At 35.5% G+C, this 288358-nt stretch overlaps 1 long non-coding RNA gene across 5 annotated transcripts; it reads left to right on the top strand.

Moving 5' to 3' along the window:
• Positions 1-86920: 86920 nt before the first annotated feature.
• On the top strand, positions 86921-215427 carry LOC110261625 (uncharacterized). Of its 5 annotated transcripts, none has more exons than XR_002345990.2 (4): positions 86921-87095; positions 94464-94545; positions 190841-190900; positions 213323-215427. It is a non-coding gene; the product is annotated as an uncharacterized LOC110261625 (long non-coding RNA). The 5 variants fall into 5 exon arrangements; XR_002345992.2 differs by lacking the exon at positions 213323-215427 and adding an exon at positions 196188-198671; XR_014841144.1 differs by lacking the exons at positions 190841-190900; positions 213323-215427 and adding exons at positions 151300-151500; positions 152893-156736.
• Positions 215428-288358: the final 72931 nt, after the last annotated feature.

Genomic DNA, 288358 nt, shown 5'->3' on the forward strand with positions numbered 1-288358 from the left:
CCCCTCCATCTTGGCAATCACAAGTCTGTTCTCTACGTGTATGAGTCTGTTTTATAGATAAGTTCATTTGTATCATATTTTAGATTCCACATATAAGTGCTATCATATATTTTTTGTCTTTCTCTTTCTAACTTCACTTAGTATGATAATCTCTATGTCCACCCATGTTGATACAAATGGCGTTATTTCATTCTTTCTTATGGCTGAGTAGTATTCCACTGTACATATGCATCACATCTTCTTCATTCATCTTTTGAACATTTAGGTTGTTATATTGTTATAACTTTTATTATAAATTTTATCAAAATAAGTAATTTATATTTCAGAGAAAACTGGGAGTAGGTAATTGGAAATTTTCTGCCATATAAAAGCATTTTAACTAGAAAGCAAGCTCATGGATGCATATAACTTTCTACAGCTTCTCTCATTTATTATACTTTCTTGTTAAGGAGATAAAAATGAACTCGATCATGAAGATTGCCCAAATATATAGCAAGTCTAGAACAAAAATATGTTCACTTAAAATTATGTTTGGAAATCAAGGTTTCAGTAGCATGTTTTATATAGCTATTTCTTAGGTAATCAAGAATTATTCATTAGAATAGCTTTATCTTGTGTTTATGCTTATGACTATGTTACCTAAATATATTGGAGATTATGTTTAAGTGACACACTACAAGCAAAAGTAGCATTAGTGTTAAAACTTTCAGAAAAACGTTACAATTTATTTTAACCAAAATTTGCACATTCATAACCTTTTATTACATACAAGTAGTGTTACATTATTTGGTCCTAAAACCTGTATAGTGTAGAAAGTTCTGAGTAAGTAAGCTTTTAATGAGAAAACAAACCCAAATATATGCTTGGGTTATGCTTAACAATTGTATTTCAGAGAAAATATTGGAAAATCAGATATCTGATAAGAGAATTGTTTCAATAATAAAACAACATAAATAGGCAAAAGATCTGAATAGACAGTTGTCCAAAGAAGGTAAACAAATGTTCAAAAGCCTATGAAATGTTTAAAATCATGACCAATCAAAGAAATGCAAATAATCAAAATCACACTGAGATATCATTTCATAGTCTTCAGGATGACTCTAATGTAAACAGAAAGTAACAAGTGTTTACAGGGGTGAACAAAAATTAGACCACTCTCATACTGCTGGTGGGAATGTAAAACAGAGCAGTCACTTTGTCAGTAACACCTGGAACATTCTCAAAAAGTTAAACACAGATTTACCACATGGCTTGGCAATTCCATTACTTGTTATATATCCAAGAAAACAGAAAACATGTTCACACGAATATATGAATATTCATAGCAGCATTATTCATAGCAGATAAAAGGTTAAAAAAACCTTTCTGTTCTTCATAGGTTGACAAATGGGTTAAAAAAATGTGGTCCAAACAATGAAAAATTATTCAGCAGTAAGACAGTGCTGATAATTCAACAGCATGGATAAATCTTAAAATCATCATGCTAAGTGGAAGAACCCAGACATAAAAATTTTAAAAAACAACATTCCATATGACTTCTTTTATATGAAATGGCCAAAATAGGCAATTTTATAGACATAGAAATTAAGTTGGTAGTAATATATGCCTGGGAGAAAAGTGATATTGGGGACTACTGAATTGTACACTGCAAATGAGTACATTGTCTATGATAATTATATCTTAATAAATATTAATGATACATATCATAAACCCCTGTGTTAGGAGTTCCCGTCGTGGCACAGTGGTTAACGAATCCGACTAGGAACCATGAGGTTGCGGGTTCAGTCCCTGCCCTTGCTCAGTGGGTTAACGATCCGGTGTTGCCGTGAGCTGTGGTGTAGGTTGTAGATGCGGCTCGGATCCCACGTTGCTGTGGCTCTGGCATAGGCCGGTGGCTACAGCTCCGATTCGACCCCTAGCCTGGGAACCTCCATATGCCGCGGGAGCGGCCCAAGAAACAGCAAAAAGACAAAAAAAAAAATTAAAAAAAAAATAAACCCCTGTATTAGTACAATAAGAATAAAAAGTACACAGGAGAGACTGTCTTTGTAGAGATCAATCTGATACCAAAAGAATCTGTGATGTTACACTTATATGGACTTTCAGACATGGAATTTTTAGAAAAGAAGTGAAAATTATTGCCAGATAAAAATAGAAAGATTCTGTACCTTCAGTGGCTAAATTGTGAATCACACTAAATTGTGGAATAATAAAAACTAAGTAAAGGTTTGCTTTTGAGTTAAGAAAAAAGACCAATATGATAAGTTGGAGCTGTGTTTCTTTTTTAAACAAACCTTGTTCTGTAGAAAGACTACTTCTCTATCTCCCTGCCTATATGTGAAGCCAACAAATAATCATAAAGTTGCCAATTTGCAAATTATACACTTGAACATGGGCAAAATATATCAACAGAGGGAAAATGAAGAAATGTATCAAAACATGAATGAACCAAAGAAACAGAGGAAAAAAATCAGTTTAAAAAAATGGATCTTTGGAGTTCCCTTTGTGGCTCAGTTGTTAATGAACCTGACTAGGATCTATGGGGATGCAGGTTCGATCTCTGGCCGTGCTCACTGGGTTGGGAATCCAGTGTTGCCATGAGCTGTGGTGTGTGGTGTGGGTCGAAGACATGGCTCAGATCCTGCATTGCTGTGGCTGTGGTGTAGGCTGGCAGCTGTAGCTCTGGATTTGACCCCAAGCCTGGGAACCTCCATGTGGCACAGGTGTGGCCCTAAAAATCAAAAAAAAAAAAAAAAAAAGGATCTTTATAGCTCCAGTGACATTAGAAGGGACAGTGTTTCTAATCAAAAATAAAATTTAAAAAAAGTTAGAAAACATTGTGTTATGTTCTAGGATATTCTAAGAAACCAGATGCCAAAAAAGGGGAAAAAAATCTAATTGGAAAATCTCAGAATGAAATAGAAAAAAAATAAAATAAAATGAGAGATGAAAGAGTCTAAACTAAGGGAAAATAACAAATGAAAATGAAATCAGAACTGTGATGGACATGTTTGCTAAATAAAAAAAGAATCATTAAAAATTATTTGTATTATGAAAAAAAAGACAAGCCTAGATAGGCTGCTTAGAACTATTAGCTTTCTTTTCGACCATCACTAGTTCATTCTCTCTCTCTCTCTCTTTTTTTTTATTTTACTAGCTTTAACTTTTTTAGGTACAGCAACACACATACAACTTCTTTTTTTTCCCCCCTGTACGATTTTTTTTATCACATCTGTAGTTGTATAATTATCATAACAATGCAATTTCACAGGATTTCCATCCCATAACCCAAGCACATCCCCCAGCACCCAAACTGTCTCCTCTGGAGACCATAAGTTTTTCAATGTCTATGAGTCAGCATCTGTTCTGCAAAGAAGTTCAGTCTGTCTTTTTTTCAGATTCCACATGTCAGCAAAAGCATTTGATGTTGGTGTCTCATTGTATGGCTGACTTCACTCAGCATGATAATTTCTAGGTCCATCCATGTTGCTAAAAATGCTGGTATTTTGTTCCTTTTAATGGCTGAGTAATATTCCATTGTGTATATGTACCACATCTTCCTGATCCACTCCTCTGTCAATGGACATTTAGGTTGTTTCCATGTCTTGGCTATTGTAAATAGTGCTGCAGTGAACATCAGAGTACGTGTATCTTTGTGAGTCGTGGTTTTCTCTGGACAGATGCCCAGGAGTGGGAATGCTGGATCAAATGGTAGTTCTATGTTTAGTTTTCTGAGGAATCTCCATATTGGTTTCCACAGTGGTTGCACCAATTTAAATTCCCACCAACAGTGTAATAGGGTTCCTTTTTCTCCACACCCTCTCCAGCACTTATTGCTAGGAGACTTTTTGATGATGGCCATTCTGGCTGGTGTAAGGTGGTACCTCATCGTGGTTTTGATTTGTGTTTCTCTAAAGTGCATTCTCATTGTGACCTCTTTAACCAAGGTGGATGCTGGTTTTCCAGTTCCAAGTTTCAGGTGAACTGTTAACGACAGAAGGATATGTGGCATAAATATTCTACTATTACCAAAGTATGAAGTTTTGAAAAATGTAAATAGATATAAAATTCAATGAGAATAAAGGTAAAAAGAAAAAAATATATACAGTACTTTAATATGACAGTGCAAAATGATTTACTGTATCAGGCAAATTTAATTAAACATAATACAATTGCATATAGTCACAAAGTGATTTCTCTTCAAATTTAACAGAATTTCAATTTTGTCCATAAAGCAAAAACAAGGAGGCATAGGTCTTTTTTTTCTCCTTTGGTGCATCTTTCTATTTGCTCATTAAAAAAAAACCCAAAGTGTAATCTAGTTGGTGAATCACTTAGTAAAATGATTGCTTTTTGAAGATTCCCTAGTCACTGTGGTGACCTATGAACTTCAGTGGGAATTACTGGGTGTTTTTGGTAAAACGTTTTTCTTCTCTCGGCACCTGCTGCATGTGGAAGTTCCCTGGCCAGGGATCGAACCTGTGCCACAGCTGCGACAATGGTGGATCCTTAATCCACTGAGCCATCAGGGAATTCTTGGACTCTGGCCTCTCTTGATCAGCTGGCATACATGCCTTTTCTTTCTTTTTTTTTCTTTTTCTTTTTTCTCTTTTCAGACACATAAACTTGGAATTGGAAACCCAGCATCCACCTTGGTTAAAGAGGCCACAATGAGGAGGTACTAATGAGGGTCGAAAAGAAAGTTAATAGCTGTTCTAGGCAGCCTATCTAGGCTTGCCTTTGTTTGCATGAGAAATGATAAGGTCTCTCCTCTGTTTAAACTGCTTTTGGGGGTTTTTCTATTCTCTGTAGTTGAATCTTCTAAAGCAAGGACCAACGGCGGTGGACTGCCAGTAACAGAAGACTATCTGGAAAACGTGAGAGTGTATATAATAAGCAATGTAATTTACAGCCTGGAAATCTAGCAACCATCATTTTGTAGTGGCAGAAGAGTCGTAGTTCAAATTGTTACCTTTAGCTTTCGGAAGAGAGAGCTATGATTCCTGAGGTTGGCATATTACAGGAAGTTTATGAAAAATTTGGAATGGCAGTGTGTGTTGGCTCCATTTTCATGCTTTCAAAAAAACCACAAAAAACTCTATCAGTAAGACATAAATTGAGGCTGGAGATTTCCAATCTAGTAACAGTGATAAGAGAAATGCCATTTGCTGAGGGAGAAGCCCTTGTTGACTGTGGCTTACAAAGAAAGTTACCAAGGAGTCTATAATTTGGAACATTTTCAGAGTTAAAATTCCAGTTGCTTCTATATTGTATATTGCATCAATTATGATCAGTGGTTGTGAAATTTCAGATATAGTGGGAAATAATTCTGGTGCCTTGCCATACAAAAGAAATGAATTTACTGGCAAAGATTACAAGTATTTCATGTTGCAGTGACTGCTGAGCTGAAAGAAAGAAGAACTGGCAGAGCTTAAAAGCCAGTTTGTATGAGTTTAAAAAGTATAACAGCCTAGGTGTTTAGCTCTGTTATTTTCATAAAAAATTAATAAAAACAAATAGCCTCAGTGTCTACTAAATTTTTGAGTGAATATATTCTTAAGAAGGTATCGAACACCAAAGATTAAAAAGATGTCATAGTCATTCTTGCAGAATATGCAGATATGGTAGAAACCTACAGTTTTCTACTGCTTCCTCTTCCTTAATAATAGATCTTTGTTTTATTCTGTGTGGCAAAGAGCACAAGTAAAAATTTCATTTCTAATCTTTGCCAGCAGCTGGAGGTGATCAATTAATTTAAGTCAAAGTTGTTGGGTGGGCTTCTGGGAAGACTGTACAGACTGATTGATTTAGCTGATCGTTATTCTCATTTGCTCTTTTCACATTTTCTCCCCTTCTGATAAAATTGTGGTCTTAATGTTAGAAATCCAGCAGACATCTTATACTGTATTTAGTGGAGCAGAAGCTTGGGGTGCTCTGCATAGCCTGTCCCTGTGTGCTTGTTCTTGTTTAGTTTTTCTTTGTTTTGTTCAATATAAAAGAAAGATAAATATCAAAATTCAGTTGGGAAGTGGCCACTTTTGCCTCTGTCCTTTCTTGCACTTTTCTCTCTATAGAATTCTAACATGATAGCTGAAATTTATTAGCCATTCTGAACTATGAGACAAACTTGAATTTTAAAGTCTTGTACCAATGTTGGTCAATAAAAATACGGGAGAAATTTGGATACCTGATGACCACAGAACAGCAATTCTATATTCCTTTTATTCTTATTTCTGTGTTAGAGATGTACATATCTATCTTGTTGGAGTGATTTATTTTGGTTTTACATTATATGCATCTAATATTAATATAAAAAAATGGAGAAAGTAATATTCAAGGAGGTCAAAATAATTTTAGCCCCAAACTTTTCCATAGCAACACTTGATGCTACAACATAGCATGAGGATTATTATCTTCAAAGACTTTAGAAAAATAAATAGTGGCCTGAGAAGTACATAGCATAGAAACTTCTTTGTAAAAAAAAAATCAAAGCTGCAGAATAATTCTTGGTCATGAAATAATTTAGATTTGAAAACCCACGAGGTTTCTTGTACAAAAATTAAAAAAAAAATCAGTTTGGAGAAAAAAAAAAGTGGCTTGGGAATGACGAAAAATAAAATGATTGGTGGTTACTAAAATTCTACTTAACCATAAATATAAAAAGCATATGACAAAATGATGAGAAGATGAATAAATATTAAAGAGAAATGAAGAATAGTGAGAGATACATATATGCATGTATGTGTATATATATATATAAACACATTTATGCCTGCATACATATATGAAATAAACAAATTGAAGGATATATATACACATATATTTACATATTTATATGACAGTGTAGTCTTTTGGAATGTATAAAAAATAATAAGTGCAAAAATGACTTATTTCAAAGAGGGCTCTAATGATATTTGTTACTGAAATAAGTATTCTAACTCCCAAACAGAAACTTTAGGAAAAAGAAAACAGTAACATATAAATGAAGAGAAATTTGGAATGAGAGCAAAGTCATGAACATTCTAAAACATCCATTTAATTGGGGATGGAGATTATATGACAAAAGGATGTGCAAAAATTACCTCTGTGAGAGAAATGATAGGTAGCTTGTTCTCACATGATGAATACAGATGAGCATCTTGAAAGGGAAAGTGACCATTGACAAAATGAGAAACCAGAGTAAAATTATAAAATTAACAGTGGAACAAAAATAACAAGTAGCAATTTGACTAAATCAACAATAAAGCAGAGAGAGAGAGAGAGAGAGAGAGAGAGGGAGAGAGAGGGAGGGAGATTTAACATAGCAAAATAAATAATGAAGACAGTAGGAAAAATTAAAGCAAGTATGTTAGCTATTATACTGCATATGAATAGATTGATTTTACCTCTGGAAAACAGATTGTTAGGAAGGGTTAAAACTCTATACCCAATTTTATTTCATCTTTCAAGAGACGTATTTAAAGCAGAGCTATACAGAATGTTGGACATAAAGAAATAAAATATTCAAAATAATTCCAAATACTGAAGAAAACATGCAGTAGTACTAATGTGAAAAACATGAGGGTAAAAGAAACACATTAAGACACACAAAAGCTCAGGTTCATTATCTCTAGCAGAACACGTACTGTAAGGAATGGTAGAAGAAATGTTTAAAGTAAAATTAATGATATCAAATGGAATCACAAATTTCAGAAAATGATTTTAAAAGAGTAAATACCTGGGTAAAATGTGTCTCTGATATATGCATATAATATGTATATGCATATATGTGTGTGTGTGTGTGTGTGTGTGTGTGTGTGTATAAAAGGACAAAACCATCCAACTAAACACCACACATTTCTGAATTCATTAAAATAAAGCTAATAAAATTAACTATATGCTCTTTACAAGGAATAATATTTAGTTATAAAGAGTTACATAGTTTGAAATAATATATTTGAAAAACAAATACTCCCTGAAAACCTAAACAGAACTGATATGGCTGTGTTTGAGTCAGAAAAGTAGACTTCAAAGCAGTATTACAGAGTATTACAAACAATTAGAAAAAGAAGTTGTAACATTTTAATTGATTTTTTCATCAAGAAGATATAAAATTGTTTATGGACCTAAATACTTATGGACCTAAAAGAGAGTTTTCAAAATAGGTAAAACAATAATTGATGCGACTAAGGGGAGAAGTAGATAAACCCACAAACACAGTTGGAGATTTTAAGAAGTGTTATTGTCAAATTATAGACAAAGAGCAAAAATACAGAAAATCAATAAAGTTATAGAAGATTTGAAAACTGCCAACCAACTTGATCTAATTAACATTTATTACAGGTCACAGAGTTGACCTTTGAACAATATAGGCTTGCATTGCATGAATCCACATATTCACAGAGTTTTTTCAATAGTAACCATTACAGTACTACATGACTGGAGGTTGGTTGAATTTGCAGATGCAGAACCACATATACAGAGGGATCCCGGATACGATAGGGCCAACTATAGATTACACCCAGATTTTCAAGTGCTCAGAGCATAGATGCTCTAAACCACCACGTTTTTCAAGGCTCAACTGTAGATATTGATTTGAGGGGGACTTGTAACATTTATAAATCATTATTTCAAGTCACAAAATCAATGCTAATGCTGAAATTTTCAAACAATCTGGAGAACACATTCCAACCATAATTATACTAAACTAGAAATTGCTAAAGTTAAAATTTGAAGAAAAACCACAAATGTCTATAAATAAAGCACTATACTACTAAATAACCTCAGGGTTGAAAAGGGAACTATAAGAGAAATTTTAAAATATTTCAAAAGGAGTACAGATTACAATTTGTGACTAGACTTCCACTTCAAATAAAGTATCCTTTAAAAAAATCTTGCTTCTAATGTAACAGAATGAAAGAGATGAGCTTTCAATTTATAGCATTTCTGATGCCCATGGGAAAGCTGAAGTTAGAAAGCAATGAAGGGATCTGAACTCTAAAGAGGCTTGAATTCTTCCAAACAGTGAAAAAGACATATATGTTTTCTCACCTATGACAGAGCATTAGAGAATCTGGAGCTGTTTTGACAACAAGATAAGCAGGTAAAATATAACTTGACTAAAAGTCAAGTGGGAGCTAATAAATCTAAAGTTGCTGGGGGCACTTAGCAACTGCCCTCACTCAACCATACAGCCCTGCATCACTTCAAATCCCATTCCCACTTGATGCTCACAGGAGAAATTGAGTGTGGGGCAAAAGACCAGGGAGAGCAAATCTGAATAGCTCAGATGTGCACAGGGTGATTGACAGCTCTTTTGGGACAGGCACAAAACATGTCCCACTTCTGAGACCTTTCTTTTTATAAAGCCGATATTTTAATCCTCTGGGGTAGAAGCAGCAAATGCTTCTGCCTACAGAAATAAAGGAGCCAATACCAGATTGTGAACAAGACACAAACAACACACTGCCTACTTCTCCAGGCTTGTTCTTGGATGAAGCCTCAGTACTCACTGTTGGGAATGGGAGGAAATCACTCTTACACAGCCTCTAAGACAGCTATCACTTGCTGCAGGGGAGACAGACACAAAACCCTTCCCATCACCCTACATTTCATTCCTATGGGACCAAACATACAGAAGGAGGGGAAAGGATCCAGAGGTTGGTGTAGGTAAAGATGATAGTGTGGTCAGCAGTCACTCCTCCTCAATGATGATAATGAGACAAAGCAAATCTTAAGTTGCCAGGCAGGGGCATGAAGTCTGCTTATGGGAAAGACACAGGTAAAGACTGTAATTAAGGAAAGTCTGAGAGAAATATCTATAACTGACGGAGAGGCAAGAATCTATCTCAAGCCTAATGGTCTATATGAATATAATCTACATGATTTAATCTATATTGATGTGTTCTCTCCCAACTGCTGGTGGTACAGGAAATCCCTACCCAACACCACCTGCAGGTGTAAGGCTGGGATAGACCACAAGGGGTTGGGGTATAGAAATGCTGAAGAAGACATTCCTCCAAGCAGAGGGGCGCAGAACTTTCCTAAGACTGAGAAAGCAGAAGACAGGACCCAAATGACATGACTCTCAACACCAAATGTTATACAATCTACTGTCACAGAGGGCAAGTACCTAAGGGAATTGCTCTGTGGCAACAACATTCAGGAATGGCTGGAAGCTGAGGATGGAGCACAAACTGAGACCACATTCCAGCACTTCATCACCACTAAAGGTAGGTGAAACCTGTAATATTTGAAAAGTAACCATTGCAATAGCAATAACAACAAAGACGTACAACAACTACAACAAACCAGTACAATTCCAGACTTTATAGGCCTAGCCACTGATGCTAATAGCCTGACAAGAATACCTAAGCCCTTCACCAAACCTTAACACTACTTACCATAGTGACTAGTATTCTTCTGCAATAATGGGTATTTGATAAAAATGTATGAATATACAACAGAGTGTAAAACTAAATCCCATTTTCAAAAGATAAAGCAACCCACAAAATCAGACTCAGAGATAATCAAGTTGCTGCAACTATCAGACAGGACTTTAAAACAGCCATCATTAATATCTACTGAAAAAGAGATCGATATGCATCCACAGATGATGAATTTCATCAGAGAGAAGGAATGATTAGAAATATTTAAATTAAAATTCTGAAATATATTAAAACAATTATTTTAGAAGTGGGAAATTCCATTGACAAGCTCATAAGTAGAATTAAAACAGCTGGGGGAAGAAGCAATAAACTAGAAAATGAGTTAATAAAGTTAGTAGAGATTACCAAAACAAAACTCAAAAGGGGCAAAAAAACGGTGTTAAAAAAAAGACAGCACAAGATATATGGACCATTATCTATTGTCTAACATAGGGTAGATAAAATTCAAGAAAAAGGAAAAAAGCAAAAATATGGGGAAGAAAATATTTGAAGTGTAATGGCTAAATATTTCTCCCAAATTACCAAGGAAAAAATTTTAGATGTAGTGGCAAACCATCATTTTAAAAAAATGAAAAAAAGATAAATTGGGCTTCATCAAACTCTTAAACTTTAAAATACTGTTATGAGAATGATAACCAAGGTGAAGACTGGGAAAAATATGTGAAAAATTATTTATCTAATACAGAACTTATATCTAGAAAGAATAAAGAAATATAAAAACAAAATAATAAAAAAATTGCAAAAGATTTGAAGACATTCCACTAAATATAATACTCAGATGAAAAATAAGCACAAAAATACTCAAAAATTTCAAAAAAAAATTAAAAACCCGAAATCAGAACAAAAGATAGTCAACATGAAAGTTTACTCATTAATGAAATACAATTTATTTTTGTTTTCATATTTTTGGTGAATTTTTTAATTAAATTTTTTAATAGTTATTTCCGCAATACAATTTTTTTCTGCTGTACAGCATTGTGACCCAGTTATACATACATGTACACATTCTATTTTCACACATTATCATGCTCCATCATAAGTGACTAGACATAGTGCCCAGTGCTACACAGCAGGATCTCATTGCTAATCCATCCCAAAGGCAACAGTTTGCATCTATTAACCCCAAGATCCCCAACCACCCCACTCCTTCCCCCTCCCCCTTGGCAACCACAAGTCTATTCTCCAACTCCATGAGTTTCTCTTCTGTGGAAAGCTTCATTTGTGCCCTATATTAGATTCCAGATCTAAGTGATGTCATATGGTATTTGTCTTTCTCTTTCTGACTTACTTCACTCAGGATGAGAGTCTCTAGTTCCGTCCGTGTTGCTGCAAATGGCATTACGTCATTCTTTTTGATGGCTGAGGAGTAGTCCATTGTGTATGTAGACCACATCTTCCTAATCCAATCCTCTGTTGATGGACATTTGGGTTGTTTCCATGTCTTGGCTATTGTGAATAGAGCTGCAATGAACATGCGGGTGCATGTGTCTTTTTTAAGGAAAGTTTTGTCAGGATATGTGCCCAAGAGTGGGATTGCTGGGTCATATGGTAGTCCTATGTATAGATTTCTAAGGTACCTGCATACCGATCTCCATAGTGGTTGTACCAGCTTGCATTCCCACCAACAGTGCGGGAGGGTTCCCTGTTCTCCACACTCTCTCCAGCATTTGTTCGTTGTGAACTTATTAATGATAGCCATTCTGACTGGTGTGAGGGGGTTATCTCGTGGAAGTTTCAATTTGCATTTCTCCAATAATCAGGGATGTTGAGCATTTTTTCGTGTGCTTGTTGGCCATCTGTACCTCTTCCTTGGAGAAATGTCTGTTCAGGTCTTTTGCCCATTTTTCTATTGGGTCGTTGGCTGTTTTGCTGTTGAGTTGTATAAGTTGCTTGTATATTCTAGAGATTAAGCCCTTGTCAGCTCCATCATTTGAAACTATTTTCTGCCAGTCAGTAAGCTGTGTTTTTGTTTTCTTTTTGGTTTCCTTTGCTGTGCAAAAGATTGTCCGTTTGATAGGGTCCCATAGGTTTATTTTTGCTCTTATTTCTGTTGCTTTGGGAGACTGACCTGAGAAAATATTCATAAGGTTGATGTCAGAGAGCATTTTGCCTATGTTCTCTTCCAGGAGTTTGATGGTGTCTTGTCTTATATTTAAGTCTTTATGCCATTTTGAGTTTATTTTGGTGCATGGTGTGAGAGTGTGTTCTAGCTTCATTGCTTTGCCTGCAGCTGTCCAGGTTTCCCAGCAATGCGTGCTGAAAAGATTGTCTTTTCCCCATTTTATGCTCTTGCCTCCTTTGTCAAAGACTAATTGACCATAGGTGTCAGGGTTTATTTCTTCATTCTCTATTCTGTTCCATTGGTCTGTCTGTCTGTTTTGGTACCAGTACCACACTGTCTTGATGACTGTGGCTTTGTAATAGTGCCTGAAGTCTGGGAGAGAGATGCCCCCTGCTTGGTTTTTGTTCTGCGGGATTACTTTGGCAAGTCTGGGTCTTCTGTGGTTCCATATAGATTTTTGGATTGTTTGTTCTCGTTCTGTGAAAAATGTCCTGGGTAATTGGATAGGGATTGCATTGAATGTGTAGATTGCTTTGGGTAGTATGACCATTTTTACAATATTAATTTTTCCAACCCAGGGGCTTGGAGTATCTTTCCATTTCATTGCATCCTCTTTAATTTCCTTGATGAATGTTTTGTACTTCTCAGCACATAAGTACTTTCCCTCCTTGGTCAGGTGTATTCCCAGGTATTTGATTATTTTGGCATGAAATTTTAAAAGGTAGTGTATTTTTGTATTCCTTTTCTAATATGAAATAGAAATTTAGCAACAACGAGATACCACCAACACTGGCTACATAATTTGGTGGAGCAGGGCCTGGTTTTTGCAAAATTAAAATTCAGGGCATTTTGTTCAAAAATTATTAAGAATGTCAAGATTGCAATAGTTGAGCATTAAACCAAACCCCAAGAGGCCCTTCTAGGTATCATATTTGTGTGATTGCACAGGCAATGTGCACATGAATCTGTCCCTGAATGCTATCACATGCCTATTAGAGTAGCCAAAATGGAAAAGAGCAAAGACTGGCCAGGAAGTGGAGCAAAGCGAATTCTCATACATTAAATTTGGCAAGTTAAAAATAGCAAAACCATGAGTTCCCATAGTGGGTCACTGGGTTAAGGACCCGATGTTGTCTCTGTGAAGATGTAGGTTTGATCCCTGGCCTTGCTCAGTGGATTAAGGATCTGGCATTGCCTCAACCTGCAGCACAGTTCACAGATACAGTTTAGATCTGGTGTTGCTGTGGCTGTGATGTAGGCCACAGCTGCAGCTTGGACTTGACCCTTAGACTGGAAACTTCCACATATGGCAGGTACAGCCATAACAAGAAAAAAAACAAAAATAAAATAAAATAGAAAAACACTTTGCAAAACTTTTTGGCAGTTTTTTAACATGTTTAAGATGTGTGTAAATTGTATATTAAACATTCTGTGTTTTTTCCTCCTAAGTATTATTATGCTTTTTTTTTTGTTTTTTGTTTTTTACAAGTTTTTAGCTTACGCAGCTATAGTTTTGATCTTACCTTTGCATGGACAAATGAGTGTGTTTGTATATTATATTGTATGATAACCTAATATATGTAGAAGTAATTTTTAGTGGAAAACAAGACAGCAGTTTCCTCTGGATGCAGTGGAAAGGGTTGATTCACTGGGAAGGGCCACCAAAGGAAATTTCTGCATTGATTGCAATATTCTCTACCTTAATACTGTTGCAGTTTAAACATGAGTTTGATTTGTCAGAATTTCCCAGGCGAGATTTGTGCATTTTAATGTGTCACAGTTTTACCCTTCTCCTGTAGTCTCGAAAACAAACAAAAGCAACAGGCCAAAATTTTAAAAATGGTCACTGAGAGCCAAGTCCTTTAGTTCAAACTCCTTTCAGAGATAAAAATGGCTTTGAGTTGTAAATTCCTCTCAAATGCTGCTACCTACCCGCAGAGGTCAAACACAAAAAAATCTTAGTTCTCAAACTACCATCCCTTTAGGTACATTGTGGAAACCATTGACCTCAGCCAACATAATTATTGAAAAATGTTGTGGCAAACAGTCACATGGATGATATGATACTGGCCTGGGAATTAATATGTGAGTATGTGAAACCACAAATCACTGAGCAAAAAGAACCAAATCATTTGCCTGAGATACTGTTGATGCATACGTGAACTGTCCTTTGCCCTTAGGTGTTTAATAAATGTAGCATAGTGGCCAACATCCTGTCAGAGCTTGAGGTCAAATAATATATGGCTTATCTCCACAATCCCACATCCTGACAATGGCAAGAACCGCTCACTGTAGGAACACTGAAGAGTAGCCAACATAGACATCTGTCACTTGCTCCACAGCAGTGTTGATAGCACCATTGCAATTGTTTATGTAGGATAAAATTACTTTTTCTCTGGCAGTGCATTACTAACATCTTCCATACATATTTTAAATCTCAGATCATTAGCATAAGCCTAATTATTTGAAACATTCAAAGAACTAGAATTGAGAGTACTGACACATAACTTAGAAACTGTTGCTAATGATTTTGGAAGTCTATGCACACTCACTGAAAAAAAAAATTATTTGCATTTTCCCCAGAATTAATGCAGTAAGTCAAAAAAGGTCAGTGTGTTTATATATAAAAACATGTATTGTGGTAGATACTAGTATAATACATTTAGAGCAGTTATGGCAGTATCTATCAGATAATCATAGAAGTTATTGGAACCTAGGCCATGTAGAGAAGGAAAAATAATTTGCCCTCTACCCTTCTGAGTTCTTAACTGAGACCCCTGTAATAAAAGACAGATTGACAAGAAAAAAGAACAGGAGTTAATAACATTCATACTTCATGTATACATAATAGATACACTGGAAAAATTAGTAACTTCCCCAAATGGCTTAGAATTATGGATTCAATACTACTTCAGTAGGGTTTTAGTAGGAAAGGTGAGTGGGTGTGTAGATATCTTAGGAGAGGGTAAATGATTTGCGGGAAAGATGAATGGGCTCTTAGAAAAACAGATCAAAGATGGGCTAGTGTTAAAGAATAAACTGAAACATATTAAAAATTTAAGAGTTTATTTGAGCAAAAATCAGTTTAAAGCTGGTGGTGCAAAATGGGAAGGGTTAGGAGCACTCCACAGATGAGGCCATGGGAAAGAAATAGAGATGAAGCATAGAAGCTAACAAACAAAAAGCATTGATGGCTGTAGTTTAAAGCCTCATTGGGTGTGATTGGTTGCTCTTAGCATTTTGGTTTCCTAACCTGAAGGCATTTATAGGCTTAGATTTTGGTACTTAGGCCACCATGGCATTAGAGCCACCTCAGTCCAAACATTTCCTTGTTGAATTATTTTAACAATTGTTTGTGACTAAGTGTGTCTGATTGTGATGTTAACTTCTAGTTTCTTCTCCCTTGATAAGAGTCTTTCCATGTTGATGAAATCCCCCATGGGGGGATTTAGGACGAGAAGTTCCTTTTGGATGGATCTTTAGGGTAGAAAAGGAGGGTTCAGAGAAAGACTCTCTGTTTTTGTTTTCAAGAGCCTTCAGCTCAAAATAATCAATATGCCCAAAGGAGCTAATTCTGAGGTGGTGTTTTCTACTACCCTTCATCCTTTAGCAAAAATGTTACTTTTATTTACTTGTGCATTAGGGGATGATTTTATTAATTATTAATACACTTTATCAATTAATTAGGAGCTGATACTACTCCTCCTGTTACCCAAAAAACTGGGTTTGTCTCTTGGTGGGAGCCAAAAGCCTAGGAGAAGGAAGGGTTTTTTACTGCAGCAAGTAAGGAGAGCACTAGGGACCTTCCTCAAAGCAGTATCATCCTGAACAGGAAAACAGGGTAATTTTTAAGCTAAGGGTTCATGCATATTCATGAGGGAGCTTGAGCAGAGGGGATTTCCACATAGCTTTGGGGCAGAGTGGAAACTTCAGTTGACTGAAGTCATCAGGGTCAGAAAAGGTTGATGTCATTCTTTAGATTCCAATTAGTCTGGAGTCTCAGGGTGTAGTTATCACCCTCCACCTGGGTGGGGATGTTAGTTGCAGAACTCAAACATATGTATCAAATTGTTATGTTATGTCGCTTGGAGAGGAATTAGAACTTTGTTTTATTGCTGAACTATTGTTTCTTAATTATTTTTTCTTTATTCCTGCATTCTTTTGTCCCTTTAAGATTGTTAATTACTGAGGGCAAGCACTGTGGCCAAGCTTAGATCACAAAATGGTGTAGGCTTAAAATGATTTCTCTAATGTCGAGAAAGCCATGCCTGCTTCTCTTTCTCTGGGGACCCCCTACCCTATCTGCTTACACTCCAATTTGAGAATTTTCTATATGAAACTTATAGCTGGACTTAATTGTAAATGGATAAGTATCCACTAAGTGTGATTCTAATTACTAATTATGGCAAAATTATTTCTGTTTAAAATAAAACAAATTAGATTCTTCACTCATATCCAATTCAGAGAGAATGTATAGAGAACAGTTGTTTCATTAGTTTATTCTTGTATTTAAGAGCTTTCGTGTTCCTGCTCTGTCTGTTGTGCTAAAGACAGAGAACAGAAGAAGAAGTTGAAGGCTCTGCCAGCCTAAAATTTACAGACTAGAAAGGGAAATGAATGTTAAACACTGCTTTAAAAAGTAATGCCCAATTATATTCCTGAAAAGTTAATGAATAAAAAGTAAATGTATATGTAATGACAGGATGAAGCCTAGTTTGGGCCACAGGTAGGCAATGATTTTCTGGCTAAAATCCGAAGGATGAGTTCCTTTGAGCTGTGCATCCAGATAAAGATGGGGAAGAAAGGGCAAGAGCACACAAGCCCTGATGTAGAAAGAAGTCAGTCTGAGATGAACGAGAATGAAAGGATTTGCAGGAAGTAGGAAACATATGTCTTTTAATATGTTGAATAAATAAGTAGGATATTAGGCAACCTGTATATGGCACATTAGAGATAAGACTATTGCAAAGCCAAGGCACACTGCATTGCCACAATCTCCATCAATCAAGAAAAAAAAATGCATGAACCTAATAAAAGTATAGGACAATTTCTACAGGACTGTTTACTGATCCCGGACATCACAAAAGAAGTGACTCTTTTGCCCTTTCAAATGCCTCTAAGGAAATTACTGTGCTGAAAATGGTAATGAAAGCATATTAGCTTTCAATGCTAAAATCGTTTTGAATTAATTCATTAGTATGTTGACATTCAAAACAAACAGACCTGGTTTCATCTTTCAGGGTAGTGAAGCTTCTGGTGGATTTAACTAAAAGTTGTCAGGCTCATTAGGCACACATTTGTATTGTTTTTGGAAATGTCATCTAAATATTTAGAATTATAGAGGAACTGACAGAAAAAAAGCAAATGATTTTCCCCTGAAAGAGGAATCTACTGCTGCCAGGAATTTACCATTTTGACATTAGAATTGATGGATTGGTTATAATTCCTGTCCAAGACAATAGGGTAAGAGGTCAAGTATATTTGCCTAAGCAGTGTCATAGTAAAATTCACTGTGTTCTGGACAAACAAGGTAGTTATTTTCTAGCTAAAACCTCTTGGGTTTGCATTTCAGTTCTTCTTCTTTTTTTTTTTTTTCTTTTGTCTTTTTGCCTTTTCTAGGGTTGCTCCTGTGGCATATGGAGGTTCCCAGGCTAGGGGGTCTAATCAGAGCTGTAGCCGCCGGCCTACACCAGAGCCACAGCAATGAGGGATCAGAGTCATGTCTGCAACCTACACCACAGCTCACGGCAACGCCGGATCCTTAACCCACTAAGCAAGGCCAGGGATTGAAGCCCCAACCTCATGGTTCCTAGTCGGATTCGTTAACCGCTGGGTCACGACGGGAACTCCTGCATTTCAGTTCTTGTTTATTTCATTTAATTAGTTAAATTTCACTTAGACTTAGTGATGTAAAATATATTTTTAAAAAGATGAATTAAATATGGTTATAAGATTCATGATGAAAATGAAGAATTTATCAACATCTAGGAAAACTATCAGAAATGATAAACTCAACTTATACATGTGAAAGCACAATATTTATTATGCCAAGTTGAGGAAGAATAAAAGGAAAACATATTTTCTTACATTTTTTTCATCATTGTTATTTCTGTGATGTCTCCATCAATAAGTATTATTTACCACTTGCTGTTCACTCAACATTATTTCAAGTGCTTTTGGAATTGTTTCCTGTACTCAAGACATTTATGTGCTAGGAGAATTAGACTCAGGTAATAATAGTATAGAACTAGGAAACAATTTGAGAATAACATATAGAATATGTAATTAGCTCTAGACAATTTAATATATCATCAAGTACTAAGTGGTATAAAGGGATTTTTTTTTTTCACATCACAAAGAAGAGTGCAGCCCACTGAAAATCATCTTAAGCTACAATGGAGCAATTAGTCAGGTGTAACATGTATGCACAAATATATGTGTATGTCTGTGTGTGTCTATATGTGTGTGCTGCACGCTTATGTGAGGACCTCTGGATTTTAGAAAAGCATCTATGTGACAGTTTGGAATGATAAATAGCTCAGTACAGGGTGTCAGGAGAGATATATTAAAGTCTTAGTGTTATCGAACTCAGGTTCAACCTTTTACAACTCAAAAGGCAATAAATGAGGCAAGTGGCAGTAGAAAGGAAAGGTGCTTTCTTCAGGAAAGCCAGAAATCTGGGGAGAGAGTGGGCTCATGTCTGGAGACCAATTCTGAAGATTCTGCTCAGCCATGACAATTTTTAAAGGGAAAAAGGGAAAACAATCTCAGTTAATCATTAATGTATGAGGTCAGATCCTTTGTCATTTTTTTCCACCATGTGCGTTCCTGCTGAGTTCTGATCTTCTTTTGGATGCTGTCTCGCCTGCATTGTCCCCTTCAACTGGATGTTCTCTTGCATGTGTGCTCTGCCTGCAAATTTTCTAAGAGGGGATCTGGGGGTAGAGAATTAGTTATTCATTAACTACTTAATTCTTCGCTTTTAATTCTTTTACTCTAGAAAAGGAAGCAACTGGTCAGGCAAGGAATTGTGTACATACAGTAGAGGAGAAGTCAGGAGTTAGGTTGAATATTACCTGGTGATCACATTTTTATATTTAAGGTTTACGGTGGACAGAAATCAACAAATGGGAAATGGGCAGATGAGCTTCTTACAAATCCCCACTTGTCAGGCATGATTCCATTCCTATAAGATGAGAGGCCAAAGTCCATCTTCTGTAACTTCATGCTGACATAAGACACCATATTCTGAGTGGAAGATGTCAACATGGTCTATAGCATTTCTTTGCTGACAGTTTTAGTTTTATACTGCTTACATATATGGGCAGAGCAAGCTACAATTATTCTAATGCCCACAAATATATAGATTATTATGAGGAAGAGATTCTTTCATCAGACACTGAGTCTGTTTCTCTACTGTCCTACTCATGAACTGCTTGTGCTTACTCTTTTGTTACTCTGGGAGGTCTAGGGGATTTTGGCTTTTTACAAAGACACAGTGGACACAGAGAGGGTTTTACTTGGGGGATGACCCTGCAGGGTTCTGGTTGGTTTCACTATACAGGAAGGTGTTGAATGAGTGTGAAAATTTAAGAAGAACATGACATATGATGTAATTCAATGAATATGAGAGATACTTGTAGACACCATAAATTAAACAGACTCCAAAATTAAATCTATAATAATTGTGATATGGAATAGCATCTCTAATGATTTTCATCTGTGATTTCACAACCCTGACATTGATTTCTCACTTAAGTTCATTTGCCTTTCCTTATTATCTGGAAAGTCCTGTTTCTTTTTTCTTTCGTTTTTCTGTGTGTAACAAAAAATTTATACATCCGAAAATCAGAACACTAATGTGTTCCATCTTCGTCTTTTTTTATTATTTCCTTTCTTCCTTTTTTTCTACTGTTTTTCATTATTTTTTCCCTTTCATTCATTCCTCATATACTATTTCAACAAAAAAGTATTGATGATCTACTCTTTGGCACACATTGATCTAGGTGTTTGAAATATATCAATACATAAACTGATTAAAAAAATCCCTACTTTAATTGAGCTTTCTTTAGAGATCTATGAAGTAAAATTATATAGTACACCAGTATGTATAAATGCTAATGAAATGATACCCCCCCACAAAAAACCCCCCAAACTCAAACAAACAAAAAAAAAACAACAAACAAAAAACAACTGAAAGACCCACAAAGGGAAATAAAAAGTATTTGAGGATTGCATGAAGTCCAGAGTGTTGTGCTATGGGAAGAAAACAAGAATTAACAGGTGTCCAAATTTGAGGAATTTTGTAAGTAATGGTAAGAAGTTTTGCATAATCTTGAGAGCCTAGCATTTGCAAGCTCCTGAATAAATTACTGGCATTATGTAATTTAGTTTGTAAGAAGCATCTGCAATATAACATTCAGAATAAACTGTTGAGGGCTAAATGTGGAATAAGAATGATCAGCTAGGAGACATCTGGAGAATTTCAGTAAAACTACTTGGACCAGGAGGATATTGGAGTAACTGAATATGAAACTGATGTGATTGGTATGGTTGAAACAAAATATAGAGAACATAGCATAACTTTTCTTCATAAAGTACTTTTATTCATACTTGATTTTAATATGTTGATATTATCATCTTACAATTTTTGCATTTGCAATGCTATTTATTTACAGGTATGGTTAGCATAAATTGTCCTCTAAATAGACCTCATATATGGAAGCAAACAATGTTCTCAACCTGTCCATTTGCTGAATGAATTACAAGCCATGCACTCACTTCCAATTCTAGAGGGAAAATTGTGAATATTGTTTAAAATGAGGCACAGAGATACAATTTCCCTCTCTGAGATTATTTTACCAAAAATAATACTCACCTGAAAAACACAGACTCTGAGCCTCTTATTTTAAATAGTATTCAAATTCCTCCTGTGTTTTATAATAAATATAATTTTTATATTTAAGACCTAAATCAGACAATTTGATGATATATTTGAAGAGTGTGGACTTATAAAAATGGACAAAATTATCAGCATGAAGCTAATCAATGTAGCTGACAGCTTTAATATGGTGTTCCATTAATGATCATTTGATTATTACTTCTGCCTATTTGAAATATCTCTTATAGAAAAGTGCCAGTCATCAGAGTTTTGTTTTAACAAAAAGAGTTTTTTAAAAAAGAGTTTTATGTTAATAACTTTTGCATTAGCCTATTAATTATCACAGAAGACAGATATAAAATGTCATGAACTGTCTGAAAAGAATAAAGGACCAGTACCATACCACATCATTTGTAGTGTGACTGATAAAATTTTATCATAAACACCAGGAAAGTAGTTTGCTGAATTATTAAATCATATCCATACATGATAATGAGCAATTAAACAGGAAATTTTATTGTGAATTTTGATTAATTCATTTACTAAAGAAATAAAGGCCCATCAATAATTCAAGATTACTTTGATTTTATCACATTATTATTTACAATGCTTTCAAACATAGCAAGGAGGAGTTAATTGTGGGCATGTACTTTTGCAAGTATATGACAAATTTGAATAATAAATTGGAATATATACACATATATTTAACATGAAATATTAAAAGGTCAAAGTAGGTATATATTTATTGCAATGCATTTTTTTTGGGGGGGGCCATACCTGCGCATGTGGAAGTTCCCAAGCTCGGGGTGGAATCAGAGCTGCAGCTGCTGTCCTACACCACAGCCAGATCTTAGACTCATCTGTGGCTTACACCACAGCTCACAGCAATGCTGGATCATTTAACTCACTGACCAAGGCCATGTCATCATGGATACTAGTTGGATCTGTTACCCCTCAGCCACAAGATTTTCCCTGTAACAATGCATTTTTTATTGTTATTTCCCAAATACAATTTTTTTCTGCTGTACAGCATTGTGACCCAGTTATACATACATGTACACATTCTATTTTCACACATTATCATGCTCCATCATAAGTGACTAGACATAGTGCCCAGTGCTACACAGCAGGATCTCATTGCTAATCCATCCCAAAGGCAACAGTTTGCATCTATTAACCCCAAGATCCCCAACCACCCCACTCCTTCCCCCTCCCCCTTGGCAACCACAAGTCTATTCTCCAACTCCATGAGTTTCTCTTCTGTGGAAAGCTTCATTTGTGCCCTATATTAGATTCCAGATCTAAGTGATGTCATATGGTATTTGTCTTTCTCTTTCTGACTTACTTCACTCAGGATGAGAGTCTCTAGTTCCGTCCGTGTTGCTGCAAATGGCATTACGTCATTCTTTTTGATGGCTGAGGAGTAGTCCATTGTGTATGTAGACCACATCTTCCTAATCCAATCCTCTGTTGATGGACATTTGGGTTGTTTCCATGTCTTGGCTATTGTGAATAGAGCTGCAATGAACATGCGGGTGCATGTGTCTTTTTTAAGGAAAGTTTTGTCAGGATATGTGCCCAAGAGTGGGATTGCTGGGTCATATGGTAGTCCTATGTATAGATTTCTAAGGTACCTGCATACCGATCTCCATAGTGGTTGTACCAGCTTGCATTCCCACCAACAGTGCGGGAGGGTTCCCTGTTCTCCACACTCTCTCCAGCATTTGTTCGTTGTGAACTTATTAATGATAGCCATTCTGACTGGTGTGAGGGGGTTATCTCGTGGAAGTTTCAATTTGCATTTCTCCAATAATCAGGGATGTTGAGCATTTTTTCGTGTGCTTGTTGGCCATCTGTACCTCTTCCTTGGAGAAATGTCTGTTCAGGTCTTTTGCCCATTTTTCTATTGGGTCGTTGGCTGTTTTGCTGTTGAGTTGTATAAGTTGCTTGTATATTCTAGAGATTAAGCCCTTGTCAGCTCCATCATTTGAAACTATTTTCTGCCAGTCAGTAAGCTGTGTTTTTGTTTTCTTTTTGGTTTCCTTTGCTGTGCAAAAGATTGTCCGTTTGATAGGGTCCCATAGGTTTATTTTTGCTCTTATTTCTGTTGCTTTGGGAGACTGACCTGAGAAAATATTCATAAGGTTGATGTCAGAGAGCATTTTGCCTATGTTCTCTTCCAGGAGTTTGATGGTGTCTTGTCTTATATTTAAGTCTTTATGCCATTTTGAGTTTATTTTGGTGCATGGTGTGAGAGTGTGTTCTAGCTTCATTGCTTTGCCTGCAGCTGTCCAGGTTTCCCAGCAATGCGTGCTGAAAAGATTGTCTTTTCCCCATTTTATGCTCTTGCCTCCTTTGTCAAAGACTAATTGACCATAGGTGTCAGGGTTTATTTCTTCATTCTCTATTCTGTTCCATTGGTCTGTCTGTCTGTTTTGGTACCAGTACCACACTGTCTTGATGACTGTGGCTTTGTAATAGTGCCTGAAGTCTGGGAGAGAGATGCCCCCTGCTTGGTTTTTGTTCTGCGGGATTACTTTGGCAAGTCTGGGTCTTCTGTGGTTCCATATAGATTTTTGGATTGTTTGTTCTCGTTCTGTGAAAAATGTCCTGGGTAATTGGATAGGGATTGCATTGAATGTGTAGATTGCTTTGGGTAGTATGACCATTTTTACAATATTAATTTTTCCAACCCAGGGGCTTGGAGTATCTTTCCATTTCATTGCATCCTCTTTAATTTCCTTGATGAATGTTTTGTACTTCTCAGCACATAAGTACTTTCCCTCCTTGGTCAGGTGTATTCCCAGGTATTTGATTTTTTTTGGCATGAAATTTTAAAAGGTAGTGTATTTTTGTATTCCTTTTCTAATATTTCCTTGTTGGTATACAGAAATGCAACTGATTTCTGAATGTTAATCTTATATCCTGCTACTTTGCTGAATTGGTTGATCAGTTCAAGTAAGTTTTGGGGTTGAGTCCTTAGGGTTTTCTCTATATAGTATGGTGTCATCTGCATACAGAGACAGTTTTACCTCTTCTCTTCCCATTTGGATGCCTTTTATTTCTTTTGTGTGTCTGAGTGCTGTGGCTAGGATTTCCAGTTCTATGTTGAATCACAGTGGTGAGAGTGGACATCCTTGTCTTGTTCTAGATTTTAGTGGGAAGGCTTTCAGCTCTTCTCCATTGAGTATTCTATTTGCTGTGGGTTTGCCATCATTGGCTTTGATTATGTTAAGGAATGTTCCCTCTATACCCACTTTGGTAAGAGTTTTGATCATGAATGGATGTTGGACTTTGTCAAATGTTTTTTCTGCATCTATTGAGATGATCATGTGGTTTTTGACTTTTCTTTTGTTAATGTGGTGTAAAACATTGATTGATTTGTATAAGTTGAACCATCCTTGTGCAGCTGGGATGATCCCACCTGGTCATGGTGTATGATATTTTTGTTGGATTCAGTTGGCTAAAATTTTGTTGAGAATTTTTGTGTCTATATTCCTCAAAGAAATTGGCCTATAGTTTTCTTTTTGGGTGGTATCTTTGTCTGGGTTTTGGAATTAGGGTGATGGTGACATCATAGAATGTCTTTGGGAGTGTTCCTTCTTCTTCAACCTTTTGAAAAAGTTTAAGAAGGATGGTATAATTTCCTCTTTTGATGTTTGTTAGATTTCGTCTGTGAAGCCATCTGTTCCTGGACTTTTATTTGTAGGGAATGTTGTTATGACATATTCAATTTCATTTCTAGTGATCAGTCTATTCAGTTGATCTATTTCTTCTTGATTCAGTTTTGATAGGCTGTATGTCTCTATAAAGTTGTCCATTTCTTTTAGATTGTCAAATTTGTTGGCATATAATTGTTCATAGTGTTCTCTTATGGTTTTTGTATTTCTATAGTATCTGTTGTCACTTCTCCTTTTTCATTTCTTATTTTGTTTATTTGGGTTTTTTCTCTCCTCTTCTTGGTGAGTCTGGGTAGAGGTTTGTCAATTTTGTGTATCTTTTCAAAGAACCAGCTCTTGGTTTAATTGATTTTGTCTATTGTTTTTTGAATCTCTATTTTATCGATTTCCTCTTTGATCTTTATGATTTCTTTCCTTTGGCTGACTTTAGATTTTGTTTGTTTTTATTTTTCTAATTTATTTAGGTGGTGGGTTAAGTTATGGATTTGAGATTTTTCTTCTATTTTGAGGAACGTCTGTATTACTATGAATTTCCCTGTGAGCACTGCTTTTGTAGCATCCCATAGATTTTGAATGGTTATTTCTTCATTATCATTTGCCTCAAATTTTTAATTTCCTTCTTGATTTCCTCATTGACCCATTGGTTTTTTTAGTAGCATGTTGTTTAGTCTCCATTCAGTATATTTTTTCTCATTTCTTTTCCTGTGGTTGATTTCTAGTTTTAGGCCATTGTGGTCAGAGAAGATACTTGAAATAATTCCTATATTCTTAAATTTGTTGAGGTTAGCTTTGTGCCCCAGGATGTGATAAATTCTTGAGTTGTTAATTTTCACTAAAGTTACTTCAGTGTTTGCAACTTAAATACATTTAATATTTTCTCTATTAATTTTTTGAACATGCATTTTCCATTGTTTCAATGGATATTGTTTTTGTAAATGACTCAGCTTTACAGTATATTCCAGTTTTGAAGCAAATGTGATTAGAATATTTCATATTTCCCACTGAGAAAATATACTATCAAAATTATATTCTTGGAGTTCCCATCATGGCATAGCTGAAACTAATCCAACTAGGAACCATGAGGTTGTGGGTTCTATCCCTGGCCTCACTCAGTGGGTTAAAGATCCAGTGTTGCTGTGAGCTCTGGTGTAGGTTGCAGATATGGCTTGGACCCTGCGTTGCTGTGACTATGGCGTAGGCCAGCAGCTGTATATCCAATTCAACCCCTAGCTTGGGAACCTCCATATGCAGCAGGTGTGCCCCTAAAAAGTAAAAAAAAGAAAAAAAATTATGTTCTTTATTTACATCCTGTCTTTATAAATTATCAGTTATTTAAATGTATTTTTTATTTTTATTACAAATCTACTGTTGCATTAATGTGAAAATTGTTTTTTGCACATTACAATTATGAAAATGTTAGTATATAAAATATAAAGGACATGCCACCTTATGTATAATAATTTCCTAGACTTGTTTCATTCTAGATATATTAGCAAATAATGCAACATCAATTATTATGGCTTTGAAAATGTGTATAATTTGCATAATTTCCTTCTTAGCCAAACATATGAAAACTCAGTTCCTTTCTAACTCTAGCACATATTTTAGATTAGCCTCTGTATTGTATTTAAAAGTGTTTATCATGAAATTATATATAAATACATATATACTATGTTAGAAAATTAAGATACAAGGAGATTTTAAAACACATGTAAAGGAAAGGTAAAAAAATTAAAAACTATTGTAAAAAGGTCTGAGCATCATAATCACCTAGGAGTTGTTTGGTAGTGAAGGTAAAGTATGTAGATAATCTTAAAAATTTTTTTCTATAATAAATAAATATGACACATAGATATGTGTTATTATAAATATATTTCAATACCAGGTTTTGATGCTTTTAAGAATAACATGTTGCAGTTCTAGCCATGATGCAATGGGATCAGTGGCATCTTGGGAGTGATGGGATGCAAGTAAGATCCCCAGCCTGGCACAGTGGGTTAAGGATCCAGTACTGCTGCAGCTGCAGATTTGGTTGTAATTGCAGCTCAGATATAATCCCTGGCCTTGGAACTCCATATGCCGAGGGGTGGGCAGGAAAGTAAAAAAGAAATGTTATCTTATGATTTATGCTACATATACTAAGCCTAAACTTGCACTAAAATATTGATAAATGTAATATAAATATACAATGAGCTTTTGAATGTTTGACCATAACGAGAACACTAAGGGATCAGAAATGCTCAGGTGGAGGTATAAGCAGGAATATTGTTTTCATTGTCCATAGTTATTGTCTCATGAAATGTCAAAAGCAGTCTTCTTTTTTTTTGTCTTTTTAGGGCCTCACTCACAGCATATGGAGGTTTCCAGGCTAGAGGTTGAATCAGAGCTATAGTTGCTCTCCTATGCCACAACCACAGCAATACCAGATCCAAGCCACATCTGTGACCTGTACCACAGCTCACAGCAATGCCAGATCCTTAACACACTGAGAAAGACCAGGGATCGAACCTGCATTCTTGTGGATACTAGTCAGATTCTTTCTGCTGAGCCCTGACAGGAACTCCAGCATTCTTTTTTAAATTCATATATTCAGCATAACAGAAGTGCCTTTTTTATATGACATCACAAATGTGGTCGAGGTTGGAAGAGTGAGCAAGCTGATAGGAAACTAGCCCTTGTAAATCCTATAATCTAACACAGAAAATTTTATAGAACAAGTCTAAAAAAAGGGGGAACACCATAATGAGGCTAGAAATAGCGATTATTAGGAAAGAATACAAGTCGGAAATGGGAAAATACTCTGATTGTTTTCAGTTCCTCAAATATGAGCACTCCTCAGAGACAGTGCGGATCCAATTTTAGACCACTGCAAGGAAGAAAATTTCACAATAAAGTGAGTCACCTGAATTGTTTTTTTCTCCCAGTGCACATACAATTATGTTTACTCTATGCCATAGTTTAATAAGTGTGCCATAGAATTATGTCTTTAAAAATATTATGCATGTCCATGGTTTTCTTTTCTATGAAAAGGTTCATTTGTGCCATATATGACGGAGCACTGTAAACCAGCTTAATGGAAAAAATAAAAATTATTATAAAAAATAAAAATCATTATAAAAAATAAAAATATTGTGAACACATTAGTTTAAAAATGTTTTATTGCTAAAAAATGCTAACCATTATCTGAGCTTTCAGCAAATCATAAACTTTTTGCTAGCAGAAGGCTTACCTCAGTTTTCATGGCTTCTGATTGATAAAGGGTTGCTGGAGGTTGGGGTGGCTGTGGCAATTCCTTAAAATAAGACAAAAATGAAGTTTGCACTCATCGATTGACTTCCTTTCACAAATGATTTCTCTTTGATAGCATTTTACCCAAGTAGAACTTCATTTAAAATTGGAGTCAATCCTCTCAATCCCTACCACTGCTTTATTTACTAAGCTGATATAATGTCCTAAATCCTTTGTTGTCATTTAACAGTCTTCACAGCATCTTTACCACTTTCTTTGCTCATCCATAGGAAGCAACTTCTCATCCATTAAATTTTATCATGAGATTGAGGAATTCAGTCACTTCTTCGGACTCTGCTTCTAATTTAGTTCTCTTGGGTATTTCCACCACATCTGCAATTCCTTCCTCCAGTCTTGAACCCTTCAAAATCATTCATGAAGCTTAGAATCAACTTTTTCCAAATTCCTGTTTATGTTGATATTTTAATCTCTCCTCTGAGTTGCCAGTGTTCTTAATGGCATATACCATGGTGAATCCCTTCTAGAAGGTTTTTAATTGACTCTTCCCAGATCCATTAGAGGGATAAAAATCCATGGAAGCTACAGCCTTATGAAATGTATTTCTTCAATAAGATTTGAACATCAAAATGGCTCCTTGAGCCATGAGCTACAGAACAGATGTTGTGTTAGCAAGCGTGAAAACATTAATCTTGCACATCTTCATGAGAACTCTTCAGTGACCAGGTACATTGCCAATGATCACTAATTTTTAAAAATGTTTCTTTCTTTCTGAGCAGTCGGTCTTAACAGTGTGCTTAAAACCTTCAGTAAACTATGCTGTAAACATATGTGCTGTCATCCAAGCTTTGTTAAAATTATAGAGCACAGGCAGGATAGATTTAGCATAATTCTTAGGGACCTTGGGATTTTTGGATTAAGATTGTCTTCAACATAAAGTCACTAGCAGCATTAGCCCTTAACAAGAGAGTCAACCTGTCCTTTGAGGGTTGGAAGCCAGGCATTGACTCTCTAGCTATGAAAGTCCTAGATGGCATCTCCTTTCAGTAGAAAGTTATTGCATCTACACTGAAAATCTGTTTAATGTAACCACTTTCATTAATGTTCTGAGCTGGATATTATGGAGAACTTGCTGCAGCTTCTACCCCAGCAATTGCTATCACTTTGAACCTTGATATTATAGAGACAACTTCTAAACTTAAGCCTCATAAACTACACTCTGCTAGCTTCCAACTTCTTCACAGCTTCCTCACCTCTTTCAGCCTCCATAGGAGTGAAAGAGTTAGGGCCTTGCTCTGGCTTAGATGTTGTCTTAAGAGAATGTTGTGACTGGTTTGGTCTTCCATCCAAATCACTAGATCTTTCTCCATATCAACAATAAAGCTGTCTTATCCTTTCTGTGTTAACTGGAGTGGCACTTTTAATTTCATGAAGGACTTTTCCTTCGCATTCACAGCTGTACTGTTTGATGCAAGAGGCCTAGCACTCAGCCTGTCTCAGCTTTCACATGTCTTCCTCACTAAGCTGAATCATTTCTAGTTTTTAATTTAAAAGGAGAGATGTGCAACTCTTCCTTTCACTTGAATATTTACAAGCCATTTTTAGGGATATTAATTGGCCTAATTTCAATATTCTTATATCTCAGGAAATACAGAGCCCCAAGGAGAGGGAGAGAGATAAGGGGAAAGCTGGCCAATGGAGTAGTCAGAACACATACATTTATAGATTAAGTTATCTATCTTATAGGGGTGTGGTTCCTGAAGGCTCCCCCAAATCACAATAGTAACATCTGAAATATTGCGAGAGTCACAAAATATGATACAGAGACATGGAAAGAGGAAATGCTGTTGGAAAAATGGCACTAAGACTGGCTGGATGCTGGGTTGTCACAAACCTTCAATTTGCAAAAAACACAATGTTTGTGAAGTGCAATAAGATGAGTTATGCTTGTAATGAAATTCCAATTATATAATAATTATCTGAATGTGCTAATTTAGTAAAAGGTTCAGAAGTTGCAGTTGAATCTAAAGACTTGATTGTCTCACTACCTTAAACTTAAATCTATCCTTTCTAGTTTAGTGCACCTTCATTCTAGGTGTGTTTTTTTCCACACACTTACCTAAATAGATATTTCCCAAGAGAAAAATATAATTTTGTGTGATGTAGCATAAATGATGTTTCACAAAAATATATGGAGATCTCTCACATAAGTAATTTTTAAAATTCAAAATGAATACATATTCATAATACATACATATATAATGCATGTATACAATGTATATAATGGTATATACATATGTATAGTACTTCTAAATCTTAAATATTGTTATATAATATTAAGAATATGGATGTATTCTAATAGTACTATATATTTTTTCTAACTGTAATGTTTATATATGAAGACAAAACAGCTTATTTTAATAAGAACATGTGGATATCTAATGCAATGGTGATAAGCAAAATGTTGCCAACTTATGAATTATCTATTAAAAAAAGATATGCTTTCATTCAAGAATCTTTGGTAGAAGTTCCCATTGTGGCTCAGTGGATTAAGAACTTGACAATATCTCTGTGAGGATGCAGGTTCAATTCCTGGCCTCACTCAGATCCAGCATTCCCACAGCTATGTATGGTGTAGGTTGCTGATGCAGCTTGGATGTGGTGTGGCGTTGCCGGGTTCTGGGGTATGCCAGGAGCTGCAGCTCTGATTCCACCCCTAGCCTGGGAATTTCCATATGCCATAGATGTGGCCCTAAAAAAAAAAAAAAAAAAAAAAAAAAAAAAAGAACCTTCAGTAGAATAAAAAAAAGGTCTTGAAGCAAAGGGCCAAAAGAAATTTTGCTTAAGTTGGGAATGGATTTCAGCTGAGAAATAATATCAGCTCTAACACTATAATTAATGTTTGTCCTAAAACTAGTAGCTATCAGAGACATAGTTTATAAGTCAGTAGGCATACTTTATTCCTTCTAAATTGTTGAATGTAAAACCTTCTTTATTTATATTTATGAACAATATTTAATTATCTTATGATTGGCTTTTACAAGTATTGCATACCAGAGAGAAAATTTCAAAAGAGGAATATATTAATTACATACTATACTCCAGTAAGTTCCATAAAGCATCTGATAGAGAGGATTCATCAACATACCAGACCCATTCTTGATAGTTTGTGTTCAAGACAAACTGTTCCATGGCTTTCCTATATTTGTAACTTTTTGTTTATTTGTTTACTTTCTCACTTTTTTAAAAAAAAGCATAAACTATTCCTGAGTAGGTAAAACAAAACAGCGTTGATAGTAAATAAGCAGACTCTGTTTTTTTATCTACCAAGTTAACAGCACTTCACATTGATCTGTATTCATATGCATATTCTGCCTTATACACAGAGATTTAGATATTATGATAAAGTTGTAAGATCTACATATTTCTTTACATTTACATTTTATTTTATTTATTTATTTTTGTCTTTTTGCCTTTTCTAGGGCTGTTCCCGCGGCATATGGAGGTTACCAGGCTAGGGGTCCAATTGGAGCAGTAGCCGCCAGCCCATGCCAAAGCCACAGTAACATGGGGTCTGAGCCGCATCTGCAACCTACATCACAGCTCATGGCAATGCCGGATCCTTAACCCACTGAGCAAGGCCAGGGATTGAACCCGCAACCTCATGGTTCCTAGTTAGATTTGTTAACCACTGAGCCAGACAGGAACTCCTACATTTACATATTAGATGTAAATTACAGTGGCTTCATTTTATGTGCCACTACACTCACTACAAACCCATCTTAAAATATGTCAAAAGACTCCTGAGGAATGTCCTTGAACTTCTCTAAACAGGGCCCAGTGGCATCCAAAATGGTACTGCCCACATTAAAATGTAAATGAGCCTGCAGTAACTGCAACCTAGATCATTTTATACAGGCATTTAAACATAACAAGACCTTAAAATCGATCCTGCAGGGATATCATATGTACCATAGCTGCTGAATTGCATCTGAACTGAACTCTCCAGAAAACAGTCTGCTAAATTAAACAAAAGGACATCTTACCAAGGCCCAAATGAGAATCTATTTTGGCCTCCCTCAAAAGGACCAAACATAATTTTTATTAATACTATTTTACTTGATATTAAATTAGTATTTATTGAATAATCATGGTAATAGCCATAAAAGAAGCGTGTTGTCTGCCTTAGAACAATTTATATTTGTGAAAAAGATTTAAATGTGGCACAATATTTCTTGAAAAGGAAAAATATTTATCTTTTATACTATTTTATCTCTGATTCACCTAATATGTGGTCAAATTGTATGAGCCTCATTGTCATATGTCACCACCAAGGTGAATTAAACTATCTCCTGGCAGTGTTGTTTCTAGTGCATATTCATAATGCATGATTCATAAAGCACTTCCTGATCTTTTAAATCAGATTCTCTACAGGCACAATAAATGTAAATGCAGTCAACCTCAAATAAGGTCTCATTTCCAATGAATATAAGAAAAACAACTTTTCCAAACTGGGTTACTTTATTATCAGTGAGAATGAATGAACCTTATTTTCCCTCTAAATAAAACTTAAGGCAAAGGAGGACAAAGGATGCCAAGATAAAATATGAGAGATTAATTCTCTATTATTTGATACATCACATTTAAAATGACCATGCATTTCTGTGTCCTGTTACCTTAAAAATGTCAAAGAAAGAAAAATAGAAAACTGCCTTTGAATTCCAAGCTTATCAATTTCCTCCTTTTCAAAAGCATACTTCTCAGTTAACAACACCTGTATTAAGCATAGCAGAAAAAAAAAAAGGAAAATAAACAAAAGATGCTTGTTTTATTAGGATAGTCACAATGTACATTTACAAACTTAATTAGCTTTTTGCTAAAGTATTTTAAAAGTTTAGTTTAAAAAATAGATATTCTTTTTTTTTTTTTTTTTTTTGGTTTTTAGGGCCACACCCACAGCATATGGAGGTTCCCAGACTAAGGGTCCAGTCAGAGCTACAGCTGCTGGCCTACACCACAGCCATAGCAATACCAGATCCGAGCCACGTCTGCAACCTACACCATGGCTCACAGCAACACCAGGTCCTTAACCCACTGATCGAAGCCAGGGATCAAACCCACAACCTCGTGGTTCCTAGTCAGATTTGTTTCCTCTGTGCCACGATGAGAACCCCCCCAAAAAAACCCTAGATATTCTTAATTAAATATATACCTCTAAAAAAATCATGTTTATAAGACAGAGAACATTTTTCAATCATCTTATCTTTATCACCTATTTATATCATCTGTACCTATCATCTATCCAATTAACTATCCACCTACTTATTTCCTTTGTTTTTGTAGTTTTCTAGAATTATTTTCTAAGAAAAGTGTAGCTAAACATATTGTTTCCTAACCCATGGGATGAAAAGGTGGATTTAGGAAACAAGTGGTGAATCCTGTATAGATGGGAATATTTAAATATATTTTTAAATTTATTCATTCATATATTACTAGTCAATCTCTCTTTTTATTAAACTCCAGACTACTTTATTTTCTTCTTCTTCTTTTTAAACAGAGTTACTGCTCTAAATTATAACATTTTCGGAGGTATGTATAGAAGCAGTAGAAGGTGCACGGTTTGGCAATGCTTGTCTCAGAATTGTACCAGCAGTCCTAGCAGTATGAAACCCCACCAAACCCAGACATAATTGGCATGAGTTTTACAGAGTTCCTAAAAAATATTCCTTCCTTCAGGTATGCATAAAATTTTCTAAGAATTTCTAAGAAACCATTAAGAAAATAATTCAAGCAGCAAAGCGAACCTGGCTCATGGTGACACATGGTGATATGTACCCTTGGACTCTTTGGTGTGCTGTTCCACTTAAGGATGGCATGGTTACTTGGTGTTACCCATCAACAAAGATGGTGCTGAAGTGAAAACCTGAATCTGTCGGCTTCTACATACTGATGTGATGATCGTGATACTAGCCATGCCACTAAGATGCCTGGCATCACTATAGCTGGACTTATACAGACATATATTATATTTGGTCTTGTATGTATATAAGTCTTTGGAGTAAGCATTTCGGGTAAAAAATGTGGTAGTTCAATGTCTGGAATTGTAACCATTCATGAAAACTCCTGATACAGATGCTGACAGTTCTCCAAAGATACGGTACCAGTTCCTACACCAGAAGTGGTGAGAATTATTATACAGATGTGTCCATGTTTCTCTGACAATATCTCCTCAACCAGTGGCCAGAGAAAAACACTGAGATAATTTACCACAGGAAAATCATAGAATTCAAACATGACATAGGTATTCTTCATAATCACAAGACTGTTACTATGTTGCCTTGAGAGTTTAAGGTCTGAAGTCCAAACCTCAGTCAATGGTCTTGGGGTGTACCCAGAATCCACAGTTGTTGCACAAAGTCTCCTCCTTTTTGCACTACTTTAGACTTGATGGAAACCAGATTTTCAGAAATATTACAGAAGGATGTGCTTGTCAGGAATAGGAATAAGAGGAAAAAAAACTTTAGTAAAACTTGCTTGACCATATAATTCCTTTTCCAACCATTTTGAGAGTGACAGCAACTCATATTAATAATTAAGCCATGACTTTTTGGGTTAACCAGAGCCATGACTTCCTAAACATAACAAAAGAAGACATATTGGAGAGTCCTCTGCCTTGAATCAGTGCTGAATTCTGTCTCCAGTGTGTTTCCTGGCTTTTCGCCTTGTTTCTCCTCTTATCATTTCAACTCTCTTAAGGGACTATTATCTTAACTAAATCCAAGCTCCCTGGGCTGGGACCTTGATGCAATGCCTACTCATTCCTAATTTTCTTTGCTTTTCTAGAACAGTGGACCTTGTTTAAATTAACTCACACCCACTCATTGGTTATTACCTACAAGGCACTACCAGTTTAGAAGCTCAGCGAAGGAAGGAAATGATTCTGTATTTTGTGTTTATTCTTGTCTCTTGAGTGCATTTTACCATGCCTAACAAGGAATAGATATTAGAGGAATGAATTAATGCATGTATAAATGCTAGGGCCTCATATTCTCACTGGCAGCCCTAAATCTGTGTCTCTACTGTTACGTTGAATCTCCTGGAACACCATTATCTGGGCAAACCAATTAATTTATTTTCACTCTACATATCCAATATTCGTCCTCAGCTACCACTCAGTGATTATTCAATATATGACCTTATAATTCTCTACTCCATTTAATGTTTAGGATATTGTTTAACCTGACATAGAGGGAAATACTTTATGTCTGAGATCAAGGAAAATCTATGAATTCCCAAGGAAATGGTGATTTTTCTCCTTTGTATAATGACAATATTGTAACTCACCATGGTGACATTTTGTTTTTATCTGAAGCCTCACTTAGTAGGAATAATTTCCAGCATCTTGATATAACACTCTCTTATTGACTTTCTGTTTTAATTTCATATGTTGTTACTCTATCATTTTATTATTTCGTTCACACATTTATTTTATCGCTTGTTCTCTTTTAAACATCTTTAAGTTATCTGTGGAATATAGCAGGGGGTGTAAAATGGAAAGTGCTTCATAATTTCCAGCATATAGTAAGCACACAATAAATGATGCCAACATTTCTTCCTTTCTCTTAATAGTCCCTTCACTATCAATCTGTCTTCAAACACTATTTCCAGCTTATTTTCTACACATTTCCATATGAATGTGGCATGAAATGTCTCATTTCTGCAAATATATTGACCTATATCATTCCCTGGAATTTTCACTTTGGCGAGTTTAAAAGGTTCTAAGAAAGGAGGACAAATGATGGGTAACCGCATATGCAAAAAAGATCTTTCTTTGTCTATCAGCATAGTTACAAAAAAAAGTTAAATAGTAATAGTGACAAATCAGTAAGTTTTACACTGTAGGCAGCAATGTAAGAGAATTTCAGTTGCTCCAAATTCTTTTCAGACCTGATATTTTCAGTTATTTAATTTTAACCATTGTGATAGACATATTCTGGTATCTGCTATTTCCTGATATTTAATGATTGTGAGCAACATTGGGGGGTGAGAGGGCTTACTCGTCATTCATAATCCTCTTTTGTAAAGTGCTCAGCTATTTATCCATTTTTAATTGAATAGGAGTTCTGTGTGAATTCTAGATGTGAGACCTTTATCCTGTGTCTGTACTACAAATATTCCCTACAGTTTATTGCTTGCAAATTCATTAAAGAATTTTTTCTATAATTCTTTTGAAGAGCAAAAGATTTTAATTTTGATGAAATCAAGTTTATCAATATTTTTATTTACAATTAGTTTTATTTACGTCCTTCTTAAGAATATTTATTTTCCATTATTACAAGATGATGATGATACTGATGATGCTGATGATAATGATGATGATTTGGCCACTCCTGTGGCATGTGAAAGTTCCTGGGTCAGGAATTGAAGAAGCTACCCAGGCTCCTGCAGTGACAATGCCAGGTACTTTACCCACTGCACCACAAGGGAACTCCTACAAGATTTTTGTTATATGTTTTCTCCAGAAATTTTAGGTTTCATCATTTAGTTTATAACATCCTGATTTAATCATGCATGACAGGACTTAGTGTCAATGTTTATTTACTTCATTCAGACAACCAGTTGTTTCAACATAGTTTTTTGAAAAATCTTTTTTTGCCCTAATGAATTGTGATAGTGTGTTAGTCATGAATTAACAAATGAGAATATGTGTGTGTGTGTGTGTGTGTGTGTGTGTATATACCGCTTTTCAAAAGCTTGCTTTGCACCACTTTGTTTGTATGAAAGACCTACATTTCTACCCGTTTTTGCTAATCAAAAGAAATACAAAGAGGATTTTCACTTTCACCCAAAAAGAAATAAGCTAAAATAGCATTCAACTTTGGTTTGGATTTGCATGTGTGTGTGTGTGTATTTTATATATATATTATATATATATATATAATACATATGCATATAATTTATTTCTTGATACTGTATTTTGTTCATTTGACCTATTTGCCAATCCTTTTAAAAATATCACGCTGTAAAAATAGAACTACCATTTGATCCAGCAATCCCTCTCCTGGGCATCTATCCAGAGAAAACCACGACTCGCAAAGACACATGTACTCCAATGTTCATTGCAGAACTATTTTCAATAGGCAAGACATGGAAACAACCTAAATGTCTCTCAACAGAGGAGTGGATCAAGAAGGTGTGGTATATGTACACAATGGAATATTACTCAACCATTAAAAGGAACAAAATACCAGCATTTTTAGCAACATGGATGGACCTAGAAATTATCATGCTGAGTGAAGTCAGCCATACAATGAGACACCAACATCAAATGCTTTTGCTGACATGTGGAATCTGAAAAAAAGACAGACTGAACTTCTTTGCAGAACAGATGCTGACTCATAGACATTGAAAAACTTATGGTCTCCAGAAGAGACAGTTTGGGGGGTGGGGAGATGTACCTGGGCTGTGGGATGGAAATCCTGTGAAATTAGATTGTTATGATCATTATACAACTACAGATGTGATAAATTCATTTGAGTAAAAAAAAAAAAATACTACAAAAAATATCGCACTGTCCTAATTATTATAGCTTAATAGTTAGTCTTGAAGTTCATATTTTCAGTTTTTCAAGCTTATTCTTTGGAATTTTTCTTGACTATTTTAAGTCCTGTGAGTTTTCCATATAAATCTAGAATCAGTTATAACAACAGAAAGTTGCTGGGATTTTCCTTGAAGTGCATTTGAATCTCTAGATTCTTTAGGGAAAACCTGATATCTTAATCATATTGAATCTTCATGTCTACAAACATTGTGTATCTATGTCACTGGGTATTAAAAAAAAAAAATTCTCCCAGCCATGATTTGGGGGGAGGAGTTAGTGTAGTGACTTAAACATTTGTTATTAAATTTATTCCTAGACATCTGACATATGGTAACACTTGTATTCAATTTATGCTGCTGTGTAACAAATTACCACAAACTAAGCAGCTTTGAAAATACCACGGTTATTATCTTACTTTTCTATGACCATAATTGCAATATAGTCTGGCTGTATCTAGTTCCCCTGTGGTAGCTTTTCAGTTTTCTCTTCATGTTTGTTTTTGTGAAATTTGAATATCCTACCAGGGTGTGGTCTTCCTTGTGTTCTACTAAGGATGTCTCTGAGCCCTTGGGGATACTCCTATCACCGGGGTTGGCCAAAAAGAAAAAGCCCAGAAAATGCCATCTTACTTAGTATGCTTACTTCTTTCTAGAATCACATTCCACCCTGTTTTTGTCTAATGTTTCATTCATCTTCTGTTCTTTCAAACATTTGTTTTATCTTTTTCATCCAGAGTTTATAGTTGCTATCCTTAAGAGATTTTTGATCAATAAGTGCTACCCAGCCACCAACATAACAGGAGTTTCCAGCTTGCTTCTTGATATATAGCACAATAGATGAGGAACAAACAAACACATTACCTGGCAAAAAATCTGAATGTCAAGGCTATTGTCTTTTTTGAAAAATAAAAATTTATATTGAAAAATAAGAGCTGAAAAATTAATTTCTTTTATAGACTGTGACTACAATGATCTAATTATTTCCTCTGACACTACTTGTTCTTGTTTGAACAGAGAAGAGAAAATCGACCATGAAATTGTCCAGAATAAAAGAAGGGGGGGGGCATTCAACACTGCAAAAATTTTATCTCCATTACATAACAAACTCCTTGTGTATAGGATGGAAATATGAATGGGTACTGAGTTAGGAAAATAGTTGGGTTATTGGATTGAATAATTTATATTACAGCATTTCATAAATACATTTAATTTTAAATTATCTTTATACTGTTGATATTAGTTAAATGATGCTATTGTATATTTTATAATATATGTTGCTATTACTAGTATTTTCAACAAAAGGTAATATTATTTTTCACATTCACTCTCAAAAACAATGTTTCCTTTTCCTAAAGATACACCCAGGCTAGGAGTTCCTGTCATGGCTCAGTGGTTAACGAATCCGACCATGAACCATGAGGTTGCGGGTTTAATCCCTGGCCTTGCTCAGTGGGTTAAGGATCCGGCATTGCCATGATGTAGACACGGCTAACAGACACTGCTTGGACCCCATGTTACTGTGGCTCTGGGATAGGGCGGCGGCTATGGCTCTGATTGGACCCCTAGCCTGGGAACCTCCATATGCCGTGGGAGTGGCCCAAATAATTGCAAAAAGACAAAAAAAAAAAAAAAAAAAAAGATACACCCAGGCTAGTGTTTGATTTAGTTTGACTCTAACAGGTAGCAATCATTATAAAAAAGGGAGGGGTCAATTACAAAGTATACTTATTTCTGCTCCGCATCAGTGATTTCCACTAGTCTGTCCTCCACCTCGTTTATTCATTCTTTGGCCTCCTGTATTATGCTGTTGGTTGCTTCTAATGAATTTTTTATTTCAGTTATTGTATATTTCATCTCTGCTTGCTTAAGTTTTAAATCTGGTATTTTGTTGCTCAGTGTTTCCTGTAAATTATCAATCTTTGCCTCCAGTTTATTTCCAATGTCCTGCATCATCTTCAGCATCATCAGTCTAGTCTTTTTCCTGGAGGCTGATAATCTATGCATCACTTAGTGGTTTTTCTGGGGTTTTTTTTTTCTCCCTTATCTGAGTTATAGTCCTCTGTCTTTTCATTTTTATAGGTTTTTGGTGTGGTGACCTTTTTACAGATAATAGAGCTGTAGACTCTCTTACTTCTGGTGTCTGCCCCCTGTGGCTGAAGTTGGTAGGGAGCTTGCTGATTGGAGCGACTGGTGCCTGCCCACTGGTAGGTGGGGCTGATTCCTATCCCTCTGGTGGGTGGGACTTTGTCTCTGGATGAGATTAGAGATGGCTGTGTGCCTGAGGGGTCTTTGGCAGTCTGTTTACTGATGGGTGGGGCTGTGATCCCACCTGGATTGTTGTTTGCCCTGGGGCTTCTCAGCGCTAATTGGTGTGGCCAGATTTTCCCAAAATGGCCACCTCCAGGGAAAGGTACACTGATGAATATTCCTGAGAGCTTTGCCTCCAATGTCCTTCTCCAACAAAGAGCCACAGTTACACCCTGTTTTCCCAGGAGATCCTCCAAGAACTGCAGTCAGGTCCATCCTAGATTCCTATGGAGACTTTGCTTTGCCCTGGGACCCAGTGCACATGAAAGTCTGTGTGCGCCTTTCAGGAATGGGATCTCCATTTCTCCCAGTCCCATGGAGCTCCTGCACACAAGCCCCACTGGCCTTCAATGCCAGATGCTCCAGGGGCTCTTTCTCCCAATGCCTGATCCCCAGGCATAGGGATTTGACATGGGGCTCAGAACTCTCACTCCTGTAGGTAAGTCTCTGTGATACAGTAACTTTCCGGTCTTATATCACATAATCACCCCTCCTACCTCTTGATGTGGCCTCCTCTTTGTCTTCTGGAGTAGAATATCTTTCTGAAAGTTTCTACTCCATTTGGTTGAAGGTTGCTCAGCATTTGGTTGTAATTTTGTTATTTTTATGAGAGAAGTTGAGCTCCAGTTCTTCTATTCCACCATCTTTATCCCATCTTAACGTATACTCACATATTATAAACACTAGTGTAATCTAATATGTAATTTAATACCTTTTAAATGCATTTATAATATTCAGAATATCTTTCCATATTGTGTCACTCTTCCTAAATGTTTTGTATCTACTTTGTGCCAGGCATATTAATATGTGCTTAAAATATATGAGTGGCTATTTCCACTTGGAATACTTACAACTCAGTCACATAGACAGAAATTATTTTAAATTCTGTATAAACTCAAGATATAGAGGTGGAAACTCCCCAAAAATAATCCAAGGGGAAATTTTCAGTAAAAATACCCCAATATACCTACTTTTAAAAAATGAATGTTGTGAGTTAAAAATACTCCAAAACGATATTAGATATGCATGTAAAATACATTGAGAAGTAGAAACAAACAGAACAATTTTTGTTTCTTTCATTTTTATATGTATTTTAAATTTATGGTATTATTTAAATTACTGATATAATTTTGAAATTTTATGAGATGGTATTGTTTCTTGATGTTTTTAGTACCAAATGATTGATTTATAAAATTGCCTAAAATTTTCACAATTTGGTCCCTCTGTAGAGGCAGATGGTTTGGAGATGAAAAGTATCAAAGGAATTAAAATCATTTTAGTGAAATCAACTTAAGGGTTATAGATTAGGTTTGCATATATCACACATAACACCCACTCACACCTACACACAAATACATATATTTCCATAAGTGAGTTAGTTCTCATGAAAAATGATGTTCCCCCAAATCAAAATCTAATCTTTCAGGAAAATATTGTTGATTTTATTTTAATAATCAGTTTTAAAGTGAGCTTCTTTGTTTTCAAGAGAAAAATATAAATAATTTATCTTCAACTATATAACATTTGAGACAGAATAAGAATTTTTTAAATATTTTCCTGGCAGTGATAAATTATCAAAAAGCTATTGAGATAAAATAGTATTAGTAAAATGGTATTTATAAGATGGTTATTATTCAATACTCTATTTTATTCAACTTGGGGAAAAAAACTTACTGCCTCTGCTATAAACACTCTAAAAATCTTGGAATCTATAAAAGTATAATAATTACATTTCCTTACTTTATTACTCTTTGTATATTTATGGTTTATAATAGTTTTAATGACCTCTGAATAGGGTTTTCCCAGCAGGTAATAATGTGGTTACTTTTTTTTCTGCCAGGAAATAAGCAACCCCAGGTCATCATTACTTAAATAAGTAGATGATTATATAGCCAAAGGGGGAAAAAGGATAGATGTTAAGAGGGGAATTTTACTTTTTTTTAATGATCAGATAATATTTTCTTTAATACAAAATGCTTTATATTTGTCACTTCTTTGTTGAATGTACATTAACCTAAGTTCACTGCTGAGTATATACCTAATGGAAGGAATAAATCTTTGAACACCACTGAGAGTACAAATTTGGATGTGACCTGTGCAACATCTCAAGGTTAATGGATAGAAAAGTTATAATTCAATACTAAACCTTCTATGTCCTGAAGTCGTATGGAAACATGGATTTTAGAACAAAAAGATTACACATGTATTCTTCTATTAATTGTTTCAAGTTTCTGATGTATTTCACGATTTTGATAATAAAATTATTTTTCTATATAATTGGGATGATAATGTGGTTTATATAGGGTTGCTGAAGAATTAATTGTATTAATTTTACAGAATCTAGTGCATTTCCTTGAAATAAAACTCAGTGGATGTTATCGTTTTCCTTTTTCTCCTGTTAAACTAGAGTCCCCAGTATCTCCAGTATTAATATTGGCACCTAATGTACATAATTAAAGATTACTGCTTACAGGATTTCCCATTGTGGGTCAGCAGTAACAAACCCAACTAATGTCCAGGATGATGCAGGTTCAATCCCTGGCCTAGCTCAGTGGGTTAAAGATCAGAATTGTCACAAGCTATGGTGTAGGTTGCAGACATGGCTTTGATTCCATGCCAGCTTCTGCAGCTCCAATTGGAACCCTAGCCTGGGAACTTCCACATGCCTCAGGTGTGGTGCTAAAAAAAAAAAAAATGCAGCTTAAAATACTGTTATTTTGTGATATTAAGCACTTTCTGTTTTTCTATATATGCTGGTTGCTTTTTAATACTTGAGGAGGGGCAGTGAAAAACAGACAGCCCTTACATCATGATTTTCAAATGATTATAAAACTGTGCACTGAATGTGTTTCTACTCAGATTTCCTATGTTGAAATTTCCTGTTGAAATCCTGTGATGGTATTTGGAGTTGGGACTTTGGGAAGGAAATTAGGTCCTGAAAGTGGTGCTCACATGAATGGCATTAGTGCCCTTCTAGGAAAAGACAAAAGAGAGCACACTTCCTCTCTCTGCTTTCCACCATTTGAAAACAAGCAAGAAGGTGGCCATCTGCAAACCAGAAAGTGAGCTCTAACCAGACACTGGATCTACAGGTGTCTTGATCTTGGAGAAATAAATGTTTGTTGTTGAGTCACCCAGTCTGTGGTATTTTTGCTCTAGCTGCCAGAACCAGCTAAAACAGGAGTGCTACCAAAAATCAGTGTTAGGTGTGTATGTTTTAAGGGGTGATCCATCTTTGCACTCCAAATTAACCATGCTTTTGATAGGTCATGTACTCCTTTAGATTCAGCGAGGGAAATATGCAATTAAATTTTAGGATGTGATACTTCTACCCTATGAAATTTTATTATAAAAATCTGGCAGATTCAGCATGCACTGACTTGGTGTCCCAATACATCACTCAAGTGAATATCTTGAAAGATAATTTTCATTTCTGGTTTTCAACTCTCATCTAACCAGTGGCCCACAGATGATAAAATTTGTCCTTAATACTTCTGTGAAATGAGTTTTGTGTCTTGTGCTATAGGGTAAAAATTGAGTTACTTGGGTGGCCCTGAGCTGGGCTGCAATGGGAAACTGAGAGAATAAGGTTCCTACTTAACCTTCTTCCGCAAGAAAAAAACCCACTCTCATTTTTATATACACAGGATATTTCATAAAATTTTGTATAAAGAAAGGATTCATTGGAGTTCCTTTGTGGCACAGCAGGTTAAGGGTCTGGCTTTGTCACTGCAGCATCTCAGGTTACTGCTGTGATGCAGGTTTGATCCCTGACCTGGAATTTTCATATGTAGCAGGTGCAGCCAAAAAAAAAGGGAGGGAATTCTGATGTTGTCAAAAATGCTAGAAATAAGAGCATTGATGTTTAAAGTATGTAGTACAAAGACTAAGTACTTAAATAATTAAAAAAGAAAAATACTGTCATCTCTTTACCTTCATATTTTAAGGTACCTCAGTGATTACACAGTTTCATTTGAACAAGTCCTAGCAACGATGCTACACAATTTCAGAAGATAATATTTCCTAATTTCCATTCTCAAATTTTAAAATTACTCAAGTGTAGTAAAAGTTTCCATCATGACCTGAAACTCTTAACATTAAATTGAGCTACATAAAATTTCCATTTTATAGCCATTTTATATGGCTCTTTAATATTATAAAATGATAGAGTGTTGACGACAATTCCATATGGTTAATTCTATTATACACACCATGTGTGGGAACAGAATATGCATGTACACGAAGAAAACTGATTCCAAAATAAGATGGTGGGGAACATTTGGGCAAAGATTCACAGATAAGGTGGCAAATAGCATTGCAGCTACCCTTTCTTTAATACGGGTACTTAAATATGAGAAAGAGAGGGAGAAAGAGAGAGAGTGAGGATGAGGAGAGAATGATAGTAGAAGAGAGGGAGAAACAGGGATACTAGCTTCACTGTCATAGAAGTTTAGAAGAAAATATTTTGGGTAGAGCATGGTAACAGGCTAAGAGGTCCTGAAAGGCCAGCAGAGAAATTAAGCTGTTTTCATGGGAGAGAGAGTTGGTAGAAAATTTGTGATCAAGCAACGCGGGACACAGGTCCTGAGCATATGCATATTTTACTTTGTATGTGGACACATGCATATTGTGGAAAATTAGAAGGAAGAGACAATTATGTAAATGCATATACTGTGTATTCATCTTTTACCTTAATTTATCAACCTGTCAGCCACATAAAAGAGGCAATTTCCTGGTGACATATCACCAATTCACCTCTGATGGAGAGGTAAGAAGAAATATTTTTTCCAAATCCTTTTTTTGAAGGGGCTAGATTTAGCTTAAAGTATCATGTGATGTAATCTCCTCCCCATAGGACATTGAGGCTTATTGAAGGCTCTATAAATTCAATATTATTTGTAAACCAGGCATAAAGTGATGTAAAATTTTTGCATTAGAAAAACAGTTTGCCTAAGCTAAGCATTATAAAAATGAACTTAATAGTCCAAACCTAAATCTTTCAGAAGAACAAACTTTACTAAAACAAACTGCAAAACAAGAGATGTAGTCCTACGGCAGGAATTTTTTTTTCTTTTTTTTTTTTTTTTTTGAATACTTGGGATTTTATTATTATTATTGCTTAAGAGTTATTTCCCCAATACAATTTTTTCCTTCTGTACAGCATTGTGACCCAGTTATACATACATGTACACATTCTATTTTCACACATTATCATGCTCCATCATAAGTGACTAGACATAGTGCCCAGTGCTACACAGCAGGATCTCATTGCTAATCCATCCCAAAGGCAACAGTTTGCATCTATTAACCCCAAGATCCCCAACCACCCCACTCCTTCCCCCTCCCCCTTGGCAACCACAAGTCTATTCTCCAACTCCATGAGTTTCTCTTCTGTGGAAAGCTTCATTTGTGCCCTATATTAGATTCCAGATCTAAGTGATGTCATATGGTATTTGTCTTTCTCTTTCTGACTTACTTCACTCAGGATGAGAGTCTCTAGTTCCATCCGTGTTGCTGCAAATGGCATTACGTCATTCTTTTTGATGGCTGAGGAGTAGTCCATTGTGTATGTAGACCACATCTTCCTAATCCAATCCTCTGTTGATGGACATTTGGGTTGTTTCCATGTCTTGGCTATTGTGAATAGAGCTGCAATGAACATGCGGGTGCATGTGTCTTTTTTAAGGAAAGTTTTGTCAGGATATGTGCCCAAGAGTGGGATTGCTGGGTCATATGGTAGTCCTATGTATAGATTTCTAAGGTACCTGCATACCGATCTCCATAGTGGTTGTACCAGCTTGCATTCCCACCAACAGTGCGGGAGGGTTCCCTGTTCTCCACACTCTCTCCAGCATTTGTTCGTTGTGAACTTATTAATGATAGCCATTCTGACTGGTGTGAGGGGGTTATCTTGTGGAAGTTTCAATTTGCATTTCTCCAATAATCAGGGATGTTGAGCATTTTTTCGTGTGCTTGTTGGCCATCTGTACCTCTTCCTTGGAGAAATGTCTGTTCAGGTCTTTTGCCCATTTTTCTATTGGGTCGTTGGCTGTTTTGCTGTTGAGTTGTATAAGTTGCTTGTATATTCTAGAGATTAAGCCCTTGTCAGCTCCATCATTTGAAACTATTTTCTGCCAGTCAGTAAGCTGTGTTTTTGTTTTCTTTTTGGTTTCCTTTGCTGTGCAAAAGATTGTCCGTTTGATAGGGTCCCATAGGTTTATTTTTGCTCTTATTTCTGTTGCTTTGGGAGACTGACCTGAGAAAATATTCATAAGGTTGATGTCAGAGAGCATTTTGCCTATGTTCTCTTCCAGGAGTTTGATGGTGTCTTGTCTTATATTTAAGTCTTTATGCCATTTTGAGTTTATTTTGGTGCATGGTGTGAGGGTGTGTTCTAGCTTCATTGCTTTGCCTGCAGCTGTCCAGGTTCCCAGCAATGCGTGCTGAAAAGATTGTCTTTTCCCCATTTTATGCTCTTGCCTCCTTTGTCAAAGACTAATTGACCATAGGTGTCAGGGTTTATTTCTTCATTCTCTATTCTGTTCCATTGGTCTGTCTGTCTGTTTTGGTACCAGTACCACACTGTCTTGATGACTGTGGCTTTGTAATAGTGCCTGAAGTCTGGGAGAGAGATGCCCCCTGCTTGGTTTTTGTTCTGCGGGATTACTTTGGCAAGTCTGGGTCTTCTGTGGTTCCATATAGATTTTTGGATTGTTTGTTCTTGTTCTGTGAAAAATGTCCTGGGTAATTGGATAGGGATTGCATTGAATGTGTAGATTGCTTTGGGTAGTATGACCATTTTTACAATATTAATTTTTCCAACCCAGGGGCTTGGAGTATCTTTCCATTTCATTGCATCCTCTTTAATTTTGTACTTCTCAGCATATAAGTATTTTACTTCCTTGGTCAGGTTTATTCCCAGGTATTTGATTTTTTGGGGGGTGCAATTTTAAAAGGTAGTGTATTTTTGTATTCCTTTTCTAATATTTCCTTGTTGGTATACAGAAATGCAACTGATTTCTGAATGTTAATCTTATATCCTGCTACTTTGCTGAATTGGTTGATCAGTTCAAGTAAGTTTTGGGGTTGAGTCCTTAGGGTTTTCTCTATATAGTATGGTGTCATCTGCATACAGAGACAGTTTTACCTCTTCTCTTCCCATTTGGATGCCTTTTATTTCTTTTGTGTGTCTGAGTGCTGTGGCTAGGATTTCCAGTTCTATGTTGAATCACAGTGGTGAGAGTGGACATCCTTGTCTTGTTCTAGATTTTAGTGGGAAGGCTTTCAGCTCTTCTCCATTGAGTATTCTATTTGCTGTGGGTTTGCCATCATTGGCTTTGATTATGTTAAGGAATGTTCCCTCTATACCCACTTTGGTAAGAGTTTTGATCATGAATGGATGTTGGACTTTGTCAAATGTTTTTTCTGCATCTATTGAGATGATCATGTGGTTTTTGACTTTTCTTTTGTTAATGTGGTGTAAAACATTGATTGATTTGTATAAGTTGAACCATCCTTGTGCAGCTGGGATGATCCCACCTGGTCATGGTGTATGATATTTTTGTTGGATTCAGTTGGCTAAAATTTTGTTGAGAATTTTTGTGTCTATATTCCTCAAAGAAATTGGCCTATAGTTTTCTTTTTGGGTGGTATCTTTGTCTGGGTTTTGGAATTAGGGTGATGGTGACATCATAGAATGTCTTTGGGAGTGTTCCTTCTTCAACTTAAGGAGGATGGGTATAATTTCTTTGTATGTTTTGTAGAATTCATCTGTGAAGCCATCTGTTCCTGGACTTTTATTTGTAGGGAATGTTGTTATGACATATTCAATTTCGTTTCTAGCGATTGATCTGTTCAGTTGGTCTATTTCTTCTTGATTCAGTTTGGCATGTTGTAAGACTCTATAAAGTTGTCCATTTCTTCTAGATTGTCAAATTTGTTGGCATATAATTGTTCATAGTGTTCTCTTATGGTTTTTGTATTTCTATAGTATCTGTTGTCACTTCTCCTTTTTCATTTCTTATTTTGTTTATTTGGTTTTTTTCTCTCCTCTTCTTGGTGAGTCTGGACAGAGGTTTGTCAATTTTGTGTATCTTTTCAAAGAACCAGCTCTTGGTTTAATTGATTTTGTCTATTGTTTTTTGAATCTCTATTTTATCGATTTCCTCTTTGATCTTTATGATTTCCTTCCTTCTGCTGACTGTATGTTTTGGGTTAAGTTGTCAATTTGAGATTTTTGTTCTTTTTTGAGGAAGGCCTTTTTTGAGGAATTTCCCTCTGATCACTGCTTTTGTGGCATCCCATAGATTTGGAGTGGTTGTGTCTTCATTATCAATTGTCTCAAGGTAGTTTTTTAATTTCCTTCTTGATTTCCTCATTGACCCATTGGTTTTTTAGTAGCATGTTGTTTAGTCTCCATGCAGTAGGTTTTTTCTCATTTATTTTCCTGTGGTTGATTTCTAGTTTCATGCCATTGTGGTCAGAGAAGATGCTTGAAATAATTTCTATATTCTTAAATTTGTTGAGGTTAGCTTTGTACCCCAGTATGTGATCAATTCTTGAGAATGTTCTATGTGCACTTGAGAAGAAAGTCTATTCTTATTTTTTTGGATGTAATGTCCTGAAAATATAAATTAAGTCTAACTTTTCTACTGTGTCCTTTAGGATCTCTGTTGCCTTATTGATTTTCTGTCTAGAGGATCTGTCCATTTTTGTGAGTGGGGTGTTAAAATCTTCTACTATGATTGTATTCCCATCAATTTCTCCTTTTATGTATGTTAGTATTTGTTGTAGGTATCTGGGTGCTCCTGTATTAGGGGCATATATATTGACAATTGTAATATCCTCTTCATGAATGGATCCTTTAACCATTAGATAGTGTCCATCTTTGTCTTTCTTTATGGCCTTCGTTTCAAAGTCTATTTTGTCTGATATGAGTCTTGCAATTTCTGCTTTCCTGTCTTGTCCATTGGCATGAAATATTTTTTCCCATCCCCTCACTTTCAATCTATATGTGTCCTTTGCTCGAATGTGAGTTTTTTTTTATCCAGTCTGCCATTCTGTGTCTTTTGATTGGAGCATTTGGTCCATTGACATTTAAAGTGATTATTGATAGATATGTATTTATTGCCATTTTAAATCTTATTTTCCAGTTGATTCCAAGTTTCTCTTTTCTTCTTTTCTTTGTTGGGTTGGAAGGTTTCCATTTATTTCATGCTTGAGTACTTTTATTTTCAGTTTTTGTCAATGTAATGTTTGGTTTTGATTTGTGGTTGCCATTTTTTAGGCACGTTAAGCCCTTCCTATATCTGACTGCTTTTGCCTGATAGTCATATAGACTCAGACACATCATTAAAAATGAAAAAAAGAATCTATATTTTCTTACTTTCCTTCCCCACATTGTATGATTTTGTTGTCTTTTTTTTTTTTTTTTTTAACATCTTCATGTTTAGATCTGCTGGCTTATTTAAGTGATTGCTTTCCAATTGTCATTTCCTCCATCCTAATTCTTCTTTATCTCTTTTTTCTCTCTCTATTTTTTTAATTTAGGCCTTTTCAGTATTTCTTTTAGAATGGGCTTAGTATTGCTGTATTCTTTTGGCTTTTGTTTGTTGGAGAAATTCTTTATTTCCCCTTGTAATTTAAATGATATTCTTGCTGGATAGAGTATTCTAGGTTGCAAATTTTTTTCTTTTCAGCACTTTAAATATATCTTGCCACTCCCTTCTGGCCCGTAGCATTTCTGTAAAGAATTCAGCTGATAGCCTTTTGTGGGTTCTCTTATAATTAACACTTTTAGTTTCTCTTGCTGCCTTTAGGATCCTCTGTTTATCTTTAACTTTTGCCATTCTTTTACAGTATGTCTTGGTGTGGGCCTGTTTGGATTCAGCCTGTTTGTGGCCCTCTGTTCTTCTTATATGTTGATATTAGTATGCTGTAGATTTGGAAAGTTTTCAGCCATAATTTCTTCAAATATATTTTCAATCCCCTTTTCTTCTTCTTTTCCTTCTGGAATTCCTATTATGCATAGATTGGCCCACTTTATATTATCCGCTTTATATTATATAGGTCTCTTATATTACTTTCATGTTTTTTCATTTGGTTTTCTGTCTGCTGTCTTGATTGGGTGATTTACATTATTTTATCTTCCACACCACTAATTTGTTCCTCTACATTATTCATTCTGCTCTTTATTGCCTTAAGCTCAGTTTTGATCTCTGCAAATGAATTTTCTAGTTTTTCTTGGCTCCTCCTTATATTTTCTAGTTCCTTTCTAAAGGAATCTGCATTACTGTTCATATCCTCTCTTAATTCCTTCAGTATTTTTTTTTTTTTTTTTTTTTTTTTTTTGCTATTTCTTCAGCTGCTCCTGCAGCATATGGAGGTTCCCAGGCTAGGGGTCTAATCGGAGCTGTAGACACCAGCCCACGCCAGAGCCACAGCAACTCGGGATCTGAGCCGCGTCTGCAACCTACACTAGAGCTCACGGCAACACCGGATCCTTAACCCACTGAACGAGGGCAGGTATCGAACCCTCAACCTCATGGTTCCTAGTTGGACTCCTTAACAACTGCGCCACGAGGGGAACTCCTCCTTCAGTATTTTAATACCTCCTTTTTGAACTTAATGCCTGTCAGTCTGCAGAGGTCTGTTTCATTGTTGTCTGTTTTAGGTGAGTTCTCCTGATCCTTTAACTGGGAATGGTTTCTGTGTTTCTTCACGTTGCTTGTGCTTTTCTTTTTCTGTGAGTTCAAGGAAGCCAAACTGTAGTCTTGTAAGGCTACTTCTATGCAAGAATACCCCTTTGTATTTTTTGGGGGGTTACTATTTATTTTTGGTGTGGGAGTTTAAATATTTGCTCTTTCTTCCCTCGGTGTGAGCAGGCTGTTGTTCCCAGGATGCTCAGTGTGTTTTCAGGGAAAAGGAGGCAGTGGGTAGGGCCAGAAGTCAGTGCCTGGTTGTTGGACTCTCAAGAGCAGCAAGGACCTGCAGGAAGGTGGCACAGGCTAGTCCTAGTTTCAGAGCCCTGGGAAGTGGTAAGAAGCTCTAAGGAGATCTTCAAGGTGAACAGATTATTTGGCAGTAGTAATAGCAGGGTGCATGAGTTCCCAGGGGAGTGAGAACAATAACATCTTGTGTTTGGTTGCAGTGCCCTCCTCTGAGGTGTTTGGAACCGCAGGTGGTGACTGTTCGAGGACCCCTATTGGGAGCAGGCCATGACCATCTCTAGAGTCAATAACTGTGGTGGTTTGCCCCTGCCACCTGTAGACCATGCATGAAGAAACCCATCTTACTTAGCCCTAATATGAGGTGCTGTAAAGGGTTCTTCTAGTTGCAGTATCCTGGGAAGTGACAGAGATCTGATGTGTGCGTACTGCCTGGAATGTTTGGCAATGGCAACTGCAGTGTGGGTGTGTTCCCAGAGGTGTGAGAACACCAACAGGTGGTGTTTGGTCACAATGTCCTCCTTTGTGGTGCCCTTTAGGTGAATAGGGCTGCAAGTGATTTTTATGAAGATATCTCCAATGGCAGTGGGCCACACCCATCTCTGGAATTAGGGATAACTGGTGGTTTGCCCCTGCCACCTGCAGACCACAAAAGAAGCACCCTGTCCCTCTTCGGCCACCCAGGAGGTGCTGTACCAGTTGCTCCTAGTTGTAGCATCTTGGGAAGGGACAGTGATCAGGTGTCTGTGGGTCACCCATAGCATTTGGCAGTGGAAGCTGCAGGGTGGGTGTGTTCCCAGGGGAGTGAGAGCAACAGCGTATGGTTCTTGGTTGCAATGCCCTCTTTTTTTTCTTTTTTGGCAATCCCTGAGATGACTGGGGTCACTGGTGGAGCCCATTCACAGGCCCCCAGTGGTGGCAAGCCACACCTCCCTCTGGCCTCTGAGACAACCACTGCAGTTTGTCCCTGCCACCTGTGGATCATGCAAGAGGCACCACATCACACCTAGCCGCCTTATGCCCTTAGCCCACACAGTAGGTGCCTGGCCATCAGTAGCCTGAACAAGAAGCATCTAATCTCCCTTTAATGAGCAAGAAGCTTCTTGCTGCCTGTAGCCTCCGGAGAGTCACCCCACCCTCTAAGACTGAGGGCATGCACACACTTCAGCATAGGGAGTTTCCTGTGGAGGCCGCCCCTCCGCCTCTCCCCTCCTCAACAATGGTGTCTTGCCTCTCCTGCCAGTCCAGACCTTCTCCCGGGTTCCCTCTGCTGTGGCGTTCCCTCCTTAGCCCATGGCACACTGCTCCTTAGCCCCTCATGCAGTACCCATTACTCTCCCTGGAACTGACCTCCAGAGCCTGAGTCTCAGCGCACAGCCCCAGCCCGAGCATCTCAGGCTGCGGTGTCCAGGCTGGTGGTTCAGATGATCTGTGTGGCTCTCACTCTGCTTTGCTGTTTTCAGTCCAGCTGTTGCATTTTTCTCAGGACTTTGAGGTCCCGTGGCTCTCACTCTGCTTCGCTCTTCTCAGTCCAGCCGCTACACTTTTCTTGGTGACTTTGAGGTCCTGCTGACTCAGCCAATTTTTCATCAGTTAGGTGGCTTCCCAGGAGGTGGGTTCCTTTTCACCTTCACAGCTCCCTCTCAGGAATGCTAGTCCCATCCTGATTCCTTTTCCTTCTCTTTTTTTCTGTTGTTCTACCCAGTTTTATGTCAAGAGTTTCTTGCCCTTTTTGGAGGTTTAAGTTTTTCTGCCAGCATTCAATTGATGTTCTGTGTGAGTAGTTTTACATGTAGGTGTGTTTTTTTGATGTGTTTGTGGAAGAAGGTGTGTGTGACCTCTTACTCCCCCACCATCTTGCTCCAGGAATTCTTTTTTAATCTTCCAAATTTTCTGTAATGTTAGACAAGAATATTTTAAGGGAAGCATCAAAGCTTCCTCAAGGAACTATGCCTTTTTTTTTTTTTTTTTACAAGAAAGTGAGAGGAGTTCCCATCCTGGCACATCGGAAATGAATCCAACTAGGAACCATGAGGTTTTGGGTTCCATCCGTGGCCTTGATCATTGGGTTAAGGATCCAGCATTGCTGTGAGCTGTGGTGTAGGTTTCAGATACAGCTCAGATCTGGCGTTGCTATGGCTCTGGTGTAGGTTGGCAGCTACAGTTCCAATTCGACTCCTAGCCTGGGAACCTCCATGTGCCACAGGTACAGCCCTAAAAGCTCAAAAGACAAAAAAAAAAAAAAAAAAAAAAAAAAAAAACAAGAAAGTGAGAGCCTTTTTAATAAAACACAATAAAACTTAATTTAATAAAACACAATAAAACCATTAATTTAAGTTGGTTTAAACAATTTTGAGTGAGATTTGCAGAGAAATTATTTGATATATATTTAGCTCTGACTTTGAATTAATGTATGCACTTATGAAAAAAAATCAAAGGTACCCTTCCCATTATGTATTATATAGTGTATCATTTATTCTTTCCTATTATTTTGAATGTTTTATTTCTCCCAGTTGGCTTTGAATATTTAGACTTTATGACCTTCTTATGCATTTCCTAGTCCTCTCCCTTTCTCCTATATATATTCAAATTTTGGATGTAAAATTTCTCTTTAGGTTTTACCAATGATTTAAGAAAAAAAAAGTGAAATTTCTTTAAATTAGTGTTTGGGCTTGAAAACAGAATGGAAATAAGTAAGCAAATAAGCTAAATGTTAATTATATTTGGACTTCTTCCCACCGTATACATAGCATAGGTAGCATATTTATCTTTTCTCCTTTGGTGTGGTATATTCTTAGGCATAAGTGAGCCTCCAAGTGAATGAACATCACAGATGTGCTGTATCTATAATAATTGTTAAAAAAAACTCTACAGATACATTCCACAGAATTTTACTGCTATCCCCCTCATGTTTGAAAAATCTAACAATGTGAGTAAAACTCATTATTATATCTTGCTTTTGACACTAATGGGATTTTCAGTAAAGACTTCAAGTCCAACTGATGCATGAGCTAGTAGCTGTCCTTAATTGTGTTTGTAAATCCAATAGCTATTATAGAAAGAGACATTCTTGGCTGCACTTTACAAAATTATTAAACTTCCTAGACCATATTTATTCATTCTTAACATGTTTGAAAACTGTCTTGTGTTCAGAATAACTCAGAAAGGTATACTTTTCTTTCACCAATTTGGGAGGTTTTTGTTCTGTCACATGCTTCTCTGATAACTCTGTACATTTTGTTTAATGTTAACATAATGATGTTGAGAGTGTACTAAGTATGAAGAAAATTCTTTATATACAAAATACTCTAAGAGAAATAGAAGTAAGCCTTGAGTTCTAAACTTTTATTGAATATTTTTTTCTTTTTTTTAGGGCCACACCTGTGGGATATGGAGGTTCCCAGGCTAGGGAGCCAATACGAGCTACAGCTGCTGGCCTACACCACAACCACAGCAAGGCAGGATTCAAGTCATGTCTGCAACCTATACCACAGTTCATGACAAAGCCATATCCATAACCCACTGAGCAAGGCCAGGGATCAAACCTGCATCCTTGTGGATACCAGTAGGATTAGTTTCTACTGCACAACAGGAACTCTGAAATGATTTCTTAGTTGAAAGAACGATTTCTTTTTTTTTTTTTCTTTTTTCTTTTAGGGCCACACTTGTGGCATATGGAAATTCCCAGGCTAGGGACTGAATCAGAGCTGCAGCCGCCAGTCTACGCTGAAGCCACAGCAAAGCCAGATCCAAGCCATGTCTGTGACCTATGCTGTAGCTCACAGCAATCTTTAACACACTAAGCAAGGCCAGGGATTGAACCCTTATCCATCTTTGATACTAGTCAGGTTCTTAACCTGTTGAGCCACAACAGGAACTCCAAGAATGATTTCTTAATTGAAATAAATAGGAACACATTTAAGTTAGTGTGGGAAATTTTTACCAATAATTTTTATAAGTATTTATGACCAAATATGAAAAGCAGGTATCTTTTCAATATTGGGGAACGTTTGAAGTCCTGTAGCCTTTTCAAGTTCTCATTGTCTCTGTGTGTGTATATATATCTTGATTTTTTGAGGGACAATCCAATTCTTCAAGGTTATGGCTGATTATATTTTTTCAAATCAAGTATTAGCAATGTAGGCCCCTAGCCCAATCTAGCCCACATATCTCCAAGTAACAGTTTTTACAGATTTAAAGATGTGAGGGTGGGAAAGAAAGAAAAATCTGTGACAGACTCATAAAGCTTAAGATATTTAAATTACATAGCTCTTTATAGAAAAAGTTTACCAATTCCAGTTCCAAAAACACTGTGAAAAGAATTATAGTGCAAGCTAAACTATACTTCCTGTTAGTGTACAACTCATGCTCAAACTAATTAATTTTCCTCATTTTTTTTCCCAATCTCTACCTCAGCTTGTCTGGGTTGCTTGCCTTGTGGAATTACCTAGACCTTCATTCCCGAGAGTTTGACACTGGTTTTCTAAGCAAGGGAACCACTTTTTTTCTTGAGGAGGGGGGCTGTTGTTTGTCCATTGTCCTCCATGGTCCTATATAAATTGGAGTTGGATAGGAAGCCACATGTTGAGTCATATTCAGTTTCCATTGCCAAATGGTACAAATTTGTTTGGAGCCTAAGTTTGTTTTGAGAGGTAGAAACTCATATATGCTATTAAGCAATATGAATTTTGAATTTTTTGGATCAGTATTTTTTCTTAATCATTTACTGAGATTCCCAAATATTTGCCTATGGTCAATTTAAAGGCTAAAAGCCAAATGTCTAGATATGGTCCACAAGATATATTCGTTTTTGTCTTTTCCTGGCTGGATTCTGAGCTCTGTCCCTTCTCCGGCCCTTCAAATAATTTTCTCAGGTTAGGAGAAACCGCACTTAATAAAACTTTGCCAAAATTCTTACCCTCTTTGTAAGTAGCATGGGAAAAAAAAAAGGGGAATCTAATCCCATTAATATTTTCTCTCATTAGAGAGTGTTTTCCTACTGCATCCTCTTGAATAAACCAGAATTTGGGATATAGAAGGTGACTCTTGCTTTTCTTCACAGTGTCAAAATTTATGTTTTTGGACTTTTCCCTTGAGGCCTCCGTTAGGAAGGTCTAAAGCTACTACTCTTGGAAACCCACATAACAGGAACTTAAATAAAGGCTTCATTTTCTCACCTAATAACTCTGTGTGTTGGTCCTTGCTGGCATTTTCCCCCGTATTTCTGCCTCAGGATAGGCACTGACTCTCTGCCTTAAGCATGTTGTTCCATTATGAAAATTTTCATACACAACCAAACTCCAAAGAAGGAGGTTGAGATAATATGAGATAGAATGACTTTCCTTTTACCTGAACACAATCAGTTTTTCCCCCAGAAATCCCTGAGGAACTGCTCCTTACACACACCTGGGCAGAACCATCTCACTTTCCCCCCACCTCTTTAAGAACTGGGCAAATGTGCAGTTGTCATGACCAAGACTGGTGGTCTTTTCCTGTCTGGGACTGAGTTGGAGACTACCCTAAACAACCCTGGAATCTTGTTAGTGAGATACAAAGAGTCAGGGTCTGATATGTTATGTTGACCTCAGTAAAAAAAAATCTCTTTTCTGAGTTCCCTGGAAGTACTCCTTGATATGTAACAGTAAACTGTTAAAATTAGAGCCTTTTTTCCTCTGGCAAACCTTCACTGATAAAACCTTAATCATAGTATGAAATAAAAATAAGTCAAAATTGACAGTTAAAAACCAAGCAATAAATTTATTACGATACCCACTATTGTTCTTTCTCTGAAATACTAAAACCCAGTGGTCAAAGAGCCAAACAGCATTATGAATTAAAGAATGTGAGAATACCTCATTTCATTTTTTTTCCAACTATTACATCAATTACTGAGCCTTAATGACTGCCAAGTGATAGGCAGTATAACTTTAAAATGAGAATTATATTTGAAGATAATTAATTTAAGAGGTCAGTTAATTTTTAATCATTAGCAATCCTTTGAATTGTTGTTTTAATAGAAGTGAAAGAAATGCATTTATTTTTCTTGAATTGTCACCTGGATACCTTTATGATCATTAACACAAACTTCCTGGGTACAAAATAGCATTCCACGGACATGGAACCATTACTGTATGCAGCAATTAAAATCTGACCTTGGCTTCATATTATCAGATTTTGTTCAGAGTTCTTCTAAGGTAGGATAATGCCACATTTTAAGAGACTTATTTAAGAGATAAGCTCAGTTTGTGGTTCATATTTTAATGTAATTGAATTTTAAAAACAACATATTTTTGGAAGTTTTATAACAGAATGATTATAGTGTATTATTTTAATAGTGTACAAAATTAATGTGGCTGCTTTCAAAATATTTTCCAAATATCTTCTATTTTACTGAATCTAAAATTCTTGCTTGTGTCTTCTAACTTTTTTATCCATATATTTATATATCAGAAACATAACTAATGCATATTAATTAGGTGAATTTAATTTGATGTTGAAGGGGTAGCAAATTTTTACCTCTACCTTTTTAGGGATTTTTGTCTGGGTCTAAAAATTAAGCTGGCTTAAGACAGATCAGCAGGAGAAAAGCATACAAATTTGTATAAAGTCTTTTGTGACATGAAGCCCTCATCAAGAATGAAGACTCAAAGAAATGGCAGAACCTACATGCTTTTATAGTAGGTTGAACAAAGACTGATAATTGTGGAAAAGCAACCAAGCTATGTGGAAAGGCTAAAGAAAGATGATTACTTTAACCAGGTCTGATTGTATAGAATACTCTTTGTTTCAACTGCTTGTCCTTGATGGTACAAATGTTTCTTTCCTTCTGATAAAGGGAGGGCATTTTTCATATAGGAATTTTATCTCTTGCTTTCAGGAATAAAAAGGAGGGTCAAAGTACCCTTCTTGCATGAGCAAGTGACTTTAACTTAAAATAATCGATACACCAAAGAGGAATATTTTGGGGTGACATGCTCTAAACTCCTCCAATAGTTAAGTTAGTTAAGTTAATATAACTTAAGTTAATTCACATAAGACAATGACATTAAATCACTTAAATATAAAGCTTACTGGATAAATGTTAGCATTTTAACCAATAATTTTTATCATTACTTACTGAGATAGTTGATGTTTTCTACGACACCTTCCAGAATTAATTTTATTTACATGAAACTCTTAAAGAATTTTTTTATAAAAACTATTCATACTAGATAATTTTAGTTTTACAAAAGTCACATTTTTAATAGTAAATGTGTTATATAATATTTACTTATTTATGGTCCAATGATGACTTAATTCATTGGTGAGCACAAATTTTAGCCATTTTGACAGGGTACAACTTGGACCAAATGAAGGAAGAAAAAATTGAAGGCCAATTGCCTAACACTTAATTTTTTTTGTTGTTATTTTTTGTCTTTTGTCCTTTTTTAGGGCTGCACGCAGGGCATATGGAGGTTCCCAGGCTAGGGGTCTAATCCAAGCTACAGCTGCTGGCGTACACCAGAGCCACAGAAACGCGGGATCCGAGCCACATCTGCAAACTACACCACAGCTCATGGCAATGTCAGATCCTTAACCCACTGAGCGAGGCCAGGGTTCGAACCCGCAACCTCATGGTTCCTAGTCAGATTCGTTTCTGCTGCGCCATGACGGAAAATCCTAGCATTTAATTCCCCCACCACCCCCTGAGATACAGGACAATTCACCAATTCACTCGTGGACTTTGGATGTTTCTTGGGAAATAATACCAGTGTAGTATATAATTTATATCAATTTTAATAGCTCAAATTCTACAAAATTGAGTTGAAGGACTTTCATCTGGGTCACTATGCTGTTTGAAACATCGTACAAATAATTTTTAGTAGAGGTACTTTATGTTCAACTCTGAAATGACATTTCTGGAATCAGAAAAAACACAAGTAGATTAACCAACAAAAACAAAGAACAAATATGGTGTGACCATCCAATAAGAATAAGCACCACAGGAAAAGTAAATTGTAGTCATCATATTTGGGGGCACTATTTGTTTGTTTGGTGCTACTTGGGATATTTGTTTGTGCTCCATTTTACTTTAATGTACTACATTTTCTGAGATATATTCAGTTACACTTCTGGCACTGATGTTATAAACCATCCCTTACATACAAGCATATTGATTTTGTGTGTGTGTGTATGTGTGTGTGTGTGTGTGGTGGGGAGGGTGATGAGTGTGTATTTTAAAGACAATAATTAATAAATTCCAGCTCCTTCTCTCTTTGAAATGTGGTGGGGTCTATGTTTCCTCGCTTTGAATCCCAACAGGATTTCAACTATTTTGAGCAGTAGGATGGAGCAAAAGGGATACTGGGTGGCTTCTGAGTCTAGATCAGAGAAGGTCATGACACTTCCACCCAGTTTTCTCGAGAGGCTCACTCTAGGAAAAGGTAGCCACAATATAAAATCCAAATACCATTAAATGCCAACCTTCAGAGCCATAGGTAGTCATCCTAATTTAGTAGGAAACATAGCTGAGGCTCTGCTGATGACCTTGCCAGCCTAGGGGATGAACCTGTTAGGAGGCTAGGCCAATCATGCCTGCAGTTGAAAACAGTGCAGTGGATTTGTGACTGCAACTCCTCCCCAAATTACTGACCCCAGAAATCATAAAGACATAATGCAGTGTTGTATTATTCCATTAAGTTTGGACCTAACTCATTAGTGACTCTCTTCATTAGTGAGGGCTGCCATTAAAAAAACAAATGCTATAGAGAGGGTGACTTCAACAACAGAACTTTATTTTCTCACTGTTCTGGAGGCTGGAAAGTCCAAGATTAAGGTTTTGACAGGGTTCAATCTTTACTTATTAGTTGATTCAACCTTATTTAACCTTATTAATTAATTCAGTTCTTATTTAACCGATTAGGCGGTCACTTTCTTATTTCTCCAGTGATGAGGCATTCTCAATAAAGTGATAGTATGAATGAACTTAGGACAACATATTCATTAGCAATGAACTAATTTACAAGCAGAATAAATGTTCTTCTCAACAGTGATGAAATGCACATGTAAATAAGCCAAAATAGAAGCCATGGGCAAGGGAAACTTAGAAATAAAATTAGAGAGAAATTGTTTGGGAGCAGATAAGAGATATCCTAATGACTCAAACATTTCAAACCAGCATACTCCCAATCCTCAGCCTATTATTTCTTAGTGAACATTGCCTACAGAAAAATGAAAACAAAATCTTATAATTTCAGAGGATAATTCATTCCCACAAGATTTTCTGGTATGGATTCTCTTATCTTATAATCTAAAATTATTGAGATTAATTTTTGCCCCAGTCTCTATTAGAGAATTGCAAGTCATATTAAAGCAGTTGCATAATGTTGACCTACTCAGAGAAATTATTATATTTTTTATTTCTCTCAATAAAAAATATATATATAAATCCAGACTTATTTACTAGAAGCCTGGAACCATCTATTCAATATGCTTCCCATCTAGTCTCATGATGTATTAGTGATCAAATTCAGGCTGTCAAGTTGAGAATGATGGAAACATGGAAAGAAGGGTGTATATTAACACATACTGACACCATTTTATATCTCAAATAATTTTGTGAAATGTGCAATGTATTCATTTTGAAATAAGAAAAAATGTGTATCAGGTATTATATAAATTACCCAGACTTAGAGATCTAGTGAATGATGGAACAGATTCCAATTCCAAAATTCAAACCATTTTTTACTAGTTAATTTTGTTGTAGCCAAATGTATATTTACAATAGTCTTTTCAAATAAAGCCTCTCTTGTCTAAGTGCAGATTTGTTTGTCATTTGATGACAGGGAAGTTCTGTTGTGATGAGATGTGCTGGACTTCACCGATGATTTAGATAATTACTGTGAAAAAGTAAAATAATTAGAGGTGGTAATCCTATTATTACACACAGATAATACTTTAGAATGCTCTTAAATGGGACCATTTAAATTTGGAAGTAAATATACATAAAATAAAATAAAAATACATATCTTTCTAAAAGGTAATAATGAGAAGGCAGGGGCTGGTGGCAGTGGTTACAGAAGAAATCACTACTGACCTAGTGCCCTTCATAATCCTGGGGAAAATATCTGTGTGCACACATTTCAAGAAGGAGCTTTAACATGGAAATGTGGAGACTGCTGGCTTTACTACTTAATCAAAGTTAATATATTTCAGAATATTGTGAAGATATTCCTTTCTCCTCCACTAAGTAAATCCTTTCCAAGACCCACAGGCTATTGCAAAATGATAGACTGTTTTGAAGTGGATTTAATTTTTTTTTTCTTTTGTCTTTTTAGGGCTGTATCCATGGCATATGGAGGTTCCCAGGCTAGGGGTCTAATCAGAGCTACAGCTGCTGGCCTACGCCAGAGCCTCAGCAACGCCAGATCCGAGCTGTGTCTTCGACCTACACCACAGTTCACGGCAACGCCGGGATCCCTAACCCACTGAACGAGGCCAGGGATGGAACCCTCAACCTCATGGCTCCTAGTCGGATTTGTTTCCGCTGCACCATGATGGGGACTTTAAATCATTTAAAGTATTATCTACGTTTTAAATTCCAGGTGTAACTATGTTGCTTTCTTCCATTTCCTTATTTAAGATCAGAGATTATACAATCATGATAAATGCTTTTATGAGTGGGATTATGTTTTCTGATGGATCATAGTGTTGTGGTCCCCAGAAAATGAAATACTAGGGGCAAAGTGCCACAGAAGCAATCTGGCAGGAGTTTCTGAAAACCTGGTTATCTTGCAAAGTCATTATTTTTTGAAGATCTCTGCCCTGTGATAACTAATAAGTGTGCTCCCTCTAAAGGAAGTTTGTTTAATGGAAAGATTTTGGTAAAATTCATCTCTATGTTTGTTCTCTTTCAGTCATAGTAAATATTGAAAATTAGGTTGAATCACCAAAAATGAACCATGAGCAATATGGGCCATAAAATTCATGGCAAAAGTGCCATGATGTAGACAATGATTTTGTAAAATATGTGGGTACATCTGTTTGGGTATGAATAGTTTGTAAACGCTGAATAGGCAGCATTTAAAATCAGGAATTTAATTCATGAGAATCCTTACTGAGAGTTTCTAGTTTTATTCTAACTAGATGAATTTTTATTCAGTGGGATTTTAAATATTTGTCTTATTTTATGTGTTTGCATCTTTATAATTTGACAGTAAGATCTTTTATTTGTGAACTCAGCTATTTTGCATAGAAATTTTATAATTTAGTGGTGACTACATCATCTAATTCTCAGCAGAAAACAGGATGCCCTGTGTCTTTATGTTCTTTTATGAAGACAGAATGACTAAAATAAGATGAATAAAAACACTTGGCTATGTATTGTGGTACCTACTAAGAAAATTACCTTTAAAGTAATCCTTTAGTCACTATCCTGTGATACATACCCATTAATGTTCCTTGCTTGGATCAGCCTAAGCTCTTTTCATCATACTATCTTATTTCTGGAGGGGACAACAAACTTTGAAAACAGGAAGGTAGGCATTAAAATTTTTATTTTGAAAAGGAAAAAAGGATGTCTTGGAACTAAATTATGAAGGCAAGAAGTCAAAATTAATGTGTGAAGGCACTGAAATAGTTTTATCTAGCTACAGAAATTTCCGTTATGGCATTCTCAAAACACAGGTCATGGGACCGACTATAACCAATAATGCAACATGCATTTAATAAATGTTTAATCTGTTTCTTCCTATTTTACCAAATCAAAGATATTGCTAGAAAAAAATCTCCATTTGGACTTTCCATTGTGGCTCTGCAGAAATGAACTCAACTAGTGTCCTTGAGGATGCAGGTTTGGTCCCTGGCCAAGCTCAGTGGGTTAAGGATCTGGTGTTGCCGTGAGCTGTGGTGTAGGTTGCAGATATGGCTTGGATCCCTCATTGCTGTGGCTAAAGCTCCAATTCAGTCCCTAGCTTGGGAACTTCCATATGCTGCAGGTACAGCCCTAAAAACAAAAACCAAACAAACAAACAAAAAACAAACAAAAAAACCCCAAAACTCCATTTAACCACACACAGCACAATACATTAGCCACAAATATGCTGATAATTCCACCAAACTCAATGGACAATTTTAACTCCACTTTTTACTAAATTGCTGCCTTCAGCTGTCTGCTTACAAGTGACATAAAATATGTATGTGAAGTATCCAAATATTTGAATATATTTTCATGTGTATATATATAGTCACCCTAATCTAGTAGGATAGTCATGCTTTTAATAAATAAAAATCAATATTCTCATGAAATTTTTAAAAAGAGGTCTGTCTCCAACTTGAGTTTTGCTACAGGTAGATGCAATTTTTGAGTGTGGCTGAAGAGGCTGAGCTGCTATATCCCAAAATAGTTTTAAAAATGGATTAAGAAATTGCTGCTTCCAAGATTGTACATTCACTTAGTGCTGTTAGTGAAATCTTTGTAGAATAAAAGTGTACTGAATATTATTGCTAGGGTAATGGAAAGGACACTGGATTGGATGTGAGGATTTTGAGGTTCTAGTATTTTCTAAATACTAGGTTTCTCATTTGCATAATGCAATCAAAGCTGCCCTTATATCAATGCTCTTATGAAAATTAAATAAATTAGTATGTTGTAAATTCATTGCATGTAGGAAGCTGTCAGTTTCAAAGAGGCACCATCATTTATATATTACTAAGAAAGAAATATATATGTCCAATTTTTTTTTTTGTCTTTTTGCCTTTTCTAGGGCTGCTCCCGTGGCTTATGGAGGTTCCCAGGCTAGGGGTCTAATTGGAGCTGTAACCACCAGCCTACACCAGAGCCACAGCAACGCCAGATGCAAGCCGCGTCTGCGACCTACACCACAGCTCACAGCAATGCCAGGTCCTTAACCCACTGAGTAAGGCCAGGGATCGAACCCGCAACCTCATGGTTCCTAGTTGGATTCGTTAACCACTTCGCCATGACAGGAACTCCTATATGTCCAATTTAATGTGAAAAAACTTCAAATTTTTATATTATATATAATAGATTTTTTAACACTAAATGTAATAAATCTTCCAACAATATATTGGAAATATATTTTTTCCAATATTTTTCTGAATGTCTTATAACTGCTCATTTCAGTGTAAACCATAATAGACTATTTTTAAAACAATTTATAATTTCAGTGTAATTTAAATAATACACATAATTCCAGTGATTTGCTGATAATATGAACAGCAATGACCAGATATGCGCGAGTGCAGTCAATGGTAACTATGCCCATGACAACCACCAGGGCAAAGAGCAATGTAGAAAATCAAATATTTTACAATGCTTTGGTTTCAGAGAGGACAGAATGGGTTCTATGACATACAGAATGTGAAATCCTAAGTACAGCTCTAAGATATTACTAAAGAGTTAGGGATGTGGGCATACAACTTTGAGTGCAGACTTTGAGAATTATGATAATATCTCTCTCAAATATCTATTGTGAGAATTACATGATATGCTTTTGTAATATTTATGGAGAGTCTCTTCCATCCATATGTCGCCTCATTTTATCCCCTGCCCCTTCCCTGCAAAACCCTCCATTATATGAAGTTATTTTATAAATGAGGAAACTGAGCTTTGAAATCATTTTATCCCCTGCCCCTTCCCTGCAAAACCCTCCATTATATGAAGTTATTTTATAAATGAGGAAACTGAGCTTTGAAATCATTAGGTGACTAAGATCATACATATATTAAAAAAACACACAAATTCAAAAAGATACATACACCTCAGTGTTCAAAGCAGCATTATTTACAATTTCCAAATATGGACGCAACCTCAGTGGCCATCTACAGAATAATGGTTAAAAAAGATATGGTACACACACACACACACACACACACACACACACACACACCACACACATATACACACAATGGAATACTACTCAGATGCAATAAAAAAAGAAAGGAGACATTTTACCATTTGTAGAAACATGGATGGTCTTGGGGGATATATAATGCTAAATGAAATAAATCATACAGAGAAAGACAAATACCGTATGATATCACTTATACGTGGAATCTAAAAATACAACAAAGAAGCGAATATAACAAAAAAGAAGCAGACTCAGATATAGAGTACAAACTAGTGTACCAGTAGGGAGAGGGAAGGGGGAGGGGCAACATAGGGGTATGAGATAAGAGATACAAATTATTATGTATAAAATTAGCTATAAAGATATACTGAACAACATATAGAATATAGCCAATATTTTATAATAACTATAAAAGGAATATAACCTTTAAAAATTGGGAATCACTATATTGTACACATGTAACATATAACATTGTACATCAACTACACTTCAGTAAAAAGATTGTTTTAATCATACAGACATTAAGTAGCAGAAAGAGCAGAGCTGTCTCCATTTCTGAAACATCTCAATTTTTCTTAAAACATATATTGACTTTTTAAACCTACACCCATGGCATATGGAGGATCCCAGGCTAGGGGTTGAATTTGAGCTGTAGCCCCTGACCTACACCACAGCCACAGCAACACAGGATCCAAGCTGCGTCTGTGACCTACACCAGAGGTCACAGCAATGCCATATCATTAACCCACTGAGTGAGGCCAGGGATTGAACCTGCGTCCTCATGAATACTAGTCAGATTCGTTTCTGCTGAGCCATATCAGGAACTCCCATAAAAACATATTTTAAATTATCCAAAATCTAGTAGTGTAGGACAAAATCTGTTTCAATGGAAAACTGTGTATCAGTTAGACACTTCTGCAGTTTGTCTTATTCTGATTACCTGGGAGTTATTCTGCAACTCTGGAAATCTTGGAAACTTTTAGAAATGCAATGCAAATAGTCTCTAGGCAGGCAAATTTTGTTCTGCCCAGTAGAGGGAGGTTCCCTTCCCCAATGCTGAAGAAGGTAATTTTGCCTCCTCTTGCACGTGCTTTTCAATATTCCTATCTATAAATATGCTTTTTCTTTGGATTCTCCTTTGAATTGGTTATAGCATCATTCTGGTACTCTTCAGTTAAAATCATCAACACATGTTCACTCTTATAACTTTGTGATAGTCATTTTTTAACTGTCTTCTGACAATTGTCAGCAAAATATTATACTACTTTTATTTATTTATTGAACAAATATATTCCCCGATGTTTATATCCTGACAAACTTATATCTGTCTTTCACCCATCTTGAAAATGATAATGATGACAACTTGCCTCAGGGTGCATGTGGGTTAGGAGCACAGAGTACAAAAGTGCTTTCCCACTGACTTTGTGACCCTGAAAACAAATGAAATATTTGGGAAACTAGTAAAAAGTTTTGCTGTTTTTAGCCTTTACACTCTGAATGTTAAATATGTGCATTCTCAAAAGCTTAACTATTTCATTCTACCATACCTTGGCCAAGCTTGTCTTTGTAGACCCACATAACTATCTGTATCTTTAAAATTAATTATTTGCATCTTAAAATTAATAGCAATAATAATCTATATGTATGGATATGTAGATATACATACATACATACTTATAACTATCACTTTGCTCTATACTGAAACTAACACATTATAAATCAACTATACTTCAATTTTTAAAAAAGGACATATCACTCAGGTACCTACTAAATTTGATCTAGAAGTACGCTTGTGACTTAGCAAGTTAAGGATCCAGCATTGTCACTTTGTCACTGCTGTGGTGTGGTTTCATTCCCTAGCCCCAGAACCGCACATGCTGCAGGTGCAGCCAAAAATAAAATAAAATAAAATAAAATAAAATAAAATAAAATAAAATAAAATAAAATAAAATAAAATAAAATAAAATAAAATAAAATAAAATAAAGGAATTTGATCTAAAACCAGAGTCAGGGAGTTCCTGTTGTGTCTCAGCGGTTAACAAACCCAACTAGTATCCATGAGGACACGGGTTTGATCCCTGGCCTTGCTCAGTGGCCTAAGGATCTGGCATTGCCATGAGCTGTGGTGTAGGTCACAGACACAGCTCAGATTCTGTGTTGCCACGGCTATAGAGTAGGCCAGCTCTGATTCAGCTACAGCTCTGATTCAGTCCCTAGCCTGGGAACCTCCATATGCTGCAGGTGTGGCCCTGTAGACAAAAAAAATAGAAAATAAAACCAAGGCCAGGGTGTTCCCATTGTGTCTCAGCAGAGTAATGACTCCATGTGGTCTCTGTGAAGATGTGGGTTTTATCCCTGGTCTCAGTCATTGTGTTAAAGATCCAGAATTGTCCCAAGCTGCAGTTTATGTCACAGATATGGCTCAGATCCAGTGTTTCCATGGCTGTAGCATAGGCCTTCAGCTGCAATTCCAGTTTGAACCCTAGCGCAAGAACTTCCATATGCAGCAGGTACCACCCTAAAAAAGATTAAAAATAAAAAAAATAAAACCAAGGCCAGAAAAAGATTAGAATAAGAAACTCAATTTCTTTAACACTGAAACATGACTAAATTAGTAAAATTTAAAACAGTATTATTCCATTGAAATAAAACCAGATAATCTTGAATCTATAATGAAAATTCGTGACTAAGCAAATTGCTATAGTTAAATAGAGAGCTATTTGTAGAATCCGTATAATGTTGCTAACATGAACGTATTTAGTAAAGAAAAATATGGATGCCATCAGGTTCTCTAACAATTTGACTACCTTCTTCTATACTTCAATATTAACTTCCTCCAATGGAAAAAACAATGTGGATTGGTTACAAGCAATTCTAAGCAAAATATTGAAGAAGAAAAAACTTATCTTCAATACTCTGTACTCTCCACCTCTATTTCTTCCTTCCCCACCTGTCCAGTCACCTAATCTTCTTCTCAGGTGCCTCAATTTACTGAGATGGATGAGTAATTGAAAGAAGAACATGGATTAAAGTACAGGATTTTATTGCTGAATTCCTTGCCAGCATATACTTAAAAGACAATTTCCCTCTGATTTATCATCCTGAGACCAGTGTGTGTTTAGTGATCTCATATTAATTTATAATTTATATTATCAGACCATGTAGAAAACAAGAGTATCTATTTTAAACATATTTCTTAAACATATAAGTTTCAGATTTCATCCACTTGTCTAGATGTTATATTTTATAGATTTTATGATGAATTATCTCTTTTATGCCTGAACTCCTAAGAGGAGTTTTCATGATTCAAGAAAAGAAAACAGAATAATGTTAGATTGGACTTCTTCAATGTATGAAAAACGTTCATCTGTTCTTGTTTATCTTTGGCTCTAAAAACATTTTGAGCCACTCCCCAAATAACACTTCTATTCCTTTTCTATACACAATTAAACCTATTTTAAAATTTTCATGTAAATTGCTGAATGCAATGTACTATTTATCTTGAGGAGAAAGAAATTTTAAATAGAGTAATTCTCTAAATTCCTGAATTTCTGAGAACACAATTTCAGGTAAAAGATCAACAAAGGGAATTTTTAGAGCAGGCCATTCTGGTTAAACATAAGTAATGCTAAAATACATTGTTGGTCATCAGTATAACATAATCGAAAGAACTGTGAGTGATTTATCTCTATAATAGCTGGGCCAATTAAACATGCTGTTTGAATGTTTAAATAGCCTCCCCTTTTTTCTTATAAAATAATTTCAGAATCTCTCATATGCCCATAATTTTTTTCTTTTTAGAACTTTTTGCATGCACAAAAACTACTGTCTTTCCTGATCTCTTTGATTAGAACATTCATGCCCAAACACATCAGAAACCACTTGGTTATTCCCCATACAAAAGATAGGAGTAAAGCAGCATTTATGGGGTCACTTGTAATCTCCTAAAATGCTACATCCATCTTGTTGAAAAGGCTACATTAGCCCTGTAGTTCTCCTTTTCTAAAATTAGATGTTTTATTTCATTTACTAAATTATCACATCAGTCAAAAGATGACGTTAAATTCCTGAGTAGCATGCTGTCTGAGGATGGATTTTTCAGAGCTACTTATCACTTTCTTGACATTGCAATAAGAAATCTTATATAAGAATAGGACCAAAGAGGCCTGAATGCATAGAACTAATTCACCATGGAAAGTAAACACTCAAAAAAATAAAAGGGCAAGAGCTATTCTAATAAATTTTACCAATAACTTCAGGGATAAAAGAATTCCTAAACAGCCTCTAATATTTTAATTAAGGGGCACCAAGCATCCAAAAACACCCCCCCAAATATTTCATGGTATGGGAGAGACAGCCCTTAGAACAAATAGGGTATAACACAAAGCTTCTGTATTTTCAGTTACTCCGTTATAGCCTAGCAGTGCAACAGTTCATTTATCAGGAATGTATTATAGGAGGCTGTTTTAAAATATCCAAAATGATAGATATTTCCTTCTGTTTGTAGAATATAAATGGCTTACTGTAATGGTGGAAATTATAGGCTTTGCTTCAAAAACTTCTGGGAAAATGGGCCATCACAAGTGTTTAAACCCATTTGTCTATTTCTTATGGCTTCTTTTCCCTCAAAATTCATTTTAGCAGAAGTCTAAGAGTTTTTAAATGTTAAAATCATGTTTTGCAAACATAGTACCTGTGCAAGCATAAAGATATGTGTTTTTAGTAATTAAGGTATGCTTGTGAGCAATAGCTAAATTGACTAAATCTAGAATAGGTGACTTGAGATTTGGTGGATTTGAAAATTTATTTTCATGATACTACTACTACTTACATTATGAAATTTACGACAACACGTGCTTCACATTTTAAGGACCATTGTAAATACTAATTATGTAATGTTGCTATATAAATATATATGTATCCATTCATCATTATTAAAATATTAAATTGTCTACTACTTTACAAAATGGCCTCTACTTTGGCCATAATATGCAAGGTTTTTGTAGAACAGAAAATCATTAACTCATTGTCAATAATATTTAGAAACATTTACCAAACATTAAATACTGAATAGTAATAAATAACACCTAGCATTCCAGAAAATATTCTTTCTGTAAGAACTGCAAAATTTTACACTTACTCCAACTCAAGTTTATAGTATATTTATTTGCACAGGGGAAAATTGCTGTGTAAATAAATATTTTGATGCTGCATTTGTGCAATTCAATGTATCCTCTAAGACTTATTTATAGATACAAATATTTTAGAAAGCATATTGATTTTGCCTATAAAATGGTGAAAGCACATGAACTATTTAACAATAAAATAAAAGAAAGAACTATAGGTAATGTGATGGCTTTCTTTAGCAATTAGGAGGTTAATTGTTAAGTACCAGAGAGAGTAATGGTTATAAGTCTAGCAGAAAAAAAAATTACTTTGACCTGTAATTTGCTAAAAATGTTTCTTGGAGAGTGTACTTCAGTTTAATCATAAAAGGTATAATAAACTTGAATAGATGTGAATATTCTTAAATATAATGTTTAAATATCAATCACCATTCAAACCTGACAAGTACATATGCAACAAGGGACCATGACATTGCATAAGGGGCTAAGTTATAACTAAATATTCTTGAACACATAGCCGTATAAATCTGAGGAGAGAGGAAGGAAAAATCTTGCATTTGAGTCATGCTATTTTTCAAAATAACAAATAGACAATGACAAAGGAGATTGCACTCATTTTCCTAAATATCCTTTATTGATTTATAAAGCATATAAAATAGAAATGCATTGTAAAAAAGCTCTATGAAATAACTTTGCCCATATATATCTGGTTACAAAATGCTTTAATTTCTCAAAAGTTTCTACCTTAATTTTCTTGGAATACCCACCAATTTTCAGTTTATTCCATTTATTGGTAAAAGAGGTCTCATAGCCTGGGAATAATTGGTATCCTGATGAGATTTCTCCTTTTCTATCTGGATCTCTGAATGCATGTAGTATGTGTTATTTTATATCTGGCTTCTTTCTCTTACCATTGTGTTTGGGAGACACATCCATGACATGGGGTGTAGCAGTAGTTTGTTTATTTTCCTTACTGTGTAGTATTCTAATGTGTGAATATATCAAAATTTATGAATGACCATATAGGTTGATTTCAATTATTATTTTGTTGTTGTTTTAAACAGTGCTCTTACCAACATCATATTGGCATACAGGTTTGCACAAGTCTTCTGGGGAACATACCTAGGAATGGCTGTACATATGGTATATGATCTGCTTTAGTAGGTAATTTCAGTTTTTTCCAAATTGTTGGAAACAATTTACATTCCAACAAGTAAGTATAAGTGTTCCAGGTGCTTTACTTTCTTTACAGCATTTGGTAACATCAGACTTTTCCTTGCACCCATTCTAGTGCAGTGCTATCTAATGACAATTTACATTTGCATTTATACCTCCTATGGATATTAATGAAATTAAGTACTTTTTTATATGTCTAATGAATATTTTATATTTCCTTTTGTGAGATGGTCAAATGAATGCCTTTTCTGAGGGTGAGATTATTTGTATGTTTTTTTCTTTTCTTTTTGTTTATTTTATAGCTGCACCTGCAATATATGGAAGTTCCTGGGCCAGGGGTCAAATCAGAGCTGCAGCTGCAGGCCTATGCTGCAGCCATGGCAACACCAGAGATGAGCCACATCGGCAATCTACACTGTGGCTTACGGCAACGCCCACTGAGTGAGGCCAGCGATCAAACCCACAACCTCCCAGAGACAATGTTGAGTCCTTAATCCACTGAGCCACAGTGGGAACTCCTAGAGGTTATTTGTGTTTTTCCCATTGCCTTGTAGGTATTCTCTGTGTATTCTGAATGTAAGTCCCTTGCTTGTTGCATCTAATATAAAAATAAATTCTCTTTCCTTTGCACTTTTAATTTCCTAATGGTGTCTTTTGATGAGCAGAAGTTTTTGAGTTTAATGTAGTAGAATTCATCAATATTTCCTTTGTGATTGTGGCTTTTTGCCAAAATCATGCATATATTCTTCTGAAATACCCTAATTATTTTTCTAGCTCCTCTTTTTCATTCTGTATCTAGGGAGTTTCTCATGGATTATTATTGTTACTTTTATTTCTTGAATGTCTGCTTTAAGTTTCAGCTTTATCGTCCCTTACACTTTCTCCAGTGTCAATTTTTGAGGGAAGAAGTAGGAAGCCTTGCTAGTTGGCCATCTTTGCCGAAAGTTTAAAAAATGATATTTGTTTTGATAATCAACACATACTGGTCATCTATTATATATTAGATACCAAGGATAAATTATGAATACACGCCATCATTTCAAGACACCTTTATTGGGAGTTCTCGTTATGGCTCAGCGGAAATGAATCCAACTAGGAACCATGAGGTTGTGGGTTCAATCCCTGGCCTTGCTCAGTGGGTTAAGGATCCGGCGTTGCCGTGAGCTGCAGTGAAGTTCGCAGACGTGGCTCAGATCTGGCATTGCTGTGGCTGTGGCATAGGCTGTTGGCTACAGCTCTGATTAGACCCTTAGCCTGGGAACCTCCATATGCTGCAGGAACGACCCTAGAAAAGGCAAAAGACAGAACAAACAAACAAGCAAAGGCGTACCTTCATAGCAATCTACTTATGGAGAAAAACAAACAGGAAAAGATAAGATATAAATGCAGTAAAATTATATGTTTGTGAGTGGAAATTGAGAAGAGTATCACTTAGGCCAAGCCTCGTTGAGGTTGGAATGTTTGAAAAAGACTTCTAGAAAATAAGACTCCTCCTGACTTTATTTTTTATTTATTTAGAGTTAATATTCCAATGTTTATTTATGAATTAGGGAGTTCTTTTTAGTGTACTTGATTCATTTTTTAAAATTTTATTGGAATATACTTGACTTACAATGTTGTGATAGACTCAATGATTTTTCTTGATATTTGCCTTCAGTGAAGAGCAGTGCTGGAGAACCCGGTGGGGATTAGCTTGGGTTGTCAAATACAAAGCCATATGGGGAAAATCGAGTCCTGAAATATTAAACATTAGTCTTGGATTCTTTTCATTTCTATCAAGAATAAATGAGTTTTCGACAGATATAATTAGTATAATTGTACCAAGATCCAACAGGAATTGTATTAGGGCAAATAAGAATCAATTTTTAAATTATCATTTATTCAGTTAATATTCAGAAGATAACTATTACTGAGGTAATTGTACATAATTTTGCAATGTTTAATCAGTTTGTTTCTCTGCACTGTATACCCTTTGTACATACTATTGTTTATATTGCTTCTCTATCACTAATTAAATTGTCTTAGGAATTTTCACTGACATTTAACTGATGGTAGAATGATATATAAAAGAAATGGAAAGGAGAAAGTTCTCTGTTCTCTGACCTGACTATTGGCATTCCTGGGTATTAGAGTTGAGGCTATGATTTGGGGAATTTCATTAGTAATGATGGCCAATTATGTCCCCAAAGTAAAAGCTACCATCAGTAACCTAATTTCTCAGAAAGGTTTCTTTTGGAGTAATTAGTCAGAAATACTCACTCGCTCTTGGTAAAACTGATGCAAGAAAGATGAACCATAATTTGTAACGTCTATGTATTACTCTATAGTAATACATAGCTCGCCTCTTCACTTTGATTTTTTCCAGAATATCCCCTAACAAAATGAATGTAAATACTAATCAAGTCATGAAATTTCAAAGAGCCATAAAGTGCTCTAGTATAAAACTAGTTTGCTCACAAGCATATTTTAAGTATTATCTGTTTTCAGTGTTTAAAAAAATACCTTAAGAGTGTACAATTTAATGCTCACAGTGATTGAGGTGAAAGGCTGAAAAATCTTAGTTCAGAAGGACAAAAACTGTCAGAAATATGGTTGAGAACTTCTCTACTTTAGAAACAAAAATTGGATTTGAAAAGACATCAAAACATATATGAACACACCAGGGGTTGATTGTGTTCTCTACAATCTTCAGAAACACATCAAAGAAAATCTAACAAGCAACTTCAAAAGCCTGTTAGTCTCACTGCAAACTGCAGTTTGGGGAGAAAGAGCCTGTTAAAGACCTTATTGAGGAAAATGACAGAATCCACAGAGAATACGAGGAGATTGACCTACAAACAATTTCTTGAAAAATATCACCAAAAGATAATACAAATTTCACCTAGAAATGAGAAAAACACCAGTGCGTTCTCTGGTTACAGGGGGTATCAAATAGAAGCAAGGAATAAAAACAGTGAAACAGCAACTCAATCCATTGAATTGTGTTCATAAAATCTATAAAATAAGAGAGGTTTAACATATACGTAACAAAGAAACATGAGAATGATTACAAATATTTAATTTGAACTGAAACAGAAATAATAGAAAATGTCAGTCCAAGTCGAAATACTTAATTAAAAAGACTTGCTTGCAGAATATATATAAACTCATTAGTTTTTCCCCCCTGGCTTAGAAACTAAAAACCAGCAGGCATAACTTATGTTACATATCTGAAATTTGTACCCTTTAACAATTACCTTTCTGTTGCCTATAGCTTACAATACTGTATTATATACCTAAAATTTGTTGAGAGGGTAGATCTTATATAAAATGTTCTTACTAAAAAACAAACACCTAGTAATAAAGAGGGTGGCTAGAGGAAACTTTAAGAGGTGATGGATGCATTTATAGCCTTGATGATGGTGATGGTTTCACCAATTTATATTTATTTCTAAACTCATTGAGTTGTATGTACTAAATATGTACAGCATGTAATATGTTAATCATACATCTATAAAGTGGTTTAAAAAACCCTAAACACCTAAAAGCATACCAGGACTTTGGAGAACTCAAAGTCCTTTTAAAAAAATTAAAAATATATTTTAATAATAACAATAAATATATATGGCATTCTGATTGCATATTTTGTGATGCTTATTTTAAAAGAAAATGGCACAGGATATAATGAAAAACATAAACAGAATCAGATATTCTCATGCACGGAAATAACTCCTACTGATATGCAGAACTTAAGCAAAAAATTTGAATCAAATGGCATGATGAGGTGGTTCTGTTAATGCTATTGTTGTGGAAAACATGATAGATTGCAGGTGATAGCACTCTTGGTCAGATCTCTCTTTCAAGGGAGTTCCCATTGTGGCTCAGTGGATTAAGGACCTGCCTGGTATCCACAAGGATGTGGGTTCGATCCTGGCCTTGCTCAGTGGGTTAAGGATCTGGAGTTGTCAGAGAGCTGTGGTGCAGGTCACAGACATGGCTTAGATCTGACGTTGTTGTGACTGTGGCATAGGCTGGCAGCTGCAGCTCAGATTCCACCCCTAGCCTGAGAACTTCCATATGTTGCCAGTGCAGCCCTAAAAAAAACAAAAACAAACAAAAAACAAACAAAAAAAGGAATTCTTTCTTTCAAGATCCCAGAACTTTTCTTCAAGCTTTCAGAAGCATTGTCTTATAATGGCTTGGAGCTGAGTACATCCCCAATAATTGCTTTCCTTTTAGGGGAGCTATTTTACTCAAGGTTTTAACCTCTCTCCAAGCAAAGGCTTCCTACATTCACCCACTCTCTGATGTGTATGCAAGGCTGTCTGGTTCCTTTGCCTCTGAAGGGGCTTTCAGGCTAAAAATTTCATATTAGATTAGCTGAGGTCATTGTTTCTGTATCATGATTCAATTGTTTTCTTCCATCCCATTCTTCTTGCCTCACCCTTATTTCTTTTGTTCCCGAGAACAATTCCCGAAAACCACCACTGCACAAATTTCTGCTTCAGAGAGTGTTTTCTGCAGAATCTTCCCAATAACACACCACTAAAAGTGGTCATTGGAGCAGACTCTAAAACGGGATTTTTGAGGCATCACCCACTAGCTGATGACAAGGAGGACCTATCTCTGGTGGCGATAAGTGAAGTACTAGTAGGTTTTAGAAGAGATCAGCAAAGCCTTTGTAAAAAGTGAAGCAGCTTAGAACACCTTTCATAGCTTATCCATGGGTGGTGTAATGCATCAAGCTTTTGGAATTTTGAGGGATATAAATTTGAATCAAATGGCTGATGCTGGAGACTACTGATTCATTAGAAGAGACACTGAAAGACCAAGATGCATTAATAACCAGATTAAGGCAAAGCTAGGCAGTATCCTTAGAAGCATATAAGAAGATGTTAATCTTCTGTAGTTGGAGGGAAGAGAAAAAAATGAAGATTCCACTAGGAGCTAATAATAGGTGTCAGAGCTCCAGAGAATATTGAATTCTCAGCTGGGGCAAACCTGCCATTTCAAAGTTGGGGCTGTAATTGAGAAAGATTAGGACTTTGGGACACAGAAAGGGGCATTGATTTCAATACACTTGAAATTCTTGAAACCCAAAATATCTTGAAACTTTGTGGCCTGTAAAAGCAGCCCACTCCTTTCTGATAAAATTGTTTCCTCTTTTCTTGAAGATGTTGCAAATATGTCTGCCTTGTGAGAAGGCATTTCCCTGTATTAGGAAGTAGCCTCCTATCACATCCTAATCACAAATCCAGCTACTATGGTTGAACTACAGTGTATATTTCCAGAAATGAGCTGAATCTGCAAAGGGAAGAAAGCAAATATGTCTGGAAGAAGCCACAGGGGTTAGACAACATGTATTAATAGGAGCCAGGAGAATTCATATAAGACTACACCTCAGGGTTTTGAATTGGGAGAGGGGATGTCCCAGAAAAAAGTTGGGTAAAGGAGAGTTTATTGATATAGAAATACTGCCCTGTGAAATAAACCGTCACACCCTGGCAAGTACTCTCATTTTTCAGAAGCAATTTGCCTTTACCTTGTATAGATAATAGTATTCATTTATGATCTTATCCCAAGATTATGTTGCTTTTCCTATTATACATCACAGTTACAATCCAAAGTGTCATGGGGCATCTTGACATTCTACTGAATATCACATTAGTCTATATGATATCTTGGTAACATCATTTTACTCAGACTAGATGGCAAGATAGGGCAAGGTAAGTCATGCCTGAGGACTGGTAAGACACAATATCCCAGAGAGTGGGTAATAAGGTGTAGGAAATATCAAGGACTTCTTTCACCAGTGTAGTTTTTAGGATTGGAATGGTCACAAAGTAACCATGAAATTATCCATGAAATTAAAAACAAGCAAACAAACAAAAACTCATCCCACACATCCCAGCATGGAGAAGGAAGCACAATCTGAAGAAAACTTCCACATTTTCTGGAGCAGAATATTCCACACACTTGAGACTATGACTCAGGCCTACTTACTGAATAAGGTGAAAGACTTCCAGAGTCATAACAGGAATGGATGCTGTGGTAGGTCTCACCACTCGGACCACATAACACAGAATATTCTCTGGTATAGTTGTCTATAGAGGGAGAAGATGTTATATAGAGTTTACAGTAAACCGCATGGGAAGAATTAGGATTCAATAATCTAGGATTTCAGTGACTAGGCCTTATCCTCTATAGAAGAGAATTAGTCAACATTCAAAAGGCAAATTCTGGCAGTGTTAGGATGGAAAACCTAGCTCTGGGGCATCAAGTGACCAAGTAGTCTAGGTGGGCCATGATGAACAAAATCATAAGAATGAACAAGACCAACAAAACTCCGTTGTAAGATGGGAGCAGTGCCACTGGAATTGGACACAAATGGGAATAAACAGAATTTTCAAGTGGCTCAGAATTCACTGTTGAACTGATGATTCTCACTCAGCTAACAGCTATGGTTATTACTATTAGGTTAATTAATATTGTTAGTATTTAATACTATAAAACATAAAATATTATGTAATTATTATTATTAGCCTTTGTTTTGTTTTGTTTTGCTTTTACTTTTTTAAGGGCCTCACCTGGGGCATACGGAAATTCCCAAACTAGGGGCCAAATTGGAGCTACAGCTGCCAGCCTATACCACAGCCACAGCAATGCTGGATCTAAGCCATGTCTTCGACCTACCCCAGAGCTCATGGCAACACTGGAGCCTTAACCCACTGAGTGAGGGCAGGGGTGGAACCCACATCCTCCTGGATATTAGTCAGATTCGTTTCCCCTGTGCCACAATGGGAACTCCAACTTAGCTATTATTATTAGGTAAATTATTATCCACTGTCAGGAGAAAAAAAGATATAGAGCTTTTTTCACAGATATGTCATCTCAGAAAGTGAAACCATTATTCTACTATATTTATACATGCCCCTGAATGAAAAAAGTGAAGAGGTATCCTTCTAACTGGTGAGAATCTGAGCAGTGCACTGAATTACTTTGTGTAGAAAAATAAGTGGCCCAAGTAACTCAGGTATTGATGAATAATTTGGCCAGATGGTTGAGAACTATGGGAAGATTAAGAATGGAAGACTGAGGACAAGAAAGTCTTGAAAGAATGCATGTGGGCAAACTTGTGGAGTAAATATAAAAAGTGAAACTCTTTTTATCATAAATTAGCACTCACCAGATAGTATCCAAACAACCAAGTAGATAGAAGGAGCACCAAGCCTGAAAACACCAAACAACCAAGCAGACAGAATAGATCAACTAGATAATGTCAGTCAGTTTGTGCCGACACCAAAGCTTATGAATGGAGCTGGTCGAGGTAAAGGCTATGAATGGATCAACAACATGGGGTCCCATTCACCAAGGCCTACTTATCGACTGTCTCTGCTGATAAGTCAGCCCGGCACTAACTGACATGCAGAAGTAGGCAAAGCCACTCTAAAATGTATATGGAAATGCCAAAGAACTAGAATAAATAAAACAACTGGGAAAAAGAGAAATAAAATTAGAAAAATTATATTCTATTATTTCAGAACTTATTATAAAATTACAGTACTTGGAGTTCCTGTCATGATGCAGTGGAAACGAATCTGACTAGGAACCATGAGGATGCGGGTTCGATCCCTGGACTTGCTCAGCGGGTTAAGGATCTGGTGTTGCCGTGGCCTGTGGTGTAGGTCACATATGTGGCTCAGATCTGGTGTTGCTGTGGCTCTGGCATAGGCTGCAGCAACAGCTCTGATTAGACCCCTAACCTGAGAACCTCCACATGCCATGGGTGCAGCCCTAAAAAAGGACAAAAGACAAAAAAATAAAATAAAATAAAATTACAGTACAAGTCAGTGTGGTATTGGAGTAAAGATAGATATATAGATAGATAAATGGAACAGAAGAGAGAATCTAGAAACCAAACCACATATACACAGACAATTGGGTTTGACAGATATGCAAAAGCAATCAAGGGAAGAACAATATTTTTATTAAATACAGAAAAATAGCTGTATGTAAATAAACAAATGAACATCAAATCATACCTTATATCATGTGCAGAAATTAACTTAAAATTTGTCATATACATAAGTATATAGCTAAAATTATATTTCTAGAATTAAATAAGACAATTTTAGTGACTCTGGGTCTGACCAAGATTTCTTATGTAGGATACAAAATTTATGAACTATTAATTAAATATCAATAAATAAAACTCCATCAAAATTAAAAGTAATTGTTCTTCAAAAGACACAGTTAGGAAAACAAAAAGATAAGATAGAAAATTGGAGAAGGTATTTGAAAACTTACACCCAACAAAAGGAGTTCATTTAGAGTATATTTAAAAACTCCTTCCCACTGTGGTTCAGTGGGTTAAGGATTGGCCTTGCCATAACTGTGGTGTAGGTTGTAGTTGTGGCTTGGATTACATCCCTGGCCCAGGAACTTCCATATGCTGGGGGTTCAGGGGAAAAAAGAAATAAACTCTTTTTTTTTTTTTTTCTTTTTTCTTTTCTAGGGCCACTTCTGCAGCATATGGACGTTCCCAGGCTAGGGGTCTAATTGGACCTATAGCCAGAACCTACACCAGAGCCACAGCAATGATGCAGAGCTATAACCAGAACCTATGCCAGAGCCACAGCAATGCGGTATCCGAGCTGTGTCTACAACCTACACCACAGCTCACAGCAACGCAGACTCCTTAACCCACTGAGTAAGGCCGGGGATCGAACTCTCAACCTCATGGTTCCTAGTCGGATTCGTTAACCACTGAGCCACGATGGGAACTCCAAAAAAAAACTCTTAAAACAACTGCATACCCACTTGTATGGCTCAAATTTAAAAAGATTGACCATTCCAAATGTTTATAAGGACATAGAGCTAATTGAACTCTCACACAATGCTACTGCATATAACTACTTTGAATCCAATCTGGTAGTTTTTCAAAAAAGTAAATATACACCTACCATGTAACCCAGCCATTTCACTCCTAGGTACTTACTCAAGAGAAATGAAGGAGTATCTCTACATGAAGATATTCTCACAAACGGTCTTAGAAGCTTTATTTGCATTAGTTCAAACTCATGGCAAATACAGTGTCCATCCTAAGGAAAATGGACAAACAAGTGTGGTATAGCAATAAAACCAAATATTTCTAAGGAGTAAAAAGGGAAAAAAAAAACCTGTTAGTGGTTGACTGGAGACTGTGGTGGGGGTTGGGAGAGGAGTGATGGGCAGCTCCAGAAATGGATTACAAAAGAGCAACAGGAAATTTTGTTTTGTGGAAGTGATGGATATGTTCATTATCTTGATTATGGTAATGATTTCAAGGATTCATATAAATGTCAAAATGTCCAAACTCAGAGTTCCCTGGTGGCCTAGTGGTTAAGGATCCAGCTTGTTGTAGTAACACAAACTGACTGACATTCTGTCTGCTTGGTTGTTTGGTGTTTTCAAGCTTGGTGCCTCTTCTGTCTACTTGGTTGTTTGGATACTATCTGACACAAGGAGCTTATGAATAGAGCTGCCATGGTGTCAGGGCTAAAGACTATGAATGGATCAAACAGCATGGGGTCTAATTCATCACTGCTCTGGTTCAGGTTTGATTCCTAGCCCAGGTTCCACATGCCACAGGCATGGCCAAAAAAAATATTCAAATTCATCAGATTTTGCAATTTAAATATGTTCAGTTATTGTGTGTCAATTATACTTCAATAAAGCTGTTAAAAACAACAGTATATTTTACAATGTTACTTTTTTTTTTTTTTTTAGGACCTCACATGTAGCATATAGAAACTCCCAGGCTAGGCATTGATTCAGAGCTACAGCTTCTGGCTTATGTGGGATCCAAGCCACATCTGAGAACTACGGCTCGCAGCAACGTGGATCCTTTAACTCTGAACAAGGCCAGGAATCAAACCTACATCCTCATGGGTACAATCAAAGTTCTTAACCCGCTGAGCCACAACAGGAACTCACCATACTATCTATTATAGAAGATGTATCTCTCACTGGTTTTCTGAGTAGGCTGTGTAAGTTTATCATTCTAATTTAATTTATCATGTAGAATGTGAAGAATGTTTTTCTATATTAAGGAATAAAAAAACTTTAGGAACAGAAAATAGTGTATGAAAACACATATATATTCTAGTAGTTGTACATATTTTTGTACGGCCAGTGGACAATGAAAATTTCAGATCAGTTGAATTCAACCTATATTAAATGCCAACTTGGTGCTGATAATTTGGTCAAGAGCTGGAATAAGATGAGGAATAAAATCATCTTCAGTTTTATAGTACTCTACTCTATAAATAATAATGCATATGAGCCTCTAAATCCACTAGCTTCAAGAGAGGTTTAGAAATGTAGCTTTCATACCATGGGCCCTGTAGCCAGATATTTTATTAGTAAGGAATAAATGGAGAGAAAATATGAAGGGATAGATGATTATCTCTGCCTGGGGCACACCATTTTAGCTAATTAGATATCCATGCACTCTCCTTTTTGTACTCTTAAAACACATTCACTTCTAAGAGAAGCAACCCCGAAGTTCCGTTGAGTTTTTTATGAAGTGGAAACTCCAAGTAGAGATGGGTCTTCAGAGCTTGGTAAACTGAACATCATGTGATGGAGTTTTTCATACACTGAAAGGTAAATTATCTGACTGTAAAATGCCCATAGTGCAACAAAGAAAAACAGTGTGTCTGCAAGGAAACCTTTTATTGGAACCAAAGGAGATTGTGAAACAAATAGGAGCCCTTGGAACATGTGTGTGATCAAGTCTCAAGCACAAGTGCTGGATGTGTCTCCTTCTCGGACTGTAGTTTAAGCTTTCTACACTGGGAACTCTGCTTTTGCTTTCTTGGAGTTTCATCCCTGTCCATTATTTCCCACTCTCATGACTAAGGTGGACACAGGGGCTATGTTCCCCTTGGGGACTATTGGTCTTACACTTGGCATCCTTCTGTGCTTGCAGGATGGGAATTGTAGGAATTAAAATAGTAAAAGTGTGAAGAGCTAGAAAGTAATATGTATTATTACTGACTGACTAGCTACACAAAAATGTGTGATGCAATTCAGGTGTTTCTATGGCGTGCAAAGGTGTATGTAATGAAGACAAAAAAGTGACAAATGTCCACACTTGAGTAAATATGTAAATATAAAGCCAAACAAATCTGAATTAAAAAATGAGGAAAAAAAACATTCTAATGTTAGGTGGTAAGAGACATACAAATAAGAATATTGAATATACTGAAGAAACTCCATACTGTTGGTAGAAGATACTCTCTTACATTTTGCATGTCAGGAAGAGAATGATTGAAGATTTAAATTTCCCAACAAAAGACAACAGGACCAACATGTTGTCGTTTTATTTCCTTTTCACAGCTACATCTGCAGCATATGGAAGTTCCCAGGCTAAGGGATGAATCGGAACTGCAGCTGCTAGCCTACACCACAACCACAGCCACACCAGATCTGAGCCACAGCTTGTGGCAATGCTGGATCCTTAACCCACTGAGCGAGACCAGGGATCAAACCTGTCTCCTCACGGACACCATTTCAGGTTCTTAACCCTCTGAGCCACAATGGAACACTTGTATTGTCATTTTTTTTTAAGCATGCCAGAAGCTTTTGACTAAGGTCTTAAGTGTTGACCTCAGAACAAAGAGATGTGCAGTCCTGGAAGAGGTCAGGAAACTGAGGTCATCCCCAAGAGAGGCCACTATTTCTCACACCAGAGAAAGTGTAAGCTTGCAGAGCCAGCCAATTATATGAACAAATTTGTCTGCTTCTTGACCTACTGTGCCAAAATATTTGGGCCTTAGTTTTTAGATGCTAAAGGTCAAAATAAGTGATTGATATGACTGTCACCTTGTAGTTAAAAGAAAACAAACCCTGATATCTACAAGAATGTTAAAAACTGTAAGTACTGTAACTTAGACCTAATGAGAGGTATGTATAACTGCCGACAGTTCTGCTATGCTGCCTGCAAAGGAATTAACACAGCAATCCTAGTGAGCAATGATAGTGGAATCCAGGCAAAGATAGTGTATCCGGTTAGGTCCACCAGTGCCCAGTTAATCAGGAAGCAAGATGTGATAAATAATTCTCAATTTATTATTATTTTTTTTTTTGCAGTTGAAATGAGAAGGAATTACAGCATAGCAGATGACATAAATTATGAATACTACCAGAATGGTTATGAGCGATGATGTTAGTAACCAGATTGCTATGGTACAAATCCTACTGTTACCACATTCTAATTCTGTGATCTTGGGCAAGAACAAACTATATACATCCCAATTTCCTCATGAGAAAATTAACAAATTTTCACAGCACCACTTTTTTTTTTTAATTCTAATGGCCACACCCGCAGCATATGGAATTTCCCCAGGCCAGGGATTGAATCCGAGCAACAGCTGCTACCTATGCTATAGCTGCAGCAATGCTGGATCCAGCAATGCTGGATCCTGGTGCCAGGGATCAAACCTGCAAATTCACAGCAACGTGAGCTGCTGCAGTTGGATCCTTTTTATATATAATGATTTTTATTTTTTCCATTATAGCTGATTTACAGTGTTCTGTCAATTTTATGCTGCATAGCAAGGTGACCCAGTCACACATACATGTATACATTCTTTTTTATCACATTATCATGCTCCATCACAAGTGACCAGGCATAGCTCCCAATGCTATACAGCAGGATCCCATTGCTTATCCATTCCAAAGGCTGTAGTTTTCATCTATTAACCCCAAATTCCCAGTCCCACAGTTTGATTCTTAACCCACTGCACCACAGAAGGAACTCCTTTCACTGCATCATTACTTGATAGAATTGCATAAGGATGAAATGAGTTAATAGAGTATAGCAATCAGTATAATGCCTGGCGCTTAGTATTCGGAGTTCCCTGGAGGCTCAGTAGGTTAAGGATCCAACATTGTCACTGCTATGACTCTGGTCACTGCTGTGGTGCAGATTCTACCTCTAGCCTGGGAACTTCTGCATGCCATGGGAATGGCCCCAAAAAGAAAAAAGTTTATATAATCCAATTTTTTTTCATAATAAAGGTTTAGTTTTTAAGTTAAAAAAATAACATCCTTTCTACTCAATTTTGCTTTTTCAGACATTAAATATAATTTGCATGTTTATCATTATTTTAAAATAATATGTATCAAAGAAAATAAGATGAAATAAAGACCTAAGCTATTAAGATGCTCAAACACAAGCTCAATTATCCTCTATTACCTCATACATCTCTCCTATTTAATAAAATCTCAGTTTGCAAACTTTTTTATATTTTGAGTGCAAAGAAAAATCAGAGCGTACACACGACTTAAATTCTTACTTCAGAATATCTGTTTCATCCTGTTTTTACTCTTGCCTGCTTTTATTTCACTCAGAAAATAAAATGAGATAATACAGTAGAATATTCTAGACTTCTATTCATCACTAAACCATCAGATTATTTACATTTAGGAACATATTTATATTTGAACATGATACTTAGCTGATTTTTGGATTTAAAAATTTGATTTTGCATCTTATACTTAATTTACATGATAATTACCAAATAAAACTATCTCACATAACTATTATAAATTTCTCTTTTCTTTCACAATCTACTCTGACTTTTAAATAGCACATAGTTGTTTTTCAAACATAGACTTTAGGACAGATCATTGCAAAACTTTTGCATGGAATTATTCAACAATTCTGATAATACAGCTGACTCTAAATTGATTTTTTTACTGTTCTGCCATCCTATTTCCTGCACTAGAATTTTGGCTTTATCACTTACTCCTTAGTGATATTAGAAAGATAAATTTTTTAAATGTTTCAGCTTCTTCATGTGTAAAATGAAGATAATAATAGTCTTTACCTAAAAGCATTTCTTTAATGTCTAAATGGATTGATAAAGATATAGTGCTTAAATATGTGATTGCAAAATAGTAAACAATCCATAGATATTAGTCATTATAATTACTACTAGAAGACAAGTTTATTGCTAAATGATACATGCTTTGAGTACCATTGTATGAATAAGAATATTGAATATTAAGAATGTTAAATGATAGTCTTAATATCTTATGGTTCACAAATTCTAAGTCTGGTTTCAAATCTAGGTTCACCTGCCCTCATAGCTAGTGCTTATCCCAAAATAATTGAATTACCTCTTTCTATTTCCATACTATAATCTCTAGAAGCTTCAGGTGGTTGAATAAATTGGGGAAAAAAAACCTTATTTTAATATCTTTTAAAATTGATGGTTGTTTAAAAGGGGAATTGTCACATTCAGTTCAAATAAGAAAATTCTAATTAGAACTTTATCAGTGAAATAACTGAGTACCCGATACTGCAGTGTGTCCTTTATCAAGTATTTGTCAGCTTAGAGTAAGGAAAATTTGTTGTTAACTGCCCTTTAAATATCGCTATATTGTAACTTACTTATATAAGTTGTGCATCAACTATACTTCAATACATAAATAGATAAATTCAGTAACCTAGCATCATTGGAATTACTCAAAGAAATCAGTCAATACACAAGACCACTTATATTAACGATTCTCAAATGTGTTCTTTGGTAAACAATTTCCTTGGAGCTATTTTTAATTGAATACCAGGCAATCTCAGACACATATTTTGTGCATTATTTTTTAGCTTGGTTTTTAGTTATATAATACCATATTTATCACAGTATTTTATCATTATACTATTAATTTAAAGAATAAGCGTCTCACTTGTATATTTTGTGTGTTAATCTCCAATGTTTATATTAGTTGGAGGCAACAGATGTTAATGATTCATCAGATGGTCATGGGGTAAGAAAGCTACTTACTAGTTGAGTTACTTTAAGTTTATTAACCTCTGGAAGCCTTGGTTTCTTTGTTTCTTTTTTTTTTTTTTTTTTTTTTGTCTTTTTGCTTTTTCTAGGACTGCTCCCATAGAATATGGAGGTTCCCAGGCTAGGGGTCTAATCGGAGCTGCAGATGCCAGCCTACGCCAGAGCCACAGCAATGCAGGATCTGAGCCATGTCTGAAACCTACACCACAGCTCATGGCAATGCCAGATCCTTAACCCACTGAGCGAGGCCAGGGATCAAACCCACAACCTCATGGTTCCCAGTAATATTCGTTCACCACTGAGTTACGATGGGAACTCCAGAAAGCCTCAGTTTCTTTATCTGTGAAGTAGAGTTAAATATGACGTTTAAATCAATTAAATATCTATGAATTAGAAAAGTTCCTAGCAATATATGTTTTTCAATCAGTACTTTCTTAAGAGGATGAGTTTGGTATGAGTTATTTGGTTTAAATTCTTACTTATGAAAGTGTGGTAGGCAGAACAACAGCTCCTCAAAGATGTTCAGGTCCTAAATCCCCAGAACCTGTGAATGTTCTCTTCGGCGGCAAACATTTTGCCAATGTGATTAAGAATTTTAAAGTGGGAGGATTGTCTTGGATTACCCAAGTAGGCTCAGTGTGATCCCACTGGGTTCCTGTAAAGAAAAGAGAGCAGCCTGGATGACCCAGGTGAGTCCAATGTAATCACAGGCGTTCTCTTAAGAGGAAAGTCTTGTGGATTTTCAGGTGCACCCAATAGAATCACCAGGTCTTTATAAAGGAAAGAGTGTCAGTTATGCCATAATGGAAGTGAGTTTGGTGGGCGTTGTTGCTGGTGTTTGAATCTGGAGGATGAGGCCATTTCCAGAACTGGGAGAAGGCAAATAAACGGATTTTTACCTAAAGTTTTGAAGAGGGAAACCGTTCCTGCCAACACTGTGGTTTTACACAAGGCTCATTTGGACTTCTGACTTCTGTAAGATATTAAGTTTTGTTGTTTTAAGCCTCTAATTTTGTGGTAATATGTTACAGGGGCAAGGGGAAGCTAATACAGAGAACAACAGAACATTTCATTAATTCTCTCCATTCCCACAATACCTTTAAAATGGAGAACTTTAATACTACTAAAGTTTCTTCATAAATTTCTTACATTCCCTCTAAAGAATCTCTCTGAACACTCTGAAATTCCTGGATAGCATGTAACTTGCTCCTCATTCCAGAATTCGGCCCCGACTGCTTGGTGGTCTCCTCCCTGAGTTTTGTAACACTTTTTCCAGGCAGCTCCAAACCACTAGGCCCTTAGCTCACAGAGCTATAACCTTTGTTGCAGCAACAAGAAACTGCAGTATATAGCTTAGGTTATTAAAAGCTTGGAGATGGTGTCATGGCTGTGCCCTCTTTTATAATCTATGCCTGTTCAGGTTGTCAAACCGAAGTTTGTGTGCTTTGAGGCACCGTGAGGTCAAACTGACTCTCCAGAGTTTGGAGCAGAGAAAGGTTTATTGCAAGGGCCAAACAGGAAGAATGTTCAACTTGCACTCCAAAGGCCTGAACTCCCCAGTGGATATCAGGGAAGAGTTTTTAAATGAAAAATTGGGGTGAGGGCTGTGGGGGGTAGGGGGTGCAACTTTCAGATTGGGTGGTGGTGAGGTAACAGCACTCTAAGAATAATGTGCTTACCATGAAAGTAACATCCCCCACCTGGATCCAGGCCTTAGTCCCTAGAAGAGCTCAAAGGAATATTACATATTCCTTGAAGTGGAACCAGGTCTCTGCATTATTGCTGTACTCTGGTTTGACAGCTTTTTCTTTATTTCCACATTCGCTCACTTCTCTGATTAGTAATTGTTTAGATCTACCCTTTGAAACTCAGGGATGGTCTAGGAGGCTGAAGCCTTTTTCCCACAAATGGGGAGCACAGGAAGGCTTTTGTATCTGGAGGGCCTTGCGGGGCTCTGCTCAGTTTCAATCCACCCTTGACTTTGATACTCTTCAGTCTTGAGAAAAAGAATTGGACAAGATAGGGAATCATTTTAGGTAAAGGTTAATCATTCACTCAGAAGAGGAACTCCATTTTCTGGGGATTTAGTTTCATTACTACAATCCTGAAACCCTTGCAGATCAGTAGTTTTATTCCTACATCTGTCTCAAGTTGAAGACTTCACATATTTCTATGTAATGGTTATAAACTAGAGTTCTTGAACTCTTTTAATTAATATAAATGGATTAAGAGGCCAAAAGAGAAATTCAGGCAAGGTTTGTTTGGTTTTTAGGCTGCACCCACATATGGAGGTTCCCGGACTAGGGGCCCAATTGGAGCTACAGCTGCCGGCCTATGTCACAGCTCACAGCAACACCGATCCTTAATCCACTGAGCAAGGCCGGGGATTGAACCCGTATCCTCATGGATTCTAGTCTGATTCGATTCCACTGAGCCACAATGGGAACTCCCAGGCAAATTTTTACTGGGACTCATGCTTTAGGGTGAGGGATGGAGAACAGGTAACAGGTGCTCTTGTTCATTCTCCTAGGCATGGGTGGGGCAAGCTGGTTCCTTAAATAGGGTGGGGGTTGGTTTGGCAGGTTGGCCCAAAGGGGTGGCTTGTGTGGTCTGCCCACCCACCCTTTGTGGTCCTGGAGCAGAGATTATGCATAGTACTCTGCTTTTTTTGCAGGAACATCAGAAGTGTCCATTGGACTTTTGGCCTTTTTTTTTTTTTTTTTTTTTAATTTATTGCTATTTCCCCCAACACACATTTTTTTCCCCACTGTACAGCATGGGGGACCCAGTTACACATACATGTATACATAGTTTTTTCTCCCATTGTTGTGCTGCATTGTAAGTATCTAGACATAGTTCTCAGTGCTACTCAGCAGGATCTCATTAACAATGACTTTGGCCTTTTTCTATCTTATTGTTCATAATTGGCCCCAACTGGGCATGCTTGCAATTAGTTTTAGTCCCTTGATTTCTTTGTATTCTATTGCTCTAGGGAACATCTGTCCAGGAGCAAGCACTGCAGTTAAGGGTCCTAGTTCCCGGTCTATCTAATGACCATCCAGAGGAAAGAAAAAATAAGCACCTAAAACAGATTGCAGTTGTGGTGCCATAAAATGAACTCTTCATTATATGTATATTTTTTATTGGGATTAATTTGTTTTTTTAGGCTTGTTTGATAAAGTACAGGATGTCAAGTTAAATTGAGTATCAGATGAGTTCAAGTCATGGCTCAACGGAAACAAATCTGACAAGGATCCATGAGGATGCGGGTTAAATCCCTGGCCTCCCTCAGTGGGTTAAATCCGGTGTTGCTGTGAGCCATGGTGTAGGTTACAGATGCAACTTGCATCTGGCATTGCTGTGGCATAGGCTGGCGGCTACAATTCTGATTAGACCCCTAGCCTGGGAACCTCCATATGCTGAGGCTATGGCCCTAAAAAAACAAACAAACAAAAAAAAAATGAGTTTCAGACAAATAACAAGTAACACTTTTAGTGTAAGTATATCCCATACCATATTTGGTACATAATTTACATTAAAACTGTGTTTTGAAATTAGATGAAACTTGGCATATTAGTTTACATTTAATCCAGCAACAATATTTTTGTCATTACACCCCGATTCCAGTGTTTGTTCTGAGATTTAGTTTTGTATTTTGAAAATCCACAGTAAACCACTATATCAGTTGAGAGCAGTCTTTTTTTCCAAATGTGATTTATGCACAAAATAAAACACTTAAAATCACTGTCCTCATGACTCCCCACATTCCTACTGTTGTTGTGATAGTATTAATAGTAATAGTAGCAGCAATAGCCTTAGTTGCAAAATTTGGCATTTCTAATTTTAAAACACTAGTAAATAGAAAATGTTAGTAATTCAAATGTCTATTACTTGTCTTTGAAGACTTGAGATAGTGTTATCTCACACCATTACAGGTAGAGACCATGATTTGCTTTGTATATATTTTGAAATGATCGCAACATTGTCTTATTTAACATCCATTTGTCTTATTTAATATCCATTACCATACACAGTTAGAAATTGTGTGTGATGAGGACTTTTTAAGATCTATTCTCAACCACTTTCAAATATAAAATACAGTATTAACTATAATCACTATGCTGTACACTACATCCCTTTGACTTATAATAACTGAAGGTTTGTAGCTTTTGATCACCTTTATCCATTTGGCCCATCTCCCATCCCCCCTGCCTCTGGTAATCTATTCTCTGTATAAGTTCTTTAAGATTCCACATAAAGACAAGATAATATAGTATTTCACTGACTTACCACTTAGCAAAATAATCTCTAGGTCCATCCATACTCTTGCAAAGGGCAAAATTTCCCTTTTTTTTTTTTCTTGGCTGAATAATATTGATTCACATAGGCCACATTTTCTTTATCCATTCTTCCACCAATAAACACTAGGTTGCTTCCATGTCTTAGCTATTATAAATAATACTGCAATGAAAATGAAGGTACATATATCTTTTCCAGTTAGCATATTTGTGTTCTTTGGGGAATAAATACTCAGGAATTTCTGGCTCATATGGTAGTCCTATTCTTAATTTGAGGAACCTCCATAGCATTTTCCATAGTGGCTGCACCAAGTTATGTTTCCACCAAAAGTGCACACATGTTCCCTTTTTTCCACCTCCTTACCAGCACTTGTTCTAATTTTGATAACACCTATGCTAACAGGTGTGAGGTGATAGTTCATTGTGGTTTGATTTGCATTTCTCTGATGGTATTATATATACATCAATTTATAAAATTCCTCTTTATTTGATCATGCCTTGTTCTCTAGACATAACTATCACACGTTACCTAGTACCTAGGATTCTAGGTAACTATAAACTTTAATTTTTAAATATAGTCAGCTAGCTCACAAAGCAGACTAGATCTAGTTTCGTATTTGTTGTTAGCTTTAACTAGGAAAGGTGTGTGCCAAAGTCTGATACACATGTACTCATCTCTAATAAGTAGCCAATGCAATCATTTGAAGCCACTGGCATTGTCCTTTTTTTAATGTAGTTATTCTGTAACTCAAATAAAACCTAAGAATGATAATGGAACAGTTTTATGCTGTAAAATTTGCACCAACTTACTCTTTGCCCTCCTACTTACTTGTATAGGGTCTTGAATAAACATTTACTCATTTGTTTGACATACCTAAGAAGTTGGTATCTAACTTTTCCTAATGTTGCTTACTTCATTCTCAAACTATAAAACAATAAAAAGCTTTCTGGCAGCCTGGGAAAGATTTCCATGTTTACTACTGCTGAAAGATGCTTTATGTCATCACTACCCTTAAATGCCTCTGAAACATGTTAATTCAGGTGTCAACACATTTCAGAATTGCATCAGGTTGTGATCTGTCTATATGTATTTCAAACTATAGTTATATAAGGCTTATCAGCCACCTAATAATTATCATAATACAACATATGCTTCTTTGATAGCAAATCTGAATTTAGTTTGTCCAATTTGAGTTCTCTGTAAGATGTCTGATTCCACATCAATACAGGTTTCTAGAGAGAACCTGTATCTAGCATCTTGTTGCTCTTAATGGCTAATTACAATACCAGGCCATATTTTTAGTGAAAAGTTGAATTATGTATTGTTTTATTCAGCTAATTCTTCTCAGGCCTTCAGTAATTCATTAATCTTCTTGAGTAAGATAGTTGAATAGGGCTGTGTGATCAATTAGATGATATTCTGTTCATCAAAAATTCAGATGCAATGTATTTATCTTTGAGGGCAGCTTTGGCAAACACTAACCTATATTTTGCATGTTAATCAGGATAGTAGGAAGCCTTTGCTGCTCTCTCTTAAGAACCTAGCATTGAATCTTAAGTAGAGCTCTATAAGTGTATGCACATAGCTTTTTATAGAATCATTCTTTGTATTATCCAAATTGGATCTCTATTTAAACTAAAAAAAAAAAGTTTATTTCCAACTTTGGTAAAATGTAGGGGAAAAAATGTGTTTTAGATGGAAACATTAAGCAAATAATCCTAAATACCACATTGAAAAAAAGAAAAAACTGAATATTGAATAGTTTTTCCCTCTTAGAACTCTTTGTATACTAACTGAAATGTTTTCTTACATGAGAAGGAATGGCCTAATAGGTCAAACACCAGTGTCTATATCAAATGTTCTACCTTTGTCCCAGATACAGACTTAACTATAATCATGAAGCACTGTATATTTCAAATTCGCTGAAAAGTTGAGCCCATGCTTCATATAATAAAGGGGAAGTGAGTAGAGAGAAATCTAGGGAAGACATGCTAGTTCAGTTATGAAGACAACAGCTTTAGAATCAGCTTTTAATATCTGATGCTTGTGTTTTATTTCTCTTTATTTAGCTTTTTTAACTCAGGGATTCTTTTTTTTAAACGTTAAATTTTATTTTACATTGGATTATATCTGTTTTATAATGCTGTGTTAGTTTCAGTTATGCATATACATCCATTCTTTTTCGTTCCCCATATAGTTTATTATAAGTAGAATGTTGAGTAGTATGCTATGCTATGCAGTAGGTCCTTATCAATCATCTGTCTTATATATAGTAGTATCTAGTGGTTGTTTTTTTGGCCACTAAGCAGCATATAGAGTTCCAAGACCAGGGATCTGATCTGTGCTGCTGCTGTGGACAACACTAGATCCCCAATCCAGCCTGCCAGGCCAGGGATCAAACCCGAGTCCCAGAGCTCCCAAGACACAACCACCGAGCCCCTTGTGCCACAGTGGGAACCCCAGTAGTATGTGTATGTTAATCCCAAACTCCTAATTTTTCCCTACCCCAGGATATTTGTGTTCTTGAATAAGCTTCCCATTCTTTCTGTTCTGAAATTTCCCCTTTCATGTAATGGAGATGATAATTGTACTGTTCTAGATGGCAGAATATGAGGTTTAAGGATACTACCATTCTTCAAATGGAGTAAACACATCAGTCTCTGGATTTTTCAGACAAGATTCTTAAAAGGGAAGTAATAGAAACACCAAGTTAAATCCTGACACAAACAGGTGATAGGGGGCTTTCAGGTTGGGTGACTTAGGGCCTTGATGTAAGAGAGATGGTAGTTCCTTCCTTCATTGTTTGGATATCTTCAATTTTTCTTTTCTATGCATAGAATACTAGAGAAAGCAAACAAGGAAGATAGCCACTCAAGAGACTAGAAAAAGCTGAATGTGAACTCTTACTAGAAAGAGTGAAGAGTAAGAAGAAAAATGTCCTAGAATAGTCTGTTTTCCTTAGCAATCGACTGTGCTAATAACCTATGAGATAGCTTTTTCAACTTCCAACTTTTTTGATCAAAATATATAATTAAAACTCTTTCCAATTTAAGAGTATAATGGCATAAAATGCTAAATAGTGAAATGTGATTTGTGTTTGGCAATGTTTTCCTCCAAATGTGATTTTGGGTGTTTTTTTCAAATTAGAGATGAAAACATAAATAGCCAACTGTGTTGATAAGTACATAGACCTGCAGACACTATTTACAATATTTTTGAGCCCTTTAAAAAAAATTACTGAACTAAACATTAGTCTCAATACCAATAATACAAATTTAATTGAATATTTTCCATCTATCATTTTTAGCAGTTTGATTATTAAAATAAGTTGCAAAGCTATGAAGGTGTTAACTATAAAGAATTTATATTTAAAATATATTTTAATAAAATAATTTTTACACTATAAGTATTGTATCAAGTATTCATACTACATTTCCCATATATTCACACATACTTGAATCTATAAACCTCTGCATATTTTGTATGGAGTAGATGTACATTTTTCTATTAAAAAGTGACAAAGTAACTGTGTTTTGACCAAATCCTTAAGTGGGAAATTTTCATGACTGTTATCATTAGAATAGGTTTGTCACCATTTTTGTCTAAAGACAGAATATAAAATATCTTTTATACTTGGGTAACCACACTATTTGGGGTGATTTGAACAACATCCTTTGTAATAACCCCTTATAAAATGAGCAATCGAAAAATAGAAAAAAATGATAGAACTGTTATGGCCTTAACATATTTTATGAAATATTTAAAGAGTAGTAACATTTAAAGAGGTATCCTATATCTGTACTGACTGCCCCAGATTCTAATTACCTATTTATATAACAGGTTGTAGAAAGCCATCCTCAATTCAATGCCTCATGCATTTCTTTATATTGTGAGGCAAACAATTGCTAGGTGAGGATTCAAGGATGGATAAGATACCCAAACAGGGTCTATAATTCTCATTTTTCAAGATTTAGCTTCACTTGATAAAGTTATACATGTGAATAAAAATGAATAATCTATTTTGATCTGTTTTTTTTTTTTCAGGCCATTTGGACTAGGAATAAAGAATAAAAGCATCTCTGCTTCACAGGAGAGCAGTCACCAAGGGGGGGGGGTACCAGAAGAGGTAAGTCAGTCATTGCTCTTTGCTTCCCTGCTGGATGGAGGTAAGCAAATTATTTGTCAATGCAATTAGCAGTGGAGTGTCTAACAACAAAACAACTGAATTTTTTGCGTTTACCGTTTGTCTTGGGTAACAAGACAATTGTTTAAGTATGAAGCAGTTTTGACAGCAGAGAGACTTATCCTTCTTAAGCCACTGAATCTGTTCTATTTATTGGGTAGTAAATTTCCTTAAAATGCTCTCATCATTATCCAAATAACAGGCTGAAAATTACTCAGAATATAAATTGTTCTAGATATCTCTATTTTGTGTAACATGAATATTGCAGAATCTAGCCCAGCTGACACCTGTTCTCTTTTGGCACTCTTTTACAAAATAGGGAAGTGGGTTTTTTGGTATGTGTTTGTAGAGTATTTTGGTTTTTCGTTTTTGGCTGTTTTGGAGAAGTGAGCTCTAATACTGACTACCTAGAGTTTGTCTTCACCCTGTGAAACTGAGTCTGAGTTCTCCCACAAATGGCCCTCCCTTATCACATCAACCATAAATATACTGGTTCCCAAGGCCACTCTTACTTTGGACCAACAGACTATAAATTCAGAGTTCTCGCTAGATCTTCAGGTTTGATAATTCACTAGAATAATTCACAAACCTCAGGAAAGTTATGCTATTTTATTATAGCAAAAAGGATAAATCAGAACCAACAAAAAGGGGGGGTGCACGGTATAAGGATCCAGGAAGATCTTGAACATGATGCTTCCATGTCCTCTCCCATGGGGTCAGGACAGGTCACCTTCTCAGCACACTGTTCACATTGATGTCTAACAATATGCACAAAGTACTATCAAGCAGAAAAACTCACTCACTCAAGCTTTAGTGTCAAGAGTTTCATTGGGGTTTCATTAACATAGTCACAATTGAAATCAACTTCCTGACCAATAATTCAGCCTCTCCCTATCTCCTTCAGAGGGGAGGACTGATGTCATGTGACTCAAAGTCCCAGGCCTTATAATCACATGGTTGGTCTTTCTAGCTTTACTAGCTCCTATACTGAATCATTTGTGCCTTAGCTCCCTAGGAGCCAAAGGCTCTTCTGCCATGGGATGATTTTATACTTACTTAAATAAGCTGCTTTGATTCTCATTACCTATTTCCTTGCCCCAAATCATAGCCTTACAATTCGTCCTCCATCTCTAATCTTTTTGACTTCAAACAGCCAAGTAGTCCACTGCCAGAAGGAAATGTTCTTGTTTGCTCAAATTCTTAGTCTGATATTTTATGTGTCAATAGGAAGATGATAGTTTTACTGATTTTGAAAGTTCTATTGGTCCATTAACAGAACCTTCCAAATGTGCTTAGCTTTTCACAACTTAGCCTCTAGATGTTTTACCAAATAGATGCTTGTCCTGCTTAAAGTTAATTTAATATTTCATGTCTGAATTTCATGCATTTTGTTATCTAAGTCACTTTGACTTCTAATAATTTTCTGTGAATATAGTACATATGTGTCTAGTATCTGGAATACAGTAAATTAAGTACAGAAATCTTCAGTGACTAATTCCCAAACATCAAAGATCAAATGTTTTTTAAACTCACTAGATTGGGGTATCTGCCAAGATTTACCATAGTATAGGTAAAAGATGTCCAACCAATCCACAACCATAGCTGCAAACATTAGTGTACACTGGTCTTTTAATATATATGACTCCAAATATAAAAAGCTTCACCTAATTCAAATTTTCCTTGAAAAATTAACTTACTAGCTGCAAGCCAAGGATGTGAGTGGATCCATTCCTCACCACTTATGTATCTCCATAACCTTACGTATCTCCATAACCTATGTATTAAATGATTAATAACCAATCCACATAAAATTGTTAGTAGGAAATATAGGGAAAACATCATGTAGAAAAGTAGCATGTCACTATATAAAGTTTAATAAAATGATGCATCATAGACAAATGAGAGGTTGTAACTTATTCCTGAAACTAATTAGAAGATTTGCTGGCTTTTGTGTCTTCTATCCTCTATTTCTTTGTCCTTTTGCCTATAATGATCATCTACACTGGTCAATGCCTTCTAACAAATGAGTTTTTGGATATTCTGCTTTAATAGTGTCTCAGAACTTTGTTACTATATATTTTGGAGTATAATGGTACAAGGCATGCAAGTAAATCATCTAGAGTCCACTCATTCTTTCATGAGTATACTACATTTGAAATTTTTCTTGATTGTCATGGGGAAATACCTTGCTGATACTGAATTTTGCTTATTTGAAACTAAAAAACTAAAAATTGTCATGTGGCCTCTGATAAAGGAGTACCTCTTGCCATACTAAAATGATGGGGTCCATGAAATTACATCATCATCCAGTATTGGATCAAAATTTAAAAAGAACAAACAAGGACATTTCAAGAGGCTAGTGCTCCCTAAACCAGTGTATTTGAGCAGAGATTCTGAACTATAGCTGGTATCCATGGCTCCTCCTATAGTTCTTGATAAATCTAAATCAGAAGTCTGCCTTCAAAAATCACTATCATTTCCTTTATTATATATCAAAGAATTATTGATACTATATTAGCATTACTATGTGATTCACATAACCAAAACTATTCTGGAAAAAGATAAAACTGGCTGTGGTATCTTGAGCTAGAAGTTTCAATCTATCTAACCTAACTAGTTAAAACAAATGAAAAATTTCATCTCAGTGGGGTTCAATTCTTTTTCAATCCCACATTCTTAGATTGAAAAAGAATTGGCAACTTAAATTAGCAAATCCCTGCAACTCTTAATGAAAGACTTCTACAATTCTCCCCAGGATACTTTGTTATCTATATCTTATCTGAATGGATAGGGCTAGAGACTGTGGCTGTCAGGATGGTAGCTGATTTTCCATTACAAGTAATCAATTTGAATGGTCAATTACAATATATTCAATCAAGGCAAGACCAGAGTTGTCCCCTTCAAGGAAGAAGGGACTTCACTGGTTGCCAAGAAAACATCACTAGGGCTTTGGAAATAGGAATACACCAAATCCCCAAAAGATTTCCCTTGAAATTCTTAGTCTCTTACCTGATAAGTATCCAAATTTTCATATAGGACATCTGATGAAGCAGGAAATTACATTTCTGCTTCCTTAGGGAACAAAATAGTACAGGTGTTTGCATAAAATATTATAGCTCTGCAAATGTTAGGAAGATTCTTTTAGAAGAGTTTCAGGAATCCCCTATGGTTTAGACTGTTCATTGCATTAAGAATTTAGAGACTAAAGTCTGTCATTATTTTTGGTTCTTCAGCCATCTCATACTGTAGCTGTATAATTCTTGATGGATCTCAAAGCTTGCCTTCAATGGGGAATTTATTCCAGGTGGCCCCCAAAAATAATGCAGTCAGCCATCATGCTATTTGCATGTGTGCAGTATTTCAGTAGTTATTAACTGGTTTGCAATTGTCTAACCCCAGTTAGATCATGGATACACTTCCAAATTTACCTGTTTACTTGAACCTCACTTTTAATAGTCTTCTGATGAGTCAGGTAGTCCTAAATAGAGAATGAATTTAATCTCTAGAGAATGAGTATTTTAGATGGAAAAAGTGAGTACCTCATAGGATTTACTAAAAGGTTAGGGAATTAGGCTAAGGGAATCAGCAGGAAAAGCGAATGTCAAGTACCAAAACAGTACATAAAGAATGGATTGTTCTGTGGCCTCTTCTGCTGACCACTTGATGTCCCCAAAAGGGTGATATCACTTGATAGAGTATCACTTTGTTGAACTGAATGAATACCCAATTAGCTTCTTGTTTTGAAATATTTCTATAACTCCCCATATTCTACTACTAATGACATTTATGACCTCAATGCAAGAGGAAGAAAAGCGAAAAATAATACCTTTTACATGGGAGGAGGAGAGGGGGAAAGACTCACTTCAAGTACATAACCCAATGCTTAATTTCATCCAGTAATATTCAGAACTATGAAAATATCTTAACATGAAGAATAAAACAATCATTTGAATGCAAGTTCATTGTTAAAATTTCCATAGATAACTTTTCATACTTTACCTTAGGAAATACTTAAAAGGCCACCTGATTTGGTATTTAAATACTTAAGCCTCTTCTCTAACTGCCTAGAGGAAATTTCTAATGCTACTATATTTAATATAGCATGCCTTGCAATATTTCACTAGAATCACCTAAAACTCCAGAGAAATCATATTCTTTATGGGTTCCATAAATGGTGTCATTTTTAAGAGCACAATTTCAAAAGGCACATATGAGAATATAGTGATACGACAAAGTCTGTCTGGGATATTCAAACAGACACCTAAATCTCCAAGGGGCTGGGTAGAGGTCAACATTTATACAATATTTATAATGAAAAGCCTGAGAAACATCTTTCTACTGTTACATTTCATGTACATCACTACATTATCCACCATGAAGCTGACATTTTTACTGGCTGAGGTATTACTGCTTCAAAATCAAACTCAAAATCAAGTTTTTTTTAGTTTAGAACTGAAATATCCCACAAAGACAATCAAACAAGTACATTTCAAGTTGCATACTGTTATATTTTGTCAGAAATGATTCAACAATTCAGGCAACCTAGGCTAATCCTTTGGGAAAAAAAATGATGATTAGCCAGCTATTGCTAAATTAAACACAACATGTAGAAAAATTATCTTATAATAAAACTGGAAAAAATTTTTGATAGTATTAGTAGTATAAAGTATAAATGCTGGATGTGTGTATATATGCTGTGTGTGTGTGGTAAGTCATGGTAAGTGGAGTGAAAATTGCTTAGAAGTTAGACACAAATAAAATTTCCAAGTTCCCTTCTCACCCTTGTGATGTAGAACTAATAATCTTTACACATGTGTACATTAGTTTAACTATAAAATGTAGATTATCCTTACTCATAAGAACAAATTGAAGACTCAAGTCTTATGCAAACATAATTAAGAATGAAGCTGTACTAAAACTAGGAGAAATCCTAATTTTAAATTCCATGTTAAATATAAGAAAAAATGTACATCTGCTAGTCTTCTCCATGACACACAGGATGTACCAGCTAATTGTCCTCTTTCTATCTCTGTAAGCAGATCTCCAGCTAAAGGAAATTTGGTTTCATTAACTTATTGAAGATAATTATATATTGCTCACATATTGACTGTAAGGATAGAAAATTCAAACGTCAGAAGTTGCTATTGTGGCTCAGCAGAAATGAATCTGATTAGAATCCATGAGGATGAAAGTTAAATCCCTGGCCTTGCTCAATCAAGGATCTGGCATTGCCGTGAACTGTGGTGTAGGTCGCAGACACGGCTCGGATCCATGTTTCTTTGGTTGTGGCATAGGCTGATGGCTCCAGCTCCGATTTGACCCCTAGCCTGGGAATCTCCATAAGCCATGAGCATAGCCCCCACCCCCACCCAAAAGACAAAAAATTCAAATGTCCAGTTACTCTAAATTCCAATGACTTCTGAAATTTGAGATAATTTTTGAAATTAAAGTCAAGAAATAGGGAAAATGGCAGTTGTTGGCAGCTTCAACAGCCTGTCCTTTCATATAAACATAAAAAATTAAGCAAAATTTTCAGAATCATCTTTGTCAGACCTTAGAAAAACAATCAAAGGCTGCAATAACCAAGCAAGTAGTTGTCTGGGGCTTGGTGAAAGGGGTATTATAGGAAGTGAGAGTTTAATGAGTACCCCATACTCATTTCCTTTAAGTGTTAAGTACTCTGAAACCAGAGTGGTAAAAGTTGTCCAATTTGAGTGTACTACATCCCAACTGAATTATATATCTTAAAACTGTTACAAGAAATTTTTGTTTTTTTCTGTAATGAAAACCTGATAAAATATGAAATATGAATAGTTCAACATTTATTAAAGTCTCCAACATAAAGTCCAAATGGTTTTTCTTATAAAATTTATAATTTAAAGTAAAAACACATGGAGTTCTCGTCGTGGCGCAGTGGTTAACGAATCCAACTAGGAACCATGAAGTTGCGGGTTCGGTCCCTGCCCTTGCTCAGTGGGTTAATGATCCGGCGTTGCCGTGAGCTGTGGTGTAGGTTGCAGATGCGGCTTGGATCCTGCGTTGCTGTGGCTCTGGCGTGGGCTGGTGGCTACAGCTCCAATTCGACCCCTAGCCTGGGAACTTCCATATGCCGCAGGAGTGGCCCAAGAAATAGCTAAAAAGACAAAAAAAAAAAAAAAAAATTAAAAACACCAAAAATTTTTGAATAACATCAAAAGAAATACAACATGAAGAATATGCCATGACAAAGTAGAGATTATCCTAAGAATGCGAGCTCAGCTCAATATTGAAAAATCATTGAGTAGGGATCACTGTGCTAACAGAATACAAGAGAAACAAATATGACATAATTTCAGAGACAAGTACATGGAAATATATAACATCCATTAGGAAAACTAGTGTCATGGAGTTCTGTCAAGGGAACTAACTAGCATCCACAAGGACACAGGTTGGATCCCTGGCCTTGCTTAGTGGCTTAAGGATCTGGCATTACCATGAGCTGTGGTGTAAGTCGTAGATGCAGATTCAATTTGGCGTGACTGGTGTAGGCTAGCAGCTACAGATCATTTTGACCCCTATACTGGGAACCTCCATGTGCTATGGGTGTGGACCTAAAAAGAAAAAAAAAATAGTGTCTTAAAAATCCACCCTAAGACTGACATAACATCGATGCTTCATCTCAGGACACAGCCGTGAGTGTATACTTGAGTCAAAAAGGCAGAAATGCTGGTAAGTAGCCACTGGCCATCAACATGGATAGGGGCCATTACAACCAGAAGGAGCTACTAAAACACAAATCCTAGGGACAAATCTCTTATTTCCTCACACACCAGAAGCAGGCTACCTTAAATAGACAAATGAACAATATACCAATCAGCTTCTGAGAGAAACACTGTGAAAAGTAGTGGCCAAGTATAGAGATCAGAAGTAAAAACTTAGATGAAACATGACTGAAAAGTGTTTAAATTACTCTTTTGTGCAATGCAAGCTTTGTCAAAATATTAATTTTTTTTTTTTTTTTTGTCTTTTTGCCATTTTTCTAGGGCTGCTCCTGCGGCATATGGAGGTTTCCAGGTTAGGCGTTGAATCAGAGCTGTAGCCACAGGCCTACGCCAGAGCCACAGCAACTTGGGATTCAAGCCGCATCTGCAACCTACACCACAGCTCACGGCAACACTGGATCCTTAACCCACTAAGCAAGGCCAAGGATCGAACCCGCAACCTCATGGTTTCTGGTCGGATTTGTTAACCACTGAGCCACGACAGGAACTCCATAAAATACTTAATTTTTTTGACTTAATTATATTTTGAAAATTTGTATTGCATTAAGTTTTGAAACCATTAATTGTAATATCAAGTACTAATGAAATAAACTATAAAATGTTAAATGTCACTTGTTATATAAATTCGATGAACAAATTCTAAGTCCACAAATTGAAGAGAAATTAACATTAATGTGTTTTTTCTAAGATATCCAGTTGATACAGACTTTACAATTAAAACATTTCTAAAGTGCAGGTCAGTTAATAGCAGATACTAAATTGGATGCTAAGAGCAATTCTGAAGGCTGAAGTGAAAAAATTGATCATACAATAATCTCAAATTACTATATAACACACATGAACAAAAACCTAGAAGGCAAATGTGTATATATATCTCTCTATATTTGCATAGATACAAAAAAAGGCCAAAGTTTATACTTGGCCCTTAAAGCTGAGATCTAGTACTGCTTTCTCTATTTTTTGGAAAGTATATGTTTTGTATATATATTCAATGGTTATTTGAATTATATAATATGCATATATAATGCATTATACATATTCTAACCTCCAGTGATGACATTCTTATCATAGACCAAATATACAATATTTTCTGTCACTTTATATAACACCAATAGCTTTCAAATCATGAAAAAGGAAACACAGTTCAATATATAAAGACTCTCTGGGACCAAAAGGTTTGTTAAAAGAATCCTCTGCCTCCATGGTCATCTCATCATAAATCTGTATTGGTAAATATCAGTGGATCATACTAATAGATTTTGATGAATTTATGCTACAAATATGTAATAGGCAATTTAATTGTTGCCTTTCTAATTTTCAGATTTCTTTATCTCAAAAATACTTTGCCAGTGTTAGCACTGGCTTGTGTATCCAACATAATAGTGAGGCCAAACTGAAATGTCAGTTTGGAACAGAGAAAGGTTTATCACAGGACATGCAAGGAGACAGGATAGCTCATGCCAGCCACAAAAACCTCTAATTCCTTGAACAAAGCTGTAAAGCATTTTTAAAAGCCAGGTGAGGAACGTAGGTGGTAGGGTAAGTGACCAGCTTGTGCAGGGTTCTGATTGGCTGATGTTGAAGTCACAGGGAAGTGTCACAGGGGTTAACATGATCAGTTCTTAGTCTCCAGTAGGCCTGGAGACTATGTGCTCATGGTCTTCAAGTAGTTAACATCTTCCATTTGGTAAGGGGTTGAGGGTGGGGAGGTTCACATTTTTAAAACAACTTAGGCAATGTGCATCAGATACTGTTTATCTAGGTACTTCAGAGAGGCGCTAAAGAGAAGATCTAGGGGAAGGGCCTGTCCAGGAAGGCTCTGTTGCATCAGCTGGACTTAAGCTCAAAATCCAAGTATTCTCACCAACATGAACTACTTATCCTGTGATAGTAACCCAATAACTCATTGCATACTCACAATTTGAGCTCCAGGTTATTAAACAAATCGTCTTCCCACATTGTCACTCTAAAGGAATTTGTCTAATTTTAGATTTTGTTTTCCATAAAGTGAGATTATATTCATTTCTGCCTATGAAAGACATGATTAAAATCCCAAAACGCAGCCCTGAAATAACTGTTTTGAAGGATATTGCATGCCTAAAGCCATTGACTTCTTTCCTTAATCTTAAAAACCAGTGAATCTTTAATGTGCTTAGGTGCAGGGTCAGCAGCATATGAATTCTTTGCAACCATTGTTAACCAATCATTAAAAGAGGGGTGAGGAGAAAGAAATCTTCTATTTTAATAATATAAACCTAGTTTGACTGTATTTCCCACTGATAAAAATGTAGTATCCTATCTCAGAGTAATATGAACATAGAACTAAATGTTATCATCCAATGGCACATGGCATTGACAAGGCAGAAGAAAGTCTCCGGTGTGGTGAATTGGTGTTAGGTTTAAAAAAGTACCACTCTTCTTAAAGCCACAGAGATTCCTTAATATTAACTGAAAGGTCTATCTGCTCACATTCTAAATTATAGAGAAGCATATTTTGTAAAAGATGACTGCTCCAAAATAAACATACACAGCTTATATTGTGAAGTTCCTTTCACCTCGTTGAATTTCTTTATGCCTCTATTCTTACCTGATTACAGATGAGAAATCTAGTACAATTAGCACTTATTTAACATCATTGTTCTGACAGATACTGGTAGGATTCACATACTTAAACATTTCATATTAGCAACCATCTTTTTGACCTCATTTGACAGGTAAGGAGAAAGGTCATGAAAATTTTAGCATTGTACCTGGAGTCTAATAACTAGTGGCTACCTATTGCCTCCTTTGTTAAAGCTTGTTAGCCAAAGCATTGCATAATCATAAGCCATTCAAAGTGTTGCATAAGTATTTTCAAAAGCTCATCAGAAAGCCTATAATGCCTCCATATGCCTTTCTGGGTATGTTATGTATGCCTCAGTATCAATACGCTATGAGAGCAGCATATGGTTCTTTGATGGAATGTAATGGAAAATGACAGGCTGTTTGAAGATGCTCTGTCACCAATTTCATGAATAATGTATTAGTGTAACAGGTATAATCAGTGTCATTTAAGCCTCCAGCCTCCAGAGAGACAACAGCAGCATGCCGAAAAACCGATTATCTCTTTGGATGTTTTAAATGGGAATTTTATTTCAAATATTACTCCTTTATTTTGAAATAAGGTTATATATTTCCACGCAGAAATGAAACTAAAAATAATTACAGTATTTTAATAATTGAAGTCAAACTTGATTTAAATCCAAGAAATTAAAAAAAAATACTTATAGGGACACATCTTACATACTTAAAAATTGTGAAATTTTATTACTCAGATATTTTCAAGGGTAAATGCTTCACAAAGTTACTGATATTAGAATCCTAAAGATAGAATACTTTATAACATGTTCTAATCTGTTAGAATAAACCTTCCATATAAAATATAGTAAAAACTCTAATTTTATAATAGCTGTTTTCACATTGATCCAGAAAACAACTTTCAGGAATCTGATAAAATTAGTATGATTAGATAGCTTAATAAAATAGGTAACTCTTTTTAATATAAATTTGTTTAACATGAGTCATTCTTCTAAAATTGAGACAAATAACATGTGCCCGACAGCAAGCTATGCCCTAGCTGGTAACCCTGCTAGTTATGGTAGGCTTTCATTTTTACTGATTGTTTTTTTTTTCTCCCAGAAGAGTGAAGGGATTGACTGTTTTTAATGAATATGCATATAATGTATACAGTTAATCCCTTGGGATAAGAATCACTGCATTCTCATTTTTAAATTTCCCCACAAGGCATACAGATTTGTACATAATGTACTATACAAATATTATTCCATTATCACATTGAATATAAAGGTAAACACATTTTTTAATAAGAGGGAAATCATACTTTGCATACTGATAGCTAAGTCACTAGAATTGGTAATTTTAGCATTAACACGTGGCTTAAAAAAGGACTATCATGCATTGTTACAAGGAGCATGTTTTAACAATTAACAATGGCATTTAAACAAATTGCATTATAGTAATCATTTAGGTCAGTTCCACAAAGGTATATCTTTGACAAAGTGACCTAATTTTTATAAGTTGGTAATAGATCACAGGAATCACTACATATGAGGCTTTATATCTATTTTCCGGTCCATCCTTCCCACCTAAATACTATCCCCTTTAAAAAATCCCTGGAAACAGACTATTTGAATATTTTCAGTGACAGTTGCTTTAAGCCACTAAGTTGGTGGTGATTGGTTATAGCAGCAATAGGAAGCCAATATACCTTTCACTTTCCTACATCCACTTCAACCATTTTTCCTTATCTACTGCTTGATACATCAGATTTACTATTCAATGACCATATCATTTTACTACCTAATAAAGTCCAGTGCTGAAATCTAAATAGATAACATCTTTTTTCTCCTCCGAGACGAGAGATAAAATCAAAATAGAAATCATGTTTTTCCTCATCTAACTTACAACTTATTACTCACAATCAAGTTCAGCTTCCAAAGTCACATGCCACCCACTTTTGAGAGGCCATCTTGCTTAGCTAAATCTGCTGCTCTACAGCCCTATTGCCTTTTTACTGCTGAAGCCACTGGGAAAAAAATGAGGTAAAGAATGGGTCTGGCTAAAGTTGGTGGCATTTTGGCTAGAATTGGAATATATTAGGGAAATACTGATCCATTTAGTGTTTACTGGGTAGATTCATAATATTTATTAAGCATGTAATTATTATTTATTGATCTAGGCAGAGATAAAACAGAAAAATATACATGTACTTTCACCATGGAGCTTCATTATCAATTATATATCATTAATGTTGGATGAATTATTGTACAAGAAGCTTTTGAAAATCTGTTTCTGTTTACATAAGGGAAATAGAGACATTATGGTAGGTGTTTTTCAAATGCCAATTTCATGGCAAAAATAGGTATAAAAATTTGCTGTGGTAGTGTTGATAATGTTAGAATAAATGGCGGTAGGCATTGAAAAGCAATTTAAATTTGTAAAATTGTCCTACAAAATAAATCAGTGAAGGTGTATGTGAGTTACAAGGAAGTATTCAAATTCTCCATATTTCATAAATCTTAGCTATAGAAAAGCACAAGTGTTTTAAATTCTAATGAGCTCTTCAGAAATTATTTTTACAACATATACCATCCTTTTGTACTTTTCAATTAGTTTTCAAAACTTTTTTAAATGTTAAATTGCATGTTTGAAGTAAAGTAATATCCTTTCCATAAAGTCCTAAAGTGATGCTTTGTTTATAAGTAATCTTGGATTTGACCTAAGAAACAATCAATTCAATGGTGCTAAACCAATAACAAATTGGTTTGGCTTTTACAAACTGAATTTTATAATTTAGAACCTCTTTGTATTTATCTTTAGGGACATTGGATTAAATAACCTCTAAGCACAATCAGCATAAAGTAAACATTTCAATGATAAGTTTTGGCTTCTAAATCTTAGTGAATTCATTGTTAGCCTAGTATCTTCCATTTTCTCCAATAGGCTTCTATTCTCTGCAGTAACTTCTAAGACTGTGAAAACAACTGTGGTCATCTAACTCAGGAAGACAATTAACAATACTACTGACACAGTTATCAACTGATTTTAATGATTCTCAGCATAAAGCCAAAAATAGGTTGGAATCATTGAATGCAGTGTACTAAGAATTATAAATGAGCCAACTGATATTGCTATTATTTTTCAACAGTTTAGTTTAGAGAAGAATGTTGGAGACAACTTTGACCCCTGAAGTGGTGTTTTTGATAAATCCACACTTAGCTTTGAGGAGACAATCTTTGTATTTAAACCTAGTGCTAGGAACACCTGCAAAAAAAAAAATAAAAAGTTAATTTGATAAGAATTTAATCAAATAAAACATCATATAAAAATTATAAGGTTAAGTACATCAATGAGGACAATAAGATGATCTACAACTTCATAGATACACCTGTGCTAAGTACACTATATTCCAGTGCCTAAGCCTGCATTGAGATTGAGTCCCACTATTAACAAATAAATACGTATATCTCCATTACAGGCACTATTTAAAAACAGTGTTGACCTGTGGTACCTAGGATTTCTCCAGGAAATACATTACAATGTTAGTCTAGATAAGCTACAGTTAAAAACAGTATCTAGGTAGTTGGCTACTTAAATATCCAAGATTTAAAAATGACCGGAAGACTTCTTCCAGATTCTAAATTTGTAGCCAGTTTATTCACTGGCAGTTTAAAAAAACAAACAAACAAAAACTTGAGCAGTTGTATTAATATATTACTGAGCAATAAGTAAAATATCCACAGAAAAAGGATATATGCACCAATATTTTAATACTGCCTGTAAAAAAACATAAGACAATGTATTAAAGAATGACGCTCAATTAAAATTAGCTCTATGAAAGTTTTTATTTGTAAGTCTTAATCTTGGATATTTAGCGAAGCAAAATAAAATGCATCTGTTAATAATCAAAATTTTAAAAATTGGCTGAGCAAAGCTGTGTTCCATTTAGCTATGCCTTATTGCAACTAAATTGGCTGTAGGAAGAAGTCAGATTTGTAGAAATATGACTTAGTCATCTAAAATTATTGGATTTGCTGCTTGACAGAGCATTTACCCTAAAACTTGACACTGATTCAAGGAAAATATCTTTCTCCTTCACAATGTAGGAGAGATAACTGAATCCCAGAAAAGGTAAGCCACTTGACCAAGATGACACAAGTGATTGGTGATAGATTAAATTAAACTCTTTAAATCATTCAGAACTTCAATAAAAAGACTACACAAGTGAATACCCAGGTCTTAGTGCTCTTTTTGTGTAGTTAATACAGTAACACTTAGGATTTTCTGAAAGGAGAAATTATACTGATTTCTTGAATTATTTTTGTAACTTATCTACTTATTTCTGGGGTATTCTTCCCTCAATATTAAGTTGCTCTTTTTTTTTAATCTCAATAACCTCTTTCCCTTATATCTTAATTAGATAAGACCTTCTCTTAGTTGACTCTTGGCCTTTGTGAAAATGTAATTATCATCTCCCTTAATCTTTTAAACTCCTTGTTAAATATTTCCTTTGACATCTTCTATATCAACTCATTCCTTAGTGAATAGGAAAATGAGTAAACAGGAGTGTAGAGTTGTTTTTTTTTTTAATTTATGAATGATGCTCAGGGTAAGCATTCATCAGTTTTGAGTCAGTGAAGCTGTCAGACTGAAGGAGAATGTCACAAATGAGAAAAAAACTAGATGGTTAAGAAATCTCAGTGTTAGAAACATAATCCATTTCATTTTCTATAGCAATAAGATAACCAATAAATGTTTCTTTGACTCAGTCAATAGCATTTATAGTATGGGGATCTGTACAAATACAACTTTTAAAACTGACTTTGTTTAGGTGCAAATTAAAAACGTCCATTTTAATTGTACAGGTCAATGAGTTTTGACAAATGCACACAACCATGTATTCTCAACCATAATCAAGATATTAAACAGCTCTATCAACACTAAGTTCCTTTTATCTATTTCAAGTCATTTTCTTACTACCTTCCTCTTTAGCAAAAACTGGTCTATTTTTGTCGACAGAGATTAGATGTCTTTTCTAGAGATAGATAACAAAATGAGTGATACTATATATATTCTGCTGTATCTACTGCTACTCAGTGTGATGTTTTTGAAGTTCGTCTATGTTGTTAACATGTACCAATAGTCTGTTGCTATTTATTGTGGAGTAGTATTTCATTGTATGGAAATATCACATTCAGTTTAACTATTGCTAGTTGAATGATGTTCTAATTGGTTACTAGTTTGGGGATACGAAGAATAGATACGAAGAATAAATACGATAGGAATTTGAGTTTAGGTGAACGTATATTTTCATTTCTTCTTGGTAAATAACAAGGAGTAGAATTGCTGAATTATGGTCTGTGTATGCTGAACTTTTAAAAAATGGCAATTACATAAGATAACATGAGTTTGAAATTTTATATCAACAAATGTAAGAATTCCAATTTGTCCACATCCTTTCTTGCCTTTTTAAATTTTAATCATTCTACTAGGTTTGTGGTGGTACCATGTTGTAGTCCTAATTTTTCTTCCCTAATCAGTGTTGCTGAGCAACTTGGCCGTGTGCTATATATCAATCACATTATCTTCTTTGGGGCAAGTTTATCCCATTATCTAAGCAGACTGTAAATTTTTGACAGAGGTGTTGTGAATATCTTTTCCCAGCTTATAGCCTGTTTTGCCCTATCTTGTAGTGCCTTTTCAAGGGCTAGTTTGTGACTCCTAACGAATTTGTCCCTTTAAAAAATGTTTCCTTTTCCTGTCCATGATTTATGTACTCCACCTAAAAAATCTTTAACTGTTCCTAAGTTCTCAAGAATTTTCCAGAAACTTAGATTTAAACCAGTTCCAAGAAGCTGAGAGACTCCTCCTGCCCCCAAGTTAGCTAAATAAATGAAGCAGCACTGTCAAACTTTTGAAAGTCAAAATTTAAATTGTTGAAGGAAGCTAGAGGTAGAAGAAACATTCTATACTGCGGACTATTAAAAAGTGATAAGAGTTTGGTGGGAACCACACAGCTGGGGATCAATGGAGGAACATCTTCAAATAATAAAAACATACTGTAAACCCAGAAAAATATGGGCAAAATACTTGATCACACACAAACACTGAGAGAATTCATTCCATTTGAACTTTCAACTTCACTATAAGACATATTTTCACAAGTAGAAAGAAAATTATACCAGAAGGAAATAACCCTTACATAGAAAGAGGGCAGAAGGGAAACAGACACAAATACCTATAAAACACTTTTCTTAATAATAGCCTCTTTTTTTTTCTAGAGTTTGATAAGCTTAAGTGGTAAAGAGTAAGAATTTAACAGGTTCTTTACTGACTTCTTAAAATTTGGATAACCATTCCCCCTTCTGCCTTTAATTCTGTATTTTGATTCCACAAAAATTATTTACTAGGCTAAGTCTAAAAAGGAAAATTGCCTTAGAAGCTTATTTCAGTAGGCACACCACTTGAAAAAATAGTATACAAAGCAAAATGTGCAAATTTTTTCATACCTTAACTCCTTGAGTTTGTATCTTCCATCTACTCATAGAATAATCAGAATGGCTTCTTCTCATAAGTCAGGTTTCCAGTTCCATGTAATTTACTTGGAAACCCTCACTGACAACAGAATGATTTTCCTGTGGTACTCTATTCCATAGCATTCTGATGATTTCTACATAGCTGATAGCATACGCTTTTATAAATATGTATTTGTACCTTGTTAAATTCCTTTCTTCCTGATGAGTGCTCAAATTCCATTTTACTATTTATATATGATATAACCTTGGGCAAGTTATTTAACCTGCCTGTGACATAGCCTTCATCATAAAAGTGGGAATTAAATAGTATTTATATTTCTGAGGGTTCATAGGAAGGGAAACAGGTTAATGCAAGTAAAGGTTAAATTGTTGCCTGGCCCATTTAATAGTTCAATAGCTATTAGATGGTACCATTATGGTTATTAATATTAGAGATAAAAAGTTCCCTGAGAACAGACACTGTATTCAAGACTTTGTGCCCTGTGCCTGATTAGCACAAATATTTAGCTAAGTAAGTGAATAATACATTAGACACCTTCTCTTTAAATGAAAAAAATACATATTTGAACATGATTATTTTCAGTAATCCTATTAACAAGGTGAAAAGTACATATATTTAGAGCTGCAATGAAATTGTTATTCCAGTACTAATGGCAGTTTTATAAAATACTACCAACTCTTCAGAAAACATATTATCATGTGCGTCCAACCTCTTGAAAGTATTTTTAATCTAACAATTTGAAAGGAATATAGTAGAATATACATATTTATATAGTTATACATATGGAAGAATGAAGGAAATATCTATCTTAGCAGATAGAAACATATTTGTTCAATCTATATTACAAAAACTATAGTAAATACAATAATACATATAAGACAACAATCTATTTGGAGGGATATTATCAAGTATGAAGGTTGAGGAGACTATAAAATGTCATATACAGGGTAAATTTTGTAACAGTAAGTTTGAAAAGAAACATACCAACCTCCAGTTGCTAGACAATTAAAATTTAATACTGATAAAAACATCAGATTGAAGGCTATATAGAAATATATCAAAAACACTAAAATATTTCAAAGGGTGTTAGAATTTTTTAAATTCAATTTTTAGTGTATATATATGTCAACATAGAAATGAATAAGCATACAATTTTAATCAACATTTCAGCAACCTGTAACACTTCAAAGGTATAAAGTGACAAGTTTTTCATATATATACTTCAAACACACTAGCCTAATTGATTCCTTAATTTGACCCACCTATTTGCATTTCCAGCTTATATGGCAAAAATAAAAATAAGCTTTCTGTCTAAAATAGGTGTGTCATGAGGAAATTCACTTACATTTGGTATATTTTGTCTGTCCTAATCACTGCTTACTTGCTTTTTGGTTGATGGCTATGCCTCAACTTCCATTTTTTTAAAGATCTTTATTTTTTCCACTATAATTGATTTACAGTGTTCTGTCAATTTCTACTGTAGAGCAAAGTGACCCAGTCATATATGTATATATATATATGTATATATTCTTTTTCTTACATTATCCTCCATGTTCCATCACAAGTGACTAGATATAGTTTGCTACGTTATACAGCAGGATTTCATTGCTTATCCACTCCAAATGCAATAGTTTGCACCTATTAATTCCAAACTCCCAGTCCATCCTGCTCCTTTGCTCTCCCTCTTGGCAACTCGAAGTCTATTCTCCAAGTCCATGAGTTTCTTTTCTGTGGAAAGTTTTATTTGTGCTGGATACTAGATTCCATATATAAGTGATATCATATTGTATTTGGCTCTCTCTTACTGACTTACTTCACTTAGTAAGAATCTCTATTTCCATCCATGTTGCTACAAATGGCATTATTTTGTGTTTGTTTATGGCTGAGTAGTATTCCATCATGCATTTATGACAACCCACAGCAAATATAATACTCAATGGAGAAAAAGCTGAAAGCCTCCCCACTAAAATCTGCAACAAGGCAGGGATGCCCATTTTCACCAATTTTATTCAACATAGTATTGGAAGTCCTAGCCACAGCAGTCAGACAAACAAAAGACATAAAAGGTATCCAAACTGGAAGAGAAGAGGTAATATTGTCATTGTATGCAGATGGCATGATAATATATAGAGAAAACCCTAAGGATGCCAGACAAAAAACACTTGAATTGATCAACAAATTGAACAAAGTAGCAGGATACAAAATTAAAATTCAGAAATTGGTTGCATTTCTGTATAATAACAATGAAATATTGGAAAAGGCATATAAGAATACAATAACTTGTAAAATCACACCCCCAAAATTAAATACCTAGGAATAAACCTAACCAAGGCGGTGAAAACTGATATGCTGAAAACTATAAAACATTAATCAAGGAAACTTAAGAGTATTCAAGGAAATGGAAAGATAGTCCATGCTCCTGGGTTGGAAGTATTAATACCGTAAAAATGGCCATGCTACCCAAAGCAATCAGCTTCTATTTTCTTGGTTTTCCCTTTTACTGACTGTAACTAACTTAGCCTGTTTTGACAGAGAAATGTGCATACTTCCTGACCACTGCTGATTTGGTTTTAGACTTGCTGTTGCATTTGAATCTTTGTGCTTCCTTTATAAAGACACTGCAATTAAAAATATAGAATTCATTTCTTAGAGAACATAGTATTGATGAAAGTAAATTAAAATCACAACTAGTCATGTTGAGTAGATTTATAATTTTTTTCTAGTTTTTCTGGAAACACAACTTTATGTAGCTAATTCATTAATGTTTCTGTTCAGCATGTTCCACTTATCATGAAAATGTAATTACTTTCTGATGCCATAATACTTGAAACTTTAAAAAATCATATGCTGTATCTTATATGGGTATAAAATAAGTAATTGAATTGCTAACCTTTTATTGAGGTTATTTTTAACCAATATTTTTATGTATTGTAATTACTGAACATAGTTGCACAGAAAATTTTAGAAAAACATGTGATCTTTTTTCGCAGAGGATATTGACAAGAGAATTGCCCAATATGGTCTTGTCAATAGTCCTTGACATACACAACCAATATTTTTTCTTTTCAGAAAATTTATTCATGTAAACTCTTTTTACAAAACATGTTTCTAAATTGAAGTATTCGCTTTTGTAAAACAGTTATATTTTTCCTTTTTTTTCCCTTTTTTTTTTAAATTTCCCCAATACATTATTTTATCTTCTACTGTAAGCGTGGTGATCAGTTACCCTGGAAGTCCTAGCCACAGCAATCAGACAAACAAGAAATAAAAGCCATCCAAATAGGAAGAGAAAAGGTAAAACTGTCACTGTATGCAGATGACATGATACTATATATAGAAAACCCTAAGGACTCAACCCAAAAGCTACTTGAACTGATCAACAAATTCAGCAAAGTAGCAGGACATAATATTAACATTCAGAAATGAGTCACATTTCTGTATACTAACAATGAAATATTAGGAAAAGAATACAAAAATACCTTTTAAAATTGCACCCGAAAAAATAACTGGGAATACACCTGACCAAGGAGATAAAATATTTATGCTATATTTTTTAATATTCACTTCTTGTTATACTATATAGAATATAAAAAACATACATTATTACCTGTTTTTTGAAGTAAATTTTTCATGAACTTAATTTACTTTTATTTTTTTAAATATTTTGTCCTTTGTCTTTTGTCCTTATAGGGCCCCACCCGCAGCATGTGGAGGTTCCCAGACTAGGGGTCTAATCAGAGCTGTAGCCTGTAGCCGCTGACCTATGCCTCAGCCACAGCAACTCAGGATCTGAGTCGCATCTGCCACCTATACCACAACTCACGGCAATGCCTGATCCTTAACCCACTGAGCAAGGCCAGGGATCGAACCCAAAACCTCATGGTTCCTAGTCAGATTTGTTTCTGCTGCACCACTACAGGAACTCCTTAATTTACTTTTGATGAAGTTTTTATAACTGCAATCTTTGTTTGAAAAATAACTTCATATTTAGGATGGCACACTTAAATTGTAAATTTTATATGAGTTCTTTCTAGCTCATATGTTACATCTTAAATTATGCTTGTTATTTGATACAAAAAATGTTTAAAGTTTTCCTTTAGCCAGATATAATTTCTTTTTTATAGTTGCACAAGGATCATCGCAACCCAATTTTATAGCATTTCCATCACAAAGCCCTAGCACAACTCCCTAGCTCCCAACCTGTCTCCTTTGAAACCATAAGTTTTTCAAAGTCTGTAAGTCAGTATCTGTTCTGCAAAGAAGTTCATTGTGTCCTTTTTTTAGATTCCACAGGTAAGTGATAGCATATGATGCTGGTGTCTCACTGTCTGACTGACTTCACTTAGCATGATAATTTCTAGGTCCATCCATTTTGCTGCATATGCCATTATTTCTTTCCTTTTAATGGCTGAGTAATATTCCATTGTGCATATGTACCACATCTTCTTGATTCACTCCTCTGTCAATGGATATTTAAGTTGTTTCCATGTCTTGGATACTGTATAGAGTGCTGCAATGAACACAGGAGTACATTTGTCTTTTTGAGTCATGATTTTCTCTGGAAAATGCCCAGGAGTGGGATTGCTGGATCAAATGGTAATTCTATTTTTAGTTTTCTGAGGAATCCCCATAGAGTTTCCCACAGTGGTTGCACCAATTTTCATTCCCACCAACAGTGTAAGAGGGTTCTTTTTTCTCCACACCCTCTCCAGCACTTATTGTTAGTAGACTTTTTGATGATGGCCATTCTGGCTGGTGTAAGGTGGTACTTCAGAGTGTTTTTGATTTGCATTTCTCTAATAAAATTAGTGATGTTGAACATCTTTTCATGTGTTTTTTGGCCATCTGTATGTCTTCTTTGGAGAATTGTCTGTTTAGATCTTCTGCCCATTTTTTGATGGAGTGGGTTGGTTTTTTTTTTTGGTATTTAGCTGCAAAAGGTGTCTACAAATTTTGGAGATTAATCCCTTGTCAGTCTATTCATTTGCAAATATTTTCTCACATGTGTGGGTTGTCCTTTTGTTTTGTTTAGGGTTTCCTTTGCTTGCAGAAACATTTAAGCTTTGATTAAGTCCCATTTGTTTGTTTTTGTTTTTATTGTCATTAAGAGGTGGATCTGAGAAGATATTGCTGTGGTTTATGTCCAAGAGTGTTTGGCCTAAGTTTTTTTCTAAGAGTTTTATGGTCTCCAGTCTTATATCTATTCTTTTTTTTTTTTTTTTGTCTTTTTGCTATTTCTTTGGGCTGCTCCCACGGCATATGGAGATTCCCAGGGTAGGGGTCTAATCAGAGCTATAGCCACTGGCCTATGCCAGAGCCACAGCAACACGGGATCCAAGCCGCGTCTGCAACCTACACCACAGCTCACGGCAACGCTGGATGGTTAACCCACTGAGCAAGGGCAGGGACCGAACCCGCAACCTCATGGTTCCTAGTCGGATTCGTTAACCACTGCGCCACGACGGGAACTCCATTATATCTATTCTTTAATCCATTTTGAGTTTATTTTTGTGTATGGTGTTAGGAAGTGTTCTAATTTCATTCTTTTACATGTGGCTGTCCAGTTTTCCCAGCACCACTTACTGACCAACCTATCTTTTCTCCATTGTATATTCTTGCCTCCTTTGTCATAGGTTAGTTAGCTATAGGTGTGTGGGTGTAATTCTGGACTTTCTATCCTGTTTCACTGATCTATATTTCTGTCTTTGTGCCAGTACCATATGGTTTTGATGATTGTTGCTTTGTAGTATAGTCTGAAGTCTGGACGCCTGATTCCTCCAGCTCCATTTTTCTTTTTCAGGATGACTTTGGCTATTTTGGCTCTTTTGTTATTATTTGGTTTGTTAATGTGGTGTATCACACTGATTGATTTGTGGATATCAAAGAATCCTTGCATCCCTGGGATAAATCCCACTTCATCATGATGTACAATTCTTTTAATGTATTGTTGGATGTGGTTTGCTAGTATTTTCTTGAGGATTTTTGCATATATGTTCATCAGTGAAATTGGCCTGTAGTTTTCTTTTTTTTTTGAGATATCTTTGTCTGGTTTTGGTATCAGGGTGATGATGGCCTCATAGAACGAGTTTGGGGGTGTCCCTTCCTCTGCAATTTTTTTTTGGAATAGTTTCAGAAGGAGAGGTGTTAGCTCTTCTCTAAATGTTTGATAGAACTTGCCTGTGAAGCCATCTGGTCCTGGACTTTTATTTGTTGGAAGTTTTTAAATCACAGTTTCAATTTCAGTACTTGTGATTGGTCTGTTCATCTTTTCTATGTCATCTTGGTTTAGTCTTGGAAGATTGTACTTTTCTAAGAATTTGTCCATTTCTTCTAGGTTTTGCATTTTATTGGCATATAGTTGCATGTAGTAGTCTCTTATGACCCTTTGTATTTCTGTGATGTCTGTTGTTGCTTCTCCTTTTTCATTTCTGATTTTATTGATTTGAGTCCTCTCTCTTTGTCTTGATGAGTCTGGCTAAAGGTTTATCAATTTTGTTGATCTTTTCAAAGGACCAGCTTTTAGTTTCATTGATCTTTTCTATGGTTTTCTTCATTTCTATTTCAATTTCTTCTCTGATCTTTATGATTTTTTCCTTCTACTAACTTTAGCTCTTGTCTGTTCTCTCTCTAGCTGCTTTAGATGTAAAGTTAGCTTGTTTATTTGAGCTTTTTCTTGTTTCCTGAGGTGGGATGTATCGCTATAACCTTGTGTCTTAGAACTGCTTTTGTTGCATCCCCTAGGTTTTGGAGTGTTGTATCTTTGTTGTCAGTTGCTTCTAGTATTTTTTAATTTCCTTTTTGATGTCTTCAGTGATCTATTGGTTTTTTTAGTAGCATGTTGTTTAGTCTCCACGCATTTGTGTTTTTTTTTGCAATTTTTTCTTCTTGATTTTCAGTCATAGAGCGTTGTGGTTGGAAAAGATGCTTGATATGATTTCAGTTTTGTTATAGTTACCAAGGCTTGATTTGTGGCCCAGAACATGATCAATCCTAGAAAATGATCCGTGTGCTGTGTATGTGTATTCTGATGTGTATTCTGCTGCTTTGGGATGGAATGGCCTATAAATATTAAATCCATCTGTTCAAATGCTTCTTTCAGGGTCTGTGTTTCTTGGTTGATTTTCTGTCTAGATAATCTGTCCATTGCTGTAAGTGTGGCATTAAAGTCACCTGATACTATTGTGTTATTATCAATTTCTCCTTTTAAGGTTGTTAGCAAATGCCTTATACATTGATGTGATCCTATGTTGGGTGCATATATATTTCTAATTGTTATATTTTCTTCTTGGATTGATCCTTTGATCATTATGTAATGTCTTTGTCTCTTATAACATTCTTTATTTTAAGGTCTATTTATTCTGATATGAGTATTGCTACTCCAGCTTTCTTTTGATTCCCATTTGCATTCTTCCATCCTCTCACTTTCAATTTTTATGCATTCCTAGAAGTAAAGTGGGTGTCTTGAAGATAGCATATATGTGGGTCTTGTTTTTGTATCCATTCAGCCAGTCTATGTCTTTTGGTAAGGGCATTTAGTCCATTAACATTTAAGGTAATTATTGACATGTATGTTCTTATTGCATTTTATAAACTCTTTTGGATTTGGTTTTATTGCTCTTTTTTCTTCCCTCCTTCTCTTGTTCTCTCCTCTTGTGGTTTGGTGACTCTCTTTAGTGTTGTGTTTGAATTTATTTTTCTTAATTGTTTGTGTATCAATTGCAGATTTTTGGTTTGCAGTTGCCCCGAAGTTTTGATATAGGAGTCTATATATATACGAGATTGTTCTAAGTTGTTGGTCTTTTAATTGCAAGTGCATCTCCAGTGTCCTGCATTTGTACCTTCTTCTTCTCATGATTTCTGACCTTGGTAGCATGTTTGTGAGTGGATGATTTCCTACCTTTACTGAAGATATGCCTTTACTGGGGAACTTTGTCATTTGTGGTATTTTTGTTTCTGGTTGTGACCTTTTCTTTTCTGCCTAGAGAAGTTCCTTTAGTATTTGCTGTAAAGCTGGTTTGGTGTTGCTGAATTCTCTTAGCTTTTGCTTATCTGTGAAACTTTTGATTTCTCCTTCAAATCTGAATGAGAGCCTTGCTGGGTAAAGTAATCTTGGTTGGAGGTTTTTTCCTTTCATCACATCAAGTATATCATACCACTCCCTTCTGGCCTGCAGAGTTTCTGCTAAAATATCTGCTGATAACTTTATTGGGGTTCCCTTGTTACATTATTTGTTTCTTTTCCCCAGCTGCTTTGAGTGTTTTATTTTCTCTTTGTCTTTAATTTTGGTCAGTTTGATTAACATGTGTCTCAGGGTATTCCTCCTTGGGCTTATTTTTATGGCACTTGTTGTGCTTCCTGGATTTGAGTGAGTGGTTCCTTTCCCATGTTAGGGAAGTTTTCCGCTATTATCTCTTCAAATATTTTTTTCTGTCTCTTTCTCTTTCTCTATTTCTGGTACCACTATAATACAGATGGTTTGCATTTAACATTGTCCCAGGGTTCTCTTAGACTGTCTTCATTTCTTTTCAATCTTTTTTTCTCTTTTGTGTTCTACATCAGTGATTTCCACTAATCTGTCCTCCACTTCGCTTATTCGTTCTTCTGCCTCCTGAATTCTGCTGTTGGTTGCTTGTAATGAGTTTTTTATTTCAGTTATTTTGCATCTTTGCTTAAGTTTAAAATTTCTTTGCTCAAATTTGCTATAAATTATCCGAGTTCCCATTGTGGCTCAGTGGTTAACAAATCCAACTAGGAACCATGAGGTTGCGGGTTCAATCCCTGGCCTCACTCAGTGGGTTAAGGATCTAGCATTGTCATGAGCTGTGGGGTAGGTTGCAGACACGGCTTGGATCCCACATTGTGGCTGTGGCATAGACTGATGGCTACAGCTCCCATTCGACCCCTAACCTAGGAACTTCCATATGCCACACAGGTGCAGCCCTAGAAAAGGCTAATAATATAATAATAATAATAATTTTCTGTAAATTAATAATCTTTGTTTCCAGTTTATTTCCAATGTCTTGCATCATCTTCAGCATCAACAGTCTAAAGTCTTTTTCCTGGAGGCTAATAACCGCTAGATCACTTGGCTGTTTTTCTGGTTTTCTTTCTTATTCCCTTATCTGAGTTATAGTTCTCTGCCTTTTCATTTTTATAGGTTTTTGGTGTGGTGTCCTTTTTGCAGATAATAGAGTTGTAACCTCTCTTACTTCAGCCCTCCCGCCCCTTGTGGCTGAAGTTGGTATGGGGGCTTGGTGTTGGGAGTGTCTGATGCCTGCCTGCTGGTAGGTGGGGCTGATTCCTATCCCTTTAGTGGGTGGGGCTTTGTCTCTGGGTGAGATTAGAGATGGCTGTGTGCCTGAGGGGTCTTTAGGCAGCAGGTTAACTGATGGGTGGGGCTGTGATCCCACCTGGCTTATTGTTTGACCTGGGGCTTCTCAGTGTTTATGGGTGGGGCCAGATTCTCCAAAAATGGCCACTTCTAGAGAAACACACTAGAGGAATACTCCCAAGACTCTTGCCTCCAAAGTCCTTCCCCCACAATGAGCTGCAGTCACTCCCTGTTTTCCCAGGGGATCTTCCAAGAACTGCAGTCAGCTCCAACCAAGACTCCCAAAGAGCCTCCACCCTGTCCTGGGACCCAGTGCACATGAAGCCCTGAATGCCCCTTTCAAGAATGGGGTCTCCATTTCCCCCATTCCTGTGGAGCTCCTGCATACAAGCCCCACTGGCCTTCAATGCCAGATGATCTGGGGGCTTTTTCGTTCCAATCCCAAATCCCCAGTCATGGGCACCTGACGTGGGATTCAGAATTCTAACTGTATGTGGGTGAGTCTCTGTGATTCAGTTACTTTCCAGTCTGTGGGCTTTCCATCCAGTGCCTATGGGGTTGCTTATACAATGTAATCACCCCTCCTACCATCTTGATGTGGTGTCTTTTTTGTCTTCTAGAGTAGGATACCTTTTAAAGATTTCAGTCCATTTGGTTGAAAATTGTTCAGCATTTTGTTGTAATTCTGTTGTATTTATGAGAGAAAGTGAGCTCCAGTCCTATTCTGCCATCTTAATCTGGTCTCCCAAATTTGTCTGGACTCTGAGGAGATAGACAGGCACAAGAGGCTTCTGCTTCAGTTCCTCATAGTTTAGGTGAACAAGAGAAGTCTGCTCTGGATCTCTTCATGGTCATCCAATTCAGATATAATTTTTCTAAATGATGGTTTTATTGCAGTTATACATAGAAAAATTTCAAAATCCCAGGAATAAGTTATTAAAATACTTTCTAGAATTTTGACTTAATTTATATTATAACTTTATTCAAAAAATATTACTTGGATTATAGTGTTTAGTAAAATCAAATTTAGTGTAATATTTAAATATTTTACCAAATATTTGTTTATTGAGCAACAAAAGCCTCCATTTTCCAGTGATTTAATTCTATATTTTCCCTTTGAGCCTATTGGATCCATTTCTTTTATTGATATTTTGTCCCACTCTAATTTGTCATTCATAAATATATGACATTTTTCTCGTTTATGTGCCTTCTTTCCAAAATTCTCTATTTTTCTCCTATTCCATTTGAAGTGACTTTCCAGTTAAAATAATTTTTAGAAAATTAGAAATATATAAAAAATATGTAAATCTGTACCCTCACAATTATTGTAATATATATATTCATTTCTGTCCTTATTTGCAAGATTTGAAGGTATCCTTTCTTTTTTTTTGTTTTTGCCTTTTTTAGGGGTGCATCTGTGGCATAGGGAAATACCTAGACTAGGAGTCAAATGGGAGCTGCCGCTGCCAGCCTTCACCATAGCAACACCTGATCTGAGCAGTGTTCTGTGACCTATACCACAGCTCATGGCAATGCTGGATCCTTAATCCACCGAGCAAGGCCAGGGATCAAAATCACATCCTCATGGATGCTAGTTGGATTTGATTCCACTGAGCCATGATAGGAACTCTGAAGTATCATTTTTTATGCTTTCAAAAATATTTCATTTCAAATCAAATCTGATTTTCTCTGACAAGGAGATTCTCAGGGTACCCAGAAGTAGAAATTATTTAAAAAACCCAAAAACCATTTTTAAAAGGAATGTGTTTTAATATAGTTTAAGAAAATATTAAACTAAACATTTTAGTAAAGTTCAAGAGACAGATCACTGAAAAACACACTGCAAGGTTTAAAATTGTTACATGTGTCTTTGAATTATCATAATAAGTGTAGTGAAATGCAGCCATGCTGAAGACATCTATTCACAACTAGAAAGTCAATAAATGGAATCTTAAACAGACTCTCATGTTATTTAATTATTTGTGGATAAAAAATAACTTGTAATTCATGACTATGGATTTAATTAAACATTTTTTGCCCCCTAAAATGCTTGAGGGAAATTGAGGTTGCAAAAAACTTAGCTTCTAGAATAAATTATATCTTGGATTGCCTATGGTTTTCATTGAAATGCATAGTTGTGCATTAGGACACTTCATAATTATTTTGATAATTCCATATTAAATTTAAATTGTCAATTTGGAGTCTGGCAGTGAGCAAAGGCAGAAAAGAAGTGGAAAATAAAGCTTTAATCCATGTTTATGTCATTCTTTTCTTTTGTTTCATAAGTGCTGAAAGTTATGCTGGTGTCTATTGACCAAGTTAATGAAAATGGTTCTTAGTACCTTATAAAATTAAAGAGTTATATAAAGAACTGGAAAAGTTGTCATTAAAGTGGTAGATAGAAGTGATCTTATGTCGTGTTATTTTACCGCAATGGAAAAATATTTAATAATTAGAAAAAATAATCCAAAGGCATATATCTTGAACTACTTCTCACTTCATGGAGAAAATGAACTACCAGATTCCATAAATCAGTAGTCAACATTAAAAAAAAAATCTATTGTCATATTCAAATGAAAGAACTAAGAACCAAAAGTCAGATTTTTTTTCAGAATTATAAAGATGGTAGCTACAAAATGAGATTTAAATCTCTTAATTATGAGTCTTTTGTGATTGGGGAATGTGGTCAAGCATGTGGTCAAGCATGTAAGAGCAAGTTCTCAATAGTAGAACATCATTAAGCAACTACTATATGAGAACTGTTTATATCCAGTATGAAAAAAAAAATAACTTTTTTTTTTTTTTTTTTTAGTTGTAAGGCTAGATTTAGCCTGAGAGAGTTTCACAATTAATCCCAAATATATCATAAATCAAATCTGGTCTATAATAAGCAAAGTGGTTGTGGTTGTTTTATTTAATGCTGCCCCCCTTTTTTAACTTAAAAGGCAAAAGCTATCTCCATAGACAAAGTTGTGGATTTCTTGATTTCTTATTCTAAAGTAATTTTGTTAAAAATCAGATTTTCTTTTTAAATAATTGGAATATATTTTAGATATCCCAAATTGTTTTAAATTAGTATAATGAACAGTTGTCTATCCATCAACCATCTAAACAGAGTATTAAAAATCAGTTGAGGGTGTGGTGTAACCTTCCATTTTATTCGGAGATAAAGATATGTTGATTTTGAAGTCTGGTTGTCCTATGCATGATTTCTGTTCTTACTAAATTTATCCCTAAGCAATATAAGGTATGATTCATCCATGGTCAAGTTTAACTTAACTAATATCTTTTTTCATGTTCATCTAAAACTTCTTAATTTTAACTTTGTATTCCTTAATACTTACTACATAAGTATTGCAGCAATAGCCCATTTGTTTTTACTGTAATAGCATTTAACTATATGATCATAAGATAAACTACCAATTTCTATTGAAGGAAATTTAGGATGCTTAGACTTTTTCACTATTAAAAATAATGTTGTTATGAGCAATCTTGCAACTAGTTTCTTATCTAGATACATATGCAAGAATTACTCTAGGATGATACCTAGAAATGTAATTGCTGGATGATTGATCATGCACAAACTCAAATTTAAGTGTTTGTCAAATAACTATTCTAATGATTTTACCACTTTGCATGATACACAGACTTAAACATAAGGGAACTTAACATAAACTTTTGTGCTTCTCTGGTTTGTACATAAGGGTTTGTTTTTTCCTGCTTTAATGTGTATTTCTCAGATCATTAGTGAGAGTAGTAACCATTTCATGTTTTCTATTTTGTGAATTGCTTTTTTCATGTCTTTTGTTCACTTCTTTGAAGTTATGTTCCACCTGTTTTTCATGTAACTAGAGAAATTCATTATATGTAGCCATTATGTATAGAATACATAATTTAAAAAATTCTAGCAAAGCTTAATTATCAATATTTTCCACATTGCTTAGGAAAGTTTTCTTCCCCTGGTGTCATAAGACGATATTCTATATTTCCTTCTGTGTTCAAAAGATTTTCCTTGACAGTTACAACTATTTATCCCAATTAAACTTTGCATGTCATATGGCGTAAGTATGCAGAGTAGCTCCATACAAGTAACACTTTTTTTCACCACCATTTTGTAAATTGTCATTTTCAAATGATCAGCCAGAAATCTTGATCTTTAGCCAAATTTTACATATATATCACTCTACTGATGGGCTCTGTATTTTGTCCTGTTTGTTTTAATGTTTATATCCTAGGCTAATACCATACTGACATGATCATAACTTCAAAATAAGCCAAGATAATTTATGGAGAAGTTCCATTATTTTGTTCTTTACAAGTATGACTTAGTTGCCCTTAGACATTTGCTCTTAGTTTGTTTCAGGTAAAACCATGCCATATTTCATAAGTAATGACTATTTTATATTTATTATTACAGTACTAAAGATATAGGTTGATTTGGAAGAATATTTTATATTCCTCTTTCATGAAGCTGATACATCTTTTTCTATTTTAATAAAATTTTACACTTTTAATCATAAACTTTTTCTACCCCACATTCCCAAACAAGGGAGATATATATATATATGTGTGTGTGTGTGTGTGTGTGTGTGTGCACATATATACATATAAATTTGGATTTAAAAAAAAATGCCAGTACTATAATTTAAAAGATTTCCATTTGATTTATAATTTTATTTTGTTGATTTTTATATACTTTAATTTTATCCTAGTTAATTTAAAAAAGACTTGATTCATAGACCTTTAAAAAAAATTTTTTTTAAAGTAAGCCATTGTGTTTAATACTTTTGTAGCTGCCACCTGCCTTGTTTTGGAGAAGAATCCCCAGGAATAGATTGTGATAAAATTATTTTATCATGTAGTTTATTTGGCACATGAGCCAAAGAAATACTAGCAAACCAAGAAAATGTAAGAAGATGGAAAGAAGCCAATGGATTGTTTCTAAGGGACCTGGAGCTCATTTCTCCAAGGGATTAGGAAAACAGCACAGTACTGTCAAAGACTTGCCAGTTCCAATGGATGAGGATTGATTCTGGGGACAAAAACTCCCCAGTATATTTGGCTCTCTGTAAAACAGGCTGAACATGCTTTTCTAACAAGAATAAAGCCCAGGCAGAGGCACAAATAGTTGCTATAGGCAGTCTTTGGCATAGACAGTTTGATCAGAGGATGTGGGCATTACCAACAGTGTCTACCATTTAAGTGCTTGGGTTCACTCAGACTGTGGTTACATCTGGTCTGTTTCTCTCATGTTTCAAGGTAGTGGCCAGTTTCAATTTCAGCAGGCCTCCCCAGTTAGTTCCAAAGTCATGATGAATATTTGTTTCTTCCCTCTTCTACCACCTCTTATACTCAGCCAAATACCTCTATGATTACTTTGGGTTGCTTTCCTGACAGAGTTAAATAGACACCTACTCCATAAGGGGTCTGAACCTCCAGTCATTTTACACGGATCAGATTGTTGTTGTTCAGATTGCAGAGTGTATGGCACCTCAGTGGGTCCATTGAATTTGAGACATGATTAACCACAATCCCATGATGTTAATCCTGTGTTCTCATAATAAACAGTCAATCATCCTGCCAGAATGGCAATTTTTTTTTTTTGCCCAATGGCCTATGCACAGGAGAAACAAAATAAAACCTGGTGGTAGCTGTACTTTGGGTTTAACTAAATACATACTCTGAATTTTGATGAATTGTCCATCTTTGCTACCAGCCTCAGAACTAGAATATCTAATCTATCAAGCTATCCTACAAGAAGCAAAAACATCCAAGTGGGAACACAGATGTGATAATGAGAGAAGTCACTCTACTTTTCAGCCCTTGGTTCCTAGATATGAGGCCTGCATCCCTATACAATAGTGAATTCTTTAAAATTGATAACACATTCTAAAGGACTCTTTGGATAAGCTCTTAGATGATTCCAAATTTGTTTCTGAGTAGACTGAGTAAGTTTAGTGTTTTCATGGTAATCCTTAGGAAAAGAAATTGATTATAAAAATCATATTTCTGATAAAACAAAGATTAAATTAATTTGGTTTCCTAAACTGAATGAAAACTTCCAATTCTCTCATATCTGGGAAAAGGTATTCATCTTGGCTCAGAGCAGAGCAGGGCCATTGGGATGACAGTAACCTCTAGAGGCTGAGTGAATCATACTAAAACCAGAGCCAAACTCTAGTTCAGACCCATTTCTGCTTGGGTGGACACAATCAGCCTCTCATCCTAAATGTCCAACAGAATAAAAATGACTGCTACTGGCAGAAGATATCATACACATTCCCCATAGTGTTCTTACACAAAAATCCTGACAGAAAAGCTGGGCATGTTAAGATGCAATCATATGGTCAAGATTTTGGAATCAAAGAACTTCAAACAGTTAATATGTTAAGGAAAAGAGAAGAAAAGTTCAGCAACCTGGATGAAAAAGATTAAGCATCAGAATCTGTAAACATCACAATCTACAACTGCAAAATATTTGAATTAAGAATTTATTGGACAGGAGTTCCCATCATGGCACAGTGGAAACGAATCCGGCTAGCAGCCATGAGGTAGATTCAACCCCTGGCCTTGCTCAGTGGGTTAAGGATCTGGCATTGCTGTGAGCTGTGGTGTGGGTTGCAGACATGGCTTGGATCCTGCGTTGCTGTGGCTGTGGCATAGGCCAGCAGCTGTAGCTCCAATTGGACCCCTAACTTGGGAACCTCCATATGCCATGGGTGCAGCCCTTAAAAAATATTTATTGGACAAAGCAATAAGACTACCTTTTCAGCCTACTATATTCCCTGATATGAAATTGGATGTTTCCACTGCGATTCTTTGTGTAATCTGGGTGGATGGATTTCAGGATACAGCAGCTGGGGCACCTCTGCTCCACCTACCTCCTCAGAGAGGGGGATATCCATGACATGTTTGCCGTGTTGTGAGAAAGAAACAAGGTGGCAGGTGTGCATGATGCCTCTGACAGTATAGGTTTGGCCTTGGCATGCCACTGTCATTTCTGTACATGTAACACTGGCCAAAACAAATCCCATGGCAGGGCCTTAAGTCAAGGGAGGGGGAATACATTTAGCATATAACAAGGCCATGGATGGTAGAGGAAGTCAAGAACTTTAATCCCAGTGAGCAGCAGAAAGGGAGAACAGTGTTAGGAAGGGCTGTGGAACTTTGATGTGTGATTAAGGCAAATTTATAAATCTGTATTTGAGGGTAGAGTGTTAGTGGAATGAATGTTTATAAAATTGTGTAAAAAACAGATTCTGCCTTAAAAATAAAATTTACATAGTGTAAAGGCTAACTATATAAAATTTATACATTAGAAGAAAATAAAGAATGCTTTTATTAGAGTAGTGAAGACTTTAAGACAAAAATAAAAAAGATAAAACATTTAACTGAGTATACTGACATTTGCAGATATATATTTCCAGTAGTATCACAAGTAAAATAAAGGCATATGGTCAATTCTGAAATTACATTTACAGCAACCATAGTAGACATGACTTTTCTTCTACCTAGACTCTTGTCTCTTCTTCACATCCCATGACCACATTCTCTGGAGTGGCTTATCTCTAACACAGTCCCTGCTTCATCCACTCTGTTGCTAGTTCACTTGAGCCCAGATGTTTCTTAACTTAAGGACTATTCCATTCTTTGGTCACCTGAGTCTATAAGTGGTTTCTTTCTAGTGTCCTGTTCAGGCCACATTTTCTGATCCAGTATTTTAAGGATTCCTTGGCCAATACCTTCACAACTTTTCATAGTGTTTCCTTTTCTTGTTTTCTTTTTAAACTAAGAATAATTTATTCTCTTTTGACTTTGCATCTATCTGTATTCATCACAGCTACCATTTAGGATAGAATTCAAAGGCAGGAGTTGTATAGCTCACCTGTCTTATTTCATATCATGGCTCCATTTGATGCTTGGAATTTTACTTGAGCTCATTACATAAGTTTTCCATACCTCTCCTCATTTGGAAAATAAAAATAATAAGGCTAACAATAATAAGCAGTAAATGAATTAATTCCAGCTGGGACTTAGAGCAGTTTCTAGCAAAACTATGAGCTTAAACCATATGCTCTGCTCTCTTCTATTGAGTCTTCTCACTTTGTCTGAGATGATCCTTTCAGTGTAATTCTTGCCCCTTATGCTGTGATCTGTATCTCAGTCTCTTCTTTGCCTTCCAGATACCTCAATAAATTATTCTCCCTTTCCTCTATTATTTTCCCTTTCTTAACATTTTCTCATCAGAACTTAAATTCCTCTATAGAGTTCTCCCTTCCTAAAGAAAACCTTCTCCCAATCCTCTCACCTTTCAGCTTCCATGCTTTTTAAAATCCATTGCAATGTTGATCATTAGCCAACTACTCCATTAAAATTACTCTTACATTGTCATCAGTTATCTCTTAACAAGTAAAGTCGTCCTGAGTTTTAATGTACCCATTCCATAGTTTGTGGCCCTTTCAGGTCATTGATATAATGCAATGAAGGTGAAATTAGTCAAACTGGGAATATTTAGAAAGACACCAAATATTCTCCCAAGCACGGTTCAGAGAAAACAGCTTTCTCAAAAGTTTGGCAGACCCTTATTACCCACCTCAATTATCACAACAACGTCTATCCTGTAATTATCTCTGACATAGGGATTAACCACCAACTCTGGCTGTACTTTTGGGACTGTGGTTTGGAGCGATAAGAGGAAATCTGGCATATCCTTTGGCAGTAATAAACTCTAGTCACATCTGGTAATTGTTCTTTCTCCTAAAGCATCCTGGTGTGTTAGGATAGGAGTCAGCAGTATTAACATTTATCAAAATTATGAGGAGTTCCCGTCATGGCGCAGTGGTTAACGAATCCGACTAGGAGCCATGAGGTTGCGGGTTCGGTCCCTGCCCTTGCTCAGTGGGTTAAGGATCCGGCGTTGCTGTGAGCTGTGGTGTAGGTTGCAGACGCAGCTTGGGTCCTGTGTTGCTGTGGCTCTGGCGTAGGCTGGGGGGCTACAGCTCCGATTCGACCCCTAGCCTGGGAACCTCCATATGCCGCGGGAGTGGCCCAAAGAGATAGCAAAAAGACCAAAAAAAAAAAAAAATTATGAGTTAGAAGGGTATTTGGCATACTTTTAGCAAGAAAAAAATAGCACTAGATTCAAAAGAAAAACAAAGATTAGGATAACAACAAATACTTACCTAATATGCACTATTGACTGGGTATTGCTGTCATACTTGATATTCCTGACAGGAAAAAAAATCCATTTATTAAACTGTTTTCGTGCTAATTTTACACATGCAATAACCTAGGCACAGGCCACTTAAAGAATTTTATCAGATCGAAAAGTACTTTGTTCTTTGAACCTGATTCATTTCTGCATTTTATCAGATCAAAAAGAACTTTGTGCATAACAGGATGTCTATTTATTTAACCATTTTAAAAGCAACCTCTACAGATTCAAAGATAGTTATTTTACTTTCTTTGCCAATGCTGATTTTTGTTTTTAATTTCACTGAGACATTCTCTCCCTTAAATTTTACCTCTGCCTCTGTAGCTGCTTTTTCTCAGAATCCTTCGCTTCTGTTTTTGTGACTGTATCTGAAGGTCTGGGTTTTGTTAGGACTTTTTCCTTGGGCAACTTCTCTTTTCACAGTGTCCCTGGGGAGCCTCCTCATGCCAGATTCTGGTGATCATGATATTACAAAACATACTTCTTCCATCCACATGGATTTCCTTAACTTCAGACCTACATACACAATTGCCTGATGAACAGGAACCTCAGATTTTGATTGACCCCTTGTGAACTCATTATCTTTCTCTTTCTTGTTCCTTGTCAATCCCCATGTTAGTGATCAGCAACCCCATGTGTGAAGTTCCACCAAAGGTCACAAATGTGGGCACCATTCTAGACTTACCTCCTTCTTTCACTCATCCACCAATCCAGTATTTATTACATTTTACATTTTCAAATTTATTTATAATCCCCATTGGTCTGTGCTGCGTTTCAGTCTTGTTTCCATTCAAATTACTCCCCAAGTTTCCTTACTGAAATCCCTTTAAGTGCGACTACCTTAAACCCACCCCTTTATCAGGTCAGAAACCCACAAAATCTTTTAAAAATGCAAACATACTGTATTCAAACTTGTGCTTAAAATTCTTTAATGAATTCTTGCACTATTCAGGTGAGCATTTAAAATCTTGAGTATATAAAAGACGAGTCTCTTGTTGTTTCTTTAAACTTTATACTTCAGTCAAGTATGAAGTCCTTTATACTTCAAGGAGACTGTAACCTCCATTTCCTGTCAAGCTCCCCTTTTCAAGTTCATTAAGGTGTACTAGACTATCAGGAAAGATTTCTCAGATATGCCTAATGGTATTTAGAAGGCAATATGGTATCTGTCTCATATAGGGGAATTTGTGTATGATATTTCACTTACTGGAAACATGGCAACTGTATTTTTACTTAGCTGTTTTCTCCAATAGACTTGACAATATTAACACCTTTAAAATGGTGAAAAGGGGGAGTTCCTGTTGTAACTCTGCAGGTTAAGAATCCGACAGGTCCCTGAGGATGTGGGCTTGATCCCTGGCCTCGCTCAGTGGTTTAAGGATCCAGTGTTGCTGCAAGCTGTGGCGTAGGTTGCAGATGTGGCTCAAATCCTAGGTGGCTGTGGTGTAGACTGGCAGCTGCAGCTCCAATTCAACTGCTGGCCTGTGTACTTCTATATGCTGGGTGTGCCTCCCCCCCAAAGTTATATATATGTCATTGTACATGCAGCAGAATTCTTATGCATGTGATAATGGTCTGTTTATTAATTGTCCAATCATTTATTTATATCCATATGGATTCATGTACATTTATTTATACTTTGTTAGAGTATATCTTGCTCAAATTCTTCCAACTTTGGCCATTGGGAATCTTTCATTTGGCTCTGGTGTACTTTTGACATACTTGCCCTTCGTTTCCCTTAATTGTTCATTTCAGTGTGTGCACAGCAACATCATGTATTGTTAAACTATACTCCTGTGTGAAACAACCTAATCAAGTAGAGTGTGGGGTTAAAGTAGGTTCCTTTGCCTTTGGTTTCAGAGACTTCATTCAGAAGTTACTTGGGGAGTTCCCTGGTGGCACAGTGGGTTAAAGATCCTGCATTGTCACTGCAGTAGCTTGGGTTGCTGCTGTGGTACAGGTTTGATTCCTGACCCAGGAATATCCACTTTTCACAGGCACTGCTGGAAAAAAAAAAAAAAAGTACCTGGGTGATAAACATTTTTGTTCCCCCTCAGTGAAGTTGTTCTTGTTCACACATACAGTTAAAATATTTGTTGTCAGAATTTTCTATCAACCTGGAGTTTCTTTGATGGCATCCCATTTTTTTTCCTATATCCTGTAAGATTCACTCTTTCTGCAGTGGGTTTTGACAAATGTGTAGTGTCATGTATTCACCATTACAATATCAGACAAAATGGGTCCATTCCCCTAAAATCTCCTGTATGATGTATTCAAACTTCCCCTCCAATAAATGCTGGAAACTGTTGCTCTGTTCACTTTCTCCATAGTTTTGCCTTTTCCAAAATAACATAAATTGAATCATCAGTACGTAACTTTTTCTGACCAACTTCTTTCACTTAGCAATATATGTTTAAGGTGCAATCATATTTTCACTGCTTTATAGCTCATTTATCTCATAATAGCATGCCACTCTTGACAATTTCTATCTCAATTAGTATGTTTAAGACTATTGACATTTTTGTGATTATTTAGATTGATACCTTCCAAGTGTGTAACAGTTTCCTATTTGCTCTCCTTCTTCTTTCCCCTCTTTTTATCCTGATTTTAATTGACTATTTTATAGAATTCCACTGTATCTTCAGTTCATCAATTAAACAGTTAAAAAATTTTGTGTGGTTTCCCCCCTGGAGTTTACAAAATAGATTCAACCTGTTTACCTTCAAATAACATTCTACTGCTTCACATGTGGTGCAGATAATTTACAAAATAAAATTCCCAAGTGCATCTCCTGCCACATGTGACTATAAACTAATTGATTTCAATTACTTATGTTTATAATCATGTAATTCATTGTACCATTTTTGCTTTTACTTTTAGGTAACTGAAGAATATCAAAACTAATATATTTTACTTTCACGTCCTTCCACTTACTTCATTCTGTGCTCAACTTCCTTGCATAGTTTGTGACAAAAAGTCTACTGCGATTATTTCTATATGAGGTATAATTTTAATCTGAATCCTTTTATTTATTTTTTGTTTGTTTTTCTTCACCTTTAATGTGATGTGCCTGGTGTGACTTATTTGGTATTTATCCTGCTTATTGTCCTCTGAGATTTCTCACTCTGTGGCTTGGTGTTTGCCATTCGTTCTTGAAACTTTGGGGTCATTATTGCTTCACATATTTTTCTGCTCCATTCCCTTCTATTCCAGTAATGCAGATTTTTGATATTTTCCTACAGTTCCTATATGCCTTGTTCTTTTTAACTTTTTTCTTTGTGTTTTAGTTTATGATTGGTCTTTGTTTAGTGTTTTCTATAGCCATTGGTGCCAGAGGCTTCAAATGTTCTCCTATATTTTTGTATATCTCCTCTTGATTTTATACTTTATAAGTACTCCTTAGAGTTCTCACAGGTCTTACATCTCTAATCCACTGTTAAACTCTAGGTGATGGTGGTAAAATTCAGGGTGAAGTTGAATATTTCATAAGCTTCTGATTTGTGTCCTAGAACTATAACATGCACAAACATTTCTTCAGTTGTACCATTTTTTTTTTTTTTTTGCCCCTCGTCCTTTCTTCCTCCTGTGACTACAGCTTTTCTAGTCCATTAAAAAAAAAAAATTGACTGTTAAATGACTGCATTCTTCTCATTAGGTGAAATAGAGAAGCTGGAAAGGGCAAGAGAGAGGCATCCTTTTTCTCCAGTCGAATTGGAACTCCAGTAAAGTCATTTTCCTGGTGGTTCAATCTTTTTTATAAAGATGACTCTGGGTGTGTTGTATAATTATCACGTTTCCCCTCATGCTGCCAGAAGTCGAGAGGATCTTTCCTATCTCTTCATTGTAAGAACACGATAGATTCTTGTTGAAGGTAAAGCCAAAAAAGTGTTGGGACTCATCGAAAAGAAGATGTGGTCCCCAGGAATTTCTCACTCACCTGATAGTCCACACACAGTACCCAACAGTTCATCAGTTTCCATGTAAGTATCCTAGCAACTTTGGGCTTAAGTGGCTTCTACTCTAGGTAAGCCAACTTCACTGATGTCTCCCTCTCTGAAGCTGTCTGTCTACACTTCAGTGTGAGTTTGCTCAGCAGTCTCAGTTCTCTGATGGGTCCAAGAATGTCATAATTTTTAGTTTATCCAGCTTCTCTTTCCAGGGTGAGTGATGACTTCCATACTCTTTATATCTCAGATGAAACCATAAGTCCTAACACTGAAAATCTTGGTTTTCAGCAGTCATATACATTTTAAACAACTTAAATGGAAAGGATGTAATCTATTGTACTTACCAAACTATTTGACATTTTTTATCCACTTAGTATTTCTCCAGATTCCAGTCTTCTGTCTGGTATTGCCACCCCTCAACCTTCGGCTTTTTTCAAGATATTTTCACTATCTTTGGATTTAAACAGTCTGATCATGACATATCTAAGTTTGCTTTACCTTTAATTTACCCCTTACCAGTCCTCACTCCGAATTTACAACTTTACCCAGCTGTGGAAAATTTTCAGCCATTTTTCTTCAAATGTTTTTCAAATACTTATTAAGACTTTCTCACTAATCCTTCTTGGGCTTCTTAGACATATTGTCCAAGCATTTCCTAAACCTTTTCATTTTTTCCACTTTTTTGCTTTGTGCCCCTCAGAATGCAGAATTTATATTCATCTGTTTTGAAGTTTCTACCTCTATATTGCTCTTACTGTTTTGTGTTATTTTGACCAAAACTTATGGTTGTCATTGGATGGGATTAGCTTTAGTTTGTGTGCACTCCCATGTCAGAACTGGAATTCCTAATTTGGAGGTCTTGCCATATTTCTTACAATAATTGATAGTAGGAGTAGAAAATGTACATACGGATATAGATTATTTAAACAACACTATCAACCAATTGGCATTACTAGAATAATATACCCAAACCACTACAGAAAACTCATATTTTTCAACTGCATATGGAACTTTCACCCAAGTAGAACATGTTGTGAAGAAAGTCTTGATAAATTTAGATGGATTGAGGAGTTCATGTCATGGTGTGGCAGAAACAAATCCAACTAGGAACCATGAGGTTTCAGGTTCGATCTCTGGCCTTGCTCAGTGGGTTAAGGATCCAGCATTGCCATGAGCTGTGGTGTAGGTCGCAAACATGGCTAGGATCTGGCGTTGCTGTGGCTGTGGCATAGGCCGGTGGCTACGGCTCCAATTCAACCCCTAGCCTGGGAATCTCCATATGCCATGGGTACAGCTCTAAAAAGACAAAAACAAAAAAAAGAAATTTAAATGGATTGAAATCATACCTCACGATCTGATCATAACAGATAAAACTAAGACTCAATTACAAAATAATTAGAAAAAAATGAGAATGTTAAACAACAGCAAGTGAATTGAATTTGTATTCATTTACAAAGCACCCTCTTCCTCAATTCGCTAATTCATTTTTACTGAAAGGAACTTGAGTTACAGAGGTCTCCAATTCCTCCACTCTCCTGGAGTCATTTCCTTTAAAAATCTGTTTTGAAAAAACTCAATCGCCAATACAACACAGAATAAGAGTAGAAGCCAGATTTTGTTTTTAGACTGAGCACACATGAAACTCCTTTGTAAAATGGCTATAAATGTTTCTGAAAGTTCAGTCAACCTCAGCTCTTGTCTTAAGACCACTGATGGTCTTTGGGCCAGCATATTCCTCACTTGCTCTATGAAGCCTTGTTTCATGATACATTTGTTTCAGAATATTGTCCTAGGGAAGCCAGATCTATTGAATGGAAATATTTGGGGATAGTTCAGGTATTTACATTTTTCAAAATTCCCCCAATGCTTCCCATGCACACTTAGGCTAAAAATTTTTTCTAGAGAAATGGTCTAAGCACAGCCAAGGATTAATATTTTTTCATTTAACTATGTACAAAAAGTTGGTTAATATGGCTTCAAGGGCTAGAGGTTACCATTAAAATAATTTAAATATGCATTTATAATTAGCTGAAGAAGAATTAGAAGCTCTTAATATGGTAGGAAAAAAAGCAGGAATTGTGGGAAGTGACCTAAGATCTTACATATAGTTAGTATCTGTGAAGTTGAGTTTGAATGTTGTTTTCCAAGTCTCCTAGCTGATTACATTTTATCTGCTCTGCATTTCAATTAGTTCTTTTTCTAAAATAGTGACAACTTGTGAGAGTATTACAAAGTGTTTAATACTCTCAAAACATTTCCTTCTTTCTCAGTATCTGATCCTAAGCTGTTTTTACCCTACAGGGCTTCTTTCCACTTAGTGGGATTATGTTATTAACACATGACCTGCTGCACTTCTATTTTTGGGAAAGCATCTATTTTTAGTCTTTTTCTACTGGGATATTTCTAAATACTTTATGGTAAAGCTATCACAGAGGAAATTATTCAGAAACAGTTTAGAGATGTGAAACCGTTGCCTAATGCAATCTGAGAGGAGCAAGGGAGAAAAGTGTACCTTAATATGTGCTTGGCATATATTCAGGGAAACCATGCCAAAGAGGCTTAATTTTGTGTGAAACTAGAGCCTTTCTGTGAAAAAGCATTTTATCCACTACCCGTTACAGAAAAAAGGAAGAAGAAAAAATTGGTTTCAGATATTATTAACCTTACCTTTCCTATTGCATTTGAAGTAGTAGAAATGTTACCTTCTCACCACTGAAATAAGTTTGCTGAACTCTTGACTATTTACTTGAATATGCAGAATGTATATTTCATGTTATTGTGATTGGAGGTCAGTTTGCTGCAAATATTACAGGGTTTTGTTAAGCAAAGTCTGCTTAATTCATGCTGTGTTAAATGAAGTAGGTGGCGGTTGTTCAATTTAGCCAATTAGTGACCAGAGTCATTTAGGAAAACACAGAAGGACCAAGAACTCCTCATTAAAATTTATTTATAACTAGGGCAGGGGAGGGTAAGATCATGATAGATCCTACTGCATAAATTCTAAAGATCCAGAATGCTTTATGTGCCATGCTGATATGCTGGTTTGTACAGGGATATAGTGCACTTAAATTAGTGTGTTCTACATTGAAATTAATTTATATGTACATATTTTGGGGGGTTATAAATCCTTGTAGGTGACTTAATTAGTATATCTGGCCAGATGCATTTGTCACTTAATACTTAATATTTAGTGATCATAGAAACTATTTAATCATTGTCTATCTTGTCAGTTATTTAATAAAAATATATGGAATATTTAGTCTTTGTCAAGCTGTGAGATAAAGACTATAAACACACAGTTCCTAACTCCTAAAAAAGCTAATAGTCCAGAGAGTGTAATGCTACAAGAATAGTACAAGAAATTTGTATTTCTTATACTAGGTTTCTATAATGGAAAAAATATAATTAGCATCTCATATCAGAATACATGGCAAAAAAATCACATTTAAATAAAACTGTTTAAGAAGTTGCTAAGTTGAGGATAGACAATATACTTTAGGGAGGAATTCATTCTATTTCTGACATAGCTTTCGCAGATGACTTTAGAATGATGCTCCTCTTTTAGCCTAACTCACTTCTTTTGGGGGATGGGGTTGTAATTTAAGGAGCTGGTGATTTGGCTGAAAGAAAATGGACCTGGGTTGCTCAACTTTTCCCTCTCTTGGGTGATGGTTTCCCAAAGAAAATGGATATGCTTCTCTTCTCCACACTGATGGTTTTGTAGAGTTAAACCATTGCTCCACCATATCTTCAGTGTTCTTATAGCCAGTTGACTCATTTGTGTCTCGATCTTTCCAAACACAGGCAGGGAACAGATAGGGAGATACATTGAGTTCCCATCCAGTTCCAGAAAGACTGTCTCCTATTGTGTCTAACACATCGGGTTTACTTCCTGGTCCCTGCTTCCTCAGTGAGACCAAAAGCTCTCATTCAGCATTTGCATACTAGACCCTGTGTGAGCAGATGCCTTCCTCTCTCATCTCTCAAGAGACTTCATGAATCTGAATTGTATCCAGTCCATGAATGGAATGAGGCAGGGTAACAACCATACTCTGTAGATTTCTTTTCCTCCCTTAAGTGCAGCAGCTGCAGCTGCTTACTCTTACTCATTAGCCTGAATACTAATAGTTGAATCCTTACAAGTCAACACAAATTTGGTATATTTCCTGCCATTGTTTAATTTCTCAAGACTAAAACTTGTAAGAGTTAACAGGAGATGAGCTGTAACTATTTTTGCTCTCATTTTATCTCAGATACAATCCACCTTTTTTCAGCTATTTAATGGGGATATGATTGACATGTGAAAAACTGTATATTTAATGTATGCAACTAGATGGGTTTGGGGCTAAGTATACACCCATGAAGCCATCACCACTATGAAGTTTCCTTTAGAAGTTTCCTCCCACCCCCTTTATTACTTATTACATTATTTTGTGGTAAGAACACTTAATAAAGGTCTACTCTTCTAAAAAATTTCAAGTATAAAATCAAATATTGTTAGTTATAGCCACTGTGTTGTATAGTAGATCTCCAGGGCTTATCTTGCAAACCTGAGGGTTTGTCACCTCCAAATTTAAAACATAGCTATCCTAGGAGTTCCCATTGTGGCTCAGCAGAAACGAATCCGACTAGAATCCATGAGGATGCAAGTTTGATCCCTGGCCTTGCTCAGCAGGTTAAGGATCCAGCTTTGCCAGGAGCTATGGTGTAGGTCACAGACACGGCTCAGATCTGGCATGGCTGTGGCAGAGGCCAGTGGTTCCAGCTCAAATTCTTCCCCTAGCCTGGGAACCGCCATATGCTATGGGTGCAGCCATGAAAAGACAAAAATTAAAAAGATAATTAAAAATAGCTATAATAGTCTGTCTTGAGATAACACAATACCACAGAATGAGTAGCTTATAAACAATAGAAATGTTGTTCTCCAAGTTCTAGAAGATGGAAGCCCAAGATCAGAGGCCAACGTGGTTGGATTAGGGCCTTGTTCCAAGTTATAGGATTCATGTGTGTCCAGATACACGGGAAGGGACTATGGAACCTTATGGGGCCTCCTTTATAAGAATAATCCTATTCATGAGGGCTTCACCCTTACAACCTAAGCAGCTTTCCCCTGACCCCCAAGAAAATGTTCCACTTCCCAATGCCATCACGTTGGTCATAGGATTTTAACATAACAATTTTAAGGGGACAGAAACATTAAGATCAGAACAATTGAATCCACTTTTCAAATTTTCATAAAAATGGTATTTTAAATTAACAATTTGGATGGATTTAAGACCAGAGTAGTGTACTCTTGTCCATGCATTTTTATTGCACCTCTGAGCCTTTTAACTTCAGGACAAACTTTGAGATTATGTGTGATTTAATAGGAAACCAAGCTACAAAGAAGTTAAATCATCTAAATTTGTAGTGGATTCTGCTTCCCCCCCTCCCATAATCTTGTACTAAGTTCCTTGTGTCAGATATCTATGGTGTTTTTTTTTTTAACTCTTACTTGTCATTTGAACTGTGAAAATACAAAATGCAGTAGATGTTCCATATTACCTTTAAAGGTTTTTGCTGTTGACAATAATCTTAGGGACTGATTAATGTTTTAGGCTATAATTCTGGATGGTACAGTTGCAGTTCCATGAACAAAACAGTTATAGAACAACTGTTGCAGTAAAATAATTATTAAAATTATATTAAAATTGTTAGACTATCAATCTGTACTCCAAGTATATTTTATGTTTTTTTATGTTTGGCTCTAGTTGGAGTATAAATACACAGAATACAAAAATTCTAGTAGTCTGAGAAAAAATTGTGTGTTCTCTAACCTAAAGAAGAAAGTGTAAAATAGCAGAAAATGGTAAGATGCACTAAGCAGAGTTGGGCTTGGTTATCACTTGGATGGATGAAAATCGTAAGATGCAATAAGAAAAGAAATCTGAACTATTGGGTAATTGATTTGATAAATATTTAGTAAATATATACTATATGCAAAATTCTGTGCAAGAGATTGGAGTCAAAACGTTGAAAGATAAACAATTTATCTGGAATAGAGATACATCATGTGAGTTTATTTAAAAAAGTAATCTAGCCTAGACCATCAGATTAGAAGATTTCTGTGATTTATCAGTCTGATGTCAGATAAATGTAAAATAGTGTTTTGTTCATTTTATTTCTACAAATTGGGAAATTAACACTTATTAGCAGGAGTACTATTTTTAGACCCAATGTTTCAAAACGGTAAAAATTAAAGCCACTTGTTTGGCACACTGAAGTACATGGAATGATTGGCCAATGGGGACCTGCTGGGGAAGGGAACTCTACCCAATTTTTTGTGATATCTATGTGGGAAAAGAATCTAAAAGACAATGGATGTGTGTGTATATATAGCTGAATCACTTTGTCGTACAGCAGAAATTACCACAGTACTGTAAATCAACTATGCTCCAATAAAACTTTAAAAAAAGCCACTTGTGAAGTCAGCCATACAATGAGACACCAACATCAAATGCTTTCACTGACATATGGAATCTGAAAAAAGGACAGACTGAACTTCTTTGCAGAACAGATGCTGACTCACAGACACTGAAAAATTTAGGGTCTCCGGAAGAGACATTTTGGGGGTTGGGGGGAAGTGCTTGGGCTGTGGGATGGAAATCCTGTGAAATCAGATTGTGATGATCATAACTGCAGATGTGATAAATTCATTTGAGTAATAAAAAAAAAAAAAGCCACTTGTGGGTTTTTCCGTTATAAATCCTTGAATAATGGCACAAACTATACCTGCAACTATATTCATGCTACTTTATTAGGACTAATATATTTATAATGCATAAATATATAAATTTAAAATATTAGATACTAAAAGCATAAAAATTCAACATACCTTCTATAGAATATCCACCCAACTCAGCATCATTCATTTCTCCATCATTCTTAAAAGCTAAGATATTTGAAAATAACCAAATCACTTTGCTGTACAGCAGAAATTGATAGAACATTGTAAATTAACTACAATAAATTTTTAAAAAGAGGCCAGTACTATCAATAACAAAAACAATTAAGTGAAAACTTAAGTTCCTGTCAATATTAAGTTTATATAGAAACCAAAAATTACCAAACATTTTCAAATGAGTGGAATGTTACAACCAAATGAAAATTAAAAATTTAGCAACAAATATGACAAACTAAAGATGTTTTGGTGTCCTACTAAAATCAAAAGTTTGAAGTAATCTTACTAATACAATCAGTTATTTTTCTTTAATTTCAAGTGGTTCTATATGCAATTCAGCCAGATTCTGCATATGCATCCTTAATGTCCTCTTTTTTAAATCAGGAGCTGCATTGCTACTCAAGGGTTATAAACATGGCTGAAAACCTATAGTAAAAAATTTAGTTTCTAGGTGACATTCATTCACCCAAGAAGCATGTGTTGAGCCTGTATAATATTCTGAGAACATTGCATATACAAGAAGGATAAACCAACAAAGAAAGTCATCTATCTCCTATAATTTACACATTTGTCAGGTAATTCTAACATGTCATCTTGCTGTCGGGCATCCATTAATTATTTTTTATTTAGTTTGATATTTTCCTTGTTCCTGCTATGAAACTTATTTTCAAACGAAACTTGATATTTTCATGTTAAGAGACCATAGTTCTTATTTCAGTGTTCTCTTTTAGCTGGTTTGCTTTGCCAGCTATGGGGGGAGAGGGTAAGGAGAGATGCTGCATCATTATTTTCAGGAGGAGGTTGAATTGCCATTTGTTCACCTGGGCTTCACTGACACTTTAAAGGAGGAGGCCCTTTGTTATTCCTGAGTGGGAGTGGGTGTCCTGACTTCCACATGTGTCCATTAGCAATTTGGAGGGTGAGGGTGGTATTATGGCCCAGTAATGATAGAAGTCCTGGCTCTTTATTTGACCTTCACTGACACAAACCAGACAGGTACCTTATTACATCTCTATGAAGTTGGAAGATGGCTCCCCCACTTGGCCTTTGCTGACATGGGGTTTGGTAGAGCCACCAGTGTCTCTTCTGTAGATCATGTCTGAATTTAAGCAGATAGTGTCTAAAACTTAACTGCCTTTAAAGGCACATTGTCCAAAAAACTGGCTCGCTCTTCCTCATTTGGCTAGAGATGGTAGGCTTTTGTCTTTCGGTTTTTTGTCTGTGCACATTGGCATTTCTGGGTTGAATTTCTTCAGCTCTAAATCTGAAATACATGAAATAAAAAGAGTCCAAGGGGAGTTCCCATCATGGGTCATTAGAAAAGAACCTGACTAGCATATATGAGGATGCAGATTCGATCCCTGGCCTTGCTCGGTGGGTTAAGGAAGTGGTGTTGCCGTGAGCCATGGTTTAGGTTGCAGATGCTGCTAGGATCCTGCATTGTTGTGGCTGTGGTGTAGGCTGGAATTGCAGCTCTCATTCCACCCCTAGCCTGGGAACCTCTATGTGCTGCAGGTGCAGCCCTAAAAAAAATGGAGTCTAGGAAACACATCACCATATTGTTCGTTGGTTTTGAATGTCCCCAGCTGGCCAGCTCTCTTCTCTCACCTCTCAAAGTCTTTTGTTTGTTTTAGTTATAATGTATAGACATTTTAGTTTTATTTAGTAGAAGGTATATGGAAACATGTCTGCTCCTCAGAGACACTGAATATTCTCAAAACATTTGAAGAGCCAAAATTTATTTTTTTAACATATCAGCTTGTGTCCTATAAAATATTTTCTAGAAGAAGGAAAGGAGTTAAATAGGAAAAAAAAAATAGTAGCACTTCAACATAATTTTATACTTTTGAAAAATCTTCCACAACACATATATTAGTTTCTGGTACCTGCAAGGTGGGATCAATTTAGCAATTATGAAAGAGGTAAATTTAATTTAACAGCAGAATGAAACATGAGTAATCCCCAACAATTTTCTTCTCTCTAATACATAATTGCCTCACTGCCATAGACACACTTTGATATACATGAAAAACTCCTTCAAATTTATTTTACATGGTCTATCATATTGTATTTGATAATTTTGATGTCAAATTGTTTTACTTTTTATGATTCATTTCAATTGTTGGAACAGCAGATGACACCCAGGGGAAAATTATGATAAATCCAATAAATACAGCAATTGTGACAAAGATAGATGTATTTTTATCCTCCCAAGATTGCTGTGGTTTAAAAAGATGTAATATTTAGAAAACACAGTACTAACATCTCCTAAAACAAATGAAGTTCAGGACATGATAGCTTGATATGAACCCTTTATATACGAATGTGTGATGCTCATTACCATTCCAAGCCCCCCCTCTTCACTTCCACTTGCCACACCTTTGGGCTTATTAGCAATATCATTCATCACTTTTCAGTATCACTGTGTATGTTTTATGTTCTAAAGGTGCTTTAATTCCTCAAAATTTGGAACCTAAATCTTTTATGTGTTCCTCTTGATTACTGACTGTTTTTACACAATATTTAATAGACATCAACCCAAGTCTCTGTAAAACTACTAAATTAGAAATTTGGGTCAAGTTGTTTAACCTCTGGATCTCAGTTACCCTTTCTGTAAAATGAGAAAATCAGAACTGAATCATAGGTGTTTTGTTTTTGTTCTTCTGTTTGCATATGCTAATTTATTCTAAAACTGCTCATTTATAGAGAAAAATCAGTTATTTGGGAAAGATATTTTCAAATTAATATACTTAAGAAAACATAATTTCCGTTACCAGATTTTTTTTATAAATGCTCTTGAAATTGTTTCCTTAATGTGTTTAGATAAATAGTATTATAACTTAGTTTCCCCTACGTCATTCTTGATTATTCCTTTCCTTTCTATATTTTGGAGTAAAATTCTGACTCTTTAAATCTGTCTTTGTTGTTGTTCTGACCTTCTGCACCATGTGTGCTTGACGGCATGGACTTACCCCTTCACCAAAATCACCCACATACTGGTCTTCCCCAGCCTCTTGGAGCAGTGTTTCAGAGCGATCTGAAATGCTGCCTCCAGGGCTAGCATCCTCACTCTGCCCCAGATCATATTTAATTGACTTAGCATATCTGTGTGTTTTTATGAAAAGAGGGAGAGGGTTCAGGGAGAGATAGTTACTAGAGAAACTAAAGATAACAGATAACAGTTCACTTAACTACTTAGTTTTATTAGCTTCTGTAAACAGCAAGTAGAGCAATGAATGGCAGGATCTGCTCCAAACATGAAGGAAGCAGGGTTGTGCAACATGAATAGATAGGGGAAAAAAAATAACACTTTATCCTCATTTATTCATCTGTCTCATAGTCAAAATTCTAGCAAGTGGTTTACATTTAAAGGGTAAACCAAATAAGGGTAGAAGCATATAATATAGCCAATCTTTTTCAGATTTGAGCTACTGGACTGAGACTCTTCTCTGGCCGAGCTCTCAGGAGAGCATATGCTCCTGTGTGCATATTTTCAAAAAACGTATTTTCTCATTGAGTAGAAAAATAATTTGATAAGTTAGGTATTTGACCATTCTTAACACACAGTGGGCATATAGTGAAGACTCTGAATGAATGGATGAGTACCCAATTTCTAATAGCTTGGCCAGACCTCATGTTTTATTATATATAATGAAAATAAATTCATGCTAAAAAGGGAAACTTTTCCGAGCTTAAGCCCACAGTCATTTCAGAGTACATTAAAGTTGAAGCTGATGGCTTCTCAAATTAGCCACCATTGAAGTGTGGTCAGAGTGCATGTTAGAAAGAACATAGAAAAAAATCCCTATTTTTATTCCAGGAAGCTTTGCACCTCACATTGATATTCTGGAAAAATGACTTTCTAGATCAAGAATAGTGAGATTTTTAATGTACAATCATTCATATCCCCTAATATAAACACCTAGTAAAAGTCATGGTTGTCAAATTAATGTGTCCAAGGTAAATTAGTCAGTGTAAAGGACCAAAGCTGGGGCTGAGTTCTCTCTGCTTTTGGTGAGAATCATTGTACTAATAGGCATGTGTTGATTATAGAAAACAGGGAAGGACGCCAACAATAGCACATCAAACACTGATATTCAATCTCAATACATACACAATTAAGATAAAATCTTATGGAACATACAAAATGCCATTATGACTGAGTTTCACGTGATTGCTGGATATAAGATCAATATTAAATGCAAGTATATAAGCAATGAAGAATAAAAGATTAAGAACCATTTTCATTAGCATTAAAAGTATAAAATACTTAAAACTAAATCTGAAAAAAGTGTGCAATACCTATATGCTGAATAGTATAAAACATTGCTGAAACTAAAGAGTGGCTAAATAAGTAAAGAGATACACTTCATTCACTTTATATTTCACTTATAAGTTAGAACACAACAGTGTTAAGATGTTGATTCTCCTCAATTTCATCTACAAATTAAAGGCAGCCAAAGTCAAAATCCCAGCAGGCTTTATTAGCTTGACAGCTAGTTTAAAGCTCATATGGGAGTTCCCTGGTGGTCTGGCGGTTAAGGATTCAGCATTCTGCAATGGAGCAGCTAAAATAAATGAAATAAAGCTCATATGGAAATGCAAAAGACCTAAAATAGATTAACTTTGAACAAGACCAAAGTAGGAGATTAACAGGACCTGATTTCAAATACTGATGCTGCTCAGGCCTGGACGATGGCAAGGATATTGCACAATGCAAACAAAATTTCTTATTGTAATGAGCAAAGAAATTTTAAGTTGTTTCATTTACCTGTCTTGATGCAAGTGAGGATTAAGCCATCTTGAAGTTTCAGTTTCAAAGACATTTTTAAAAATGTTATTGGCATGTATATGACTTAGAATGTTGTTAGTTTCAGGTGTACAACAAAGTGACTCAGTTATACATAAACATATATCCATTTCTAGATTCTTTCACATATAGGTGATTATAGAATATTGAGTAGAGTTCCCTGTGCTATGTATTAGGTCATTGTCAGTTATCTATTTTATATATAGTAGTGTATATAGGTTAATCCCAAGCTCCTAATTTATCCCTCCCTCCCTTGCACCCTATTTCCTCTTTGGTAACCATAAGTTTGATTTTGAAATCTGTAAGTCTATTTCTGTATTTAAATACAATGAAGTATTACTCAGTGGTAAAAAAGAATGCAGTAAGGCCATTTGCAGCAGCTTGGATGAACCTAGAGATTATCATACTAACTAAAGTAAAACAGAGAAAGATAAAATTATGATATCATTTATATGTGGAATCTAAAAAAAATGATACAAAAGAAATTTAAAAAAATAAGGGGCATTTTTTTCCCCTCAGTTTTCTGTTTCTATTCCTTCTCTCTTGTTTTCATTAACCTAAGGTTATACATTTCAGAGTATAAAGCATAGATCTTAAGGATAAATTTTCAGCTTTGACAAATGTATTTACTTATTGAAATCAACTACAAAATATTAAGACAGAATATTTTATCACTCTAAATATTTCCTCTAAATTTGTTCTTTTTTAAGATTTTTGGGGGTGTATAGATTATTTTACATTACCATATGTTTTAGAGTAAAATTGCCAGTCTCTACCAAAGCAAACAAAAAAATCTGGGAATGTGTACAGATCGCACTGAAATTATAGATCAAGTTAAAGACAGATGACAGCCTAATATAGTCAAATCCCTGAGTATGACATATATCTATGTTTATTTAAATGACTTGCAAACTTTTCTATGAAAGGTAAGATTAAATATTTAGGCTTTGTGGGACACACATCATCTCTGTCACCTAGATGTGTGTTCACATCTATATGACAAAGACTGTACATGTATCTTAAAAAATTTTTAACATGTTAGCTTTTGGACCATACATAACCAGGCAGTGGGCCAGATTGATCTGCAAGCTATACTTTGTCAATTCCTGATTTACATCTTTTTTTTTTTTTTTTTTTTTTTTTGTCTTTTTGCTATTTCTTGGGCCGCTCCCGCGGCATATGGAGATTCCCAGGCTAGGGGTCGAATCGGAGCTGTAGCCACCGGCCTACAACAGAGCCACAGCAACTCGGGATCTGAGCTGCGTCTGCAACCTACACCACAGCTCACGGCAATGCCGGATCCTTAACCCACTGAGCAAGGGCAGGGACCAAACCCGCAACCTCATGGTTCCTAGTCGGATTCGTTAACCACTGTGCCACGACGGGAACTCCTAGATCATTTTAAATTACACTTTACAATATTTTTACCTTTTAGGGAAAAACGACTTGTATATAACCGGCAAGTTTGCAATTTCGACATTAGTACAAAAGGTATTGTTTTGTGCTTAATTTTTAAAAGTTTTTGTTGCTAGTAAATAATTACTATATTGATCATGTGTCCCCATGCCTCGCTAAGTCACTTATTTATAGTAAATTTTCATGAGTTTCCTTGGTTTATCTGTATACAAAATTAAGTTTTCTGTGAATAATGGCAATTTTAATTCTACCTTTGTGCCTTTTCTTACTGAATTGAACACCATTGTTATAATAGCTACAGTTTTTTCTTTTCATAGATGATATTTATCAGATTGAAGATGATTGGCTCTTAAGTTTATAGAGTTTTTATCATAAATGTGTATTGATTTTGTTAAAGGCTTTTGAGAGTGTAATCAGGTGAGCATGTGATCTTTATTCTGTTAGTGGTGAATTATGTAGACAGGTGATTTGTATCACTGATAAGACTCATTTGGGTCTTGATTTAAAAAGAGATGGGTTTGGCATCTAAGTTCAGTTTTTAGTTGATATCAAAAAAATGAGTTAACAAGTAGTTCTTAACTGCCTTTGATTTCTGAAAGAGTATACTTTTTTAATGTAAATGTGAAGTGTGATTAATCATTGGCAGCATCTTGGTCTTAGATTTTGTAAGAGCTGTGGTTACAAAGTATATTTTTAAACATATATGGGAAACCAGCCTGATTTACATTTTGTTCTTATTTTCCAAGTGGTGTTTTTACAAAAAGCTTGTCAGCTTGGTTTGTCTTGTCATTAGCATGAAGTTGTTCCTGGTATTTCCTTATTAAGATTTCTCAAAAATCTCTGGTGATTTCCTCTGTAACTCCTGATAGCTGTAATTTATGTTATCCTTATTTTCTTGAATTAGGGGTTAATCAATTTCATTAATCATTTAAAAGGATCAACTTTTAGATTTGCTAGTGTTAGCACTATTGTATCTTTTTAAATGTTATTGTTTCTGCTATTTTTATTTCTGTATACTCTGGGTTTAATATAACATACATTTTCTTTAAATATTTAAAGTGGAATAATTTTAAAGAAGAATATTTTAAAGAATATAATTTTAGATATGCTTTAAATTTGTTATCAAAGCTATAAATACTGCTGTATGCACTGTTTTAATGCATCTCAAACATTTAAGTGCCATGTTTTCATGAACATTCAGTTGGAAATGTTTCCATTTTTCTTATCTACTTGAATGACTCAGTTATTTTTAGGTTATTTTGCTTAATTTTTTAAATATAGGGTGATTTCCTAAATATTTTGCCAATTTTTTTCAAAAAAATTTAAAATTGAAGTATAGTTGATTTATGATGGTAACTGGTTTTAGGTATATACCATAGGGATTTGATATTTTTATTGATAATACACCATTCAAAGTTACTATAAAATAATTTTTAATTGATGTCTGAAATATATCCATACTTTGAACTTTATTCAGATATTTTTATGACTTTGAAGGAAATGGTTCATATACACTTAAGAAAATATGTATACTCAGCAGCTACTGAGTATGGTCTTCTAAACATGCTAATTTAGTTGATAGCCTTTTCAGTGTCCTATGTTTATTTTACTATTAGTTACTTTAAGTATTAAATACACAAAACTAGATGACTTATCACTTAAATCTACCAACTTTTGTTCCATTAACTACAAACTCTTGACATTTACATATAGAATTGTCATGTCGTTTTGAAAAATTAATCCCTTTCTATTTTGAAATGTATTTTTACCAATTAATACTCCTTCTCTTGAAATCCACTTTGCATGTTAAGCCACACCTACTTTATTGATGATTAGTGTTTGCATGTTATTTCCTTTACATTTTTTTCATGCATTTATGTGGTGTTTAGTATGTGTAAACATTATATCATTGTTTCTTTTCGTCTAACTTGACAATTTCTACTTTAAAATTAAGGGTTTAATTTACATTTAATTATTATGATATTGGTTGTGTTTTTGTTTCTTTGAACTTTACATTGATCAATTATTTTTAGTTTTCTACTCTATTGGCTCCTTAGATATGTCTCATTATTTTGTAATAAATTATCAATGAATTACATTGTTAGGGAAAACTTATAATAATAATTATTATTATTATTTTGCTTTTTAGGGCCAGACCTACTGCATATGGAAGTTCCCAGGCTAGGGGTCCAATCGGAGCTGTAGCTGCCAGCCTACACCACAGCCACAACAATGCAGCATCTAAACCAAGTTCAAGACCTACACCACAGTTCACAGCAATGCTGGACATTAACCCACTAAGCGAGGTTAGGTATTGAACCTGCATCCTCATAGATACTAGTTGAGTTCGATAACCACTGAGCCATAATGGGAACTCCAAAGCAATTTTTTTAGACTCTGCCTTCAGTGTGGAACACCTACAGTGGTAAAATTCCATTTATCAACTCCATCAGGGTTTGTTGGTATTGTTAAATATTTCATTTTAAAATTATTATTCCTCCTGGACATTGTTTTTACTATATACAATTGTCATTTGAATAAATGTGTTATAAGAAATCATAAAATTTACTGAGTTTGCAAAAACATTTACTATTACTGAAGCACTTTGTTGTTTAATGCACAACAGCGTGTCTTTTTGGTTTCAGTTCTTTTCATCCTGACCTTCTTTTAGCAGTTCTGGTAGTGTGGATCTACTGGCAATGAATAATTTTAGCTTTCATTTATCTGAAGATATCCTTTTTTGGTCTTGTTTTTAAATGTTATATTGCTGGATATAAGATTTTAGATTTACTGTTATTTTCCTTCTCTGTTTTAGAGATAACTACCCCCACACCTTCGATTTTCATGAAGTTTGTCAGCTCTGATTTCATTTAAATATACAAGTCATTTTTTCAAAGCTGTGTAATTGCCCCATCTTTTTTCATTTGATCTTTTGGAATTCCAGTCATCCAGATATGAGATGATGTAATATAGTCCCACAGTCAGTCATGTTAATACTGCATTTAAAAAAATCTTTTCTGGGCATGCCCGTTGGGTTAACCCAGCAGGTTAAGAATATGACTAGTATCCATGAGAATTCAGGCTTAATCCCTTGCCTTGCTCAGGGGGTTAAGGATGTGGCATTGCTATGGGTGAGATGTAGGCCAGCAGCTTCAGCTCTGATTTGACCCCTAGCCTGGGAATTTCCACATGCTGAGGTATGGCCATAAAAAAAACTTGTCTATGGTTTAGTTTTTAAAATTAACCTGTCCTCAAGTTGTCACTGATGTTTCTTTTTCTGTAGCATCCAATCTCAATCCGATTTGATGGATTTTTAAATTTGGCATTTTAAATTGTTCTGTAATTTCACTTTTTAAGTTTTCTACTGTATCCAAAAATGCCTTTCATTTTCCATCATTATGTATTCATATCCTCTAAATCATATATTTATAATTAAAGATTTTTTCAAAAATTTTATTATATATATCATTGATGGATATTGTTCTCTTTACCTTTTTTTCCTTGATTTTTTTTTCAGTCAAGATTTTCTACTCTACACATTGCAAAAGTTGATTTTATGTTTTGAACTCTCTAAAAGAACAGAGGAGATACTTATTAACAGCTTTATTGAGATTTATTGTCCATGTGGAGGACTCTTCCACACAGCCCTCTTTTGGGAAAGTAGGGATATTGCTGAGTTTTTTGTGTTGCAGAAGCAGAGAATGAAAGCAGGTAAACTTTTAATATAACAGAAAAATTTGGGGGTTGAGAAAATCACTGGAAATCTGAGTGAGTTTATCATTCAACATTTCTTCTTTCCCCTTACATCAGGCTTATTTCTAACCTCATTCTTTTTTTGCACTGGAAATAAGAATGAAAATGTATTTTTTTCTCTCTGCCACTGCTTCCTGACATCTAGTCATTTCCAAATTTGATCCCAAATTGACAGATTTCTCAACTCTAAAGAACAATGAACCCACAAAATATTTTATATTTTTTGTTTCAGTTGTTGGAATAGAGAAACACATTGCTATAATTCCCCTGTAATAGCACTTTAGGTTCAAACTGAGGGGTTGTATGCATCCTACACTAGAAAAGATTAGAGAGTAATGGGAGCCTAGTGAATTTCACTTCCAGTAGAAATAGTAATTATAGCCAGTGAGAACTTGAACGTAAGTCATTAATTACTCTACAGTAGATGATCCCAGGTCTCAGAAAGTGAACAAGGATCACTGCCCTTGGAATTTGCAATTGTTTATGGAGTGTGACCCTTCCATCACCCATTTCCTTAGTTGAGACACACATACAAATAGATTCTGTTTCAGAGGGATCTCACAGGGCAGAGATTATGAATATTCTTTGTACCAGAATATGATATATGAAGATTGAAATATATGGGAAGATAATGAATAGAGTGTCAGAGTTTTGTAATGCAGATAACAGGATCTGAATAAGTCACTTAAACAAGCAGGAAGGGCAGAAGCCAATTCAAATAGCCAAAATACAAAGTCAACTTTGGAAAAGTCCCAAGTAAAGAGCAACAGAATGACACCTCAGATAGGTAAATGGAAAGGCAATTTTGGATGTATGTGTAAAACAGTCTACTGGCTCTGGTAAGATTTGTTTGCATTATTTTGTATGATGCATTGCCAAGCTAGCTCTGATGAAAGAACTAGACAAGGGACAGGGTGTGCAGAAATGAGTTGACACTGCAACAAATAGCATTAAAGTACTTCCTTGTTATATTTGCTGGAAAAATTTGTTGCACATAATTAAATTATACTAGGCCATCATGAATTTATTCCAAAAATATATGTAGTGCCAAGATTTGATTAAGGACATTAGGTGTGAATCTAAGCTGAAAGCATTTAAAAGCATGAACATTTTTCCATGCTTTTGTTCTTGGACTTACAGAAAAATTGAAAATCTGAAAACGGGAGAGGACCAAAAACAAAAGGGTTTGTTCTTTTCTGTAGGATGCCTTTCCTAATACTTACATCCCTGGGCACCACATAGTTTATTAACAGATCTAAGAGAAATAGAAAGAGTATATATTTATTTCAGAGCCTTCAGAAATGAAACCAAGGTATCATTGAGGCAAACAAGTTAGTGTGTTATGTGTATGTTTTTTGTTTGCCTGTTTCTCTGTTCCCTAATTGTTTGCCTTTCTTTGGTTTTATTTCTTTTCTCTTGATTTTTCAAGTGAAATTTGAGACAGGAACCAAATATGTGAAGAGAGAAGTATACATACATCAAACAATGCAGAGGTGGAGCTGTGAGCATAACGTACACTGTTTTCATGCACCCACAGCATGATGCTTTCAAAGGTATTTCACTGGGCTCTTTGGAACACATCTGAGAATGATTACATCAGAGGATTGTCATAACACTAATCCAAGTTGAGGTGGGTAGACGACTAAAAATAAAGCATGTTCTTGAAATCAGATACAAAATCAGCACAAGAAAAATAAACAAGGGAAACTGAGGCCAACACAGCCTAACACAAAGCAACACAATTTAAATAGTTACCAGGCAGTTCTTATAGCAGTAACCAACCCTTCCTCTATGGTAACTGAACAATGAGCAAATGCAGATTCAATCTGATAACTCTTAGATAGCTTTTAGTGTGGACATGACTAGAAAACATCAGAAAAAAATGTCATATGAATTCAGAAAAACAGCGCTAATGAATAACTGAACATTATGTAAGGACATGTCAATGTAAATATATGAAATTAGTTGTGCTTCATGTCTAAATAAATGTTTATTATATAATGGTATTTGTAGTAGTTTATATTTCCTTTCCCATACCTTGGTATTTTCCAGTTATCTATAAGGAGCAAGATTTCTTGGTTTTATTTCTATTCTTTAAAGTTTTAAGTTTTTAAAAATGTTCTTCTAAAGGCATATAAACTTAGAGAAAAAGATTTAGGCAACAAAGTTGTCCTTACTCCTACACATTGTTTAGACAGCTCCTACTTTGACAAGATTTGAATCCATACAAGTTTTGCACACAGTTTACTAAGCTTAAATAAATAGGTGAAGCCAAAAAACAAAACAAATAAACAAAAAAACCCTCCAAATTTAAAGTAGGAAAATCAAATTAAGGCATGATGTAAATATTTCCTTTGGTCTTTAAGATTCAGTGGGTCTTGGTGTTCCCCTCCTGGCTCAGTGGTTAATAAACCTGACTAGCATCCATGAGGATGCAGATTTGATCCCTGGCCTAGCTTAGTGGGTTAAGGATCTGGTGTTTCCGTAAGCTGTGGTGTAGGCTGCAGACGCAGCTTGAATCCACACTGCTGTGGCTTAGGCCAGTGGCTTCAGCTCTGATTCGACCCCTAGCCTGGGAACTTCCATATGCCATGGGTGCAGCCCTAAAAAGAAAAAAGGCGCAAAAGGAAAAAAGATTCAGTGGGTCTTAGAATGTTAGCTTTCTTTATGGGTCTCTGCATTGTCAGTTTTCAAAAACAAATTTGTTAAGCATGCATAAAGTAGTATTTTTCAAAGTAACTTCAGACATGCAGTTTGTTTAATTATGCTTCATAATTACTTTAAATGACCCATTTAAAGTTTCAGTAACATATTTTCCATAAAACACTCAATTCATGAATTGGGAAATCACTTTTTTAGAGAGAATAATAAGGTCCTTCAATTCCTTCAGTTGTAGCACTTGGGGTTTTATATTAAGTGATTGACTATAAATGTACTTTGTAATATTTAGGTGTAGTCACATACACATATCCTTCCTACACATTTTCTTTATTATAATATTAGCGTTGTTTTTAAATTTCAGGGAGGTAAAAGGGTAATTGGATTACCCTCCCCGCTTGTTTGTATTTCAAAATTATCTGCAGAGGAAGTTAAATGACTATGGGTAAAAAATATGGCCTTTCCTCTTAATATGAAAATGTGCTGTGTATGAAATAATGTGCCTGCAAATGAGGTCTTAGTTGAGAGAACCAATGTACATATAAAGCATCCTGTGGTTCAAAGGCCAAACCACAATTAGGAAAGATGATGATGAGAAGTAATTTTAAATTGCTTAATTTTGAAACAGCATCTCAAGGAAAATTAATGGCCTTTTGCAAATGGTTTAAAATGAATGGCTAAGATGGTACCTCTGGGGCTATACAGTAAGAACATCCATAAATGTGTTCTCCATTTAAAAAAAAAAAAAAATCCACTGGTAAAATAGTCAAAAATCATCATTTTCAGAAATTTGAAAATTAACCAAAGGTTTGCATCTATTTGAAGAGTATTTGTTCGAGAAAACCTATGGAACTTCCATAAAAACAGCAGGTTTGTGTGATCTTTTAACACGTCACTCTCCCCTACTTTACCTAACCCTCCCCAGCTCTACAACAGCCATGACAGCTGAAAACACTGCCTCCTAGCAGCTGTGGAGGGAGATAATTCAGTTTTGAACTCTTCAAAGTCCACACTTGGGGCATTGTCACTCTTTTTATTTCCCTGGAACAGCTTGATGGAAATTTTTATTTGACCTAAGCTGATACTCTGGGAAAAGCTGTATCTTTAGGGCATTTCTTGAAACAAGCAGTGGCACTTTTATAACTTCACAGCTGTCTGAGGAAGCCAGTTTGGAAAACAAGAGCTTGGCCAAAAGTTTAAAAAGGATATCCATCCATCCTGGAAATGGTTTGCCCATAGCAGTTCTGAAAGACACCTATTCACATATTCCTGGAGATCTAGAGGGCAGAGCATGAATGAAGACTATTTCCATATTCAGGAAAATCATGAGTGGGCCCTGTACGTCATCCATGGCTGACGTTTGGGTCCTATTCATGTAGGAAATGAGGGCTAGACCAGTGTTGTAAACTGCTGACTCTGGAAAACATAATTCAACATGCACATGGAGCCTCTTAGTAAAGAGAAGTAGGGTAGGGGGATCATTGCTTCAAAGCATTTGGTTAATCGTGGACGTGGACCAATAATTGAGCACTAATTAACTAAAAAGATGTTATCTAATACTATAGGAAATAATTCTTACAGATTTAGTCCCTATAGTTCCCCAAATCATTAGATAATAACAACAATAGGCAGAGGAACAAAAACGCCCTGAGAGAAGAGGAAATGATTTCCAGATTTGCCACATTATATAATACAAATGTCCAGTTTTTGATTAATATTATTAAACATACACAAATAGGAACACACAGCGTACATAGGGGAAGAAAAGCAGTCAAAAGAAATTGTCTCTGAGGGGATTCAGATGTTGGACAGACATAAAATCAGCTATTTATAAAAATTATTTAGAGAGCTAAAGAAAATTATGTCTAAAGCATGAGAACCATGTCTCACCAGAGAGTAAATCCTACTTGCTCGTGTTATATAATCCTTCTTGTATAATGTTAAATTTATTTCTGCATCGGTATTCATCAGGAATATTGGCCCATACTTTTCTTGGATTATCTTTGGTTTTAGTACCAGGGTAATGTTGACCTCACAGAAAGAGCTTGACAGAGTATCTTTTCAATTTTTTGAAAGAGTTTCAGGAGAATTTGTGGTAATTATTCTTTATATTTCTGATAGAATTCCCCAGTGAAACCATCTGATTCTGGTCTTTTAGGGATTTTGAGTGACTCCATCTTCTTATCATTACTGGTCTGCTCAGTCTTTCTCTTCATGAGTCTTCCTAGGACTTAGTATGTTTGGTGTTTCTACACTGATTTTAGGTTACCCAGTTTGTTGTAAAAATTTTCATAGTATTCTTGTCATACATTTTTTTCTGAGACTTCATTTGTAATGCCCCTTCTTCCATTTCTGATTTCAGTTGCTTGAGTGTTTTTTCTTTAAGCATTCGTCCATTTTATTTTTTCAGTTTAGTTTTTCAAAAAAACAACTCTTAGTGTCCATTTTTCTATTTTTTCTCTTGTCTATTATGGCTATCCAGAGGGTCCAGTCTTTATCTTCATCTGCCAGGTTTCAGTTTAGTGTTTGTTCAATTTTTTCTAGTTTCTTGAGGTAACAGTTGATATATCTTCATTTTAAATGTGTGCATTGATAGCCATATACTTTCATCTTGGCACAGTGCTCATTACATTTCATAACATGTAAATTGTTTTCATTTGATTTGTCTTAAGGTGTTTTTTTGTTTGTTTGTTTTTTGTTTTGTTTTTTGTCAGTGCCTCTGGCATATGGTAGTTCCCAGGCCAGGGATCAAAAATGGGCCACAGCAGTGACCCAAGCTGCTATAGGTAATAGCTTTGTGATTTTTTTGACTCATCAGTTGTTTAAGAGTGTGCTTAATTTTCGTGTATTTGTAGATATTCCTGTTTCCCTTGCACTGTTTGTGTAGTTTCATGGTTCTTTGATTGGAGAAAATACTTTGTATTATTTAAATCTTTAATTTGTTAGGACTTTCTTTGTGGTCTAAGATGTGGTATTATCCTGGAGAATGTTCCATGTATCTTCAGCTGTTATTGGTTGGAATGGTCTGTGTGTGTCTATTTTACAATTTGGATGCTTATTATACACAAAATTGTCAATATCTGAAGCAGTGGATATAAAGAGGATTCAAAGAAGTGTTCTAAATCTGATGTATAAATTTTAAAGTCTTCAGAATATAGATAATATTTAATGACAAAAATCTAGAGAGAACACCCAGGGAATGGATGCAGATAGAAAACAGAAGTGGTCCAAAGACTTACCTGTGGTGCCCTGTTAAACATTCAGAATTTGAGGCAGTAAAGAGGAATTAGAAAATTAGATTGAATAGTAGACGCAATGGTAGGATAACCAGATGAAAATGGTGTCACAAAATCCAAGAAAGTTCTTTAAAGAATGAGAAATGACCAAATGCTTTTAATCAGGTGAGAGGTATTTATAACTTTGAGAAGTTTAATTTTAGCTGGGTAGTGTGGGTAAAACTGAGATAGTGCCAGGGAAAGGAGAGAAATAATCCAAAATAACCAGAAAAGACTTTTTAAATTTTTTTTTCAGAAATTTTGTAGTAATAAAGAAATATGAGGATAACTAAAGAATTTCTTTTAAAATTACCTAATATGGTAAAGCATATTCATTTTAATTTTAGCATTTTGGAAGACCATGGTTTTCTTTTTAAATTTCAACCAAAGGAATGTTGTAATGTTAGAAACTGCAGGTCAAGCATGTAGAGGAATCTTCTCTATAAGAAGGCAGCAAAAGAAGTGTTTTAAACTTTACCACATGTATTTAAATGAGATAAAATTTTAAGAGGCACTATGTAGTTCTATATTAGAAATATCTTCAGCATTTCTTATTTAGTTAAGTAGACTGTAATTTAGCTGCCTTGCCAAATTTCTAAAGCACAGAATTTATCATTTTGAGTTACATTATCAGGACATCAGTGTTTTACGAAGAAAAGTCATATTCATCTACTGCAGATTTAATATATTAATATTCAGAGAAGTGTGAATATTGAGTATCCTTTGAGTTGACTAATGAAACAGGTGACTCTCTCCCTAACATCCATTTTAAAAACCAACTCTGGGGTTTATTTATCATAAAATTACTGTGACTCTCCTGAGTCACTCTAATTGTTATATGCCTATATGCTATATGTATTCTTTTCTGTGTAATCAGCAGATACATTATCAATTAAGAATACAAAGTGTAATCAATCTTTATTTAAACAGAAAGCTGGAAAGAAAATAGTAACACTACAAATAACAATCTATTATATGGTGAAATTTGTTGTGTCTTTTTAACAATCAACCTTTGTATATTTGTTATTCCAAAAGAAAAATTATTTAACATCCCCACAACAAATCCATGAAAGATTGTAATTGACAAGGGGACACTTTTCTCTTACAGCATGGGAGACCTGTAAGCCAGTTGTCAAACCAAGAATTACATGTTTTGGTGGTTGAAAGAGATACTTCTTTCTACTCAGGAGATAGACTCTCTTTATATAAATGCATTTATTTGAACAAATGCATGCCCTAGTCCCACCAAATTGCATTGTTTCTGAGCTAGTCTTTGATTTATGGATTATTTGTATTGAAAAATAATGATTTAACGTACAATGATAAAAGTAACTTTGTTGTATGCCATCCTTTGCATATAATACCCTACCATTTGGCTGTAGAATTAAAAACATACCAAAATTTCAAAATAAAAATGGCTGATAATTTACAAATGTTACAGAATTAAAAGAAGCATATTTACAAAACAACTATCCAACACATCAGTTCAGAGTGCATTCATCTTAGGGTATGTAAGAGAAGCATGACCAAAGGCTGGGGTGTGTATGTCTTGTCATGTAAGACTCTTATTTCTCTTGATAGCTTCAGATTTCTCTTGTCAGACTCTTTGTTCTTTTTGGTTAGAGCAGATTAGGACAGCAAGACAGGCAGGGTGATATGACATCAGGAACAAAGATACTGTCTTTGCCTTTAGCAATTCAATGATTTTTAGTCAGCTGAAATGGAATTTCTGGAAATCAACATTTGGTGGCTATCCACACCTAGGTGAGCTACAACTTGTTAAAAACAGAACATCTGTTGACTCCAAGACACTTTAACAAAACTGTTTAAAAATGTTCCATTTTACCACTGCCCTTTGTATTTTCTCTTAGTCACTCCTCCTTTCTTTTTATTTTCTATTCATTGAAAGTCAATTTTACATCTTTAAAGGAATTAACTGACAATTTGACAAGAAATACATATTTTAGGGTTCTTAAGACAGGTACATTTGAGGACTTCTTCTGCTCAAAGTATTTGTTCTTATTGTGTCCTTCTGAGGTAGATAGGACACTGAATCTAATACTCATATGCAATAATAAAATTATTCTGTACCAAGCTTCAGTACTGTTTTTCTCCTATTTCAAATACTGAAATAAAAATCTACCAGAAATTAAATAAATTTCAAAAATATATATATATAAAGTTATGGCAGGCAGGCTGAGCTACTCAAAACCAGTAGACCCTAGGCTGTCTTCACAAACAGAAAATGAAGTAGATCAAGCCTGGACTGTTTCTCCTTCCATGTGTAAAATCTAAAATAGGCAAAAGGAACATTCACTATTTTATTTTCTTGGTACTTTACTCAGTACAAGACAACTTTTAGGAAACCAGTGCTGTAAGACAGTGCATGTCCCTAAAAATGTACTGTATGTTAGTTTCCTAGGACTATTTGTATACTACTTCATGTCTAATTGGGGAATAATATATTTCAGTGCCTCAGAACAGTATTTTGATTAAATGTAATTATTCAGTTAAATGAACACATAATGGGAGATTTCTCATGACAATTACAGTTCTGGGAGTATTGAGGATATAGCAGGGGGAACATACATAATGAAGGAAACCATAGTTCTTCTTATTCAGATTCAAGTTCTATTAGGAAAACTTCAGTAGCCACTAACTGCACATTCCCATGAAGTTCTAGCTAAAGCATATGAAAGACTGAAGTGTTGGTCCTGAAGCCTATTTATGCAACACTACTAGGACTTAAAACTGATTGATTCCATCTTCTTGGCATTTAGATTTTCTGTATTTTTGGCATGGATAAAGCAAGATTGTCTAATATTGTTTCAGTCACACTTTGCTTTTAATAGTGACTTTGATGTGTAATCTCAACATTCCATGGCAGAATATGAAAAATTATTCATCTTTTACTAATTGGTAAGAGCATATGTATCTCAGATGTTACATATCATAGTCACTTTGCATGTATAAAATAACTCTCTAATGCATGATTATTTCCCGGTGATTAACACAGCCTGGCACTCTGAGAGTCACAACTATGTATTAATAATGAACATAAGAAACAAATAAGAGAATAAGCAAGCAAATGAATGAACGTTAGTGTTAATCAGAAATTTCCAGTTAAAATGATAAAAGGGATAGAGGTCATAGTGGGGAAAAAAAACAGGTACTAGAAATATAGGATATTAGTTTCACAACCCACCTGTGTTAAAAGGGGTGCCAGTCTATTAGCAGCACATATTTTCACCTTTTATAAGAACTGATTCTCCATACTGAAAGCCTTGAGCAAACATGAGTCCATATTATTATATACAATAGGAGTCTATACAGTGTTGAAATATTATTTCCTCAATACTTACATAAACAAAAACCTCAACCAGACCTTTTCTGATTTCCATTCCCAGGTACCCAAACAGTGACTGGTCATCTCCAACATCCCCTGGGTACCTGAAATATACAAAATATTTCTTTTTTCAGAAGCAAATCTTGACACAAGGATTTGCATTAACATAATTCATTTGTGTTCAGGAAAGACTACTGACTTTTTTTTAATGAAAAAAAAAACTCACAAAAAGTAGGCTAAGAAAGGGCAATGTTGGCTTGATTCTAGAGGGGAGCTCTAGAGGCAGTGACGGCTACAAGGGAGTTGTTTATCCCTCTCGTACCTGGCCGTTACTAGTTGAAGGCCACCTCAGAACAAATGTAAATTCCCCAGAAATCTGGCTGTGTCTGAGTGCCAGGAAGCAGGCTCCCACAGCCAGAGGGGGACACCTCTGAAAGACAGCCTGGTGCTCACTGTTGGGAGTCAGTCTACACAACCTGCTAAGGGACACAGGTTTATGGGTAAGCACTGAAAGCATCTCCTACTTGATTCTATCCAAAAACATTCAAGTTATTTTCACCTTCACGTTTCTTCAGCCCCTCATGTCCAGTAACCAAAAAACCTTTCACTGTATTTTCCCAATATTTTCAGATGCAAAGACTCTTCTCTTTAAAATTTGAGGCTCTCATAATCCAGATCCTCCTGCCCATTTGTCTCTACACTGATGACCTAGCCTTACCTGTGGGCTGTCTTCCTCTAATTCCTCCACACCACAGCCAGTTGTGCATTCTTAACCAGAAATCCAAACAAATTGCTTGCTTAGGAAAAAGACACTTTTTTCCCCCATCACCAAAGGAGTTCTGTTTGCCCGGCTTTCTAGAAAGGCTTCAGTGTCTAATCCAATCTAGCACTGATATCATATGCTGTGTTCTTTCCCAACCCCCCCCCCCAATAGACTGTATGCTGATTCAGGTCTTTATTTCACATGCCGTCTCCCTCCTCCAGTATCCTCAATTCATCATGGCCAACTTGGACACTGTCCTAGTTGTAGGTCAGAAAGCTATTGGAAAACATGCTCTGTTCCACAAAGACAACCCTGATGTCTCTTTATTTATAGACATCAGGGTGTAACACTGGTGTGTTGTTACCCCCCTGCAACACACACCAGGGTTAATTATTTAGAAATATGGTTAAATTTTAAATGCTTCAATTTTTGCATTTAATAACTTGAGCAATTATTCTCAAATTAGTGATTTTTGTTGCTAGGGTCATTTGCCAATGTCTTGAGAAATTTTGTCTTAATTGGGAGAGTAGAGAAACTGGAATGTAGTGGTTAGATGCTGAGATTCCACCAAAACATCCTGAAGTGCACAGAACAGACCTCAAAACAAGGTGTTTCCTGGCTCCAAACGCCAACAGTACTGATCTTGAAAAACTGCCCTACAATGACATTATTTATGTATCTATAGTTGTCCCTAATTCTCTGGATCTCTTTAGGGAAGAGTCATGACTTCATCTGTTTTTGTTTTTGTTTTTTTTTAATGACTCAATGAATTTATTATATTTATAAATGTACAGCGATTATCACAACCAAATTTTATAGCATTTCCATCCCAAACCCCAGGCTATCCCCCCACCCCCAAACCTGTCTCATTTGGTAATCATAAGTTTTTCAAAGTCTGTGACTCAGTATCTGTTCTGCAAAGAAGTTCATTGTGTCCTTTTTTCTGATTGCACATGTAAGTGATAGCATTTGATGTTGATGTCTCATTGTATTGCTGACTTCACTTTTCATGATAATTTCTAGGTCCATCCATGTTGCTAAAAATGCTGGTATTTTCCTTTTAATGGCTCAGTAATGTTCCATTGTGTATATGTACCACATCTGCCTTATCTGTTCTTCTGATGGTGGACATTTAGGTTGTTTCCATGTCTTGGCTATTGCAAATAGTGCTGCAATGAACATTGGAGTACATATGTTTTTTCAAGTCATGGTTTTCTCTGGGTATAGATGCCCAGGAGTGGGATTGCTGGATCAAATGGTAGTTCTATTTTTAGTTTTCTGAGGAATCTACATGCTATTTTCCACAGTGGTTGCACCAATTTACCATCCCACCAACAACGGAATAGGGTTCCTTTTTCTCTACATCCTCTCCAGCACTTACTGTTTGTAGACTTTTTGATGATGGCCATTCTGGCTGGTGTAAGGTGGTACTTCATAGTGACTTGGATTTGCATTTCTCTAATAATGGGTGATATTGAACACCTTTTCATGTGTTTTTTGGCCATCTGTATGTCTTCTTTGGAGAACTGTTTGTTTAAATTTCTGCCCATTTTTTGATGGGGTTGTTTTTTTGGTATGGAGCTGCAGAAGGTGTTTATAAATTTTGGAGATTAATCCCTTGTCAGTAGATTCATCTGCAAATATTTTCTCCCATTCTGTGGGTTGTCTTTTTGTTTTGTTTAGGGTTTCCTTTGCTGTGCAGAAACGTTTATATTTAAGTCCCATTTGTTTATTTTTGTTTTTATTGTCATTACTCTTAAGGAGTGGATCTGAGAAGATGCTGCTGTGGTTTACGTCCGAGAGTGTTTGGCCTATGTTTTCCTCTAGGAGTTTGATAGTGTCTGGTCTTATATCTAGGTCTTTAATCCATTTTGAGTTTGTTTTTGTGTATGATGTTAAGGAGTGTTCTAATTTAATTCTTTTACTGTGGCTGTCCATTTTCCCCAGCAGCACTTACTGAATGGGCTGTCTTTTCTCCATTGTATATTCTTGCCTCCTTTATCATAGATTATTTGACTGTAGGTGCATGGGTTTAATTCTGGGTTTTCTATCCTGTTCCACTGAACTGTATTTCTGTCTTTGTGCTAGTATCATATGGTTTTGATGACTGTCACCAATAAAATAGAAAACCTAGAAGAAATGGACAAATTCTTAGAAAAGTACAATGTTACAAGACTAAACCAAGATGAAATAGAAACGATGAATGGACCTATCACAAGTACTGAAATTGAAACTGTGAATAAAAAACTTGCAATAAACAAAAGTCCAGGAACAGATGGCATCACAGGCGAATCCTATCAAACATTTTGAGAAGAGCTAACACCTATCCTTCTGAAACTATTCCAAAAAATTACAGAGGAACGAATACTCCAAACTCATTCTATGAGGCCACCATCACCTTGATACTGAAACCAGACAAAGATACCACAGAAAAAGAAAATTACAGGCCAATTTCACTGAAGAACATTGATGCAAAAATCCTCAACAAAATACTAGCAAACTGCATCAAACAATACATTGAAAAGACTGTACATCATGATCAAGTGGGATTTATCCCAGGGATGCAAGCATTCTTCAATATCCACAAATCAATCAGTGTGATACACCACATCAACACACTGAAGAACAAAAACCATATGATCCTCTCCATAGATGCAGAAAAAGCCTTTGACAAAATCCAAAACCCATTTCTTTTCTTTTTTCTGTCTTTTTGTTGTTGTTGTTGTTGTTGTTGTTGTTGTTGCTATTTCTTGGGCCGCTCCCGCGGCATATGGAGGTTCCCAGGCTGGGGGTTGAATCGGAGCTGTAGCCACCGGCCTATGCCAGAGCCACAGCAACGCGGGATCCGAGCCGCGTATGCAACCTACACCACAGCTCACAGCAACGCTGGATCCTTAACCCACTGAGCAAGGGCAGGGACCGAACCCGCAACCTCATGGTTCCTAGTCGGATTCGTTAACCACTGCGCCACTACAGGAACTCCCCCAAAACCCATTTCTAATAAAAACCCTTCAGAAAGTAGGCATAGAGGGAACCTACCTCAAAAAAGGCCATACCTGACAAACCCACAGCAAACATCATTCTCAATGGTGGAAAGCTGAAAGAATTCCCACTGAGATCAGGAATAAGACAAGGATGTCCATTCTCGCCACTACTCTTCAATGTAGTTTTGGAGGTCCTAGCCTCAGCAATCAGAGAAGAAAAAGAAATAAAAGGAACCCAAATTGAAAAGGAAGAAGTAAAACTATCACTATTTGCAGATGACATGATACTATACCTAGAGAATCTTAAAGACTCTATCAGAAAACTGTCAGAGCTCATCCATGAATTTGGCAAAGTCGTAGGATACAAAATTAATACACAGAACTCAACTGCATTTCTACATACTAACAATGAAAGATCAGAAAGAGAAATTAGGGAAGCAATCCCATATACCATCACATCTAAAAGAATAAAATACCTAGGAGTAAACCTACCTAAAGAGACCAAAGACCTGTACTCTGGAAACTATAAGACACTGATGAAAGAAATCAAAGATAATACAAATAGATGGAAAGACATATCATGCTCTCAGATTGGAAGAGTCAATATTATCAAAATGACCATACTATCTGAGGCAATCTATAGATTCAATGCAATCCCTATCAAATAACCAAGGACATTTTTCACAGAACTCGAACAGAATATTTTAAAGTTTGTTTGGAAGCACAGAAGACCCAGACTAGCCAAAGACATACTGAAAAAGAAAAATGGAGCTGGAGGAATCAGGCTCCCTGACTTCAGACTATACTACAAAGCAACAGTCATCAAAACTGTATGACCTCCTCATCTTGAAGTGCTTAGTACCTGTTATCCTTCCTGGATCATGATTGGCTTATTATAAGAGTTTAATGCAATTGATATTAAAACTATCATAAATAAGAAAATTACATTAGCAGAGAAAAACATACTAAGATACACAATCATAACAATGCTATTTTTCCCTAATTTTTCATTTCAAAGTCATTTGTTCGGGCAAATTTAGAACCTAAACTCTAATCAAAATTTGTTTTATATACAACTGATCTATTTATAAGCTAATACTCCCTTGTAGCAATATTTAGATTGTGCCAATGGAAATTATGTCTATAATCCCTGCTAACTGTCGAATAAGTGCAATTAAAGAGATCAGTTATATTTGCTATCTGTTTATGCAAATGTGGAGCTCAGCTGCATTAAAACATGTATGTAGGCCTCCTTATGGGGTGGCTGCCCTGCCACTTGGGGTATCAAAACGGGTGTGACATTCACCAGGTGGCTTTCACAATGGAAAAAGGAGTCCCAAAAGTGTCGTCTATACAAATGCTTTACCTTTAAAGAGAAAACAATATGTTTTACAAATTCAGGAAAGGGCTAGTATATAGTCTAATACTGTTTTAGTCTAATAACTTTTCAACCTTTCCTGAATTTAAGATAAATGCACCACCAACATTTGGGAAATTCAGTAAGTTAGAAAATTTATAATGGAAACCATAATAAATTAATAAATAAAAATTAATGTATTAAAAGGGATGTGAAAGTCAAAAAAAATAGAGTTGAAAAAAATTAGAAAACAGTCAGACATACTTTATCATAGCAACACAAAGTTGTTACCTAGTCTCAGGGTCTACAACCCCCCACCACACATACAAACTGTATGTAGGATAAATAAATAAAAGTTTGGTAAGAAAATTTATGTAGATAATCAACCTATTGTCAGATAAATCAAAGATTACACATTAAATGTATTAAGGACTGTTCTAAGAATTAATTCTCCTAATAGCTTAACTTATGAATTTGTCCACTAAGAGAAAGGAAAGGATATAGAATTGAATCAGTCCTAACTGTGTTTCTTTTGCTTAACTTGACAACTAGCAAAAAAAAAAAGTTATCTTGTTTTCAAATTTGAGGCCAAGTTATGAAATTTAGGATACTTTTATAAATGGAAATACCTTCCTTCTTTCCAACATGACATAACTTGGGTTCAAGGAATGGCAGCAAACACAATTATTAATCAGAGAAAAATCTCCCAATTCATTGATTTGTTAATTTAAGTTCTGGTTTGATGACAAGACTCAGGTGGTGCAGTCAAAATTTATATTAAAATGCAAATGAGAAATTAAATAATCAAAGTTATTTAAATAATGTTCTTTTTTTATACGTATTTTATAAAGACAAAATTTATCCTAAAAAAAAAAGAGACATTTTGTTAGAAATATCACTCTCACAGAGAAATTAATCATGTCTTTCTTCACATCTCTTAATTCTGGATCACTTTATAATTTTCTTTGAAAAATCTTTCTCTGTAACTAATTAGCTGGAATCAAATTATTAAACTTTCACTTGAAAATTTACTCAAATTATAAATGTTTGCAAATAATTTATAACTAAGCATATATATTTGTCCAAAATAACTATCAGTAAAATGAGATGTGTGTATATATGTCATATTACTATAATGCCTTGAATTTTCTCATATGCAATAAACATCTAATCAGCTCTCCTTTGATTCATTAATACAACCTCAAAGTGGTAGCATATATATTGTTGGCATTTTTATCAGTGGGATGTTTGGTGTCTCAGTTAATACAAAAAAGGTATTTTGCTTAAAGGTGAGAGTAGCTGAGAAATTTTCATCCTTTAAAAATGATTTTAATGTGTATAAGTTAACTGTGAGTATGGTTCACTTTGAGAAAGGAGAAACAGTTTTCTTTCTTACGGTATTTCTCAATAGTAGATTTTGTCTAAAAAAAATGTGAAAAGTTACAATCTGGATTTGGTGAAGAGGAAAACTACACATTTTTAAGTGAGTAGTAAGATTGTAACTACCCATTATACTTAAAAAATGGGTAGTTTTCTTCTTTCACCAAGTCCATGGCCACAGGAAACACAGGAAGAATTATTAATAAATTTCAGGTGTATTATAATTTCTATTTTTTTTTCAGGGAAGGCCCTGACATCTAGTTTTGTTTTTTTGCTCAAGTATCTGCCTGTTCATGAAAATGAGTTTCATATTCACATCACTTTCCCCAGAGCCAAAAGATAAAAGAATAGCACGCTGACTGTCATTGTCAGTTGCCAGTCTAAACTGGAAGATTGTGCTTGGAAAGGCATGTTTTCTATATGGTGCCCGATAACTGCCTCTTCCTTTTGATTGATGTTCATGGGAAAAGAATGTAGTAGCTAAATCCTTGGTCACCAAAAGAAAATCAATCTCAATTATACATCTGGAAAAATAACTGGGAGGGGGCTTAGAAAAGACATCAATTCTTAAAATACTCCTTAGGGATTTTTCTTCTTTTCATGAGAATACAATTCTCAATTTAGGAGACAAATATGCAAAGAACTCAGATTTCTTCCCCCATGTGATTTTTTAAAGTCATCTTTTGATAAAATGGTGATCCAGAAGAAGAGATTTTCTTTGGTCTGATTAAAGTGTCAAAATTTATCTAAGTGGATTATAAATAAACTGACCTAAAACTTCTTTGTTAATGGCACAAGAACTCAGTTCTCATGCTTATTTTGTACACAAAAATCATCAGGTATTTGGACACTTAAGAAAACCCAGAGTTGCTCCCTACTTTTCAACTGCTATCTTGGCTACACTCATCAAATCCCCAGGAGTATGTTTGAGTTCTAATAATAATGCCCTGGTTTTACAAAAGAGTTTTTGTTGGTTTAAAAAGAGATGTGTTATTGAGCTTAGATGAAGATGCTTATGTACTTTCTGGATCTTTTCTTCCATGAACTGGTATTAAGGTCCTTTAAGAAAGTCGGGCAGCATTCAAATTTTGGCCATGCTGAGAAGATCCAGTAGAAAAAAAAAATTCTGATTCAGACAGAACTGGTTTTATATATCAAGCTTAGATATACACAAGCCTTAAATGATGACCTTGGAGAAGTTACCAATAATTCTAAGTGTCAACATTCACTCTTATAAAATGGGGAAATAACATTTACTGTATTAAATAGGATATTCTCTCTAAAGAATTCTGTATGTAGAAGGTTCTGGCATATACAATGTTGACAATTGATGTGTTTTCATTCTCTCCACCTAATCGTTTTCTTCCCTTTCCTCTATGAATGAGATTGCTAATTAAATGGTTCAGGGGGCATTATGAGTTAAGTAGTTTTCTCTTTTTGTTTTTTTGAGGGAGGTTGATCCAGATCATACCTTACCACTATCACCCACAGTTTCTCTGTCACGTGTTACATTCTAGACAGTTATTGGACAGACATCAGGAACATAGTCTATATAAATCAGCAATTTCCTCTTTTGTCTGTTTTCTGATATATGTTGCCTAGTGGAAACAAGACATCCCTGTCTGAAATATTTTTTTATCGTGTTTGGAAATGGAGTAATTTAAATGACTGTTATCACTGTGCAAACAACATAATTCAAGAACACACAAAAGAAGCCGAAGATGATACTATTCTATTCAATAACAAAGAAAAGGAAGGAATAGATGAAGAATATTGCTATCCTCGAGGCTGCATAATGATCTGTGCTTCTATGGTGATGGCACTCTTCTCCCTGCCTTCTAAATTACATTGTCTCCTTTGTATAAGAAGAAAAGAGAGCCACTATCCTCACTCTGAGTCACTTCTCCCCTGAAACAGAAAGGGATTCCTTCTATTCAGGGAACACTCAGGGCGCACACTCACCAAGAGGCACTGCCGGGGCAGGGGAAACAATCAGCTCCTCTTTCCTGCTCAGCTCTTGAACTGCCTACTTCTCCATTTCATCCTTTCATTCTTGCTCCACTCAGAGGCATTGGTAGGAAGATTTTTTTTCTTCCTAAGTAAACGTTATGAACATCAATAAATAAAATTAAACTGTAATTAAGGTTACTAAATATCTCTTGGTAGATAATTTTTTTAAAGAAAAAGTTATGGATATTTAGCTTCCAATTCTCCTTGAGCATCACAAAAATGCCTTTGCAAATTGAAAATACCATGTCTTTCTTCCTTCTTGGAGTTTTCTAACTGAAATGATAGGCATGTCTACCATGTTGTAAGGACTGTGCAAGAGTGAATCCCGACTAAGGTTGGGAAATCAAGAGGTGAATTCCACGTTGATTTCTCTGCTTGCCAAACTCTACTTGTACAGCTACCTAAGTCACCGATAAGTACCCTTATAATGTCCACCGCTGATGCTGGGCCATTGCCCTTGGTCAAGTTTTCTGTTCTTGGGAATCTAACATTAGGACAATTCTAAATGTGTGGTTAGCTAGCTGTCCCATACACCAACAGGAAAAATGTCTATATGCAACTGAAATAGTTACTCAAGGTTTTTCGTCAGCCTGACTAGTGAGTTTTCAAATATGTCCACAATGGTAGACAGAGACCAAGGCCCTAATATTCCAGAATAAGTCCAAAAGCAATAAAATAGCTTAAACTGTGGCAAAAGTAATATTTATTAAGATGTCTTACACATTAGTACTTGGCAATTAGATATCATTAAGTGACTCTAGACCATCACATTGAAACTTTCACTTGCATATAAAAAATGATTTTAATAATTGTTGGAGTGAAATATATAAGAATGTCTAAAATTATAGTTATTTATATGGGTCCGAGTCAAGAAACTTCCTGACAAAAGGACACTTCAAGTCCCTATATTTCTCTATCCAGAGTCGCTCAGTATTAGATTATCAAGGTATATTTTTCCCCCCAAACTGTCAATGTCTTTTTTTTTCCCCCCAAACAAAGCCTAAGAAAACTGAATGCAGGTAGATTGCTCTGGGAATTGATCCTAGGAATCAGGACTTGGGGCTGGGAATAGAATAAGAGGTGGAGGAAGTCAGTCAAGGAGTAGATTATAAAGATGATGACCTCTGTGAGCACCTGGGCACTATCTACTGAAGGGACCTAAGAAAGGAATCTTTATGCTGTGGTTCACACCCACTGGTCAATGTCCTTTCACATCCCAGGTTGGTCCTTATGTCAAAATAACTGTTACGTTTCCTGCGGATGGGCCACTTCATGATGTCATAGAGGTTCTGGAGCAGAAAGTGAGAGATGCAGTGCAGCTGGAATGAGATGCTCTTAATTAACACCTGTGCCCAGGGGTGGACCAATAGCTGGAGTTCAGAATTCAAAGAGATGTTAAGAGAATATTAAATGGGACATGGCATCTATCCCCTTTAGAAAATTCATTTCTTGCCAAAGGTCCAAGTATCAGTCATAAATTGTGGCCAGCTGCCATCTCTAGGCTTAAGACTTCTAATCCAGCAGAGTGCATGGCTCTAAGTTTGAGAAGAAAATGTCCTGCAAGTAACATCTCTGGGATTGATAGTGAAGGGACCAAGACTACTACTTGGCTTGTGAGATAAGGCTTACAAATTTTAGCTATTGGGGACACAGGACCATACATGCATTGTAGTATAGTGTGTGTACTGCATTGTGCATGGAGTGGTCCCAAGCAGTCTGTTTAACCAAGCTTGTCATAAACTGGCTGGTCATTTCAAAAAAATGTTTTGATAAGACCAATCCATCCCATGGTCCTGAATGTATTGATCTAAGCAACATTATGTGGAATCTTTTATGGTAAATTAGATTCTGTTAATATATGGGTAGTTGTCCTTGGAGGTCTTTTATACAAAATTTATTCTGGTTGAGAAGAGAGGGTAATTCACCTCCTTTAGAAGAATCTTCTCTGTTTTGAACATTTCCTCCTTGATAAGGAATACTGTCTGGTTGTCATGGAAATGAGACACAGATATAGCCATTCTTTGTGCCTACTTCCAGAGATCCACACACTTTGCCTCTTTCCCAACTTCTTTGGCTGCAATCTTCTAACCTTTCTTCTTCCATGTTCCTAACTCAACCTCTTAACTAGGAATCTCTGGAATAGATTCAGAAATCTCTATCAGGCATCCTGCTTGTAAGGTGAATTAACAAGTAGACAGCCCTGCTCAGTGGAAATACCTCTCTTGACCATTGCCTGCAAGACCATCTTTGATAGGCCTGTTGTATAACAGAGTAATCATGCACAGTCACTGCAGTGCACGATAGTAACACAATGAATTTGTGTTCTCTTTAGAGCTTATCATGGCAAAGTCCTGAAAAAGCTACTTATCTAAGTTGAGCATTGAGGTAATAGAGGTGACAAAGCAATCAAAGTCACCTATCCAACATATTTTTGTCTTCTGGACCTTCTCAAGGCCAAATACATGAGGTATTCTTCTTAGTGCATAGTGGATGGCTGATGCAGCTGCCCTCGACTGCCTGACAGATCTCAGAAGAATCAGGTCAGGATGGGATGCTCTAGTTGCATAGTCTCTTAGTCCAAGATTAGATGTTCACCCTTTATAGGGGCCAGTGCTGCACTGACAGCTGTGTTTTGGTTTTTTGTTTGTTTTCAAATAATGAGTAGTTTCGCACTAGAAGAAGCAAGACCTAGCTTCAGTATGAGGACACTGTTGTTGACTCTCCTCTTTGGCTTACTAGAGATGTCCCACAGTACTTTCTCTACTGGGGTCGCTCTAGCTGTGCAAGAGCTGTGGGTCATCATGATGCATGAGTGAAGAGGCAACTGGTGCTACAGAACACTTCCTGGCTAAGGGACATATGTATCAATTGATAAATACGTTGGCAAAGCATTCCAGGTATGACATGGCACCTCCAGAGTCCAAAGAGGTCCAGCAGTCTTAAAGTCAGGTGGTACCAAACTGTAAGAAACTTTTTATACCTTAGAGGAGAACAGTAGACAGGAATCAGACTATCAGTAACTGAAAATTATTGTTGTGACAGATGAATTAGCCTTTGGAGCCCTGATTTCCTGCCCTCTCTGATGTACATGTCTTACTAAGGTACCCAGAGTACTACTACCTGTTTAGTATGATGGCAGTGAACATGACTGCAACAGTATCATGAGCAGTGCAATGTTCTGCAAGGTAAAAGGGTGGACAGAACCCCTGAAGACTCTATCAAGGTAGAAACAGAAGATGAAACACAGCCCCGAGGCAAGACAGTGCATATGCACTGCTATCCTTTCCACATAAGAAAACTTTCTTAAACTAGAGAAAAGTTAATGAATCAGAGGTCTGTGCATTGGTAAACTCACATGCTTGTAAGCAGCACCACAGCAGGAAAGAAATAGCCAGCTGTTCTCGAGGGGGTAAACATCATCTTGGCATCTGATACCATGGACTGGTTTTGCCTTTCTCAGTGCTTCTTTGCATATGTTGTCTTTTGTTCAATATGATCTTTATGAGATCCATCCGTGTCATTGTATGTAGTTGTAAATTATTTATTCTTACTGCTCCATAGGATTCCATTTATGAATATATTACAGTTTATTTAGCCAACTGTTTATGCACATTTGGGTCTTCAATTTGAGGCTGTTAGATAGAGTGCTTCTAAAAGAATCTTGTGCATATCTTTTGTTAAATATTCATAGGGATTTTTCTTTTGTATGTACCTAGGAGAGAAATCATTAGGTGGTAAGGTTTGCAGATGCAAACTTTAGTCTATGTTGCCAAGCAGTTGCAATTGTCCCAATTTACACCTCAATAAACGTAGAATTTCATGTAATGCCCAGCCTTCCAACACTACTTTCTTTGTTTCATGCATGGCAATGTTAATGCATGTTCAAGGATATCCCATTGTGATCTTATATTTATTTCCTAGATAACTAATGAACTTAAGTATATTTTTTCATTTATTGTCAAATTAGATATCCTATTTTGTGGGAAACCTGCCTGGTTAGTTTTGTCCATTTTCCAGTTGGATTACCCTCAATTTTATACAGAGTCCTTTTTGTATTTGAATATGAAAAGTTTGTTGCCTGTAATTATTGCAACTATCATCTCTCTGGGGCTCGATTTTTTTTAACTCTCACTGATGTTTTGTCAAGACAGTTCTTAACTTTGATCAATGGCCACACACCCAGTGCCAGAGGCTGCATTAAGTTACTGTATTTTGCATATCAATACCATATGTTGACATACCAGCTGCAATTGAAGTGCCTTCTGTTTAAGTTTATGATGGTCCACAATTATCTGGCCTAAGTTGATGTTTTTTTTCTTTTTTTTAGTGGCAGACTTGGGGGAAAGTGTGGATTTTTAGGGCACACTACTGCCACATCTTTTATTTTAAATCTTTTAAATTCTATCATGACTGTGCTTGTGTGGTGGAGGGAGAGGAGTTTCAGCTACTTTCACTTGGCCTTACCCATCTTAATGGCTCTTAATTAACAAGTAAGAAAATGTTTGCAGTATTCTGCTCCAGGTATAATTTATCCATCCTAATTATACAATCAGAAAAACAATCATACAGTGAGTACATGGACGTTTTGGAGTGACAAAGATGTGTGTGTCAGAACCTTGATCATCATCCATTTTCATCATGTTGCTTTTGTTCTGCTGGTATCAGAATCAGTTCAGATCTGAGATCCAACAACTTTTAGGTGGCCTGGGTATTTTTCAATTTCCTCATTGATAGATATCCATAGATATATAGTTAGGGGGCCTGGCTTCTACTTGAATTAAAGCATTTTGGATCTGATCATTGACTAAGATCTGGAAAATGATTGATGGATTATTATCTACAATTGGCTGTGGCTGACTTCTACATATTGCTTATCAGTTCTCTTTACTTTCTCATTATCTAAGTAAAACCCAGGCTGGTTCACTATCTATCTTATCTCTAAGGTCACTTAGTCATTGTCAAAGATCCCTGCAGATCAAAGCATCCTGGCTATGTCTCTAGTCTTGCCGTGATCACTACCACCTGGTCTCTGATCCCAAATTCTATCATGTACTGTTGTAGAGTCTAGTTTCACAGCGGCATTGCCTTCTATCAATCCCATCATAGAGAAACTGGTTATTCTCAAAGGTGTTACTGTCTAACTTAATCACCTACATATGGCTTTAGCAAAGGAAGGAGAATTGTAACACTGCTGGAGAACATAGTCAGGTGATGCATTTCCTGATTTTACATGTTAAATCCATTGTAACAACCCACATCCACATCTATGAGGCTTTTTTTATCTTTTAAACTTTGTGTCAATTAATGTAGCCCCCACTGTGTCCATCACAAAACTATTCCAGCAGCATATTAGGAATAACTCTGGGTATCATTGGCAGGAGGATGCTCAATCTCAGATCACAAGAATATATATTCACGTCAATAAACTCTCCCTTATCTACCTTGACAGGTCTTCCTCTCTGATCCATCATCCTGAAGACTTACTACAACATATGTTCATGTGTTTTCCGCTCCCAAAACTCTTTGGAAAATGAGTGGTGACTTCTTAGATAAAGAATTTATAAGGGTAGACTCTCTCAGATAATGCCCAAGTAGTTCACCTGGAGGTGATATGTAACTAGATAAAAGAGGGAAGATTCTTAGCACAAATATCATCTTGGAAAACACCCATCTCAAGCAGGATAATCTGAAGTTTCAGAATTATTCACCAAAATTAGCTGTCTCAGGACTCAGAATCCAATTCTTTTTTTTTTAACAATTTTTATTTTTTCCATTATAGTTAAGTTATAGTGTTCTGTTAATTTCTACTGTACAGCAAAATGACCCAGTCATACATTCATATTCTTTTTCTCACATTATCCTCCATCATGATCCATCATAAGTGATTAGATATATACTTCCCTGTGCTACACAGCAGGCTCTCATTGCTTATCCACTCCAAATGCAATAGTTTACATCTATTAACCCCAGACTCCCAGTCCATCCCACTGCCTCCACCTCCCCTTTGGCAACCACAAGTCTCTTCTCCAAGTCCATGAGTTTCTTTTATGTGGAAAGTTTCATTTGTGCTGTATATTAGATTCCATGTATAAGTACTATCATATGGTATTTTTCTTTCTGACTTTACTTAGTGTGACAGTCTCTAGTTCCATCCATGTTGCTGTAATGGCATTATTTTGTTCTTTTTTATGGCTGAGTAGTATTCCATTGTGTATATATATCACATCTTCTTAATCCATTTGTTTGTTTATGGACATTTTTTTCCATCTCTTGGCTATGTGAATAGTGCTACAATAAACATACGGGTGCATGTGTCTTTTTCAAGGAAAGTTTTGTCTGGGTATATGCCCAAGAGTGGGATTGCTGGGTCATGTGGTAGTTCTATATTTAGTTTTCTGAGGTACCTCCAAACTGTTTGCCATAGTGGTTCTACCAAGTACATTCCCACCAACAGGGTAGGAGGGTACCCTTTTCTCCACACCCTCTCTAGCACCCTCTTTGTTATTTGTTGCCTTGTTAATGATGGCCATTCTGACAGGTGTGAGGTGGTACCTCATACTAGTTTTAATTTGCATATCTCCAATAATTAGTAATGTTGAGAATTTTTTCATGTGCTTGTTGGCCATCTGTATATCTTCTTTGTAGAAATGTCTATCAGGTCATTTGCTCATTTTTCAATTGGGTTGTTGGTTTTTTTTTGCTGTTGAATTGTATATGTTTGTGTATTTTAGAGATTGAGCCCTTGTTAGTTGCATCGTTTGAAAAAAATTTTATTCTGTAGGTTCTTTTTTTTTTTAATGATTTCTTTTGCTGTGCAAAAGCTTGTTGGTTTGATTAGGTCATATTGGTTTATTTTTGCTTTTATTTCTGTACCCTTGGGTGACTGACCTAAGAAAACATTTGTTGATACCAGAGAATATTTTGCCTATGTTCTCTTCTAGGACTTTGATGGCATCTTGTCTTACATTTAAGTATGTAAGCCATTTTGAGTTTGTTTTTATGCATGGTGTGAGGGTGTGTTCCAATTTCACTGATTTACATGTGGCTGTCCAGTTTTCCCAGCATCACTTGCTGAAAAGACTTTTTCCCATTTTTATATTATTGCCTCCTTTGTCAAAGATTAATTGACCATAGGTGTCTGGGTTTATTTCTGGTTTCTCTATTCTGTTCCATTGGTCTGTATGTCTGTTTTGGTACCAATACTACACTGGCTTGATTATTGTAGCCCACTAGCTTGATTACTGTAGTGTAAAATTGCCTGAAGCCTGGGAGAGTTATGCCTCCTTCTTGGATTTTGTTTCTCAAGATTGCTTTGGCAATTATGGGTGTCTTATAGTTCCATATAAATTTTTGGGTTGTTTGTGGTAGTTCTGTGAAAAATTTCATGGGTAATTTGATAGGGATTGCATTGAATCTGTAGATTACTTTGGGTAGTATGGCCATTTTTACAATAGTAATTCTTCCAGCCCAGGAAGATGGAATATTTTTCCATTTCTTTGAATCTTCTTTAATTTCCTTGATTAATGTTTTATAGTTCTCAGCATGTAGTCTTTTACCTCCTTGGTCAGGTGTATTCCCAGGTATTTAATTTTTGGGGTGTGATTTTCAAAGGTATTGTATTTTTGTATTCCTTTTCTAATATTTCATTGTAAATGTACAGAAGTACAACTGATTTTTGAATGTTACTCTTGTATCCTGCTACTTTGCTTAATTAATTGATCAGTTTGAGGAGTTTTTGTGTGGAATTCTTAGGGTTTTCAATATATAATATCATGTGATCTGCATAGAGTGACAATTTTACCTCTTCTCTCCCAATTTGGATACTTTTTCTTTCTTTTGTTTGTCTGATTGCTGTGGCTAGGACTTCCAATACTATGTTGAATAAAAGTGGTGAGAATGGGCATCCCATAAATGGCTTTTATTATGTTAAGATATGTTCCCTCTATACTCCCTTTGTTAAGAGTTTTTATCATGAATGGATGTTGGACTTTGTCAAATATATTTTCTGCATCTATTGAGATGATCATGTGGTTTTTGACTTTTGTTAATGTGGTGTATGATGTTGATTGATTTGTGAATATTGAACCATCCTTGTGAACCTGGGATGAATCCTACTTGGCTGTGGTGTATGATTTTATGATCTTTTTGTATGTTGTTGGATTTGGTTGGCTAAAAAATGTGTTGAGAATTTTTGCATCTATATTCATCAAAGATATTTGCCTATAATTTTCTTCTTTGGTAGTATCTTTGTTTTTGATATTAAGGTGTTGGAGATTTCATAGAATGTCTTTGGAATGTTCCTTCTTTTTCAACTTTTTGGAAAAGTTTAAGAAGGATAGTTATAAGTTATTCTTTGTATGTTTGGTAGAATTCACCTGTGAAGCCATCTGGTCTTGGACTTTTGTTTGTAGTGAGTGTTTTTATTACATATTCAATTTCATTTCTAGTGATTGGTCTGTTAAGTTGATGCATTTTTCTTGATTCAGTTTTGGCAGGCTGTAAGTCTCTGGAAAGTTGTCCATTCATTCTATGTTGTCAAATTTGTTGGCATATAGTTGTTCATAGTATTCTTTTATGGTTTTTTGTATTTCTGCAGTATCCTTTGAGATTTCTCCTTTTCCAGTTCTTATTTTATTTGGGTTTTTTTCTCTCCTCTTCTTGGTGAGTCTAGGCAGAGGTTTGACTCAATTTTGTTTACCTTTTCAAAGAACCAGCTCTTAGTTTTATTGATTTTTTTTTCCTATTGTTTTATGAATCTCTATTTTATTGATTTCCTCTTTGATCTTTATGATTTCCTACCTTCTGCTGACTAGGTTTTCTTTGTTCTTCCATTTCTAATTCATTTAGGTGGTGGGTTAATTTGTTGATTTAAAATTTTTCTTCTTTTTAAGGAAGGCCTGTGTTGCTATGAATTTCCCTCTGAGCACTGCTTTTGCTGCATCCCATAGATTTTGAGAGTTTGTGTCTTCATTATCATTTGTCTTGAGGTATTTTTTAATTTCCATCTTGATTTCCTCATTAACCCACTGGTTTTTCTAGTAGCACGTTTTTTAGTCTCCATGTTGTCAGTTTTTTTCTCATTTCTTTTCCTGTGGTTGATTCCTAGTTTCATGCCATGGTGGTCAGAGAAGATACTTGAAATAACTTCTATACTCTTTAAATTTGTTGAGGTTAGTTTTGCGCCCCGGTATGTGGTCAGTCCTTGATAATGTTCCATGTGCACTTGAAAAGAATGTGTATTCTGACTTTTTTGGATATAATATCTTGAAAATGTCAATTAAGTCTAACTTTTCTATTGTGTCATTTAAGATCTCTGTTGTCTTATTGATTTTCTGTCTAGATGATCTGTCCATTAATGTGAATGGGGTGTTAAATTCTCCTGCTATGATTGTATTCCCATAAATCTCTCTTTTTATGTCTGTTAGTATTTGTAGGTATCTGGGTGCTCCTATATTAGGGGCATATATATTGATATTATTATATCCTCTTCTTGAATGGATCCTTTTATCACTATTTAGTGCCCTTCATTGTCTTTCTTTATGGCTTTCATTTTAAAGTCTATTTGTCTGATATGAGTATTGCAATTCCTGCTTTACTGTCTTTTCCACTGTCATGAAATATCTTTTCCCATCCCCTCACTTTCAATCTATGTGTCCTTTGCCCTAAGGTGAGTCTCTTGTAGACAGTATATTATAGGCTTTTGCATTTTATCCATCTGCCACTCTGTCATTTGATTGGAGCATTCAGTCTATTTACATTTAAGGTAATTGATAAATATGTATTTATTGCCATTTTAAACCCGATTTTCCAGTTGATTTTATGTTCCTCCTTTGTTCCTTTCTTTTTTTGATTGGGTGATTTCCTTCAATTTATGCTTGAGTACTTTTCTTTTAGTTTTTGTGAATGTAATGTTTGGTTTTGATTTGTGGTTGCCCTGTTTTTCAAGTATGCTGACCCCTTCCTATATATCTTCTTGCTTTAGCCTGATAGTCATATAGGCTCAAAAAAGAAGAGTCTAGATTTTCCTTTCCTTCCCCACATTCTGTGATTTTGAAGTCTTTTTTAACATCTTCATGTTTGTCCTTTTGCTGTTCCTTATGTTTATTGCACTTTTACAGTAGGTTTTTTTCCTTTTAGATCTGTGTACTGGCTATTTAAGTGACTGCTTTCCATTTGTGATTTCCTACATCCTATTTCTTCTTCTTTTTTATTTAGAGAAGCCCTTTCAGTATTTCTTTTGGAATGGGTTAAGAATTGCTGTACTCTTTTAGCTTTTGTTTGTTGGAGAAATTCTTTATTTCTCCTTCTATTTTAAATAATATTCTTCCTGAGTAGAGTATTCTAGGCTGTAAATTTTTCTCTTTAGAACTTTGAATATGTCTTTCCTGTAGTGTTTCTGTAGAGAAATCAGCTGATAGCCTTATGGGGGGTTCCCTTATAATTAATGCTTTGCTTTTCTCTTGCTGCCTTTAGAATCCTCTCTTTAACTTTTGCCATTTTTATTGTAATATATCTTGGTGTGGGTCTGTTGGGGTTCAACTTGTTTGGGGTTCTATGTGCTTCCTGTATCTGATTTCCTTTAGATTTTGAAAATTTTCAGACATAATTGCTTCAAATATATTTTCAGTTCCCTTTTTTTTTCTCCTTCCAGAATTCCTATTATGTGTAGATTGATTTGCTTTATATTATCCCATAGATCTCTTATATTGCTTTCATGTTTTTGCATTTCATTATCTGTCTGCTGTCCCAATTGGGTGATTTCCATTATCCTATTTTCCAAGTCACTAATTTGTTCCTATTCATTATTCATTCTTTAGTGCCTTTAACTCAGTTTTCACTTCTGCAAATGAATTTTCTAGTTTTTTTGGCTCCTTTCTATATTTTCTAGTTCCTTCCTAAAACAATCTGCATTACTGTTTAAATCTGCTCTTAATTTCTTCCCATTCAGCCTTAATTCCTTCAGTATTTTCACTTTCTACCTTTTGAACTCAATGTCTATTAGACTGCAGAGGTCTTTTTTGTTGTTTACTGCTTCAGGTGAATTCTCCTATTCTTTTAACTGGGAATGGCTCTTGAGCTGCTTCATTTCACTTATATTTTTCTTTTTTGTGAGTTTAGGGAAACCAACTACTGTAGTCTTGGAGGGCTATTTCTATGCAAGAGTTCCCCTTTGTGTTTTGTAAGGAGATACTATTTATTTTTGGCATGTACATTTGGATATTTGCTGTCTCTTTTTTCAGTGTGAGCAGGCTGAAAAAAGGCTGTTATCCCTCTAATTGTGTTTCCAGGGAGAAAGAGGCAATTGGCAGGGCTAGTAGTCAGTGTCTGGGCTCTTGACAGTGGCAAGGACATGCAGGAAGGTGGTGCATGCTACTCCTAGTTGCAGAGCCCTGGGAAGTGGTAATGAGCCTCAGGCAGATTTAGATGGCTCCCAGAGCACTTGGCAAGTGGCAATGGCAGGGTGAATGAGTTCCCAGGGGAGTGAGAACAACAATGGGTGGTGTTTAGTCCCAAGGCCTTCCTCTGGGTGCTTTCTGAGGTGGTTGGGGCTGCAAGTGGTGCCTATTCACTGACCCCTAGTGATGGCAGGCCATGCCCACCTCTGGAGTCAAAGATAACTGGTGGTTTGTCCTCGCCACCTGCAGACCATGCATGTTGCACCCCATCCCACTTAACCAATGCAAGAGGTGCTGCACAGGCTGCTCCTAGTTGCAGATGTCCTGGGAAGTGACAGTGATCAGGCATGTGTGCATGTTGCCCAGAGCATTTGGCAATGGCCACAGCAGGGTAGATGTGTTCCCAGGGGAGTGAAAGCAAGATGGGTAGTGCTTGGTTGCAGTGCCCTCTTTTTTGCTGACCTCTGAGGTGAATGGGGCCATAGATGAACCCTGTTCCCAGACCCCTAGTGGTGGTGAGCCATGCCTCCCTCTGGTTTCTGAGATGACTTGTGGTTTGTCTCCGAGGCCTGTAGATCATGCAAGAGGCATGGCATCACGCTTAGCCCACCTTCTGCCCTTAGCCTGTACAAGAGGTACTTTGTCTCCCTTAGCCCAAGCAAGAGGCCCCTTGTCACCAATAGCCTGTACTGCAGGTGCCCCACCCTCTGAGAGTCTGTACATGTGAAGGGAAAGAGATTCCTTTGATGGTCCACCCTCTTCCTCTCACACTCTCCAACAATGGTGCCTTGCTTCTCCTGTGGGCCCAGACCTCCTTGGTTCCCTTGGCTATGGTGTTCCACTTCCACACCCCAGCCCATGGTATACCATTACCTTGCTCCTTGGGCTGTCTCCAAACAACCAATCCTAGTCTGTCTCCTTGGAATTGACCTCTAGAGCCTGAGTCTCAGTGCCCAGCCTCCACCTGAGCATCTCAGGCTGTGATGTCCTGGGAGGTGGTGCAGATGTTCTGTGTAATTCTCACTCTGCTTTGCCTCCTCAGTTTAGCTGCTGCCATTTTCTCAGCAACTTTGAGGTATCTCTGTCTCAGCTGATCTCTCTGTTGGTTAGGTGGCTTCCCAGGTTGTCAGTTCCTTTTCTCATTAACAGCTCCCTTTCAGGAGTGCTAGTCCTGTCCTGATACTTTCTCTCTCTCTCTCTTTTTTTTTTTCTTTTGTTGTATCCAGTTATGTGGAGGGTTTCTTATCCTCTTTGGATGTTTAAGTTCTTCTGCCAGCATTCAGTAGATTTCTGTTCAAATCATTCTATATGTAGTTGTAATTTTTTTAATGTGTTTGTTGAAGGTGATTGTGACGTCCTACTCCTCCACCATCTTGATCCTTCCCCTGATTCTTTATCAAAGTCCTGACTTTGACAGAGGACACCTGCTGAGGCTGAACATCCAGTTTCCTTTCTGGTTTATAAGCTATAACCAGTAGGTAGCCTATCTGCTCTCTTTATAATTAACATTTCCTTTCTCAATTTATCCAGGTGTCAACACTAACCAATGTTTCACTTGCCACCTGTACTTTATCAAGTTCACCACCAGTGAAACAAATGGTAATTGTAAAATAACTATACTTTGGGGTTATTACCGCCACACTACCCCTAGACATAGGGTCCTTAGTGCCTGTGGTACTAGGTGACCTAGTTCCAGAATTCCCTCACGAAGATACTCTTGGTAGAGCTACATCTATAACCAATTCTCTTAACCTGGGTTCCCTCAAAAGCAGACCCTAAGAAAATGTGTTGAATGCAGGGACTTTAATTTTGGAAGAGTTCCCAAGCAAAGGAAAGCTGTTCTGAATAGCATAACAGGGAATGAGGGACAATTAGTGCAAACTTGAAATGTTAAGCTTATCACTGCTGGGGATAAATTGATTTTTTTTCTTTTTTTTTTTTTTTTTTTTTGCTATTATAGAGCCACACCCACAGCATATGGAGGTTCCCAGGGTAGGGGTCAAATCAGAGATACAGCTGCCAGCCTACACCACAGCCACAGCAATGCAGGATCCAAATCGTGTCTCTGACCTACACCACAGCTTATGGCAATGCCAGATCCTTAATTGACTGAGAGAGGTAAGGGATTGAATCTGCCTCCTCATAGATCCTAGTTGGGTTCGTTAACTGCTGAACCATGATGGGAATTCCACATTATAAAACATTCTAGATTTTTATCCTGTTGGCAACTTTCTAAAGAGCTTTGTAGAATGCATCTCGGAGTTCTCAACCATAAGGACAAATTAGAAGAGCATTTATTCATCAGGTATGCATTCACTAGATAACCCCTTTGGTAAAGGTTGCCCAACTAGAATAACTCATACTTCCATGCTTGTGCAAGTTCATGGTGGCCGAGAGAGCCCCTACAGAGATGTTCTGAATGGTATCCATGTCACACTAAAGCAGATGCTGATTGATTGGTTACAGCAGTAATAGCTTGGGTAAAAATGCGGACTGAGAAAATGTATGTGGTGTGTAGATGTTACAATTTTGATTTCAATTTTTGTTCAATTCCCTGGTCTCAAGTACTGATGGTTGCTCTTTTTTCTTGTTGGGATTCTTATTATTTTAATTCACATCTTTCAAAGACCTTGCAGATGTGTTAGAAAAATCTTTTCATAAAAATGTGTATTGTGAATTATGTACCAGAGTTTCATTAGAATGATATATGGGTGTGAGTGATAAAGAATAAGGAACTTGTTCTGGAAATTACTCAATTTAGCTAGCTAGTCTAAGTGTAGGCAAAACCTCTCCATCTGGTTGCCCAGGTTGACCGAGAACTGAACATGAAGTGGAGTAGAATAAGGGTGCACTAGAACCTATGAGAATAAATAGGGACACAAGAGAATAATATGGAAACAAGGAATGTTTCCTGGCATCTCATCTAACATGTGATAGAAAAGGTACCCTTCAACCTGCACTTGGGTCAGGGCTCAGAGAAGCTAAAAGAAGCACCTCCTGCCAACCAGCTAGAGAGGCCAAGCCTTGACTACATGTGTGTGAGCTGCCACTCAACCTAGTACCTCCCTCTGAATTTTATATACAATGACTTACCCTTCATGTCTTCCTTTCAACTCTCATGGCCAACTCCAATCTATAATCATAGAGGAAATGGAATTTATGAAAAAGTAATTCCAGTTTAACTAAATTGACCAATCATAAAGCTAAGACAGTCCACTTCTTGTCTACTTGTCCTCCATATGTACACCTCCATTAATCCTAATTAACTTCCAAACAAAGACAATAGCAAAATTTTGCTTGCATCTGGTGGTATAAGCTACCCCTGAGAGAGGGGAGAGGAAAATAATCTGTTCCCCAAAAGATGCTGCAGGGTGCCCCAGTACATTTTGAGGCATTGTGCATTTCTTTCCTAGTTAAGTCACAATTATCTTTTGTTACATAAATACAGAGAAGGTTTACTATGAACACATTTTCTGCATTTCAGGCATTCTTTTTTTAACCACTATTATATAGTAGCAACCCAGTCTTCCTTCCAAATGAGAATTGATCACACTGCCTAGTCCACTAACACATTTAATTACCTGCTGATTCACTGTCATAGAGAACCCAAAATGTCCATGTTGTAAGGGAATCACTGTTGTGTCCTTTGATAAAAGCATCCCTCCCCAGAAACCAACATTGCTAGACTAAACCTAAAGTCATGGGATTAGAAAGCAGACGTTTCACTAATGGGTCACTAAGAACAATCATGACAGTATCCATTTCTGTTTCACCAAACTGATTTCCAGACCTGGGAATCCTGTCTGTGAGTGAAAGACCAACATATAGTAATCACAGAGCGAGAATGGAGACGCTTCCTGGGGTATTGTATGCTACCCTTCAGAAGTTGACACACAGTTTAGGAACCGAATCTTCACAAGACTTTTCCACCCAAAGTGATTTCCAAAAGCATGAGCCCATTGCCACACTTGTGTAAAATTTCTTGTTAGGCAATGAGTGGAATATCACTGTGGTAAGTAAGACATTTTGTAATTCTGCAGCTAAGGGTTTTAGCAGAAGTGTTGCAGGCAGGATAGACAAACCCATTAAAAAACCCATTTACCACCCATTGTAAATCAATTTGATCCTAACAGGATTTCTAAGGCATATCAAGAAGGCAAATATTAAAAGCCAACATCACTTCCTTAGTTTGATGATAGAAATTAGAAAATGCCACACATGTCAAATATATTTAATAATGTCTCAAAGTATTTATTGCTTACTTAAATATATATGGGTAAATGGCTAGATACTTATCCGTCTCCACTGGGAGGCATGCCAACAATATTTACAATACGTACCTCATTGAGTGTTTTCCCTGTTATAACAGATACGAAGGAGAAATTATCTTATATTTGGGAAACGTGAACCTTGAAGTTTCAAAAAGACTACAATTATATTCATATCATACACATGTCAACATTTTTTCCAATTATTTCCAACAAAAGAAATTTACTATGTGAATTATTTCACATTGATGTTTTGCCACTTTCTCTTTTACTCTTGATTCTTGTGCTGTTCAGAGATGATAACTTCTTCACTCTCCACCTCAAATGATTGCTGTCTCTTCCCTAATCCACAAATTGGCTTTTCTTTCCCCTACTTTATGGCAAACAGAGGGAAGCCATCACCAGTGGGTAATTGATTTCTCTGGAGATCCAGGATAAGGTGAAGATGTAAGGTTATAAATGATGTCCTTTCTAGTTCTGTGACAAGTTAGTATTTTTAAAACAAACTTTGTGAATTATCAGGCTGATTTTTTTTTTTTCTCCTGAGGGATTTGTGGGATGTTAGAAAATGCAAGGTGTATTTTTGAATACTTAAGAATTGTTTTCCACCCTGAGCATAAACCTAGGGTAAATACTGTAAGCAGCACAAATCGGATAGGATCAAATCTCTATGTGGTTGCTATAATTCACTGAAACGGCAGTCTCAAGGTACTTTTTCTTAGAACTCTTGAATTTCAGTGTTTTCATCTTTTTTTTTTCCCCATTAGACCACTAAAAGAAGAGGATGCACAGAGAATTGTATTGTTAGATATTGAGAGCACAGACAAGGGATGTTTGCAGTTAACAAGAGTTCCCAATTTTCGGCTCTAGGTTCAGTCGTGCTTTAGAGAGAGACAAATGCCACCTGCGGCCATGGTCAGTGATTACTTACTTCACCATAAATGGTCTTTACAAACAATAGCGTCAAAATTTAAAAGCCCATAGCCAAGTTGTTGCTTCAGTTCTAACCCAGATGTTTCTGTTCTGGAACACTGTAGAAAATGATTGGGATTTTGTGCCTAGAGGGATGATTTTCCTACCGTATAGATCCAGATTGCTCTTAAAACTTGACCAATAGCTGCCCACTTGCTTCCCAAATCCAGAGCTAACTGCTCAGCCTGGTGTTCTTGACCTTCCACCATCTGGCTCATCGCATTTTCCATTATATCCTGTTATATTCCTTCAAAACTTGACCATTTATTCAGACTAAGTTTTTCCTTTTTCCCTTCACACGTCTGAATTTTCCTCCTCTTTACCTAATTTCCTTTATTTAGAAAATTCTACTTTGAATATCCAAAGACTCTTTGTAAAAATTCTACCTATCACTGAACATCTGTTTCCAAGACTGTCTCCTTCATATAAAGTTCCCTGATGCTTTACATTGCATATAATCTCTTAAACTTTCAAATGCTCGCTCTCTTCCCACGCCCTCCTCAATCTGCACCTTTATTCTCTCTGATTAAAAAAAAAAAATTCTGTAATTTTCAAACTTAAATTACTTTAGTTTATTTACATATAATTATCTAAATGATATGACCTCACGTAGCTACCAGAATCAATTCAACTGTCTGCATTGTACTTTTAAAAATAAAAACATAAATCTTGAAACAACATGTGCCATGCACATGACATGATTAAACTACAAAATTTCAGTTTTCAGGTTCATATTTAAGAATGTAAACTTGGAAGCAAAGTTTTTTGTTTTTTTTTTTAAGCTATGGGGACTTTATGAAATAGAGTTCATCAGAGATTTTATTTTCCTACAAAAGTCTAATTAATTCATAAACCCCATCTATCAGCCCCTATTTGCTATCATTCCTTGTTTTTTTCTTTTCTTGAGCCGCTCCCGCGGCACATGGAGATTCCCAGGCTAGGGGTCCAATCGGAGCTGTAGCCACTGGCCTACACCAGAGCCACAGCAACGCAGGATCCCAGCCTCGTCTGCGATTTACACCACAGCTCATGGCAACGCTGGATCCTTAACCCACTGAGCAAGGCCAGAGAAAGAACCCGCAATCTCATTTGTTGGATTTGTTAACCACTGAGCCATGACAGGAACTCTGCTATCATTTTTATAGGAAAAAAAAATTTATAGATACTAGGAGGGAATAAAGACTATTTTAAAGGGAAGGGAAAGAACTCCATCTTCTTATGATGTTTGCATGGGTGTATGAAATGTACAGCAGGAACAGTCATAGCTAAAAATACAGATGTTTTGCTGACAAAGCCGCTGTCGCTCAGTGAACTATTGTAAATATCCTACAGAAAATGTAAACTTTTTCCATAATAAATATACTAATCCCAATAAAAGAAAGCAAAATGGAAGCCAAGGGGGATGGGGAAACTCCCAAGAGCACATCAGGATTTAAATAGAAGAACAGTCCTTTAATTGACACATACCCATATCATGGTTTCAGAATTCCACCACCTTCCTGGCATTTCTTGGATGGTGTGGGTGTGTCTCAAGTGACTCTTAATTATTGTTATATCATTAATCCCATATGAAAATTCTCATTTTAAATTTTACTTTTTCAAGTTCAATAAATAATATTCTCTCCAAATAGATTTTTAAGTAGATTTTTTTAAAAGACAAAACCAACCTCCCAAAAGGCTTATTGTAAATGAACTGGATAAACACAACAGTTAACAAGAAGGTGTCTAAGAAAGGCAAATACTTATTTGATTGAATCACAATGATGGAAACATAATTCTTCATATTCCTTCCAAGAAAATGTTCATGTCTTTGGAAAGATTAAACATTGTAGTAAGAAATATTAGGCTACAAATTTATCAGTTAAGATAAGAGATTCATTTATTAGTGAAGAATTTTACTCTTGGCAAATTAGGCTCTGAAAAAGTCTGTGGCTTCTCTCCTTACACCCCATATCTATTAGGTGCCTTGAAGTGGCTGGTTATTTTGATAAAATGATGAAAAATTGTATTTGTGGAACATAATGACTAGGCTACAAGTATTAAGGAAAAGAAATTAAAAGACTAAGGAAAACTTAACCTATGACACAGATTTCCCCCCTTCACTGTCCCTCTACCCCACCTTGGACTTGATCTATGATGTGATCATCCTTGTTATTCAGAACTGAAAAGGGAGTTTTTTTTTCACTTAAAATACTCCCACAGTTTTTAGTTTCATAGTCTCTATTTTCTAAGTCATGGGTATGAGAGAATAAGTATGAACTTAAGTATGGTCATAGTAAAATAATTACACTGCAATTTTGTCTCACAGAGACCACACCCACATTATGGACAATAGTAAACATGTTGCTAAAGGATGAATATGCCATTCTCCCTCTTCTATAGTTAACAAGGATATTCTGAGTTAGGCATATGTCACACATTACTTCAGGAATACAATAATTAGAAATATGCATCCATTACTTTGGGGGACCAATGAATGTACCCTGATTTTCAAACTGAAGCTAACATTAAAAATGAGCATTTTCTCATGTTCGCATTTTTTACACTTCTTAGAAGCAGCTGAGGCCAGAAGCATAAATGCTAATATTCCATGAGAACAGCTGTTGTTATGGTATTTCTGGACTAGCTGCTTGCAGAAAGATTAAATCTTGCTGTAAAGCTTGCATTTTCTCCTAGAGCTCTCAGCTCAATTTCACAAACTTGAAAGGTTTGAGTAGGTGAGATACAATTGCGATAAGTAACCCTGGTAAGGTTATTTTTCTGAACTAAAACAAGCCTTTAAATTTCTTTCAGCCATAATGCATCTCCGTTAATACTGAATATTAAGGCCATGAATTACAGTTGAAGCCACGAATTTCCAACCTGTAGAAAATGAGAAATTCTCCAAATTGGAAAAGGAGATCTGGAGTTGAGAGAACTTGTTATTTTTCAATATCTAGATATGTTTATATATGTGTATGTATATATGTTAGTATTTACATCTGACATATATTAGAAATGAAAATTACTTAAACCTCGTTAAAAGATTTCGTCCACTTCCAAAGAGAATCAACAAGAAACCATGAGATAATGGATAGTAAACCAATTTACTATCACCAACAGCTACAGTTATGTCTTTTAACATAATTTGAGTGAACTGGTTTCTGCATAGCACATACATGGCTTTACTCCTAATAACAAAATTGGAGAGTTTTTAAATATACAACTCATTCAAGAAATATGGGTAACTTTATACATCTTAGAAATAGCTATATTACATTTAATTGAACTCTGGTCTTAATCTGAGACATCTATTTTATATCAACAAAATGTAAATGATAATAGCATTAAGGAGAAAAGGCAATCACAATAAAAGTGATACATATTAATTGATATATATTTATAAATTATATATTAACTATTTGATATAATGCAAATATATTTAAATATATTTATTTTTAGCAAATATAAGTAGTAAGTAATGCCAATCAATCAAGTCGGCAAATGTTAATTAAGTATCCACTCTGTATTTTGGGTTCCCCAATGACTTCAAGTAAAAAAAATATTATTTTAAAGAAATATTTAATCAATTCAGAGGGGAAAAAAAGATTTAGGTCCCTCAATTATTCAACATACTGTTCTCCATAAACAAAAGTCCAATCTGGTAAGAAGGACTTCACGAACAAGAGATAAGTGTTTGTTCTGAAAGTATTAAAATAAGCTGAAAGAAGAGAGAATTCAGCTAGGATGACTGTATTATTAAAGTGAGCTGAGTGACCAAGTGATCTCAGATGTGGGAAAAGGTTATATCTTGACAATAATTTGTGATATGTAAGTAGTGGGATAACAGATTGATAATGATGAAGTAATTTTTCCTGAATTTCTAATTATATATAATTATATACCTCCTACCTCATTTATCCAGGCATTGCTGTTTGTTTACACTGGTAATAACTGCCAACTGCATAGATAGGGAAATGATTCAGAAAGAGATAAGATTGGGTTAGTCCCTCAATGATCTCTTGCTATGAGACGAGAAGGTACCTGTGAGAGTTAGGTAGAACAGTGTGTTCGAAGCAAAAGCATACATATGAATTGCTCTCAGGTTATTCTAAGGTCTGTGGCTTCTCTCCTTACACCCCATATCTATTAGGTGCTAAGCAATAATTATTTAACTTGTTCAACCAAAAGGTACTTTCACTTCATCTTGAGTTTCTTAATCCAGTTCTCAGAACAAACACAGGTTTGCATCACAGGGAAAAAATTACATAAAACATGACTTTGCAACATGTATCCTATTTTCAAAGTAAACAGTCTTGACCCCAGATGAGAAAGGGACAGCTTTTTCAATAAGAACAAAAGGAAAAAAATATATAAATATCTGTGATTTTGAAAGCAAAAGAAAAAGCTTTAAGTCAGAAAATGGTCAAAAGCCGCAAGACCTTTTTAAAGACAGAAAGTAAACTTGAATTAGCTAAAATAAATGATTGTATCTTAATGGTCCTCCCATTTTCATTATTCTTATATTGTAGGAAAGGAATGAAGTAGATTTACCTGTAAATTGATCAAACTTAATTGCTTCCCATTAGGCTTTTACTATAATCACTCTATTGAAACTTGTTTCAGATAGGTCATCAATGACATTATTGATCAATTACATTATCATGTTTGAAATTTTGATCTTTCAATATTTTTCACCTTTTAGACTTTACATGTGAATTAAAGTGGATTCTTCAACAATGTGTTTATTCATTTATCCCAACTATCTATCCGTTCATCTATATGTAATATCGATAATCCAGGGAGTTAGCACTTTTGATTTCAGTCACTTAGCTTTGAAATCTCAGAACTTCAAAAGTTATTCAAATCTTCCTTTTCCTAATTAACCATTTAAATTATTTTCCAATATTTTAAAACTTTGTTGCCACTCTGAGGCCTACATGTTTATTTTTTTCTCAACATATTAACATTCTCAGTCTTATTAAAGTTCTATTGTAATAGATTCCTCAAGTTTCTTGGTAATTGTAATTGTCCTAAGAATGCTATAAACTGTTTTCAAAGAATTAAAGTTAAGAATTAAAATGATTATGGATGTTTGTTACCTAAAGACCATGAGTTCTGCAACTAAACTGTATTCTCAATTACGTGTACAAAGCCTCTGCTACAAAAGAAAATCCTGTTTCTAGATAGAAACATGACATATTTCAACTCTATTCTCTATCATATAACTTTATTTTTATCTCAATATAATAATCATAATGTATTTCAGTAAATATTTCAAGTTTTCAATTGAAGGAACAGATATATAATCTATAGAACACATCATTCCAACATTTAAATATGTTGAAGAGATGTTATTACACTGATTTGTGAAATAAGAGTAAAGTTTTGAGTCTTAACTGGTGTTAACAGGTAAGATTTTGGGAAAAGAGGCAGTGCATATCCTGTAGTTCTACGCAAAATTTTGACTACATGTTTATGGCTAAGTGACTTTCTGTCTCATTAATTGTTCAGGATGGTTTATAACACCACAAGGTCTGAGAACCATCTGTGTCATGAATTTGCTGACAGCAACATAGCGGATTTCCCTGACATGGAATAGTAATGCCTATACTTTTAATTAAGCAATATAGTTCAGGAATATACATTGTTATACTTTAGGTCTTTTTTTTTTTTTTAAATACAGAAAAACTTCTAGGAACTCCAGTAGGATTGAAACTTCTTTCTGAGAAATTGTGATTGATCATATTCTCAAATTTATAACTTTTCTTAAGTAGTACACACTGAATCACTGACTATCTTTCAGGATGATGAAGTAAAGCTTTCCCCCTATATTCTGCGTTTTTAAAGTTTTACACAAAATAGGTTGTTAATGTTTATATAAATATACAAAAGGGTAACTGAAACTTGTAAGGAAAATATTCAGGTTCACTGTAGTCAGTGTCCACACTCTAGAAACATAAAAATGCCAGAAATTTTATGCTTGAAGGGAAGATCATGTATGCTCAGTGAACTAAATTTTTCTTTAATAGGTCATCAATTTGAAAATATGCATTTTCTAGATAATCAAAATTAAAAATGTTGATAGGGTGATGCTTAAACAGAAGTAAAAATAGCTCATATTTTTTCATTTCTAATATTTTTACTTCAGAAATGAAGAGAATTCAAATCACTTCCTCATTTCCTCTCCATAGTGCATTTAAAAAGCTCTTCTTTGTTTTGATAAGAGATTACATAAATCACAATACTAGTCAACTGCTCTAGTATAAATGTCTTTGAATTTGTATAGTTTTTTTTACATCAGGATCATTAGATTATTAAGGTTTACTTTTATGTAATGATAAAAACAAAGATATGCTGAATGAGTGATCAGAAAATATCTTAAGAATTATTAAATGCATTTTAAAAACAAAGTATCAAACTTATGTGTTATGGAATCCATTTTAGGATGCTGAAGATTGTATGTTCAGAATACTCAACGGTTTGGACAAAATTGTCAAATTTATTTATTTAATAAATTCTGTAAATTTGTTTATGGTTCAACAAAACAAATTTATTTTTACTATGTTTTTTCTTTTTTAGTAATGTGTAAACTTACCTAAAACAGGATATGTATATCTTCAGTGTACAGCTATTTTAAGGGTAAGCTCTTAATTTTTACATATCAATGTTGAACTATATTTTCAGGGTTTTTGCCATTTTTAGGTTAATTTATCTTTATTTGTAATTATTTATGTATTCTAGATATGAGATTTTTGCTAGATGCATGAATACAAATACCTTCTTTTAGCCTACAGCTAACATTTGCAGTACTTTAATATTTTTCAATGAACAAGTTCATAATTTTAACAAATTCAATTAATTAATCCGATCTTTTTTTTTTTTCAGCTGCACCCATGGCATATGGAAATTCCTGGGCCAGGGCTCAAATGTGAGCCATAGCTGTGACCCTATACCATAGCTGCAACAATATTAGATTCTTAATCCATTGCATCAGGCTGGGGATATTGAACCCAGGCCTCATCAGCTAACTGAGCCACTGCAGAGACAATGCCAGATTCTGAACTCAAATCACCATAGCAGGAACTCCAATCTGAACTTTACGGTTGATATTTTTTTTTAATTTTTGACATAGAAGTCAAATATTTTGTTTTCTACATGTTCTATTGACTTAACAGTAAATTATGCTTAGTGAATTCCCACTAAGCTCAGCAGGTTAAGGACCTGACATTGCCTCTGTGAGGATGCGGGTTGATCCCTGGCTTCACCCAGTGAGTTAAGGATCCAGCGTTGCCACAAGCTGCAGTGTAGGTCATAAATCTGACTTGGATCCAGTGTTGCCATGGCTGTAGTGCAGGCCTCAGCAGCATCTCCAGTTCAACCCCTAGTCTGGAACTTCCATATGCTACAGATGCGGCCTTTAAAAAAAAAAAGAAAAGAAAATTTTATGTCTTTTGCTAAAGTTTAAGGATCAATTTTCCATAAGGAAAGCATGATATAAATGAGGTCTGAGGTAAATTGAGGGACAGCTGATAAGACTTTCTGAGAAAGTTGGTTTTACTCAGAAATAGGAAGCTATTGTGAAATTTACTGAAAATGATTTCATTAACTATTAACAGTGGCTTCTACTTTGAGACTTGTTTAGAGAAGATTAGATAGAAATGAGATAACCACTTAGAAGTCATTATCAATAATACAAAATATAATGGTGACTTGGAAAATAGTAGCAGTGGAAGTGGTGAAGAATAAACCCTATATATTCCTAGAAAAAAAGACACAATAGAATTTTTCAAAGAAAGGGCTGAACTCTGAGAGAAAGGATAACTTTAAGAATTTCTTGTGCAGCTAGAAGGATAGTAAGGCCAGTAAGTAACGGGGACATGGTAGGTGAAACTTTGGAAGAAACATTAGAATTTTAGTTTAGCGCTATGTTAAGTGAAATACAGTTGTTAAACACTAAGTGAAGATAGCAGACATGATTTTTACATTCACAAGAGAATTTTTCTGAAGACATAATTTGTCAGTTTTCAAGCTGTATGTATTAATGTGTTAATGCATTATATTACTACAAGACTGAGTGCAAATAAATAAGAAAATAGGTATAAAAATTTTGACTCACAACAATCACAAATTAAGGGTGAATGTTAAAAGAATCACCACAGAAAGCTGAGAATGAATAGCAGTAGTGGAGGGAAGAAAAAGGCACGTGAAATGTTACTTAAATCACATGTAACAAGTGTTCCAGGTGGAGAGAATAATGGGTAATATCACAATGAGATCAAATAGATTACTGAGAATTCCCTATTGGGTTTCACAGTCAGAAGATCACTAGTTATCACAATGTGATTAATTTCTGTAATGTGATGGTATGTGTGAGAGTGGATGGGAGGAAAGAAAATGAAGGCAATAAGCTTAACTGTTTGTAAGAAATTAGCTAAAGGGGGAATGATTAGGTGGTATTTGAAAGTTCAGGTAAGGTCAAGACAGTTGATTTATAAGTTTTAAGAAAGGCAAGCACATATTAGCTCAGATGAAAATAATTCACTGGTGAAAAAATTTATGGCGAGAGGGGGAAAAAGAAGTGGCATAGTATTCTAGAAGTAAAAGGAGAGGGAAAACAGATTCTAAAGGGTTTGACATAAAAAGGAGTAGAAACTGTCACCTACATGGTAAATGTATAGAGGTATGTAGACATATGGGGAGGTGAGAACATAGTAAAGTTATTCTCTCGTTAAGTGTTGGGACTTGCTTAGAGAACACATGAAATTTTCTGGAGAAGGGAAAATAAATATATTTGGGAAGGTAGAATAGAATTCCAAGTATTAAGAATTCACTTTGTTTTGTGGTTAAGATTTTCAAGCTAGACAAGTCTATACTGTTCTATAATTTTCTCCAGGTATATTCAAATTTAACAATTGTTTTTCCAAATAAGTATGACGAAAAACTGTTGAAGACCTAAGCAATAAAAATTCCAATAATTTACCATGGGTTTTTAAATACATAAGGATGAAAGATAACAGATTGGAGGAGTTGAGTAGGTTCCATGGATTGGGTTTCTTTTAGGTCAAAGGATTATTGAAGTCATGCTACAAAGCGAGTGAACTAGAAAAATAGGAGATGGTGATTCCAAACTGTCTTGTATGAAATTATGGTTGTAGGGGGATAGGCCTAACAAGGTCAGGAGTGTAAAAATTAAAAATAACTTACTTAGATGGGGGGTGAGGAACAAGCTCATTGGAGGAAAGTTGGAGTAGGTTGGAGAAAAGGAGAGAATGTATGAGCTAAAGTTATGGATTAAAATTAATTTATGGATTGGTAAAGGATACCAACAATGAGTCATGGGTAATATAGTCTGATGACAAGTGATACAAATGTGGGGGTTTTAGGGAGAAGGGTAGGAGCATAGTCTGGAAGCAACAATAAAGAGTAAGCAGTTTTCTTCTTTCGCCAATGGTTTAAGTCATGAGAAAAAAGAGTAGAGGCCAAAGGCTATAGGCAAAGCAGAGATTTTAAGAGCTGTTTTTCAATTACAGCAAGAATAACAGAGTTGTTTAAAGACTTAGCATAAGAAAAGTTTGTTCAATCATGGACTACTATTACTTTAAAGTCAAAGTGTTTCAGAAATTAAGCATGGATGAGAAACTAGGGTTCCAATTGAGGATAAGCAGAATGTAAGGTAAAAGGATGGGAGATAAGGAAATCTTGGACCTCTGAATATTAACGTGGTAACTAGAATTAACACACAGATAAAGAACAGGATGAGATGGACTAATAAACTTAAGGCAGGTAGGGATAGTGAGAATTGGTGCTGGAGAAGAGGAAGAAGAGAGGTGACTGTGGTTCCCTAAATGTTTGACAATCTAATTCTTATGAATATAACTGTCAGAGGACCCCCAGCAAATTTTCTAGGACGGGGAAAATTAAAGAATTTTTAAGAGAATCAAGAAGCAGAGAGTGGTGGCAGTCAAAAACACAATAGCTTCTGTTCAGGTTTTTGTATCAAATATCTCATAATCTAATTTCCTTTGACCTGGACTGTATACTCTCATTCTTTTTCTGTGTTCCATAGGTTAGTGTGATTCCTATGAGAAAAAAATATGGAAAATGTTAAGTTTTTTATATTGAAGTTAAATGTGTCTTGTATTTTGCAATGTCAGTTTTTCTTCTTAGAAATCAATATGGCTAAGAGCTGGTATAAGAGCTCTAATCATAGTTGTTGCTTTTGTATGTTTTTCAAGTCTTTATTTGGCAAAACAAGCCTATATATTGATTCCTATTTTAGTTACTGTTTTCTTGTTTAAATGTTACTACTTGTGAAATGCATAAACCCTGGAAGCAGTGACGTACTTAATAAAGTCCAAACATTATATGTAGTCTAAAAGATGCTCTCCATTTTGACCTCTCCCTTTATCTCTTCAATTTCTGCCTTTCATGCTTTATATTCTATGGCCTAGCCAAACCAAATTCCTATTTCCTGCATAGTGGTTTAAAACCTCTGCAAATTTTGACATTGTGGTGCTTTGCTTTACAATATTCTTCTACCAATCTCTACCTGATAACTCTTGCTTACCCACCCATGGAGATATGGAGTATTTTATCTCAGACATTCCATCCTTTAGTTCTTAAAGTACTTCGTATTAGCAAATTAGCAAGACAGAGAAACTGTCAATTCTAATTCTTAGTTCTTACTAAAATGCAAAAATAATCATAACAAAATGAGAGCTCCTAGGGCTCTTCCTTCTCAATAGCAAAGGGAACAATATCCATTTAACCTTGTTACAATGCATCCCACTGAATGAATCATTCTAGTCTTGGAACTTAATAAATAAATCTGACCATGATAATGAAAGCAACTATACATCCTCCAAATTTGATGCACTCCTTTTTGAGGTTTTCGTGTGTTCTACACTTATTTAGGTAATTTAGTTGTAGCCACACTAACAATATGAAACAAGACTAATAATTTGCTTGGTCTGAATAATGTAAGCATTCAAATGAGATAACCTAGTTTCCTTGTTTGAAATTGATAATAATTCTGTCCTTTATTTTAGTACCTATTTCTTCATATTACTTTGTGTTGTGTGGTTCATCAAGGCAGATTTGGGGGAACAACTCAATACAGGTTATTCAGTAGCTACTCCAGCAGTTGCTTGGAAAGAAAAAATAAAAATACATATTTCTCTAAAGTGTATTTTTTCAAATTTTTGCTTCAGATAGCAAGAGTAACTAACAGGAAACAGGAATCATTTTGGATTGTTGCTGGCATTTGGCCTCTGTTTGCTGGTGCCAAGTAGAAATCAGAGACAGAGTTTTGGGTAAAGGAGAAAAAAATAGCTTTGCCAGGCAAAGGAGGGTCACAGCAGGCTAATGCCTTAAAGACTGTGCCCCTCTCCCCCCCTTAGAAAGAATTGAGAGGAGTTTTATAGTAAAAAGAAAAACAGGTTTTTCAGACAGGAATCAGGATTGAGACAAACATGCATTCTTCTTTCCCTGGGGGAATCTTCGTCATCAGAGCTGGAGTCGGGATGTTCATGTGGGTTATTGCCTAGAATAAGAGCATTTTTGAAAAGGGCATATCAATCAGAAATTAGGACAAACCAGGAAAGTTCCTGAAAAACATCATGTGCTAATAATCTTTAACCCACAAGCAATTGTGCTCAGGGTGCCTAATCTTTAGCTTACAGGTGGTTGTGTTTAGGGTGCAATTAAGTCTGGAAGAAGGACAAGGAAGGACTCAAAGCTATTCAATTTCAAGATGTTCATTCAAAAAGAAGCATGAAGAATAAAACGTTTCTCCTAGGTATATAAGATGCCTATATTATTATGTGTATTCCTTGAGAGCGAAGCAGGATACTGCCCCAAGGCTGTACTGTTGTTGCTTGACTGTTCCTCCCTTCCCTGATCAACAACTGTTTGAACCTGTCCTTAGGAACTCAGGGAAGGTCATGTGGCTGAAAGAGGCCCATTTCCTAAGAACAAGAAATTGGGGACACAGGCTCTTGCATCCAGGAGCCCCATAGGGCCGTGTCCAGTTTCAGGACGAAGACAGTTATATCAGCTCCCAAAACAACACAAACAGGCAATGAATTCACCACAAAAGTTTCAAAAAAGCTAAATAATAAAGCTAGCCAATTTAAAATAAATGTGACTTTCATTTCAAAGCACTTAAGACATGATGTGTAATTATTTTATCACGTACATGTATACTCTGAAAATACATTCTTGTAGAAGTTTACATTTTCAATTCTCTTGAACATATCATTATATTTAAAATTATAGTATGCATAATTTTCTTCAGTATTTTGCTTCATGTTTTTTAATATTTCATAAATATAATTTTAGTAATTGCATAATATGTAATTATATTAATATGATTTCTTAAACTATTCCTTTAATACTAAATATTTCAGTGTTTCTTTTAAGTTAAAATGAAGATCTTAATATGTTAAACTATGTTAAACAATTTTGATTTTATGATTCATTCTTATAGGATGAACGATTAAGTAAATTGTTGTTTGTGTCAAAGGGCACATCTTAATTTGTTCCTGCTTCTAAACTTTACATTCTAAGTAGGTTATACTAAACTGCTTTACTATCAGCAGTGGATTAGAATACCAATTTCACTATACTTTCACCTGCTTAACACGTCAATTTAAGCCAATGATTAATTAGTCCATAAATAATGAAACCCTGTAGCAGGCTGAAATCATGCTGGATACTGTGGGAGGAAACATGGACCACAGAAAGAGTCCTGAATATTCAGGTCCTTGTAATTCCCAGGGACTAGGAAAAGTATTCATCTTCAAAATAAGTTTTGAGGGCAAGACAATGTTTTTTTTTAAAGAAACAGTCCAATGTGTCTCCCTTGGGGTTCATTGCCATACACTGTCATAGCTCCAAATAAGGTTACAATTATCCATGGCTACTAGGAAAGGGAAAGGAAAATAAAAATACCAAGGCTAAGGAATATTTCACATAATTAAAAGTTGAGAAAAAGTCAATTTTGGTACTGTAGATTTGTAGATTCAAGTTTTCTAGGTTTTCCTTAAATGCTGAATGTTGTTTTCATCACAATGATAGAAGAAAACCAACCTGAGAGAGAGACTCAGATACCAGTACATTTACTATATCGAGAATGGAAAGGGTCCATGTCCTCTGGTTGAGATTTCCCTCCTCTGCAGATTTAAATGGCTCAAAGATTCTTTAGCATTATTTAGTTAAAACAAAAACAAAAATCCCTTGTCAAAAATTACTGAATCTCAGGACCTGTTGTTTACATAGTTTCAAATCTAAATTCTAAGTTATGTCTTTGTACATAATTATTTACATAGAATTTTTCAAGCTAAAATATTTACATATTTAAAATGGCACTGAATATTTTCAAGGGTCAATCAATACCGAGTATGATCCAGTTCTAGTAAAGTAAATATGAATGGGATTGAATTCACTTCTAACATGCTTTCAAATATATAGTAACGCCTTTCACCTTTGGAATTTTCTTTTATCTAGAGAAGAAATGTTGTCACTAAAGAAGGCTTTAAAGTGAAAAACAACTTCAGGCAATATATTTCCCTTTTTCCCTTTGTCATTCTGAAATCCCATTTGGAAGTTAGATTCTCTAAAAGGAAAGCAGGTTGGAGAAAAGGTTTGGGTAGGGGATGAGTGAAGTATGGAGTGAAAAGAATGAAGTGGGGGAAGGGTCTCACTCACAAGCATGCCACTGCTGCCAACTTCTAGAAGGAGGAAAAAAAAAAAAGAAAACTTTGAGGTACTAAGGAGCTTTTGGACCTTGAAAAATGAATAAAACATTGCATTTGAAATCCCTTTGTGCACTACAACAAAGAGATAAGTTTTATCATAAAATAAAAATTTGACAACATCAGCAAAAATGTCTAAGAAAATTGAATTTACAAAGAATCATAAATTAAGCAAAAAAAAACTGAGAAAGTCTTCCATATGTGTTTGAAAGTTGATAAAACATTCTTTGATAGATGAGTTTTTCAATTAATGATTATATAGATTTGGATTAATAATTCCTTAAGTAATTTAATTTATGTAAATAAGTTATTTGCCCTGTAAGCAGGTTCAGTTTGATCATAGCAGATTGTGAGAACTGATTTTAGGAGACAGTTTGAAGTAGTTCATGTCTTTCAAACATACCTATTTATCACTTTCCCTCTGAAAAAATATGTAAGTCAAATAGTTCATCACTTAAAAGTAGTTCACCAATTGTTAGTGATAAGTTTTTACAAAGTTTTTAATTTATCAAACTACTATAAGTTATTTATTGTATTTATTTGAGGGTTGTTAAGTATATGTTGTAAATAATGTCCCCTTCGATTGCATTGGGTATGATTCCTACATTGCTCTTCTTTTAAATATTTGCATCAGAATAAATTATATATTATTTGAATATTGCTGTACTTAATTTTTTTGTATTTAAAAAATTGAGTTAATCAAATTGCTTATAAATTGTTACTAGAAGAATATAATTTGAACCAATACTTGAGAAAGACATGCTTTTCATCTTACAAAATCAGAACCTACCTCTTACAAAGCTTAGTGATAATTATTTTCCTAGGAATATCTGTCCAAAAATTTTGCGTTTTTAGAATTTTGAGTAAAGTTACTGGCATTTTAGCTTAATTTCTTATAAAAATTCATTATTAAAATTTAATAAAAAGGACATTTGTTATTTTGATCTGCAGAAAAGGAAAACATTTTCTTCAATCTTTAGGGTCCCTGGCTGGAACTAACCATTAAACCGACAAGGACAGATTAACAGGAGAAAAGCCTAAACACATTTAAAACATGTTTTGCACGTACATTTATCTCTAGGGTTGTCATGCTTGGTTTTATACTCATTACATCAGATAACAAAATATGGCTGGGAAAAGTGAAAAGCAAGAATCATAATTCTGGACTTGATAAGAAAGGAAGGGGAGAAGTAGGATATGTCAGTGATCACCCCAAACTGTGGACACTGGGCCAAGTTTAACCTAATGCTTATTTTTGTATATAAAGTTTTACTGGAACAGGTATTTTTTTCACATTGTTTTCCAGCAGCAAATTTAGAGTTGAGTGATTATGACAGAGACCATATGACACCAAAACACATGTATACCTGTGGCTGCCACAACAAAATGCCACAATGTAGGTGGTTTTGAAAAACATGTATCTGCTTTCTCTAAATTCTGGAGGCTATTAGGACGTGACCCAAGGTGTTTGTAAGGTTAGTTCCTTCTGAAGGAGTGAGGGACTCTCATTTCCATTTTCCTTAGCTTCTGGTGCTCACCAGCAATCAATCCTTGACTTTCTTGGGCTTGTGGACCTATGACTCTTTGCTCCCATCATCACAGAGCATTCTCCCTGTGTGTGTGTGTCTGTATATCTCTTCTCTCTAAAGACATCCATTCTATAGGATTAGGGGCCCATCCTACTCCTGTATGACTTCATCCTAACTAATTACATCTGCAACAAGCTTGTTTCCAAATAAGGTGACATTCTGAGGTTTAGGAAGCACATATGTTTGAGGGGGACATTCTGTAACCCAGCACACTTATACTATCTCTCCTTTTACAGAGTAAGTTTGTTGTCCCAACAATGTTTATGTCATTGTGCAAAGCACTGGAATGGGAAGGTTAAATGCTACACACAGCCCCAGATGGGTTGTGTCTTCCCAAGCATCCTCCAAAAATATAACAACACACCAGCTACTATCCCAGTGATACTAAAATAGTCAAAAAGTATGATACACAATAAGCAGACATATTATGCAAATAACAAGCTGATTCCTTTTCTATATTAGATTAGTCAAATTACTTAGATTAACATACAGATAGAAGGCAAAAATTATTCAGAGCATTTTGTTGAAGGAATTGTGTTAATCTCTTTTAATTTTTTGTGTTCTCAAGTCTGTGGCTGATGTAAAAAGAAATGGAAAGTTGACATATATAACTTAGGGAATAAAAGGCTTTTTATTATTTGGATTGTAATTTGAATTTTCTCATTCAGATAAGAACCACTTGAAGGTTTATTGATTTACCACTAGTTAAATAAGGATTTAATATTATTTTCCTTCATATATTTAGGCAAAGTGTACTTATAAGTCATATTTGTTGAATAAAAAATTTATAAATTATAACATGAACCATATTTTTGTAGTGTTTATTATAAAAATTAAACTATACAGAAAAGCAGAAAAATGAAAAGTTACCCAACATTGTACCCTCTCCTATCCAGAAATATCCACAGCCATAATATGAGAAAACTCATTCCACATCTTTATTAAATAAACTGATAAAAGAATAAAAAGAAATAATTATACCAAAAAATGGAATCACACTGTACATACTACTGAATAAATACATTGATTCTATTTTTACCTACTTTAATAGAGGGAAAAAGAAAACAAAATTTGAAGTTCAGCAAATTTTTTATTCATAAGTATTATATATGAAAAATTTAACAGATAATATAGTGAAAACTCTAGATGCTGGAATGACTAGTCCTTAAAATGCATATTTCTAAGTTACTCTTTACTACGATGATGAGAAACAGATTTCTTTTCAATGTCACTTTGATAACTACAACGTTTTGTTACTTCATTTAACTTTTTCCGTCATCCGATAAATAGCAATTATGTTTGTATTTGCCTGGCATCAGTCTGGTTATGTTATTTATTACTGATCTGTGCACTATTTGTATTGTTTTGTATGCATAATACATTTTTGTTTTTGTAGGTGTTAATTGAAGTTAAAGACTATCACTTGTTTTACCATTGTTCCTCTAAATTTAGTTCATATTTGGTAGAATGTTTCCTTAATTTTTTTTAAATAATATAAAATTGCTATAGTCTGAATTTTTGCTTGGTTGAAAAACTGTTCCTAGTCTGTAATACATGAACTATATTTTGACAGTTCATGAATGGTTTATACTTTCTTTGACTCAAATTACTTCATGATCATATGTTCAAGAGGATTCATGAAATTGAGATTGAAGCTGGACTGATTTTATTCATTTTGTTTTGAACTAATGCTTTGGATACTCTTTAGGTGATTTTTCTGACTGAATATATATATTTTTTTATCATATACTGGAGTTCAATAATTTATCATCATGTCTTACTATTCTGTATCAATTTTTCTTGGACATTGTTCTATTTTTGATCCACAGAGGACAAGCTATTTATTAAAAAAGGTTTTTAATGAAAAATAGTTGATTTAAAATATTGTGTTAGTTTCAGATGAACAGCATAGTGATCTAGTATTTTTGCAAATTATGTTGCATTATAGGTTACTATAAGTTAATGGGTATAATTCTCTATCCTTGTTGCTTATCTATTTTATATGTAGTAGTTTGTATCTCTTAATCCCATACCCCAAATTTGTTCCTCCTTTCTTCACTCTCTCCTTTAATAACCACAGGCTTTTCTGTCTCTACTGTTTAGCATATACATTCATTTGTATTATTTTTTTATATTTCACATATAAGTTATATAGTGTTTATCTTTGCCTTATTTCACTAAACATAATATTCTCTAGGTCTATCCATGTTGCTGCAAATAGCAGTATTCTTTTTTTAATGGCTGATAAATACATGTGTGTGTATACCACATCTTTATCCATTCATCTATTGATGGACACTCGGCTAGAAAATTTGGAATAATTTGCTATTCTTCACCCCTTTATAAATACTAAATACATGTATTAGTTTTTCATATGTCTTGCATATCTACCATTTTTTAAATAACATTTACAGAATTTTATTTTACTATAGGATTTCCTCAAGTCTGTCTACTATATTCTCATTGATGAGTTCATTTTTGGCTGGTTCCAGTAGGGATATTATATGTGTGATGTTTTCATTTTTCTCTTCTATATCTTTACCATAGCTTACTGGTTCATGTTCATCTTTGACTTTGTACTATTTGCTGAATGCTAATGGGGTATTTACAGTAAGGTCTAAATAAGCTTAGGCTTAGATTTACTGACCTTGGAACCTGAAGAGCAAATGTTTCTGCTCCAGAAGTCCATCCCCTTTGTTTCCCGTCTTTAGTAGGTCAGTGTGGTTTGCAGTTAAGTGCCTTAACTAAGTCTTCCAGTGTTGTGATGTGGCAAAGGCAGCTCGCACTTTTCTCCTGTGGCCAGTCATGTACAGCAGTGTCCCTGAGGCTGAGTGCCAGGATGTACAGCCTGGAAATATTTGACAGTAGCCCCTGCTTAGGCTCTACTTCACCTTGTGTTCTGTGTTATCCCCCCTTTCTTGGCTGACACAGAGCCTTAAATCTAAACACTATAATTCAAGCATCATTTGATGTCCCTTTCAAAAGCTTCACATTACCTCTTAGGAGTGTTTGTACTTACCTAACATCTTAAATGTATGAGGGGATTCTCACATTAGCACTAAATTTTGGTCCACATTTTCTCAGTATGCTTCACACTTCTGGTTTAATGTTCAGTCATCATTTTTTTTTTTTTAACTTAAGCTTTATATATCCATTTTGGTTTTATCCTGTTTATTCTTCCACTTTGATTTGGAAAGGCTGGAAGAACAGAGCAACCTTTGCTGTGGCCTCAGAAACCAGTAATACTTGTGTTTCCTAGCATTTAAATTAAGGAGAGAGTGTTGGGAACTCTGGCACAGCTTTCATAATAACATTACAGCATTCTCTGCCCTTGACTTTGTTATTTTAAATGAGTCAGAAAGCTTTCTAGGAATTTTAGTGAGTTCCTGCAACCAAGAGAAGATGAGCTCAGGGCTAAAGGGCCTGGAGGAAATGTTAGGAGCAAGCATCCCCAAAAGATCAGCAGTGGCTGTGCCTGGCAGTCCAGTTCTCCATTTGTGGCCAATGACTGGGTAACGTTTTCACTTTATTATTTATGGCATTTATTGATTTTAACCTTATTATGCAAACATGGGAGTTAAACCAATAATAGTAAAAGCATTTTATATTACTCCCTGCAGTTTATATTCATTGGCTGTACCATGGCAAAAATTCCAAGCACTGGATTACATTCCCAAAGAGTTGGATTTATGTAATGATATATTAAATCCAACATAACAAAAACTTGAAGAACAATTCAATGCAGTGACTCAATTTGTATATCCAGTGTATTTATTTCAGAGAAAAAATATTTTTTCTACATCCAGAAATCTTACGTGATGCTCTGTAATTTTTTGTCATGTCATTAGTGAAATCTGTTATATTATTACTCAATTACATTAAGGCTTTTAACATGTATATAGTCAAATAATCTGAATCTGAACAGCAAACTCACTTAGAATGGCTTTTCACTGACTTTCTCGGCAATAGATCTTAACTGTCATTGTTTAATGCCTGACCATTATAGATGAAATACATTGGCTTGCTGAGGCATACCACAGGGGAGTACTATGTCTTGAAATAGTGTTTTGGTCTGATATAGGCCTGTCGTCTTTGAGGCCAAAATGGGTCTGAAATAATTTATTCATTTCCCAGGTGATACACAAAAAGCACACTGGGAAATAGCTTGCTCACTCATGGTATCTGGAAATTTACTTCATTTGTTAAAATGTGCTTTAAGGAAAAGTTACCAAAGCCAGAAAATTAAGTTTAAACCGCTCCAAGCCTCCTTGCTTTATCTCTGCATCTTTTAATTCTCTCTGTTACTCATCCATATTGTTTGTCTCAGAAACTATATCATGCTATTTGTTTTAATGTTTGTGCTTAGGCAAACTGTTCTGTACAGTCATCACATTTTGAGTGAAATAATTCAGCATATAGATAGTGTGTGTGTGTGTTTTCTAACATGAGGAAATGTTGAAGTCATAGCACCATGTTGATCCATAGCATAATTATCCCTGCCAGTTTTAACTCACATCATCAAGGTTTTTAACATCATATTTCTGAGTCAGATCTGAAAAATCATCATTCTGAGTTTTTTCAGTTACTTTCAAGAATGCCTCACTGTATACTAATTGGTACCAATATAAGCTTCTTTCATCCTTACTGATTTAAAATACTAATTTTGAAAAAAATTATATAAAATTATAAAGGACAAAGTTTAATATTGTGTCTGCAGTATGCCATATGCTTTAGGATATTTTATTTAAACATTGAAACAGTTATACAGCTTACTATTCACCCATTTTTTCCGACAATATAACTGAGGATAAGAAAAGTTTAAAAAAAATTTTACTCAGGGACATGCAGCTATATTTCTTTAAAAAAAATAGCATGTGTTTTGAATCCCAATGGGTTGAAATTCCTTTTGTTTTTAAACAACAAAACAAAGTAACATTTCAAAATAAACAAGCATTTTTACTTTGTAAATTAATATGCAAATTAAAGCAAATACATTCTTATGTTTGTAGTACCATAAAATTTGTACCTGTTATCATATTCCTGCTTCTCTCTTATAGTTGATTTTTCCCAAACTGAGATTTGTCCTTCTCAGATTATACTTCTGAGGTGATTCCTAACCCCCATCTTTCCCTTCTTAATTTTATTTAGATAATATACTCTGTAAAATTGTCACACAAATGTTTACTATCCCAATTCTAATTTTTGTGACAGAATTTAGCTTTTTATTTTCCACATTTGATGATAAATATACAAAATTCTTAGTTTTTACTTATGATCATTCCAAATAGGTTATAAGTCGTGTATAAGGACATGCTAAATACAAAGATTTACTAAAGCTTTGTTAGCAATTACATCATTTTAAGGAGGTGGTTATGAGGAAAAGAATAGCTAGTAAGTAGAAATGTGTATATAGAATGTTTTAATCATTTGCAAGTCTACACAGGATTACTTTTTCTTGTTCAAAGCAAAATGATTTATATTCCAGTTTTCAATATATAATTAATAAGAAATAAGTCTATTCTTGTCAAATATAGAAACATAAAATTACCTAAATGTCTAGAAGTTAATTATTTTCTCCCCAAGTTTCTTCAAACAATCCACACAATATTAATTAGAACTTCTGTCCTCTGAATGGGTCTCAAGAAGCAGTGGAGTCATGTAAATAAGTTTTGGCTTCTGCCATAACCACCTTAGAGCACTTAATCCCCAGATGAGATCAAAGAAGGAATGGACATAGAGATGGAAGTATAGAGAAAGCTTTGCCATAAAGTAGTAGGCAGTTGCAGAGAGATTTGAATCACATGAAATTTGGGGTCATGTTACAAGAAGACACATTGTTCGACCAGTATTCCAATTGTTTCTGGAAAATAAAAACAAACAAGAAAGGAGGCAATTGGTTTGTTTGATGTAAATAAATTTTTTACCTAAAAAGTGCTGAGCTAAAAATTTTCTAAATTTTCATAAGGTATGAAAATCCTCCTAAATCCTCCTCCTTCCTGTTCTCTAAAATGTTCACCTACCTCTTTTTGACTATCCAAGTTAGTTATCAGCCTGTTCCCCAGGTATCTAAAAGTTTTGTAATCTTGACATTTTTTTTGTCTTCCCCTTTTTTGTTATTTTTGAGGAGTTTAGGGAAAATTCACAGGAAGCACATATTTCATACTCTCTATTTTTCCCTGGTGAAGATGCTTTCAGGAGGATGAAGGAAGATGAATGTTTAAGTTTTCTGCATAATCTCCTTGTCTCTTAGATCCCACCCACTTTTATCTGAACTATATATTGGATTTTTAAAAGTGTCTTACTAAGATAAAAAATTAAGCTTACTGTATAATTATCCTGATTATCAGTTATAGAAGAAAAAAAGTACATGCGCAGAAACTACTTGTTGGTTAATCAATGACCAATCACACAGGCAAGGTCTCTAGCCTAACTACAAAAATTACCAGTGAAGCTGAAGTTTGTTAATAACAGATGTATTCTATGTGAGTATAATACAGAGCAGAAAATATAGAAAATGTTAGTCTATCATTTGTACACAGTCTTATGAAATAATAGCTTTATTTCATGTCAAACTGAGGCTTGATTTATGGTTTAAAAATCACAAAATTAAAAAAATTCAATAGCAACTAAAACTCATGCATAGATTGGTATTAGCATGTACTTATGCTAACCAGTTTAGCAAGTATGCTGAAATAAGTGGTGGTACATGTATGAGAGATTTCTCTCTGTAATTATTCCTTCAGTTATTTTTACTGAATCTTTTCCATCTTTTAATAATTTCTCAGGTTAAGTCCATGTATCTCCAATCACTTTCAACCAAAAGGTATAAAAAATGTGGTCCATGGATTTCCTGTCATGGCTCAGTGGAAACAAATCTGACTAGTATCCATGAGGATGCAGGTTCCATCCCTGGCCTCGCTTAGTGGGTTAAGGATCTGGTGTTTCTGTGAGCTGTGCCGTAGGCCACCAACGAGGCTCAGATCTGGCACTGCTGTGACTGTGGTGTAGGCAAGCAGCTACAGCTCCCATTTGACCCCAGATTTCCCTGGGAAAATCCAAATGCTGTGGGTGCAGCCCTAAAGAGACCAAAAAGAAAAAAAATGTGGTCCTTTCTAATTTATCTGATTCATAACCCCCCCTCTTTTTTTTCAACTAGTCACCCCTAACATCAGTGTCTAGGGTTTGCTGTCATGACTTAGAAGAGTTAAACATGGCAAACTTTTTTTCATCGTTTTCCATGTCCCTTAATACAATGGAAAGGGGCACAGGCTGGGCTTACTTATTTAGCTAATTACTTGTCAGTGCTGTGGAGACACCCCATCTTCCTGTCTGGCTACTAGTGATTTCACCTGCTACTGGCCTCTTTATATAGTGACCCACTATATACCCTGTGCATAATTATAGTCTGTGTAAGATTATCTTGCAGATCTCTTTGGCTTCTCCCTAGCATGATTTCCAATGATGACCTCCTCCTAGAAGTGTCCTTTGCATCCTCTAAATCTTTGCTATCCCTGATTTCCCTTCCAAGAAGGAGATTACCTTATGTGGCAGGCAAATGCCTGTGTAAAACCATCCATTCTATGTGGTCTTCCAGTGTCCACATGGAGCCATGGAAAGGTTTTTGTCCATGTCCTTCAAGGGCACAAGAAACAGTATGGAAGGAAAAGGTACTCTCTTCCCAAGCATGTTGCAGCCACATTTATTTATTTTTTTTTATCCTACTAAGTTTTCTCCAGCAAACATAATGACTAAAGAAAATAACAAGGAAGAAGCACACAGAGCAGAGGGCACTTGCCAAGCTCTCTGGAATGTCCTTTGCCAAGCTCCTATAGCAACAAAAAAGGGAGCTAGAAGTTTAGCTGTTCCACATGAACCATCCAGAGAGCATGTCACTCTCTTGTCTTTGTCCTATAAATGTCCCTCTCCTTGGCTGCGAGGAATGCCCTCATCCTTGATGGGAAGAGAAAACTATAGCATTTCTCACTTCACACTAAATCAATAAGAATATTACAATGAATTTTGAAATAACCACCTTCATTATAATGTTTGATGATTGTGTCAATTTGTTTTTCTGTTCATTCTAGAATGTGGGGGTACTTGGTAACTGTTTACCTTTGATTTTGGATTCTCCAGTTCTACGACAGAAATCATTTTCAATATCTTTCTGTAGATTGGACACTTATTTTGTTTAAATCAGCCTAATAGCAAAGTTAGAGTTCTTAAATCTATGTGGTCCAGGACATTTTTTGAAAATGCATTTTCAAAATGTGCTTAAGCTATTACTCAGAATTTCTGGGAGAAATAAAACAGGTCCTTGGCCTCTAACAAGTTAGAAAGCAAAAACATAAACTATAATACAATACAATAAATATGAAGGAGCATTTAACTGAGCAAATATTAAGGACAGAGAGGAGAGAAGAGAGAGGAAGTGGATGTAGTAAGTTAAAGAATCTTCTATACCACACTTGAAGTTTGAACTTGATTTTACAGTATGTGAGTGTGACTTTGCAGGTTTATTAAGTAGGACAATTAAATACCTAGAAATACTATATAAAAATAATGTCTTATTTGGATACTTCTGTGGTTTCATTTTTTAAAATATTGATCTACCTGGAAGTTTGTAAATGTTATATATTACAAAGCAAAACTACATAAATGTAAAACATTAGTTGACTCTTTAGCATTAAAACAAACCTCTCAGAGAACTTTAAAGATGCGAATAATTGTGAAAACTCAGCCTCTGTCTACCAGTGCTGAATAAAAATGTGGAAACAGAGTTTTGGGTGAAGGAGAAAAAACAGCTTTTATTGCTTTGCTGGGCAAAGGAAGCCATAGCAGGCTAATGCCTTAAAGACTGTGCCCTCTTTGGGGGAAGAAGGAGAAAAGGAGAAAAACAGGGTTTCAAATAAGAATCAGGGTTGGGGCAGACATGCATTCTTCTTTCTTTGGGGTGGGGGGAAATCTTAGACCTCTAAGCTTGCATCAGGAGATCTTGGTGTGAGCCTCTTGACGGTCTTCTTGGTCATTGCCTAAAATAACAGTACTTGTAAAAACGGCATATTGATCAGAGATTAGAATAAACTAAGTTCCTGAAAAATATCACGTACTAATGATCTTTAACCCACAGGCAATTGTGCTCAGGGTGCCTAATGTTTAGCTTACAGGTGATTGTGTTTCAGGTGCAATCAAATGAGAGAGAAGCACAAGGAAATTTTCCAAGCTGTTTAATATTAAAGTATTCATTTCTGGAGTTCCTGTCATGGCACGGCGTTAACAAATTCGACTAGGAACCATGAGGTTATGGATTTGATCCCTGGCCTCACTCAGTGGGTTAGGGATCTGGTGTTGCTGTCTGCTGTGTAGGTCACAGACAGAGCTTGGATCTGGTGTTGCTGTGGCTCTGGCATAGGCAGGCAGCTGTAACTCTGATTAGACCCCTAGCCTGGGAACCTCCACATGCAGCATGTATGGCCCTAAAAAGACAAAAAGACCAATAAATAAATAAATAAAGTATTCATTTCTAAAAGAAGCATAAGGAATATAACTTTTCTCTTAGGTGTATAAGATGCCTACATCATTATGTGTATCCCTTGAGCAGGAACCAATACCTTGCCCCAAGGCTATGCTATTGCTTGACTGTTCCTCCCTTGTCTTTGCAACCGCTTCCTTTCCTGATTAGCAATTGTCTGAGCCTTCCACCTTGAAACTCAGGGAAAGCTATGGAGGATGAATGAGGCCCATTGGCTAAAAACAAGAAATGGAGACACAAAGTCTTGGTGCCCAGGAGCCCCACAGGGCCTTGCTCAGTTACATAATTAATCCTAATTTCTAAAGCTCTTAAGATTTGTTTACAAAGTTCGTATTTTCTAGGAGTACATCAGAATATATATTCCCACTTGTATGACTGTGAATAGTTTGATTTGTGAAATAGCCATGAGACGTAAGTTCAACTAAATGGACAGAAACCAAAGTTGTATGACTTTGCTTTTCAAGATACCAGGAAAACTATAATAGAGTATTTTACTGTATTTCTGTTTGTCTACTTCTTAGTTTGTTGAATGTGCCATATTATAATGTTCTATCATATGCAGACAGCAATCCCATTCTAATCCTTTGTCTGAATATCCCTGTGGATATCAGCAGTAAATATTTACCGACCTGACCTCAAGCAAGAACATTATGGTACAATGTAATTATGAATCCTTCCTTCCCCTATAGGCCCCTGATATAACTAATTTCTTGTGGAACAAGTCATTCTTACTTAACTGCTTTTTTCTTTCCCCTCATATAGTGAATACAATAGCCACAGTTGTTCCTGTTACCATCCTCCCTCCTCTTTCGGGGACAGGAAGTGGAAAAGCTATATATATAGGAGTAGGTTGACTCCAACCACATGTGTCCAGTTGACCTGTGAACTATGTAATTAAAAAAACTTTCCCCTCCAGATACTCCCACTTGGAACTTAGAGAGCCATAGTAACTACTGGTCAGATAAACGCAAAGATTCAAGTTAAACCCTAAGGAAGCAAAAACTGTTTAAGTAAAGGACAATAAGCAGCAATAAAATGTGGCTACACAGCTAAATGAGATCTTTAATTCCCAGACCTGAAATCCCACAGCAGAGTTGGAGGCGCAAGATGGAGAGAGGAGAAGGAAAATGCCTGGGGTCCCATGAAAGCCATACTGGGAGGCAGCCACGTTGGGCAGAGAGTGTTTCCAGACATGCTACATAGGTTCCTTAATCTTCAAAATTGCCCTAATGATTAATTTTAAAGGTGAATTCTCTAAAGTTTGGCCATTTTTGAGTAAAGTACCCAAGTTCACATGGTAATTACATGGTGAGATCAGGATTCAGCCCTTAATTTTCATAAGTGTTCTATCCACCACCAGTCTTCACTTTCAATGAATCATTGAAATATAGACATGGCTGATTAAATGTCAGAAATGTTTTCTTGCCTATAAAATTAAATAGTTATCAAGGTCTCTTGAAAAAGCTACATTATTAATTTTTGGTGAGAGGGCATGTCCAAACCTTTACCTATACCGTTATTTAATAACCCATTTCATGGTGAGGTTTTAGTTGTACTGTTAATAATATGAATGTATATCCCACCCTTTGCCAGTATATATTCCAAGTTCATCTCTATCCACAATAACACCAAGAAAACAATACATATTAAGTTTCATTTCATTCTGTTGGCAGCATTGTCTCATTCCTGATTTGAAAAAAACAAAATATAAAATGCAGAAATCCACTTTCAAATTTCTGTAGTTTTGACCCATTTTTCTTCTCTACGTATTTCCCTTTGTTTGATATTCAAATTTTATTTCAACATAAGTTTGAAATTGTGTATGATGAGAATTGTAGGGGTTAGTAGTATGCCTTCTCTTTGTTTTCTCCTATTTTAAAACCAAATATTTACAAAATACTACAACAGTGATATCAATCAAACAGTAATGAAACTCACTGTCAAGATGATGTAAATGAGAAAAAATTGCAAATTATTGGTAAAATAAGCAAAAGGCAAAGTACAGTCATTTGGATGTTCAGGGTTTTGCTTATAGTCAAATATTGGTCAGACAATTGAATATTTGAAAAACAATGACTTGCTAACCAAAGGAAATCATCCATAAACATAGCTCTAAAAAAGCATACTCTTTTACTACCATTAATAATTTCCTCACATATTTTTACACCCAAGTTTGAATTTGATGCAGAGACTAAAAAGTCTTACCTTCATTCTACCAAACTTAATTTTGACCACTTAGAAAATCTAGTTTTAATCTCTTCATCATATATTCCTATTTTTCTCTTGTGTCTTTTCCTTCATGTAAATGTAGCACTCTTTAATCTCTTATGTTGCTAGATTCATAAATTAATGTTTTTATCTTTTAAGGCAAAATATTAAGAAAAAAAATTTAGATTATATTTTGGTACACGAATCAGTAAATCAATAGAGAAGAAATGTTAGTTAAGAAAAAGAATGTGTAATATATTTTAAAATTTAATATGAAATGAAATGACATTTTAAATCTTTCTGGAAAAGCTTGTTTGAGGGAAGCCTTTCTAAATATCACATGAAGTAGATACCATAAAGCATGGAACTAACAGATTTGAATATATGGAAAGGTTTTAATACATATTTGAAAAAATATACACAAAGTAACATGGCATTATAGGCTATTAAAGATCTTTTGATACTATAAAATTAATGTACAAGTTATATGAAGAGTATACAAATTAACAAAACACAATTTGATTTTTAAATGATCACAGGAGTTCCCATCATGGCTTAGCAGAAATGAATCTGACTAGTATCCATGAGGACTCATGTTCGATCCCTGGCCTTGCTCAGTGGGTTAAAGATCTGGTGGTGTCATGGGCTGTGGTGTAGGTTGCAAACGTTGCTTGGATCTGGCATTGCTGTGGCTGTAAGCCTAGTCCAGAGGCTATAGCTCCAATTCAACCCCTAGCCTGGGAACCTCCATATGCTGTGGGGCCAGCACTAAGAAGACAAAATAAATAAATAAAATAATTCACATTGTATAACCAGGCAGTTTACACAATAAATATAAATGGCCAATGAAAAGATAAAAGATGCTAAAATTCACTTGTGTGAGTCAAATTACAAAAAAAAAAAAAAAAAAAAAAATTCAACAAAAAATATTGAAAAAGGTCTAATGTGGTTATTAATAATTTAAGAGAAAATGTTGTATCCACTCCAGTAGGAGGTTCACAAATATTTTTAGGTGTTTTGGGGAAAGTGACACATCATTTGTTTTCTATAGAACTGTTGATGAATGAAAAATTTTGTGCAGTTGTGAATAGAAGCACTGTTTAAAATATCTAAAACAAAACAGACTTACTATTTATCATTGGAAATATTCACAATTTTTGCTGTGTCCCAACTGGAAAATATCAAGGAATGATTAATAGTATGGTTTGTCTACATGTTATGACAGAGAAAACAAATATTATTGATTAAAACAAGTACATTGTAAATAATAGTTTGATCCAATTTATGAAAATAAAAACAGATACGCAGTTATATAGCTACAGAGATAGGTGTAGATTCATAGTAAAACCAAATAGAAAATAATTTTAAAAATCAATTGGAAATTCCCATTGTGGTTCAGTGGTAACAACCCCAACTAGTGTTCATGAGAATGCAAGTTTGGCCTCACTCAGTGCATTGAGGATTAGGCATTGCCATGAGCTGTGGTGTGGGTTGCAGATGTGGCTTGGATCCTGTGTTGTTGTGGCATAGGCTGGCAGCTGTATCTCCAATTTGACCCCTAGCCAAGGAACTTCCACATGCTGCAGTTGCAGCCCCCAAAAAGCAAAAACAAACAAAAGAAAAACAAAAATCAATTATCCATGTCTTAGGAAAGATAAAAATCAACTTTTACTTCTGTATAAAGGATTTGCAGTAAATGATTAATGTATTAATTTTACATGAATAAAACAAGATTGATTACCTATAAAATAGAATTTCAAAAAAGGATTATAAACAAAGTTACAGAAGTTCTAGGAGAAAAAGATTAGAGAAAAAAGTTATTTGAAAGAAGTTTCTAGAGCCTCAAAATATAGCATGAATATTTTTACAAACTTAGAATATAAAAAATCTATTGTGAATAATATGATCTTTTTAAACCATGCAAATCATCCCCGTTTAAAAGAACAGGACTAGTGTGTCTTATTTTTATACTTTCTCTTAGATTGCACAACACTTTGAAGCAAGCAGCTGCCATGAATTTTGAAAACTAATCTGCCTTCACTTGATATCTATGCAAAAGATGTTTAAAAGAATTTGAGACATCAGTGTGACTGTCAAGCAGGAGTTATCCATATCAGGAGATTACACTGAGTCAGTTGTTGGGAAAGGTAAAATCAATTAATCACATGCTTCTCTAGGAAACATTTAGTACAGAGCAAGTCTGTGAAGGAGTACAAACAGGCACACTCTCTGAAAAGGCATAAGAAAATGATCCAGAAAAGATAGAGACTGAAAATATATTAGGCGAAAAAGTTACCTATATTACTAAAAAGAAATGATGGAATACTATTCTAGGTGGCTTATTTTTAATTTTCATAATTAGATAACTAAATACCTTAGCAGTACTCTCAAATCAGGAAATGGCAACTGAGCAATAATTTCACTAACAGGAAGTGATGAGAATCACTGACACACAAAAAATATTGACTATAAAATCACTTGGACGAAACATTCCATTTTTAAAATTATTTGCCTGTTATACAATTTACTGTCAAAACTTTCAAGATCTTTTTAATGCATATGGGAACATACCTATAAAGATATTTTAAAGTGCATATATGACATTTAAATGTACATTAATACCTACAGTCATTAAAACTCTTAAATTAACAGAGATCAAGCAGTCATTAATTTCACGAATCATAGTTTGGTAGACTGCAATTTTAGGTGATCTAGAACTTAAAATAAGAATCTTAATGAAAATATTGGTAGTATAGACTATTAATTTTAATCTACATGTAGGGAAATGATGTATTCAAACATTAAGTCCAACATATACTATGTATATACTTTTACAATGCCAAATTACATTACTTCCCTTTAACATTTTGATGATAAAAGTTGCCTTGATTATTTCTGATCTAAATGAAAACCTTAGATCTGTACTTCTTTTGCTTTCTTTAGGAGAGCATTGAGCATTGCAGTCTTAGTTGATAAAATGATAGAATAACTATAAGGATGATCTTGATTTGATTGTTGGTCACATGCTGAGACAATTGGATCACCTACAATTACAATTCAAATAGGAAACATAAAAGAATCACTCAGACAATGAAAACAGTATTGAGATTGTGATCTTCCAATATGTAAGAAGAAAGGGGGAAATGATGATTGTTGAGGTATTCAATCCCCAGAGAGCTCTTTTACCAGTTATGGCCCATGGAGATGCTGTGATGTGTTCCCAAGCCTCCTTGAGTGAAGTTTTGTTGCCCAGCTGCTGAGGCAGCCCTCACCTCTCAGCCCCATCTATAGTTTTTTCAGCTTCACCCAAGTTTACACTCCTCTGGGCAGCCAACATCTCATGATGAACTATATGGATAAAGGCAAACAAGACTCTTAGAAATGGCAGTCTTGGCCCTACTCTGGAAAACGCTTCCCCCATCCCAGGGCTATTTTAGCTGCAGATCACCATGTGGAAGGTTCTTGCCACACAGTAGTTGGGCTGGTACCTTAGCTTTGCTTCTCTCTCTTGCTCTGCTGCCTTCTCTTTCCTTCTGCAGGTACTGGTACCAAAGGTACTCCCTAAATGCTAACCTCAGCCCAGAGGTGGCTTCCAAGAGAACCCAAACTATTAAATATCCAAAATCCCTTCCAAAGGATTCCCATTATCACAAGAGTCACCTACTCTACTATGATGTGTTAAAATTTCTCTCTGAAACCTATGGGAAGAGAAACATTAACAAGCCCAAGAAATAGGTACAGGATCCCAACTTCTTGACCACATGCCTCCTACTGTTACGGAGAAGTCAGTATAAATCTTTGTTTATTGTTTGATTTTTCCACTTACCTATGTAATTTAGACCATGTATCTTTTATTTCCTCTGGGATCCAAGCTAGAGCTCAGTAAATGTTGGTGGTGTGAACAAAGAAATCAATCCTATTCCTGGGAATTTGGATTGTACTGACAGTGTTGTTTATCTAACAACTGTGTAATCAAATTGTTTTTAAGCTTTACTCCTGAAGTTTAAATTTGTCATGATCATTGTGGAAATTATTTTATAGATTTTGCATTCTGAATAAAGTAGCTTGTTTTAAAACAATGAAAAATTGAGTCAAAATTCCAGATATTTAATAAGCCTTCATAGATATGACAGGGAAAATAGCAAAAAATTTTTGACAGGGTGGATGGGGAGGCAAGCAAAATAATTTTCATTCACTTTCCTCAGCTGTATGTCACCCTCCCCCTTGTCAAAAAAGTGACATTTTGGAACATTTTTTAAAAGGCCTTTAAAATATCTCTTTTTAAATCTCAGTAAAAGACATTGTATAACACATTTTTGTTTTGAAAATATATGTAGAGTTATGACTTTTATAGAACACAGATGTACATGTCTATTTCTATCATATATTAGTCAGCTGCAATTACAGTTCTTTTTAAAACCATATAGTTTAAGGCATACTTCAACACCCCAAATCTCTTTACTTTGTTCAAAGCAAACCTAGAATATTTAAGAGGCAAAGTGAGATTTCAAAAAGGGTACTTCAAATATTTCTGGTTACACAAAATGAACATAAAAGTAAAAGTCTACTCATAATACATAAAACATTATTTTAGTTTTAATAAATTATGAATAATCTATTAAGCAAATATGTTAGTATGTTAATATAAGAACGACTTCCTTTCTCCTATCAGTCAAGATGGGAATAGCCGTTAATTTTTTATTGATAAAATACACTACAATTACAAGGAAATGAGCTTTGTTTCACAAATACACTTGATTATAGAAATTAATATACCTTCTGGAGTTCCCGTCGTGGCTCAGTGGTTAACAAATCCGACTAGGAACCATGAGGTTGCAGGTTCAATCCCTGGCCTTGCTCAGTGGGTTAGGGATCCGGCATTGCCGTGAGCTGTGGTGTAGTTTGCAGACTCGGCTGGGATCCCGTGTTGCTGTGGCTTTGGTGTAGGCCAGTGGCTACAGCTCCGATTCGATCCCTAGCCTGGGAACCTCCATTTGCCGTGGGAGCAGCCCAAGAAATGGCAAAAAGACAAAAAAAAATTAATAATACCTTCTGGAATGTAGATGCAATGATTGAATAAGCTCATATCTAACATAAAATTGCACAGAGTTGAGAAAAAATTAACAAGACAATATTTTAATAATCAGATTTTTATTTATAGTCATTAAATGTCACTACAGTTCTTTTTTTTCAGGAGGATGATCTAATGCTGTGCTTTAAAATCAAACATAAATAAGCACTTTTAAACGAACACATTAAATATGTTTGCAGTAGGCTTTAGTTTGCTCTAGAACTTAGGACCAAATATTCTTTCATTCATAAATTTTAAATTTCTGAATAAAAACTGAAGTGATAAGAGAATCATAAAGATCTGTAAAAATTAAATACAATTCAGAAAGTAAAAAAAGTCCTATTTAAATTACATTTAGCTCTCTTTGTGGAATAGCCCCTCTCCCACCAAAAATCATTTTGAAAGTAGAACATTAGGCATACTTTGAGTCAGTATATTTAAAAATGCTCCACTGATTGTATTTCAGAAAAATCCATCACTTTCCCGATCATCTTACATATTGCAAGATCAATGGCCAATCTGATGCAATTTTTCACTGTCTGAGAATTTGGTTCCTGCTTTCTCTTTGAATTACAAGTGTAGGTGACCTGGCTGACTTATCAAATAATCCATAGTGCAATCAAGGTCATGTTTCTATTTAATATTTGCCATAATTTTAAGAGATTTTCCTTCTGAGGTCAGTGAACGGAAACTTTAATTTGATCTGTAAATGGACAATCCTAGTTTTCCTAGAATAACAAAACCAGTGAAAATCATTTGCCAAAAATGTCAATTTTAAGAACAAAAAATATTTGTGTATTTTATAACTTTGGTCTTCAGTTCCCAGTTGCTTTTTTTCACTTCAAAATTCTCCTTTGTCAATATAAGTTACATTGCCTTATTGCTGTCATCAGATGTAGGATCAAGGCATTGAGGCAGGAGCTACATCTGGTACTTAGCTAATGGCATGTGCTATGATGTGTACTGTTTCCACTGTTCTTCAGTCATTGGCACATAACTTAGTCTGATAAGGCTGCTGAAACAGAATATCATAGATTGGGTAGTTTACAAATAACACACATTTATTTCTCACGATTCTGGAGATGAGAGTATTAGGGTGTCAGCATGATGGGGTAAGGGCTCTCTTTAGATTTTCTTTGTTTCTCACATAACAGGGGCCAAGGGAGTTCTTTCCCATGTCTTGTATAATAACACTAATTCCCCTCATGATTTCATCACCTCCCAAAGGCCCTACCTTTTAACATCATCACTTTGGGGGGTTGCTTTTCATTTTGCAAGGACATATTTACACCATAGCAGAATGTAATATGACTAGTCTTAGAGACTTCTCCATTCCATCCAACCACAAGCTCTTTTTTAAAGTCATGCTCTCTCACAACCATGACATTCTTCTATAGATTTATACACCTAACTTCATATTTCTGAAATATGGAAAAAAGATGGTGCTCTGATGTTTGGGGAGACCTATCAGGGCTGCTTCAGCTCTTTCTGTCCTTCAGATACCTTGCCAGTGTAGCCAAAGTAGGAACAAAGGGGGTCATACTAATGTAAAATTGCAGCTCCAGTTTTTCCAGCAACATGGTGAAAAGGGGGATGTGAGGTGATGTGCACTAACTCTCCTTAGGAAAGTTTCCCAAGGCTCCCAGAAAACCTTTCCACTTAGACCCATTCCATTGGACAGAACTTAAGTATGTGGTCCCATTCAGCTATAGCACTTGGGGCTTAGAACTGTAGCTTTAATTTGGGTGGCTAAGTGCCTACATGGAAGTTCTAATATTATGGATAGAAGAGAGAAGGATACTGAAGTACAACAAGCAGTTTACCCCTTTGGTCATCCAAATAGCCATGCTTACTTTTTTCCTATCTACTCATGTCAGGGTAATTAACCCTAAGATGTTAAAAGCTCTACTTCACTCTATTGCCGAGCAGTGAGAAATTTAACTCTCACCCTCTGTATTTCTTGGGTATGAGTAAGTGAACCATCCACCCAGTCCTCTAATAGAGACATTACTGAATTTTACAGTTGGTAAGACTCTCTCTCCTGGTTTGAGGTAAAATGTAAACACATTCCCCACATTTCCCCACCATAGAGATTTGGAGAATTACAACAAAACTGTCCCTAAAGATTTTACATTTTACTCATAAACATGTTACTCTTAACATGAGTGTGTGAAATCATGTAACCAGTTTTACCTTTGTCTCTAGGGTCATCAAATTCACTTCACATACACATTGCTATTTGATACCTATCATTATCTTTCTGTTTTAGTTACATATTCCACTGTAACCTCCTATTATGTATACACTGGATTACTCTTTTGAGATTTAACCAAATATTTTTCTGATTATTCTTATATCCTTTGCCCTTCCTGTGATTCAAGTAGCTAATCATATTTCCCATCAGCAAAGTACTTTTAAGAACATACAAACATAGCTACCAGTTTTTTATTTCAAGAACATCTGCTTGGCAGTAATAGGTTGCCTGGAAGAGGCAGGGGTGCTCACCAAACATTCCAGCTGCTAAACACTTTGCCTAGTATCTTTGTATTAGGCCTGACCAGGTGGCTCACTCCTCCCAATATTCTGAGATCAAATAACGTGTCACCAATCAATGGAAATTTGTTACTAAACAATTGTAACATTAAAAAAAAAAAAGCAAGTGGCCCTGTAATTCTCTCTTCCCCTCTTGGTGACTCGGAGTCTGTTTTTAGATGATGCAGTTTAAGAAAATTGAGCTATAGCAATGACTGGAGGTTGCCCCCTCCCTGCCATAGTGTATATTTAGAATACAAAAGAGAAATAATTTTTGGTTTAAGCCTCTGGGGCTTGGAGGATTACATAGCCTATTCTGATTAATACAGTTTCTGAAAAATTGTTAGAACTGAGGGGAGATGTGAGGAAAAGAGAGCATATGTAAAGGCTGGGTTCTTGAGAAGAGACCCTACATAGAGAGTACCCCAATTATGTCTAAAACCAAGCATGTTTGGGGAAATATCTCTAGAGATTTGAAGACACTAAAAGCAGAGGGGCATCTGTGCCTAGATAAAGAGAAAACCAAAACTCAAATCATAAACACATACACATACCGGATTATTCTATTCAAAGTATCTCTGTTAGCTCTGTTCTCACAAAAGCAAACACTGAAATGAAATTAAACATTCAAGAGATCTAGTGAGAAAAAATTCCTATATAAAATACAAAAGAAGAACTAGAAGTTGACACAGAAGTAGACATGGAGGGCCTTGGGCAATGATATAGTTCTGACATTTGTGAAATGGGGGGGAACAAGCAAGAGGAGTGGGACAGAAAATCTTGGATTTGAGGGTTATTCTAAGACTTTCTGACCTGTGTATTACCCAGGACAAAGCTTCCCACCAGAAGAGTCTGCCTACTGTAGGAGTGGCCCACACTGGTACCCATGCCTTGCTCAGTTGTTGGCTGGGGACACGAAGGAGGTGTGGGAGAATCACTGATGTTGAGTGTCATCAGGTGACCAGTCCCTGGCTGTCTGCAGTATGTTCTCTGCAAGGCTGTCTAAACGGCTTAGTTCTACTGAAGCCCACAGTCTACCCTGTGCTGATAAAGATTACTTCCATGTACATTCAGGAGTATCTCCTAGCCCTAGAATATTGTTGTGGCCTTTTTTCTCTCTCTTTTTTAATGAAATTTTTGGGAAGAATGTTAGTAAAATCATCTGCAGTTATTTTTGCTGCAATTTGTGTCCAAACCAAAGTGAGTACTTATTTTTTCCCTTCTTCACCACTCTGGCCATGTTTTTTTTTTTTTTTTTTTTCCCCTCAACTATTCAGCAGATTTTGATGGCTTAAATGTTGATTTGACCTAATCTCTTATTCCTGAGAGGTCTGAGCACTAAGTAATTATGCAAAGGTTAGAATTACTATGTGGAAATCCAAGGGGATTTCCTATGTTCCATAAGCCATTAGGTAAAAGGATGAAAATTTCTCTTGGAAGATGGTGACTCCTTTTCTCACCTATTGATCTATAGATTCAAGAACTACCAGGAGTTCCCATCGTGGCTTAGTGGACAAGAATCCAACTAGTATCCATGAGGGTAAGAGTTTGATCCCTGACCCCACTTAGTGAGTTAAGGATTGGGCATTGCTGTGAGCTGTGGTGTAGGTTTCAGACAAAGCTTGGAACCCATGTGGCTGTGGCATAGGCACAATTCTACCCTAGCCTAGGAACTTCATGTGCTGATACAGCAGCCCTAAAAAGCAAAAAAAAAAAAAAAAAGTACGAAGTTCTTTGACAAATCTTTAACCATGTAAAGCCCAGAGTTGCAGGATTAGAATCATGATATGTCACTGGGAGTCGCCGTATGTAGTAGCCCCCTTTTGCTTGGTTCTTGGAACCCATGAATACTTTGTTTTTGAGATACAGCACAATAGGCCTTGGTTTAATGCATATACTGCATTCTGAAAAATGGTACCCAAGAATTCACTGTAATTCAGAGAACTACTTCCATGCTGATGCTTCAGAGGTACCTCTGGTAGTCTAGCATTCCATGAAGTTAACTACTTCTGGATGTCTTGGTACACTATAGAATAAGCAAGTTCACGGTCATGAGCCTATTCCTGTATACCTCCTTTGTTGTTAAGTGAATCTTCTGGTTGGATAGGATGTTGTGGATCAAGCCTCCATAAATGCTCAGATTGGGTAATGGCTGAGGCTTTGCAGGAAAGAATACTCAGAATATTTTTTCCTGAGGGAATATCCGTGGAACTTCCAGGATGGGAGAGGTTTATTGTAATTAACTTGTCATTGAGAGGCCCATTGGACCATTATATATAATTTTCATTAGGGACATTCAATATCTCAGAGTAAGAAATATGGTGATTTTAATAAAACAAGAGAAAGAAGATGAAATGTAAGCCAGGGAATAAGATGAATGTTCTATCACCATCATAATTTCCCAAAAGTTGAAGTTTTTGAGTTTCATGCTTATATTTTAAACATCTCTTCCATGTTGCTGTGAGAAATCTTGTGATCTCTCCAATTTTCCTAAGAATTATAATAGTGGGGGAATTTCTTATATGCCCTGGCCTTTAACTTTTCTCCAGTTCTAAACTATTGCATAAGGCTTAATTTTGCTTCCTCTAGAGTCTAATTTTAAAAACTGAGCTCTTGAAAGCAGCTGATCTTTTCCCCTATTTTTTCCTTCCAAGTGTAGGCACAGCACCCCCATTCTATAGAGATGCAAGGCTACTACATCTAAGAGAGCTTTCTGATGGTTTGAGAGCCTCTCTAGTGAAACCTACCTGCCACCACATGGCCACTGTCTTTTATTTGATTCTTTTCAGAGACAGTTTTCCCAAACCTATAGCTTCTTCCAGAAAAATTTTTTTTACAGAAGGAGAGGGTAGAAAAAATATTTTTCCTCAAAATTCTATGAGGAAAAAACTCCTTTTCTGTTCTTTGGAGTGACTAACATCGATTGCTTTCAACTGTTTCATTAAGACTTTTCATCCTTTATTTCAAACCAAGATGGCTGCTCATGTGTTCTTCTCTAAAAATGACTTCTCCAAATTTCTGTGCTTAGAGACATAAAGTGACGCAGGAAACTCTGAAATGGCATTTTTTTTTAAACTTTTCACATGCAGGTACCATTATCGCTTTATCATTTCCCTGCAGTAGACTCTGTGCATAGACATGAGGATGACAAACATCATGGTCTCCTTTCCAGGCCATGTGACTTTCACCTTATTTGCATGCAGTCTTAACTAAAAGTTTATTTCCTATGAATCCCTGGACCTTAATTTTTTCCCTTTGTACAGAGTAGGAAAATATAATTATTTCATGATAAAATATTTTCTTTGATTTAAATAGCTTTTACCGTGTGTGTGTCTTTTGGACTTTGTTTAAGCTACAGATGCCTCTGGGATAGCTGGAATGGGTGTTTAAAATAAAGAGGCTTCTTTAATTCTAAAAATATCTGCAGAGATGGCTATATGGGTGTCGTAAGCAATCATTCTACCTTGGCTGATCCTTGGCAGAAATGTCCAGGATTTTCTTGATTTCCAAGGGATAGCTCAATAATCGACCACAGCCCCTCCTTGTGATTGCACTATTTTGACAGGATTTCCATCCCTTGTAACCAAATGGTCTTTCACTAACCTAATGCACTACAAAATACATCAGGACGGAAAGAACCCTTAAAGAGGATATGCAAAGTGGGAATAATGGAGAACAGCTGAGATGTTTTAAAAATGAATGAAAAAGAAAAGTGAAACATGTATTGCAACCATTTTCCTTATGAAGTTGTATTCCATCTATCTTCTTACTCTTATCAATATTTAAACAATTTAGAAATTTTCAGTTAAGAATAAATTTCTATTTGAAAACTGCATGAAATACCTTAGAATATACAAGAGTTATGTAAGTACCAATGTTTTCTATTACATCTGTTATCACAGCTCACCAGTTCTGATCATATTCTAAGTCAATTAAAACAAAGAGTCAGAAGGCAGACCCCAGAAAGGTGAGATTCATACAAGCTCAACAGTCTGCAAAAAACGGCTGCAATTAGAGCTTAAAAGGTCAGATGAATCACCCCATTTTCTAACTCACTGGGAGTTACTGATTACAGCAACAGCTAGGAAAGTAACATATTGCAGTTGCTTATATGGCTGTCTCATCCAAATATTCTATAAATAGAGAACTTCAGCTGATGGGATCACTTAAAAGAAAACACTTTTTGTTTTCCATTTAAATATGCTATTTTATATTCATATTCATGGTGTATATATCCTACGTGATCTTACATTTAACCTTTAAAAATGCTTCCTTTTTTATACCACTATTTTAGTATTTATAAACCAGTAATTTAAATTTCATAGTGGAATACACTTACCCCACCACTTCTATATTTTGCCCTTGTATAATAAAATACAGTACCTACTTTCCAGAACTCTGATGTGGATTAAATAAAGATTTGAGAATGGTGTCTGACAAAGAGTAAATTATTCACTAAATAAGAGTTATTAATATTGGAGGGTGTATTTTATATATAATATATATTTCTATATATATATATTTTGATTTGGTTATGGTTTAAACAAACCTATTTACTCACACTTCTAAAGGCTAGAAGTTCAAGATCAAGGTTTCAGTTGGTTTGGCTTCTCCTGAAGGCTCTTCCTTGGCTTGAACTTGGCCACGTTCTCACTGTGCCCTTTTGCTCTGCATGCCTTTCACTGCTCTGTGTCCACACTTCCTCTGCTTATAACACCAGTCAGATTACATTAGGGCCCATCCTAAAGGCCTCATTTTAACTTAATTATCTCTTTAAACACTTTATCTTCCCATTTAATTCCATTTTGAGGTACTGGGGTTTAGGACTTAAGCATATAAATTTAGGGGAACAATTCAGCTCATAATACCATCTATGAGCAAATGCTTATATTCATTAGCTTTCCTATCTGTGTGATTCTGCGCTCTTTTTTTTTTTTTTTTTTTTTTTTTTTTTTTTTTGGTCATGGTAAAAATCATGACAAAATGTATAGTCTTAAGCATTTTTAAGTGTATGGTACTGTCACCTCTATGTAATTGTGCAACAAATCTCTGGAACTTTTCTCATCTTTACAAAACTGAAACTGTACCCATTGAACATCAACTCCCATTTCACCCTCTCCTTGGGATAGGCACTGTGGACCCATTCCTTTCCTCACCTTTCCTGCTAAGGAACTTCAGTTATAGAGCTCAGTTCATAAAAACACTCCTATTTCTGAGCTGCTTCTGGCAAATGTTATGCTAGGTTGCAGAAGACATGTCATGGAGCCAGCTGAGGTGAACACTTCACTCCCATCAGCTAAGGGAGGCTGCAAGCATAAGATCCCCTTGGTTCATGACGTGGCAACATCACTGCCTTTAGAATTGAGACTATTTAATTTATGAAATTCTTTATTCAAAAATGTCTGTAATTACAATATATCACTAATGCATGACATTTCATACATATGTGTGAAGTGAATATTGAATGAATGAGGTTAACAGTGGGATTTGATATGAGATTGCAAGCATCAAATAGCCGTGGAAGGGGGAAAGCCCTGAAGGAATTCAGTTTAACGAATGCCCAAAGATGAAAGTGACGATAAACAGGCCGAACAATAGTTTGATATATGATAGGCTCGGTATAATTTTCACTGACACAAATATCAATCAAACATATATATTGACAGGTATTGTTAATACAGTAAAATAACGGATTTGTATATAACTTTTTACTATTTTTTTTAATCTTGTGTTTTTGAACATGTAGAATGAAGACAGAGTAAGGCAGAAAAGGCTTCTTCCTGATCATCACATTCATTCCACGAATATTTGAAAATAAATTATATTTGAGAAAAATCTAGATGGGGACTGATTTCCCCATCAGTTTGTGTGGTCAAATTTTGTATCCCTTTCATATCTGTGACATTACATTTGACCTTTAAATTTTTAAACCTGGGATGTGAGATTCTCTCTGGCATGATTATTAGAGACTATTCTTATCAGCACTGAAGATGTCGGTGCGTTCTAAAATTACAGTGCCTCAGGATCTATCAGACGACAAGATTTCCCACACCCTGTTGTTATTTGATTTAAAATCATTTTCCTTGGGTCACATCCAACTAAAACCAAGTGCTCTATAAACGGAATGTCTGCAGCCACAGCTGCTAAAAGTAGGACTTGAGTAATACCTCCAGTTTATAACAGGGAGAATTTTGCTTTATTTTTCTTGATGGAATGGTCCCACATGTCTTTCAATCAAAAAAGCTCTTATGGTTTTGAGATAATGGTCACACGCAGAGGTAAGTGGTGGAATGTATATACAAGAAGGTAACTATTAAATAGGCTTCGGGGGCTCCTTGGTTGAAAAGTACCTTCCTCATGCAGAGGGAGAGTGTAGTGGGTCAAAATGAACTCTGTATTATGGGCAGAAATTGTTCTGATGCTCTTCTCCTATTAAACACATTTCATTCATTACTAAACCATGCCATTAGCATAGAGCAGCAGGGGAGAAGTCTGGAATTGCTTCTGTGAAGCTAGCGTCATCAAAAGGATAAATGAATAGGGCTTTTATTTGTGGTAGGTTTTTGAATCATACACAAATGAACATATATTTCGGAGTATTTGAATAAACATCATGGTGTGTGAGGATATACTCAGATTATTAGGGAGACTCTTAGACATTGAAAAGAGGCCCACAGACTCACATGAGTGGATTTAACCACAGAGTCCTTTGTGGCAATCTCTCTACCTCCACTTCTAAATCAGTGTCATTGTAAAATAATTTGGAGACCAAGGCTTGGCACTCTTCCCTTCGAGTGCTAAGCACATGGTCTTAGTCTTATACCAGTGCTGGTCCTTGAAATGACAGATTCAGTCACTGTACGTCAGTGTTTCATGTGTTGGATTTGGAAAGGACCTTACATTTTATCTAATTCAACTGCCCACTGTACATACCCACTATGTCCTTGATCATGCCTGAATTGGATAATGGCTTTATTTTGTAGCAGTGGTTTATACACAGGGTTTTATGGCTGTGTCCACTGTAATCCATGATGTAGGATTATAGTTACAACACTGACCATGTTATTTTTGCTCATGACAATAGATAATGTAATGCAGCACGGGAGAGGGTGACTTCATGTGGCTATAAATTTTTATATAGGAGTTTCTGTCATGGCTTAATGGTTAACGAACCCAACTAGTATCCATGAGGACGCGGGTTTGATCCCTGGCCTTGCTTAGTAGGTTAAGGATTCAGCGTTGCCTTGAGCTGTGGTGTAGGTCGCAGATGTGACTTGGATCTGGAGTTGCTGTGTCTTGGTGTAGACTGGCAGCTACAGTTCTGATTTGACCCCTAGGCTGGGAACTTCCATATGCCATGAGTATGGCCCTAAAAAGACAAAAAAAAATTTTTATATACACAGGGGACTCTGATTTCAAAAACAAGTGTTGGTGCAGTTTGATTCAGGGTGTAGGTTCTCATTAGCAAAATAGTACTAATGATACACTCAGGTGATTTTTCACAGGAGTTAAAACAGTTAAAAGAAAGTTGTTTGTTATGGGGCTGCCCTTTAAAAATTTTTGTCAATAACTCATTTTAGATACCTTTCCCTTACAACTCGTATTTTATCTAAAACCTTGTGGGCTATGGAAACAAAATTTAATTAGCTTGCTTTGAAGAAAGTGAAAAATGATAAGAACAAATACCATCTGCTTCCATCCTATTTGCCTGTGACTGTTATACCCAGTACTAGTCAGTCTGTCCCTCAGGGTTCTTTATCATCTTTCCCTTCCTCAAAGACCTTGAGCAAAACCACCAGAGTCTCTGATCCTGGCATACGCACTGCACCACCACACTTCCCTTCCACTGCCAAGCACATGGTCTTGGTCTTATACCAGTTCTGGTCCTTGAAATTACGGATATCAGTCACTGTACATCACTACTTAGGAAAGTACAGCCTTGGTATGGAGAAGACCCTAATGTTGTAACGTACTAAGTTGCCCATTGACTATACGTTCCCACCCTGGTCCTGGGTCTTCACGTCTCCATCTCCTAGCACTGAGTTCTGTCATAGTTTGTACAAGGCTAAATATCCCTTATCTATGACATAAATTCTACCACCAGTGCTGCTCAGTAAATGGTATTAACTTTCCTTGCACAGTTTCAACATCAATCCCAGGCCCAGGATTTCCACTGATAGCAATTACAGTAATGGGCAAGTCAGATGAAACATCAATCCATATGAAAATACTTAGAAATCTTAATGAGCCAATTATTGAGCTTGAGACACAGGTACAGTGATCAAGCTGAGGATATTTTACAAGGTGAAATAAACCTCTATTATGTACAATTCCTTTCATGGAGAGGTCTAGAAAACTTTGTAATGTTCTAAAGGAGAAAAATTTAAGTGATTAAAATATTTGGGGGAAAAAAATCTTGAACTCAGAAAAATAAAGATAACCTGGGGATTAAGTGATACAACATTCAGCAAATTCTCAATTTTCATCAGGAATAAGAAAAATAATTACAATAAGTAATCTTTAATTTGTTTTCAGTTTAAAACGCCTTGACCTATAAGATATAAAAATGTGCAATACTTTAACAATTTCATAGTCTCCTTCTGTAAAAATGCACAGGTACACACACACACAAAAACACTCTTCCACATAGCCATGGGCCCCTATGGGGATGCCGAAATAGGTGATTTTAGTTTTTTTTGTTTGTTTATTTTTCTGTTTGTTTTCTCTTTTTGCTTTTTAGGGCCACACCTGAAACATATGGAAGTTCCCAGGCCAGGGGTCTTTTTAGTGTCTTTTATAAATAATACTGCATGTAAAATTGATACTCCAAATGATTCTAATCTGTTGATTCTGTGCTACTTTGATTATTTAAATGTTTATGATACTAATTCCAAGTTAAATTGAAAGTCATTGACCTTTCTGGATATTAATTATTCTTTTTAAAAAAGTTTACATTTGTAACATTTTGGTATAGTAGTAATTTACTAGAAAGTATTCATTTGTTCCTTAAAGAATAAATAGTATTGGAGTTGCCATTATGGCTCAGTGGTCAACAAATCCAACTAGTACCCATGAGAATGCAGGTTCGATCCTTGGCCTTGCTCAGTGGGTTAAGGATCCGGCATTGCTGTGAGCTGTCGTGTAGGTCACAGACGTGGCACAGATCAGGCCTTGACATGGCTGTGGTGTAGTCCTGCAGCTACAGCTCCAACTGGATCCCTAGCCTGGGAATCTCCATATGCCCTGGGTGTGGCTTTAAAAAGACAAAAGACAAAAAAAAAAAAAAAAAAAAAAGAATAAATAGAATAATACCTTGACCTACAATCCATATTTGAGTTCAGTGACTTTTTAATGTTTCCTAAGACTTTATTAATCTCCAGTGAATTAAGCTTTCCTACTTTATTACATGGCTGAATAAAGTAGCCTTTGAGTCTCAGTGATTATAAAAGACACTTCAAAATTATTGTCATCAAAATTATTGTGCAATCACAGTGAGCTTGGGCACCTTGCTGCAAGACATGCACCGACTAGGCAATAGGTTTTATTTTTGCATTGACTCTTATTTTTGAGAAGTGTCAGTGTAAATTTAGATGAGACTCATATCTTAAATGTATTTTGCAATAGCAAATATAATGGCTTAAATAATATTCTAACATGAATTCAATCCACCAACTCACACAAATATGTAAAGTGCATCTAGGCATTATAATCTTCCACAATCATATCAGTGAGAAGAAAAGTCTTTGATCAGATGCCCCATGAAGGATCCCACTTTTACTTCATCATCGAATTTTAAGAGACAGATATTTTGAACCTTATTTCTCAAGGTAGAAAAATGTTCAATTTATGGGAAATGATATGGTAGAAGAGATTTAAATTGGTTTGAACCTGTACTTAAAGGTACTTAGGCTCTGTCTGTAGCAGATGATGTAATCCTTAAATGAGGTCCATGCATAGCTATTGACATCTGGTGAGGAGCTCCAATGGCTGCAGAGATTGATAATGCTTTGCTAAAGCTATTGTTGGTAATAAAATTACCAGAATGGGTGAGTTTTTGGTGCCTGTGACAGAAGACTCAATTTTTCAACATTGGTGTATGAGGTCATCTCCTGGAGCCTTGGTTAATGTCCTCTGGATCCAAATGATAGCCTGGAGATAAATATTTGATAGATACGAGTATGCTGTACACTTGTTGCGTTTATATTTGTAACATAAATTGTGATTTTTGGAGGATAAGTTGATCCAATGACGGTGTCAAAGAGGCATTTGCCCTCCCCTACCCAACACACGTGCACACTAAACACGAGATACTCAGGGAAAATCAAGCAGCATGCAATAAGAATCAAGCCAGGCTGAACAAAATTCAACCAGCCTTTTAATGATATAATTTCTTAAGCTTTTAGCATGAAATTGGGGGTTGTGTCTACAAAGTGAGGTGGAGTGACTCAGTTTAGGTGCTGCCCTATTTTTGAAAAATTCTCAACATTTTTACTACTTTTGTAGGTAAGGACAGAGAAGTAAGAAAGGAACTAAGGACAGGCAAGCTATAGGAACTGTCACAAAAATCACTTGGAAACCATTTTAAAAATGACAATGCTATATATAGGATATTTATAAAGTTGGAAAGTGGAAAATAAATGAAGGAATTGTCATATATATATACACAATTCTGCATGGTTGAAAGTAAGGGACAGTGTAATTTTTGCCAGCAAGTATATAAGATAGGTAATAGGAAAAAGAAAAATTCTATAGGGAAATGCTTGTTTATCCTTACATGCTTCAAGATAATTGATTTCTACCAAAAACTGTCAATGTTCCTAAGTCACAACTGGTAAAGCTTAGGGATCAATATGGGATAAATTCCATGAAGGAATTTTTGACTTTCTGTTATTAGCTCAATAATGCTTATTTTTGGAAAGGGCTTTCTTCCTCATTTTAAAATTATTTCAAAATTAATGTGTATTGCATATTGAAAACCACACACACACACAATGGCCAACAAGATAATGATCATATTTTACTCATCAAACTGCCCCCCTTAGAAAAAATTACCTCAGTGATATTCTACCCCTTGGGAACTTCAGAACTCTACAAAGATCATGTGAAACAACATAAACAATAACACCGTAGAAACAAATAAACACAGAAAATGGCAAATAGGTTGCTTCCTTACAAATGAGCAAACGTAAAATGTTTTTGCAATTCAGGCTCAAATTTCAAAAATTCTAAGAGCTGTACCAGGAACCAGGCTATATATATGCAAATGTCCTCCTTCATCCTCTGTGATGAGGCCACTGAATTGTTACCAGCATGGTTTGTGCTTTGAATCATTTCACCAGGGGACGCTTTCTTTTTAACTTTCATATTCAATTTCACTTTGTAAGAAACAAGAAGAGTGTTCAAGAAAGCTGGGTGATTGTGAAAAGGAGTTTGAAGAGAGCAAAATTAATAGGTCTCCTCAGTGCCTCTCCTGGCTGAGTGGTGTTGCCTCTGGAATTTTAGACTTTTTGGTACTTATGGAAACTTTCTTTTAATGAACTAGCATTGCCCCAGACTTTATTTCTGCCTACTGGTGACTTTGATATGTAGAGGACCAGTTTTTAAAAGAAAATGGTTAGAAAGTGGTCACTTACTCTAATCCAGCTAGATTTGAACCCTGTGCACTGGTACCTGTCTATGCAAATCATCTTCACTGAAAGAAAAAAAAAAAAAAATCACAGAAGAACCATGATTTCAAGCTTAAGAATTCACAGTATTCCTTGGCTGCAGAAAGATATGTTTCCTCTCCATTTCTTTTATGACTTCTGAGCCTGCATTTTCTTTTTTTAATCTGTAAAAATGGGAGTGGACAGCTTTGTTCCCTTTCTTTTTCTTTAAGGTTATTATCAGGATAAAGCAAAGTGATATATGCAAAAGGTCTTTTCGAACTACACAGTTGTACACAATGTAAACCTTACTGCTACAATTATTGTCATTACTGAGATTATCTTGTTGCCTTAAGCCATTAAAACCTCATGACCATACATGACCGAACCATAATGAAAACAGCGAGTGAGGAGTTCTCATCGTGGCACAGGGGAAACGAATCCAACTAGGAACCATGAGGTTCCTGATTTTCTCAGTGGTTAACAAATCCAACTAGTATCCATGAGAATGCAGGTTCAATCCCTGGCCTCACTCAGTGGGTTAAGGATCTGGTGTTGCCATGAGCTGTGGTGTGGGCCAGCAGCTGCAGGCTCCGATTAGACCCCTACCCTGGGGACCTCCATATACCACAGGTGTGGGCCTAAAAAGACAAAAACAAACAAACAAACAAAAAAAAAAAACGTGAGTGAATCACAAACTGAACCCAGATGACAAAGTTCGAAAACATAATTTATGACTAAAAGGTAGTTCTAGACCTTTAAGCACTCCTAATGATGCAGCACAAATCCTCTGGTTCTGTGAAATCACAAAATAGTTCCAGACTGTTTTTCATATTCTAAACTTAAATATAAAAATTCCAACACTCTTAGGTCAGAAATATCATATACCTAAGAGAGATAACAGGAGGCTTTAATGAGTTGGTTAAGTGGAGTAGCTTAGAATAGCCTCTGGCCCACTGTCAGGACTCAGAGTATATTGGCTTTTATTGTCCTTAAACTTAGTTTATATGGATTCTGGGAATTTTTTTTTTTAATATTTATGACTTTGGGAAGGTTACTTGTCAGATATATGATATATTTTATAAATGAAGAAATGAAGGCATTAAGAGTTCGAGTAACCTGTCCAAAGTTACACAGGTGACAGAGATGAAGTCAAGATGGAAAATCACACACTGGCTCCAGAGGCCACCATGTTAAATGCTACACAGAATTGCCTCTCTAATGAACTGGTGATTAAACATGTCCAATGTTACCCAAAAGTAAGGCAGATGAGAAGCTTAGAAATAGGGATGAGACTTTAAAAGACTCAGTGATATAACATATTTAAAAGTGCAGAGTATAGGAACTTAAAGGTGTCCAATAAATGGGCTTGACTCCAGGGGATCTTTGGGCACCATGCTGAGTTCATTGCTTCAAAAGGCATGGGAGGTTCCAGTTCTGCACCTGTATTAGACTATGTCCCTTCTGACAGAAGCTGGGCTTTATCTCAATGGTGGGGTAGAGTTCGGTTTGGACAGGGTGGGTAGGGAGGAAGTAGAGACACATCACTAGGCAGAGGGATCTTTAAGGAGACACAGTTGCAAATTTCACTCTGGTCTGAGTGACCTACATTTCTCCCATGAGAAAATCAGGTGAGAGAGCCAGGGCAGCCCAGACTACCCTGATCCACATAGCCTCCTGGCCTCACCAGAATAGACATGCCATGAAGAATTGTCACCCTATAAAGGCTCAGACTCAGAGCCCAGGGCCTGTCCCCTAATGTCACACATTGAGTTGGTAGCATTGGCCCATCCATATCCACTTTGTTTCAGTTCCTGTGAGACTGAGAAGTTACAAATAAATTGAGGCTTGGTCACAAAAGGGGTGAGAAATAGAGATAGACTTGAATCCAGGGCTGACTGTGAAGTCTGTATGAAACCTATTAAGTTTGACATTGATTCGATTCTCAGCATGTTTGCTAATGGTCATCCTGAACTTGCATGAATGTGTGTATGTGTGTACAAGTACTTGAACAGCTGGTGCTTTTGTCATAGTTAGGAATAGCTATCTCCATCTTTATTACTTTGATTTCCAATTGAAGGACACGCTGTGAGGCCAGACTTGGAAAACTGACCCATCACCTGTTTGCATAAGTGTTCCACTTGGCCTTTCTAAATTTCACTGAGGACACTCTTCTGATGGTAATAAGAAATGTAGTATTTGCACATTATAATATGTTTCTTACCCATTCCATAAATTGATAGCATTAGAATAATTTATCAGAAGATATAGATCCAGGTGGTCCATATTTATAGATAAATCACTTTTTTTCATCTTTTAATTGCATTCTTTAAGTTTTCTTCTAATTAGGCTAAGGAAAGCCTAGGATAGAATAAATCTTAATCCCAGGTAAACCTGAGGATTTGCCCAGGGGCTTGTGGCACAGCTCAATTATAATCCATTTGTCAGCTCTGCCTTGGTTGATGTCCTCAGGGTATTTTATCTACTGTAATTTCCAAGGGATTCATTTTCCTATTGACATTGAAAGAGGATTTTTTTTGTGTATGTTTATTACATTAGTGGTTATAGTAGGTGCAAAGGAATGCATTGTGTCTCAAACCACTGGAGCTTGGCTGAGCACTGCCACGCATGTCACCTCTGTGTCTGGGGATGTAAGCTTTGCACCCTAGTATTCAAATTCTACTCTACATTGAAAATGTGGCTTTAAGGTGAGTATCCCTGTGGTTCACTTTAATACTCCAAACTCCTGTAGAAATTTCCATAACTGAGCGCACTGATAGTTTTATTGTTTCATCTGTGAGCTCAGCTCACTTGCCTGACCTTAGAGTAAGGCCATTGGTTCTGCCTGGAGGTGTGGTAGATGGCCGCACTCTTTCGCAAGGGCTTGACACTGATATCCATCTCTTCCTCCTTCCTGCTCTCTCATCCTTGGCTCCTTTCATCAATTTTACCTTCTCTGTGGCCTGTAGCTGGTTTACCTTCAATCCAGAACCCGTCGTCAAAGAACCAGAGGAATGAGAGAAAGGGAGGGTCTTTGGCAAGCTAGATCACCTGTATCAGCAGGGACTCGATGTGCTCACATAGGGGATAAATCCTCCTTAGCTTCTCTTAGGAACGTGATCTTGAAAATACTAAAACAGCCATGGGTTTTTCTGGGCTGATTTCTCCTTCCACATAAATGTCTCTTTGACTCAGAACTTTCTAATGCCCCACAGTGGTACAGGAGTGTCAATCCCCCAACCGTCTCCAGAAAGAAACTAGCAATTATCTTTCACTTGAGCTATACTGGGAAGCTGCATTAGGCAGCTTTGGAAGACAAACCTCCAGAGCTCTCTGCTGGTTACCATAATTAAGACCCCAGACCCCTTTTATTTTCCTTAAACTCAGTTTACGTGGATGCTGGGAAGTCTGAGTATTTTCTCTGCATATGCTACTTATGCCATATTGACTGTTCATGAGCACCTATGAGGACTGACTGAGACATGGTCCTTTGTAAAACTTTAAAGGCTTATGTCAGCCCAGCCCTCATTCATATTAAGGCATCTTTCTGTCCCTTGAGAATAGGGATCAACAGAATTCCTAAATAAAAATGTGATGTTCTCAGTCTGAACAGCCTGCTAGTCTCAGAGATTTTTGCCTGGTGACAGGGTCAGTGGGAGATAACATATTTCTTAGAGTTTGAAGAATGGCCATGGTTGCTCCTGGAATTTCATAGTTTGCGATAAGCCTTGACTTTCAGCTATATTTATCAGAGAGCTGCTATTTTTCACCTAGATGACTACAGTACTCAATGCCTCTGTGCTTCATTCTCCAAGTCAGCTTTCTGCTATTACCACACTGTTCTAACAAACTGCTTTTAATGATTGTGAAGCCAAGCCCTTTACTAGATTATGGCAACAGGGCACCAAATTCAAATATCCTTGTGGTGTTACAGTAGGCACAAACCAGAATTCGGTCCACCAGGATGCAAGCTGTTCTGGCTGAACTCCAAAATTACTGATGAAAAGGATACCTTAAGATGATCGTGACATATGAGTTCTCTTGGCCTGTCACACTTCCTATAGTCTTTCCCATATCAGATACAGTTGAGGTAATTGAAGAAAATAACCTCTTTAATTTTTGATAATCTACTATTAATGCAAGTAAACCATATGCTTTATAAACTCCCCAGACAAGCCTACCAAAAAAGGTAGTTTCTGCAATCAAAACCTCCACTCCATGCATTGCCATAATCAGAAAAATTGTCTTACATTTGTCCTACACCATTTCTGTATTGCTTATACATTGCTTAAAATTGGCTACTTAAGAAAATCTGGGCAACCCACACGTTCCCTATTTATTATGAATAATTAACACTAGAGAATAATGGAATTAGTTTAATATTTCCTGTAAAAAGCATAAAGCCAAAGTGGCCAATTCATATGTAATATCTATTCTAATTAGACATTCAGGTAAAAGCAAAGACATGGCAGAACATCTGATCTAGTCACACATTTGGATTCATAACTTAGTCTTCATCTTAGTTCCTTCCCCTGCAGCAGCGTTTTCATACTCTCCACACCCTATACTCTCAAAGCTGCAATTTGAGGAATTTTGGAGTGTGGTTCCAGAATGGCCACTGAGCACAGATATCTGGAAATCCTGAAAAGTTTTGAATATCAAACCATCTTCTTCACCCAAATCATGAGTATGGCCCAAACTTCCTTTTTAAAAGCTGAGTACATGAATTTCAGCCCTTCAATCTTCCTCAGACTTCATGGGTTTAAATGAAGAGGTACATTCAGCAGTCTTTTTTTCCTTTTTTAAATCACGAGTTTATTTTTAAAGGCAGTTTAAGGTCTGTCTCACAATTGAGGGGAAGCTGTGGAGATTTTCCAAACCCCTGTCCTTAAACATGCACAGCCTTCCCACCACCACCAACAACCACCTCCATCAGAGTGGTACATTTGTTACAGCAGGTAAGTCTACATCGACACATTGTCACACTCAGTCTGTAATTTATATTAAGACTCATTCTTGGTCTTGTGCGTTGTATGATTTTTTGACAAATGCATAATTGTCTTGTGAACACAAAAATAGAATCATACAGTGTAGTTTTACTGCCCTAAGAAGTGTGGCTGGGAGTTCCTGTTGTGGTTCAGTGGTTAAGGACCCAATGTCGTCTCTGTGAGGATGCAGGTTTGATCCCTGGCCTCACTCAGTGTGTTAAGGAACCCCTTTTGCTGTAAGCTGTGGCATAGGTTGCAATGCAGCTCTGATTTGACCCCTTTCCCTGGAACTTCCATATGCCCCAGGTGTGGTTGAAAAAGGAAAAGCCCCTAGCAATCATTGATTTTTTTTTTTCTAATCTTAGTAATTTAATCTTTTCCAGATTGTCATATAATTGGAATCATATTATGTAGCCTTTTTAGATTAGCTTCTTTTACTTAGTATTATGCATTTATACTTCTTACAAATCTTCTTATGGCTTGATAGTTGTTTTTGGTTTTTTTTTTTTAAACATTGAATATTTCATTGTCTGGATATACCGAGAGGTTTTTTGTATCCGTTCACCTGTTGAGGACACCATGATTTCTTACAAGTCTTTCCAATTGCAAATAAAGTTTCTGTAAACATCCATGTTTAGGTTTTTGTGGGAACATAAGTTTTCAAATGCTTTGGGCAAATACCAAGGAGCATAATCATAGAATCTTATGGTAAGAGGATGTTCAGTTTTGTAAGAAACCATTAACTGTTTTCAAGAGTGGCTATAGAGTTTTGCATTCCCACAAGCAACGTCTTGAGTGTTCCCATTTTTCCATATCCTCACCAGCATTTGATGATGATGTGTGCCAGATTTGGGCCATTGTAATAGTGATATAGTTGTATCTTGTTTTTAATTTCCATTTCTGTGGTAACATATGGATATAAAGCATCTTTTAATATGCTTATTTACCATGTGCATATCTTCTTTGGTGAGGTACCTGTTCGGATCTTTGCCTATTTTTTAGTCAGGTTGCTTATTGCATTTTAAAGAGTTCTTTGTATGTTTTGAATAACACTTCCTTATTGGATGTCTTTTCAAATATTTTCTCCAGTCTGTGATTTAATTTTTTATTATCTTGACATTGTGTTGAGTAGAGCACATGCTTTCAGTTTTCATGAACTCTGGCTTATTATTTCTTTCATGGAAAAATTGTGTTTTGGTGTTACATTTAAAACATCATAGCCATACCCAAGATAAACTAGGTTTTCTTCTGTGTTGTCTGTGAGGACTTGTATAGTTTTACATTTTATGTTTCATTATGTGATCATATTGAGTTAATATTAGAAGGCCAGAAGGTCTGTATCTATATTCACCATTTTGCAAATGGATATCCAGTTTTTCCCGTACCATTTGTTGAAAAGACAATTTTTGCTCCATTGCATTACCTCTGTTTCCTTGCCAAAGTTCAGCTACTATATTTGGGTCTATTTCTGGGCTCTCTATTCTGTTCCTATGATCTCTTTGTCTATTCTTTCACCAGTACTAAATTGTTTTGATTGCTTTAGCTTTGTAGAAAGTTTTGAAGTTGGATAGTGTCAGTCCTCCAAATTTTTTCTTTTACCTTAATATTAGGTATGCTATTGTGGGTCTTTTGACTTTCCATAAGCTTTAAAACCAGTTCACTGATATTCATAAAATAACTTGCTAGAATGTTGATTGACATTGCATTGAATATATAGACTAAGTTGGGAAGAACTAACATGTTGAAAGTAATGAGTCTTCTTATCCATGAGCATGGAATCTCTCTCCATTTATTTATTTTTTGATTGCATTGATCTGTTTTGTAGTTTTCCTGATAAAGACCTTGTTTGTATTTTGCTTGATTTATCCTAAATATTTCAATTATTTTGGATACTAATGTAAATGATAGTGTGTTTTTGGTTTTAAATTCCACTTGCTCATTGCTGTTATATAGGAAATTCGTTGGCTTTTGCATATTAATCTTGCGTCCTATGAAGCTGCTCTAATCACTTATGAGTGTCAGGAATTTTTTTGTCAATTCTTTCACATTTTCCACATAAGAAAATCATATCATCTGCAAGTAAAGACATTTTCTTCTTCCTTCCTTATCTGTGTCTTGCATTCCCTTGTCTTACTGTGTTAGTGAGTTTTCCAATATAATGTTGAAGAATGGTGAGAAGAGACATCCTTGCCTTGTGCTTGATTTCAGTGATAAAAGCTTAGAGTTTCTGGCTCCTAAGTAGAGTTTTTGTGGATATTTTTTACTGAGTTGAGGAAGATCCCATCATTTCCTTGTATACTAGGTGTTTTATTTGAATGAGTGTTGGATCTTGTCAAAGGCTTTATCTAGTGATATGATCATGTGATTTACTTTAGCCTGTTGATGTGATGGATTCATTTGTGTTGAATCAGATATTCATACCTGGGTTAATCTTAGTTGTGGTGTATAATTATTTTCATAGATTGTGGCATTCAGTTAACTTTTTTTTTTTTTTGGTCTTTTTGCCTTTTCTAGGGCTGTTCTGGCGGCATATGGAGGTTCCCAGGCTAGGGGTTGAATTGGAGCTGTAGCCGCTGGCCTACACCAGAGCCACAGCAATGTGGGATCCGAGCCGTGTCTGCAACCTGCACCACAGCTCACGGCAACACCGGATCCTTAACCCACTGAGCAAGGCCAGGGACCGAACCCACAACCTCATGGTTCCTAGTTGGATTCATTAACCACTGCGACACGACAGGAACTCCTCAGTTAAATTTTTATTTAGGGTTTTTACATCTATTTTCCTGACAGTTATTTGCCTGTACTTTGTTTTTTGTTGTTGTTGTTTTTGTATTTTTACGGCTGCACCCATGGCATATGGAGGTTCCCAGGCTAGCGGTTGAATCAGAGTTGTAGCTTCTGGCCTACACCACAGCCACAGCAACATAGGATCTGAGCTGTGTCTGGAAACTACACCACAGCTCATGGCAATGCTGGATCCTTAACCCACTGAGAGAGGCCAGGGATCAAACCCACATCCTCATGGATACTACTCGGGTTTGTTAACCACCAAGCCACAAAGAGAACTCCTTATGTTTTTATCTGGTTTTGATATTAGGGTAGTGCTGGCTTCCTAGAATGAGTTAAAAAGTATTCTTTCTGCTTCTACCCTCTAAAAAAGATTGTACAAAATTGGTATAATTTCTTAAATATTTGGTAGAATTCACTAGTGAACCCATCTGGGCCTGGTGCTTTTTGTTTGGGAAGTTTATTAATTATGAATTTAAGTTCTTTAATAGATTACAGCCTATCGAGACTGTCTATTACTCGTGTGAGTTTTGTAGATCATGTCTTTCAATGTATTGTTCCGTTATACCTAGGTTATCAAATTTGTGAAGATACAGCTTTTATAATGTTCCTTAATTATCCATTTGTCACTGATAATTCATGTCCTTTGTTGTTGGTTGTTGTTAGACTTATTGATTTTCTTGATCTTTTAAAGGAGCCATCTTTTGGTTCTATAGATTTTTCTCTACTGATTTTTTTATTTTCAATATATTGATTTATGCTAATTTCTTTATTTTCTTTGCTTATTTTGGATTTAATTTGTTCTTTTCTAGTTTCCTAAGATGGAAGTTTAGTTAATGGATTGTAGATTTTTCTTTTTTTCTAATACAAATTTTCAGTGCTGTAAATTTCTTTTTAAGCTCTACTTTAATACATCCTACAGACTTTGATAAGTTGTGTTTTTATTTTCATTTAGTTGAAAATACTTTTAAATTTCTCAATTTTTTTCTTTGACCTACAGTTTTTTAGAATTGTGTTGTTTAATCTTAGTATGTTTTGGGATTTTCTAGTTATCTTTTTGTTATTGATTTTTATTTTAATTGCATTTTGTTCTGAGAGAAGACGTGTGTGTGTGATTCCTATTCTTTTAAATTTGTTGAGGTGAATTTTGTTAACTAGAATATAGTCTACTTTAGTCAACATTCCATGTGAACTTTGTTTGATTGTTGGCTGGTCTATAGATGTCCAGTTGATTAGTGTTGAGTTCAACTATGTCCTTACTGATTTTTTGCCCACTGCACCTGTTATTTCTGCTATATGACTGCTGAATTCTCTAACTATGATAGTAGGTTCATCTATTTCACTTTGAAATTATATTTTTTTGACTTACATATTTTGACACTGTGTTAGGTGTGTCCACATTAAAGATTCTTATATCTTCTTAGAGAACTTATACCTTTATTATGGTATAATGCCCTTCTTCATCCCTGATAAATTTTCTTTTTTTGATATCTGCTCTATCTGAAATTAACATAAGTACCCCTGCTTTTTGAGTAGTGTTAGTAGCATGGTATATTTTTCTCCATCCATTTACTTTAATCTTAATTTATATATAAAGTGGGCTTTAGACAGACAACATACAGTTGGATCATGATTTATGATATGCTTTGCCAATCTCTGTCTTTGATGTGTTTAGAAAATTAACATTACAAGTGATTATTGATATAGTTGCATTAATATCCAACACAAATTTTTACTGTTTTCTATTTGTTGCCCTTGTTTGGTCTTTGTCCCTATTTTTATCTTTAACTCTTTTTCTGCCTTTTGTGGTTTTAATTGTGCATTTTATGACTCCATTTTCTCTCCTCTTTTAGCATATTGATTATACTTTTTTTAACCTTTTTTTAATGGTTACCCTAGAGTTTACAATATCCATTTATAGTTAACCCACATACACTTTGAATTAACACTATGTCACTTCACTGGTAGTCCGAGTTCCTTATAGTAAAAGTACTACTTCACTGGTAGTCCTAATTCCTCTGCCTCATCATCAGTGCCATTAATTTCATTTACATATAATGATACATAAGCATATATATGTATAACTTGTACCCAATTTAATATATTTTTTTGTATTATTCTGAACCAACTTTTATCTGTTAGGTCAATTAAGAATAAGAAGAGTTAAAGTTTTAATACTTCTACTCGTTGCTTCTTTGATGCTTTTTCAGAGAGCTAACTGTACTATTCTGTGTGTGGAACTTGATTATCAGTCAATATTTGGTATATGACATCCTTAAGCCAATCTCCATAGGCTACTAAGGGATGGCTGTGTTTTCTTTGTTCCACTTGGAGCACTAAAGCCAAGTGGAGTTGGGTATTTACTTTTCTTCTGTGTGAGTAGGGCTCTTGTAATAACCTAGTAAGTTAGCCTCAGGGTAACTACTTTCCCTTTAAAGTAGACCTTTCTTTTTTTTTCTTTTCTTTTCTTTTTTTTTTTTTAAAAGCAGAGACTCTTTAAGAAGAACGGAGTGCTCTGAGTATTTCAAAATGATTCTTTTTCTCCTCCCTGCACCAGAAGCAGGAGAGGATTTTTTTTTTTTTTTCCTGATAATTACTGTGAGAACCTGGTTGAGTTCCCAGAGGTAAAAATTACAATGTTGTGGGGTCCTTCTGAAGTTGTTAACTCAAACTTGTCCATGTGGAGCCTCCAGAGGTTCTTCAATTACAGTTCAGGTTTTCCTACTCTGGCACTGGTTCCCATGAACGATTCTGCTTGTGCATCTCTGCTCCCATAAGCCCTGACACCCTGTATTTGTGGCTTTCTGTCTTCTCCAATCTTGTGGGGAGCAGTTTTCCCTTGACCTCCCCTCTTTCACTAAGTGTTATTGGGTTTTTTTAGTTGGTTCATATTGTTATATGTTATTTTAAGAAGAAGTGGTGACTTCTAGGCTCCTTATATGTGAAAATAAAAACCCAGCCCAACCATCTTTTAAAATAATTTGTGTTCTGAGTCATGGTAACCATAATTTGAGTTTTTGTAACATAGACTAATTAGAGTAAATTTAGCAAGGCCATTCAAGTAGTGGGAGGTCAGCTGGTAATGTATCCTCATCCCCAAACTTTGAGTGATTGATGCATTCTCAACCCCTTACTGGAAATGCTGGCAGTTCTTTTTAAATTATTATTATTACATCCTCTTTAACATTTTATTGAGAATAGTACAACTCACCTGATTTCAGTATACAATACAATGTTTTTAGTATATTCATTGAGTTGTGTACCACTATAATAATCTCATTGTAACATTACAATCAACCACAAAAGAAACTTTATCACTCTCACTTCCCCCATCACTCAAGGACACCCCATTCTAGAGCCCCTCACTCCCAACATGCACAGGAAACTAATAATCTACCTTCTGTATCTATAGCTTTGTTTATTCTGGATATTACATACATATGGAACTATATATGGCTTTGTGAATAGCTTCTTTCACTTAGCATGATAATTTCAGTTTATCCATGCTGTAGAATGTTAATAGTAACCTATTTCTTTTATTCCCACATAGTATTCTCTTGACTGGATATATCCATTCTTATCCATTCAACGGTTATGGCATACAGGTTTCCTATTTTTAGCCATTATAAATAATGCTTTTGTATACATTTGTATGAAATTTTTTGTGTGAGTATGTTTTCATACCCCTGAGGAGGAGTAAATATCTGGGAATTACTGGGCCATAGGATACTCTGTTCACATTTTGAGGAACTATTGCTGTACTCTAACAGAGCCACATCATTTTATATTCTTACCACTAGGGTATGAGGGTTCCAAGATCTCTACAACCTCATCTACACTTTCTAATATGGTTATTGTAATGTGTCTGATTTGGTATTTCATCATGGCATTGACTTGCACTCCCCCTTTGGTAACGACCCTGAGATTTTTTTTCATGTCCATATTTCTCGTTTGTGTATCTTTGTAGGAGAAATGTCTATTCAGGTCCTTTTCTCACAAATAACTTTTTAATTGTATTCTTTTTATTTTTGTATTTTTATAAGTCCTTTATATATTCCAAGTATGAGTCTCTTAACCCAGAGATTATTGTAAACATTTTCCCAATTTTATGCATTTTTTCAGTTTCTTTATGGAATACTTTGAAGCACAATTTTTTAATTGCAAGAAATCTAATTATTCCTTGTTGTTGCTTATGCTGTTGATGCCATATCTAAGATGGTTTTTCCCCAATCCAAGTTAAAAAGGTTTATTCCAAAGTTTTATTCTAATTTGAATAATTTTAGTGCTTATATTTATGTCTCATTCATTTTGAGGGTTTTTTGGTGTGGTGTGAGGTATGGTTTCTATGTCATTCTTTTCCATGTGGATAGCCAGTTGTCCCAACACGATTTGTTGAGTAGATTATCATTTCCTCAATTGAATGCTCTAAACATCCTACTGAAAGTGTGTTTGGAAATTCTCAATTCCATTCTATTGATCTATATGTTTTATCTAAATACCAATACAATACAGTCTCAAGAATTGTAGATTTGTTGTGAGTTTGAAATCAGAAAGTGTAGTTTTTCAATTTTATTTTCCAAAATTGTTTTGGCTATTGTGAGTCTTTACATTTCCCTATGATGTTTAGGATCAGTTTGTCAATTTCTACATAAAATCTACCTTATATTTTGTTAGGTATTACCTTAAATCTATAGATCAAGTTGGGAGGTACTTCTTAACAGTATAATTGTTCCAATTTATGATCATGGGATGACCTTTCATTTATTTAGCTCTTCTTTATATTTAACTATATTTTTAAGTTTTCAGTATAAAATTTTCACTTCTATTGAATTTTCTCTCAAGTATTTTATTGTAGGATGCTCTTGTAAGTGCAATTTTTAAATTTATTTTTGGGTGTTCATACTAGAAGAATGATTCTTTTTTTCTATATTAGTCTTGTACACTGTAACTTTGTTGAATTTATTCTAAAAATTTCTTAAGGGATTACTTAATATTTTCTATAAAAAAAAGATTGTCATTCTCAAATAGAGATAGGTTTAATCTTCTTTTCCAGTCCAAATGATTTTTATTTTCTTTTAAATTTGAACTGATTATAACATCTAGCACAAAGTTGAATAGAAGTGGAAAGAGTTGTCTTTTTTTGTGAATTTAGGGAGAAAGTTTTCTCTTTATTTGCCATTAATACTGATGTTAGCTGTTGGCTTTCCATAGATACCCATTATCAGTTTGAGAAAGTTATTCATTATATCTAGATTGTTGAGTGTTTTATCATGAAGGGGTGTTAAATTTCTGTCAAAAACTTTTTATGTCTTTTGAAATAATCATATTAATTCCATTCTTACAAAGCCATTTAATACAGCTACAAATGAATAAGACAGCTAATTTTGCTCCCTGTCTTTTCATATTTTACTTTTGTGCTATATTTTAGATGGCATAAGTATTGTTTTGTATAATGTATGTTTTATTACATGTAATCAAATAGGCTTAAATGGTAAATTCAACAATTAAGAGATAGAAAATATATCCTAAATTAAAATTTTGTATTTATGCTATGATTCTAACTTTTCTTATCACAGATACTGTGTGCATTTTCAAAAATAGTATTATTTAACTAATAACTAATGATACATGTTTGTTTTTCTGTTGCAATCTTATCAAATGTAGCAAACCAGTAATTATAGTATAATTTTGATTTGTTTTTCTTGGTGATTTCCTTCCAAAATATTCCATCCTACTTATTATGGAACTTCCCATAAATTGATGATAATTTCTGTGACTCTTAAACCTCCTTAGAGTTCTATGATTACATACATCTAAAAAAAATTCTCACAGAACAAGAAACCTATTAATGAACAAAAATTATCTGGTCAAATGTGGTTCTAAAAATAATTTCAAAACCGTTATCTTTTGTTAAACATTTTTCAATAGACAGTTTGTCCAAATTGCACATGGAGCTGTGTGATGAAGATAATGATAATGGAATTTCTACTCTGAGATCTTATAGTCCAGTTGGACCACTACAAATTTCACCATTGTGTTTAGTTGATTTAGATAGTAATATTACTGTAACAGCTAGAATTTATTTCAGTTGAGATTTGGCAAAATGTTAAGTTATTGCCCAGTATAAGTTCAAAGTTGTAATAGCTCAGAGTCCAGCCTTAACTTGGTAGGACTTGATTAAATGTGCCATTTCAACTCTTCCTCTCTATGCCCTCAGCAGAAAAGAGAGTGGTAGAAAAGAGAGAGTGAGAGTTCCCATCATGGCTCAGAGGTTGACGAACCCGACTAGCATCCATGAGGGCATGGGTTCAATCCCTGGCATCGCTCAGTGGGTTAAGTATCTGGCGTTGCTGTGGCTGTGGTGTAGGTGGGCAGCTATAGCTCTGATTCAGCCCTTAGCCTGGGAACCTCCATAAGCCGTGAGTGAGGCCCTAAAAAGACAAAAGACCAAAAAAAAGAAAAAGAAAAGAGAGTGGGTGAAGCAGTGTTTTGGAGTCAATGTCATCAGTTCCTACTCTCTTCTTCCATGAAGATTTGGCTGATGCTCTATCTCTTTAACTCATAAAGTACTTCACTAACTCCTAGAGTACTTACATCTGGATAATTTCAAGGTGAGCTACAGAACTAGAGTGACCGATGCTTCTGGGACCTGGAGATGTGGGGTAAAGGAGGCAAGAAAGAGCTGAGAGGGAGTAATGCCCTTTCACATGGCAAGGATAATAAACTTTTTCCTGCTTTACATGGATTCCCCTCAAAGTGGTTGAGAGTTAAGAGCTAAACATCGATAAAATGCTGCCAAGATTAGCAGCAGTTATGGCCACTGTAAGAGAGAACAGGGAATTCACATGTTATAGTCAATTGAGAAAATACCTTTCTCTTCTTTCCCATCCACAATTTGAAGTAAGCCCAGGAAAACAAAGGTGGCGGGGGGAGTGAGAAAGCAACCCACTGGAGAACCAGGTCAACCTGTACCAAGGGGAAAGAGGACTTTTAAACTGAATTTGAAATTGAAACATTCAGCCTCAATATCTTGCTTATTAAATTGAGAACATTAAAAAAAAAAAACTTTAGAAGTAAATGGAAAGTTTATTAGAGATACTGGCTATTGTTCTTGATACTGAGGTGGTGATGATTCTACAAAGCAGGATTAGTAGAAGTTAGTGCCTAAACACTGCTTTTGTCTATTTACGACACAATGATTTCTTTGATTTCTATTCAATTACTTAACATGCAATGAAAAACATAATAATATAACATGTATTTAGGTAAAATAGAACTTCATATAAAAGCAAGAGCATTTGTCAATGATTGTATATGAATTCTGCTGATAGACTGAAATGACTGGATGAGTGCCTACACATACAAAGCAAACAGATCTTGTTTTCAAATATTCAGGTTTCTATATTTGTAAATTGTTTTGGTTCTGCTTGATGGCAGGTGAACTTTAAAATGTGAAATCAATTCTAGAATTAAAAAACTCCCAGTGAAGTGAAAAAGATATATTATTCCTTTCTCCCCACTAACTCTTATTCACCCATTTCTGCTGGCATCCTTCTTCATTCTGTGGTGCAGTTATGAGAGAGAGGTTAATGAGTTGATGTTTGGAGAAAGTAGCATGAGCTTTTGAATAGTAGAAAGATTAAAATATAATCATGGACGATATATAAGAATCATGTTATTGATGATCATGTTATTGATTTAAAAATGTCTTTTAAAAATTTCCTGCTGAAACAAAATCTTAGTTGGTGTATTTATTCATTTCTGTACATAAGATAACCAGGAAGTTATCTTGCAAATAAGTAATTTTTGAGTACACTTTATTTGATATATTTACTTAGTATATTTCCATATGCACTTTATTTTAATTATGACAGTGACTTCTGCTATTAGGTCCTTTTTAAATATGAGAAAATACTGTGTGGTATATATCAATACAAAAGTATACCATCTAGATGAGCAAAACAACTATTGAATGTATCCAATTTTTAATCTTCTATACTTTCATGTCCCTACATACTCTCATTTTAGCTCCTATCAGAAACTTTCTATGATTCTCCCAAAACCTTTATCAGAATATTCTAAAATTCTCATGTTTTCTCTTTTCTTTGAGTGAATAACTTAATGAGAAAGAAAATGTTAATGCAGAGAGCAGTGAACAGGAAATAAAAAGAACTGATTTATTTTCTTTACGTGAGCCTGCTTATGTAAGTTGATTTTGAGTTAAAAGGTGTATAGGGATGTGGGGTGAATTCAAAGAATGTATCTCTAAAAAGCAATATCTAAATTACGCTTCATCAGGGTTATATAATTCATGACAATTATGAAAGTTCAAAGCCCAAGAGGTTTTTAATTCCAGTCTTGGTCTAGACAGCTCTATTGACAATCCAGAAATACATCATCAGAAGTTCTTTAGACATGGAGTTTAAAGGAACTTTGAGCTGCAAGGTGGGAGTTATCTGGAACAATTGAAGGTGCTGGGTCCAGAGAAGGGAGTGAATCCAAAAGGGCAAAAATGAAGCATGTTCCAACTCCTTGGAAGCAATGTGGATGAAGAGCAAATCACTCACAGCCAGAGGCAATGTCTAAATGTAGCGGTTCAGAGAGACAATATCAAGGAAAAATAGGTCATGACTGAATGGAAAAAAAAAAAAGACAGTTTTTGAAATCTGAAACCTGAACAGTTCCTAAGAAAAATATTTTCATTTGAGGCACCTGTTTCATACATTGGCAACATAAACTTGCCATAATAACTTACAATAATTTGGTGTGATAGGGTTTAGTGGCTGTAGATAAAATGCATAAAACATGAACAACCATAAGGTGATGTTAACCCCAAAACAATCTTGAGAATTTTGAATATTTTAATTTAGCATTTTAACTTCACATAAATTTGAAGGATTTTTCTTTGATAAAGAAGGGATTAAATGAAACTCAGTTATTTTTTCACGCTTCACTTCTTCATTGGTTTGGATAATTTTCAGTTGAGATATGCTGAAAAGTCACTTTGCTCCAAGTACCTTTCAGATATAGAAAACTGACATCTAGTTAATTTTTAAAATGTTAATTAACAATTTCATTTTTGAAGCATCAAAACTAATTTGTTTTCTAATAATCCTTTATATTATACAATATTTCCTCTAAAAATCCATTTCTTTTTTTTTTTGAGATTCATAGTATATATTTAGAAAGCACCCCTGAAATAAAACCAGCTCACCTTGGTAAGAAATCATATTCAATCATTTTTCAGCTTCTAATTAGTCTTAATATAAATGAGTTCATGATGTAAACAGAAAGCATATACTGACCATTTAAAAGAGGGAGTGTGTATGTAAGAATTGAGAGATAATTTCTGACAGGGAAGGAACAGAACTTTGTCAGGGTTGTAGTGTATGATACTGAAATTCAAAAAGTTACACTGCCTAAAAGACTGAAATTGTCCCTCTGTAAGGAAAGGTGAAATTAACGTGAAATAAAAGTTACAACTATGTCTTTTTTTAAATTATTTTTTCTCAGTTAATAACAAATTACTAAATGTCATATTGTATTTAAGACTACAGTTTTTTCTGTGTTCGCTTAAATTATAAAATCATCACAACAAAGATTTTTAAACCTAATGGCAAATATTTGCGTAATTGTAGCGCGACAGAAACTCTTTGGTTCAAGGGTGAAAAGGAAAGATAAGGTTGAAATAAATCCACTTTTTATACTCAGAACCTATAATCTGATAGTTGCTATGGCTTTTCATCTTTCACACTTGCACACACCCCTCAGTGCCCACAAAATTAAAAGCGTAAGAAGCTTATAAGGCTCATTCAATCATTTTAATGGTACTGCACACTAATGATGATGTAATATGTTTTCCTCTCCAAAATTGAAGGCACAAATGTCTAATGATGAAGACTTCCTTGATGAATAGTTTGTCTTTGTCAAAAATTCAATGGCAGAGTTCCACTGATGTCAGTGCCTGCATGTTCCATCTGCTGCCTAAAAACTGGCTGTTTTAGTAGAAGTAGCCTAAGGGAATTCTAGCATATGTAACTCTCTCTTCAAATTCTAAGTTTTTACCCATGAATGTCAATCTCATTTTCTACTGTACTTGCTTTTCATTTTACTAGTATCCCTTGAAAAATTTAAAGGAGGCATGTGTAAATAAAAGCACATGCCTCACAAGCAGTTGCTCACAAATACTCAATTACCTTCACCAACCCCATGTAATAATTAGCATATGCTAAATATTTTTTGTGCTTTTTATCCAAGAAAATTTAGAACATTTATTATGAAATTTATATAATTATTTTCATACCAAAGTATAGCACAATTACCACTTCTCTTTAAAGTAGTCTGCCAGGATTTATTGCTCAAAGATTGGATAAAAATCCACAGAGAAAATAATATTCTAGAATGATGGGCCATATAGGGAGGCAGGGAAAAATTCTGATATTTCAAGATGGAGCTGGCAACAAAATAAAACTTAGAAGGTGTTGTGTCTGACCATTTTTTGGAAGATGTATGTTGACTTGCACTGAAGTAAGAGAAAAGATGGCCTCCTGGTGCCCAGAGAACTAACCTAGGAATCCAGTGAAAGTATTACACAGCAAAGACTTCCATTGTACGGACTTTGCTGTATGGTCTCTCTTCTCTAGAATTAGAAGGATAGAAACCACAATCCAGGTTGCTAACAGAGTCCTTTCTACATTGTCCAGCCATGTGGATTTCCACTGACAAATTGTCACTAGTTGGCATACTTCTCATAATGGAGGTATTAATGCTCTTTTGTCTCAATAATAGTCAAAAGTTTATTAATAAGTAATCTTCACAAAAGAAAGTTATTAAAATCATTGATATTTTGTTAAAATTTCTACAAAAATATATTTAAGGTTACCTTTTTATAGCTATTGGGAAAAAAATAAAGGGTACCTATGTGTTTCCACTTTGCCAAATTTTATAATATGTATAGTTTAGGTTTAAATATTCCTTTTTTATTTTATCCTTTATTTCCGTAGCAATTTATGAATCAAAAATTACTCTTGTTTTACAGATGACAAAAACAAGGGCAAAATAATATGTTACATACCTCAGTTCACAATTTTAATAGGCAGCATGATATCTGTCTTTGAGAATACGGTATTTCTTTTTCAAGACACCATAGCTGTCCTCTGTTCTACCAAGCACTGGACTCACTGCAAACACACAATACTTTATCCCAAGCATATAAATTCAGCAACAAACTCTATCAAGTGGGAAGGGATTGGGGATGATTGATCATACTTACAGCACAGTCTGAAGCCAGAGCCCAGGCTTGGCCATCAGATAATTTAACAAGACCTATTAAGTATCTCAAGACAGTCTTTATCCTTTGAGCAATGTATGTTTGTTGAAAATAAGTAAACCTACTCTATCAGTTTCCAAAGTACACTTTTCTATCTGTTTCCAAAGTTTTGGTATCAGTTGTACAAAATTATCACAGCTGGATGGCTTACAACAACAGAAATTTGTATCATAACTGGAGGTTTAAATATTCTTGAGATTAAAAAATATTAAAAAAATACTATAAAAATACTATAAACATAGTATAATTATAAGAAAGGCCAAATAAAAGTAGCCCCGAGAATGGATTTGTGCCCATCTCTTCTTTCATATAATTAGGAAGGCTATTATTACTAAAGTTAATCTATATAAAGTGTATATTTTATTCCACATTTATAAAGTTTCACATTTAGATTTGCTTACTCTAAATGATGGCTAGATGATAATTGTAGTCAGTTGTAATTCAGATAAGCAGATTTAGGTATTTATACTGAATGAATGGCAGTAGGGCTGGGCGGTGGGGACAGGCAAAGTATACAACCAGAATGATGTGGACTAAGACTAAGCAGAAACTAAATAAACAGAAATAAAATAAGGAGATGGAAAAATTAATGGAGAACTAACTAAAGGGAGCAAATCAAAAGACGGCAGCCTAAAAAACCAGAACAGGCAGGAATTGAGGAATTCATACGTTGCAAAAAATTTCATGTTTTGAAAACCATGTCTCCCTAGCCTTGCCCAGACCATAGGTTGCAGGTCTCACCAAGAATGATCTCATAATTGCCCTCTTCAAACTACCTCATGTTAGTTTCTTCTCGTTTGTATTATTTTTTTTCTCCCTAGCTACTAAATGTGTTGTCTTGTTTTCTGTTTCTTCTCATTTTTCCCTTTGTAAATTGATGAGTTTCCCAGTTCAGGGATATGGAAACCACACAGAAAATGGCCATCTCATAAAGTTGAGGAGATGGAGTTGAGAGTAGGAGATAGGCCTGAGTGTTGGGGAGGAGAAGAGCAGGCAGAGAACATTGCTGAGGTTCTTCCTGAGAGGTGTAGCCAAGGACTGTTCAGTCCAAATATGTGGAAGACCCACAGAGCCTGGAGAAGAGCGCCAAAGAATTTGAGGGAAGAGGAACAGTGCTCACACAGGACTGGAAATACTGCCTATTTCCTACCAATCAAATTGGAAAAACATAATTCATGATTTTTTTGGGTAGAGGACACAGGAGGATCTTGCCTCAGCAGTGGGGAATAATTAACCCTGCAATGAGAGTGACTCTGGTCCCACCTAATAATTCTTAAAACAAGATCCGAAAGATTCAGACTCAGTGGGAGTAACTTAGTTGCATCCAGGAACAAAGTTCAATAGCATTTATTGGAATAAAACAATTATCTGGTATTCAACAAGGTAAACTTTACAATGTTTGCTATTTAGTATAAAATTACCAGGCAGAGATATACACTCCAAAAAGGAAAAAAAGCAAGTACTAAAATGAATCTAGAACTGGCACAGATGTTGGATTTAGAAGAAAGTAGATAGGCATTCCCACTGTGGCTCAGGTGATTACTCGCTAGTATCCATGAAGATGCAGATTCAACCCCTGGCCTTGCTCAGTGGGTTAAGGATCCAGCATTGCCCATGAGCTGTGGTGTAGGTCACAGATATGGCTGGGATTCATCATTGCTGTGGCATAGACCAGAAGCTGCAGCTCTAATTCTACTTCTATATGCTGTGTATGCAGCCCTAAAAAGAAAAAAAAAAATTAGACAAGTACATTAAAATACATTCCATATGTAGAGACAGAAAAGGTAAAAGGAAAACCTAATTATAATTGCACACTGAAATTTATAGTATCTAAGTTGAAAAATTCACTTGACGGAATTAGTGGAAGATTAATTTTGCAGTAAAACAAATAGAATCTGAAGCTACAGTAATAGTAGCTATCCAAAATGAAACATAGAGGGGAAAAAAATGAATAAAATAAAAATAGAGAAGAGAACCAGTAAACTTAAGGCCAATTTCAAAAGTCCCAATGTATGAGTAATTAGAGTCCATTACCCAGAGAATGTGGGCTGAAAATTTGAAGAAGAAAAATTCTAGGTTTAAATGCATTGATATATAAAATTTCTCATTTTTTGGGAGGACTTTTGTTTAGAGAATGAAAAGTCAAGTCTGACACTAAGTCTGATAAAGAGTATTGAGAATATGTAAAGAACTCTCAAATCTCAATAAGGAAACAACCATCACTCACCTATCAGAATGGCTAAAATTGAAAGACTTGATGAAGAAGTGGAAGAACTCCCATACACCTCAGACTAGAAGGTAAAATTGTCCAAGCACTTTGGAAAATAGTTTAATTTCTTAAACAGTTAAACATATATCTACTTTATGACCCTGTCATTCCACTCCTATGTATTTACCAAGAGAAATGAAAAGCATATGATTGCAACAAAATACTTGCAACAGTTATTCCCTCTTGTCCATCAATAAGTGAATGAATGAAAACATTGTAGGACAGGCATACCATGAAATACAACTCAGAAATAAAAAAAGAACTATAATAGATGAACACCATGGAGGATTCTCATGATAATGACTTTGCTCTGTCTCAAAGGTGTTTCAGAACTGAAGATCAATCTGAGAACATTTATTTAGATAGATATTATAAGTGAAATTGCTGGATCATATATGATAATGATAAAAACCACAATATAATATTACATATGAATAGCATTAAAATAAATATTAAATACACTAATCCAAATACAACATATAATTGTCTTTTATATCCCCAGATGTACCGTAAGTATTCTTTTATGAAGTACTTTTATGGGAGGTAAAATTGTGTGTATAACTGGTCCCCCACCCCCTGCCAAAAAAAGGTTTAAGTTGACCTGAGGAGGAAACATATAAACACATTGATTAAAGACAGGAAAACAGGTTTTTCTTTTTTTTTTTTTAAGGCTTCATGTTCATCTTTTCTTGATCATACTCCACTTATTTTAATTCTTCTTTCTTAGAAAAAGAAAGAATGAAAGATAAAAGGACAGAAATTATAAAATGTAGTGAAGGTAACAAACAAGTAGTTATAATAAATCTATGTGTCAAAGAAAAAAAAATGTATATGGCAGGTCAAACAGGCAAGGAAGATATTCGAGATTCTTGAAACAGGGGGTCAAGACTGCTGCACTGTGAAAGAGACATTGAACTCAATTTCTCTGAAACAAAGAGTGGGAGGATTTTTAAAACGGCGAACCTAATAGAGTAAGGGAGACTTCAGGAGGGAGGCTGGTCAGCGAGACTAGACTATCTGTGTTTTCTAATCTTCCTTTATTGAAGGTAGGTTCTTACCTGCCCACAGAGACTGAGAAAGGGGACTTAGCTTTCTTGATGGTGGTATTTCAAAGAGTTGGCTCCCAGGTCCTTGAAAAATACATTTCTGAGTTGTAAGACTGGCAGGAGGCAGGTAGGAGATTTACATTTCAAAGGGATAGAAAAAGAATTTACTATAGCACGTTTTCTAAAGTCAGTGTTCTAAGAAAAGGGGAGGTCAAGGGCCTAGAGTCAGGAAGAGCCTACCTTAAGCTGAGTCAAGCTGGGGCGAAGTTGAGGCCATTTTGGCTAAAAGGAAGCAGAAAAAAATGGATATTCAAGTTTTCCAACTATTCATCAAGTTATTGAAAAAAAAATATTTGGAAGTTTTAGAGCTTCTAAATCTATCATGCAGCTTAGTAAAAGTTTTACAGTTCACGTTAATTATGTGGAAAGCTAATTTGACCATATCTGTGTATTACTTTTTGTTATAAAAATGAACCAAAAAACCCGAAGCAAGTAGTTCAGGAAATATCCTTTTATAAAACAGTTTTGACAAGTGCCATTTAGTTTTCATTATTTGTAACACTTGATGATATTTTGTTAAATGGGTTTACTATATTTACCCAATAATGAATTCTTACCTTAATTCTCCAACGGCTAGTTTTCTGCTGTCAAATTATCTGCTGGCAGGAGGGCTGAGACTTTAAGAATTTGGGAGAGTAACTCAGCTTTTAGGTTAATGAACTGAAAGTCAATCATCTTGGCACAAATGCCCACATCCTGCACTGTGTATCTTTCCTTAGAAAACAGATTGATGAGGGATGGCTGTTCTCAGCCTATCACAGAAAAAAAAAAAAAAAAAAAAAAAAGATTCTTTTCCTTTATAGACCTAATTGATTTGGAGGATCTGTACGTACTAATGTTAAGTTTGTTCACAACAAAATTAAACTCTAAAACTAAAACAAGTCTAATCCATACTTGAAGACTCATTTAAAATGCAAGTCATGGATTTCAAATTGATCACTAACAAACCAAAAGGATTGGCAAGGAGGGCATTTTTACAAAGCTAATTACAATGTCAGATGCTTAACATATAAAGTCAGTGTAATATGTGCAAACTGTCCCCCAGGCAATGTGCTACCATCTGCCTTAGGGAAGAGCCCATTATTTGGTTGCTCTATTAGTCTAATAGTTATGACAGTCTTTGCTAAGTGCATGCCTATTGCCCTCCCCACACACAGACTAATCACCAGGGAAATGCAAATCAAAACTGAGATGAGCCCCACACCTTTAGGACAAGGCTGAGTGGAGGGACCCTAGATGGTGACATAAGAGCCTCCTGAACTGTCCCCTACCAGAGACACAGTAAATGTCCCCCTACATATAGCAGTTCACTATGAGAAATGTGGAAACTAGTTGAGTGGTGCCTACACACGAGTATATGAGGGAATACCCACATTGGAAAGGGTAGGAAAAGCTGAGTCATGTTCTTGCTATAAACCCTACCTGGGCAGACTACAGCCCTACCATCCAGAGGGAATGGCCAGCTCCTAGTCTTTTCTGAGGCAAAGGGTTTGAACAGCACTTCCAGCTCCTTGACTTTTAAAAGAGATTGCTATGGTCTCTGCCTGTGGGTCAGAAGCATAGTTTCCAGGCTTGTATAAGTATGAAAAGAAAGAAGAGTTTATTGAGCATGGTGAGGTGGGGAGAAAGTAGAGTCGATTGAGATAAGAGATACACAAGTGCAACCAGAAAACTTTATGACAATCAGCAGAGCTAGTGATGAATATGCAGTCATGTCTGTTTTTGCAGCCCAGGGAGAGGAGAGGTCTTGAGATACACCTGCTGATTTGTTGGGTTTTATGATACACTTGCTGGCTGGTTGGGGTGTATCAGGACCCTACAGGGGGTGAGGAGTGAGCCACGCACCTTTCCTAGTAGACAGAGGAATAGGCCAGATGGTTCAAGTAGGGGAAGGGGCATTACAATGAGATGGGTGGGGTGATGATAAGGGTCTGGTAATTCTCCTCTTGGCCAGAGGCTTTGAGTTCAGTCTCTTTGAAGGGGCCTTGAAACTCAACAAAGATCTAAATTACTAGATCTGAAAGCAAGAAGGGTCACATCCAGGGGAGCTATAGGACTACCGCCAACAGAAAAGCAGTTCCTGAGGGTGTGAGAGCGTTCACCACAGCTCTCTCCCAGGCCACAGTGTAGAGGGGCAGGCAAAGCTGTCCCTGTTCCAGGCTTTTCTGAAAGAGAATTGACTGCCTACTTTATACACTGTTGCCTGTAGGCCTGGCTTTTTAACAGCACAAGTCTAGGGACTGGCTGTGATCCCCTGCCCAGTTCACTTCCTTCCCCCCCGCCCCACTCACTCCAGCAATATTATCAGACTGCCTGTATAGCTCTGGAAGGAAATTGTACACAGATATCTGGCACCTCTGCTTTTACAACTGCCACCCGGGGAGAGACCCCCAGATAACCTGGCTCTGATAGGCAGTGAGGCTTGCGTTCACAAGTCCCACAGGACTGAACAAAGAAGTGTTCTTACCAGGCCTGTGAGCAAGCCCTATGACTGTCTGCATAGGACTCAGCTCAGGGAGAACAGGCAAGATCATCCATCTCCCATCCTTCACTGGCATGGGATTGACTGCACACTTTACAGGCTGCTGCCCGAGGGTCTGATTCCTGTTTAGCAAGCAAATAAGGGGGACTGAGACTCTTAAAGAGTCCCCCAGAGGTGGTGGTGATTACTCCCCCCACCTTCTCTCTCCTGCTCACTCAACAATAAAACCAAGTTGCCAGTATCTCCCCGGAAGAGCTTGTCCACGTAACTAATCTCTAATTTTTACAACTTCTCTGAAGGACAGGCACCAAAATCACCTGGCAGGCAAAGATGCCCTCCTCTCAGCTTCTTCCTGGAAGGGATTAACTATACATTTTTCTAGTTGTGACTTGAGGGTCCAGCTTCTCATCAGCTTGCATCTGGGTGCTGGCTGTGATCCTCCCCTCTGGGACCTTGACGGGTCCAGGCACACTCTCAACTACTTGGAACCATTAAGAACAAATATGGAGGTGTGGATAATCACAAAGGCTTAAGAGACAGTGACAGCCTAAGACCAAGCTGATGAGGAGATTCCTGTCCTACAAGAGACCAGTCAAGACTAGGAAAGGTGGCTGTTTTACTTAATGTGCAGAATTCAATGTAGTGAAGGAAGATAAAGAAACAGAGCTTTTGTGTGCATTCAAAGTTATGCGCTTAAAATAGACTTATAGCTATAAAGTGTCTTACGTAAACTCATGAGAGCTCTTGCTAAACCCAAGTTCCTATGTTCCTCACACAGTGAGGCCAAACCAACTGAAGAGTTGGAGTTTGGAGCAGAGAAAGGTTTTTTCAAGGGCTGTGCCAGGAGTATGACCAAGACCCAAACTCCCTGATGGTTTTCAGAGAAGACTTTTTAAAGGCAGCATTTGGGTTGTATAAATTGCTTATATATTCTAGAGATTAAGCCCTTGTCGGTTGCATCATTTGAAACTATTTTCTCCCATTCTGTAAGTTGTCTTTTTGTTTTCTTTTTGGTTTCCTTTGCTGTGCAAAAGCTTTTCAGTTGGATGAGGTCCCATGGGTTTATTTTTGCTCTAATTTCTATTGCTTTGGGAGACTGACCTGAGAAAATATTCATGATGTTGATGTCAGAGAGTGTTTTGCCTATGTTTTCTTCTAGGAGTTTGATGGTGTCCTGTCGTATATTTAAGTCTTTCAGCCATTTGGAGTTTATTTGTGTGCATGGTGTGAGGGTGTGTTCTAGCAACCCAACAGCAAAAAAACCAATCAATCAATGGAAAAATGGGCAAAAGACCTGAATAGACATTTCTCCAAAGAAGATATACAGATGGCCAACAAACACATGAAAAAATGCTCAACATCGCTGATTATAAGAGAAATGCAAATCAAAACGACCATGAGATACCACCTCACACCAGTCAGAATGGCCATCATTAATAAATCCACAAATAACAAGTGCTGGAGGGGCTGTGGAGAAAAGGGAACCCTCCCGCACTGCTGGTGGGAATGTAAACTGGTACAGCCACTATGGAGAACAGTTTGGAGATACCTTAGAAATCTATATATAGAACTTCCATATGACCCCGCAATCCCACTCTTGGGCATCTATCCGGACAAAGCTCTACTTAAAAGAGACACATGCACCTGCATGTTCATTGCAGCACTATTCACCATATCCAGGACATGGAAACAACCCAAATGTCCATCAACAGAGGATTGGATTCAGAAGAGGTGGTATATATACACAATGGAATACTACTCAGCCATAAAAAAGGATGACATAATGCCATTTGCAGCAACATGGATGGAGCTAGAGAATCTCATCCTGAGTGAAATGAGCCAGAAAGACAAAGACAAATACCATATGATATCACTTATAACTGGAATCTAATATCCAGCACAAATGAACATCTCCTCAGAAAAGAAAATCATGGACTTGGAGAAGAGACTTGTGGTTGCCTGATGGGAGGGGGAAGGTGTGGGAGGGATCGGGAGCTTGGGCTTATCAGACACAACCTAGAATAGATTTACAAGGAGATCCTGCTGAATAGCATTGAGAACTATGTCTAGATACTCATGTTGCAACAGAAAAAAGGGTGGGGGAAAAAACTGTAATTGCAATGTATACATGTAAGGATAACCTGACCCCCTTGCTATACAGTGGAAAAATAAAAAAAATAAAAAAATAAAGGCAGCATTTGAACGGAGGCCTGCAGGATGTGTGACTTTCTTCTGATTGGTTGTTGGTGGTAACAGGGTGTGGTTCTAGGAATCTCAATCATCAACCTTCCAGTTCCCATTCTGAATTCTCAGCAGATAGTCACCATCCTCCACCTGGGTGGGGGCCTTACTTCCTACAGAACAGCTCAAAGATATTATTGAATTGTTAGGACCACTTTCTCTTGAAGAAGACCTAGGATGGTTTTTATCATAGAACTCTTGTTTCTAAACTACTTTGCTTTTGTTTCTGTATCCCTCCCTCCCCTACTCAGTAGCTGCTTGAAACTGCCCTTTGGAACTTTTGGAAGGTTTAGGAGGCTGGAGTCTTTTTCCAACAAACAAGAAAAACTGGGGGCAGGGGAGGACAGGCTTTTGTACCTGGGAGGGCCTCTTAGGACTCTGCTTGGTTTCATAACCACAAAGCAAAACCTATAGTACATACACAAAAGATAAAAAAGAAAGCAAAGCGCTGTGGAAAATCATCAAGTCATGAAGAGGACAAGAAAGGTAGAAAGATATAAAATAAAACTGAGTCTCCCCCACCCCCCAAAACTGCCAAGTTTGACTTTTAATCTCTTTCTAAAACTTTATTCCTTTTCTTGCCCCTTCCAGGTTCCTCTCAGGATTGAGGATAATCAAACAAAAGGGAATGAAATCAAACAGGATCTGCAGGGCCTTCCCAGGTACAAAACCCCCTCTGCGTCCCCTGGTTTTGGTTGTAGAAAAAAAGGCCTTAGTCTCCCAGGCCTTCCATAAGTTCCAAAGAGCAGATTCAATAGTTAATGATGAGGACAACAGAGTCACAAGATTCTGGTTCCTTCTGAAGGGGCTAGGCAACACTTTGATGAGTATCTTTGAGAAATTAAGACACCCTCCTACCTGTACATCACCCAGTGGAGGATGGGGACTGTGTGCTGACCAGAAGCACCTAGACCCAAATCTGTTTGAACCAGGAGGTTGATTGAGATGCTTAAAACATCACCCCACTACCTCACCACCAACTACTCAGAAGATCCATGAGCTGATAACACACTCCAACTTTTCTCCCATAACACTGTCTTTAAAAGACCTAGCCTAAAAGTCATTGGAGTGCTGAAGTCCTTGGGAGCCTAAGCTACCCATTCTCCTTGCTTGGTCTTGCAATAAACCTTTCTCTGTTCCAAACTCTGACCTTTCAGTTTGTTAGATCCTACTGTGTATCAGGAACACAAACTGGATATGACAAAAAGAACTACAAAACAGTCAGAAAAGATGATTTAAATGTCAACAGTAAGCCCATACCTATAACAACCTTAAATGTTCTAAATACTCCAGTCAAGACAGAGATAGGCAAAATGGATAAAAACCATTGATATGTTGCATGTACTCACACTAGCTTTAAGGAAACACAGATGGAAAAATATTTCCTTCACCCCCATCCAAAAAAACAAAAGGTAAGCAAAAGAAAGCAGAGGTACCTATGCTTATAAAAGACAAAACAGACTTTAAGACAAAAACTATAACAAGACAAGGAAGGTCATAATGTAATGATAAAAAGGTCAATTCATCAAAAGCTGTAACAGAAGTATTTATATGTGAAACATAGGAGCACCTGCATATATAAAGCAAATATATATGGTATATGCATAATAGAATATTATTCAGCTTTAAAAAAGAGAATCCTGCCATATGAATCTACCTTTGGGACATTATGCTAAATGAAACATGTCAGACATGGAAGAACAAATACTACGTGATTCTACTTAACGTGGTGTATATAAAATAGTCAAACTCATGGCAGAATGCAGAATGATGGTTGCCAGAGGCTGAAGGGAGTTGGGGGAAAGGGAGTTGTTAATTGACAGGCATAAAGTCTCATGCAAGATGAATACTCTTTGGAGATTTGCTTTCTGATATTGTCCTTGTAGTTAATACTATATTGTATATAAAAGTTTGTTAGGAGGGTAGATACTGTGTTCAGAGCTTGTGTGGTATGATGAGGTTATATATACATATATATGAATTTTTACTTAATATAAATTAGTCAAAATGAAGCAAAGCCAATCAAAATATCCTAAGCACATTTAATTTTACATGCACTATTTTCCTCTAGATGTGATTTTGTAGGTAAGATGTGGTAAGAATAATTACCACACATTGGCTCTGTCAGTGGTCCCAGTGATACTTCCTATATCATGTCTACCTGGCAAGGAGGTAGGAACCTCAGCAAACTGAGACTTGTTAACTCTAAAAAGCATGGGCTCAACAGGCACATGAAAAAGTGCTCAACATTATTACTTATTAGAGAAATGTAAATCAAAACTATGGTGAAGTAGTTCTCACTCCTATCAGAATGGCCATTATCAAAAAGTTTATAAATAATAAATGCCACAGGGGGTGTGAGGGAAAAGGAACCCTCCTACATTGTTGGTGGGGATGTAAAGTGGTGCAGCCACTAGGGAGTATGGTATGGTGTTTCCTTAAAAAACTAAAAATGGACCTACCATTTGATCCAGTGATTCCACCCCTGGTTATATAACCAGAGAAAAATATAAATTGAAAAGATATAGGCCCTCACCCACACTGCAGAACTGTTTATATTAGCCAAGACATGGAAGCAACCTAAGTGTCCATTGACAGATGAATGAATAAAGAAGATGCAGTATGTATGCATGTGTTTACACACACACACAATGGAATATGATTCACCCATAAAAATGCAATAATGCCATTTGCAGCAACATGGATGCAACAGATATTATTATAATAACTAAAGACAGATATGATATCACTTATATGTGGAATCTAAAAAAATGATACAAATGAACTTATTGACAAAGCAGAAATAGACTCTCAGACTTAGACAACAAATTTATGGTTACCAAAGAAGAAAAGGGAGAGGAAGGATAAATTAGGAGTTTGGGATAAATATATACACACTATATAAAGTAGGTAACCAAAAAGGACCTACTGTATAGGGAACTACCCTCAATGTCTTATAATAATCTCTAAGGGGAAAGAATTTGAAGACTGCGTATCTATCTATCTATATATATACATACACACACACATATATATACACACACACATTATATTCTATATATAATGTATAACTGAATTCCTTTGCTATACACCTGAAACACAACATTGTAAATCAACTATACTTCAATTAAAAAAAAAAAAACCCTTCCCTCCCTCCCACAAAAAAGAAAGAAACCAGCATGTCCTGCCTGATTTTGTCATTGTCATTGTCTTAACATTACTTAAGAGTGATAATCAGTAACTGACTTAATCAAGTTTTAGGGTGATTAATATTTCTTTTAGTCTTACAGCTGGTATAATGAATAGAAATTCTACCAAAAAATGGAAGCTTATTAAGTTCTGTAAACCCAATACCAACTGACAATAACATAATTTCTTAAAGAATCAAAAACTGACCCTTCAAATTGACCCTTGGACATAGGAGTTAATAGAAACACTTTCCTCAGGCTTTTGAATATTTTAATGCATGTAATTTTGGTTTATGGACTTTATTTCCTACAAAAATATATCAAAACACTCTCACCCTATTTTTATTTCTGCTTAAAGAAGCTAGAAGTTAAACACATCAAATGCATTTAAAGTATATTTTTGATTGAATTATTTAGATGTTTCCTAACTGAATTTGCGATTAGTGATACTGGGATGTAATATTTCTAATTCTGTCATACATATTTTAAATTAAACAAACAATAATCATGGTTGCTTGGGGACTGTGACCTTTGAATTCTAACAATAAACAGTGAGAATAAAAATCCACTTAACTGTTTTAAGCCCCAGTGGATTTAGAAAGGTTGAACAAGACAAACAGCACCACCCTTGCTATATGTATATATACATAAAAATAAAATATAAAATTATTATTGGATTGGTGAAAATACCATTTATCCCAGGTACTATGGGTAGAGGCTTTTACACATATTTCTTCATTAAATCTTCACAAGCATTCTCTTACATAGAGATACGGATACTCAAAGTACCAAGAACTTAAATGAATTTCCCAGTGTCACATATCTAGTCAATGGTCAAGCTGGGATTTAACACCTGTCATATTGGTTCAGAGAATCAATGCGTGTTTTTTTCATCACACAGGTGCCTGTAGCACATTCCTTCTGACAGTACTTTTTCTGCATAAATTGTGGGTGTTCTTATGCCAGTTCTGTGGATCTAGCCCCATTGAGCTTTCTTACTTTGTATATTGTTTGAAACTTTTCAAAAATGATATCCACATGGAAAAGTGAAAAAGTAAGCATTTTATAATTTTCATGTTATTGGCGTAAAGGTCATTATAAATTCTAGTTATTTTCCCTGTAGCTTTGCCCATTTCCAAGTAACTTTTCAGTCATTTTTGACCTTTGAAAAACTTATAAAATTTGCTGTAATTGTTATCTGATTCTACAGTTTTTGAAGCATGACTCTGTTCCACCTCATACACATATAACTAAGCTCTTAGACTGAACTGAATATTCTCATATTTAAAACAAGTTGAATATCGTTATTAGAAAAGTGGAAATTAATTTAAACACAGTTGGAGGCATTACCTCACCTATCCAGTCAGCTGCTTTGATTGGATATTACTAACTTAATTTCTGAGTTGCCTTTTAGTAGAACAGTATTCCATCAATAAGCGGTAACTGGAGGAAAGGGATTTAGATACTGTGCTGTCAGGCAGAAATGTTAAAGTTGTTTTCTGTAAACTCAAATTATTGAGTAGCTCTTATATTTTTCTGCCAGTTGCTCCAATGACAACTGTGTACAAGGCCAAGTGTATAGCAAGACCAGTTTCAATCATTCACTTTCCTGCTTCAGAAGATAGTGCCATTTTTTTTTCTTTTTTGGAGATTGTCAGTCAATATTGATTTGAAGGAATCTTTGGGCAGATGGTGTATTTACCACAGTCTGTTCCCTAGCAGCCAACAGTATTGCTGTTGTGGCCTTGGATTAATGATACATTGCAGAATGATTTACCATTAAGGTGTTTAATTATATACAAGAAAGAACAGTGTCTCTAAAGAGTTTCTGAATTATGAATGCCCAGGATATTATGAATAATTTTTTTTCTCTTACCCTGTATTACTTGATTTTAAAGGGCAACCGCGGCATTTATACATGGTGGCCCTCTGGCCAGTGACTGCTAGCTATGATTTAGTAGACCAGACACAGCTAAGGTATCTATTTTTATCCTAATCTTATATATTCATTGATGCAGAATACATTTTTAAATGCAGCACCTGTTTTATTTATATGCATTATATTGAATTAGTTGCAAAGTAGCTTTTGTATGGAGTGATTAGAAAAATCACTTTAGCATTTTGTGATTTAGATTTTATATATGTACATTAAGAAAATAATAACAAACTCAAAGGTCAGTATTGTGACACCTTATTAATGAGGGTTCCTGATGTGGATGAATCGCCTGTTTTTGTTAACCCATCCTCCATTGAACCCAATAAAATGCTGATTGATTAAATATTAGCTCATAATAATGAAAAAAACAAGAATGGAGTTACTAAAATTAAATTCAACAAGTATATGTTGGAGGAAAATGAAAATGAAGTGATAAATAATGAAGATATAGGAAAGAAACTAAAATCTACAATGATATTGAAAATATCAGTAACATCACAGTAGCATGTACTTAATGCTAACATACTTTGTGATAAGGACTGTTGTTTCCCATCAGTTAATTTCCTCATCAAAATACACATTCTACTTGAGCATTGGATTTTTGTCTATAATTAATCCATCTCTGTTGACTGTGATAAATAGTCTCTTCTTCACTGGTTCTTTCCTTCAGAAAAAAGGAAGTGTAATATCTCTTAGCTTCAACTATCTTGAGTTAACATATCTGCCTGCAACCCAATTTTTCTTCTCTCATTTATTACGAATTCTTTGAAAGAGAGGTCTGTATTTATTCTCTCCAATTCCTGAGGTATAATTCTCTGTCCTGTTCTTACTTGACAATTCAGCAACATTCGACATTTATTGTTGTCATCTATGTCTTCAAAAACTTTCTCCTCCTACTTAAATAATACCAATCCCTTCAGGCATTTGTATTACCTTGCTACTTACTATTTCTCATAAGCTTTGCTAGATTTTTTTTCCATTTTCTAAACTCTACGGGGTATTAAATATTGGGGTCCTACAGAACTCTGTTCTCAGTTCCCTTATACCCTGTATCTACGCTCACATCATACATGATTTCATTGAGTTTCTCGACTTGACAATATTTGTATGGTGAAGACACTTAAATACAGCCTGTTGAAATCTGAACTCTTGGTACCGGCCTAAAACCTTCAGCTGCTTTGTTTTTCATCTCACTGGGGGGATTAGGGCTATATCCAGTTTGGGCTGCTGCCAAGATGATGAATTTGCCCACAGTGCAGGTTCCTCCTGCAAAGATCAACCAAAGAGAAGCTTCTGAAGGAAAACACAGAATCTAAAATGATAGAAGCCAAGGCTCCGAGGAGTTTTTTTTTTTTTTTTTTTTTTTAATATGGTTAAATTCTCTTGCTCTCTGCCTTCTTTGCTTTGAGAAGAAAGCAGTACTTATTCCCTTATTGCAAAAATTGTAGTAAGGGTACAGTCCCTGGAATCTGTGTCCTTGAAGGTGAGATCAGAACTCATGCTTGGGCAGAACTGCAAAGAAAAAAAGTAAGAATTGATCTGCTTTTATATTTTACTTCAACTCCTTTCTCCAAACTTCCATAGCTGGTGCATGATAATCTGCAAGGCTCCCTGCCAAGATGCTTTTTCCTAAGTATTTAAAGCTAATGTGTTAGTGGTTTGATGAGTTGATACAAAATGGGAGTGATTTACTCTGATAGGTGGAACCCTTGGCTTTCCACCTAATACTCATGCAGTCATCTTTCTTTGGACTGTCCTTTTTCTTTGCTGACCTGCCTCTAGCCTGTGGCCTTTCCATATACATTCTAAAAAACCAGTATTCCCAAGGAAGAGAAGCTAAAGCAGATGGATACTTGAGATGTAAAATAATGGATGGATTATAGATGCCACCCAGTAGTAAACATACTAGCATAGGTAGACCTAGGTTTTAAAGCAAGCACAATAAGCCCAGTAAATGAGGTAGGAGGTGTGTCAGCAATACGAAACCAAAATAAGAGATCACATGGAGAAATAAGCAGAAATAATAGGTAGGAAAAAATATTAAAATTAAAGTAGGACCATAGAGGGGATATATGACAACAAGTAACTGAAGAAAACATCATTCTTTCCATTCTTGCCAAAGGGAATAGTAAATCATTGAATGAATTTAAGCAGGGAAAAGACATGAAGAACTTTTAAATTTTACTTCTAGCTAAATTTGTTCCCCCGTGTATTCATTAGTTTATGTTAATCAGTCTCTTACCTCCCAAGCCTTCTCTCCCTGGGAAGAACCCCCTCACTTCTGTTATTTCTTAATATAATTTATAGTTTTATTTCCAATGTATTGCTTAAGTCATTATTTTTGTTTTATATAATCTTTTTGAGTGTTTATATTTCTTTTTATTTTATAACATAAATTATTTATACAGTGTTGGTTTGAATTCCTTTCAGAGCTCACTACCAGTTTTTAAAATTATATTAAACTATACATTCATGGTGTTTTATTTTACTTCTATTGTTAACATATTCTACACATTGAAGAAAGATTTCAAGAGTGATCCTAGAAGCTGAATATACAACTATGAAAGGAAATTAAGCCCTCAAGTTAGAGATCTGGGAGGAAGAATATTCCTATTGCATGACCAGGAAGGAGACAGTCAGCTTTAAGAAGTTTAAAAAAAAAAAAAATCCAGGATAGATGACATAAGGGGAAAGATAGCAATTCCTTGTACAAACATTTAAGGGTATTTAAAGAGTTCATTCAGCTACTGAATTTAATAATGTTTTCAATATAAAAATAATTTTACTTTCAAATTACAGAATGAAATGACTTTTCAGTGTCCCTGTAGCATGTAGAAAATGCTACCACAACACAGGACAAAACCTTTTTTTTTTAAATGAACAAATATACAAATTTGACAATAGAAAAAATATTCCTATATAAATAACTCTGGTTAAAAGAGAGGTCACAATAACAATATCAGCTTCTCATGCTACTCCTTTCCTTTCCTACAAACTTCCTGAAAAAGAAGCATATCTGTTGCCTGAAGTTCCTCATTTCCTCTTCACTGAACTCTGGTTCATTCCAGCCAACTATTGAAATTAATCTCTTTTTAGTTATAATAATCTATTACAAAACACATTAAGTAGTCTATACTTAGAGTCTTTGGCTTTCTGTAACATTCATAACCATCCTCAGATTATCAAAGTCTATCTCTAAATTTCAGGTTATTTTTTCATCTGAAAATGTTTTCTTTGCTTTTTGTAATTATGTTGCTCTTTCCTGTGATGTGTTCTGCTGCTGCTTCAATCCTAAAACGTTTCCCCCAGTTTAAAATAGCTATTACTTTATCTCCATACTTATCAAAATAAATACCATCTTCTTCTATGGATTAATTTGATTATAACTCGTGATTTTATGACTAGAGTTTGTATTATAGCTCATTTTTAGTAGACTAATAAAGTAAGGGACATTATAATATAAAACCAGCAACTGGAAGAATATATTTACATTCATAGAGATTAGGATATAAATAGCTCCTATAAATCAATAAAGAAAATGCAAACCACTAGACAGAAAAATGGTCAAAATACTTGAACAGGCTCTTTACAATAAACAATATCCAAAGAGTGAAAAAACATGGAAATCTTTTGACTTCATTAGTCATTAGGGGGAATGCAATTGAAACCAAAATGCAATAGACACTTAAGATGTCTAGATACCTACACACTTAAGATGAAAAAGGGCAGATAAAACCAAGTGGTAGGAGAGAAGTGGAGCAGCCAAAACTCTCCCACATTGTTGGTGGCAATGTAAATCTGTACTACTTTTTTTGGAATTGTTTTTGTTACTATTTAATCAAATAAAATGGAGGCATAGTTTCTGATCCAGGAATTCCATTTTTAGATATGAACTCAATAGAAATATGTTTACTATATATTGGCAGTGCACACATATACACTAAAAGAAACTACAAGAATGTTTATAGCAGCATTACTTGTAAATTCTCAAAACTAAAAATCACATCAATATTCATAAATAGTAGAATGGATAAGTTGTGGTTTATTTATATAATAGAATGATGGGAAAGCCAGTGAGAGTGCTCAATCTGTAACTACTTGAAAAACATAAATAAATCCCACAAACACAATGTTGATATGAAGAGCTAGACAGAAAAACTTATGTGATATGATTATATTTGAATAAAGTTCAATAACAGGCAAAATTATACCATTAAAGGATCATTCTATCTCTTTAAGTAGAAGGTATAACTGGCAATGAAAATCTCAACCTGATTTCTCTTCCAACTCCACTGAAATGTTTTTGAATTTACAGTGGAAGTCTAAAAATCTGCCCTATTTCGACTTCCCTATTTCTGATGACATCATAATTCCATCACTTGTCCCATTTAAAACAATAGATAGTTTTGTTCATTTTTTTCTAGAACTTCCATCCACTTTATTGCTAAATAAAGCATGTTGGGACAATATGTCAAACACATCTTTTTTTTTTTCTTTTCAAAACTATTGTCTGTCCTCAGGTCTATTCATTTTATACAGTAACACCAGATACATATAATTATATATGTATATATAATGTAATTTCTTCCAACAACTACTTTCTGAGTCTTCCTAATATAAATATAATTGTCCTTTTCGGCATATGATATTCTCAGTCCAGGGATCCAATCCAAGCAGGATTGTACCTATGATGCAGCTGCAGCAACAAATGGTTCCTTTCTGGGTGGGGAATGGAAACTGCATCCCTGCTGCTACAGAGACCACTATCCCATTGCAATACAGCAGGAACTCCTAACTGGTCTTTTCAATTGCCCTTACATTATGACCCTTTTTTTGTACTATAATTATTTATAGTCTTTTGTTTTATTATAATTATTATGTTATTTTATTTTTAATCCCATATAATAGAATAGTGTTCAGTGATCTTCAGCATCTACCAGGGCTTGTTTTAAAAAAATATTAGGCTCTACCTCCAAAACATTCTGACCTAGGGTTATGATACAGAATTTTTATTTCTTGCAGTTTCCCAAATGATGTTCTTGCTGGCTGAGTGCCACACTTTGAGAACTGCTCAAATGAGTGGTATTTGTATGAGAATAAGTCAAAAAAGCATAGGTCATTTTTTTTATTAGACTTTGTTTTCCCAAATTTACATGATTTTGCCTAAATTTAAATGTCAATCTTAGATAAGCCAATATATAAACACAAAGCAAACATAAAAAACTAAAATCATAAAGCAAATTTAATTTATAAGCAATGATACATAAGACCTTAAAAGCTTTGATAATTGTGAAAATATATTTTTTCTTTTTTCTTTTTTTATTTTTGTTTTTTCTTTTTAGGGCCATACTTGTGACATATGGAAGTTCCTGGGCTAGGGGTTGAATCAGAGCTGCAGCTGCTGGCTTATGTCACAGCCACAGCAATTCCAGATCCAAGCTGTGACTGCAATCTACACTGCAGCTTGAGGCAAGCCTGGGTACTTAACCTGATGAGCAAGGTCAGAGATCAAACCCGCATCCTCATGGGTACTGGTTGGGTTCTTAATGTCCTGAGCCACAGCAGGAACTCATAAATATATACTTTAATATAATTATGTTTGATTAAATTTATATTTAATTCTATTGTGTTTATAAAAATTTTGATGAAATAAAACACTTTTCATAAAATTGCCTAATATGCAGTAGGATTATTAGGAATTAGATGAGAAAAAAATTAACATCTTAATGTAGAGAGCATGAGTACAAAAGCAAACTCTTACTCTACCAGATTCTAGGGAGAAGAAATTTCCAGATACAAAAATTCCCTATACATGCTAAGATATTCTGTGCAAATCAAAATCAAATGAAATCACAATGTAAATTGAGAAGTCAAAATCAGGACTAATATTGTACTTTACCATAAATATATGTTTTTAATGTTTTATTTTGGTACTATATTAAATCATGCCTTGGAGTCTATCTATGTAATAGTCATCTCTTTGCATCATCAGTTTCAAAAAGAAACAAATAATTTTAAAGTTTCTATAAAAATGGGTGGCACCTCCTAAAAGACATTGTAATAAACACTAATAAGTAGAGTCCCAGTTCCATTTCAGTAGGGGTGCTTAGAAGAATTTTTGTGAATTAGTTGGAATAAATATGTTCATTATTCATTGTTTCCTTTTTCAGCAAACAGCAGTTTCATTAGAGAGATACATAAGCCAGAAACTTTGGTTTCTCATTAACATCTCTTACCCCTTTATATCAATATTTGATATTTAATCCATCAACAAGTTCTGCTTATTTGGCTTTGCATATAACTCTGCAAGCATTCCATCTCTCTTTAGCTCCATTTTCACTACTCTGGGACAATTTTCTATCCTCTTTACCTTGTCTAATGCAACAGTATGAATAAATCTCCCTGTGTTCTGGCTTCCTTCCAATCTTCTAATAGAGCATTTTCAAAAATGAAAGTCTGACCCCATCAATGACTTCTCTTGAATATTTCAAAATGCAAGTCTGACCCTTTGAATCACTTCCTGTTGCTTTTAGAAAACGCTCTTCAACCTGCTAAAGCCTTCTTGGTCTCTACATTGCTTTGTGAGACATGTCATGAAGCTCTGCCTTCCCTCTTTCTTTGGGGGATAGCCAGAACAGCCTTTATCCTTCCAGAACACTTTAACTTGCATAACATGATATATCTTATTTCTGGTCTTAATAAATTTTATATCCAAAACTAAATTAAATTTTAATTTTTATATTAAGTATCTGAAAGGTATTTTTGTATACATCATGAATTTTTAGCTATTTTAAGAGGGTCTGAATTTAAAATGGGGCCATCCCATTTTGCTCATAGGTTTTTTTTTCCTTTTTTTTTTGAAGTACAGTTAATTTATAATGTTGTGTTTCTAGTGTACAGCAGAGTAATTCATTTACATATTTTTTCAGATTCTTTGCCATTATATGTTACCATAAGGTATTAAGTATAGTTCCCTGTTCTATACAGTAGGTCTTTGTTGTTTACCTATTTTATATATGGTAGTGTGTATATATGTTAATCCCAAAGTCCTAGTTTATCCCTCCTCTCCCTGCCTTCCTCTTTGGTAACTATAAGTTCAGTTTTCTGTGTCTGTCAGTGTGTTTCTGTCTTGTAAATAAGTTCATTTGCATCTTTTTTTTTTTTTTAAGTGCTCGCAGATTTTTTTAAGGCTTTATTTAAGAACGGTTTTAGAGTTATTTAAAAAATTGAGGAAATACAACAGTTCCCATAAACCCTTCATTTGCCTCTTAACATTTTATGTAAATATGTTACATTTGTCAAAGTATTGAATTGATATTTATTCATGACTATTAACTAAAGTCCACAGTTAGTCTTATTTTCTTAGTTTTTACTTTTTCTGTCCTAGTCGTATCCAGGATACCACTTTATATTTAATTATCATGTCTCCTCAGACTCCTGTTGGTGGTGCCTGTTTCTCAGACACTGCTTTCTCTTTTGACTTCCTTAAACATGTTGAAGAGTACTGGTCATGCATTTTGTAAAATGTGCCAATTTAGGATTTTTCTGTCATAAGTCTGGGGATATGAAACATTGGGAGAAAAACCAAAATCCAAAAAGGTAGAGTTCCATTTTTATCATGTCATATCAAGGATACACACTTTCAGTATGATTTATCACTGCTGATGCTAACCTGATGACCTGGTTGAGATAGAATTTGTCAGGTTCTCTGCTGTAAAGTTATTTTTCCCATACCCTTCCAGACTGTACTCTTTGGAAGAAATTCACTAACACAGCATACACTTAAGAATTATGACCTTTCCACCCTTAAAAACAGAGTATCTACACAAATTATTTGGAATTATTTACAGGAGACATTTTCCCCTATTTGTGAATTTGTTCAAACATTTTTCAATGTGGATTTATGGATATTTATTTTATATTGTGGGTTATAATCCAATAATACTTCATTTATTTTGCTGCTCAAGTTTTTCCAGCTTTAGGCATTAAGGGTTCTTTCAATTGATTCCTCTACTCCTCTGACATATCCCCATTAGTGTGTGTGTGTGTGTGTGTGTGTGTGTGTGTGTGTGTGTGTGTGTGTGTGTGTGTGTTTGTGTTGAGTATCTGGCATTGAAAGCTGCTCCTGGGTCATCTTGTGTATTTCTTGCTCCAGTTCTAGAATTTGCCATTTCTCCAAGGAACTTCTTTGTAGTGGACAACAGTATTAGAAACCAAGATTGGGGTCCTAGGTATTATTTGTCACTACCACGGTACCATTTCTTTTAAGGCTTCTCAGCCGACAGTACAGAAATAGGTGTTTCTACATTGTCCAACGCTTATCTATGAATATTTCTATATGTAATACTCTAAATCTGTATTAAGCAATACATGAATTTATATTGATAATTCCAATTTTAATCCTTTCCTGCATAGAGCACTCTGGCAGTTTAAATGTCAGTTCCCACTCCAAAAGTAAGAAACTTCTTTCCCACCATCCAGCACCTATTCATTATTTAATTCCATTATGTACATGCAGAGGTTTCAGAATTTTTAAGCCATACCTCATGGGAAACATTTTAATCATCTAGAGTACAGTGCATATGTACAATTCCTTTTCCTTATAGTTGTTCAGACTGACTGGTTTCTAAATTTGCTTAGGCCAAAACCATTGTCCCTCACCTACTTCAAGTAAGGATTTTTCATAAATTTGTAGAACAAGTCTGCATTCCTTCCTGGGATTTCCTGATCTTCTGAGTAATTTTTTTGAATTTACATATGTTAAAGTTCAGTCTTTAGCTCTAAAGTTCTGTGGTTTTTCACAAATACATAATGTCTTATATAGATCCTTACATTATCATAGAGAACAATACGATGACCTTAACACCTCTTTGTTTGACCTATTCTCTCTCCTTTCCTCCCCAAACCAAACTCAATAATTATTGTATGCTCTCAATAGTTTTGTATTTTCCAAAATGTTTTATGATTGGAATCATGAAATATGTAGCCTTATCAGACTGGCTTTTTTTCTCTTAGCAATGGGCTTTTAAATTTCCTCCTAGTATGTTGTGGCTTGATAGCTTACTTATTTTTATCATTGAATACAATTCAATTACATATATGTTTCATCCTTTTGTTTTTCTCTTGACCTATTGGAGAATATCTTGGTTGCCTCCCTTTTTTATTGATTATGAATAAAGCTGCTAGAAACATTTATATGCAGGATTGCCTGTGAACACAGCTTTCAAACCTGTTGGAAAAATTCTTAGAAACACAACTGCTGGATCTTGGTAAGACTGTAATTAGCTTTGTCTTCAAAGGGGACTACCATTTTTGCATTCCCACCAACAGTGAGTTCCTATTTTTCTATACTTTTGTCAGCCTTGCTATTGCTGGTCTTTTAGATTTTAGATATTCTAATGGATGTATACTATCTGTCATTTTAATTTGTAATTACCTAATGAAAAGTGATATTGAGCATCTTTATATATGCTTTTTTGCTATTTGTACGTCTTTTTTTTCGGGAGGTATTTATTTAGGTCTTTGGCCTATGTTTTTATTTGAGGGTTTGTTTTCTGATAATTGAGTTTTAAGAATTCTTTTACATTTTAAAATAAAAATAATTTGTTAGGTATGTGTTTCGAAAATATTTTCTCTCAACTTGTGGTTTGTATTAAATTTGCCTTTGCAGGCAGAAGTTCCTAATTTTAGCAAGTTCTCATTTATCACTTTTTTCTTTCATGGACCATCCTTTGGGTTATATGTGTAAAAACTATTCACTAAAGCCAGGTCACATAGATATTCTCCTATATTTTATTCTAGAAATTTTGTGGTTTTGCATTTTATGTGTAGGTCTATGATGCTTTTTGAGCAAATTTTGGTAAAAAGTTTAAGGCCTCTATCTGTATTTTTCATATAGAAATCATTGTCGAAAAGACTATCCTATCAACATTGAATTGCCTTTGCTTCTTTTTCAAATATCATTTGAGTGTATCTGTGCCTAAATATTTCTGGGCTACCAATTAGGTGACATAGATCTATTCCTCTGCTCCTTTGACAATATCGTATTGTCTTGATTATATTAGCTTTAAAATAAGTGTTCAAGTTGGGTGGTGTCAGTTCTGATTTTATTCTTTAATATGATGTTGCTATTCTAAAATATTTAGCTTTTCATCTTACATTGTTGCAAGATATGTTTCCTTGAAAACTCCATCTTGTCCTTCTTTACTTTATCCTATCTTCTTGTCTTACTTTATCCCATCTTCCTTCTTTGGAGAAACAGTCACAGTGCTGGTAAATGATTTAAGCTTAAGAGCAAAGACCTAAAGGCATAAATGACTTAAGCTTAAGTACTGTTATGTGCCTAGAGGTCAGAGTAAGAGCTTAACCCTTTACCACCTAAGTGGCTTTCTAAACAAACCCTGTATCATCCACCCATAGCCACTCCTCACTTAATCTCACAATAAAAGCAGTGTGGTTTCTTGAGGCGGTGCTCTTGGTCCCTGAGATCTGGAGTTCCCCGGTGCTCTTGGTCCCTGAGATCTGGAGTTCCCCGGTGCTCTTGGTCCTTGAGACCTTGAGTCCCGCGCTCTTGGTCCCTGAGACCTTGAGTCCCCCGGCTCCCACCTTTACTTAAGATAAATGTCTCTGTGTCTTGTTTTATGTTAACTATTTTTCCTTAAGTTCCACAGCACCCGTTCTTCCCCATCCTGCTGAGCTGGCCCCGGCATTACATAAGTTATTTTTTGTGTGTTTTGGTTTGGTTTGGTTTTGCTTATTTCAGGAATTTCTCTTTGTTTTCCTATAGTCAGAATTTTTGACATTTATTCAGCTTGTATTTTCTGAGTTTCTTGGATCTATGGTTTGGTGTCTATCATTAATTTTGGAAAATTCTCAGGCATTACTACTTCAAATGGTTCTTCTCCATTGTTGTTTGATAGTTCAATTATGTATATGTTTCACTGTTTGAAATTGTCATGAAGTTTTTTGATATTTTCACTTTTTTTCCCCCTTTACATTTCAGATTGGAGGTTTCTACTGACATATCTTCAAAGTGATTTATTCGCTTCCTCAGTGGTGTCCACTCTGTTGAGGAACACATCAAAGGCATTTTTTTAATCTTTTTTTTTACCCCTAGCATTTTTTCTTACAGTTTTCATCTATCTATTTACATTAGCCATATGATCTTGAATGTTGACTACTTTTTCCATGAGAGAACTTGACACGTTACTCAGTTGTTTTAAATTTCCTGTGTGATATTTCTAAAATCTGTGCCCCTTCTGAGTGTGATTCTGATGTTTGCTTTATCTCTACTGTGTGTTGTTCTGCTTCGCTTTGCTTTTGTTTTCTTTTTAATATGCTGTGTTTGTTTCCTTAGATTACTGTAACAAAGTACCACAACTTAGTGGTTAAAACAACAGAAATTTAATGTTTCACAGATCTAGAGGCTAGAAGTCTAAGATCAAAGTATCAACAGAATTGGTTTCTTTTGAGGAAGAAGAGTAGAATCTGTTCCATGTCTCTCTCCCACCTTCTGGTAGCATCAGACATTCTTTGGATTGTAGATAACTTTCCTCTTATGTTTTCATACCATCTTCCCTCTATACATAAAGACATAAGTCACTTTGAATTAGGGCCCACCCTAATGACATAACCTTAATTTGGCTACTTACAAAGACTGCTATAAACACATTCAACTAAACCCAAAGAGGAACTAAATACATGAAGGTACAAATCAAAACAAATTCATATATAATAAACTTAAATTCAAACATATTAGTAACTACATTAAATATAAATTGACAAAAATTTCCAATTGAATGTCAGAGATTATTAGACTAGATAAAAAGAAAAGGCAAGGTCCAGTTACATGTTCTTGCATGTTTAAATATGCATTTTAAATAGAAAATTATGGACAAGTTGAAATTAAAATTTTAAAGTAAGCAAATTGTTTAGTGGTGGTTTTTTTTTAAATTATCTGATCAAAATATCATTAACAAAGTATACTAAATAATTGAATAAATCATTCTAAAGTACACATAAAGCTTAAGTAATCTAGATGCTGGATCATAAAATTCATACTTAATGTCAAAAGATTGAAGCTTACTGAATATGGTCCATAACTGCATCAGTAGTAAATTAGAAATCAATGTGAATGTAGTATTCAGAAACTTCAAGTATTAGATAAAACCACATTTCTAAGTAACCAAGTGGGTTAAAGAAGAGATCACAAGGAAGTTAGAAAATATTTCCAAATGAATGATAAAGAAAAGAGAAAATTTCAAAATTTGTAGTATAAAGCTGAAGTGGTATTCAGGAGAAATGGTAAAGTTTTTTGGGTCAATCAGTATTTATTGAGAATTCCCCTCCCAGCTCTATTGAGGTAAAATTGGCACATAAAAAATTGTATGTATTTAAGGTATATGGTTTAATACATATACACGCAGCGAAATAATTATCACAATCAAATTAACACATCCATCTCCTGACATTGTTAACAATTTTCTTATTGTGATGAAAGCACTTAAGATCTACTTTCTTAGCAAATTTCAGGATATAGTTTTATTAACTATATTCACCACTATTTAATTTTGAATGATGAATTACAAAGATGTATAATTTAAAAATAAATGAGTTGTCAACTTAAGATAGAAGAAGAGCAAAATTAATCCCAAGTTAGTAGAACAGTAACACTAAAGGATAAAAGTTAGCAAAGTAGAAAACAAACAATGGAGAAAGTTAACAAAGACAAAATTTCATCCTTCTAAAAGATTAATAAAGGTGTTCCAAAACTAGCAGAGGAAATTAAAGGAAAAGAACACAATTGCCAGTATATGATATAAAAGTATGCTAGTACTTATCCTAGAGACATTAAAAATTAATGGGGCAATGTTATGATTAACTATGCAGTGATACATTTAAAAGTGGAGAATTATTTGAAAAACATTTTATAATATGAATTCAAGGAGAAATACAAAATCTGAACAGCCTTATGTTTTAAAGATATTCGATTCAAAGTATCATTTATCTGAAGAAATGTGCAGGGGAGTTCCCGTCATGGTGCAGTGGTTAACGAATCCGACTAGGAACCATGAGGTTGCAGGTTCTGTCCCTGCCCTCGTTCAGTGGGTTAACAATCCAGCGTTGCCGTGAGCCGTGGTGTAGGTTGCAGACGTGGCTCGGGTCCCGTGTTGCTGTGGCTCTGGCGTAGGCCAGTGGCTACAGCTCCGATTCAACTCCTAGCCTGGGAACCTCCATATGTCGCAGGAGCGGCCCAAGAAATAGCAAAAAAAAAAAGACAAAAAAAAAAGAAATGTGCAGGGCCATATAATTGGTAAATACTACCAAATTAAAAAACTATCAATCTTGCACAACCTCAGAAAATGTAAAAGATAGTTATCAATATATTAGGAACTGTTTTTACTGAATAAATATTTTCATTGGATACCTAATTAAGTACCTATAGTTAAGTGTTTTGGGGTTTTTTTGTTTTTTGTTTTGTTTTATTTTTTATACAAAACTGAGCAGTGCTTCTTCTACAGACTGAATGTCCTTAAGCGCAAAGGATAAATAATGAAAATTTATTTCCTGCCTTTACCTTTGCAATTTGTGTTTCTAAATAAATACACACACACTCGCACTCTCTGAACAAATACTGCTTTTGGTCCATCAATCAGTTACTGGTTTCTTAGCATTTTTCCTATACTTGTGAGTGTGTAGACTTAGCTATCTTGCTATGGCTGAATACTAATTGATTTTCATATTTTGCAATAATTATTTTGAATTTCTGCAGAGTCTCATTCTGACTGTACGGTACTGAATACCCACACAGAAAAGAAGAATCCATTAGACTACAAACCACAGGGATAAGAGTTATATTCTTTCTTCACTGTGGATTTGAAATTACAATTAAATCTCAATAGACATTAAGTAGTAATGCAGTGCAGTACCACCCCAGTTATAAAAATAACACGATAATGAAATCTGCTACCTGGAGAGGAGAATCTATTCATTGATACTAAGTTATCTGCTGACTCAGAAGAAAAAAATTCTTTCACAAGCACCCCCTGAAGTTATTTGCCTGTTCTGTCATCGTTAAAGGCAAACATATTTCATAAACTACAGAATTATTTGATAAAATAAAGCACAATTAAACTAATCGGTACCTTGGTATCACATTGCACAATGTAGCTACAGTTCAAAATCAAAATATATTTATGCATGCACATGCATTTATTCATTATTAGAATATTATGAGCAAATATTTAATACCTATTCTCAGTACTGTGCTAGGATGACATAGAAAGGCAACTTCATTTATGGCTTATGTTCTCTTATTACATATAAAATAACTTCTTGTTTTAATAAGAAGACTTTCTATTTAAATTTCTATTTGCATTTACAAGATGCATTTTATACAGTTTATCCAGGAAGACCCACAAGATCTAAGTCCTTGTTTGATTTCTTTAATTATTACGTATTTTCCTATGCAAAGAATGAGTTATTAATGAAGTCCTTCCAAAATCTGCTTTTATGACCAAGGTACTTCCCCTCCTGTTCTAAAGTGATACCTTTCTTCTTTAACATTTTATATACCGGCACCACAGTCTAAGCAGATATACCATGTAATCTCTAAAGATGAACCATACTTCCTGGCTGGTTTCCACATTGATGCATAGCCCCTCTCTTTACATTTGGTTTTTGACCAATATGGTACAGTGAAATGTGTTCTAAGTTTCTTCCAAGACCATATCATAAGATGACGTATATCTTCCACTTGGATCTTTTGAAACACATGCTCTGGAGAAATCAACCCCCGTGTAAGAAGTCTGACTAAATTAGGCAAAAATAGAAACCATGTAAAGAGAATGGCATACTTAGCCAGCTCCAAGTTGTTTCAACCATCCACTTGAGCTACATGGCAGGTGAGGGAAAAAGCCATTCTGAATTTGCTGCTCAATCCTGCCTACAGATGACCCCAGTCCCAGTGGCCATCTGACTTCAGCAGCATGAGAGACACCAGGCAAAGACTGCCAAACTTAGTAAACCCTTAGAAGCTTGACGGTATGTTGTTGTTTAAGATTTTTGGACTCATATTTTTCTTGTGCAATGATATGTAACCAACATGTTAGATAAAACAGTGAAGATTTGAGATATATTTCAAATCAGTGCATCATAAAACCATGCAAGTTATGTAATTAGTGAGAATATAAACATTTTGGGCTTTATGGTAATTTTCAGTTCTTTGTCCTTTAAATTCAAAGCTAAGGCCTTTTTCATAACATTTTTCATTACCAGAATATAGAATGGGATAATATATAATTAAAACATTCAAGATTTACTTTTATTCCCTTTCGTACTTGATTAATAAATAAAGGAGCAAAAAATAATTTACACCATACTCTATTTAGAAGAAGAGGCATGATGTTTCCTGGCTAAGTCCAAGGTTTTATGTGAACTAGATTCCTAGGTTTCTCTACTATGATAGGTTCAGAGGGTGCCATGAGAGACAAGTGTCCACTGGGTAGCATTTGTTGAGTGAAGACTTCATATTTAATCTCTAATACAAAGGAAGGATATGTCCCAAGTCAAAGCATCAGTCCCCTTATTCTCATTAGTCCAAATTTCTTTCCCTTTTTCTCCTCTCTAGGAGGTTGTCTTACCATATCATTTCATTTCCTTATTTATTTTTATTAAGCCTTTATTTTTTAGAGTAGTTTAAGGTTCACAGCAAAACTGGGAGATAAGAGATTTCCTCTGTAAGCTCTGCCCCACGCATGCACAGTCTCCCCCATTATCAATATCCCCTAACAGAGTGGTACAATTGGTATGTTTATTGCAGTTGATGAACGTACATTAACACAAAATCACCCAAAGTCCATAGTTTACATTACGATTTACTCTTTCTGTTATATGTTCTATGGTTTTGGACAAATATGTAATTTCAAGTACCTATCATTATGGTATCACACATAATATTTTCACTTCCCTGAAAATCCGTTTTGCTTTGTCTGTTCATCCCTCCCTGCCCCTAACCTCTGTCAACCACTAAACTTTTTAGTGTCTATAGTTTTGCCATTTCCAGCATGTCAAAGTTGGAATGATATATATTTGTCTCTTTTACTATTATTTAAATAAAGATATTACTCATCACCATATGGCCTAAATAAGGCTTCTGAGGGCTAGTTTCATAGGAACTAATAAATACACATGAGGTCAGGGATGAAATTAGAAAAATTATTGTTACTCACTGACACTATGTGAAGGTCTGAGTGTTTAACAGATTTTAATGTATAAGAAAGTGATAAGAGACTGTCTAAGACATCATACTCTTACCTCTATGCATATACCAATGAGAAAAAATCACGTTTTGTTATTTTTATTATAAGAATACCATTCAGGGGTTCCCGTGTCTCAGCAGGTTAAGGATTTGACATTGTCACTGCTGTGGCTCTGGTTATAGCTGTGGCAGAGGTTTGATTCCTGGCTGGGGGTGCAGCCAAAAAAAAGAATGCCATTCAAAGAGAAATAGGTGAGAACTGCATTAGCTCACACTCAGTGAATGATGGGCAGTATATTCCATGATCTTTTGTCCTTTTGAATAATGATATCATAATAAATTATAATTCTATTTGAACTGGTTTTGAAAATGGCAAAGTATTGAAGTAAAATACTGTTTACTACAGTGAACAAAAAATATGTCAAATCCAGTGCTGATTCAACATAATCCTTATGGTATTCTGCTCTAATAATTTTGCAATTATAATAGACTGAATTATTTGCTATGAAGAAGGCAAATTAGATTATTTAAAATAACCTTCATCTAAATAATTTAATAACTTTGCCATTTTTGTCAGTTTAGTTATTTTAGAAGGTAGCACTCATGCAGATCACAAGCCTTTTATCCCAACTCAATAGAGTCAGAATTATAATTTCAGTCTTCCAGTTTTAAAACTAGAGGTTAAAATATTATGTTGAGTAGTATGTTAAAAAGGTCTAAATACAAAAATTGAGGTCTCCAACCTTAAATTTTTTTTATTGAAAGAGTTCCTCAGTCTTGTCTGTTTGAACTACAATGAATCTTCATTACAGAGATTAACCTATTAAACTAAGAGCACACAAAGTTCAGCTGATTAAATTCTCCTCAGATTAAACCTGAAAAAAGGAAAGAGAAGGGCATAATAAATATCACATATATTGTTACCATTTTAAGTTCCAATTTTCTCTCATGCTAAGAGAAAGTATGTATGCATTCCACTAAAAATTATAATCCACTCTATTATAGATATTAAGTATATGTATGTACATACATCTTATGCACTGATTAAAGACACTCATAGGCAAGCTGTGGACACTTCAGCTTTGGGAGTGGGTACTATACTGCTCATCTTTTCATCAGCTCCAAGAGTAGCCTGTACATGATATGTCTACCAAACTGTCAGCCTTGGGAGTTTTATAGACTCCAGCTGCTCTGTTTTGACCACTTATGCTTTAGACTCTTCTTTTTTGAGGTCTATTATTGAGGACCTACACTAGGATGGACTAAGTAGGAAGAAGTAGGTCTGTGTTTTTAATATTTATCTTTATTGATTTTACTATGAATCTAGATGCAGGTGTTCTGGATCAGATAGATTATTATTATTCACTTAAAAAGCAAATAAGGACCATGCGGTTCCCCAAACACCCCCTGTCTGCTACGCCTGGGAAGATGTGAAGAAGGTAAGGGGAAATCTCTCATGTGCATGTAACCAGTAGATAAATAGGTTTTAGAGATCTAATGCACAGCCCAGTGATTATAGACAAGGTTGTATTATAAACCTCAAAGTTAAGAGACTACATCTTAATTGTTCCTACCATAAGAACAAAAATGATTGTGTTGTAAAAGAGATAATAATAACTTACACTTCCATGGTAATCATATTGTAATATATAAATGTGTCAAATCAATACATTGTATGACTTTAATATGCACAATGTAACATGTAAATTATGTCTCAGTTTTTTATATCTCACAGGTAAAAGAGAGTTCTCCCTTCCCTTCGAAAAAGGAGTAATAGAAACCTTTGTTCCTGGGACAGGGGGTAGAAGAGATATTGGTTCTTACCCTCATTTTTTGGAATGTAAATCTCTCTCTCTGAGACAAACAAGTCCTGCTGTCAGCATTTCTGGCTTTTATGACCTAGAAATATCTCTACCTTTGCAGGCCTCATTTTCCACTGAATTGAAAACATTTCTAGAATAAGGTAAATCGCTGTGTTTGCTCACTACCTGTATACCTATAAATTAACCTCCCAGGGCTTGATGCTAATCCAGGAAGCCTATTTTTCAGCAGAATTTATTCAGAAAGTTGTGACACTGAAGAAACACAGATTATTTTTATTCCAGAGGTAAACTGCCTAAGGTCATATAGAAATGAGAAGGGAAAAACATTTTAAAAAATAACTATAGATACTTTGCTGTTTCTCACCCTTACCAACAATTTGTGGGAATTGGAGTTGTTATAAATCCCTGTCAACACTTGGTATTTTCAGTTATTAGTTTTCCTTCTAAGCCATTTTTATAGGTATAAGAATAACTTATTTTGGTATCAATTTGTATTTCTCAATGACATTGAACAGATTTTTTTGCAGGCTTATTTGGCATGACATTTTCTTTGATAAAACATTTAAAACTTTTGCCTATTTTTGTTGGTCTTCATTGGTTTCTTGTTGATTTTAAAGAACTCTTTATATATGCTGGAATAAATTTCTTTATACGCATGAGATTTGCAAATATTCTTTCCAAGTTGTTTGTCTTTTAATTATGGTAACAATGTCTTTTGAATAGCACTTGTCTAAATATGCTTTTATCTGTATCTGGAATCTCTTCTGTTTCATTGGCATGTGTGTTTATCCTTTCATCAATATTACAGTGCCTTGATAACTCTAGCTTTATAGTAAATCTTAAAATAAGGTGTTGTGTGTTCCCCAACTTATTGCTCTTTTTCCAATTTATTTTAGCTATTCTAGTCCTTTTACTTTCCATTTGTGTATCAACTTGTTAGATTTATTTTTAAAAATCATAAATCCATAGGAGTTCCCATCATGGCACAGCAGAACCAAATCTGACTAGGAACTATGAGGTTGTGGGTTTGATCTCTGGCCTCGCTCAGTGGGTTAAGGATCCAGCGTTACCGTTAGCTGTGGTGTAGGTCACAGATGTGGCTCCGATCTGATGTTGCTGTGGATGTAGAGTAGGCCAGTGGCTATAGCTCCAACTGGACCCCTAACCTGGGAAACTCTATATGCTGTGGGCGTGGCCCTAGAAAAACAAACAAACAAAAAAATCGTAAGTTCAGAAGAGATTTTGATTGAAATTTACAATTAAATAATATTGAGTTTTTAAATACATAAACAAGGCTTGTTTTTCCAGTTATATAAATCTCAAATTTCTTGTGCCAGTGTTTTATAGTTGGAAGTACATATATCTTGAACATATTTTACAGGATGTCTGGTGCTTTGCAGGTGGTACTGTTTTTTTAACATCAAATTCTAATGAATCATTACCAGTTTATGGAAAAACAAGTACTTCTGTGTATTGTCCAGTATCTTGAGAACTTATAAAAGCCAAATAGTTCTAGGGTCATTTTGCTATATTCCCAATCCCCCTCCCATTCTTTGTGTTATTGTTTTATGTATTTTAATTTTATGTCTGCTGTGAAACACATTTCTACTCTTTTTATTTTAGTTACTTAACTTTTAGATCAATTAAGCCTGGGGGGAAACATGAATTTTTATTTTTATGTTTCCAGAAATCTTCATTTACTTGTATATATTCATGTTGTTCTCTACCGTAACATTCGTACTATGTAAAAAACTTCCTTCAACAATTATTGTAGTACGGGTCTAACTGAATTGAAGTTTTGTCTGAGAAAGTATTTCTTCCTACTTTGTGAACTGTATTTACCTTTGACTGAAACTCAGCATTAACATTTTTCTTTCATCACTTTAGTGATCTGTTTGCATAGCTTATAATATATCAGATAAAATTCTTACATTTCTTCTTCTATGTGTCTTTTCTATGTGCCTTCATGTTTTCCTCTTTGTCTCTGATTTTTTTAGCAGTTTGAATATTTTCTATTTACGTGTGCGGGGGTGGAGCAGGGAGATGCTTTATTTATTTATTTATTTATTTATTTATTTGTCTTTTTGCTATTTCTTGGGCCGCTCCCGCGGCATATGGAGGTTCCCAGGCTAGGGGTCTAATCAGAGCTGTAGTCTCCGGCCTACGCCAGAGCCACAGCAACAAGGGATCCGAGCTTCTATGCCACAGCTCACCGCAATGCCGGATTGTTAACCCACTGAGCAAGCGCAGGGACAGAACCCACAACCTCATGGTTCCTAGTCGGATTCGTTAACCACTGCACCAGGATGGGAACTCCTTCATTTATTTTTATATTCACCCTGTTTTCTCTTAAGTTTAGGGTGTCTGTGATTTGGCATAAGTCATTAATCTGGGAAAGTGTCATTATGTTTTTAAGTATTTTCTTCACTCTCTCTTCAGGATTTTTATTCTGCATTTGTTTGACCATGCAATAGTGTTCAAAGTCTCCTGGATATTTTTTTTCCCTTTATTTTTCTCTCTGAATTTTGGCTTGAGTAATTTTTGTTTCCCTCTTGCCAAATTCATTTATTCTCTCCTTAGTCCACTATCTTGTTAAACACAATTTTTCTATTTCATTTTCATGTGTAGCACTGCCATTTTATTTTTTCTTATGGTTTTCATCTCTCTTCTGGAATTACCCATCTAATCTGCTTAATGTCTACCTTTTAAACCAGAGTCTTTACCGTATTCATCATAGTTACTTTAAATTTCCTATCTTATTTTTTCTAACAAATGTCTCTTATCTGAATCTGGTTCTTTTGATCGTTTTGTCTCTACCATATATTTTTGTTACTCTTTGTCCTTTACTATGGCTAATAGTTTTTTTTTTTTTTAATTGAATGTTGGACATCTTCATATGACAGTAAAGAATGAAGTCAATGGATTTAAGTTTGAAAATGGGCATGTCTTGCAGTTCTCATTGTGGCTCAGTGGTAATGATCCCATCTAATATCCATGAGGACGTGGGTTCAATCCCTGGACTTGTTCAGTGGGTTAAAGATTTGGTGTTGCTGTGAGCTGTGGTGTAAATCACAGATGTGGCTCAGATCCTGCTTTGCTGTGACTGTGGTGTAGGCCAGCATCTGTATCTCTGATTCAACCCCTAGCCTGGAAACTTCCATATGCCACAATGTGGCCCTAAACAAAGGGGGGGAGGGGGCATGTCTTTCCTTCATTAGATCTTTAGGATGAGTCATTGACTTAAAAAAGTTAAGTGCTACTCTGTGTTTGAGGATACTTGTTTCTATGGTTATTCTTAGTGTACCATATGATTCATATTGCCTTTACCTTTAATGTTACCTTGTATTTAACTTGAGGGCTTTTTGCCAAAGAATTTTTCTCAATGTCTTTCAGCCTCAACTTTAGCTCTTCCCTTTGTGCTGTACCTCAGAGGATTTGCCTCCATCCATGTTCTTTCCCATCCCTTAGCAGTAAATTACAACTTGCAATGTGACACATTTTAGCCGATGGTGAGGGACAGGGTGGGGCAGGTTCTAGGTGGTTCTGATTAAGCTTTATTAGTACTCAGTAACAATCCTCCTGGGTATTTGGGATGTGGATTTCTCTGTAGCCCAACCCCAGCTGTATGTTTTTGTTTAGCTTATACTCTTACTCTCCTCATGAAAGAGGGTTTTTTTTTTTTTTTCCTATTCCTTTTCCCCAGTTGAAATGAGTTTTTGTCAGTTCCTAAAGTACAGTGATGTTTATTGCCATTTCTCCAGCAGCATAAGCCTTTTCCTATGTTGGAAAACAAGAGGAGAAGGGTCTGGGGAGCAGGTTTTATTTCTCCCAGGGTTGTTGTTCCTCTCCCCCAGCCACATGCCATGAAAAAACTGCTTCCTTAGGATCCTTGTTAATAGCTTTCGTGAGCACCTACCAAAAAAACCTACAAATGAGTACAAACTTGGCTAATTCTTTCTATCCCTAGGGTTTTTTTTTTTGTCCTATGAGTAGCATACATTTATCCTTAACAAATTCATTAAAAATGTTAGATGAACATTCTAGTAAATGTCTGGCAGAATCTAGTACAGTCAGGTAAGCTAGGCCTGATGCCCAGTGTTTTTTTGGAGGTGCTTATCTGTCCTTACATTTTTGATTAGTTAGTCACTCTGTGACCCTAGGTCTCTGATGGGTTAAAGTAAAACTATAAATCTGAATGTTGTTTGGCTGTTGGCTTTGTTGTTGAAAGAACAGGAGTGAGACCCTGTCCAAGCTTTCTACAACTCAGGCAAAATGCAGAAGTCCATTAGGAGGCATATTACATTTAAAATACAAGTTAAAGTTGTTTCCATTGTAATGGGAAAAGTTGCCATGCAGACCAGCTAGTTACCCCTCTCTTTTTTTATAGTAGCCCCTAAGCATTCATTTAAGAACTGTTAACACAAAAAGTTTTCAGTGGTTTTCCCAAATTACAGTTGTACTTTTGATCATAGTGTGAAGACAGTGCTTACAGAGTAAGGGTTCATTGTTCACTGGATGAGAACACAGTAAGATGTCATTCTAAAGCTACCATTCACTGTGTGCTCCCAGAGCTAAGCAATGCAAACATGATGATGACTATGCCACAGTCCCAGCTTCAGTGTGCCTGTCCATAGAGAGAGACAGTTACAGGAAGAGAGAAAAATAATACAAGATACTTCACATCATCATAATCAGATGTATAAAGCTCTACAGGAAAATGTATACAAGGGAAACTACCCCTATATTAGTTGTTTAATTCCATTGCCCTGTTGGTCTCTAGTCTAATATTGAAGTCTAGTCTAATATCAGTTGTACAGTTTAAACTGTGATAACAGAGATGTCAGTTGCTTGACCTGCTGAGCTACAATGGAAACTCTAAAAGTCATGAAATTTTTATGAGGAGTTCAAGAATCTGAATATCTATCAAATGTTTCCATAAGTTGAAAAATAATATTTTGGCATATATAAATACATATTTTAAAAAAACTGATAAGGCTTGCCTATAAAAGATTAGAGAAAAAAATAAAGTTTAATTTTATCCTCATGTAGTTAGGGATAACTCCTTTCTCCTCTTTGTCTTACCCCCATCATGGGCTCCCTTCCTAATAGGAGTTTACAAAGGAACTGCCAGAGAGATGGGGGAGGGGGGGAGGATGAGGAGGAGAGAAAATGGTACTGTAGGAACTAAACACAGAGAATATTTTGAGAAAAAAAATGAATCAAGTATTGTAAGTAACTGTTTCTAGAACAACTTTCATATTATAACCATATTCTTATGACTTATAGTTTTAAAGTAGAAAGTTTCTCCTGTTTTCTACACTTCTGTGAATTCAGAATCCCTGCTGATCACTCTGCAGTTTTCCAGAGCAAGCAATTCCCTGATACAAAATGCAAACTATTGACAACTTGATAATTTCAATAGCAACATAGAATGCCACTCAGTGACTTCTATGTGCTGATAATCTTTGTTCACAAAATATTATTTTCTTTCGTTCACAAAAGTTCTTAATGGAAGGAGATTTTTTAAAATGCTATTTGAGTCTATAAAACCTCTGCAGATCAAGATATTTACTTTTCAGAAATGCAACATTAACATAAAAATTCAATCTTCATGTATCTTTCTGTCAGGATAAAAACTCAAAGGAAATGGTAACTCACAGTAGAGTCAGACACAGCAGTCTTTGAAAACCTCACATATAAAATCAATGTATAGATTGTGCATGGTTTCCATCTACATGAGAAATAGGCTATGGCTAGTTCTGTTCTTTTTAAAAATCTATTTCTGAACACATTGTGAAAAGAAGAAAAAATGTGGGAATCAAGAAAAAAGGAAATTATTTAAAACTTACAGTGTGGTATGTATTTGTGCAGTAAGAAAATACACAAAATTATATGCTAAGCAAGGAACAGCTAAAAAGTTACATAACAATCACACTAACTCATAACATCTCTAATTTATGAGATACAAGAAAGATGTTTTAAAATAATATGCCATCTTATGTTAGCAACAAACATGTGCAATCTTCCATTCATAGAATTATTTTTAGAAAATACTGAAGAGTATGGGGAAGAAAAGTTAACCCATAATTCCCATGCAGAGAAAAACATAATTAATATTTGATGTATTTCTTTTGGCTTCTTTCCAAATGTGTGTCGTGTAATATGGTGTGTATACTCCTGTAGATCATATGTTTATTTTTAATAATTGTACCTGCACAGGTACTATTTTTATCATTTAGTATTATACTATGTACTTATATGTATATAAAATTCATATTTAATTGACATTTTATTGTAATCTTTCATCTGCATCAGCTTTAACTTAGCCTTATGCCAACATCATTTTACAAATCATCATGGAATCATAAATGCAATTTTTTAAATGCATGCTTACCATTATATTGTATTACACAATGTAGTTATACTAATTTTAAATTAACGTTTCTGCATTGACGAACATTTACTGTTTTCCAAGTTGTATAATATTTACAGTGTTACAAAAATATATGGACTTATTTCTCTGTAGTCTTATCTAGTTACATTCATAGGATGAATTATTCAAAATTGATTTATTACATAACACAAGGAATATGTACAAGGCTCTTGATACACATTATAGACATCCTTTCTAGAAACATAATAGTGACTAACACTCACTTTAACTATACAAAAATGACCATCTGAATATCATTTTAGTGAAGATTTATCAGGTTACTTGAAAATCAGATAATCCTCAGGAATAAGAATGTTGCATATATATGTATTTTAATGATCCCATCCAAGTTAATCTATTTCCAACTCTTAGTGACAATCATGCAGAAATGGGGCAAGCAGATAAATTACAGTGATATTAACACAGATGTTAACAGAATCAAAACTAAGTGGTACAACCTAAGATAATACTCTAGATCCTTATTGAGATAATAAAAATTAATGCATTTATTTTTCCTGACTCATTTACTTTATATGGATTATAGAAAAATATTACAACAAACTCTAGTGAAACATAAGTATGTAATGAATCCTTGGTGATACTCTCTATTTTGAACGATTAACAAAGATAACTTGGGAATAGTCCATTGAAAAGTAATAATACCTAAGTAGCTGAAAGAAAGGTAGAAATTAAAAATCTACAGTGACACCCATATATAATTTTAAGTGTTCCAGTGCAAGACAAAGATTAATTTGATGCATAGTGACATTCTTTAAGTCCCTATTTGCTAAATGTGTACTGGGTACCAGATCCTGTAAAAGGTCTGGGTAATTGTCAATATATAGATAAGATACTTATGTTTCAATCTAATGCAGGAAGAAGATAATCAAACAGATTAAATTGTGTATTATAATGATATATAATTATAT

Source organism: Sus scrofa, chromosome 1 (genome assembly GCF_054392235.1).
Source record: "Sus scrofa isolate SSC_HxYL_T2T_F1_AM1 chromosome 1, Sscrofa_HxYL_maternal_Yorkshire_Landrace_v2.0, whole genome shotgun sequence".
NCBI lineage: Eukaryota > Metazoa > Chordata > Mammalia > Artiodactyla > Suidae > Sus > Sus scrofa.